The 288358-nt window shown below is 40.5% G+C and overlaps 11 protein-coding genes across 40 annotated transcripts in view; 6 read left to right on the top strand and 5 right to left on the bottom strand.

Annotated features, from left to right (window-relative positions):
* The window catches only part of camk1da (calcium/calmodulin-dependent protein kinase 1Da), an 86702-nt gene extending 66269 nt beyond the window's left edge, over positions 1-20433 (top strand). Inside the window, exons 6-11 of the mRNA XM_049566722.1 lie at positions 733-808; positions 6341-6453; positions 8154-8232; positions 8369-8456; positions 9241-9508; positions 10856-20433. Coding sequence (XP_049422679.1) covers positions 733-808; positions 6341-6453; positions 8154-8232; positions 8369-8456; positions 9241-9508; positions 10856-10980 — 749 coding nt within the window. The 3' untranslated portion in view covers positions 10981-20433. The remainder of the gene's footprint in view (positions 1-732; positions 809-6340; positions 6454-8153; positions 8233-8368; positions 8457-9240; positions 9509-10855) is intronic.
* Positions 20434-28895: 8462 nt separating this feature from the next.
* Positions 28896-41872, bottom strand: ccdc3a (coiled-coil domain containing 3a). Its single transcript, XM_049566714.1, has 3 exons — positions 41110-41872; positions 40419-40596; positions 28896-31437 (listed from the first exon to the last, which is right to left on the bottom strand). The coding sequence occupies exons 1-3, from the start codon at positions 41514-41516 to the stop codon at positions 31132-31134; spliced, it is 891 nt and encodes a 296-aa protein (XP_049422671.1). The 5' UTR covers positions 41517-41872; the 3' UTR covers positions 28896-31131.
* A 3284-nt stretch (positions 41873-45156) lies between these two features.
* Positions 45157-54482, top strand: optn (optineurin). The gene is made up of 13 exons (XM_049566704.1): positions 45157-45311; positions 46254-46378; positions 46662-46858; positions 48039-48200; positions 48335-48519; positions 48757-48853; positions 49680-49795; positions 50034-50183; positions 50441-50525; positions 50677-50835; positions 50978-51120; positions 51594-51676; positions 53612-54482. Exons 2-13 carry the CDS (start codon positions 46258-46260, stop codon positions 53719-53721), a joined length of 1608 nt encoding a protein of 535 aa, XP_049422661.1. The 5' UTR covers positions 45157-45311; positions 46254-46257; the 3' UTR covers positions 53722-54482.
* Positions 54483-55885: 1403 nt separating this feature from the next.
* mcm10 (minichromosome maintenance 10 replication initiation factor) lies at positions 55886-66384 on the top strand. Its single transcript, XM_049566703.1, has 18 exons — positions 55886-56089; positions 57440-57491; positions 57578-57886; positions 57965-58183; positions 58363-58506; positions 58632-58827; positions 58946-59111; positions 59561-59728; positions 61658-61774; positions 61933-62129; positions 62482-62576; positions 63892-64005; positions 64350-64847; positions 65097-65227; positions 65377-65490; positions 65800-65945; positions 66052-66094; positions 66182-66384. The coding sequence occupies exons 2-18, from the start codon at positions 57485-57487 to the stop codon at positions 66263-66265; spliced, it is 2748 nt and encodes a 915-aa protein (XP_049422660.1). The 5' UTR covers positions 55886-56089; positions 57440-57484; the 3' UTR covers positions 66266-66384.
* A 2093-nt stretch (positions 66385-68477) lies between these two features.
* ucmaa (upper zone of growth plate and cartilage matrix associated a) lies at positions 68478-76424 on the bottom strand. Its single transcript, XM_049566725.1, has 5 exons — positions 76249-76424; positions 74899-74958; positions 74723-74815; positions 71445-71543; positions 68478-69052 (listed from the first exon to the last, which is right to left on the bottom strand). Exons 1-5 carry the CDS (start codon positions 76304-76306, stop codon positions 68964-68966), a joined length of 399 nt encoding a protein of 132 aa, XP_049422682.1. The 5' UTR covers positions 76307-76424; the 3' UTR covers positions 68478-68963.
* A 4467-nt stretch (positions 76425-80891) lies between these two features.
* phyh (phytanoyl-CoA 2-hydroxylase) lies at positions 80892-87151 on the bottom strand. Its single transcript, XM_049567027.1, has 9 exons — positions 86954-87151; positions 86347-86402; positions 85380-85490; positions 84898-85066; positions 84689-84770; positions 84396-84577; positions 84151-84300; positions 83907-84038; positions 80892-81599 (listed from the first exon to the last, which is right to left on the bottom strand). The coding sequence occupies exons 1-9, from the start codon at positions 87017-87019 to the stop codon at positions 81546-81548; spliced, it is 1002 nt and encodes a 333-aa protein (XP_049422984.1). The 5' UTR covers positions 87020-87151; the 3' UTR covers positions 80892-81545.
* A 1936-nt stretch (positions 87152-89087) lies between these two features.
* cdk17 (cyclin-dependent kinase 17) lies at positions 89088-152279 on the top strand. Its single transcript, XM_049566403.1, has 17 exons — positions 89088-89406; positions 118443-118587; positions 123256-123420; positions 133973-134106; positions 138135-138260; positions 140271-140327; positions 140419-140533; positions 140706-140800; positions 141095-141157; positions 142028-142151; positions 142294-142414; positions 142704-142801; positions 142917-143022; positions 143228-143270; positions 144979-145069; positions 145180-145257; positions 148792-152279. Exons 2-17 carry the CDS (start codon positions 118461-118463, stop codon positions 148830-148832), a joined length of 1584 nt encoding a protein of 527 aa, XP_049422360.1. The 5' UTR covers positions 89088-89406; positions 118443-118460; the 3' UTR covers positions 148833-152279.
* Positions 152280-152580: 301 nt separating this feature from the next.
* Positions 152581-165897, bottom strand: elk3 (ETS transcription factor ELK3). Its single transcript, XM_049566404.1, has 5 exons — positions 165532-165897; positions 160177-160412; positions 159333-160055; positions 157325-157447; positions 152581-154985 (listed from the first exon to the last, which is right to left on the bottom strand). The coding sequence occupies exons 2-5, from the start codon at positions 160381-160383 to the stop codon at positions 154890-154892; spliced, it is 1149 nt and encodes a 382-aa protein (XP_049422361.1). The 5' UTR covers positions 160384-160412; positions 165532-165897; the 3' UTR covers positions 152581-154889.
* Positions 165898-167169: 1272 nt separating this feature from the next.
* On the top strand, positions 167170-175685 carry hcfc2 (host cell factor C2). Its single transcript, XM_049567306.1, has 17 exons — positions 167170-167379; positions 168013-168161; positions 169509-169669; positions 170307-170509; positions 170672-170756; positions 170858-170961; positions 171191-171421; positions 171550-171735; positions 171957-172021; positions 172935-173055; positions 173342-173398; positions 173494-173549; positions 173629-173763; positions 173910-174107; positions 174192-174489; positions 174583-174655; positions 174754-175685. The coding sequence occupies exons 1-17, from the start codon at positions 167214-167216 to the stop codon at positions 174761-174763; spliced, it is 2298 nt and encodes a 765-aa protein (XP_049423263.1). The 5' UTR covers positions 167170-167213; the 3' UTR covers positions 174764-175685.
* Positions 175686-176214: 529 nt separating this feature from the next.
* Positions 176215-190416, top strand: cep83 (centrosomal protein 83). 4 transcript variants are annotated; one of them, XM_049566298.1, is made up of 16 exons: positions 176215-176455; positions 177593-177802; positions 178141-178291; positions 178829-178921; positions 179588-179719; positions 179847-180098; positions 180191-180322; positions 180443-180557; positions 180785-180929; positions 181390-181539; positions 185452-185527; positions 185637-185791; positions 185951-186080; positions 188030-188133; positions 188431-188617; positions 190181-190416. In XM_049566298.1, exons 2-16 carry the CDS (start codon positions 177600-177602, stop codon positions 190316-190318), a joined length of 2163 nt encoding a protein of 720 aa, XP_049422255.1. In that variant the 5' UTR covers positions 176215-176455; positions 177593-177599; the 3' UTR covers positions 190319-190416. The 4 variants fall into 4 exon arrangements, with proteins under 4 accessions (XP_049422255.1, XP_049422252.1, XP_049422253.1 ...); XM_049566295.1 differs by having other exon boundaries at positions 176217-176455; positions 185634-185791; XM_049566296.1 differs by lacking the exon at positions 176215-176455 and adding an exon at positions 176611-176913 and having other exon boundaries at positions 185634-185791.
* Positions 190417-190565: 149 nt separating this feature from the next.
* On the bottom strand, positions 190566-278677 carry plxnc1 (plexin C1). Of its 27 annotated transcripts, XM_049566268.1 has the most exons (32): positions 243289-243503; positions 241487-242591; positions 240373-240495; positions 233494-233628; positions 233271-233371; positions 233089-233194; positions 232843-233008; positions 232532-232634; positions 231297-231372; positions 230358-230399; positions 230092-230225; positions 227557-227736; positions 224264-224372; positions 223745-223915; positions 223498-223659; positions 223312-223411; positions 223063-223164; positions 220463-220566; positions 220317-220358; positions 220106-220230; positions 218261-218459; positions 216760-216906; positions 210320-210488; positions 208775-208875; positions 205558-205633; positions 204587-204621; positions 204349-204444; positions 203642-203805; positions 203385-203532; positions 192504-192644; positions 192349-192423; positions 190566-191308 (listed from the first exon to the last, which is right to left on the bottom strand). In XM_049566268.1, the coding sequence occupies exons 2-32, from the start codon at positions 242492-242494 to the stop codon at positions 191204-191206; spliced, it is 4545 nt and encodes a 1514-aa protein (XP_049422225.1). In that variant the 5' UTR covers positions 242495-242591; positions 243289-243503; the 3' UTR covers positions 190566-191203. The 27 variants fall into 27 exon arrangements, with proteins under 27 accessions (XP_049422225.1, XP_049422247.1, XP_049422246.1 ...); XM_049566290.1 differs by lacking the exons at positions 231297-231372; positions 232532-232634; positions 232843-233008; ... (4 more) ...; positions 241487-242591; positions 243289-243503 and adding exons at positions 253271-253346; positions 254253-254355; positions 254564-254729; ... (3 more) ...; positions 275792-275914; positions 277570-278677; XM_049566289.1 differs by lacking the exons at positions 231297-231372; positions 232532-232634; positions 232843-233008; ... (4 more) ...; positions 241487-242591; positions 243289-243503 and adding exons at positions 253271-253346; positions 254253-254355; positions 269429-269594; ... (3 more) ...; positions 275792-275914; positions 277570-278676.
* Positions 278678-288358: the final 9681 nt, after the last annotated feature.

Below are 288358 nucleotides of genomic sequence, written 5' to 3'. Positions count from 1 at the left end.
CTAATTGTGAATCCAACAAAACAACACACACACACACAGACCAACCATCACAATGAGTCAGGGTAGACCTATAAACAAAGCTCTGATTCAGCACACATGTGCAAAGTTTATGTTTTGCCCCAGATATCAGTGGTATTTTTCATATCTTGCTAAGTGTGTGTACGCATGCCAAATCTATTTTGATCCAGCCTTGTGTGTGTGAGTGTGAAGTGATGTTATGGTGAGCTCACCGTAGTCAGTAATTTGCCCTGTCCGAGGCTCGGTAATGAGCTGCAGGGGAAGGTCAGGCCAGAGCAGTCTGCCTTATAGACAGCAGTAAACTTTATGTTACATACAGGAAAACTAAAAGAAAATTAGCCGATAAACCATGACATCACTGCTTTGTTTGGGTTTTTATTTTGGGTCTTTTTCATGTACATGTTTTCGCAGCTGTGAGAACCTGTACCTCCCGCAGAAAATTTCCCACCATGAACCAAACTGACATGTGATTTTAATTTGGACGGACGTGGAGAGTGTGCACATTTTCTCTGTGTTCAGGCTCATAAAACTTCTACTTTTTCATGTAAAAATCACAGAGGGGTTTTTAAATGGACCTCAAGCTGACAATGTTAATAAAACCACAATCCAGGATTAAGCTTTGTTAAACGCCAGGCTACTGCAAAATGGAGTCACATTAAAACAACATAAACAAGTAGCCAAGGCTCACCAGTTTTGTTTTTTTCCTACTTCCAGCTCCAGAGGTTCTTGCCCAGAAGCCGTACAGTAAGGCCGTAGACTGCTGGTCCATTGGAGTGATCGCCTACATCCTGTAAGTACAGACTGGTCTTGTTCGTGTTACATCGCACTGCACAGCAAGTGGTTTCATCCAAGCAGACTGACTTATCACCACACTTTTACTTTCAGACTCACAGTTTACATGAGTTTCTCACCAGGAACAACATTAGCACCTTATGTCAATCAAGTTGGCTGAACACATCGCAGAGTTCTGCTTGGACTTTGTTTTGCTGCAGGCCTCCACTCACTTGACTGACTGTAACAAGTCAAAAAGGCCTTTTCTCCACCTGAGCAGAGGTCTGATTAGTTGTCACAAGTGGAAACACCTGTGTGCTTGTCCAGGGCCTTTAAAGACTGCAGTTAGGTTATGGAAGCAAAAAAGATGAACAGTTTTGACTCATGTCTTTAGTATTTGGATAAAAAGAATCATGGTCTAATAATTTATGACATTACTGTTGAAGAGTATTGTGACAGTTTTGCAGTTGTAGGATATTAGAAATAAATGATATCTAGTTAAGTAAGCAATATCGCATGAGTTAAAGTACTGTTGTTCTGAATATCAGCATGGCTGTGATTTAATCGTGGGCACAAGGCTACAAGCCGAGTGCTGAAGATCATCACAGCCGTGCTGATATTCAGTACAACAGTACTTTCTCTCATGCGATATTGCTTTTATACACAGTTCTGCAAGTCCTGTTTTAAAGTTTGTTTAAAGTTGTTTCTTTAATAATTTATTTGACTCCACCAACACAAAGTTTGGCAAATGGACTGTTGCCAAGCAAGACGAACATTCCTGCAGACTAGCTTGCTACTTAATGTGAGCTAGGTCTACACGTTGCTGCAGGCTAGTTGTTTTATATTATGTGCATTTATCTGTATGTTTCCATTTATTGTGGCAGCACGTGTGATTCCAGTGAGTTAACAGCTTGTTACAGTACATTGCCACATCTTCTGATGTCACATGAACATAACGTTACCTGGAGATTTGCACTGAAGTATCCAGGCTTCTGTCCTTCCCCTCGACATTTTCTGACAACCATTCATAATTTAACTCAGATAGTATTTGTGGAAAAATGTTCTTCTTTGCAGTGCAAAGTTTGTTATGAGGACCCTTAGGCTAAGTAACCGTTCAGAACACCTGTAAAGAGGGGTGATATATGCATAGTGAGAAGTCCCAGTGACGTTATACCCTGTATCAGCACTTATGAAATGCCTCCTGTCCAATCAAATTGCTTGACTGCAACCAGCTAAAATTAGTCTTAATCCAATTGAGGTGTTTTTTCACAGCAGATATTTGACTTATCATGGTAGGAAACACACAGGTGTTACTAGCAACATTAACAATGGCTCTGTATTGTTCAAGTGTACCAGTAAGCAGCCCATATTAATGTTGTATTCATGTGCTCCATGGATGGTCCTGTTTCCCAAGTTGGGAAGTTGTTCTTGTGATTTTGGTGTGTTCATGAGCTTCGAGTTACAATCTGCATGCAGCAAGGATGCTACAAAGAAGATGTGTTCGATTTTGTTGCTCATAGCATTTAATCTACTCATTGATAACAGTTTGAAGGTTAAGTGGTTAAGTGGAAGTGATTTTGTCCCAGACTTGTTGCTGCACCAGCATATCCCCTAAAACTGCTAAAATATTGATTTATCTGGCTAAGGCCAATTAAATAGATAACTTTTCTAACTAATCAAGGTCACACTTCATGGATAGCAGCTAATGGATAAAATCTAATGTCATAGTGCAAATTACATAGGAACAAAACATTAACATGCAATATGTCAACTCATAAAAACAATAATTACCGTCGACTGAACATTTACTTTTGGCCACCATGTTTCTGGCTATAGGATGTCTACTCAACAACTCTGGCACCAAAATTTATGTCGACTTTCCATCTTGAGGGCGAGTTCATGTGAATTTCCCCAGTCAGGAACTCATTTTTCCAATTATTCCAACACCACTTGAATGCACGAATGACAGAAAGATTTGGTGCTTGAGAGGTTCATCTGTGTGAATCTGTTGACAGAAATGTACAAATGTGAATTTAGTCTGTTGTGCACAAATATTTAGATTATTTTTTTCACTTCAAAAACCAGTATTTACATTTTTAAATCTTATAAAAACATGGGTAATTGATATTTGCACTACGCAATACTTGAACCTCCATCAGATCAGTTGGAAACATCCTTCCTCCCACATCTGTTTTCTACATGCAGGAATCTTTAACAGCACATCTATTGTAAATGAGAGTTAGACATACATATGACACAGGATGACTCACAACCAAGTAAGCTTGTACACACACACACACAAAACCACTGGCTGAGCTGTGATGTATTACACACTTTAACACCTGAAACCACCTCCACGTTGTTTTCATTGCCATGCACCAGCAGCTGCAGTAACAGTTAGAAATGTGACTGTATGCAGATGTGTGCGTGGAGCCTTTTGTCCTTAAAGGTCATATAGCATGACTCTGCTCTAGAGGTGAACTTGAAACATTTGTGCTGCTGTGTATTTGTTGATTTTTCCCTGCCTGTGTGTGTGTGTGTGTGTGTGTGTGTGTGTGTGTGTGTGTGTGTGTGTGTGTGTTTGTGTGTGTGTTGATGATGTTGCTTGTGTGCCGTCATCAGTGCCAGATGGAGCTCTGCTGAATGGCCTTGTATGGACATGGAGCTGCAGGCTAGACATCTTTTTCTCTGCTTTTTGTTTTTCTTCTGCTCCCGTCACCCCCACCTCTTACCACACACACGCTTTCACTTGTGTGTATGTGTGTGTGTGCTCATGTTTCAGTGGATGTGAGTAATAATTGGACCCCCATGTGTGTGTGTGTGTGTGTGTGTGTGTGTGTCATAAGAGCATGGCCACTAATGTGTTTACAATACTCTTAACGCCTGAAGCCACCACTTTGATTGTTTTGATTTGTGCATGTTTCTCCATCCGGCCGTATCCGATTTATGTATGTTTGTGTATGTTTGTGTATGTCTGTGTGTGTGCTCCACCTGACAGAGACATTATCTTGATCCTGAGGTCAGATCATTGGTCAGAGGTCAGCAGCAGGTTAATGTGATGCAGAGCATGTGAGAAATCAGAGAGGGAGGCACGTACAAACTACCTTTAGTCTGTGATGTGACTTTGATGTTTTAAGTCAAGGTCTCATACCCCCCCCCCCTCCCCCCCCCCTTCTGTCGGCCCCTCTCTTTTTGTATTATATACATTGATGAGCTTGTGTGTGTCACAATATGTGTCTTTATATGTCTGTAAATCGTTGGTTAAATAGATGTTTTTCTGTCAAAGTGAGTAAAATTAGGTTTTGGTGCAGCTGCCATCTCAGTGGAGAAAGTGTTAATGTGTGTGTGTGTGTGTGTGTGTGTGTGAGTAAGAGAGCAGCTCCCTGCTGGCAATTAGCACAATTAGCGTTGGGATTCAGACCTTGTTAGCTTTTAGCTGCTGCTCAGGTGGAAAGATCACATTAGCTAATCAGCCATGATAATCACCTGGGATCTTGACTTTGTGCGTGTGTGTGTGTGTGTGTGTGTGTTCAGTGGGATGGATGGTGAGCGACAGCTGATTCTCCAACCAAACGTGAAAGCAGAAAAACAAAAGGAAAATGTCTCTTCACACTAGGCAGAAACTTAGTTTCTTCTTGATATGTGTGTTTAAAAGTGTGTATGTGCGTGTGTGTTTGTGTTATGAGGGTGTTCGATGGAGTGGAGGGTTAGCTGAGTGAGAGGTGAGTCCTTAACCAAATAAGAAACCAGAAAAAAACAAACGGAAAGCCTTACTTTCCTCACGGCAGGCAGACTCTTTCTTCCTTTCCTCCCGGTGTGTTTTTCTTTTATTCCTTGTGTGTGTGTGTGTGTGTGTGTGTGTGTGTGTGTACGCGCACGCACGCACGTGGATGGAGCACAGCATTTTAATGAGTTTTTATCAAAATCTCTTGATGCATCCAGAACTTTTGTAATGAGGTACAGATGATGTTTTTGGTTGAGCAGCAGCTCTGCTGTTGGTTCAGTCGGCTCATTATAGAGAATCAAACTGTAGCTTCTGTTAATTTGTGTTCACCAACACTGAGTAATTTCACGTTAACATGTTTACAGTGATACAGCCAACTACTGCCAGGAGTACGAGTAAAGAGGCTGACACATTAGCTACTGCTGTGACCAACATGACTCTGTCCTCTGCCACAATTACCCATTACATCCAGAGCAGGGGCGGCACGGTGGTGTGGTGGTTAGCACTCTCGCCTCACAGCAAGAGGGTTGCCGGTTCGATCCCGGGCGTGGGAGCCCTTCTGTGTGGAGTTTGCATGTTCTCCCCGTGTCAGCGTGGGTTCTCTCCGGGCACTCCGGCCTACTCCCACAGTCCAAAGACATGCAGATTGGGGACTAGGTTAATTGGTAACTCTAAATTGTCCATAGGTGTGAATGTGAGCGTGAATGGTTGTTTGTCTCTATGTGTCAGCCCTGCGATAGTCTGGCGACCTGTCCAGGGTGTTCCCTGCCTCTCGCCCGATGTAGCTGGGATAGGCTCCAGCCCCCCCGCGACCCTCAAGAGGATGAAGCGGTTAGAAGATGAATGAATGAATGAATGAATGAATGAATCCAGAGCAGGGCTGGGCATTTCACTTTAAATTAATGTCTGACTATTTGTCTGATATTTATATAAATTACATTATGGCAGATATCCTAATTTACATATGAAGTAGTCAAACTGAGGTTTAAAGCAACAAACAGTTTTCAATATTAACAAGTTTTGTTCATTTAGTTACAATTTAGTTAAAACCATCATTTCGTCTCAACGTCATGTAAAAGTTCCAGCAAACAACAATGAGCTTGTCAGTCATCACAGTGAGTAAATTAATGTAGTCAAGGTTCATTAAGGCTGTAATAAGACAATAGTGAAAAATAAAATGTCCATCACAACTTCCCAGAGCCAGTGTTAAAGCTGGGGTTGAAAGAAACCTGTTTATCAAACCACAAATGAGACAAGAGTTAGCTAGCTTGCCACCCCGTGGTCCCTCCACCTCACTACCCACCACTTTGGATTGCTTCCCTAGGAGGAAAGCAGGCATTAGCTCAGGAGACAGACCTTTGGTTGGCTGCACGAATTCAGTCAGCACAAAAATCCCAGTGCCGGGTGTCCAGCAGCAGATGTAACGGCAGCAACAGAAAGTTAGCTGATGTGGGAGTCAGGGCTTTCTGGGCCCTCAGAACTGGAGTTTGTGCTTTCTGGGTCTCATTTGCAGCTTTAACATCTTCAAATAACTTATGTCCAACCAACAGATTACACTCTAATGATTTTCTGACTAATCGTATCAGCACTAAATGAGTGATGTACTGAACCAGTGAATGAATTAAAGCTTTCATGAGTGACTGGGTTAATAGAAAAATCAGTTAGTAAAGGAACAGGTGGATAACTTGTTTCATGTAGGATGAAATGACCTTGTTATTTAATAAATCGCTTAATGACTGATCGTGGAATAGACTAAATGGATGACTTCATGAATGAGTCAGTGAATCCTCAAATGAATGGCTGACTGAGTAAACATCTTGTCTGCAGGCTGTGTGGTTACCCGCCGTTCTACGATGAAAATGACTCCAAGCTGTTTGAACAGATCCTGAAAGCCGACTATGAGTTTGACGCGCCATACTGGGACGACATATCAGACTCAGGTGAGCCTTTATCTTTCTCCATCTCCTCTTCTGCTTTCTTGACCATTTTCCCTTCCTTCCCCTCCGTCATCCACACATGGCACATATGGACCACACACCACCTCTCCATCACGGCCTCTGACATCATGTGCCTGGAATGAATGTATTTGGGAATGTGCGTGTTTTTAAGGGGGGGTCATCAGTCACCGCCACAGTTATGTGCAAAGCCTGGCAGGAAAACCAGCTTTTGCTGGAAACTCGCTCGAGATTCCAGCCCTGTGTGAGTGTGTGAGTGTGTGTGTCGACAGGGATAAAATAGCGTTTATGTGCTGTCAGGTAAAGCCTTGTTTCCAAAGTGTCAGATTTCCTCTTGAAGCAAATATAGCAGACAGTGAACAAATGGAAAAAAAAAACTCAAACCAGAGTTACGCAGGTTTTTCCTGACAACAGATTTCTGCTATTTTGGGTGTTTCATTTTTTCACATCAACTGAAGATGCAGCTCTGTGGTGACACTTTTCAACCCTTCACAAAACTCACATAAAGACTGTGTGTAGCCATGTTAGGGCCACAGCTCTGAGGAAGACAACTGTTCCACCACCATAGTCCAGACTGAAATGTCCCAAAAACTATTGATTAACTGATACCTGGGTGATTTTTTCTCATGCCAGCATGACATTTATATTAATGGTCTCGAGTGAAATGTCTCTAAATTTCTTACAACTATTCAAAAAATCTGAGGTGAAATTTTGTAAAGACATTCTTGTCTGCTCAGGATGAGTTGTTATAATTCTTATAATGCCTTTACTTTTCATTTAGCGTCACCACCAGGTCTTAATTTTGATTCTCTAAAATTGGTCAATGAAAAAAATCCTTGCAAAACTAACATTCCCATCAGCCTCAGCTGTTTTTAGTGCTAATTGGCACGTTCGCATGGAAAGCTAAGATTTAAAGCATGGTAAACATTATACCTGCTAAACATCATTATTGTCTTTGTAAGCCTGTTAGCATGATGGCATTAGCATTTAGCACAAAGCCCGACAGAGACACTATAGCTGTAGACTTACACCTCTTCCTAGCTGGATATGTCAGCCAAGAGGCTAAGTAACATGTTGGCTCTTTGAAAAAACATTCACCCAGGCTCTACATTTGCGAAGTTTAGCACACTAGCTCCACTTCCAGACTTTTTTTCCATGGTCAGAATCAAAGCTGGCATCCTGACATCCTTGATGTTTCTGTTATCTCTCCAGTCAGAAGTCAACATGGATGAAGAGAGACTCATTCATGATGTTGAGTTTTTAAAACTCAAGAAAATTACATTTGATTTGAATAAATGACTTACCTACTTGCTCTTATGCAAAATGAGAAATTACAATGCTTCCCAAAAAAAAATATCCAGCCCTTGCCCTGAGACATCATTGGTATTATATCTGGTAAATATTTCATGTTCTGTCTGCCAGAGTTCGCTCGTTTGCAGTGTGTTCGGAAGAGGTGTTTGTCTTGTGCATTGGGGAGATAATTATTTACAGATACCAGGTTTTAAGCAGACATCAACAGAAAACATTTGCACAAACTGAACCAAATATTAAAGATTGTCACTGTTATTTGGGTCACAAATTGTCTCAAAAGGATGTTAAAAGTTGATATGGTGTTTGTGTGTCTAAAGTTATTGACCTTTTTGTGGCCTTTTGAATGTTTTTTATCTATTTATTTTTCCTCTCAGCCAAGGATTTTATTGGCAGTCTGATGGAAAAAGATCCAGCCAAGCGTTTCACCTGTGATCAGGCACTCAGACACCCCTGGTGAGAAACACACACACAAACTCACAGAATGTCATAAACTGACTCACCAAAAGGCATAAAATCAATATAGATATTGACGTAGTGTCAGAAGTGTTAACAGAGAATTTGTGTGGTTATGTGTGTGTATATGAATCAGGATCGCAGGGGATACAGCGCTCTGCAAGAACATCCATGAGTCAGTCAGCCGACAGATCAGGAAGAACTTCGCCAAGAGCAAATGGAGGGTAAATGTTGTTTACTGCAGTTTATTCTTTGTGGTTTTGGCTCTATTGCAGTGTATTACTGCGGTACGACTCCTCAAACGATTGTCTGTGTTTTTAGAAGATGAATCACTGTAGTAAAAACCTGGCCCGCCATATGGTCCGCAGTTAACCTTCATCATCCACTTTTCTCCTGCGGCTTTTAGAAGAAAAGAGAGAGCAACCTGCAGACTTGAAACAAATTCCTTTTTCTTTAAGAACTGCTCCACACACAGTATGTGATTTTCAGCTCTGGGTGTTGTTAGTACATCCAGCTTGTGTTTTATCTAAACCTCAGATGCTTTTCATAAAGATAAACTACAACAGAAGAGCATATCATAGCATTTTTGCACTTGTGCCAGTTCATCGAAAGCAGATTCTGGTCTGCAACTTCAAAGCCAATATGAAATGAAAAATCACTTTTTTGATCTTTTCGGTGACATAAAACGCTTCATATAATCCCACTCTTACTCATGAAACAGTACACTGATAGTGTGGTGATCTCATGATGAACCAATGGATAGAAATCAAAAGCTCAATGAATAAAACAGTCACAGACACAGAACATTTCTGCTCCTTCCCACCTCTATCAACTGATATTCATTTGGTTTACACTTGACCCAATGCTGGTGTATCACACCAAAGCATCCTGTTACAGACACCCTTAATATGAAATAAACAAGATGCTCTTAAGTCCAACTGCTTCTATTAATTGAGGCAAAGTGAGTTTTTTTTGTTTTTTCACTCCCCATATCCTTCCTCTCTCCAGCAAGCATTTAATGCCACTGCCGTGGTTCGGCACATGAGGCGGCTGCAGCTTGGCAGCAGCATGGGAAGCAGCATGGATGCCTCCAACCCACCGACCAGGCCAAGCCAGACGCAGAGGCCGGCCCAGAGCCAGAGCCAGAGCCAGGCAGGCCAGAACCAGCCAGCTCAGAGCCAAAACACCGGCCAGGCGGCGCAGAGCCAGAGCACCAACACCACCGCCAGCAAAACCTCTTCCACAGACAACAACATAGCAGCTCCCCGCAAGGAATGTGAGTCTGAGTCAGTAGTATCAGTCACATCAGAAAGTCAAGAGAACATATGTGTATTACAAAAAGTTAAAGAATTGATAATTTGGTAAAGCCTTCCCCTATACAGCAATTGTCCAATACTACTTTAGCAACGGTGCAAAGCACGGCAGTTCGGATTTCCCCACAAGCTGAAGATGTGTGTAGAGTGACTTTCTGTATGCACATAAAGCGTTTCGATGGTTGTGTTTCAAAACCAAAAACAGAAGAACAAAAATGTAGACTATGGATCAAACAGAGTGCTTGTCTGCTCTACGGGTGTCACTGTATGTATTGACTAACTGTGATATTTAAAAAGTGTAACTGTTCTTTTTGTTCAGTTTTGTACAGTTATGGTAACTGATTTTTGAGTGTCATTCATTTGCCAAAAACAACAACAACAAAAAGCATAATAAACAAGATTAATGATTAAGAGGGGCCCAGAGAGGCCCCTAATAAAATTAGAATACTGACAAAAAATAATATGACACTAAGTTATAATCACCCCCATTTATGTAAAATGGTTCCGTCCGACTTCCAGCTTATAGACCAGGGACAAAGTTAATATTCAGAGGAAGGTGATCATTTTAGTTAGGGATGAGCAAGCAAGCTTTTGTTTTTTCTTTTTTTTTTCTTTTGAGATGACATTGCTGTGGAAACATGGTGGCCACCCTCAGGTCTCCCCTGACATCGCTCTGAGGAGCTGCAAAACCCTCATAAGTTTAATTATGTTAGCACCACTAGCCGTGCTGACGCTGCTTATGGTGCTAACAGAGCTAACTGTAATAACATTTTAATTATGCTAAAGGGGTTTGCAGCTCAAAATTGAGCTGCTTACTCATCGAGGTGACCTGGGGGAGACCGGACAGTGGCCACCATATTTACACAACAGCCCTGTTGGGTTGGTGTGGTAGTAATAGCAGTAATAGCCAAATGACAGATGCAGCTAGCTAGGAGGATCCTGAATCCTACTATATCAGAGTGTAAGCTAACGTTAGAGGCTCTGTCCTGCTCTATTAGAGCATTCTGTCAACTCAAGCTAGAGTCATTATCAGAGATAGTGTCACACTGACATTGCTTAATCTTAAAATTAAAACATAGTTGGTAGATACAAACAGAAAGCATAAATCTAACCTCATGCTTGTCCAAGAAGCATTCCTAAGAATTTGGAGTGGTATACCTGCGACTATTATTGTGTATTGCACATGTGCCGTGCAAGAATGGAAGGCATAGTGACATAAACAAAAGGGGGTGTAGCTAAGCTAAGGGTCATTTACAGCATTATATAAAAATGTATTATTGCTGATCTATCTGCCGACTCTTCCTCCACAGGTGTAACTGCACCGGTCACACCCTGCAGTCTGGCGTCTGCAGCCTCTTCTCCCACCGCAGGGGCAGAGCTGAACCGACCACATCCCTCAACAGTTCCCGCCCCGGTGCTAACAGAGACCAAGTGACGCCAGGTCCCGCGGGGGACCAGCTGGGAGGCCACAGCGCTGTGAGACAGAGCGACGGAAAGAGACGGAGGACGACAGGAGAGGAAGAGGATCCCCCTCTTCTTCGTTCCTCCCTCTCCTCTCTGCATTTCCACTTGGATGCGCCCCCCCAGCAAGTTCCCTGCCCTGCTCCTGGGAGAGCAGAGGACTTTACCTCCACCCCCACTGATTCAAGCCACACAGCGCCATACTGTACGCCCACCACCCAGCCACCAGGACGCCGTGTAAGATTCTTCCTGCCACAGCAACAGCACGGCCTCTTACTGAGGATGTTTGTACAGCCGGCTGTGATCGGATACTGTTAAATGATAAATGGGAGTCGACTGCTTGAGCAGTAATTGGTGGTTCACAGTGGGGCTTGGGGTGTCATATTATTCAATGTCAGTCAACATCAACTTCCCTCTTGAATCTGGTCTTTCCTGCACCATTTTATTTAGCTTTTTTCCAAATTAGGTTTGACTGTTGACAACTGGATTGTTTTATTTTTAATTACTGTTGATGTTAAAGGTGCTATATGTAAGTTTTAACATCATTGTCACACTGCAACTTTGGTATGATTAATGTAAATAAACAAGACCACAGCCAAGACGTCTGGTCGCCTCCAGCAGATTTCCCTCCAAATGTCACCTACAGTAGTGACCATAAAATGCAGAGAAGAGGCTGACAGGTCTTCTGAGTGATGACCTGATTTGTTTACACTAATTTTACTAATGTGACAATGATTTATCCTACTCATAGCACCTTTAAGACATTTTATATGTCCTTTCGGGCTTGTTTGTCTGTTTGTTTGTGCTTTAAGAAGTGCTTTAAAAGTACCATATGACTGTTGAGATGTGGAAACATGAGTAAGCGCTTTATGTATTTTGCACACAGAGGGTCAGATATGTTCTCAGACACAGATTAGCCGCCATCCACTTATGTTTATCAGAGAGTAGAGAGTGTAAACCTTTATAGAAAAAAAATAATAACCCAGAGTGGATGTCAGAGCATTGTACAACTTGTTTATTGTCTGAAAGATTCTGATCCGTTTATTATTTTCTTACTTTATAAGACTTTTATAACAATCACCCTTTAAGGGACACACATACAGGTTACTATGAAAAATGCAGCAGGTTTAGGATTAGGATAGGATAGAGGTATTTACTGGAAAACTGCCTCCAGTTGAGAATGTTAAAGACTACACAATAGTTTTAGCGTTTGATTTCCTAAGCCGAGGAGCCACACGCAGCGCAGTGCAGTTTGAAGGTGGCTAAAGAACACAAGCCATCTCTGAGATATTTAACTGATAGAGACGCTGTCGCCTGCTGCTGCTGCTGTTCCTCCCCCCCATAAAGAAGCCATGATCTCACCATTTTCACATCGTCAAGCTGCACCCAGTTCAGAAGTGCTCAGGGAAAACTGCGGCTGCACTGTGAGCTGGTGAATACAGATTTCCTGGTTTAGGTTTTTCTGTCAGTGTTGTTGGTCCAGGTGTTGTGGCATCACAGTTAATGATCCAGCTCATAAGACGTTAGCTGTGTCCTTATTGCAGTGTTGTAGTGACTCGTGACTTGAATTTTGAAGACTCAGACTTGGACTCAGACTGTTCCACCAAGGACTCCAAGATGTTTTTAACTTGTTCCAGTATTTTGTTATAGTACGATCCCCAACCAAGGCTTTTTGCTTGACTAAATTGGACAGAACTGCCAAAAAAAAATAGAGGATAGGTTAGTTCTTGCTGTATCCGGTCATCCCTGCCTTTATGAACCGACAGCAGACAGCTATTGCGACCAAAATCCCTAGGTTGGTTAGCGTAGCTTGGTTCTTGCATTTGGAGAAATGGTCCAACAATGGCAGATTTAAAGTACTCATCTGATTAGGGGCAGTGAAGCCAAAGTATTTCATGTTCAACAAGTCGCCTGACATCCACAACCTACTTCCAGTTGCACTCTGGGAAGTGGTGGATGAAGTACCGGAAAGCCACACTTAAGTAAAAGTAAAGATATCTTACCAGAAAATGACTCTGATAGAAGTTAAAGTCACCTATTAGAATATTACGTAAGTAAAAATCTTAAAGTATCTGATATTAACTGTACTTCAGTATCAAAACTAACTTTATTATAGTAAGTGTACTTAAGTATTGAAAGTAAAAGTACAAGGAAATGCCAATTTTTTATTCCTTCTTAACATGTACCCCACCTTAAGTATGGAGCCTACATTACACTTGAAGAAAAAAGGTCATTTTAACAACAAGCTGAGTAAAAGTGAAAGTTGACAAAAATATGACGATTCAGGTCAAGCACAGATACTCCCATAAAATACCTAAGTACTGTAATGATGTATTACTACTTTGTAACATTACACTACTGTCTGAGGGTCAGGCAAAGTCCAATGTCTCCTTGATCCGATGCCCAGCGAAACCAACAGCCACAAGGGATCCCTACTCCTTTAAAGGTATACTATGCAGGAATTGTCGATTACTGTTTGTAATCACACATTTAAAGCTGGCCCCTCCTCCTTAGACAGATTATACATACACTGCAAACTACCAATATAGCAACGTTGCATTTGTTGTGATAGAAAAGCCGATACGTTAGCATGCTAACTAAGCTAACTGCCGGCACTTGCCTGTCCAACAACCGGCGAAAGTGAAAGCCAACATCAGATTCACCCTTGTGTTGGAACAAGCTTTGCCTGCTTGACATTTGGCCTTACTATGTTTGCATTTTTTTGTAGATTCCTCTCGGATGCGTGCTGCTTACAGAGTGGCACTTTGTCGCTACCTTTTTATAAAGTCCCAACCTCATCTGCACACTGTACCCAGAGACATCCCAAACACAGCAAAATTTAAAGGAAATAAAAAAACTACAGGCTGAGGGCAGAGTCTTCTCATGGGTCATAGGTGATAGTTGAAAGGGAGTACTTGTATATGAGTCTGTACATTGTTTTTTGTTTGTTTTTTTTAGGAAAATCCTGCATAGTATTCTTTTAATGTCTCATTCGCCATCCATTGAATGATCGACTTTTGTATGTATTAATCCAACACTGCGTGAATTCGTGCATGCAGTGTTAGACATTGTTTTTTTCTTTAAATGGTTCTCAAAAGTTGTACCTGCTTACCCTGTGGGTTAACAGTACAGGCCAACTCAAAACATCAGAGACCTCACTGGCTGAGTGGGAGTCCATTTTTAAGTACTCTACTTTTGACAAGATGGACTGACTTTAATTTGTTGTTGACTGAACCCTCTGACGACTCTGACATGACTACAGAAGCTTGGCTTGCGTCACTGGTTGTAATGTCCTTTTAGACAGAACTCAGACAGCAGAACTGTACGACATTGGGTGCTCACTCACACATATCAGATTGTCACGTCTTTGTTAGATGCAATTCTACTGATCCCTTTATTGTGAATTAGCCAAAGACTAGCGCTAGGTACGAGGACAATTTGGTTCATTCTACTTGATAAATTAGTGAGAACAGAACTAGTCAGATATGAAGCTGTTCGAGAAACAAGTGGACTAAAACTAAGGGCTGAGGAACTGATTGACCTTTGATCCCTTCCTGATCTGTTGCCATTTACCTTTTTTTATTATCTGCACAGAGTGCTGCTGAAAAGTATCTGCAAAATATTCATAGTGCTTATTTTAATCTGTGTGGTATGTCAGTAGTGTGAGACCACAGCTGGATGAAAGTCAAATCACGCTAAAAACGACAGTAAATCAACACTCACCCAAGCTCACTGGAATTCAGTCTTGGCTCGCTGCGTCGTTGTGTGTATTAAATTCCACCTAATTGGCACTGAGGTTGACTAAAACAAACCATGATGATTTGTGAGCACTATCCAGTCTAAATGTGTCTCCCTCCTCACCATGTTCTCTGTTGGTGGACGGCAGCACCTTCTTCATTTAGTAAGCTCTGCAAAATAATTCCAGTGTGTTTGGAGTTTCTGCTCTTCCCCACTGTTTCCTAACCAACAATGTGTTAATCCCCATCTCTATACTTCCGACACAAGGAGAAATACAGTACCCACCTACTCTCCCTGAATGTGTACATCAATATGAAACATGTAAATCTACAACTTTAGGTTAGCAGTCTGGTTGTAAACAGTCATTCACAGTGATGGATTACACTGACTGCAAGAGATGGCTCACAGTGTAATGCCTTATTTCCTCTGCATGGATCAGCACCACTTAAGTCACTTTTGGCACCAGTCACTTTTCTCTGTTTCTTTTTCCACTGCGGATTGTTCCCCCTACGTGCTGGCTGGATTCTCAGCTGATTACGATAGTGATGCAGTGTGAAACTGCCGTGACATCATCTTAAACCCAACACTTGCTGAATCCTTTCATCTGCAACCAAACAGAGGAATGTTTTCTCTGATATCAGACAGAATTGTTACCTCATTACTCTTTATTTCCATCTGCAGTCTGACATTGCATCCACTATAATCTATTTCTGTAGGGACGGGGATTCGTTTTCCCCTAACCAGTCACTAGAGACCAAAGCATCCGCCTGAATCCCTGAATCTGACAGCAGTTTAAGTCCACACTGATAGACAGACATACCAAAATACTGGTTTTGCTGGGATCTTAAGAGTGGAGCTGAGCGAAGTAAAAATAAACTACAGTGTTGGGCAATATTTGGAAGACATTTTGATTTAGAACAGCTTTGATAGCAGCGTCTTTCTTGTCCATAGCACTCACCATTATTATTACTCCTCACTGGTTGAGGTGCACCACTTGAAAAAAGCTTGTAGTTTTGTGGGCTGCCATTTTTTAAAGTTTGGGTCAGGTAAAAATTGCAGTTGCTAATTATTTTAGCATGGCTATTTCAAGTGTCGTGTTTGTGCAGGCTTAGGATCGCTAATTTTGATTTTTATGGGTGAACTGTGAACTGAACGCATCTGAACGTTTTCAACTTATGAACTTGAACCTGAGGGTTGTTCACTCTTGCAACAGTTATTGACGCTCGTTTTTGTAGCACCCAAGGATTTACAGCACCCAATATGCCGATACAACACCGGCATAGCTAGTGCTAATAAAAATTCAGACAACGCAGTAACCAGTACTGCTGAAGCCAGTTCATGTGGATATTTGAATGACTTTTATGAGTCAAATCATTAAGTTACAAATTCCATTGGAGAAAATCTCGTAGTTATTTGCAAATTGTGCCCACAGGGTCTGACAAAACAAGTCTGAACCCCAGCTACATCGGCAACGAATTTGAACACATCAGGTTAAAGCATCTGCAGTCTTGGGAAGTGCGTGAATGATGATCAAAAGATAGAACAGAGATGATAAAACAATGAAAGAATTTAGTTCAAAATTTAAATTGTTAAGTATGAACGTGAAATAGCTCATTTTAATCTGTGTGAAATTAGCTTCAAGCTAGCTCTTGTGAAGCGTGAACGTGCACAACACTGATTGTATTGACAATTCTTTCTGACCAGTGGTCTCCAGTGTTTTAACTCCACCTTCTGGTATTGGCTCAGTTCAGTTGTAATCTTGACTGAGGTGGTATCAAAAAAATGTACCAGGTACTATCCACAACTTTTGCTAATGGAAAACCAATGAAGAGTGAGTCGAGTTGAGTAGAGCTGTGCCATACCATGCAGTCGAAACGTGGCACAATTCATGCTGTTTAAGGAGCAAGTGAGCCTGAGAAGTTTTAGCATACATCCACCTTAAGGAATAGGACATTTTTGTCAGAAACTTATTCCTGTGTGTGCTCTGAACACACACCAAGCACTATAGCATAAATTGTGAAACTTGCAGATGTGGTAACCTCACTGACATGCTTGATGCTTAAAGACAAATCATTACAGGTATTTTGTGCATGTTGTCCTAGCAACTAATGCAGTCATGAAAGAGTTTTAGTTTAATAATCTTGGTCAGGTTACGTTTTTGAGAAAAGGCCAGTTAGCCTGATTTATTGTGCTACTTTAAATGTGCAGTCGTAGAGAAATTTTTAGTGTTTCATATTGATTTACAACACCTACATGCCATGGCTCCTACTGCACGACTACACCGTTCACCTTTCAGAATATATATATATTAATTCTGACGTTTTTACAGTGGGGTCTTGTGTTACATTTCCTCCACCAAGCAAACTCAGAAGTCGGTCCATGTAATTATCCATGTGTTACTGCGGGGAACTTTCAACCATGTAAGGGCTTTATTCCAATGATCACCTTAATCTGATTATTCAGTGTAACCATGTATACATACCCATTGACTGCTATGCATTTTTTAACATTTTTAAGTGTGTCATCAAAGCTTTTTCTTGGAAGTGGGATCCGGAAACAACATCAGCACCTATAGTTAAAAAAAATAAATGTAGTTTTAGGGAACAAATAAGTGCAAGACACTGAATCCCTGACAGATCTTAGACTTTTTCAACCACTGAACCGTTAATTATAATTATTACATCGGTGTACCAGGTTTTTCTCTGGCACAGAAGGTGTTAATGAATCGTCAGCCAACACTGTAAGAATATGTTTCATTAAATGTGATGTCGTCCACTTCAGCGTGGACGTTTGGGTTTACGAATGTATTGCGAGGCAGGTCGAGGGTTCAGGTTCATGCTGCTCTGTGGTTTTATGTCCGCTGTTTAAAAACAACAAAAAAAGACATTTTCTGAATGAATCTTTCCATGTTAAAGATGCTACTGTAAATAGATTGTGAATATGAATGATCATTTTCAAGATAATATTTACAAATGTTTTGCTGTTCAGGCATGTGAGAGTGAATGAGTGAGTGAGTGAGTGAGTGAGTGAGTGTGTCGAGGGAAGTTGATTGTATTCTCTATGGAATGTTTAATGTAAAAAAAAAAAAAAGAAGAAGAAGCTGAAATCCCCTTTATTCCCCACTGCTGTCATATATACTGTCCAGCGGCATGTGACTGTCACCTGCAGAGCCACACAGTGCAGTTTAATGCCATCAGTGTTCCTCCACCACTTCAGTGTCAGTCCAACTAGAAGTGAAAGCATCATTTACCGAACTCAGGCTTACGTTTTTTGCCATTCTAAAGGATGAAATCCAAAGCTGTGACCGACTCAGAAACACACTGTTACGGACGAGCTCTCGTCCGCCCCTCTCCCCTTTGAGCTCGCACTCCTTTTTTTATTGAGGACGCCGTCACAAAAGATGAAAACACAAGCATGTCGAAAAAAGTGCTTCAAGAATTCAACTTCACCATGAGTGTTTGCATAATCTTATAGCCCTTGTATGATGTTAGTATCTCTGTATTATGTAAAGACGTACACAGGCTGTGACGTCTGAGTCCACAAAGAGCTAAGTTTCACTTCTACAAACAGTTTCAATCGGCAGAAATAATCTCATTGATTAATGGAACCTAGCCAAGTGGCATTTATTAAAAAAACTGGAGACCATGTTCTAATGTAAGTTGCTCTAATGCTGCTTATGAGTGACATCCAGCCGATTCACTGCGTACATGAATGACATGGTGTGAAAATAATTGATAATAATTAAGGACTAAAGTGTAAAGGATCGTTGTGTTTTTTCCTTCCTGACCTTGACATTTATTACATTCATTTACCTAGTTAGCAGTAGCACAGCCTTTTCTCCTAGGAATTACTTTTATAAACAAAATATTTGAAACAGCAATTTGTTTAAGGGAAACTTAATGCAGAGCGAACCAGGAATCCTCTTGCTGTGAGGCGACAATGTTAACCACTGCAAATCAATTTCAAACCAAAGACCAATTTCTTGGTGTAAAACAAAATATAAAGTATGTTAACTTAAGTCAGGACCAACCAGTTTCAACCAATAATATCATGACATCCGCTAATCAATTGATTTGCAACTTTAAGCTGCACAGAGCTAAGATTCAGTAGTTAGCTAGCTAGCAACAGCATGGTACGCTGGTGTGTCTTTGTTTCCCCAAAATACTGTGGTCATCACAGACTCTCTGGTTAGAATTTTTTCCACATGGAGGAAAGTGGTGTCTGTGACAGCTCCAGAATATGCACAAGGCATTTTACAGTGGACTGCTGCAGAAACAGGAGCGTATGGTGGCCTTCATCTCTCTCTCACTGACGGGCGCCACTATCCCATCACTGGATATACTCCAGTTACACTGTCAGGACCTCACTGTTTTGACACCCAGTTTTAAATGATCAAATCAAATTCCTCCCAATCCTATATCCTATCCTATCTGCCTGTCCTGTGTCACTTGGAAATTAATTATGAAACCCACAATACTGACGCTAGATACTCAAGAAAAGCTGTTTGATCCGGACTTAAACCCAAGTGCTTTTGTTGACCTGGTCGCAAACCAAGTATTACAGTGTCACAGTCCTGCACTTTGTGTGGCCGTCATTCATCTCGACCGCCTCGCTGTGACCCACGCATGGTACATAAATGTAATGTTTTATTAACTCAAATAAACTTTGTCTTTGAACATAACCCAGACAGCAATTATGTTGTCACCAGAGCATACATACGAAAACATAGTAACATACAAAGGTAATTTTTTGGAGACATGTTTGCAATAGCCTTGTATGGCTAATTGAAGCTAACAAGGCTAGGCTAGGGAGCTAAGTATGCTATCTGTTTTATCCCATGAAGGCAAAGCCCAGTCCTGTTGCTAACTTCCAAGGAAGTAAAGCACACGTCTTCTGCCTAGGCAAATGTTACACAGTTAGCGGTGGATGTAGTCTACTGCTTAATTTTACACAAGAATTTGTTTGCTATTCGGCTGAATTTCTGTCAATTGTTGCCAAATGCTTTAGGAGTCACAATGTTAGCAGAGCTACCACGCTAGTAGCTGTGCTTCAGTGTAGCTAATATTAAAAACAGTCCTTTACCTCATGATCTAACTCAACTAATGAGAGCAGCTCTGCCTCTGAGAATTGTTTGTAAAACTGAAACTTTATACAAGCTACTTTTTGGGACCCTGAGTCTCCCTGTGGGTGTCCTCGTCCAGAGCCTGCTGAGTTTAGCCGGCTGTATTGTATTTACTCTCTGCATGTGACCACAACAAACTCCCATCCTGTGCACCGTCGTCACGCCGACGACACCCTCATTTCTCAGAGCGGGCACCGCCTGCCGCACTTCTTGTGCTGTGATGATGATGATGATGACTTTCTGTTAATGGGGCTTGTATATCAGATGCCTTCGACAATCATGTGCACATATCAGAGTTACCATGACAACACAGGCCAGAGCGACTGATTGTGTTTCGTTTGTCTTTCTCCTGGAATAAATCCTGAATGATCGTAATATATGACTCTTTGCTTGTGTTGTGAGGGGGGGCTATGTGTGTCTGCCTCATTAGTAGGCTACTACTCATTCACAGAATTACGACTACACTTCCTACACTTCCTGTTTGCACTCAGTATTTCAACACTTAGAAACACTAGGGTCCTTGCACCCCTTTGACCGACATATTGCCCTTATATATGCTGCACAACAGATGTTTAACAGACAGAAGACAGATGTTGCAAACACACGGAGCACATGTTGACTTCATGGGCACATTCTGGGATACATTATTAGGGTTATATAGCTCCAGGAACATATTGTGTACAGATGTTACTCACCCATATAAAAGTATGTTCAGCCTCCTTGGGTTTACACTCCAGTATCCTCACACTTAAGTGATTGTGCAGTTGCAACTCAGGGTTCAGTCAGAGTTCAGATAAAAACAGCCTTGAGAGAGAGTGATCACTCAGCATTACTGCTGTATCAGTGTTTTTCTGTGACAGCAGTTTCAAAACATCTTTGAATCTTTACAGCTGCCCAGCAGCACCAGTGGGGGTGACTCAGTAGCTATTGATGACGTATTGGCTGAAATAAGCAAACCCATTCATTTTTAATGTTTGTTTTTTTAATTTCACAAATCAACATATGAATTACTGTATGATTTGAAATGAGCGTGAACATGACAAACTGAAGTGTTTTGCTGTCCATGTTTATTGGCCACAAACAGCTAGTGCTCTTTAACTGGAGTGATGAGAATTCCCATCAGCCTCAGTTACAGGCTACTATCTAACATGCTAATAACATAATGTTAGCATGCCAGCACACTAAACTATGATGGTAAATATGAACCTTATACAGTATATGTTAACCAGCATGCTAACGTTAGCATTACTTAAGTAATGCTGTGCCTAAGTGCAGCCTCATAGCACTGCTACCTTTGCTGTAGACTCGCAGAGGCACCGTTTTGTAATTGTTTTTAATGAGAACAAAGCATTTGCTTGTGGTTTTTGCGTTGCTAAGCGTTTCGCATTTTTGCACTCTAGGCACCAAGCTGTTTTTGCCAGAGCGCTCTGAACTCCTCGAGTTGAAAAAACTTCAACTCAAAGCAGGAAAACGCCCTACATTATTTCTTTTGTTATCATCTTTTTTGCCATTGTCCAATCGAATGATTTGAGAGGTAGTGGGTCTTCTGTGGTTTCACAACATCAAGTTTACAGTTGGTAAATAATGGAGGAGAAACTGGTGGTAGTGGTTGCTGGAGCTATACAGCCCAACGATAGACAGCAGGTTGTCAAACTGCCCCCCGTGTCAAATATGCCTGGAAACGGCCATCATCAAGGCGAAGCTCCTGGACCAACTGGTGGTACTCCCCATGACCCAGGCCACCCTCTTTTTTAGGGTCTCAAGTACCCACACAGATCTCAGTTTCCCTGTGTCCAACAAACTAGTTGCTGACAGCCTCTCACCCTCAGCCAGAGCCACATTTGGTACCTTCTGCCTGTCCATTCAAGTAACTAGGTAATTATTACTGTCAAATAACTAAAATTAATAAACGGTAGATTGATGACATGGGAAAGTTAGAACAAGGAGACGGCATTCACTTTAAAAAACATGAGGTGTGAAACTGAATGCCACTGGCAGAAAAAAAAACCCTGCTGTTCTTTTTTATTGTTGCCAGGCAGCCATCACATCCTTACACTAACCTTCCCATGTATCAATCTACTGTTTTTTTCCCCCACAGTAATTAGTATCTAGTTCCTAAAATGTTGAGGCAGAAGGTGCTTGCTGTAGCTCTCGTTGAGGGTGAGAGGCTGTCAGCAAATAGTTTGTTGGGCACAGGGAAACTGAGATCTGTGTGGGTACATGAGACCCTAAAAAAGAGGGTTGGTCATGGGGAGTACCATCAATTGGTCTAGGAGCTTCGCCTCCACGATGGCCTTTTCCAGGCATATGACTCGGGGGCAGTTTGACAACCTGCTGTCTATCGTTGGGCCATATAGCTCTGGGTATCTAGCAACAAGTACCACCAGTTTCTCCTCCATTGTTTACAAACTGTAAACTTGTTGTCGTGACCATCACAGAAGGTCCGCCTCTCAAATCATCTGATTGGACAATGGGAAAAAAGATATGAAGAAAGAGATGATGTGGGACGCTTTCCTGCTCTGAGTTGAAGTTTTTTCAGCTAGAGGGGTTCAGAGCGCTCTGGGAAAAACACCTGTGCCTAGAGCCTTAAATGTGAGGTGCGACAGTTACATAAGGGACCTCCAGCTGCTAAAACGCTATCTGTGTGATAGTCTTGCTCTTTTTATACATTTACACAGTAACACGAATTTTGGCTTCTCCTCCATCTTAAAGCATTTGGTGTGATTTTAAGTGATGCATATTGCCTTTTGCTCAACTTTGTCTCCTGTTGAAATGGAAACAAATACCCCAGCACTTATGGCATTACTTAATTTTGCACTGCAGTAAATATGCAGCTGTTTGCTCCTGCTTGACTTCATATGCATGTGTGCTGTATTTGAATTTCACTCTGCACTGGCTCTGAATACAACTTAAGGGAGAAGAAAACAGTTAGTGGGAGGTGATGTATCAATATAAGACAGAAAAGCTGCGGGCTACTTCCTGCCCTTGTATTCCCTTTTAACACTGTAGTTAATATGCTAATATATTGTACTGTAACAATGCTTATGTTTAAAAGCAGTTTCAATTGAGGGGAAGCTACTGTAGCTTGAGATGATGTTGAGTTTTCCATGCTGAGCAGTGTTAGTCCGAAAGTTTGAATACCTTTCTTCATGTATTTAATGTAACGGGTGATATGCTTTAACATAGCAGCAAACAACTGAGTCACCGGCTCAGGCGCCTCCATGTTGACAGCTGTGTGCAGACAACCTCTAAATCATAGATACACTCTGAAAATCTTATAGAGCTCCTTTAAAATTGGTGTTTTATTGGCAGCGTTTGGGCTGGTGGAGCTTCATCATACTTCCTCTGCTTTTCCCTCCGTCTCAGTTGGAGCTTTTCTTCCTGACTGCCTGCCTATCTCGCTTCACCACAGAGGAAAGCACGCACACATGCATGCACATAGCCTACACATTCAGTGCTCGTTGAAAATTATTCATCCCTCTGACACACATACACACACACACACACGGGCGCGCACTAAAGCACTGAAATGAAAATTGTGAAATCAAAGTATTTTACATCCCTTTGACACAACATGCACACGTACAACATCAAGTTCAAACACAGTCGTACACACACGCGCGCACACACACACACACACACACACAGCAAAGCAGCAGAATTGAATTTCTTAAATCAAAATTGCCTGTCACTTTCACACATGCTGATACAAACACCGCTTGTTGACTTTGGCTGTCAAGCTGTAAGTGTGTTTGTGCTCGGAGTCACAGATCTCTGCTTCTTAAACTGATTTCTCCTCATCTTTAATTCAGAGCTTCACCCTCACATCCTCCTCTTTAGCTTTTCTCTCACTGCAGGCTTTCCTCCCCTCCTCTCCCCTCTCTCCCCCGCAGTGACATGTTGTTTTGTTCTTTACTATGCAGCATATGTATATTGCATAAAACTAATTACAGGCCAATCGTCTGAAACAGTGAGATAACACACAGTTATGTGTGTGTGCTGGTAAATCTGAAGTGTGCTAAGACCGTCCGTGTCATTGGACAGACAGTTCTTAATGCAAACAGCAGGGGGTGATGTGATGTTTCCCTCTAATGTCCCACTGTCTCTTTGCCAGCAGTTAGTAAACTCAAAACTGAACCAGACTTTAAACTCTGATGGAAATCATCTCACAGGATCACACTAGTAATTACACTAGTAATGACTTCAAATTTTTACTTTGAGGGAAAAAGGCTTCTGTACAAGATTATGTTCTTTCAGAAGCAGATACTTAACAGTTACTTGCCAGATGACAGTGAATTAGGCCCAAGACTGTCCTATTGCTCTGAGGTTAACTAGCTCTTTGTGTAGAGGTGACTGTCTGTGACATGCATCCAGTGTATGGTGTCACAATAATTAGAAGTGGAGTAATCACTTAGTTTCAAACCGCTAGCTCTGCCACCACTGCTGCCATTTCAATCATAGATTATGTGGATGTTTCCCAGCTGCTTATGCCAGACCTTCTTTAATTCTTTTTTTGTTTTCTCTTGGCTTGAATTGCTCATCATACTGTGCAATACTTTATACTTTATATATTTTACACATGTGTTTCAATCAAAGATGTGGAATTTTTGTCAAGAAAAGCTTACAAATAAATACCTTAAAGAGGACCTGATAGGCGTTTGGGGTTTTTCCTTCTTCTTCTTCAGAGTTTTATATTGCATTTTTATCCATCTATAAGGCCTGCAAAGTAAAAAAGAAGCCCAAAGTCCAGGCCAAAGGGAGTTCTCTCTGCCCACAGACACACAGGTCCTCAGCTGCCTGAAACGTTTGCTTTCCTGCCTTCACTTCCGTAACTTGGTTGCATCACTATGTGACACATTTTTAATGAACACAATGCCCGCCTGCGGGCCACTGAGCTGCACCTCCAAACAAACCTACTTAGAGCAGAGCTGGGGAGCAGGCTGCAGAGTTTAAACTGTAATTGCATGTGGAGGAGACGCTGCTTTTTTTCAGTGCAACTGCAAATTACCCTTGGTTGGACTGCCAAAGGAAGCAAATATGTTGGAGTTGTTGGAGTTTATTTTTAATACTATTCTTCAGCAATATAACTCGGACATTTTATTGTAGTCCCTCCATTTTCCTGAGGGCCGCTTCACTTGCCAGTTTGCGAAGTGGCCCTCAGGAAAATGGAGTGGTTGTCAGCAAACAGCTGCACAGGGCTACTCTGAGGGAGCAGCCCGAGAAGCAAAGGTATATAAGTACTTTGTATACATACATATATACATATACATATATATATATGTATACATATATATATATATATATATATATATATATATATATATATATATATATATCGGTTAGTTCCGACCGAGTAATTTGATTGGACGAGAGGCATTCCGTGAGTGCTGATATAGAGTAGAACATCACTGGGACGTGTAACAGTGAAATCACTCCGCTCACAGGTGTTATAAATATAAATACAACTGTTAATTAACCAGCTGTCACACTGGCTACATTGACACAAACTGACACTATAGCATTACACCAAGAAGATGGATATTTTCCCCAAAATTACATTTGAATTAAATTATGAGTGGTCGTCAGGAGAGGACGAGGAAAAGGAAAGCCAGGACTCTTCTGTTCAGACCTCCAGGTGTGTTTGTGTAACATCAGCCGAGCTCGACCAACTGGAGAGGAGCAAAAATGAAGCGAACACGGTCAGGAATTATCAATGATCTGATCATCTGATGAGGAACTGATGAGGATGAGGGAGAGTGGAAGCTGAATCCGGCCGTGCCAACATCCAGGTTTGCCAACGTTTCATCAGCCGAACTGGACGAAGTTACACAGTTGCTGATCAATGTAAATACAAAGTAGATTGTGAGTTCCTGGAGTGTGTGCTGCATTGCCTGGCAACAGACTGGGGGAAAAGTTTTAGGCAAAAAAAAAAAAAAAAAAAAAAGTAAAAAAAATCTTAATCAAATTAGTATATGGTGTGACCACCCTTTGCCTTCAAAACAACATCAATTCTTCTCGGTACACTTGCACAAAGTTTTTGAAGGAACTCAGCAGGTAGTTTGTTCTAAACATCGTGGAGAACTAGAGAATTGGAGAATTGAAGTCCTTTTTGCAGATGATGTGGTTCTGTTGGCTCCATCACACCGTGATCCCCGGCATGCACTGGAGCATTTTGCAGCCGAGTGTGAAGCAGTTGGCATGAGAGTCAGCACCTCCAAGTCTAAAGCCTGATTTATGGTCCTGCGTTGAATCAACAACGTCGCTACGTCATAGGGTACAGGGCTACGCAGAAGGCTCGCCGTAGCCCCCATGTAACTACACGTCGAGATGGCACAATCTGGAAATACGGAACCGGAAATGCGTTGCTACCAAGCAAACCAATCACAGCCCTGCTGGTCTGCGCTGGGTCTGCGTCGCCTCGACGTGTAGTTACATTTTTGGGGAGGTGCACGTCAGGCTACGCTGGGGGCTACGGCGAGCCTTCTGCGTAGCCCCGTACCCTACGACGTAGCGACGTTGTTGATTCAACGCAGGACCATAAATCAGGCTTAAGGCCATGGTCCTCTGTCGGAAACTGGTGGTTTGCCCTCTCCGGGTTGGGGGAGAGTTACTGCCTCAAGCGAGGGAATTCAATTATCTTGGGGTCTTGTTCAGAAGTGAGGGTGGAATGGAGCGTGAGATGGATCGGCTGGTCGGTGCGGCTTCTGCGGTGATGCAGGTGCTGCGCCGGTCCATTGTGGTGAAGAGGGAGCTGAGCCAGAAAGCAAAGCTTTCAATTTACTGGTCCATCTATGTCCCAACCCTCACCTATGGTCATGAACTCTGGGTAGTGACCGAAAGAATGAGATCGCGGATACAAGTGGCCACGTTTCCGAGTTTCCTCTGTGGGGTGGCTGGGCTCAGCCTTAGAGATAGGGTGAGGAGCTTGGACATCCGGAGGGAGCTCGGAGTAGAGCCGCTGCTCCTTCGCGTCGACAGGGGTCAGTTGAGGTGGCTCGGGCATCTGATCAGGATGCCTTCTGGGCACCTCCTGCTGGAGGTGTTCCCAGCACGTCCCACTGATAGGATGCCCCAGGGCAGACCCAGATCACACTGGAGGGATTACATATCTTGTCTGGCCTGGGAATGCATTGGGGTCCCCCAGGAGGAGCTGGAAAGTGTTGCTGAGGAGAGGGATGTCTGGGATGCTTTGCTTGGCTTGTTGCCCCCACAACCCGGCCACCCTGGATAAGCAGATGAAAATGGATGGATGGATGGATGGATGGATGGAACCAATATATTTCCTTTTTCTTTTTGGATTCTTCATTCACCATGGAGGCATGCTAGAAAAACTTTTTTTTTTCATGAATTCAGCATAACACAAGGTCAGTAATTGATATACAAATGGTCATTTGGGGAGTGAAGTATTCCTTTAATTGCATAGAAATTCTCAACCGAACCTCATTCAACGATTTGTACAATATCATACTAATTAGTGCCCCACAAATGATGTTATGTTATTTAAAAAAAAAAAAAGTTAGAGAGGTTAGGTTTAGGCAAGTGAAGTTATTGAGGTTAGGCTAAAGAAAAGAAACATTGCAACAACATACCTTAAAATGTTCACACAGTTGGGACACCCATTAGCTCACCTGGTAGAACAGGTGCCCCATGTACAAAGTCTTTGTCCTTGCCACAGCAGCTGCTAGTTTGATTCCAACCTGTGGCCCTTTGCTGCATGTCATTCACCCTCTCTCTTCCCCCTGATGCTAAAACAACTGTCCCATCAGTTAAACACAAAGAAGCCCAAAAAATAAACGCCAATCTTGTGGGGAAAGTCCAACGTTTTGTGACCCATACACCACCCCAACCTTTGAGCAAACAAGACTGCTTCCGTCTTTATTATTTACTCCTATCAGCACATTGGTCACGTGATGGCAGCCTTCCCAAACATGTGGATTATACAAGAATAACTGGCTCATGATTACACAGTATATGTACAAATTTTGGTGCAATCCTTTTAATAGGAAAACATACACCAAGTGCAGGAGACCAGCCTGAAATTACGCACTCAGTGGCTTTAATCACCTAAATATTACATTGTATGTTTCTGCAGACTGTGATTATGTTACATTTGTTTGTCTCATATGTGGCCGACATGTTGAAATCATGTGTTTCTTTACCCTTTAGTTGTCTATTGTATGTGGTGACAGCACTGTGGTTAACACATGGTTATGCTTAGCCACAAAAACCATGTAGTTGGGGTTAGGAAAACATAATGTCTGGGCTTCAAATACCCAGTGTGGTAACTACAAGCACAGCTGGAAATGTCTCGAACTCTAGTTAAAAAATACATTGGCTGCTGTAGAGTTTGCAAAGATATAAAGTACTTCCTGTGCCTGTGTTACTTACATGCTAACTAAACATAGACCAGAAAATGAAGGTCTGCTACACCTTGTTATTTTAGCATCTTCATCACAACTGCAGGTCATAATTCCACCGCTGCTTTCACCATCACCTCATCATCACCTCACCATCACTGAGCTTTTGAATATGTGCCACATGAGAGAAGCTGCAATTTAGCTTTTGATGAATGCACCTCTCTCTCTCTTTCTGCATCCTTCTCCATCCACCCTGCCTCTCGTTTTGTCATCATTTGGTGATTTGTTTTCCTTGCATTCGCCGAGGTCTCGTGATGTGACGGTTGCTCGCCTCCCTCCGGAGCTTTTGGTTTTCCAGACTGAATTAGAGGAATATTTCGGCGACGTCCTGCTGCTCGGAACATTGCTGCCCACACAAACACATTCCAGTCACTTGATGGACCAGACACACACACACACACACACACACACACACACACACACACACCGCTCTCTCCTCAACTACTACACATATACAATGTCTCCTCTGACCTTAACCTCTCTTTACACTCTCTGCGTGATGCTGTAGGGCTTAACTCAACCGCTGAGTGTGTGTGGCTATTTGTTTTTTTGTACTCCACTGACCCAGATGTTAATAGTCTTCTCTCAAACATTGTCACGTTCACACTGATGTTCATCCAAGTTCAATTTTATATGCGGAAAAAACATTCATACAAAAATATCCATGTACAAGCTGATGTTCCAGACTTTAAAGAGCTCAACTTAATAATAAATGAACCTTTTCAAACATCCCAGAATTCTCATTCTCAGTTGCACCACTCACTGCTCACAATGTCAGTCAAAGAAACAGTCACAACATCATTGCTTCAACAGGCCGTGAAAACATAAAAGGCATTTTTGAATTTGTCTTTTTTTGTTTAACTTCAGTTGTGTGGTTGCTGCAGGTTGTCCTACAATATGTGTTGCAAAAAGCTGCATAAACTAAAGACTATAAATGCTACTACAACTCATTCAATGACTTGAAGCTGTTATAATCAAAATGTTTATATTAATGAGTCAAATTAGTATGTGTATAGTGAAAAGGGCTGCTTATAGTGAGGTACCAAAAGAGAATTATCACCCAACTCTGCAGTTCCACTCAGAGCATTTTAGCATCTTTCAGCTCAAGTTTTGTTTTTCAGCCTGCACCTTTAATGTTTTGATTTAATCTAATCTCTCTCATCAGTGTTTCCAGTTGCAGCCAGGGGCTCTTCTCTGTAATAAAAGAATAGGTACACCACCCGTCCAACACCGAACAACAAACGGATTAAGTTAGCAACTAGCCTACGAACAAGTCGAACATTTTCCAGCTGAAGACATAGATATTTTTTTTCACGGGCATTCACCAGGTTGCCAGAAGCAAAAGTTCAAATGAATACTGGATGTCTCACCCCAGTCTCACTCTGAGGTCATTGACATATGGCGCTTGGGCAGTTATTTGTAGCGTCAGGTACCAATAAAAAAAGGTGTCCTTCAATGTCGGCATGATACACAGCCGCTTGCCATTAGAATTTAACGGGGCCCAGTGGTGTCAGATGGAAATGCGGCGGGGCAAGATGAAAAGTTAAGGCGGCATAAGTCCCAGTGGGGCAGGAGGGAAGGGTAGTGGGTGGGTTCCAACAAACACTGACTTTCAACCAAGAGAGTGGCGTTTGCGTCCTGTAAGATTGTAAAGCCAAACCCTGTTCTTTTTTCCTAAAACCAACCATGTGTGTTTGTTGTTGAAGGGAAAAAAAATGTAAATTTGCGGTGTTATACCAATGTAGTGCACTTATTTTTAAAGAGACTGTATGTAAACGTTAAATTTTCTGTGTATTTTGAAAGAAGACAATGCATGTAACAGGCAGAACTTGACACAGAGTCCCAGAACATCAACAACCAGCGCATCCAGGGTACCTTGCATGTCGTATCTGGATGTCAAAAATCCATGACCAAACATCATGGACTTTCGTAAGGGACCGCTTGTTAACAAGTTACTCATATCAACCTGAAAGTGATGCAACTCAATCACAAGAATGGTGCTGACATTTTAAGTTTTTGTTACAATTGTTACATTTGTACATTTTATATATAGTGACTATGTTGAAACTTTATGTTTCTTTACATTACAGTGCTGTGGTTAAAGTGTGGTTAGGTTTTGGCGCAAAAACCACTTGGTTAGAGTTTGGAAAAGATCATGTTTGGGCTTAAAATATCCTGTTCGGTCGCTAACACAGCCATGTTGCAAACTGTTGTTAAAAAACGCTCACTTTTACTGCCTAGTTGGTACTCCATCCGACTTGTAAAATAGGTGGTGTACCCCTTTCACCAAATTCTTATTTCTCTCTTCTCGTCTTGCTCCAGCATAAATGGACCTATCCAATAGTTTTAACATATGAACTTCTTTTATGTAGGGTTGGGGAAACCAGCACTCCAATAAGCTCCTGCCGTCACTGTAACTCTTGTCACTCACAGCTGTGCTTTGTATTGGAGCAAAAACACATCCTATGTGATCACGGCCTGAGAGGAGCATTGAGCAGCAACTGAATCCAGTTGTAGAAGGCAGCAGAGCTACAGTGCTGCTCCACCTGTGAGAGTAATCATCGAGAAAATAAATGTTTGATTCTCTTTCAGGAAACTTCTTGAACTTTTGTCAGTTGACCAGGAATGATCCTGACGGTCACTCTTGTGTGATAGCAATCAGGGATACAAAAGGAAGGACTAGTTTATTTACAGGAAAGTTATCGAGATTATAACTTTAAGGTGTGTTTACTCATATGTGACAGTTGCTATTTGTTTGTCCCTTACATAGAGACCGCCCAGCAGTCTCTCGCTCTCCACGGCCAGTTTTCAGTCCAGGTGGGTGGAAGATTGGGGCAGGTGGGATTCGTTAAAGCTGCATTCTCTTGCGTATCGTCGTGCTTGCGTATCGCCCTGGTGGAGGCTCCTCCTGTGTTATGGCATTGAGGTGATGCCCCGCCCTCCGCTCCGCAGCCTTCAGCTTCTCTCGCAGCTCCTGCGCCTCCTGCTCGGCCTTGCGCGCAGCCTTGCGGGCGTTTCTCAGAGAGCGCTTCACCTTCCGAACGCGCTCCTTCAGCTGCCGGTTCCTCCTCTCCGCAGCGGCCAGGCGCTCCTGCATCTTGCGGCCTCGCTCCTCCTCCTCGAACAGTGCAGCCTGCACCGAGGAACACAGCAGCTGGAGAAAGGAAGGAGAGGGAAAGTAAGTTAACATACAGCAAGGGTTGTTTTCTTAACAGGCAAAGCAAACTGTTGTAAACCGGCAGTTGCCATCTTGTCAGCTGGTTTTATAGTGTGGGAGCACTGGTGATGTGGGTTTCCCAGCAGCCCCTTTGAGAAAATGAGAAAATCGTTTTCCCTTTGATGTCCACAGTACGGTTGCTTCTCCCCTACTCTTGCTTGTTCTCCTCTGCAAAGAAAACCCCACTTGTAAGGAGGGAGGATGGGGACATAAAGCGGAGGTCCTGACCCTTGTCATTTACATTTATCCCCACGGGCTCTCTACCAGAGCAAAAACACTGGGGGACCATGTTTATGTGTGTCTGTGTAACATAAATGTATCACCCCATGGACCTCCCTTCTCTCCCTGACGATGCAAAGGTCATGTGCTTGGGTAGACCAGAGCTGACCTCAACCAGCAGGGTTAACAGGGGTGAGTGCCATTGTAGTCACAGTGGAAAATGCATGTGTCTTCATATATGACAGCACTTTGTCTGACGAGTATACAAACCTAGCGAAACCTGTGGCAGTACTCTTGTCTGCTTCTCCAAATTGGGGGCATGCCCACCATCATTTATTGTAGGTACTGCACTGACTATGGATAAGAAGGTCAGACAAACCAACTTCAAAAAATCCGAACTGTCCCTGTAATGCTAATTGTACCTTGCGTCCCACTAGCATTTTGCTAACAAACACAGTAGAATCAACAGCACCAATATGACCAGAACTCATGTGTTGATTGTATTCTGTATTTGAGTCAGTGTACTTACTTGGATATTTTTTGCTTTGCTAAATACACTGAAGTAACAGACAGTATATTAATGATACTTTTTTTTCTGTCTCTCTTGGCAATGAAGAACACATTCACGTCCTGTCAAAAGAACTTGCTGTGGCCTGTTCACACCAGCCTCAGATGGCTACAGAATATGATGTTAATGCCCTCAATACTTACTTTCAAAGTGTTTCTAAGGTGTGTCTTGGTGCCAGTTTTAAGAATTAGATTTGCCATTTGAGCAAATACACTTGGCCTCATTTTTGCCAAGGGCCCGATGAGAAGATAGATGTCACTCTTGTGTAAATATTTAGTTTAATATATAATGAGTAAAATGTACTTTTCATTCTAAAACATTGAGATATGCAAAAATTTAGCATTTCATTGGAGCTTCTTTTTACGGAAGAAATAGTGTGAAAACTGTTAACAGTGAGGTCTGTGTGGATCATTCAGTAATGACAATACTGTTGCTGGAAAGAGGGGTTTTGACATGCAACAAAGGTCTCCGGCTGGAATTTAACCAGGGGCACTGCAATTACATGGTATGTGGCTTGGTCATGGTCTAGGTCAAGGGAACGCCCTGCTGTTGAATTTTTAAAATGTTATTTTCATTTCTTGCTGTATGTTTCCTTCATATCCATTTTACTGCAGTGGAAGCATCCTCATCTCAAAGATGAATAAGGCATGGACAACCCGAACCTTTTTCTTTTTTTTTTTTTTGTAATTTGGGTGAAATGACCCTTTAAGGGAAATCTTTTCCCACCCATTTATCCAAAAATTCAAATCCAGATTATGTAACACTGGTAAATTTTTTTAGAGTTTGAACCCTTTCTCATGCTCATAGGAAGGCTCTCAGCAGGACGGCCCAACACACACTAACACTCACCACCTGTCAAAACATCCGGGTGTTACCTGCCTGCTGTTTAGCATCATCTGTATAAACACAACTTACGGGACATGTGAAGACACACACATGCATGTACAAAATGTCCTCATATTCAAGTCTACAAAAATGTTAAAGAAAGACTGAAGAAGAGCAATGGAGAAGGACTTTTGGTTGGCCTCAAGGATGTTCTGGCAAACCATGAGACGTCTCAGGGAGGGAAGCCAGGGCTTGCCTCAGGCTGTGCTCAGCAGAGAAGGGCAGCTGCTGACCCAGACTGGGGATATTGTCAAGCAGTGGAAGTAGTACTCTGAGGTACTCCTGAACCTGGCCATCACATCCTCTTTGGAGGAGGCAGAATGTGAAAACTCTGGGGAGCGCTTGTCCATATCCCTGCCATAGGTCGCTGAGGTAGTCAAAAAGCTCCCCAGAGGCAAGGCACCAGGTGTGGATGAGATTTGCCCTGAGATGCTGAAGGCTCCGGACATTGCTGGGCTGTCTTGGCTGACACGCCTTTTTAGTGTCGAGTGGAGGTTGGCTACAGTGCCAGTGAAGTGGCAGACGGGGGTGGTGGTCCAAATTTTATAAAAGGGGACCAGAGGGTGTGCTCCAATTACTGGGGTATCACACTGCTCAGCCTGCCTGGGAGGCCTCCAGGGTGCTGGACTGTCGTGGTGAAGTGAGAGCTGAGCTGGAAGGCAAGGCTTTCGATTTACTGGTCCATCTACATCCTAACCCTCACCTGTGGTCATGAGCTTTGAGAAGTGGCCAAAAAGAATGAGATTGTGGATACAAGTGGCCGAAATGAGTTTCCTCTGGTGGCTGGGCTCGGCCTTAGAGATAGGGTGAGGAGCACAGACATCAGGAGGGAGCTAGGATCCCCTCCTCCTTCGTGTCGAAAGGGGTCAGTTGAGGTGGTTTGGGCATCAAATTAGGATACCTCCAAGGTGCCACCTGTTAGAGATGTTCCCAGCACGTCCCACTGGTAGGAGGCCCCGGGGCAGACCCAGAACACACTGGAGAGATTACATATCTCATCTGGCCTGGCAATGCCTTGGGGTCCCCCAGGAGGAGCTGGAAAGCGTTGCTAAGGAGAGGGACTTCTGAGGTGCTTTGCTTGGCCTGCTGCCTTGGCAACCCAGCCCCGAATAAATGGATTAAAATGGATGGATGGATGGATGGATGGATGGAACCTTTGGTCCAAAACTATCAAGGCTGCAGAATGTCAAGAGTTAAAATGCATTTAAAGCTGCGCTACACAACAGATAAAACGACTGCATGTAAAATGAAAAGAGGCGCTCATTGTGACAAACCCAGGTAGCCTAATTATCACCCACCTTTGCAATTTCTTTTCGGCGCCATGGAGCATTTTAATATCTTTCAGCTAATTATTTTGGTTTTTAGTCTCACCACTCTCATCATGGTTCCCAGCCTCAGCAGAAAGTTGTCACCACCGTTAGTTAGTAACTGTTAACAACAGTGGAGCATTTAGCAGCTAACGAGCCAGATGTTTCCTTGAGGAGTTGGTGAAGACCAAAACCATGCTAAAAAGACAGCGAATACTGGACTTACATTTGTATTAGGTAGCCAGAAACACAACTCCAGTGCTGTGCAGTGTTGCCCCGTATCTGCTGGGCAACAGTTTTACACTCTTACACATTTACTGTATAAATTAACAGTTGCTGCTAACATGATTGCCATGTCAACTTCATAAGGAGAAAATATGTAAATGTTTTGCCCTGTGTGGCCAAAACATTGACTTTCTACAGGAAAAATATTAACAACATTCAAAATAGTCCTGCTAACATGTAACAGGTCAATAATTAAATTAACATAATTCTCAATACCAATTTTTCTACTCATCATAGCATGCCTGATTTCTTATGGTCATCTGCTCCAGGCACGCTACTGCAAGTGTTTACATTACATAGCTTGCAATGCTACATGAAACTACATGCTAATGTCAGAGAAACCTGTAAACTTTGTTTCTGATGTTGTAAATGTCTCCCCAGTTTCTTATCATATTCCTGCTGGACCATGTCTGGATGTGTTTGAAAACTTTTGTTTGTGATTTTCCATGGTAGAAAGCGCCGCTATTCTCTGTTACAGTCATTCCCCAGCTGCGAGTACATTGCTAACGTATATGTAGCTACATGCTAACAAGGAAAAAATGTAATTTTGGTTATTCTTTGTGACAGTCATTTCCTGGCTGCAATGACGGTGCAGAGACGCTGAGATACGGACGACCTGGAAACAATGATGAATCATAGGAGACTGGGCTGTTTTCGGAAAGGGGGCTTAAAGAGACAGACGCTAAAGCTGAGCCTTCACAGACAGAGGGTGAATACAGGTGTTCCAGCACAGACTGTATGAGGAAAATAGAGTGTTTTTTGACCGTTAAAACACGTAAACATGTTTTGTTAGAAAACTTAAATACAATTATGAACCTGTCATCCGTAATGTTTACCATTTGCTGTCAACAACAGAGAGGCAAGGGTTAGATGGATTCCTTTAGTTGGATACATCTCTACGTTGCCCACGTTTCTACCTCTCCACACATTTATATTAACAAAACTTAATACTGGAACTTTTATGTGAGGAATAATGAAGAAAAGATATTGTAAACAGATGAGAGAGTAGAGGGTTGTAGGGGGACGTGTGTATGTCTGTGTGTTTCCAGCCTGACCTGACTGCTCGTTTATTTCTACAGGCTTTTGATTCGTTTTTCTGTCTGTATATAGAGACTCAGCATGAGTCCACCCCACTCACACACACACACACACACACACACACACACACACACACATTCAGTGCCTTTAGAGCTTCACTATTGACGTCAAAGAGACAAGCCAGGATTTCTCCTCTTCTCCTGAGGTTTTATTTTGCTTTGTGTGTGTGTGTGTGTGTGTGTGTGTGTGTGCGCATAGGGATGGGTGATTAGAAAACAGACAAAAAGAGGAAAAAAGACAGAGCGAGTGAGCGATGAAGAGATAAAAGAACAAAAGGGAGGCAGAGGGAAAAAGGAAAACAAAGACGAGACAGACAAAGTTGGAGCTTTAACTACTGAGGGAAACAGGCAGACGGAGTTGTCCTCCTTTTATCCCTCTATGCATCCACATAAAATTCTTAATGAGAGTCAGAAAACATGTTAAAGGTGTTTATATGACTGTTACTACTGTAGCGTTCCCCTGCTGTGGTCATGATCAAATCATTAGGCATGTAAACATGGAAATCTGCTGATGGAGACATAGGCCTATTCGAGGAATTTGCCTTCATCTTGTAGGTGAAGGATAAAGGACCTGAAAGAATATCAGAAATTAGATGGGATATCTTTCAGGGGTAAAAAGAAATCTGTATTAAACAGATGAACAACCGGCTTACAGCAGTGTCGTGGTTAAAGCTGCTCTGAGTGCTGCTGATAAGAGGAGGCTTTAACAAAAGCTAATTGAAGGCTCTGGCAGAAAAGTGGAGGAAGTCTCCAGTTTATCCTTTTGGAGGGGCGTCTGGTTCCCATGAGGCTGAAACCAGAAGCAAACAACCTCCCAGCTCCAATTTTAAGGGATGTTTTGTGTTTAAACTCCAGCTAAATCATGTCTCAGAACCTCAAAGCACTGAGAGAGGGATTCAGCCAAGGAAACACCTCCGAAATCCTTTGGCAATAGATAGATAGACAGATAGTGAAATTAGACATCAGATCTTGTTGGTTTTAATTAAATTTTAATTACAGTGAGGCAAAATGGAAGGAGAGAAAAAGAAGAGAGATTTTCTTTTGTCTTAAATCTGATACAGAAGGCAGAGAAACATGGACGGGTAAAGAGAGGCATGAAGAGGAAGAAGAGGGTCCTTCCATCTCATCATCCTCCATAAATACCTAGAGCAAAACACCTGTTTTGTCCCAGCCGCCCTGGAGGTTGTGGCCTCTACGTGCGAGTGCATGTCCTCTAAATGAACAGCGTCTTTAAACCCATCATCACTGACCTTTGACCATGAAGCTCAGACCCTGCAGGTCAAACCCAAAGAGAGCTAAGACACCAGACCATAACACCTTTCTTGGTTCAGTTCTTCAGTTTTGACTGTCGACAATAAACAAATGCCATAAATCCATTTAGGAAACAATTAATCACGTCATTCTGTCTGCTGCAGGTAGCGTTCAGGACAGTCAGGAGCAAGGTGCAACATCGCTAACAGGTATTGATCTGAACAGTGTCTGTGACACTCTACACAAATAGGTCCAAATGTATTGATCTTCCATTGACTTTCATGATCCTAATGATGCTGTTGTGTGATGTTTTTTCAGTATGACTTTTTCCCCAGTTCTGGATACAACTTGAGTCATATGTTGGGGCAAGTCCACGTCAGGTCAATGGGGATAAGTCCAACGCTAAGGCTCAGGTCAATGGAGATTCATCAAAGTCTAACATCAGATCAAAGGAGACCTGTCAAAGTCCAGGCTCATATCAGTGGACACAAATCTAACAAAAAATGCAAGTCAATGAAGTTACTTAGGGCAAGCCCAATTCAAGTCTCAAGTCCTTTGAGACAAGTCAAAACCCGTATGGCACAAGTGCAAGAAGCTTCAAGTCACGAGAGACAAATGGAGGTAAGTCCAAGTCAAGTTTCAAATAATTGTAGAAGTGACCATTTTAAGTCTCAGGACAATGAGACAGGTGAAGTCAAGATTCATTTGATGCAAATCATGTCTTGTGTTATTCAAGACAAGTCGTTTCAAAATTCACTGATAACAAGTCCAAGTCTCAACTCGGCGGAGAAAAAGTCAAGTCCAAGGTTATTCATAACAAACCCAAGTCAAGTTTCAAGTCATTTGGGACCAATTCCAGTTAAGTCTCAAGTCATTTGGGACCACTTTAAGTTAAGTATGAAGTCACTGAAGTAAGGTTAGGTCAAAATTAACTTGAGAGAAGTCCAAGTCAGCTCTCACAACAGTGGAGACAAGACAAGCCCAAGCTCACTTATAATGAGGCCAAGTCAAGTCTCAAGTTATTTGGGACCAGTTCAAGTCTCAAGACATTTGTGACCACTTCAAGTTAAGTCTCCAGTCACTTAAGTAAAGTCAAAACTAATTTGAGACAAGTCCAAGTCAACTCTCGCATCAGCGGAGACAAGTCAAGCCCAAGGTCATTTATAACAAGGCCAAGTCAAGTCACAAGTAATTCAGGACAACTTCAAGTCTCAAGTCATTTGGGACTGCTTCAAGTTAAGTCTCAAGTCACTGAAGTAAGGTTATGTCAAAATTAATTTTAAACAAGTCCAAGTCAACTCTTGCGTCAGTGGAGACAAGTCAAGCTCAAGGTCATTTAAAACAAGTCCAAGTCATGTCTCTAGTAATTTGGGACCAGTTTAAGTTAAGTCTCATGTCAATGAAGTAAAGTCAAAATAGTTTAAGATAAGTCCAAGTCAACTACTGAGTCAATGGAAATCAATCTAAGTTAACTCTTTAATCATTCATGACCTATCCAAATCAAGTCTCAAGTCAACTGAAACAAGTACAAATCAAGTCTCAAGTCAGCTGAAACAAGCCCAAATCAAGTCTCAAGTCGCTGAAATAAGTCCAAATCAAGTCTCAAGTCAACTAAAACAAGTTCAAGTCAAGTCTCAAGTCAACTGAAACAAGTCCAAATCAAGTCTCACATCAACTGAAACAAGTCCATTTCAAGTCTAAAGTCACTGAAATAAGTTCGAATCAAGTCTCAAGTCATTTAAGACAAGTAAAAGTAAAGTTCTGAAATAACCAATATTCAGTGAGGAATGCAAGTCAATTGTTAGTCTTTCAGGTCTCCAAATGTTGACCATGATATTAAGATAGAATGTTTTTCTAGTTAGTGTGAGGTCACTTCAGTTCAAAATGCAGGTTTGTGGCCATACAAGGTCAGTCACTATCTTTCTTATATTGTTCCAGGATTTAAGCAGCCAAGTCTTAGTTTTTAACTGATAAAGTCAAGTCTCGAGGAAGTCAGCTCTAAATTAAGTAAAATCTTAAAAACACTACAGTCCAAGTCATGCCTCAAACTTGTGACTTAACTCTTCCCGGAGTCTCAAGCCTACAACAGTACCACCAAATTAAAACATCTTCGACAGCTAAACAGATGCCCTCGTTTCAAACTGAGGGCAAAAACTTGTTCCATTTCCAGCTGCCGTGTTCTGTCTTGTCTGACGTGCAACCTGCTCAGCTCACTCAGAGAAGGAGCGATAATTAATGCAACAGATTTTTCTTCTTCTGTCGACAAGGTTTGGCTTATCTCTGATTCCAGGTCAGTAAGCTGTTACTTCAAACTGTTGTAAATCAAAGCTGCGGACTGACACACTTCCAAACTGCGGCCTGTCAGAGATGTGGATTTTCATTATCTGACCTTTGACCTTTGGATGGTCAGTATCCTGTATGCCTGAGGAGCAAGACGGAGAGACCTCGACCAATCAGCAATTGCTTTGATCTTCAACAGGCTGGGAGGTGATCGCATGTGACCAATCACATGCTGGGAATCTTTTAAGAGTATAATCAAGTCTTCTGTGCATGTGTGTGAGTGTTCTTGTTTTTTTTGTTAATCCTTTGAAGATAAGAACAGTGAGGTGATATTTTTAAATGTGTGTGTGTGTGTGTGTGTGTGTGGGTGTGTGTGTGTGTGTGTGTAGCTCTGCACTGTGCCAGAGGGTAGTTAAACTGTGTTTCTACTGATCCTCACCACATTCCTGTCAGCAGAGTCACAACTCAGCTCAGGATTAGGTGTCCACACACACACACACACACACACACACACACACACACACACACCGTACCTCACTCTGCCGCCTCACTTTTCCTCCACACTCTGCACTCATATTCACTTTTTAGCGACAACTGTATATGTACATATTACTGAAAAAGACAAAACCTTAACAATAGTTCTTGGCCGACCCCCCCACCTCCAGTTCCCTGCACCCTGCTGTTTATCTGGACTGCTAATCTGTTATCTCCATGGTAACAAGATGGTGTCGGGTTTGTTTACATCCTCTGTAAACACCAAAAAAAAAAAGCTGACCTGAGTGAAGAAGGAAAGATTTTTTTTTTGCTTATTTCTTCAGAATTTAATGAGGCTGTACAAGGATATGGGAGTCATTTTGTTTTCAAGGAAGCAGCAAGCATCACTATGGCAACCACCTCTCCAATCATGTTGCATGTCAGTCCTCAGGGTTACAATTCTTGCTTTAGTTTTAGACATTCAAAGGGAGAAAAGTTGCACGATAACACACAGAAAAATGTGTGTGTGGTGGAAACAATGTGAAGCCCTACCCTACTGTCCTCCTGGGTGTCCCACTCAGGGCTGAAGGTGTGGAAAGGCTGGCTTCCTTGGGTGCAGTTGGAGAACTGGAAGAGGCTGGAGAAGGTGCGTCTGTTATCGGATGTGTCGGGAAAGATGGCGTCCTGGAAGTTGACGCCATGGGGGAGGATGTTGTAGTTCTCGTCCATCCTGCAGAGGAGATAAACAGGAAAACTGAGCAGAAAGCTGAGGCTGCTGCAGGAGTTATTGGGTTGTGCAGTAGCTGTTCAACCAAACCAAGTCCAGCTTTGTATGTTACATTGCAACTGCATTGCATAGGTTAGAAATGCACCATATTTACTGTAATAAGACTGAAGTTTGCTTTGCAGGTTCTTTGCAAAATAGCTATAAACACAGCTGTCAGATATGTAGTGAATAAAAAGTACAAAATATCAAATCTCACTTGATAGAAATACTTCAGCAGTCTGAAGTGTATACCTCAAAATTATACTTAAATACAGTAAAAGACAAAAGACAGAAACACAGAGGAGTTATTAGAGTGTTAGTGTCAAGTTGCTATTTTGCAAAACGCATTTCTGTCTGGTAAAAAGTTTTATGGCAACAATAAAACTTAATTATAGTCTGCTGTGAGTACAGTTTGAATTAGTGTCCAGCTGTCTGTTGAAACAATTTGGATAAATGCGTCCATGCCTTTGACCTCACCTGAGGAAGAAGAAGTAGGAGTAGTTCTCCATCACGGTGTGGGACTGGCAGGACAGGTATCCCAGCCCGGTCAGGTTGAGCCTTGATCCAGTCGGCACCTCCAGCATGCTGCCCCAGGCCTGGTCGCACAGCAACTCCACCTCAGCAGAGTACAGCAGCCCTTCCTCCGCGCCCTCGTACCCATACCCGAACCCGAAGGGCAGCGAGTTGTAGAGGCTGCCCGCCCCGCCGCCCAGGGGCTCCCGGTGGATCGCCAGGACGCGGGCGTACACGATGATCTCCGCCAGCTCCGCCCGGCAGCCCTCGCTCAGCGGCCGCCACTCGGAGGGAAGCTGGCACCCGTGCGTAAAAGTGTCCAAATGCGTAAAAACGCCGAACGCTGCGAGGAGGAAAGCTGTGGAAAACATCCTGAAGCTTCTGAGAGTTTGTAAACCTTGTGGTGATGCTTTAGTGGAGAAAAATAAATGTTCCTATTTGATCCAAACTGACTGTTTAAGCTGAGTGTCAGAGTCCTCAAGCATCCAAGCTGCTAAAAGTGAGTTGGAAAAGCTGCGTTTATAGAACTAAACTCTTGATGGTCACCTGGACACTTTAGGATGCTCCACTTGACCAAAAATTGGTGAGTAAACCTGCACAGACTCAGATCTTCTCACCTTCACACTCTTAAAGAGAACTCAGCAGTCATGGCCATTTGCACAAACTACTCCAACCTGCTGCAGCGCTCCCAGTGTTCCCACCTCATCTGTCCGCTGTGGGAGCGTCAAGCTGCACCAGAGCGCACGGGTGCTGCGTTCAAGGACTGATGTGACGCTCCGACATTTGCAGGTTTCATTTGAACTGATTGGGGCGCTCAAGTGCTATCTAGTTGTAGAATTAAAAGGTTGCTAAACTTGATACCTGTTATGTCCGTAACATTGTAAAGCAAATGGTATATCAATGAATCGTGATTTAGTTATTTTCTAAATGTAACCAAATTTAAATAAATGGTGACGGTGGCTATTTTGGCAAACTGCAAGCATTTTTATTTTTATTTTATTTTATTTTATTTTATTTTATTTTTGCTTATTTCCACCAGTGTGATGAAAAAATAAATCCTGTAATTTATTATAATGATAAACTTTCTGAAAACAATGACTCGCTTATTTTAGAATAAAGACATAGTATCCCAAAATAATGATAAACTCTCAAATGAATTACTTGTTTATTTAAAGATAATAATTTAGTATAATAAACTCTCAAATTAATAACTTTGTATCTCAAAATTATGACTCAGTAACTCAAAAAAAAAAAAATTGACACTCACACTAACACTGACACTCAAATTAAATACTTGCTTATTTAGAAATTATGACTTAGTACCTCAAAAATAATGAGTTAGTATCTCAAATTAATGACTTGCGTATTTAAAAATAATAAACTCTCAAATGAATAACTTAGTATCTCAAAATTATGACTCAGTAACTCAAAATAATGATACACTCTCAAATTAATGACTTGGGTATTTAAAAATAGCCTAATAAGTATCTCAAAAATAATGAGAAACAATACTATGTCAATATTTTCATTAACTTATTATTTATGAGATGCAAAGTCTTTATTTGCAAAAACGTTCTCATCATAATGACTTAGAGAACATTTATTTTCTCATCAAACTGGTGGAAATGGGCTTCCACAGCTTTGGATGCAACTCTTAAGAAGTTTCCATTCTTCCGGTAGCGCCCTTGAAAGCATCCAAAAGGATCAGAGAGGGAAAAAACTATCAGTCCCAGTCAAATAGAAAAGTGGGTCCTACTGATGGAGAGCTGCCCTGGAGAAGTTCTTCCTTGAGGAGGTTCCAAGTGGATAATCTGGATGAATTTCACAATGACATCACCGATTGATTACAGTAGTCAACAGTGGGACACATGAGATAAACATTAGGATAATGGCAGTCATTATTCCTGTGAATGAGCATGCAGCTCAATGGGCTATTAAATCTCTACTGCGCCAAATACAGAAACCATGATGCTATAATGACCTGTCAGCTGCTCTTGTTTGAAATGTTCCATGAAACAGCAGAAAGGTTGGCCCTAGAGTGAACAGAGCTTGTGATACACTATCATTAGGACCTGATTGGGGATAGTGTTGCTACCCAAGCAGTTTTGTTTCACCTCAGCCAACATTTCAGTAGTGGTAATGTTTAATTTTTTCAGTTTTGCTAAGAAAACACTGCCATCTAATGGACACTGGCAGGGACAGCGTGTATGTATTTTCATTTTATATAATGGATTATCTAAATACATAAAATAAATGCTTTTGATATGTTAGATTTGCCTTAATGGGTTGCTTTTTACTCAAGTTTGGACTAAAGCAGAAAAAAAAGAAGGGCTTATTGTGATTCAATAGTGACCTTGATGTGATTTTGTAAACAATATTTCCATCTTTTACACCAGGATATATGTTAATAATTATAATTTATATTTCCCAAGATCTAAACAGATGAACGTGACTGTCAGGGCGTTTTAGGGAGTCTCCAGTCTTTCCTATTTTGTTTTCAAAGAGCAGCAAGGTGACTCCTAAAGGGAATTCCCGCTGTCAGCTGATGTCCCGCCCTCAGCTGACAGGCTAACACTGATGTGTAAAACATGCGGATGGATCTGGCGCACAGCGGCTGTGTTCATCCGCAGCTGCTGTTAATCACAGTCAGATCTGCTCACTGCTCTGCGACGTCACTTCGAGGAAATGAAAACCTTCGTTAGAGCCACTGCGTCGAGCCAGCGATGGTTAGTTCAATGTGGACAGGAAGCACTGAAAACAAGCTTTCAAAATAAGAGCTTAAACTTGAAGTTGATTAAATATAACAGGTTTGTAAGACCAATTAATTGTTATGGTAGTCCAATGGGGATTAGTAGAATTAAAAAAAAAATCAATCAATCACTCCATTAGTTTAATTTGTCACATGAAATCATCATGGGGTGTATCATTTTAGTGAAATGTAATCTGGTCAGTGCCTTCAGTTTTTGCCAGTTTGTGTGTTTGTTTGTTTTAAATTCAACTGTATTGAAAACAGTGAATAAAAAAAAAAACTATCAAAAAAAATTAAACAGAGTAATGATTTTGCAAATTTAGATTTGTGTAAATGAAATTAACCTTGCAAGATCATGAGGTTTGTCATAAAATTCAATTAATTAACACTACTTTCAAAATAAAAAAAAATAACATCTTGTGAGACTGAACTTAACAGTGACCAGTTTTTCTAAAAATATATATTCCCAACTCTGTCCAAAACTGCACAGAATGTGAACAACTGTAAAACAAATGTATCAGTGTTTCAGGTTCAGTGTTGCAAAATTTATATTTCCATCTAAATCAGCAAATCTTGACACCATAACATTAGAAGGGAAGAAATGATTCAATGTCACATACTTGCCAGTTCCAAAATGATTTTTGTTTGAGAAGAAAAACATTGTCTTATATGTTCATTAGTACATTTTCAATTTGTAATATCTATCCCATTTATGAGTAACACAGGTTCTATTCTTATTGAGACATATGTTTTTTATGGTGACATATGGTGGTATAAACTTGCGGGGATGGCCCCAACCACAGATCTAAATTTTCATAGCTTAGTAAATGGTCACTGCTATCAAACACATTGATTACGCAGATGATAGTTTTATCTATTCAACTTTGCAATAATCAGTTTGTAGGTTAATAGAAAGAAAGATTATGTTGTTTGTATCATTAGCTAAATTGTATCAGACTAGAGTTGTTTTAGTCTACTAATTGCATATTTCTTTTCCATCGCATTGTGGCTTTTCCCCCTGGTTCTGTTGGGTGACTGATAGCTTTTAGTTTAATTAAAAACAGTTTGTTAATCTCAGAGGGACCATTTACAACCAAAATTAAATTACATTAGTGACCAATAAAAAAAAAACTTAAAACAGTATCTTTAATGGAAAGAAAAAAATCTAAAAGAAGAAGGAAACATTTGAATAGGATAGTTCTTGTACCTTTTTCAGACAAAAAAAAAGTTATGACAAATTGTGATTTTATTCTGAAAATAATAACCGGAAGCGCCCTGTTTCCGGACATGACTTGACGTTGCTACACACCAGAAGCAGTAGCACAAGGTTGATCGACACATTTCACCATCTCAGAGTGTTTGTGTGTGTTTTTGGAGTAAACATCCAGCCTGTGTTTAGTTCCCGAGTTGACAACAGGTGAGTTAAACATTTATTCTGGTTTTTAACCTTTGCTGTGACGCAGTTTGGCTCATATATCATATCCGTGTTGTGTAAGTTACTGGTAACTTTTCAGTGTTTACCAGTAAGTCGCACACCGGATGGGCCCACCTACAGAAAGCGAAAGTAAAATTATACGACTATACATTAAAAAATACATTTTTATAACATTTTTACAGTGCCACAGAGTGTATATACTTCACTATGGTGGTGTTAAAGTAGCACTTATTTCTCTGGTATTCGCAGTAGCACGTTATTTCTGAAGTGGGCTGCAGTTCAGCCTTTCTATCTGCTATTATTAATTTGTGACAGTCATTCAGGAAGTCATTGTGTGAGGGCAGAAATGTGTGTATAACACACTGCTGTCTCTGTTACTGTAATGTAATTAAACTAGCATGTGACCTGCTGCTGAGATAACTGCATGCTGAAGCCCTGAGTCACTTCATGATGTCAGCATGGAGCGTTTTTTATGCTTTGTTGACATGACAACACGTAAGTAAAATAAAGAAGACAGAGAAACGTGAATGGGTTTAAAGTAATGGTCCAAATTCCCTATTTGTATATGATGTTTTTAATTCTGACATTAAATTATGTAGAATAAAAACAAAATGGAGTCATTCTTATTTGTTTAAAGGCAAACATATACATAGTATTTTAAAGTGTGTGAAGTAAATCCCACCATCTCCACACACATTATCAATCTATCAAGATCAAAAATAAGTCACTTGTTTTGACTATATATTTAAATCTTGTTTGTCACAGTTGAGATGAAACAAGAACTAAAGGATGTAAACTGCATTTTCATTTCTGCTACTGCACTATTACTCTTGATAGTTACTGCCATTAGCAGTACTTTATCAATATTCAAACTACCGACAAGATTAAATATCTCTGTCTCCTTTTTTATTTTCTTCCTCTCAGCGTCATGGCGTCTGGAGGCCCCATGATGAACGGCGACATCTCTCGCTCTCCCAGCCAGTCTGGCACGCTGGAGGAAACCCTTCAGCAGATGAACATCCTCATCCAAGAGAACCGAGACCTGAAAGGTGAGAGTAGGTGTGATTTAGTGAGGAAAATGTTTTTTATTTTAGTTTTCCAGTCTTATACTCTTATCAGGTCTTGCCCAAGTGTCCAGGGTCAAAGGTCAGTGTACATTGCGTTCCTGACAGCCCATGTCAGGGTGGGGTCTCAGAGTTGTAGTCTGATAGACCAGCTGGAGAAGTGTGTTAGGACAGTTAAGGCCTAATCACTATGGAAAGAGAGATAATACAAATGACTTGTCTAGTACAATGTGTATTTATTTACATTCTCCATCCATCTGTCACTCAGAGGCCCTGCGTCAGACCAACCTGTCGATGAAGGAGCGTTTCGAGGGTCTGTCTGTGTGGCGGCAGAAGCAGCGGGAGGAGCGGGACTTCCTGGAGAGCAGGCTGGAGGAGGCTCGGGGCCGAATGGAGGCGCTGACCATCCAAAACCAGGAGCTGACCAAGAGGATAGAGGAGGGGAAGACAGGGGGAGGCTTGCTGGTGAGGATGTAACCTTGATATTCCCACTTATTTGTGATATATCATGATATTGTATATTTTATTTTATATATCTTCGTTTGAGATTTGTCTGTCTCATTGTACGTAAAAGGGTCACTTTGGTGTTACTCAACCTGGACCCAGTTTTCCAGAGTTTTTGTGAGTAATGGGAACAACCATTCTTAAAATCGGTGTGGTGTTGAGCAAGAATGCTGCAGCTAACAGAAGTGAAACAGTCTGCAATGCAACAACTGTAGGAACCCTCAAATTGCATCCACTAAAAGTGTTTTTGCCACTGACAGGCTCAGATTAACTTTTTTTTCTAACCCCTTTATTGGATTTTGCAGGATTATACAACATTTGTATCAGAGACAAGTACAATCACCCACTGAAGTGTGCCATCTGGGAAAAAGACATGTATTAAAACAATACAAAAACTTAACAAAACAAAACAAAAAAGACCTCTCAGATTATCATTATAACTGACTGATAACATTGTGGTAGGGATCCCTACAGAGATGGACTGTTTGGTAACTGAGTCAGATCCTTTTTGTTTAACGAGAAAAAGCTCTGAAATCGCCATCGCCAAATCCACCAGACTCCATTTAAATAAACATTTATTTTAGGTGGTACAGAGGCAGCATATTTTCACATCGAACTGGGTGAGTTAAGGGTTTATTTCAACCAAACCAGAGCTGGTGAATGTTGAAACAGTGGTATGAACAGCCACAACGGTTTTCGTGTTATTTTGGTGTCTATCATCTTAGAATTGAGTGTGTTTTATAAAGATAAAATAACTGTTTATTTAAATGGAGTCTGGTGGGTTTTGGCAATAGCGATTTCAGGGCTCTTTCTGGTTTTACTCTTTAATAACATGGCCTGTCTCTTTAAGGATCTTTTCAGTAAACTTTTCAGACACTTAAAATAATAATCAGAGCCTGTCAGTGGCAAAAACAAGCACTTTTAAATGTAAATTGACGGTGACTGAGCAATTATGTTGCACCTCTCGGACTCTGCTGGACCAACTTCAAAAACTGGTGTTCCCATTAAACACCAAAACATGGGAAGATAAGATCCAGGTTGAAAATACCAGCCTTACCCTTTAAGTTGCACTAGATAATAAGTTTCTGTCAAATTGTAACCACATTAACCCCTTAACTACTCAGTGTGTTGTTATCTCCAGGCGACGTCACTCAATCACGGTGCAGAGCTGGATGCCCTTCGTGCCCAGGTTGCTCGCCTGCAGGCAGAGAAGAACGACCTGGTGGCCATGAACTCTGAGCTGCAGCTGAAGGCGGACCAGGACTCAAACGATGACTCTTTCATCGAGGTCATCAGGGTCTCGGTAAAGAGCAACACACGCGCATGCGTGTATTAAAGAAAATGAGAAAGATGCTCTTGTATTATAAGTATTTCCTTCAAAGTTGTCCTGTTTCAGACATCCAGGGTATTCCACATCAAATCTGTTTTTCCTCTCAGGATGGAGGCGTTGCTGGTGTGAATGATGTGTGTGGTACAGAGCGCAGCAGACGTCCGGAACTAAGCATGACGGCATCCCGGATGGACAGTGAGGAGATGACCGTCAGCCAGCTCCTCCAGTCACTGAGGAATGAGACGCAGCGGGCCGAGAGGCTGCAGGCTGATCTGCAGTCTTCTGCTGCCAGGTGAGGGCAAAAACTTCAGGAGCATTTCCCTACTTAATATATCACTAAGTTGATAGCATCAGGGAACACAACAGTCAGGCTGTTAGTGTAAATTGGACCAAATTGGCAGGAAATGGCCGCTACATTTCTGTTTTGTATTAGCTTCTAAGTGCAATTGTTTGGTTTTTATCTAATCTCATCTCTCGAAATGTGTTAGTTTTTCAGCTTACATGTTTTTTTTAACAAATTATCCAACAGAATAAGAGAGCTGGAGGAGAGGAAGAGTACTGTAGATGAATCGACACAGACAACTCCAGAAGAGACTACAGAGCCCAAAGAGGATTGTGGGCAAGAGGTAAAGATATTTACTTTCTCAAGAAAATACTAAAAGTAGCAGCATTGTATTCAGACACTGTTGTTAAAGGAATAGCTTGGATCATTTGAAATGGGACGCTATCCATAGTCACTGTGTTACAGTAGATGGCAGTGGACATGTCCCCAGTTTGGAGAAGCAGGCCACTGCCACAGAAGCTGAGTACTGCTCAGCTGTACTGCTCTGGGTGGGGGCAGCAGCAAAACGTTATGCGGTTATCTGTGCTCTCTCCATAGCCACCAGACTCCATTGAGAAAAACAGTAATTTTACCCCATAGAGCACAGGAGTTCCTGGTCTACCACTGCCTCAATCAGTTAGTTTGTTTATGCTTTTGTGTGACTTGGGTTAATCTGTACTGTACCTTTAAAACACCAAAGTCACACAGTAACACAAACAAACTAACTGATCAAGGCAGTTGTAGTCTAGCAACTCCTTTGTTCTGCGAGGTAAAATTTGCTTTTTTATCAATGAAGTTTGGTGGCTCTGCAGAGAGCTAAGATAACAGCCGTAGATTGCTTGGCCTTAGTGGCGGTACTGCTGCTTCTCCAAACTGGGGGTATGCTGACTGACATATGTAATACACTGACTATGGATAAGTACCTCATTCAACCCCACTACAAAAGATCCGTACTGTCCCTTTAAAGTAGCATTCTACAGTACATTTAAAGAACCTAATTTTATGTCTAATCTCAGTGTCCCATTGTTGATCTCAGACTTTGTCGTTGCCATAATTGCCACTGATGTTTGTAATGTCTACTCTCCTTATCATGACGTTCATGTGTCACTATGCTATGTTAAATATTTCAGGCAGCATCTGAGGTGGAGAATCTGAAGTCTCAGATGATGACGCTGTTCAAAGAACTGCAGCAGGCTCAGAGCAAGCTGGATGAAGCAGAAGGCATGAAGAAGAACCTGCAGGACAGGTTAGGCCCACACATACACATATGTCCACACTGTTGAATGTTATCATGCAAACCATTTAGTGAAGGTGCCAACAAAAATAGCAACCTATAATGTGCTTATGTTATGCATTTTTTTCCTGTTCCATTAAACAAATTACAGGGAAATCTTGTTTGGATCTTTAAAGGGAAAGCAAACATTCCTCTTTGTCCTGTGCTTAGTCCTGACCTGTGCATATTTCCTTTTTCTCTTGCGTTTTAGATGTCGGGATGTGGAGCAGGATGTGGCCACCCTGAAGGCCCAGCTGGTGGAAAAGCAGGCCGTTCAGTCGGAGAATGACCGGCTGAAGCTGCAGGTGGACAGCATGCAGGCCCAGAGCCAGATGGAGCAGAGGAAGGCTGGGGAGGAGAGGTCAGAGACACTGAAGGATCATGTTAATCTCAACTGCTTTAGCGCTCCAAAAAAATTAAAATCTAAACTTTTGATTGCTTTTTGACAATAACACAATACGTTCAAGTGTAGCAAGTACAGATAAAACATACAACATGACACTGATTTGCATTTGAACCCCCAATTTTATCGTCAGAGTCTATTTCCCAGTAGTGATTAGCACATATTTGGACACACACATTGAGTCATCAGTGACTCCCATCCTTCCCTCCTCACAGGAGCAACCTGGCCCAGCTGAAGGATGCCTACACCAAGCTGTTTGAAGACTACAATGAACTCAAAGAGGAGAAGAAGAAGAGAGAGGTCAGTTTTTGTAGCATAATATGTGCCCTTTTAACAACAGATAACCAAATCAAATTCTACTGATTTCCACCGAAACCTTATGCAGCTATAAGCGTATAAACAACTATGATGAGAGCCAGACGTGTTTGACCTTTGCCCTCTGGTCTTGCAGTCTCAGCTGGTGCAGAAGGAGGTGGTGGACCAGCTGCAGGAGCGGCTGACTGCTGCTGAAGAGGCCCTGGCTAAAAAGCAGGATCACATTGATCACATGAAGCAGGAGATCTTCCAGAAGGAGAAGGAGCTGGAGACCATATCTGTGTTCCAGGCTCAGGTCAGCGGTAGTATAACGAGTCGATGTTAAGTTAACACTTGCATCTAGAGTTGGACCCTTAGTATCAGAAGCCCACATGACAACATGGCTCCCTTCAGTTTCACGTGGTCGTCATGCTTTTTGCTGTTCTCTCTCCGTGCAGGCTGAAGTTTACTCCTCAGACTTTTACGCAGAGCGAGCAGCGAGGGAGAAGCTCCATGAGGAGAGGGAGCGTCTGGCTGCTCAGCTGGAGTATGTGAAGAAGCAGAACAGCCAGCTGCAGGAGGAGATGGAGTCACTTGGCAGGTATGAAGTCAAACACAAGACCAATTTTTACACCTGTAGTTCAGTTCAGGTGGTCTGGACCAAGGAATGAAAAAGATACAGCAAATTCTTCCCTTTTAGTCTAGTCTGGTTCCTACAAGTTATATATCCTGACTGGTAAGTCAGTCATCGGGCAGTTTTGGTACTGTCGTGCCACATGGGGAAATGTCTCATGCTCTCATCCTGACGTGAATATGATTCGTCACAGAATATGTTACCATTACTACTGAATAATCTTGCATAAATACATACATGTATGCAACTTATAAAGATTGAGCAGAAGATCTCTTTCTTGACAATTCACGAACAGTAGTTAGGTTATCGTAGTTTAGATTTTGAATTTGCACCAACATCACGTCTACGACTGCACAATCCTGTGATTAGTCTGCTTTGCTTTTACACCTTAAATGAAATGCACTTTCTGAGAGCCCTCTTTTTCTTTTGTCTCTCGGCAGGCGGTCGCTGAACGAGATGCAGAGGAGACATGTGTCACTGGGAGGAAATCCACTAGGAGCTGGTGCTACTCTGGTTGGAAGAGGTAGACATGCCTTTTTTATGTCCTGAGTAGAGCCTTCCAAGCACTAGGACTTTTACCTGGATTGATAGAGCCTCAAAAGATTAGCCTGTCATACTGGGAAAATACGCTGATCTGTTTTCTTGCCAAGTTAGATGAGGAGATTTATGATGTCTGTGTGCTAAATATGAAGCTAGAGCCAGAAGACAGTTAGCTTAGCCTTAGTCTGAGTGGGTGGAAGTTCGCTGCATAGATCAGCCTCTCATTGGGTGGAATGCGCCACCTGCTGAAGTCCCGCCCTACCACCTCCGGTTGCAGTTTTCAACACGTCCTTTACTAACTTTTGCGGTGTTTGATATTGCAGGGATGTAGCCATTTTTCTGCCATGGTTTGCGTCCTGTAGGTGATATTTTTGTGGGCGTGTTACACTAAAACCTGTTTCCCCCTGGCAATATTTTTGCAAGCACACCGTTGCTGTGGCACCGCCCAGAACGATTGTGATTGATTGAAAGAAATACAAGCAGCCGGGGCGTTTTTTCTCCAATCTTAAAGTGAGAGTTGGCCCAGCCAGACCTTTCTTTTCTTGAGAAAGGTCTGGTGAGCGAGACTAGCTTAGCCTAGTCAAAGAGACTGGAAGCAGGGGAACACCTAGCATTGAGTCTTCTTGTCACTGTGGAGGTTACTGACAAGGGTTCTACACTAGACAAGACTCAAGGAAGTCACTTGCTGTCCAATAAATCTTTCCAGTATTTAACTCAACATGAAAAAAATTTGCAATTCAGTTTTGTGTGGATTGACAAAACATGATCTAATATGATTAGTTTAAACAAATAGTTTTTCCTTTTGACCATAGATGTAAAAAGAGAGCTGGATACAGAATTTGAGGCAGGGCCCCGTTCATTTGTGTGAAAGTTGTTAGTGGCACATGAAGCAAAAAAATCTACCGCATATAAAATTACCCAGATAATTGACTCTACTTCTGCACTGTCATCCCTTTTCCACCAAATTAGTGTTGGTTCTTGAACTGGCTCTGTTCTGGATTTTCGGAACTTTGGTGCTATCTAGTGAACCAGCCCAAGTTTCCACCAGGTTTGAGCAGAACCATTGTAATTGAGAATGCGGCATCAACGTAAGCAGACAGCAGTGGCAAATTATCCTGTCTTCATCCTGTAGAATATGACATGCCCACTGATGTCGTCACTATGTGCACTTAGGCTCAAGAAAAACCTGCTATGTTTTGGTTCCAGCTGAGAACCAACTTTTCGAGTTCCTAACTAATTTATTTTTGTCAAAATGCAGTGAGTGGTTGGAATTTAGGTGCAGGAACCAGAGCGGAACTGGCTCCAAGTTGGTGGAAGAGGCATATGTGTGGCCCATAGAGGTGGTGCAATAGAGACCTCCACCGGTTGAGCCTGTTACTTCTGGTTTAGCACTCTACTAACTTCAGTGGGAACAAAATAATTAAATTGTGCAGCTCTTCTAGACTTTCCAAATGCTATGGGATCAAACTAATCAAATTCTGATAGTGTAAGAAGCCATTTTTCGGGGTTTTAACAGTCAAAAAAATGTATTCACTGAACATGCAAGTCAATGGGCCAAATGACATCACATAAAGGATGTAATTCCACTGTTTGGCCACTACGAAAAATGGCCTCAGAAGCACAGCACATTTTCTGGGGGCCTGGTTTTGACAGAGCCAGGCAAGCTGTTTTCCTCTGTTTCCAGTGTTTATGCTAAACTAACCGGCTGCTGTCTCTAGCCTCATAGTTAGCCTACAGTCATGAGTGTGCTATCAATCTTCTCATCTAACTCTCATCATCTTGACAGTATAGCCAATAAAATGTGTGCTTGGTGGAACTTGTGACAACACACAGTCTGGGAGGAAATGCAGGATCAACGACTCAGTTCATTTGTCACATTCAGCATGTTCAGGTTGTGATCAGTGTCTCTGTCTCGTAGGTGCAGACTGGCAGGGCGGAAATATCCCTGAACACGCGTGTCCAAAGTGCAACGAGATCCTGCCGGACCTGGACTCTCTGCAGATCCACATCATGGACTGCATCAACTAGACCTCCATCTTTACAAGCACCCACAACAACAGCGGCTACATTAGCACCTTAATCTGAGTCTTCCTCTGCTTTTACCTGTACCTCTTCTCGGATCCCTGAGAAAACCCGCCATAGTTCCATGATCAACTCAGTAACACTCATTCTAGGACGGGAACACCTTGCTTTTGGTAGAATTGAAGTAGCAGGATTTAAAAATGTATTGAAGGTACTTCTAAAAACTACTGGCCGTGTCTAGTTTGTGAAATTTGAGGATGAAGATTTAGAATGGAACAAAGTGTTGTAGGGCGTCATCTGGCACATAGTCTGTTTGTCACTGTAACAGCTGAAAGGAAAAGAGAAAGTGCTCGAACCCTTTGATAAGTTGGTGCTTTCTGCCTGTCATGCACACATTCATTAAGTACGTTCAGCATTTACAAGTCGAGTTTGTTTACCAAGTATTTGGTTGCTGAATGCTTTATTTTTTGAAGGTTTTCTCGTCAAATTAAAATGAGATTCTTTCTATATTTTTAGCTTGGAAAGGGTATTTTAGCTCATGACTGTGTTGGTGGGAGCATGCACCATGTAGGCACTTTAATATGAAGAGAATTATTTTATTTTGACTCTGCAGATGACACCTGGTAATCAGAACGTAATATATTTAACTTGTTAATCAATCTATCACTGTATACAACACCCGCTGATTCTGTAGTGTGTACATTATAAAGGTCCTTTGATTCCATGCTGTACCTCTGTGAATGGGAATAAAATAATCTGCAAATTTCTGTATGCCTTTAGACATATTGTGATATAAGAAAACCTGAATGGTTTTTTTTTTTAAATTGGACCTGAACTTGATACTGCATCTACAGTCTTAAAAACAAGCATGTGGCATCCTTCTGCCTTGAAGGATATCAACTTGTGCCAACATTATAGTGTGCAGTAGAGATCAAAAATATGATTTAAAGCCTTGTTTTGGAAATAGAATGTAATACTACTGGTGTATTTGTATGTTTTAGACTAGGGGTGACAAACTCATTTTAGTTCATGGGCTGCATAAAGACCATTTTTTCTCAAGTGGGCAAGACCAGTAGAACCATTGTATAGTAATTTATAAATAAAACCACCCAATTTTTTTGTTTTACATTCTGAGATGTCTTAAGAACAATAAGTGCAATTTTAACATGTCTGAGTTTTTCCACACTCAGTCTACTTCTCACTGTCATTACATGTGCATTTTTACATATATTTCCACCCCTGTCAAGAAATGCTGGCATCAACACACCAAACTAAAGTGGAAGCTACTTAAGCTGCTGATTGACAATACTTAACACAATGTTCACTATCTTCAAATATGACCACAATAAGTATTTACTCGCTTTTCAGAGAGCTGTATTCTGGTCATAAAGGCAACTGTTTAACTTGTTTCTGAAACCTGGCACCTCTTAGCCTCTACAAGTGCATCAATACTGGGTGTGCAAGTCATCTAGTGGGCCAGACTGGACCCTTTAGCGGGCCAGTTCTGGCCCATGGGCCGTATATTTGACACCCCTATATTAAACGTGATAATTTGTGACTGGTGACTCCTAGAGGTGGTGTTCACTACCCAACTCTTTTGTTTGTTTTTTGAACCAAGATTGTATCATTTTTCAACAAACAAAAACATACTCCATCATCCAATAACTATAGGACCTATTCAAACTCCAGTAGTGTGCATAAAGCAAAAGTTTATGGTGCCCCTAGAGTCACGAAAGGTCATATTCTTAATCCTGTGCACACATAATATAATATTAAATTATTAATTATTATTAAATGATGGTATTATAATTAGCACACAAGATAAATAACTTCACACAAGTCGCTCCACCCCCTGAACCTTTAATTTGTTCCTCAGATCAGCGAAATACACGGTACAGCTCAGAGCCTCTGTCGCTGCCTCACCGTTTAGACTCCTGGGTTCCCCCTGGCAAAATATAGCGACAAAATCAATATCAGCAAAGATATATCGCTCAATATATATTTATCTCATAATTATGGTTACTTAAAAGAAATTTTGTTCTTGTATTTGGTCGAAACGTCATCCTACGATACAGAAATATATTTTTTTCAGTCAGGCAGATGGTTGGGCAGCCAGCAGGACTTTGACAACACAGCGGGGTCCTTCGTTTAGCGCCAGTTTAGATTTTCTCCCTCGCTGTGAGTGTAGGTTGTAAAGAGTAAAAGATTAATGTGCCATTTTTATAAAACATAACTTGTGACTTGTACAAAGCTTTGCGTAGAGAAACTTATTGGAAAATAAACAATATATTGACAGGTGGGACGTCATTGTAAAATCCGTCAAAGTTGTACCAGAGTCAGCAAAGGACACAAAGCTGTAACACAAGGAGCCGAGGTGAGTTGGCTGTCTCATTACCTTTGAGTAACGTTAGATAAGTAAATAAATGGAAAGCTATATTTAAAGACACAAACGTTTTGATATTCACAGAGGAAACGAGCGGCATTCATATCCTCAGATGTTGACATTTATGACTTCCGCACAGGTTTATCATGTTAATTTTCTACTGTGTCAGTTTAAAGGGGGCCTATGAGCGAGGTTATGGCCTCTCCTAAACAGACTGCTTCAGGCACTAACTGAATCTTAACCCTTTCTGATCTCTGATCTCCCTTCTGACTGTACACTGTGTGTATGTTGCTTTCACAATGTGAGATAACTTGCCATGACATCATGTCACAGTTGAATTGTAACTGTGAGCAAGACAGAGCTTGTACCAGTAATTTAACTGAACAAATTTAAGTCATTTGAAGGCAGGAGTTTACAATGGTCAATATATTATAGTAGGACTGAGAGATATATGGGAAATCAAATATTACCAAATACCTTGATATCAATATTTATTTGTGCTTTCACAAAATATTCACACAATGAGATTTTTGATAAATAATCAGCAGTAATGTGGATATAATGACTAAGTGGGTAAACAATAATAGAACAGCTAGAACAGTCTGGTAAATTCAGAAAATTCATCAAAATCATTTTACTGTAATGCAGCCTTTAAAACCAGGGAAAAAAAAGTTAAGTCAAGTCAAAAGAACTTTATTTTCCCCTTAGGGAACTTCATTTGTGGTTGGGCTTACATACACACGTATCCCTGCTTTTGCTATACATGTATGACAACTCACATTGCAGTATTTTTGATTTTTGACTGGTTGAATATTTTCTATATTTTGGATCAGATATTCTGTTTTCACTTTTCTACTACTGTGTGTTTAACTTTGAAAACTTAAAAAGAGTCCAAAAAAATTCTCAGTTGAATAAAACATCAAACTGAAAAACTGCAAATAAAACAGCAAATGTGCAACAAAATGTACTGATGAAACTGTCATTAAGCCCTGATACAACATTATGCAAGATGAGATTAAATAGAAAATAGGCAAATTGTAGCAGCAGGTAGGAGAGGGCAGATAAGTGATGTAGGTGAGCTGACCCCGAATTATACTGTAAAAAAAAAACACTCCTTAACTGTGTGTCAGCTTTACTACAAATCTTACTGTCAGTGAAATATTTAAAGCATTAAATTTATTTCTAACTCTTGTATTTCCAGAGCGAAAGTCAGCCAGCCAGGCAGATCTATCCTTATTTTCTTAAGTCTGCAATTTACGTTTTTTTTTTTTTTAATAAGAGCTGCCAAATTAGTCTTTCCTTCACTCCACAGAATAATCTCAAGTGTCTGCCTTCTTGTAGGTCGTCAGGTCATCTGAAATCAGCACCACCAGTAACATCTCTAAAATGGACAGTAGGTATCATGAGATTTAAAACACATTAAAGTACATGTTTATGAATAGGTCAGAACACAAGTCAATTTATGTCTCCTTTGCCCAGGTGATGATGGTCTGGATGGTTTGGACATTTTGACATCGCTACTGGCTGAGAGCGAGGGAGTCGGAGAAGAACAAGGCAATCAGGAAAAGGCAGATGACTTGGACGACCTCTTTGATGGCGACAGTGATGAGGGGGAAGAGTACAAAGAGGGCCTTGAGGAGGAAGGTCAAGATGCAAAGGCAGAGGACGCACTGTCTGATCTCTTTGGAGATGTGGACGACATTGAAAATGAAGAGAAAGACACTAAAAGAAAAGGAAGTGGTGGAGAAGCCTGTGGGGGCCTGGACAGCTCCAAAGAGGATTTACAAGGTTTGTGCCGCTGTGGTCCGTCCTCTAATCCTCTTCTTCTTCTTGATGATGTTTACTAATGGAGCTTTCCTCCTTCAGAACAGCTGAGGCGCATGCAGGAGCAGATGCAGCGGTTACAGCAGCAGCTGGAAGCAAGTCAGAAAGCTTCCACATCATCTTCCACTCCAGTCACGACTGCAGGGAGCTCGGCTGGTCCCAAACCAATGACCCCCAAACCGACACCACCTCGACAGCCGACCTCCAAACTGACCCAGGCCAAACCAGCCTCTACCACACAGAATACCAAGACACAAGCAGGTAAACATTGTGTTGTTCACCAGCCACAGAGGTTTACAAGTCCTAAAGTCCAATGGCCACTTGGGCTGTTTTATTTTAGACATGAAGTACAGAATAAATTAATGAGGACACAAATACGTGCACATAACTGCAGCAGCAACAAAAGCTGATAGTGCGTCTGTTCCCTTGACTTCTGACAGCCGCAACATCTTCATCCGCTCCAGTCACAGGAGGAGGTCTGAAGCTCCAGGAGTCCTCTGACTTTTTTGACCAGCTGAACAATGCTGACTCCTTCAAACGCAAACCCAGGGTAGCTCACAATCCCAAAGCCAGCACATCGCCGGGTAACACTTACACCCTTATGCAGTTTATTTACATAAACCACAGTTACTGAGAGAATTTTGTTTGTACAAAAATGCTACTTGTGCATTTATATATACGTGTATTTTTTTCACTGTTTCCTCCTTAGAAGACAGAGGGCCACTGGTGGAGATAAAGATCGGCAGCTCCTTCCAGCCAGTAGAGAGCAGCAGCAAGGTTTACAAACCTCTGCGTTCACCTTCAGCCTCTCAGAGCAGACCTGCACCAGCAGCTCAGCCTAAACCTTCTCTCCCTGCCCTTCCTAAAGATGTGGGTGTCGAGAAATACTCAGGACTGCGGCTCAGGTAAGGACGCTGAGGCGATAGACACACAGGCTTTTTATTCGAAATCAGCAGCTAAATCCTGAATTCGGGTCTCCCACACACAAACAAAGTGTTTCAGTCTGAATCTTTTCCATTTCAGAAAACCACGCATTTCCTCCAGCGAAATGGACCGCAAGATGGCCGACCGCCGCCTGATCCGTCTGTCGCAGGTGCCGGAGCGAATGGCTCGGGAGAAACTGGAGGACAGCGACTGGGTGACCTTCGCTGTGCTGGTCAGCAAGGCCACACCACAAAGCAGCAGCAGTGTAGGTCTACATTTACACCGGGCATCTCAGAAGTCTAGTTTGGAATGGACAAATGGATTTCTCCTGCCTGTTTAATAATCAGAAATGTTTTTCCATAGCATACAATGTCATGTTTGCTGTTTCTCCAAGATTTTTTCAGCCGCTAAAGCCCCTGCACAAGGGTTGACTGTTGTTGTTGTTGTTTCACGTGAGCGTTATAGCTTCGTTTCCGTTCCATACAGACATATCTCTTATTGAATAGAGGCAGTAAATCAAAGGTGGAATGACTTACAGCCAGTGTAGTTCAGTAACAGACTTGCCTCAATTGGTAGCTTCAAATCTTGTCTCGTGGGAAGTCAAAGTGATTTGGTTTCATCGGACACAACACTGAGATTCATCAAGCACATCTTAAAATGTTTTGGAAACACTACGTTCTGTCACATTATTGACTGAGTGCTTCCTCTCCACAGGGCAAAACCTTCAGCATCTGGAAGCTGAACGACCTCCATAACCTGGAAGTGTTTGTGTCCCTGCTACTGTTCGGCGAAGTCCACAAAGAGCACTGGAAGACGGAGCCGGGCACCGTCATTGGACTCCTCAACCCGAACCCCATGAAGCAGAAAGATGGATATGACGGGGTGAGTGGACAGTTTGACCTGTGTATAATGCACGTATGATAGAAAACCAAGTGTCGTTACTGCAGAAACCAGTGTTTCCTTATTATCTCCATGTTGTTGCAGTCATTTTACAGTTTATTACATTTACATCAGTGTTTTGTCAGTGTCAAGAGCCTCAAGTCACTCCTGCCAATTAGATGTCACATCATAATGTGGATAAATTCATCATCATAATTACAATCTGCCAGAATCTGAATTCAACATTATTGAAGTAGATTAATTGATTTTGCTGATTTTATGGTAATTACAATATGTCACCGTAAAAGCATAAAAGTATATACATTATTATGGACAAAGGTAGAAATAATACAACCAGGAGATTATTTTCTGACATGCAACATCTCAAACATAGCTGATTTTAGGAACAGATGGACTCTGCGTAGATGTCATAAGAGCAGAGGGGTTCAAAGTTTAAACCAGGTGACAGAAAACTGGGTCAGAAAGAAAATTGCGTGTGAGTGTTAGCTCATTTCTCCTGAAAATGAACAGCTTTTCACTGAAGGAAAGTGATAACTTTGTTTTAATTATGTTTAACTTAATTGGTTTCGAGATTTTTTTGTCACTGACTGGTTTGGCAACTGAAGCGACAGCCAATTAAAGCAGAAAACGGATCGGTGGTGTTGGTGAAAATTGCCAGTAAGGTTGCCAGTGTCGGCGTTGCATGACAAACAGAGATGTTAAGAGAGGAATGTGGCGAGGAAAGCCAAGCTGTTCCCAACTGCACACACACATCCTTACCACCCACATAGGGCCATTCAGTTCAGAGCCTCTAATCTCATAAAACAGAAGGAAGGAGAATTGATCTGCACTGCAGTCACGGTTTGGACACAGAACTTACTCTATGAATGAAGTAAATCATGCCGTGCTGTATCAGGTGATGTTTGTAATATAAAGAGCTCTCATTCATAACACAAATTTAGATTTTGTTTCGTTTTCAATTGCTTAGTTAGCACTGTAGGCAGCTTTTCAATAGCTTGTCAAAGTTTCTTTAATTGTTAACTGGATGTTTGTGTTACAGAGTAAAACTTAGCTGCTGGTACCAGTTTGTCAGCCAGTTCAGGTAGAAACTCTGGACAAGATGGGCATTTGGACTGTTTGTCCATTAAAGAGGAACTCCACTGATTGTACACATCAGTCTGTTTGCAGATGTCTGGGAGTATTACAGTATATCTGAAAAAAGTTGTGTAAAGCCTTTTGTGACTCCAGAGGGAGCTGTGTGAAGTAGGGCATTAACGATTTTTTTCAGGTCGACTTATCTGTCAATAAAGTCGAAGTCGAGCGACAAGTCATTTGATGACGTCATCACATTGACACGGCGGAGGAAAGTGAAGTATCTCCACACATGTGATGTGTGTCTGTCAAGGCCCGGACATACTCGGGCGGAACAGACTCTGCTGAGGTCCGCGCGGACTCAAAGCGGACGTCCGCAAGCAGATTTTACAACCACGTGGACTCCGCTCCGCACACCAGTGACTGCTCGGCATGTATTTTTCACATCGCGGGGATTTTTACAGGAAACTACAACGCGGAAGTGCGCTCGACTATGAAAGCCCGAATGACTGTGGACATTCCTCGCGGAGTCTGCTCCGCTTAAGTATCAGTGTAAACCAATCAGAGGCAGTGATTGCATTCCGTACACAAGCACACAGAGAGAGAGAGAGAGGGAAAAAACACAGACTTGTCGACTCCTCCTGGGGGGTGTCGACTTGTGCCACTGACGTCAACATGTCGACAAATCGGCTTTTCTGTTAATGCCCTAGTGTGAAGTCTGATAAACATCCTCAAGTGATGTCACTGGATTTATTGTCTGTTTTTTGATGCTCATCTCTTGTTACCACTGTAAGCTGATTCCCCTTGCAGAAAATATAACCCTGTGTTGAACATGTGCAGGTGAGCCTGACGGTGGATCACCCGCAGAAGGTGCTGCTGATGGGTGAAGCTCAGGACTACGGCACCTGTAAGGCCATGAAGAAGAACGGAGACCCCTGCTCTCAGATGGTCAACCTGGTGGGTCCATCTTCTCCCATCATACATTTCTGCACATTCGCTTTCAGATTTCCTTACATGTGTAATCCATACTGGGAATTTCACGTCTGTGTTTTCTTCCTTTCATTAATAATCCTAATACAGGCGACTTGTCTTTGTGTGGTTGTGTTTGTTTACAGTATGAATGCCAGTATTGCCAGTATCACGTCAAGGCCCAGTATAAGCAGATGAGCTCCAAGAGGGCCGAGCTGCAGTCTGCGTTTTCTGGAAAAGCTCCCAACAAGTTGAAGGGGAAAGGTGGCAGCCTGAGAGAGCGGCTGTGTCAGGACGGCTTCTACTACGGCGGTGTGTCTTCACCTGCCTGTGCCGCATCATTGTGAGTGATGTTGGAGGCTGTCGTCTCATTGTTTATTGTTGGAAATGTGGGGTTCACTGCAAGTTTTCTATACATTGTCCCTTAAATGCACAGTATCTGATCAGTGCAGATAATATTTAATACAGTAATATGTACAATGTGAGATTTGCAGCCGATGTTAGACAATAATGCATACCAAGGTCACCGCCGTGTCCAGTTTGGATTATGACTGAAATTCTATTTGCACTTTTACAGTGTCTGTTGAAGTCAATTTGTGCAGGCATACTGCAATTTACAAAGCCAGGAACACAGTGTGGGACTGGGCAGAATCTGAGCTGCCTGACATTTTGACTAACAGGTCTGTGTGTTGCAGATCAACGTCCAAACCGAACAAACCTGCCCAGAGGACTTTGGACAAGCTGTTTGTGAAAGGCTCAGCTCAGCACATCAATCAGGCCAAGAGGCTGGGTGAGGACTGAGAGTCTCTATTTGAAGACCTCAAGACTGTCTGTTAATCTGATTTTGTCTAGTTGTATTTTAAAACAAATGTTTAAATGTTTTAGGGTTTCACAGCTAAAAAAGTCTGTCTGTAATACACTTTTCTGTGCTTTGAGCTCTTGTTGGGTTACATCGCCTCCAATTAAAGGGAACCTATTATGCTCATTTTCAGGTTTATACTTGTATTTAAGGTTTCTTCTAAAAGATGTAAAAAGACTTTTTTTCTCATACTGTCTGTGCTGGAACACCTGTATTCACCCTCTGTCTGAGACACTCCATTTTTGCGCCTGTTTCGTTTAGCCCCTCCTGAAAAAGCCCAGTCTACCTTGATTCGTCTGCATTTCCTGGTCTTCCGTATGTCCTTGTCTCTGCACTGTCATTGCAGCCGGGGGAATGACTGTAACACCAAATAGTGGCAATTCCTACTGTGGAAAATTAAAATTAAATAAAAGCTTGTAAGCCAAAAATGTTCACAAGTGGACATGTTCCAGCAGGAATATGATCTGAAATCGGAGTGAAATTTACAACATCAGCAACCAAGATTACATGTTTCCATGTAGCATGTTGCTACATGTAGCAGTGTACCTGCACGTAGCTACTAAAGTGTATAACGGCACTTTCTTTTTTTTTTTCTTTTTTTTTTCAAAAGATTTTTTTTTTAGTAACAGATGCTTACATTACAGAGCAGGAGCAGTTCCAAAAATGTGTCAAGTTTTCATTCCTACATTTGTAAAGTAAAAGGTAAAAGAAACGTATCCAAAAACATAAGCAACGAGGCAAAGAACAAAAACCAAGACCAAAGATTTATGATATAAAATAAATAAGGATACTATTCCTTAAATATATACAGAGAGGATGTACTAAAAATAAACCTTAGGGCCATTTTGACGTACAAATATACATTAATAAATTCAGAAATAGATCAGAAATGATCAAAGTTGTGAAATATAGCAGCACTTTCTGCCATTAAAAATCACCAATAAAAGCTTCTGAACACCACCACACATGTTCCAGCAGGAATGTTATTAGAAATCTGGGAGAAATTAACATCTGCAACCAAGATTACATGTTTCCCTGATGTTAGCATGTGGCTACATGTAGCAGTGTATGTAATGTGAGCACTTGCAGTAGCTTGCCAGGAGCTGATGACTATATAAATAAATCTGTTATGAGCTGACGTCAGCTTGTACTCAATGTCGATGTTTTAGTTATAATCTTGACAGTGACTGTGAAGACAAACTACAAAACGAATAATATTTTCTTTGTATGTGTTTTTATTTTCCAGCCTTGCAGTCCGGTGAAGTTTCAGGTTGTTCAGATGAGTTTAAGAGCCTCCTGTCAGTGCCAACACCCGGAGCGCTACAGCTGAAGCAGCACTTGGCAAAGGGGAGCCAATCAGGTACACAGCCTGGAAATATTTCTGTGCCTCTCACTACTCTGGCTAAGAATGAATGAATGACTTTTATTTTTTTTTTTTTAAATGCTGTTTCCCTCCTTGGAGTACAAGACACCAATATTTACAGTGCAAGTGCTGCTCACAAATCAACCCAGGTGATCTAATATAAAGTGACAATACCAGCAATCAACCAACCCTTACTGATAAAAACGTTTTCTTTCTGAGATTAAAAGATCACGAAATGTCCAGTACAAAGGACAGTTAAAAAGAGAGAGAGAATGTTAATTTGGATCTCAGAGCGATGTTCTGTTAAAGAGCTGTGAATTTACCCTGTTGCCCATCTTCAGTCTCCAAAGGTGCAGCTCCAGTTCAGTCTTTCTCAGCCTCGGACCTGCTGAAACAGCAGAAACAGATCCAGCAGGAGTTTCGGCAGAACCGTCGGCGGAGGGCAGACGAGATCCAGAAGAGGGTGCTGCAGAGCTCAGCTGGGCCAAGTCCCAGGTTGTCGTCATCCTCCTCCTCCTCACTGGGCCAGAATGGTCTCATGTCCCCAAAAGCTGCTTCCGAGGTCCCCAAGGCCACCCAAAGCCCCGCGGCCCCTCACACTCCCACCCTGGGTCGAGGCTTCTCTGAGGGGGACGACATCCTGTTCTTTGAGAACAGCCCGCCGCAGGCACCTGCCCCCAGCGCTCTCAACCTGTCAGCTGCCAAGCTGGCTGCTCTGAAGAAGCTGAGAGCCAAAGGGGCGGGGCTTGAAAAGGAAGACCCCAACGCTGTGAAGAGAAAGAGGAGTAACGACAGTGAGATCAGCGCCCGAGTTGAGAAGAATCTGACATCACCAAATGGTACAAAACTGCTGTGTATCTCATCTCTGCTGAAGCACAATATAAACCTAACTGATTTCAGATATTTGACTTGGCAGCAGCTCAATAAAATCATTTAGTTAAAACAGATCTAGCAGCTCTCTGATAAATGTGAAGAAATTTTGGCACTGGATTTAATTAGTAAAATGTAGAATTCTGTATTCAAATAAAGTCATATATAAAATGGCTTTACTGTTGATTGTTAACCCCTTACTTTTACTTTCTGTGCAGGAGAATCGTGCAGTAATGAGGATGACGAACCAGCCCAGAAGAAGAAGCGGGATCAGCAACTTTACATCCAGTCAGAGGAGTTTCAAAAGATCCTTAACGCCAAATCGCGCCATGGGGCTGCACTACAGGCGGTAAGACAAGTGGCACTTTATTCCATTCATCAATTAAAATATATTTTGATTTACTGCTGTTGCACTGAGTAGATCCGATTTCCACAAAGCCAGCTTCATTTCTAATTAAAACGTTGTAAAACGTTTCATGTGAATCTCTTCGCTCTCAGGCGGAGTACCAACTGCAGGAGAAATACTTTGATCCTCTGGTGAAGAAGGAGCAGATGGAGGAGAAGATGAAGGGCATCAGAGAGATGAAGTGTCGTGCTGTTACATGTAAAAAGGTACTGAGTTAAATGTACAGCCATTTGGTTCAGATATGCAGGATTCATACGGTCGTGGAAAATCTGGAAAGGTCATAGAATAACTTAATCTTGTTTTCCAGGCCTGGAAAAGTCATGGAATTAGTAAAATCCTTGAAAGTTTTGGATAAGTCATGACATTTTGTTGTGTGTAGTTGTGCGCTCTATGTATGCCAGCTAGCTAGAATAAAGTTGGATGGGATTAAAGGGACAATGTATTGACTGTGACCATAGTTTTAAGTTAGAAGTAAGCAAAGTAAGCTCACATTTCCCATGTTCCTTTGCTTCCAGTGTAATTATACCTACTTCAAGCCGGCGGATCGCTGTGTGGAAGAGAATCACAATCTGCGGTGGCACGATGCCATGAAACGTTTCTTCAAATGTCCTTGTGGACAGAGAGCCATCGCTCTAGACAGACTGCCGAACAAACACTGCACGTAAGGATCTTAATGTCCCTCAAGTTGCTGTCGTCTCTTTCTTGTTCCTTTAATGGTTTTTCAGGGCTACGTCTGCATTATGACTAATGTTGTTTTACCATTTTAGTAACTGCGGCCTGTTTAAATGGGAGCGTGATGGGATGCTGAAGGTAAAATCTCTCTCTGACTCACAGATTACCTCTAATATTGTCGTGAAAGAAAACAAACCTGATGTCGCTTTATATGTTTCATTGCAGGAGAAAAAGGGGCCGAAGATCGCCGGAGAGCTTCTCCTGCCTCGAGGAGAGGAGCACGGCAAGTTCCTCAACAGCCTGAAGTGATGGCACCAGGACAGGATCTTTAGTAGCATTTTTATATTTGTATGAATTATGTTTTTAAAGTTTGATGTTGTGTTGTCATTATTCATTATGTGATTTGAATGTCTGGTTAAATTGCTAATATGCTGGAAATAAGATGATTAAAGAAATAATTTGCAACATTTCATGTCAAATGTGTGTTTCTGAAAAGCTGAGCACAGGACCTGGGACGGATCTGGAAAGTATGGAATCATATATATATATATATATATATATATATGTGTGTGTGTGTGTGTTTTGAAGTCATCTCTATGTTATTTGACTGAATAGTAATGAATGGTTTCCTGACTGTTGGTCTAATAGTGATTTATTTTACTGAAGACATGTCACAGACGGAAAAGCACAGGTGTAAATAATAAAATCAATGATGACTCAGTTCCATTAAGCTGCTTTAGATCAGGGTCCTGATATTGTGTGACAGCTTACTGGGAAACACAGAGCCACTATTAATGTTATTACTAACAGCTGTGCTTTTCCTACTGTGATGAGCCAAAATGTCTGCTGTGCAAAAGGCCTGTCTTTTTAGATACAAGCTTAAACACAAACCCAACTTCAGCTTTTTCTTTTTAAATATTTCTTGCCTTCAATATACAGTATAAAAAACATCATAGTCATCCAGTCAGCATATACAAAATATGATACTCCATCACTCCATGTGTTCACAATAAAGTACTGGGTTGTGGTGGTTGGATGAGGAATGATATCCACTACAGCTGAAAGAAAATACAGGTATACTGCATAAGTAGTTCAGATTGGATCAACAGAAAATCTGAAGAGGGTGTCACAATGTGGAAATGTGATCTGAGTAAGAATGGACATTTTATTAAAGGTAGGTAACCTATGTTGTTTAGCTTTATGCTATATTTACCTTTCAATCTATAGCAAATTGACAAAAAAAAAATCCTGCCTCAAACATGTCGGCAACAATATGTAATTATAAACTTGATTGTTGTTTTTTTATTTACTGCATGTGTTTGATGATTGTTTCTTTGTGTGCACAACTAGGTTTCCAGCAGCTACTGTCTGGACAGAGGACTAAAAAAAAAAAAAAAAAAAATTCAACAGTCTTAAATCATCAATGGTAGGTGCAGAATCTGAGGACTTTTTTCTGCAATCAAACCTGCATCTAAATTTAGAAATCATACCATGCAACAGCAGCATTATAATTTATCCACCCATACAATGAGACGCACATTCAAGACACACTGAGTTTAAGTAAAGGGATGTGGTTATCATGATACACATCTAAATCTACGAAAGCCAAGAAAGGCCATGCTTGCAGTTATTTTTTAAGGCCATTATCTCAAGATCACAAGTTAATTATTTTGAGATAACAAAGCATATCTTCTTGATTTATCACAAGAAAACAACTTGTCTTCATTTGGGATAATACGGAAATAACAGCTCACTTGACCACAGTATAATTATCCCTTTATCTTAAAACAAAAGTTATTTTCTCGTGACTATTTTGTTACCCGTTTGTTATCACAAGAAAAAAACTTTGGTATTCAAAGATAATTAATCTGTGATCTTAAAGTAACTGCATAAAAAATTGCAATAATGGCCGTTATAGGCTTCCATAAAACACACTCACATCCAGCCACATTGATTGAAGGCTGCTGGGTTGTTGAAAGGTGAACTGGGGAATGTTGGAACAATGATGCATATTTAAAGAAGGATACAGATAAAGCAGACTGCAAATATAACAAAACCACTTAAAAGCACTTCAAAATATCAGTAGGGAGCTCACTTTCAGTTTTATATTCATAGGGAGTAAACCTGTATCAGGACACAAACACACTCCATGCTGATGACTGTTGAGGCCAGGTGGCGCTCACTCAAGTTTGGCCCTGAAAAGGAAAAGTCCACAGTGGAATAACAGTATAAATATAAAATAAGGATTTGGGGTTTGAAGCTTTGTGATTACTGAATACAGAGTGTCATGGCCCATTGTTTTTAAGGGTTTAATTTGTGCTTATTATTCTACTGCTACTATTTTTCCTTCTTTCCACCTCCTCTGTCTCGTCTTTGCCCAGTTTGTGTCTAATATTTCCACTCAGGAATGTGGAATTCATCTTCGCCTGATGACTTCTGCAGCTCACCTCATATTCTCTTTTATTCCACTGCGCCTCCCTCCCGTTAAATACTCCAAATACCAGACGGTGCAAGCAGTGAGTTAAAACACATCAGAGGTCTGGGAATCAGGAACCTCATCTTTATTTGTCATTTTGACTTAAAGACATAAAGTCAGGTTCTTTGCAAAAATAAAGCGATTATCAAAGTCCGCTGTTAATGTACTGAGTTGATATATTGCTGCTAATACCACAGGCTGATATAAAGGACACTCTGTGTAGCTTATATGTACATGTAGCAGAGGCAGTAAAGAAGCATGCAAAACATATAGCCTCCATTTAATATGATAGTAGTAGAAGTTTAGCTTACAATACAAAAACTGCACTTTTAATACATTATACAGTTTGATGTGGAGACATATTGCACAATTAAGGTTTTCATAAAAAATAGAAATTAAAGAAAACCTTTTTCTTGTAGCTTAAAGTAGAAATATGAACATGACTGCCTTTGGTAGCTACAGGTGATGGCAGTATTAGCACTGCACCAAGGAGAGGTGCTGTAACCCGGCCCTCTATGCGACACAGTGCGCTCAGTGGAACCAGTAGTAGCGAGGATAGAGGCCGTCGTACTGATACTCTCGATACTGCTCGTGCGTCTCTCTTGATCTCTCAGTTTGCTCTGTGGATAAAAAAGTTAAAGTGGCAATGATTAACATTTTTCTGTTACCAAAGAATCATGACTATATAACGAGTGGATTGTAGTGAGAATTATCACCGGACTTTGCACTTCAGAGGAGCTTGCAGAAAGACCATTAGTGACTAGCTGGTGAACATGGTGGAGCATTTAGCACCTAAAGAGCCAAATATTTCCCCGAGGAGTTACCAAAACAGCTAAAGAAAAGAAGCACAATTAGCTTACATGCTAATGTTGTTTCGTGCCTGCTGGATTTGTAGAGGCAACTCTTTGCTGACACATTCACCAGATCAGCTTTACAAGTTTATAGTATGTCAGTGTTTAAATAAAATGTATGTAAGAACAAGGGCAAACAATTCTTGCTAAAAAAAAAAAAAGTTTGTACTAATTAGGGCTGGGAACTGCCCATTGGTTCGACAGCCCATTGTTCCGACCATATTAAACTCATTGTTCCGAAGTCTGTTCCGAAATCGTCATGATGCCCTGTGGTTAAGGTCTGGTTAGGTTTAGGCACAAAAACCACTTGGTTAGGGTCAGGAAAAGATCATGGTGTGGGTTAAAATGAAAAAGAAAGTGACAAACACGTAAGCCGTGAGCCGTTCAGCACCGCGGACAGTCGGACGAATGGGATGTCGAACCAATGGGCTGTCGAACCAATGACATGGACCCATTAGGGCTAATGGTAGTGCTCCAAACTGTTAGCATTTAGCTAGCTGTTTGTGATGTTATGTTTGTGAATGATCTGATTCTTCTTAATGCCTCTTCAGTACGAACGAAGGAAACTAAGTCATATTTGATGAGAGCAGTTCTTTTTAGTCTTGTGCCCAAATTTCACTGCCAATAAAAATTTTTTCTAATATTAAGTTTTGCATGAATGGTATTCAAAGCAAGGCAACTTTATTTACATAACAGCATGGCTTCATAGCAAATGAGCGCTAGATACTAGACTGGCCTGTCTGTGGTCCAGACCTGTCTCCCATTGAAAATGTGTGGCACAGTATGAAGCACAAAATACAACAACAGAGACCCCAGATTGTCGAGCGACTGAAGTTGTATATTGACTGGGAAAGCATTTCACTTTTGCTTACTGAGGTGTTGTTTTTTTTAATTAAAAGGCGATGTCAGAGAGTGGTAAACAGACACCTGACCCAACTTTGTTGAAACGTGTTGCAGGTTTCAAATTCAGAATCAGCGTATATTTTAAAAACAGCAATAAAGTTTTTCAGTTTGAACATTAAATATCTTGTATTTAGACTGTATTCGATTGAATATATGTTGAAAAGGAGTTACAAATCATTGCATTCAGTTTTTATTTAAGTTTTTCACAGTGTTCCAACTTTTTTGGAATTGGGGTTGTAATCCTGGTGAGATACCTGGGATTTTTGTCAACTATATCTCCCATTTGGTGAAACCAACTTAGAATGCAGCAAAGAAGCCATAGCTACATAAAATCCAATATTAACACTAATTTACAGGATTCAGCTGACAAATTTGTGTTTGGTTCCACTGTAAATGAACTGCTACGAATATATATCAATATAAACTAATCTCAGGAGATTTATGTTCGTCCCCTTGTTCTGCCAATTGTACTGACATCATGTACATAAAGCATAGAGTCAGCCAACAATCTAGAAATGTGAAAAATTTGAGTTTTGTCATCTTTACTCTATGACCAATCAGAGTTTCTACAAAACCTTAGTGTGTTGTGTGGCCTGGTTGGGGACCTTTTTGTTTTCCTATAACATCTCATTGTCCCAAACCACCAAAAACACTGTGTATCTTACATATAAAACCCACTCACATCTTTATGGTTAGCAGTTCTTAGTTTAGAAACTGTCACTGCAACTATATCACACCAGACAGACAACCGCAGGGAAGATTGTCAGCTTGGGGTCGACCACAAATTGACACTTTGATTTGGTGTGGAGTCTCAGGCACTCCGCTGTGGTCCAGAGGCTCGTGGGTGCCGAGAGATTCATTCAAGACCCAAACTCTGTTTCCCTTTCATGTGTTCTCTCTAGCGAGTCCTCTCGTGACGACTGGCATTCAAGTAAATCTTAGGTTTTTCACAAGGATGTGTTTACTGATACAGAGCCTCTGTGCTTTATTTTTATGCTTAATTTAGTGACTTGGAACAAAATGTTTCTGTGAAACACAAGATGTTAAATGTATTTTCAGTCCTTTGTGAAAGGGGTAAAAGTTAGGGTTTGATGGAGGGATATTTCTCCATTATTTTACATAAGTTGGAATTTCTTCTGTTTGTTTGTCTGTCTGCCGTTTTGTCAATTATGTATTTTGATGATTCAGTTTGAGAGAAAGTGGACTCAAGAGGAAAGCATGGAACATGGAACTGAAAGCAGCTGCATCCAGGTCTCACCTTCATGCAGCTCCCTGGTGTAGGTGTCGTGCTCATCCACCTGCTCCTCATTGTATTCCCTCCATCGTTCGTTTGCAGCAATCTTTACCCTCTGCTCGGCTGTGGAGAGAGGAAAGGAAAGAATACTGATACTGATAGATGAAGGTCGGTGTACCATTTTGGTCCCAACTGAAATATCGCTATAGCTATGTGATGAATAAACCTTTGCAGACATTCATGGTTCCAGAGGATGCGTCCCCTAACCCTAATGACTTTGGTGATTTCCTTACCTTTGCTCTAGCCTTACCAGAAGGTCGAAAGTTTCACTTGTCCTGAAAATCTCAACATCTACTAGATATTTTCAAATGTTCTACAGATATTCATGGTCCCCAGAAAAGAAAACCTATAGGCTCCAATGAGCTCTTGCCAATTTTTTTCTGGTGCGGGATCACGGGGGCAGCAGGCAGAACAAAGCACCCCAGACGTCCCTCTCCCCAGCAATGCTTTCCAGCTCCTCCTGGGGGTCCCCGAGGTGTTCCCAGGCCAGATGAGATATGTAATCCCTCCAGCATGTTCTGGGTCTGCCCTGGGTCCTCCTACCAGTGGGATGTACCCTGAACACCTCTAACAGGAGGCTCCCAAAAGGCATCCTGATCAGATGCCCAACTACCTCAACTGACCCCTTTCGATGCGAAGGAGCAGCGGCTCTACTCTGAGTTCCCTCCGGATGTCCGAGCTCCTTACCCTATCTCTAAGGCTGAACCCAGCCACCCCACAGAGGAAACTCATTTCGGCCACTTGTATCCACAATCTCATTCTTTCGGCCACTACCCAGAGCTCATGACCATAGGTGAGGGTAGGGACGTGGATGGACGAATAAATCAAAAGCTTTGCCTTCTGGCTCAGCTCCCTCTTCACCATGACGGTCTAGCGCCAAACCGCCGATCCACCTCATGCTCCATTATACCTTAACTCGTGAACAAGACCCTGAGATACTTGAACTCCCTTGTTCGAGGCAGTAACTATCTCCCAACCCAGAACTGTGAACTTTCCCTTCAACGTTATTCCTGCTTAACATCAGCATGTTAGCATTGTCATTGTGAACATGTTAGCATGCTAATGTTAGCATTTAGCTCAAAGCATTGCTGTGCCTACAGCCTCCCTGAGTCTTGTTAACCATGAGAACACTGGAAAACCTTTAACACAATCAAACTTCTTAAACTCTGATAAGCCAAGTTTGAATAAGTTCCTCATGTTTACACAGTTAGATTTACATAATATTGTATGCTGGGTCTAGTTAGGTGTTAAAACAAATACATGTGGGTAACCCCTTCGACTTACTGTAATGTATTAGAAATGTGTGTAAACACCCACACCTCCGTCCTGCACCCTCAGTTTGCAAAACCAAACACCCCCACCCATGCCGGCACACAGCAGCCACTGTATGCATTAGACATTACTAAGCTGTCTGAGTTTTTCTTTAAGTACTTGAATCACAACAAGCTTGTGTTGGGATTACATCACAACATTTCATGTAAACACAGACCTGTATCCACTCTGCAAACGTATTTTCCCTCCAAATAGGCCAGTTACTTGGGGCTTAGGTGTACTGTAGGAAACATGGCTCACACCCATCTTCACACTAACTCCATGTGTAAAACTACCTGTTCTGTTCTCTTTGACGCTGCAAATTCATCACAGTTTCCAGAATCAAATATGATCAGCTCCTTCTGGTCTCCTTTCTTAGCTGAGGGTTAGATTATTGGCGTTACTTACTTTGGTAAGAACTGAACAGAGGCAGGATCTGACATAAAATCCTCCCATGATAGGGTTTTTTATTTCCTCATGAGCATTTAGCCCTCTAATATTGAACACAGGTGCTAAAGCGATAGCGTTACTTACTCTGATTAGAAGAATAACAACAAAAAAGTTAACTTTTCCAACGTCAATAAAATATTATCTCTTTGTCTTTCCTAACCACTTCTCCTTGACCTCAGATAAGATCCTAAGCTAAAAGAGATGCATAAGACGTGGAAATAACAACCATTGCTATTAGAAAACTGTACTGAAGTCACAGTTGGTTGTGCAATCATCCAACATCTGTTGGAAATATTGCATTTACCCAATTTGAGTGTTGCCTTTTAAATAACGGAGCAATGCAGTAGGGAGAGAATGTCTATTTTCTTGGACTAAATTAGGTGAAAACGATCATACAAGCATTTCTCACAATTGCCCTGAGTGCCTAAACAGCCTGTGCATACCTTTCTGGCAAAAAAAAAAAAAAAAGTCCCTTAAAACACTCACTCAGCTGCCCCCTTCACTTCTTATGAACTGTGTTGGCAAGGGAAATAATCAGCCCTTTTTTAAGTGTTTTATTTTTTCCCAAGAATGTGGGCCTGGTTGTCCGGAGCCAAGGCCCAGTCTGGTGCTCTGATTGCTGGGCAAGGTGAAATGACCCACAGCCTGTCCCTAGAGGACTTCTCTGATGGGTTTTCCAACATAAAAGAGATGTATTAACAAGGACTTACTTTACCGAAAAGATGAACATCACTGCTGTCAGCAGCATTTTTGCAAATTTGGGCATTTTTATGCTTTCATCTCAAAGCTAAAGGAAGACAAAAATCCTGTTATGATTTTTTGAAAAGTTATTTTGGTGATAAAGTATGATGATAACTTCCTGTGTTCGGAAACACTGGAACACATCCATGTGTTTGTTCATGCGGTCTGAGGTGTGTTGGCGTTGTGTATCGCACTGATGCTGGCAGTGGAAGAATGAGCTTATTGTACAGAGAAACGGAGCACAAGAGAGAGCCTGCTCCATACTACCCTGTGCCTCCTTCTGCAGCCTCCAGCCTGCCTGTATATGTCTGTGTGTGTGCATGCGTGTGTGTCAGATTAAAGAGCTGCTACTGTATCGAACACCTGCTTGAGTTTTCCATTACTCTCTTTTACTTACTACTTTCTTGAACTTTCACAGCTTGCAGTCAAAACCTCAAACCATATAATCCTTAGAGTCCAACTACAAACCAATAAACCAACACTCCTACACGCCTCACATACAGTGCTTTCAGTATGGAAGGCCAAACATGCCATATTTAAGACTGTCCACAGTGTGGCCACATCAACCACACGTAACACCAAATTTGAATAACTATAACTCACCTACCTCTATAGTCAGAAAAACCACTTTACACTTGATCCAGCTGGTTTTCTGCCAGTGAGATGACGGATAGCCCTGCCAGCTACTCATATCTTTGCCTTAAGGTAGCCAAATAAAATGCAAATATTGAAGCTCTTACCTTGGAGCTCATAGTATCGGGTTGAGCGGCGACTACGGCGTTTGAAAAAGTTGGTGGCGTCCGACTCGGGCATGAACACCTGCCGTGGTGCCCCTAAAGGTCAGAAGTCAGAAGGTAAAGGTCAAATACGGAGGAAATGTGGAGCAAGATAATGTGAAATAGTAAACAGGTATCACCTTTAGGATCGTCTTCCTTTGAGTTGTCCCGCACTGCCGCACTTTCCACCACACTGGAAACTGAGGAAAAGGTGAAATAATAAGTTCCTGTCTTTACACTTAAGCATGTGTATAGGGCCAGTTTTATAACAATATTATTAAAGAAATGCATGTCAACATTTATAGACCCTTATCTCAATAAAAAAATTCAAATGCTTGCTTATTTCTGTATCCAAATGATAAAGTGAACAATGAAAACCTCATGTATCTGGAATAAACCCAAATGTCTAGAGAAAGCCTCCTACTTCTTAATTTAGCCTGTTTGTTTGTGGAAAAAAGTACTTAAATTGTCCCGTACATAGTGCTACTGCTTCAGTTTACAGTTAAAAATCACATCTCAAAGATAATACAAAAGAAACAGCAAACAAAAATACATGTAGGAGAAAATATAGGGAAGAGAAATTGCGTCACACAAGATTGATTTCACAGGCAGACCTCCATCGCCGGCAATATACAGAAGATTGCGTGGGTCGTTTTTGTCCCATTACAAATTATAAGTGTGGCACATTGAAACAGGATTAGAATATCCATAAATATATTTTTTCATAATAGCTAATAATTGTAAGATGTCTTGCCTTGCACAGCCTTTTTCACTATACTCACCGTGGTCTGGCAAAGTTCGATTCAAATTAGTGTTGCTTATTGTCGTCATTAACTTTACCACGCCCTATTGTTCACTGATTGGTCTGAGTCATAGTCATCCTCTGGACACATGTCCCGTAGTGGAAAATAAGCTGGTGTTCTGGGGTTCAGACTGTTCTTTGGAGAACTATTGGACATCTCTGGGCAAACGTACAGCTTTTTTTTTTTTGGTCTCCTCCTCTTGGCTTGTATCGTCAACCGAAGAGGGCTTACTTTCCTGACTTGCATGTACTCCAGTAAAAACATGACTTAAAGCTTTGATGCAAATATGACAGTCAATTTAATCAGCTTTTGTTGAAGACATTGACTTTTGCAACTGTTACAAAAGTTTTAAAAACTGATTCACATTGATACCTATTGCCCCTGAATCAGACTATACAAATGGTTTTCTATTATAAAGCTGAAATTTGAAAATAACTGTGGAACTTACAAATTAATTTTGACAGATTCAAGTTCTGATGCCAAAAAAAGGTCTTAGGTCACACTGAAGCAACAAAATACCACCAGATTTAAGATTTGTTTTCCCCCACATGAAAGGGGGACCACACATGTTAGTGCTTTATACCCTCAAAACTGTGCTGCTTATCTCCCCTGAGGATGTATAATTAAAAAAAACAAAAAAATAAAACCCTGTCTCAACCTTTCTCCCACCCACCCAGAGGTACTTACAGGTCAGGATGAGGAGGGTGGTCACTAAAGAGACCACTAAGACTTGATTCCAGGACATCTTGAGAGTAAAAAAAAACAAGCACAAACTCTACTGGACTTGACGGCACACCTTACTGAACTGAACTGAGAGAGGAGAGAAAGATGAGGGAGGGAAGGGACGAAGGTGGCAGAGGCAGGGAGAATGGAGGAGAGTGGGAGGAGGAAGAAGAAGAGAAAGAGTCAGAGAGGGGAGGGAAGTTGCTGGAATATTGATTGCCCAGGGGAAAAGAAGAAGAAGAAGAAAACAAGGAGAAAAAGATGAGTGATGGATTTAGGTGAATTGAAAGAGGAGAGTCGAGCAGAGTGGAAATCAGGGTTTCGTAATAGTTGGAAGTCGAAAATCGAGGAGACATCACTCTGCAATGATACTGAAAACACTGTAACTGTGATACCAGAAATCCTGCAGTTTGATTTTTGATTTGATGATTCGATTCGCCAAGAAAAAAATGATAAGAAAGAGATAAGCTTTCTAACAACATGTACCATATCAGACACTTTGTTGCAATTACTGCTAGCTTTCTGTATCTGAATATACAGCAATGTTTGTTACTATGAATATATACTTTCTCTAGTGATGATTTTTTTGGCAGCACAATAAGTTTTAAACAATGACATATTATCGCCTTGTAAAGCTGATATGCGAACTTGTACCTGTTAGAAAATAATCGCCTTTTTACACATGCAGCATACATGGAGCATTATTAGCATTCATTTGGAGTTGCGTTTCTGGATGCCTGATGAATGAAAGTCCAGCACTCACTCTCCTTTTACCTTGTTTTTGGTCTCCACCAGATGCTGAAGGAAATATCTGTCTTTTTAACTGCTAAATGCTCCATTTTCTTCATTAGCTAGCCGCTAATTTTGATAATTTACAGTTGTGCTGGGCAGGTATTGGTTAAATGTGTTTTTTTTGGAATTAGGAACCATTGCAACAATTGCAAGTGCTATGTCATGTTTTGTTGCTCTAATTGGTTGTAGCCCTATCCACTTGATAGGGCTACAACCAAAGGTTTGGTCTATGGCTGTTGATGATATGCTTTAGAAATAAAAAGAGAGCTGAGAAGATCCAGACTAACTTTTGTGATGTCAGGCTAGTAGCGAACAGCTGTCTGCTGTGGCCACAGTAAGGGTTAATGACAGCAGTGAGAATGAACCAAAACAGTAAGGCTGTAGTCCAGATGACCAAAATAATTTGCTGAAAGATGCTAAAATGGTTAGTAGAGCTGAGAGGAACTGCAGAGTTGGTGATTATTTTCTGTCGGTTTATCACAATGAGAGACCCCTTTCACACTGCACAGTCATCTGACCCATTGTAAATATAAAAGTATTGATAAGAACAGCTTTAAAAATGTTGAAGTTGAAGTGAATTATATCCAACCTTCTGTTTCCAAGTTAGTAGTTTTTTTTTTACACAGAATCCAGAGTTGAGGAGCAACAGGAAAGTATTATCAAAGGACTTTGCCTCTGTTTCTAATTCCGTGAAATTCAAAGGGGGTCCGGATGGAATATAACAAGAGGTTTGGTGGTTTTGTGACTGCTGCATTATATTAAGTAATCACACCAGCAGGCTGAGCCACAGATTCTTTGAAGAGAGCGGACATCAAATAATGCCACATTACTTTAGTATGTATGCTAGCAATGAGGTGCATCTGTTTGGCCAGGTATTTTTAAATTCTGGGTCATGCTGTCTGAGAGTGGATGACCTGACATGAATGAGGACGTGTCTCTCACCACAAGTATATCAGCTGTCAAGGACTCATCCTGGAGGTCAATGGCCCTTTGTGCCTGTAGGATAAGGTTCATACAGACCTCCGTGATGACTGTCTGTAGAGAGATGCCATGTGATTTTGTATATTTTCTTTGTATCATGGGTTTTATTTAACATCACTAAGTTTAAACTGATATTAGGTGAGGTAACAGGTCAGTTTGCAGTTTGAAGATGACAAAGTTAAAATCGAAAATCCCCTCAAAAGAAGATAATACAGTACTGTATAGGTATAATTTTAAAGGTATAGATAATGTGTGAGGGTTGCAAAATAATACCACTACATAACAACAGACATAATTTAACAGACTTTAAGACATACTCTATTGTGCATTGTTCCCTTCCTATATGAATGATGTTTATTTCCTTTGGTAACATCTTGAAGCTGCACTGGACCCATTCATTATCATTCCAGGTAGAGAGATCTCAGGGTTTGACATACCTTATTGCACTAACCTGTGGTTAATGCTACATTACGCTGCAAGCTTTTGAACTGTATGTGCAGAGTGTTGCTTAAATTGAGCGATGCAAAAGTACATAAGTTGAGTTGTCCTTTAAGTGTGTGTGATGAAATCTCAAATATAAAATGTGTGTCAGTTTCCTCCAAAGGAAACTGGGCAGAGACGACTGGCTGCTTTGCTCAGAAACAGATCTGGAGTCTGGGAAACATTTAGCAGTAAATGAGCCTGCAGTTAGACCTGTGTGACTGAGACTATTTGCTGGGTGTGCAATGTGTATATATATTGTGTGCAAGTGTGCATGCATTGTTTTTTTGCATTAATGGTTGAATGTATGTAAATGTGTCTGCTTCTCCTAAAGCTTATTTGGTGTTTGGTCATATCATAGACTGTGAGATTCATATCAATGTGTCAGCTCTTCTCCTGCATGTGAATGGATTTCCTGCATTTCTGAATTAAAGAGCTGAGAGCTTCCCTCTGGGTTTGAACAAAGACGCTGTTTAAACACACCCACACACAGAGACACTCTTAGCTGTGCTGGATCAGGTGTTTCTTAGGGGCTTCGAGCACGGGGATCCAGGACCATGTGACTCAAGTGTCATTCAGTGTTGAGCAGCTTTCTCTGATGCACCCAAAGCAGTGTGAATGATTTTAACATCTGTGGAAGACTAATTCAGCTGGAAAATACTGAGAAACTAGTGAAACATGTGCTTTTATGTTTTTGAATTTGGTTTGTCCAGGTTGTTGCTGCCCAGTTCCAGTCCAAACATGGCGTAAACAGACGTCACACGGCTGTACTCGACTGTAACCTGTTTATGTTGTTGTCATGCAGCCAGGTGAGATGTTCAAAACAAATCTGAATCCTGTAGATAAGACTGCACAAGTGCCGATAAGAACAGTCTTACCTGACTTTATTTTGTTTTGCTCATCTTTCAAGCGTGATGATCCCCTTACCCATAATCCCTTGTGTTTTGGAGTTGCTCTCTCTGATTCCATAATCTAAAAACTCACTCCTGCTGAATCACAACACAGTTCTCTAGATATTATGCCACCTGGGTTCACACAATGTATTTTACACTTAGACCAATGAGAATTAAATCAAAAACACCATAGATCATAAAGTAATCAGAACATGCTGTCCCTGAATGCAGCCTCTCTCTCTGTCGTTGTTGTTTATGTACAATAGTTTTTGTATTGTAGCTCCGTCACTTACTTTGTTATCACATATTACTGTCACAAATTCGATTATTGTATGATACATAAAAATATCATGTCACCTTTTCAATACAACTTTAATTATTCAAGTTTCTCATCAAAACTCCATTTTACAAGTTTACATTTGAACAGAGCTTGAAAACATTATAATGTAACTCAGTGCAACATCTGTGAGCGGTTAGTTGTGGCCACCGGCTGCTTATAGCTTATTGTTAATTAGCTCTCCTGCTGCTTTCAATGTGAGTTTGTTGTTCACAATGTGACATCATCAGGGAAGTACACTAAAAAAATCCATTGGTTCAACTTAATAAAAACAAGGTAACAATTTGCATGCAATTTTTAAGTAGTTCCAACACAGCCATATAGAATAAATCCTCTGAGTCTTTTATAATCTGGCAAACTTGATTAGTTTAGTACAACCAACATGATTTGCTTGACCTTTAAAACTTACTTAAATTGAAGCAACTTAATACACTGCTCAAAAAAAATGAAGGGACCACTTAAATCACACATCAGACATTGATGAACTAATTTTTCAAGTTGAAAATTTTTACTGATGTGTTTGTATAAATTGTTGAGAACAAAATGACAACAATGGTCAGTGAATTTTATCATGGCAACATAAAATGGGACTCAGAAGTGTGTATGGCCCCACCTTCCTGTATACACTCCTGACAACGTCTGGGCATTCTCCTAATGAGTCAGTGGATGGTGTCCTGGGGGATCTCCTTCCTCACCTGGATCGGCGCAACAGTGAGCTCCTGGACGGTCAGTGGTGGTACTTGGCTGTGTCGGATGCACCCATACATAATGTCCTGTAGGTGCTTAGTTGAATTTAGGTCAGGAGAACAAGAGGGCCAGTCAATGGCATCAGCCATTTGTTCCAATGAGGAAGATCTTTGTTCATCCCTAACACGTTTTCTATTGCCCCCAGGATGACAAATTCTTGAGGCCTGCTTTTTAGCCCGTGCAAAATTGGTGTGACACAACAGAAAAACATCAGCTACTGCCGTCAATGATTGTCATCTTATTTGACGATGGGCCGATATAATTGGCCAATACCAGAGGATCCCTAATCATTTATAAAAGTATATAACTGAGTAAAGTACATTACAGGTCAAGGAGGCAGGTGTGTGTCTTTGTGTGTTGAAGAAAACTAAACAAGGTCTCATTAATATAGCAGCCATTTTATTATTAATGTTTTTAAAACATTACACCAGTCACAGGAAGATTCTAGGAAACAAAAACATCCATTCACTCGTCATCAAACATTAATACATTGATATAATTATAAGGCAGTATAAGGTCAATGCTTCCGTTAGTGATATTTAGTAAGTGCTTCAATCAACACTGATTTCATTATTCTCTCTCAATTTACTTTGTCTCAACCTCGCTCTACCTCTATCACTCACAACACTTACTTTTCTTCATCAACATGCCGTGAATCACGTTAACATCCCTTTCTGTTATAGTTTTGGTAAATGAAACAATTTAATAGACAGTCAATGATGCACACACTGGCTGTTACGAGGTAGCTGACAACTTCTATTTAAACAGTAGTTCCTGTCTTTATATTTTCTGTTAGAACAACATGCTCTAAATTACATTTCCTAAATGTAAACAGTCGGTACAAACTCTGAAGCATCAATCAAATAAAGTGATCTACAAAATTACATTCCTCTATCACGAAAGGAAATTAGTGATTGTATGACAAGAATAGGCCCTATTGCTTCTTATGTAATCGCCAAATAAATCTGCTCTCATTTTGGCCCTGTGGTTCGTCACCCTGCAACGATGTGGCAGGTTTTCTGTGGCACGTCTTATAGTGAAATCCTCTCTCCTTGCACAAGGCGGCCTCGGAAAGCCCAGGTATCCTGTAGCAGAGTTAAAGGGTCAGTTCAACAAAGACAAATCTTCAGAGGCATCTCTGAGAGAATTAAGAGTAATTTCCTTTCACATATATACAACATTATGTCCCTGTGACAATTCTCGCTAACAAAGCGGTGGTCTGCAGTGTTTGAACTCCACCTCCTATTGACTCAGCTCACTCGGAACCTCCACAGAGGTGTTCCCAAAAAAGCACCAGGACTAGCCACAGTTTTTGCTAATGGAAAACCAAAGAAGAGTGGGTCAGGTTGACTCGAGCCGTGCCGTACCATGCAGTGTAAATTCATCACTATGACATGCTTGGTGAGCTCAGTTTCAGTTATATGTATGATTATGACATATGACAACCGTGACATGCTAATTTGTTCCTCCTGTGATGCCTTCCAAGCTCCCAAATACCACTTTGCAAAGGCCGACCACAAAGTAAAATTAGCTCATGACAGTCATATAATGTGGGATTGTATTATACTCTTCACAGATCTCCTGCTTGTAAACAACAAGACATCAGCTAGTTATGTTGTTATTGTGAGTTGAACATGCATGTAATTTTACCATTTTATAAATAGCTGACATGCTAAGTGTGATTTTAAAAGTACACAGATGTTGGTATACCTTTCTGTCTTTGAAAGTTAATCTATGTGCTTAAGTGCCCTTTACATCAGCTGCTACTGGAGCAGCTCAGGCTGCTGCTGCACATCAGGTGGATCACTGGGAGTGTGTCCAGCAAACACTGACTTTCAAAATGTCCCCATATTGATTTCACTAGAAAACATTCCTCTCCTTGCACCTAGGCCTGCCATGATAGCTACATTTAGTAGATGATATACTGTCCCAAAAAATAATTGTGATAAACGATACTATTGTCATTTTAAAACCATTTTATTCCACTGATTTAATTATGGTAGAAATTTAATGCAAGTGCACCCTTTCAAAGAGCAATGGACTTTTAATTCTTAAGAATATTTAGATACTCAAATTGGATTGTGAACATTTTTAAAATTTCTTAAATAAATCTAACAAAATTAACCATACAAAAACAAGAAATAAAATGGATTAACTTGCCACTATGGCAGCACGGTGTTGCAGTGGCTAGCATTGTCACCTCAAAGCAAGAGGGTTTAAACCCTGGGGTGGGGGAGCCCTGCTGTGTGGAGTTTGCATGTTCTCCCTGTGTCAGGTTACTCCGGCTTCCTCCCACAATCCAAACACATGCAGGTTAGGTTAATTGATGACTCTAAATTGGCCGTAGGTGTGAATGTGAGCGTGAATGGCTTGTACATTGAATGTTAATAATAGGCTCTCCTCTCTCATTCGGCTTAAACCCAAAATATTCCCACAGTTGATAAACTCGCTCAAATCAGTTCTTCGCCGCTCTAAGACAGTAGCCTGCACAGCACTGGCAACTACTGTTTTAGAGCAGTAAAGAAGAATTCTGGTAAAAGGTGTAACGTCAGCTGTTAGTAAAATGTCAAACTACATAGTAAAAGAGAGTTCAATGGCATTCATTCTCTGTACATAGGATTTAGCCTGAGCCCTGCCGTGCAACAATGATAGCAGTCATTTTACATATATACAGGGTTAGTAGTATACAGCTGTTATTTATTTATTTATTTTTTATTAATGCAGCGGCTTTAGATCTGTATTCAGATCGGTTAATGCACAAGTTCAGGAATAGAAATCTGAAAAAAAAAAAAAAAAAAAAAGATGTCAGATCATCTCTAATGCCCATATACAGTACGATAAGTCGATACCATAATCAGCATGACAGGCCTACTTGTACCTGACAGTTTAGGAACCACATGAAACCTGCGACCACACCCACGCCCGCACATAGGGGATTACTCAAAACAGATAGCTATTGTGCGGCTTTGTTCATGCTGCCTTAAGTTTGTTACCACTGCTCCCTCATTGCACTTAGCTTTAGTGACAAGATCAGAGCTTAGACACCAGATATCTACACTCTACATGCTGGTATTCATTTGTCCTCTTTATCTGTATGAACTGTATGAAAAATAGTGAAGACTCTAAAGATAGGTCAGGACTTTTTAACCCATTGATACTTGATCTCACTGCAGTCCTTGGTTCCAACTCTATTCAGCTGTCAGCTCTGATTCTGGGTTTCCCCAGGGGAATATTTGTTATCATCACTTGCCTGTCATTGTGCTAAGCTTTTAAATGCATGCTCGCGACAGCAGACACATTTAGAAACTTCAAGCGAAATATCAACAATCTACGTGCTGTCATTTACTCTCACTGCTGTAAAAGTGAACGTATTAAAAAGATGAATGTCTTACCGCAAAGGTAACGTCGTCCAAACTGTACTTCCTGTTTGCGATGTCCTTCACCTCCTTCTCTATGTTTTCCTGTGTGGTTCCCTTCACACTGATGTAATAACAGTCAGAGCTGGCATAGTGGCAGGAGATGGCCTGGAAACACACACACACACACACATGTTCACACGCTCTTGCTCTAGATAAATGTATTACACATGTATACAAAAATAAGAGTATAAAAAATCCTGTGAGCTGATGAAGGTACCTTGCGGAATCCCTGCGTCTGGTTCATGCCAGAGCCATGGATCAGCAGCGGATGGAAGAAGACGGTGTCGCCCTTCTCCATCTCCAGATGCACCCTGGGGAGCTTGGGGTCGTAGCCACGCAGTCCATGGTACATCTTGTTTACGCCGCCCTGAGGACAAATGAGACGGTTCACATGTGTGTGTGTGTACCTCCTAGCAGGTGTTTTTATGCTTCGTGAAGAATTTCAAGTGTGCATGTTTATACCTCCCACTCAGGGTAGTCATGCTCCTGCAGTGTGCCAGTGTGTGTCCCCGGCAGGACGACCAGGCAGCCGTTCTGCCTGTTCACTTTCTCCATTGCCGTCCAAGAGCAGATGATCCTGTCTGCTGGGCGGAACGGGAAGTAATGCAGATCCTGATGCATCGGGTGACGAGACGTCTTCTTACCTGAAACAATAATTGATACATTTGGATAAGGCTTAATTTGAAAGGGGAGAAAGCTTCACTTTAATCAAATGAGAAGCAGTTTGTTGTAAACACTATTTAATTGCTCCATACCAGCATCTGGAGGTTTGTTGATCAGCATAGTGTGCATGGCCATGATGTTGGGTCCAGTGAAACACTCCACATACTTCAGAATCTGACACAGAAAAGAAAAGTTTATTCAAGTATTACCTCAAAGAGGTTTTGAAACCAAGTCTTAAGCCAACAGATCAAAACTAATACTTGTGTGTGTGTGTGTGTGTGTGTGTGTGTGTGTGTTGTACCTGTGGTAAGGTGCAGTACCGGAACAGTTCAGGATCTTCCTGGTAATCCTGGAGTTTGGAGACTGCTTTCTGATCCACAACAAATTCTGATTTAGCAATCACCACATCCCTCATCACCACCAGACCGGGAACCTTCACTTCCTGTCGACAGATCCGTTCAAACTCCTTTCTGAGGAACGCACATGCAGAAAAACACACATACAACAAATTCAGCACATCATAATCCATCTGTAGGACTATAACATGTTGCCTGTGTCACTGTGGACTTATAGATTCACATTTTACATGTACTTGTGATACAAATATACAATAACATATCCTGAGATGTCCTTCATGTTTAGTAAGTTCACGGCTGTCAATAATGGGTTTGTTATTGTATTTTGGATGTTTAAAGTTCAGTTACTGCAGTTACTAACTGTGATGTTTTCATGCTTGTGCTCGGAGAAAACTTCTTTGCACTTGTCAGAGTTTCTGATGGTTACCTAAATCTCTCGATGTCCTCGTCAGACACCAGATTCTTGATGAGGATGTAGCCATTTTCCTCATAGAAGAGTCGTTGTTCTGGGGTCAGGAGGTCGGTATCACAAGTGTATCTACCAAAAGCAACGATAATACACAACAGTATCACTATGTGTTAGATACTTTAATGTTTAGTTTATAGAATGACTGACTATCCAGTGATTATCTCAGGCTAGTTTATTTGGCCCAATTCTGAGGCGTAATTGATCCCAAGTTTAAGCTGAGATGGGCAACCATTTGCAGCCCAACTTATTTCTTCCAGCATGCTGAGTTTGAGCCGACGCTGGGCCAGGTCATTTTTGATAACGGCCCAGAGATGGCAGTGCTGGCAGCTGCAATCAGGCCAATTTATGTGGCCCGATTCTGGGGTGTAATTCATCCCGAGTCACAGCCGAGTCCAGCAACTGAGTGCGGTCTGTCTTGTTTCTTCAAGCGTGCCGAATTAGGGCCGATGCTGGGCCAGGTCATCTTTGATAACGGCCCAGTGATGGCAGTGTCGGCAGCCGCAATCAGGACAGTTTTTTGGCCCAATTCTGGGGCCAAAGTTTCAGTTGAGTTGGGCAACCAGATGCGGCCAGACTTGTTTCTTTCGGCATGCCGAGTTTCAGCCGATGCTGGGCCAGGTCATTTCGGTTAACTGGGTGTGCATGTGAAGGTTGCATTCAAGTCCAGTTGCTGGCTTTCTTTTTATTCGATGTAACAGAGAGCTGCTTTTTAACGTGAGACATGAACTGCCACTTAGGTAACTATCTTAAAAAACAGGGCTTGTTTTGTTGTCTGAATAAATAAAAATGAATGCACCACCAATGTTTGCACACAGAGAGCTACAAAGTAGAGCATTTAAGACCTGATCAAAGGAGGCACTGGAAGAACTGTGCCAGAGGTAAACATAGATTAAAGTGTCAATTAAAACTAAAGGTGTGTCTCTACCTCAGTCTGTGTGGTGGACTGTAGGTGAAGGTCTGAGCAGAAGCTGGGGCAGCTCTCTGAGGGATATCTGTCAAGGAAACCAGGAAGCACTAACAACTGACAGGTAGTTATGACAGTGCGGAAAAAACAACCAACCAACCAAACAAACAAACAAACAAAAACTGGAAAGCATTCAAAGTTTTAATTTCACGCATTAATTAACGATACAATACGCAAGTTAAGAGGCTTCCAGCTAACCTAGAAACAGACTAGAGGCTAGCAAGTTGGTCTATGCTAATGTCTCCACAGAAATACCGCACAAGACTAAATTCCAGACCCTACTTTAACGGTTACAAATACCGTTTTGTAAGACGGTGTCATGACACTGTCTATGAGTGTAAAAGCCGCATTTATTAACGTTAAAAACATAAATAAACAACAATGGTACGCCGTAAATTACTCCTCTATTTCGCCTCCTTTCTCCGAGGCCTGTGGTCCACAGCGGCACCCCGGCCTAGCCCACCAGAGCTGCACGCCGCTAGGTGCGCAGCTGCCGGCTAACTGGTTAACCTGTCCCCGCTCTGTGCAGAGTCGACGATCCGGGACCATGACAACAACAAAAGGATACGATAGCGGCGGGTGGTCGATCAAGATGATTGATCAGCAATTTGAGTCGCTCCGCAGCCCGAGACATTTTCCAGTCAGGTTGAGTCCCAGAGTGAACACCGTGACGTGAAACAAGGACAGCCAGAATAAAGTGGGTCTGACTCGAGCAAAGGGCAGTGATGACAACACTCGTGTACAGTCAGTACAGTGCAGGGTGCTGTGTATAGGGGTCAGTGCAACCAGAGTAAACAGTCCCATCATCACTGACATGTCGGCATTATCACTGAGTACAGGATGTGGCTGTTTATTTTTATTTATTTATTCATTTTTCATTTGTTGTTGAGTGTTTTGGACAGCACAACATAAATTCCATTGACCTCCAATGTAAGGGGTTTATATCAGAATATTAATAAATAGATATTTCAAAAGCTCCTTCAATAAAAAATCTGCATGACAAGAAATCAGAAATGCCTGAAATGTCTTTTTTGTTTTTTTAATTATCTATTTTTTTTTTTTAAGATGAAATGACTCTTTAAACAATTAACACCGTCAATACTTTGAGATTGCAACAGTATTTTTATTCAAATTATTCCAGTGGTATTATTGACTTATTATTTGTTGTAATCTCTATAACCAATGTTCACCTGAAAAAAATAAATTCACTGTAGTCGGTATTATCCAGCAGGTGGAGCCACACAACCAAAAATTAAACTTCAGTTAGTTATGGTATGTTTCTTGTTTGTCCAACTTATGCCCAATGCCCCACTTATCTGTTTCTGCTTGTCACAGCCATTGATATTAATATTTATCGATTTGATATAAGTTAGGGAAGGAGAAATTAAATATCTCGAACTTTTTAGTGACACCCATCAAATGAATAATTTAAAGGTGATATATTTTGGTACGATTAAAATGTAAGACGTAAAATGACAGACTATTTTAACTTTTTGTGTTCTGTACCACAAATGATCAAGTTTTTATTGTTTTATTGTCTTAATTACATAGATGTGTAAACTTATACTACCTGTATGTTCAGTATTTCATTGAAGACTGCCTGCCAAGGGAGAAACTGCATTTTGAAACATTTCTACAATATTGCATTGTTAGACCTCTGAAAGACCACAGTGTTGCAGTGTTGTAGAAGAATGAGTTACAAGAAACAACAGAAAGTAAATCTATTCAAATAAAGATACCATTGTTTCGTTTCTCTGCATTTCCTGCGGCTTCCCACTGCTTCGTCAAGCTAACTACACTGTGCTAGCGTCAGAGCGGAAGTATGGAAGCAAATTTAAGCCAAGTTTTTATTTTATTTTATTGTATTTTTTTTTTTTTTTTGAACAACCACTGAATACTCAATATTGAAATTTAAACACCACTGGATTCATAGCATACCTCATACCTCTTCATACCTTTTCAAATTTTTTATTTATTCATTTGAAATTTCAAAAGCTGAATTTAAACATATATATTTCAATGGTACACATTCAGATCCAAAAGAAAAATATACTTTATTTCGTTTCTTTTTTCCTTTCCTTTCCTTTTTTTGAGATATAAAGTTGGCTTATTGAATTTGAATAATCTGAATCTTATCTTTTTTAGATTTAATCCTGAACTCTGAATTTATGGATCTGAATTTGTGAATGATGACCAATATATATATATATATATATTGTTTTAAATTCAACTTTTGAAAGTACACATGAAAAATATTTTTATTCAGAACAAATTCAGATACATGATATTCAAAGTAAACATATTTATATAAGTAATGTTTAAATTCTAATAAGTATTCAGTGACTGTTGAAATTAAAAAAGTATATCTCTTATTTGCTTCCATATACAACCAAGTTGAAATAACTAGCCTATTAAATAAGATGTGTCTGTATGTGTCATAGGATTACATATGCCAAAATGCATCCTTGAGAATATATGCTTGCATATATATATAACGGTCTGTAAAGACTATTTAGACATTATAGAATGAATTTAGTTATTTATGTAACTTTAATTTTGAATCTTTTGACTGGAACTGTGAAAATCGTCATTGGTGCTTTTATTTTGAAAGCTGTGATAGAAAACGTCATTGTTCGCTAATTATGCTTTTATTTTGAAACGGGACAGGAAGTCCCCTTGTATTCTACTGCGTGGTGCTTAATGGCAGCTCCCTCGCACCCCTCCCGTCTCCTCTGTCGAGAGCAGATCCTCCTCCAGCCTCTTTAAACTGCTTTCACCGCCATACAAACGACATTTTGGGGGTTCGGTCTGAAGCTGTCCGTCCTCACACCCCTCATTTCTCTCTGTGTGTTTCGGAGGATATTTCTTTTTTTTTTTTTTATCGGAGTGTGTGGAAAGGAAACCGAGCACAGACAGAGCTGTGTTTTAGGCTACTTCAGTGGGCGGATAAAGCGGAGGAGGGCATCCGGGCCTGGCTGTTCCGGAGAGTCGGTTCGAAACGACGGAATTCACCATTTTCAGGTAAATTGGCTCAAATGTCAATTGTGGATAACACACTGTCTGTCCGATAATGGAGTCCGTGACGTTACATTTCGTCCGGCCGCTCAGGACGAAGACTGAACAGTGGTGTGTGGAAATGTCAACACAGAGGAAACGGCAGCTGAAGAATAATTCAGCCAGGCTGGAGCTGTAAATCATATTTTACAGTTACCTTTGGTTTTACCCGTTAACGTTACAGGTTGGACTGTTACATTCGCGCCTCGTAGTATTTTAAACGCAGACTCTCTTTCTGCGTTGTATCGGGTGCAAATATGTTGGTTTGTTTACCAAACGTACTGGCAGCCAGGTTACCCCCCAGCGACAGGAACCCTATTGTAATTGTTTTTTGAGGGATGGTGTAGAAAGATCATAGACAAACTGCTGGAATATAAATTCAGTGCCAGTTTAAATTATAGTTCTGCTTCTAGAAATTAAAAGCGAGAAGGTCTTCCCTGCTTTCGTGGTGTTATTTCTGTGCCAGCATTTAGCACGAATAATGCAGGAATGTCTGCCAAATCTCACAAAATACCAACAACCTTCTGTAAAATCAATATGTAACACAGCAGACACAATTTAGGACATTATATTAACATTATTAACACTTCTCTAACAATATCAAACATGACATAAGACATGAATGCATGCCTAAAATCACAGATTTATGATGCACACACCAGACTATACTTACTCATATATGTCCTTTCACATTAAAAGCGCCAAAGTTATTATTTTTACAGTGGAAATATGGATATTTGATCATCTCTAGCATCTGTTTGTATAAAACAAAAGTTGAATTTTGACAACTTTTCCTGATATACTTAAAATCTATGAACATCTGCTTTTGTGCTGCTGGACACACCTTTAGTTCTGCTTGTTCACATTTAGTTTATATGAAAAAAAATGGAAGAATCAGCTGTGGATATTTGCGACTGCTGACTTTAAAGCATCCTATATAGCTTGTTTGAATACGCTCAGTTGAAATGATTTGTGTTCAGGAATTTAAAATAATCTGAAAATGACTGTGATTGCTAAATGAATATTGACTTTTACCAGTTTTTTGAAACGCTTTTTCGATACATGAGTTGATGTGGAAGATAACTGTGCACATCCTGCCTGTGAATGATCTAGACATGCCTAAATCACCGTCCTGATGCCACCTGCTGGGACCCTGGAAAAACTTCTAAAAATGCTTCATATTTCATCTGCACAGGACAGTTGTCAATCATGATATCATAATAGCATCATATAATCACTTTATTATTCAACAGCAGATGATAATTGGTATTATTGACCACCTATCATTCATTTTTGCAGTGAAGCATCTGTAATACATTTAGACTCTCTTCCGCTTCCTGTTTGACCTGAATTTACTTCCACTGCCCTTCATCTGGAACAACTGGCCACTCATTTGAGTGTATGAGTGTGTGTATTGACCCACATTCAGATCTAGGCTGTTGGCTGTGAGAGTGATACACCCCCAGAGGACAAAGTAATTACCCTGACAGCCCCCTCCCCATGTCTGTAAGCCGTATAGCAGCGCTTGTATTGATCTGTCTCTGCATTATGTCGCATACAGCAGGAACACGAGAGCTGAGAGTGTGTGCTGTGAATATACACATAAACACACACACACACACACACACACACACACACACCCTTTCTCACTTTTCCTCCTGGGACTGAGGGATGAGAATAGGCACAGTGAAGTGATCTGTCTCCTAGCAGAGTTAAGTTTTGAGATGTGTGATTGGTTTCAGTTTGAGAAATTAAATGGCCATGCCCATGTGATGTGTCAGTGATTGGTTTGAAACTTCCTGTTGGAGTGAAAGAGCGTGAGCAGAAGTCAGAGTGAGAGTTTTGGGCCCTGTAAGTGTGCCTGTGTCAGGAAGAGTGATCGCGTCTTAGAAAGATGTTTTGGAAGAAGTCTGATAAAGTAACCCTGATGATGTCATTAGGGGTTATCTTGACTTGGGCTGCTGATTTACAGCAGAAAGCCTCGACTTTTGCTGATTTGATTTTTGAGTCCCTCCAACTATATGGAAGTCCGGCGCTAAATCATTGGAGTGTCCCTTTAACTTGTGCAAAAGCTGAGGAGACAGAAACAGGAATCACACTCGTTAGAGGAATCAGTGAAATGCGCTTGATGACATTACAGTAGTGTGACGCAAGCAGCTTGCTGTCAGTTGAAATGTTCTGATGTCCCATACCCTAGCGCTTTGTCTAAAGCTGGAGTGCCAGTCACAATCATGAGGGCATGTGGATGAACCAGAGCAACTTTAAAGGGATAGTTTGAGTTTCTTGAAGTGGGACTCTATGAGAGACATCATCCATAACCAGTGTATTACATAAAGTAGATGGCAGTTGGTACCCTCCCTGTTTGGAGGAACAGATAGGAGTAGCACCCCAGAAGCTCAGCTATGCATTGCTTTGAATTAAGGCTAACAGCAAAACATATTTTAGCCACTAAAAAAAATCAATACCAGTCCAAGTGGATGCTATATTTACAATATTTTAAACGTGTTACCTTGCTGCCAGACAGCCCTTTTTTTGGTGCTCGATTTCTCAACCGTATTCCTGCGCAAAAATGCCCAACTGGGCAAGAGAATGTTTTGCTGTTAACCCTTTGCCACAGCAACAGCTGAGCTTCTGGGGTGCTAGTCCCGTCTTTTTCTGCAAACAGAGAGCATGCTGACCGCCATCTACTGTATGTAATACACTGACGATAAGTATCTTATACAGCCTCACTTAAAAAAAAACCCTGAACTATCCCTTTAAAGTGATGATCACTGTATTGCTGAAATATATTGTTAGCAAGTTTTAGCTAAAGCTACCTGTATTATTAAGTTTAGTAAGTACTGAACTTTGTCATAAAATGCAGGCTAGTTGTACCAAGGCTGACAAAGAGTTATCATCTGTGGTATCCCACCATGCTTTGCAACAGAGCTGACTGCACTTACTGATGATCAGCCTCCAAAACACTGTTGCTATTGACAACCAGGCCAGCAGCTTGCTACCTCTCTTTCTCCCTCCCTCTCTCTCTCTGCCTCTGCCGTTTATATAACTCCAACTTGTGCAATGTTTTATTGATCTGAGAGGTGTGTATATATATATGTGTGTGTGTGTGTGTGTTTGTGTGTGTGCCTGCTCTTTCAGTGTGTTTTATATCGTCTTGTATGTTTCTGTCTGTGTCTGGGTTAACATGTTTGCATGAGTGTATTGGAATGCATTGTCCTGAATGCAGCACTGTATGAATGTGTTGCCTGTGTAGGTGTGTGTAAAAACATATCTCCCAGGCTGTGTGTGTGTTTGTGATCATATGTTCTGATGTGTGTTAGTACGTATAGTCCAATAAGATCTTTCTCCCCTTTTTTCTTTGTTGATGTGAACTGTGCAGCACCCTGTCTGTGTGTCATTTATCGTTTCACCGTGAGGAAGTGCAGAAAATATAAAAAGCAGTAGAATGTAACTTAATCTGAGAGGAGGACATGCTAACAACCCCTGGGGCTGATGGGAAAAGTCTTCCTGCCACTGCACTGCCACAGGGTGGGCATCATGTAGGTGAAGTAGTAATTATTGGTTTTTTTCGGGGTCTGACTAATTCTAGGGCTCCAGAATGAATACAGTTAGTGTGGGCTGGGTGCAGCAGGAACACACAATTACACACATTCGTAGCCATATGAACACACACGCACACACACATACACACACACTGATGAGGAAAGCTATGTGAGCCATGCAAGGAATGTGAACTGCTGTGAATTTATTCTCTCTGTCTCTCTTTCCTCTCTCTCCTGTGACACACACACACACACACACACACACACACACACACACACTTTTTTTCTAGCTCAAAAAAGTGAAAATATAGGTCATGCTGCATCAAACACCTCTTTTAGCCTACTGGTGTGTGTGTGTGTGTGTGTGTGTGTGTGTGTGTGTGTGTGTGTGTGTGTGTGTGTGTGATTTTACAGTGAAACAAAGCCATCTTGTAGTGTGTGTGTGTGTGTGTGTGGTGTCATCTTGTATGAATGTGTTTGGGTGTCAGAAGGGATGTTTGGTCTTGTAGGACATCACTGTGTGTCTGTTAGTGTGTGTGTGTGTTTGTGTTTTAGTGGAAAAAAGAATGGAGGAGTGTGTTAGCCTTGTCTTTGTTCCCTCTCAGTCACACACACTGCACACTGACACACACACTCTGCTGTAACACTCAGTTTTTGTCTCTTGTTGGTTTTGGCATCACATCCTGTCCAATTGCCCCCAGGATAAACTATCCCATCATGCTTTGCTATGCGTTTGTGTGTGTGGAGGGTTTAGTTGGGTGGCTGAGATTGGCTCATAATCTGGAGATTAACCAGTGGCATTGTTAGAGCAGCAGCAGACAGGGATTACACACACAGACACACGCACACACACATATGCAGAGGTCACACTTTAGAATAAACAGACCTTCAGTTCATTCATGAAGTCACTTTCCCTCGTGCGGTGGGCACTCACTGTAAACCCAAGTGGTGTCGTTTGACAGCGAAGATGCTGAAATATTCATCATCTCACACACACACACACACACACAAACACACAAGAGTGAGGATCTGAACACAGTGAGTGACTCGGATGATGTTCCACTCTGTTTTCTCTTCACTGTCTCTGAACTGGATGAGTGAGAGATCTAATAAGCTAAATAACGCCAGGAGAAAATGACATGCTAATGTTATTTAAGAACACTTTGTTATGCTAATCAGTTGTTATTGCAAAACTAGGTTTTCAATCCTGTGTTGTTTACAGTGTGTGTGCAGTCTGATTATTCAACACTTCACCTCAGCTAATGAACCCAAATTAACCCTCACTTAAAGCCTTAACAGGCTGCTTGAAGAAATGCAGCACAGACCAAAATGGCCTCACGATGTCAACCCTTTGAAAATGAACATCTCGCGGACAGCTGTGGGATATTGTTGTTTGAATGATTCTGTGTAAATAGATCCAAAATAAGAACCACAATAGCAAGAGCATTCACATTTTTGCAGCTTCCTCGCCATCATGTCATGACCTTACGTTACCTTAACTTACATGACGTGCAAACGTGGTATTTTGCTGTGAATATGCCGATATTTCCCTGTAACGGCCATGGGAGATTGTTGTTTACTTATTCCTGTAATATAATAACTCAAGCATTCATTCTTTTTGCAGCAGAAAGCTATGGTACTAATCTTCCCCTTCTCATGCTGTGACCTTACGTTACCTTACCCCACGTGCCTTGCAAATATGGTGGAATTTCCCCAGAAATTTCCCTTTAATGGCCGTGAGAGATCATCGTTTGCATAATCCTGTATATATCGATTTCAAATGAAAATCATAATAGATAATAGTTTATAATAGACTAAAACTAAATAATATACATAGTTCAAATAATTTGTAGAGTGTTAAGAAATATTTTGTCTGTATTTCTACATCAAAAAGTTTTTTGGATCAATATGTTTTGCGTTTTTATTTTGTGAAATTTGAGGGGAAAAAGTCAGATTTTTGTATTTTTTTTTTTTTTAAATGACACAGTTTGAAGACTTATCAATTATTATGGTTTATTGACATACATAACCTTATAGTTTTGGTTGTACTGATTTTAGGGATATGAAGCATTTGAAGATACTCCAAGGAATGACATCACAATGGGCAAAAATACCAACATAGGCACTGGCGGAGCATTTCTACTTGAGAGTTCAAAGGGTTAAGATATTTCCTTTCCTTCCACTTTAAGATAGGACTGAAGGATTTAAGGTAAACATCTTATTATTATAGTCTGACAGTGATTGAGATTTAGGCAGGCCTGTATTGGTGGTCTGCATAATATATACAGTTATAAAATAGTTCGATATTGTGTGCACACAAACACACAACTAAGTGGCACAGTGTTGTTGCCAAGTACAGTCAGCTGTAGTTGACGTTCTGCTGTTCAGTACATCCCGTCCTACACAACTCTCACCATCTGCTGCTCTAAAACTATTTCTGCAACCTGTCTCACATAATCAGAACAATGAAATTATTCAATGTGCAGTTAAATTCGGTTGATTTCACGGTCAGGTTTTTGGCCCTTATTGGATTTGAACCAGTGAGCTCTGGGATTTCACTTCAAACTGTGTAACCTTGCTCTGACTGCCCTGTGTTACTGAACTGCCTGCTCTTACTTTAATTTCCAGTCTCAGTATAAAAGTGTTTCCTTTTTAATCTCAAGTAGGAATCTCTAATTATCCTTCTTTCTTCCCGGCGGGTTAATCATTGCCTCACAGACAGGCGCTATCTGCAATCAGTGCCAACAGAGAGCATCGAAAGTTCACAGGAAACAGTCACCAAATTTGGGTTGCTCACTAAGACCAGAGAACAGTCAGGTCTTGCTGCTTCTTAAATTAACCATTTCAAATCTATTTTGTTGAAAGTGTTGTTTAATGGTTGGAGGTTCCCAATATTCCTCTGAGGTTTTATGTTTCTCAAGCTCTTCACTGTATTAGCACCAGTAAGCATGTTGTTCGTCATTATCTGAAAGGTCAGATCAATTCGAGGTCAGTGTCACTTGGTACCTTTGCACACACACACACACACACACACACACACACTAATAATCTGGTCTAATCAGATTAACGCGACACTCCGACATGTGCAGCGATAGCAGCCGTTGCTGAACAGAGTAAGCAACAACAAAAACTGACTTAATCAACAGAAAATTCACGGACGAAGAGATAAGAATACGCTGTTTGATTGACGGGAGATCCCTGGGAAGCACAGCACTCCTGTGAGCACATGGAATCAAAGATAAAAACTAGATATAACCAGTAAACAGTAAACAGCCGTCCCTCATGAATGTTGCAGAGCTGCAGTGAGGCAAGAAATAGAAAATGGGCTCCATTGTGTTTTTGATTGTCAGCTGCAGGGAAGGAGAAAGAGGAGTTGACTGGTCCTTGGTGTTCAAAATGGTGTGTAGTGAAGATGTGCAGGGTGATTTTCAAAATAGCAAAACAGATTTCACACACATCATTTCACTGTGTTTTGGGAAAACACAATCAGCAGGGTCCACAATGATTTCACATGCAGTAAGGTACTGAAATTTGACATCATAGATTGATATGAATTCAATAGACTTTTGCTCCTGGCAAACACCCCAAAGAATTTCAAGAGACATTTTGGAAAATGGACTTATTGACTTTTTTCAGTAAATATGAAGCTACAGTATGAAGCTACCACTAGCAGCTGGTTAACTTAGATGAACACAAAAACTGGAAACAGAGAGAAATGGCCATGAGTGGTTATGTGCCAGACTGTTTTGGCAGTAACTTCCCAGAGTCTTGTCGCCATTATGGCTTTGCCAGGCAACCAGCTGAGACTCCAGGAAGACGCTGAGCCCAGCCATTAAATAGTCTGGTACATAAGACCTGTGAAACGACAATATGTTGTCTTATAGGTGTTTGAAGACAGATACTGTTACCTTTGGGCTGAGTCAGGCTAGCTGTTTGTCAGTGTTTCATATCCTTGTGCCAAATGAAATAAATTGGCTGCTGGATATAGTTTTATATTCATTGTACAGACATGAGCATGGTTTCAGGGTTGAGCAATATATCAATATTATATTGATATTGTGATATGAGACTAGTTATCGTCTTTGATTTTGGATAGCATAAGATTGTAAATGTTGTCTTGTCACAATTTTAAAGACTGGATTACAGCAGAGAAATGTAATTTTGTGAACTTGCAGACTGTTGTAGCTGTTGTATTGTTTGGCTTTTGCCACTTGATATGGGTGGTAATCATCAGAGGCTCCACAATACAATATCATGATACTTAAGTCATGACATAATATTATGCCGATTTCAGTGCCTTTTTTCAAAATTGTGTTTTTAATATTTCTGTATACTGGGGTCCTTGAATAGTCTTGGAATTGCACAAATTGGGTATAACTGGAAACTTGTGAGTTGAAAGCCATATACTCTTTACACTATTTCAGTTTAACACACAATTTAACCAATATACGATTAAAGTAGCCCTCAAGACTGAATGAATACATTAAGAAATGTGGCGCTAATAAGACTTAACAAAACAAAACAAGGGCGATGAGTGTGGATGAGGGGCCCACTTTGGGAAATGTTGTCTCTGCCCATATGTCCTAATGGCTGGCCTGCCACTGAGTAAGGAAATTGTTTTGTCAATACTGAAAGTTAGCATGGAATGTCAGGGCAGATTTGTATTCTTATTACCTTTGTAACCAGTTTCTGATTCAGATAAACCTTGTTGTTTAACCAATTTTTGACTATTTTGTTCAGGTAAAGGTCTTGCACAGCGGCCTTTGTTTTGAAGTAACATCTGAGAGTATGGATCTCTTTTGTCAAATACAGGGTTTTGTAGAAAAGCATGCTCATACCTCTCAAAGCTGTGTTGTACTATCTCTATGGAAACTCCAGTATCATATTGACATAAGTATAGAAAGAAATGTGCTGTAGGCATAATAGATACTGTGTGCAACGAATAAAGATAGAAACCATGTTCAGAATGATTATTTATTTTTTTCTGTGTTCATGACGTCCAGCAGTTGGAAGGACCAGATTTAATCAAGCTTTGTGCGTCACAGCACCTTAAGTACTGTAGGCACAAAGATGTTCTTTGGCCGGCAAACGTCTGACATAATGAATTTATGGGGAACGTTGCGTCTTTGTCTTGGACTGGGACGTCCCACCTGTCTTGGCACAAAGACAGGAAAAAGCCCAGGCTACTGTTGGAAGGTCTGAGCATCACACACTCGCACACAAAACAGGGCACCTCAGGGAGAGAACACCTGTTCCCAAGGGCCTCGAGGTGAATGGAGATGGATTTGGAGACCGTGTTCAGGGGAGTGGTGGGGCATGAGAAAGAGGATGAAGGATGGAGAGTCATAAAACAGATAGAAGAGGGGGAGGAGAGGTGATAATAGAGGGAGGGAGGTTATAGTCCTGTTGTTCCGTTGTGTAAGACAACCTGCCATCCTTAGAAATCTCTCTGTGGTTGAGCGTTTGTTTTCATGTTGTTGGGCGTGGACGACGGTAGCTGTTGTTGCTTTGATCTGACTGAGTGCATTTTAAAGCTGCACTTGGTCACTGTGCATGTGGATGACCCCGGCTGGCAGCAAGAGGTCACAGATTTTTCTTTATTCCCTATGCAGCTTTTTAAATTAAAAGCACTGAAAGTATTTGGCTGAATATGCTCCATTCATGGGCTTTTTTTTTTTTTAGTCAGACATTTCTGCTCTCTGAGCACTTTGCAGTAAATTCTCTAGACATTTTAATAATCAAAACGAGGAGATGAATTTGTCAGACATAATTTGTCATTGCCGTGTCATTATTTATACAATTTTTTTTTTTAAATTCTTGTCACAAGATTATGCTGTTAACAAACTTCCTCTTTGAGAGAGCTTAAAAGTTTTTATTCTTCTCTTCTGTTTCCTTCAGTTTTCCTTTTTCAGTAGAAACAATTTGCATAATACACTCTCATTGGGAACACAGCTTGTGTGTGTGTGTGTGAGTGTGTGCGTGTGATTGTGTGTGTCATCTTAAGCTCGTGCATTTTCCCATCTCTCTCCACTGGAATGTGCCATCTCCAGCTGTGTGTTTGGATTCACCAACCAAACATCCAGACAGGAAAACACACACATTCTTGTTTGTTGTGTTCATCAAGCTGTGTGTATGTGTGTGTGCGCGTATGAGATGGACAAACCGGAAGCATCTCGTTAACCCTCGTTAGTCCTGTGTGGATGTAGTGAGACATCACGAGTGTTATGTAACAGACAAACCAGAAGGAGAAGGAGGGTGTTGATTTCACAAACACAACAGGGGGGACATTGTATATGTGTGCTGTGGCAGCAGCAGATCATTGTGGCTGAAGGAGCAAAGAGAGGGTTAACAGCAGGTGGTAATTTTTTTTTTTACTGCCATAAAAGGATTGCCTGTGTTTTTTTCATGAGGTTCATATCACATCCCAACATTAAATGCAAGCACATACTTCAATAAGCTTAAGAATAACTGTGTTTATGCCTTACTGTCAGGCTGTATATAGAGCGATACAATCCAGTGAATTTTAAAGCTGCAGTTGTCAATTTTGTGTGGCAGCTAACTCTGACTTGTAACACATTATACAGCTATGCACACAGATAGTGATGGCAAATCACTTGTTTGTACAGTCAGAAGCGTCAATGAGGTAAACAGGGCTGCATGAACATCATTCATGTGCAATAAAACTGTCTCACACATGGAGAAGAGTGCCAGATAATAACCACTTTCACTACACAAACAACACAGTGATTGCATATAAAATGCAAGAGGGAACAGCATGAACGGCTATTCCCGCTGCAGACATTTAATAACGTCCTAGCTAATCCAAAACAACAAGCTTAGAAAAACACCCTTTGGGGAAACCAAAGCCAATCGATTGAGAGAAAAATTACTTATAGCCACCCCTGTGTGTAATTTTAGAAAGCATGCTGGCATCCCGAAAGGGAAAAGGCACGATGGGTCTGTCACAGCGGCATTGGCCTCCAGTGACACATATAACACACACGTTGGCAGAGCTTTCTAAATAATAACAATGACATTACCATGGCAATAACAGTCATTTACCGTCCCTGTTATATGGTGGCTGATCTTGGCCTCTGCTCAGAGGGTAAGGAGCTCCCTGATGTCATTGTTTTCCCAATTTGCAGACATTTTCGGCTGCTGTTCTTTGTCTTTGAGTTAGCTGCTAACTGCTATCAGCTGCTTTTTAAATCTCCTGGAGAAGGGTTACACACATGTCATCAAAGCATCATACTTGTCCCATCCATGGTCCCGTCCTGCTGGCTGTCCTTTTTACAAAGACGTCGGTTCGATGCTGTTACTTCTAACGCTGCTGGCTTAAAGGCGAGACAACTCTGTCGTTCTACTCTGTGGTTGTACCGTTTATAAAGAGCAGTGAGGCAGAATAACGGCGTCACATTCCCACCTTGGATAGGCAGTGTAAAAGGGGCTTTTGTTTGTGCTGCCTTTGCAATGACAACTTTCAGTTTTCCTCAGAGCCTAGAAGCTACCACAGTTTTCAGTTACTTCAGCTGTTCTACCATCCACCATCTCTACTGGGGATAGTAACTGCAAAGAACTTACAGGGTTACTCTTTGGTAAGTGGGAATAGCTACTGATAGCTGCTGGGATAAACAAAAGTGCTATCCTCTTCCTGTTTTGGTTGTGTAATGGTTGACCCAGTTGTTAAACAGAGCTTATTTTTGGTTAAAACAGTAACAAGGAGATTGATGATTGATGAAACTGAACCAAAACAGCACAGTTGTGTGTTGTTAAACCAAAACGTTTAGCTGAATGATGCTAACTTCCTTGGTAGAGCTGAGGGGAGATGCACAGCGGTGTGATAATTCTCTATGGGTTTGTCACTATAATGAACCTTTAACATACACATAGTGTTTTCATCTGTGTGTTTTAATTGAAGTATTGATAATGCAACTTTTTAAACATTTCTGGAAAGCATAGTCTATTTTAAGCTCCTCTAGTTCCTGCTTTCAGCCATGCCTCTGTGCATGAAGTCTGGATTGCAGTAGAGCAGTATACCTGCTGCTGAGAGCTCCACCTCCTACTGTTTTGTTTGTGTGTGTGTGTGTGCGTGTGCGTGTGTGTGTGTATTGATTACAATCGCAGTGTGAACAACCGATAAGAGGATCATCTATCCTGCACATGATCTCTGTTTTGTAATCGGAAGATGGATGGAGTGTATTGCCTTTGGCATGACCTCAAGCTAACCCCCTCACACAAAATCACACGTACACCAACAGACCCACAAGTGTACCCACACATATTCATGTGCACACAGTGTGTTTGTTTCTTTCAGACCTCCCTGCCCCCTCTGTTGCAAACAGATGACACTGGAGTGTCTGGGCGTGCTGTCAAACCTTGGTGTGTGTGTCAGCTGAGTTCCCTGTATGTTTTGTGGCCTGTGGGCTTTGTGTTTGTCATGTGGCAAGACAGCGACACGTGTTGTGTTTACATTTGTTTGTGTGTGTGTATTCAGCTGGGAGACACTGCAGCCTTCATAACTAAAAATAACGTCTTCCCCCCAGCTCGCCCTTCCTCTCCTCAGTCTTTATCTTCATTCTTTCCATCTCTCCCATTAAACCAAGATCTGTGCTCTTCTCCTTGTTGTTTTCTTCTCCACTTCTGCATCATGTTTGTGTTTATGTCTGTCCCTCGTAGATTATTTCTACTGTGATGATTCGTTGAATATACACAAATAGCATTAACTCACCTAACTGAGATGATGTTTGACAGAGAAACATTAATTCCATGTAACTTATTCAACCAGATGAAATGTGAGAAACTATGTGTTCATTGCTCTTGTAAAAACAGGAAATAGTTTCTGCCACTTAAAATGTTGTTTTGTTTCTATACTGTCCCTATTCTTCCACTTATCTAAATGTGGGTCTGGACCGTTGAGGCAGCACACTAAGCATGGCAGCGCCTTGAACTTTCCTCTAGCTTTTCTTCCAAGGCATCCCAGGTGGGCTATATAATTTTACTCCTGCTCTGGGTCTACCCTGCCGCCTCCTCACAGTTGGACATGCTTGGAAAACTTCCACGGGAAGGTGTCTTGGGGCATCCCAATCACATTTCCAAACCATCCCAGCTTGATTCTTTCAATGTGAAGGAGCAGTGATTCCACTTCAAGAGCTCTCTGTATGTCTCAGCACATCACGCCTACTGCTGAGCCACCTTACGAAGAAAACTTCTCTCTCTGCCTTGTATCTGTGATGTTATTTGTTAGGCTGTTACTCAAGACCATAGGTGAGGATTGGAACATGGATCAAGTCGTAAATTGAGAGCTTTACCTCTAGGCTAAGGTCATCCTTCATCACATGCATTACTGCTGATGTCACCTATCTGCTCCTCCATCTTTTACTGCCTCCAACACAAGACCCTGATACACTGAAAGTCTTTCACTTGAGGCAGCAGCTCACTCCCAACCCAATGCACCATTTTCCAGAAGGCACCATGGCCTAGGACATGTTTTATAGCCAGCCATGTGTTTGACTTGGCTCCAGTAATGGCAATGTTAGTCACAATAACGATTGAATGGATTGCCTTGAAATGTAGTATAGACATTCATGGTGCCCAGAAAATGAATCCTAATGAAGTAGGCACCTTCCATCTAACACCATCATCAGGTCAAATGTTAATTGTCCAGTACTTTGTTTACGACACCTACAATATTAACGATATTCCCAGCCTCATATGTATTTTGTCTTTACTGCTAATTAGCATATACTGGCATATTAACATGCTAACATGGTAAACGTACAGTGTCGTTAACTTCAGCATTATTAGTATTATTATTGTCATGACAGACAAAAGCCCCTTTCACATATGCAGTGCGAACCTGAAATAATTATCTATAAATTTTCCGAAGGAGCTGTTGTGAGAACGCAAATGTCCGAAACAGCTGAATTGGACATTAAACAGACTTTATTCTGCTAGCTCTCTAGTACAAAGTGAGTTTAATGTCCGATTGAGCCCATGTGTGAATAAAGACAATTTACAGCACACAAATGAGGGTGTTGGTGACCTTTCTATCATGCAGCTTGTGCAAAACCGTGAGAAAACAAACATCTGAGGGTGAAGAAGAAGGGTCATTTACATGAAGATGGCAACAAAAATGTCTAATTAGAGAGATAGCGAGCTTCAGGAACTTTACTGTTGGTAAAGGACGATGCTGAAGTTGTCAGACAAATTCAAGGAACGGCCAGAGACTGTTGTTTATAATCATATAACGAACTGGCTGCGTGATCACAATGTATTACCTGTCATGTCCTGCGTTTTGCACCCTCTACCCAGGCGCTACACCTTGCCTAAACCAAAAAGAGTATTTCCAGTATATGAGAATGCTTCTGACACAGACAATCTCCTGTTGTGTGGGAAACTCACGAGTCCATATAAGAAAATGGGTTAAAGCCTCTTTTTCAGCAAATTTTTTTCAGGAACTTTGCAAATAGTGGAACAAATCTCAGGAACTGATTGAGGAAGTAAACATCCCTTTTGTGCATTCCTGTTTGTGTTTCCGCCACAAATGAAGAGCCGTGAAGATTAGGCAAATTAGGCCCATGGTGGATTAAAAAGCAAATGAATTTGAAATGCAGTTTTCACACATGCAAAACAATAACATCCTGTTGTTTCTTCTGGTTGCTGTTGCATGACTCTGATGTTTATCGATGTAGATTAGTTGCAAGACAGATTGCAGACCATTTAGATTTACAGCTGCTACAGTAGAAGTTGGTTTTTCTTACTTAAGATGATGATGATAGCTAACAATCGTTCGAAATGATGAAGTGTTGGGATGGAGCATCAAAGTCAGCAAGACAAACATGAATGATTCTGGTGTCTAATGTTGACTAATAGCATTCTTTCTCACTTTAGTCTCACTTCTCTTTCAGTCACTCCCCAAAGCTCGTGAAACTGTTTTCACTTGTTCCTTTTCTCTTCCTACATCTTTTCATCACCCAAAGGCATTTCTTCATTCATGATCATTGGTAATTTTCTATTAATATTAACATTTAGCCCCTTGTGTTCACAGAGTTTTTCGGCTCACCCCTCTGGGTCAGTCATGCTGAAGCTCTTTTTTTAGTTTCTCTCGAGCAAAACAAAGGGTCTTTCAGTGGAAAGCGCCCACTGCACCGGGCAGCAGCACTGATGCTCTGTTTGTGTGTGTTCTCATAGCTGCACAAACACATGCTTGTGACTGTACCCAGCAGAGTTCAGCTGAAATGGGTGCTTGAAGGGCGATGAATGTGCTAATAGTTTTGACATGAGGCTGATGGTAGTTTAGGTTGATGATAAATTCTTGGATTTTAACTTTTACATGTTGAAAATTCACAACCACCTATTGGGTTCAGCACTGGAGCCGTACAGCGCTTAAATGCATGGACTCAGCAGAATGTACAGTCTTTGTGAAATTGTCCAGAAATTGTTTATTGAAGCAGACTTCACAGTTGTGTTAGTCAGAGATACGAGATGCAGATATTCATCCACCCTGTAGGCTTTAGGGAGGTGACACCCTTGGGTCTCCTGGTCTTTGAAGTCTTTGTAGTCATGTAGGACAAGCAGTGGTGCTTTGATTGTAATGTATACGTTAAGTATGAGGGAAACTCCCCGTCTATGTGATCTCTATATGATTGCAGTGTTGTAAGAGAGCCCAAGGCAGTGCAAATAATCACCTGTGATCCTAAAACCAGACATTTGTAAATGAGGGGAAAAATCAAAAGTGAGCACCTGCGCGAGTTCAGATTTCACCTTCTAGCGTTTCGGCCGAGCTGTAGCTTTTCATCTAAACTGCTTTGATTAGCATGCTTGTCACTGTTTTAAATAACACTGTGATTTCCAATCTGTGGTGTTCATGTGGGAAGGGAGCAGGCTGTGAAATGTGGGAGTAATCGGTCAATGAGAGACATTTACAGATGAAGGACACTAGACAATTGAATTATTAAACAATTTGCAAAGAAAACAAATGTTGTGAAAGCAGTTTCTTATTAGATAATAGTGAAGATGCGGAGGATGATTGGCACTGAGCTGAGCTGATGAGTCAGACGAGGTTTAGAAATGTTAAAAAAAAAAATGGCTGGTGTTATTGTATAATGCAATTATTGTCCACATATCACATTAAAATTCCCAAACCAATAAGGCATTACTTTCAGTCAGTACTTTCTGACTTTCCTGAGTAATTTCCCCTAAAAAGCTGTCTACAGTAGTTTTTTGCTAATGTTATTTAGCAATAATGTATTCGTTAGGGACTATTTTCAGTCACAGATGGATATGTATTTTGAGCATTAGTGAGTATTTCCAGCAACAGGACAGTGTATGTGGGATTGACTCAAAATAAACTACAGTGCCCATTTATTGTAATGAAGGAACATGTCACTGAGTGCAATAGTGTGGCTCATTGATGTGTTTTTAATAGTTTCTGTACAACAATGGATCTTAGTGGCCCAGAGAAACAAGCTACTGTATATCAGGCTTTCACAGATCTTTATTTACCGTGGAGATATTTGTTTTTGTCTACACAAGCAATTCTGGTTTTGGTCTTTGTATTTGTTGACTATTAGAAAATTATAGGTCATCACCAGTCGCATCCTTTAAAAGACAGTCATTTACACAGCTATAGTGGTTGAGCTCATTACTGTCATTACCACTTTTTGTTTTTTCCAATTCTGAGCCTATAAAATAAACTAATTGAAAAATGCGCTACTTCGGCTCTAATGCAGCCCCTTTGTCTGCAGACACAACTCTGTAGCCTCGCTCAATGTCCCACCTACAGCACTATCTGACTGGTTACACATCACAAGTAATAGCCTAGCCTGAAGCTGCTCCATTGATAAGTGGAGCTGTATGTCAAACATATGGTAGCAGAAGTAATTTAAGGTGTAATTAACACTCTATGTGTACGTTTTGCAATTTGCTACATTGTTTTCTGCCATTTGCAACAGTAGTTACTGGATGTAACTTCAGGGTTCCCGTGGATCCTTAAAAAGTCTTAAAAGGCACAGAGCATAATGTAAAAATAAGGCCTTAATTGGTATTAAAATGTCTTCAGTCAATCATTCAAAGTCTTAAAAATACCATAGCTGTCACTGTACCCTTGACAACATGGGGAAGTGTAAATTCGACCAAAACTGGCTATTCATCCAAGATTTTGTCGCATGGCTGAAACTAGAACAAGGCAATGCTTATGAGGCTCGGACTCAGCACAATGGGAATCAAGGCAGTGGAATTCCATATGCAGAGTGAGAAACTAAAACTTGTCAAAAAATCAGACAACAAATGGCTGTTATTTCCCCAAAAAGTCATGTTTTATGTACAATACACATTTGGGCAAATTTGTCCCTAACCCATGTAATTAAAGTCTGTTAATGTTTTTCTTTACTTAAGTTTTGGTTAAAAGTAGTTCTTGAATTTCATTCTGAGCAGCATTAAAGAAGGTCTTAAAGGGATAGTTCAACATTTTGGCAAATTCGCCTATTGCCGTAATCCCTATAGTCATATGAGTAGGTACATTACCTTTAATTATCAGTGCGTGCTGTTGCGTGCTGTCCCTCTCTCCCTCAAAACTAATCAAATACACCATCAAATGACTCCAAAATGCTCTAGTGGACAACACATGGCTTGCGCATTCCCCACGCTATGAAATAATAATGTATAATTAAGTAACATTACGACACATGAAGCAAATACTCGAACTACTTTCTCGAGTAAACCACTGGGCAGAGTGACACAGTGCACAGCTGAGACAGTGCCGTTGTTATTGCTTGTAGCCATTTGCGGTATCGTCAGCTGGACACACCAGAAGGTTTGAGGAAAGTTTTTTTTTTGTAAATCATGGTTTACACATGTATTGTAAAAAGTTGTGGTAACAAGCCGAAGACATGGAGCAAAGTGAAGTTTCACGTAGTTCCAACCAGTAATACAGACAGGATGAAACAATGGCTATTTGTGCTGGACATCAACCCCAACACGCCTGTGGAAATGGTCCGGAAAATGTTTGTGTGCTCCTGCCATTTTTTACCGGAGGACTACAGTGAAAGGATGGAGCGCAGAAGCTCAGGAATGGTTCAAATGCTTTTCTTGAAAGATACTGTCATGCCATCTGTCGGCATCACTAAACGAGCAGACGTGGTAAGTGATCGTTGTGTATTTTGCTCAGCGATCTCTCTGCTGTAACGTTAACGTTACCTCCATGTTGAGTAACAGTAGCCTACAACCCAAGCATGGTAAATAAGGCTAAAATGCAAATGTTGTTGTGGTTATGTTATGGATAAGCGCTTGCCCAGAGCATATAGTGAAGTGACTGGCATTACTTCTCATTGTTGGGAATAAACAGACTGCTAGGGAATATTTTATGTTGTTGTTCCTTCAGGAGTTGTGGTGATTTATGTGGAGTGTGGAGTTAGCATGTTCTCAGTGTGTTCCGGTGATTATTTTGAGGCGTACTCTATATTTATATTGCACAGGTGTACCTAATAAAGTGGCCAGTAAGCCCCACATTTACACCACCGGCTCTGGGTCTCCCCTCAGCCCCTGGTTGCTCGGCACCCTCAGCCTCTCTTCTTGCTCTCTCTTCTTCCAAAACCTGTAACTCTTCCTCTGTATATTCTGGCTTCTTCTTGTGACGGCCCCTGCTTGGCTGCGTTGGTTGATTTAGTTCATGCTATGTTGATGATGTAATTGGTGACATAATGTGTTGTCTTTTCCCCGAGGTCATCAGCTGATTGTCTTGATCACGAGCACCTGTGCCCGGTGTGTGGACAGATATAAGCGGTGCTGGCTGACGCCGCGCTCTCTCTCTCCCGACTTCGCCAGCGCCCGTACTTTTGTTTGGCTTTTCTGTTTATTTAGGTTATCTCCACAACATCACACCTCGCATGCGCCACACATCCACATGTACACTACTGATCACACTGACTAACACACCCCATACCTGCATTATGTTTATTTACGTTGTTTTATTTAAATAAATATACTTTTGTATTTGAGTTCTCGCTGTGTCTCTCCGCTTTTGTCATTGCCTGTGAGCCGGGTTATGACATTCTCAACAAACTTGTTGTTTTGATGACAGGAGTAACTGCACTAAACATATGCTGTTTGAAATCACTCCGCCCAGCAAGTACTGTATGTCTGGAATGTAGTTCCGGTTCTGCATTTGGCTTCAGAACAACTCTGTCTCGTAATATTACATTATTAATTCATAGCGTGGTGAATGTGTAAGCTACAAGTTGTCCACTAGAGCGCTTTGGAGTCATTTGATGGTGTATTTGATTAGTTTTGAGGGAGAGAGGGACCTGTACCGTTCGCCTCCATTTCAGCGGGCAGCTCTGCCCCACCGATCTCAGAACAGCACGCACTGACAATTAAAGGTAATGTACCTACTCATATGACTATAGGGATTACGGCAATAGGCGAATTTGCCAAAATGTCGAACTATCCCTTTAAATCTAACTTGCCCTTAACTGTAGGAACCTTGTGTATGAGCACGAGGACTGCAATGAGAGAAAAGGGCGCAAGACTGCACCTGGCGACATGGCGAGACATGTGACCAGATTATCATACTTACAGTTTTTAAAAATCTCAGTAAGGAGACAGACATTTGTGGACGTGCCGATGCACTTTCAACCCACTGGGTTGTTCATATGAGTCAGCCATCCTGTCACTCTGCTTGTCACTGTGAGTAGAGAATCATAGCCTACAGTAACATACCCATGCATCAGCTGTGGGAGGGGTTGGGGGGGGGGGCGTAGTAATCACAAAACCTGGATATTTGATATTTGCCTTTTCACCATAAGAAAAAATCCATATAGTCACACAACTGATTATGTGCTATATTCCAATTTGCCAACTTTGCCAGTAGCACTTCTCTTCAACAGTGAATCAAATCAACACATCAACACTTTAGTCAGGCACATCTCTAAATAGCTGTGGTTTTAACATGCATCACATGTTGTCAGTTTGGTTAACCAATGAGTTTGGTGTTGCTCACTTTAACTCTTAATTGAATGGTGCATTTAGGTCATACTGAATGATGCGGAAGCAGAATAGTGACATTTTCATGGTGTTTGTGTGTACATGCAGTTGTTTTTTTCTATGGATACAAAGTCATCCATAAACTACCACGACCCACTTTCTTTGGTTAAAGCTGACTGCACAAATGTGTAGAAAACTGATGATGTTAACAGCAGTGGTTCCAAACCTTTTTCACTCAGGGACTCCTTTTCTATCATTGAGTAAACTGATGACCCCTGACTGTGTGACATATTTTTTGGGGATATTTCATGTTATATTTAATGCATGTGCAGAATTACTGATAAACTGTACAATTAACCCAAATAGTGAATGCGATAATTGCAGGAAGTTTTTACCGAAATGAGCAATTAGATGAATTAGAAAGCAGATTATTTCCTGCGACTATTGCCTTAGAAATGAGTTTTCCTGACATTTTTAGGAACTCTTTACACGACGCTCGTACATACTTATAGACGTCTTTTATGACAGATTCTCTGCTTTCTTTTTCCTGACGCTTGGCCATGTGTCTATTAGCTCTGTGGTCGTTTTAAGTGTGTACTTTTCTAGTCCACGACAACACCATTTCGCAGAGAGTGAAGGTCCTTATCCGGTGAGATTTTTTAAAAGTTTACATTGTGAATAATATTCTAAACTTCAAAAATAACAGTGTAATTTCGTTTTTACAGGAATGACTGAAATGATGAGATATAGACCTACTGTATTTGAATTAAAGAACTTTTCTGACACTGATTGAAATCAAGAAGTCAATCTTTAGCGACCAATAGGACCCCCAGGTTCGGAACCAGTGCTTTAGACTACATATCCTATTTGCACGTGTGCACACGTGCGAACACAGACACCCACACACACACACAGACCAACCTCTCTCGCTCTCCCTCTGCCATTTTCCGCACGCTGTTTTTGAAATCTTCCACGATCACCTGCCCTTTGCATTATTTGTAGTTCACCTACTTGACTGGCTCATGGAGTGAATAGTGGAGAGGAGGGGAGGGGGCGGTATTGCGCATGCGCAGCTTCCGTAGAAGACAAAATAACATCTCCAGGCGTCCGTGACCAAAAATCGTTTATGCTAGATTTCATTAATTTTGAAATTGTTTGACCTCAAAATCGTAATCGCGATCACCCGACGATTAATTGCACAGCCTTAATATGAATGTTGTTATAGTTTTTAAGCCAACAACTTTTATGCATTATATTACCAACAATATAAATTGCAGACTTCCAGTGCATAAACAGTAAGTGCAAATAAATAACACAGTTCTGCAGTATAAGCAACTCTTGAGCAAGTTTTGCAGGTAGAAATCAGCAAGTCCCACTTCATTAAGCATATTACATTGTAATTACTTTGTGGATGCATGCACACAGTGTGTTTGCTCTGTGTGTGCGTGTGTATGGGTTGTTGGACAGGATCAGCAACTTTATTGAAATAATTGCCACATTCCGCATACAATCACCAACCTGCAATCATCTTGTCAAAAACAAGACAAACCAGGGCAAGGGCCAAAAATGAAACCCATCTAATCAGACACAAACACTATGACTCAATTAGCACTAAGGAGCGAACCACAAATAAAACCTGAGCTCAAAGGAACTCTTTGACATGTGAGCTCATTTACCTTCGGGCCCTGTCCTGTCCCTCCCTGTGCTCATGTCTGCTCTCCAAAAGGAAAGTGATGATTCTATCTCTTTTAAAGTGGTCGTGATTCCCATATGAGCGGCTCTATTTTGAGCCGAGGTTTTTAACAGCGTTATCTGTTGTTTTCCTTTTGAGAAGTGGCGACTGTTCAGCCTTCCCTTCAACTCTCCCTCTGTTCTTTATTTTTCGCATGTTTTCGCCATCAGTTTTAGAAACTTTTAAAGAACTGACAGAGGTAGAAAGAGTGAGATTATTTTAGATGAGAAGGTTACTTTCGATAGTTGTGTCAGTGTTTGAGACAAAAATTTTTTGCAGTATCTCTTTAAATACAGTTATTTGAATTATGATTTGTTTCAATACTAATATGAAACCAAATTGAAGAACTGAAATTTTTGTAAAAACAGAATGGATTTAGGGAACAAACACTCTTTGAATTTGATTAACATGCTCAACAATCCAATGGATTAGGAAACAGCTGACAAGGGATTACAAATGAGTACCACACACACTTCATGCTTTGTCATATTTTGGAGCACACTCACATATTTGATAGCTGGTTTGACTAAAGGTTGTTATCCCTAATGATATCAAACCAAATTAAAAAAAAAAAAAAAATGTATGGCTACCATTTTTAGTAAAAGCCATTCAGTGCATTCTGAAGTGTGATCTGCCCTAGTAGTTTTCAGTGTATAGTTCACCATTACTTTGTAGGAATCAGGATTCACAGAAGGCAATGCTGGACATGGTGTGGCAGACATAAGCCGGTGCATGTGAGTGTTTCACATGATGCGGAAGTAAACATTTGGTCATGAGTTCAGAATTACCATGTTGGACCAAGAGTGGACCACTCTCTTCTTCCTTCTGTTTGAAAGGAGATTTTTCACATTTTTCACAATATGCCTATTGGCTTTTTTTTTTTGCCAAGACTTGGATGAGAAGATAACACCCTCATATCTGTCCATTGAACATACAGCTACTGCCAGCAGCACCTCTTAGCATAGCATAAGGACTGTAAGCACAGGGAAGCAGCTAGCCTGGCTTCATCCAAAGGTGTCGAAATCTCTCTACCAGCACCTAGAAAGTTTTGTTGTCACTTGAAGGTTGCTAGGCAACAATCTATTTCCAAAACAGCTTCAGGTGCATTACCACCACTTGGTGGAGAAGGGCTGATTTGCCCAATAGCCCAGTAAAACCAGACTGTATAAAATAGTGGATGTGGCCACCGTGATGTCACTCATTGGTTCTGGACTGCCATTTTGAAACCTTCAGTTTGACATTTCAGCTCGCGCTTTCTTGATTTTCTGGAGTCAGAAGTGACCATATGTGGAGATAAGGTGATGCTGTGAAGGAGCGAGGGGTGGATCTGACTCAAACTGACTTTCAGCCTGTGTCTCTCTCCAACATTTATGATATAATCTCTCACACAAAGTCCATGACCTCCCCCTTGGACATTGTTACATTTTACATTCATTCTTACATATACATTCTTACATTCCTTTTAAAAAACGTGTCGGAGACTGTAGGTCTCATATTCTTCCGTATTATAAATAGTAGTGTCAAAAATGAAACTGTACCATTCTGGTTTAGACATGGTATAGTCCAGGCTGTCATTAATAAAGCCAACCTTGACATATTTGTACTAAACAATTTTTGTCCCATCTCCAAGCTTCCATTCCTCTCCAAAGTACTGGAGAAAACTGTCTATGCAGAGCTTCTGTCTTATCTAACTATTAACAACATCATGGAGAAATTTCAGTCAGGTTTTAGGGCTCGTCACAGCACCGAATCTGCCCTTCTCAAAGTGTCAAATGACCTACTGCTGTTTTTACATAGTGGTACATGTGCCATTTTAATCCTATTAGACCTCATTGCGGCCTTTGACACTGTTGATCATTCTTTTATTAAACCGACTTAAAGAACTGATTGGCATCCAGGGCACTGCCCTCAAATGGTTTGCCTCCTAATTATCAGACAAGTCTTTCTCTGTTAAGATTGGTGGCCTCTCTTCCTCTCCTGTCTGTATCACTTGTGGTGAACCTCAAGGCTCTATCTTAGGGCCCATTTTATTTGCACTGTACATGCTTCCATTAGGCTCCATTTTCCGTGAGCACAATGACTCTTTTCATTGTTGTGCCGACGACACAAAAATTTACCTTCCGTTAAACCCAGGGGATACCATCTCCATCACATCAATCCTTAACTGCCTCCAGGATGTGAAATCCTGGATGGCAAAAAAAAAACTTCAATTAAATGATCACAAAACAGAAGTTATTGTTTTTGGTCCCCACAACACCATACACAGCAAAGTTAGCCACTTAGGACCACTAACATCCTACGTCCATACCATGCCAGGAAACTAGGTGTCATTTTTGACTCTGCTTTCAAATTTTACAAACAAATCAACTCTGTGGTGAAAGGTTAATTTCAACTATGAAACATTGCAAAACCCAAGTCTGTCATCTCTCACAGTGACATGAAAACTGTAACCACTGCCTTAATCTCCTCAAAGCTTGACTTTTGCAACTCTTTGTACATGGGTGTCGGCCAGTCATCTTTGTCTCACCTGCACCTGGTACAGAATGCTGCAGCGAGACTCCTCACTGGTGCCAGAAAAAGAGACAGCATTACACTAGTGCTAGCATCCCTGCACTGGCTACCTGTCAGATACAGGATTGATTCAAATGCTCCCCCTCCATTGATATTTTTAAGGCAAATCTTAAAACATACATGTTTTCAGTGGCCTTTGATTGTTGATAGTGGTTTTAATATTATTATTATTAGTAGTAGTAGTTTTTTATAATATTTTTTACATATGTGACTGTTCTTACCAGTTTTATTCTGTTTTATTTTTGTGTACATTTTATATTGCTATATATTATTCTGTCATTCTTTTATTTTGCACAGCACTTGGGTCAACTGCGGTTGTTTTTAAATGTGCTACATAAATAAACTTGATTTGATTTGATTTTACCCTATGACATCACAAGTTTAAGACTTAAGGCTCATTTATGCTCCCTTTACATAAGAAAATCAATTCATCAGTTTCAAACATAATAAATGTCACTGCCCTTATACTTCCATGCATTCTTTATGATAACATAGAGCCCATTAATGGCAATAGAGGGCAAAGTCAAAAATTCAGACAACAACAAACAAGGCAACAGTGGATTAGTTCATAATATTGTACCTTTAAACAGAGGCAGTGCTGTAGACATCAGAGGACTGTGCAGTCATTATATACATCACGAAGTGGATGAAGAATTCATTTAACTATTTTCACAATGTTATATTATGATTCATATTGTTCTGCCTTTGTTTAAATTTCTTAGCCGTCTCCGAAAGTCGTATCCTGCTTGAGCTACGCTACACTGCCATCACAATCTATAGTGGCACTTCTCCATTTCGTTTGTACCCATAAGCTTTCAGAAAATGTGCACAAATTCGGACAAAATGAACACATAGGACAGACAGAAGGCTTCATCCGTCTTCGCCTCCGCATCCAAAGTTTTGCATATATGAGCCCTAACTTCTCTGGTTTATGACTTTGAGAGGGAGTAGCTCATGTTCACAAGTACTGATTGAACTTTCCTAGGCCATGGTAGTTACATATTGGAATTCTTAATTTAGGTTGTGTTCCCCTTTAAGTGTAAATGTGTTTGACACCAACTTTTCGTACTTTATGCATTTTCAGTCAGTCTCAATTGTACTGATGTTCGAAACCCTGCCCTTCATATGACAACTATACTCACAGTATCAGGAAGTTGGGTTTGGGGGCCACTTACGTGACAACTAATTCAATTTTGAAAACATCCATTTATTGAATAATTACAAAGGGAACATGCTCTGTATGACCTGCTGGATTTGGTGAAACAGTCACACTTGATTGGGCAACTAAAAAAGTTAATGCTTTTAATTCCCAAATTTGCTATAGACACAAAAACTAGCCACTGAACTAGCGACTCTCTCCCTCTCTTAGCAGCACTGTACATGCCTGCAGTCACTCTGTTGATTTCATGGCTCTTAACCAAACACAAAGGCTCCATTATGGCTCCGTTCACTGGAATTAACTCACTTTCTCTCTCTCCCATTCCTTCTCTCCCTCATCTTCATATTCTTCCTCTTCCTTCTCTCGCTCTTCCTCTTCACATTCACACTTTCGCCCACATCTCTGAGACTAGATGTAAAGCCACATTCTCTGTTCCATTACCTCATTCTCATATTGGAGTTGGGAAAGGAGGGAGGAAAGGAAGTAGAAAAAGAGGGAACGAGAGGGAAGGAGGGCAAGGAATGAAAGAAGGAAGGAAGGTGTGTATCTGTGTGTATGTGTGTAATTATTAGCCCAGTAATTAGGCCGTGTCGCCTGTTGTCTCCCCCCTCGCGTGCCCTTTGAAGTTTCCTCCACTGGACTACCCACAATCCACTTGGGGGGCATCCAAGAAGAGGCAGAGGAGTGATGGAGTGGGGGATGTCGGGAATGTGGGTCAAAAAGTGTGCGTGAAAGAGAATTTCTGGGATGCTGATGATGAAAGGGAGTTGGGGGGGTCTCAATTCTCCCTCTATGTCTCTCTATTGGTGGCAGATTGCTTGTGTTGCTTTTCATGTTGGAAAACACACACACACACACACACACACACACACACACACACACACACACACACATCATTCATGTGCCAGATGCTGTAATCTCAACACTCAGACACACACACACACACACACACACATCACATGAGTCTCTTTGTTTTGGTTTGCTTCAGAGATAAAACCCGGCTCTGTTACACTCCTCTGTAAGGGAGACAAAGAGCGCTTATCTCACATACAGTGAGTGTGTGTGCGTGTATGAGGGAGAGAAAGTATGTGTGTGTGTTTGTCTGCAAGTGTTTCTCCAATGCAGTCATTTTATTTTTGCATTACGATTTTTACGAGCTTGATTTTCAGCCTCATTAGCTGGAATGTTATTTCCCTTTTTCCCCATTTCTGGACTGTCTGATAGCTTTTTATGTGCATGTGTGTATGAGTGCATGTGTGTTGTCATCAGATCTGCATGCCGATAGGGCCACCAGGGCCAGCATGACACAGTGGGATAATCGCACACAGGTTACTGGACAGGCCAACAAACACACTTTGCAGACTATTTGGAAAATGTTTTGAAAAATGCACATTTTTTTTCAAAATAAATGAATAACAATAATGGTGTGGACAAAACAGAAATTCACTCATTCATTTGTGATATTGGGCTTTATAAATAAAATTGATTGATTGATTGACTCTACCTAATGTAGATTTGATCACAAGTTCTGAGGCCATAGAACTGTGAAATAGCAATGGAAAGAGTATTTAGAGAGAATTTTCAACTCAAGTAAAAGTGCAGTTACATAGCTGTTTTTAATAGGTATGCGCGATAATATCAGTATTGGCCGATATCAGCTTTGAAATGAACTATTAGAATTGGCCAACATGAATGAATATTACATTTATCAAAAAGCATTCTTATTTCATGTCTCTTTCTGCTGGTGAGCCATCACGATAAGAGTATGATAACTAAAATTAGGTGGGGAAAAAAGTGGATATATTGATATCGGTTATTTGACAAATAAGTTGTTATATATCGGCATTTTGGATGTCGGCAAAAAAAAAACAAAACAATATTGCACATCTCTTGTTTTTAGTATTTGTTGTGTGAGGTCACTGTAAGGAATGTTGCAAATTAAGTGACAGGACTGCTTTATGGCAATATTTGACTCACCGATAAGATGAAGTACCATAATTAACCTGCCACCCACAATGCAACTTGACCACCAACAGTTTGGTCAGAGTCTTAGCTGTGTTATGCTAGAAGCAGCTGATGTAGCCACAAGCTGCTAGCCACAAGCAGAGATGAGAACATGGCTAAAAAAAATTCAGGAAAACTCTCTTCTTTCTAAGTGCCGGGACATATGTTGTGTTTTTTTGGCGCCCTGAAATCAACTGTTTCAATGTAAATGGGCTTAACACATGTTCGAGTGCCTCTTTTTCAGTGTGCAACGGCTCCAGTAAGGGCGAGCCGATTTGTGTGACAGGCTGTCTGCTGGTAGTGTCCTTGGCTTGTCAGTTAGATCCTCCACAGTGCCATCCTCTTGCACAAATATGGTCACTTTTGGCTCCTAAAAACACAAGATTGCAAGAGCCATAATGTGGAATTCAAGGCTTCAAAATGGGAGTCCACAACCAATGGGTGACATCACGGTAGCTCGTCCATTATTTTTACAGTTTGTGTTAAAGACGTGGTGTGTGAAGCTCCCCCTGGAGCACATATCACATATACATCAAGTCTTCCCAAGACCTGTTTACAGCTTTGGCTTTGTTCACAAACACTGCATGCAATTCAAGATATTTATCAGTAAGAATAAAGGCAGCAATATAATCTATAGCGTATGATCATCGGGTGTCAGTACACTGTAATTAAAACTGCAGTAATAAACCTTTTTGAAATTGATAGCATATTGTATCATTACTTAGAATTTAAGATTTCTGATTTGCATTTAGGGGTCTAACTTACTACAGAATGGTATTCAACTAATAACCACTTAAGTCCTTAAGACAGAATAAAATTAATATTCATGAAATTAAATCTTTTAATCAATAAATTCCTCTCCAGTCGCCTGTTGGGCTTTAATTAGACCAACTGCTGCCAGCTGAGAGGAAATTCAGGTCATGTCCCCACACATGCACACACGCAAACCTACGAAGCATTTGCATTTTCCTTAAATGCGTGTGTGTGTGTGTTGTACCATACAAAATCTGATAAACAGACTGTGGTTGTGTGTTGTTGTAAGGTTGCGGTCATATGTCTCAACACTGATTGATGAAGTGTTTCTGGCCACGTAGTGTCATGAATGACAAATTGCTAGAGGGTATGTGTGTGTGTGTGTGTGTGTGTGTGTGTGTGTGTGTGTCTGTGTGTGTGTGTATGTGAGCAGACAGGCAGATGGTGTCTCATGAGTATGAGGGGAGCTAACGACCTTGAGAGAGACTGAAAGAGAAAAAGAGGAAGAGAGAAAGAACGAGGGAGCTAGAGATGGTGACGGCAAGGGTCAGTTTGTTTTGCGCTGAGGGTCGGGCGGGATGGGCGGGGCATTTCTGCTGCTGCTTCCTCACTGCATTTCCTCCATTCACCCAGAGAGCCTGTTCCTTAAACACGCACACACACACACACACACACACACACACACACACACTTGCATGGGGCGTTAACACAGCGACACAATGAGTAGGGTCTGGCTTGAGGCAGATCGAGCAAGGTGTTTCCTGTGACCTGGATGAATGCTGCGTCAACACAAACACACTCGTCTGGAACAACACTTGCATGAGTTTGCAGACGTGTGGTTCGTGTGTGTGTTTGTGTGTGTGTTTGCGAACTGATTTGACTTTCTCCTCCTTCAATTAGAGTTCATTAATTTCCCCTTGTATAAATGTGTGAATGTGTGTGTAAGTGAAAACAGCTGCATTCAAGTCTGTGATATTCATCCTTTATTCATGCTTTGTTCATGCTTTATTCATGTGCTGTTGAAGCATTTGCAGAGCGAATGAATATTGGATTAAAAGCCGCTTTACGTTATTTATGAGCTGAGATATTTTGGATTGTACAGAGGCTTCTGGAATCCCCCACGCTGTGCGCACACACAAACACACACATACAACAACAGCAACAAAAAAACTCCTCTAAATGTTGCGTGCATTTGTCTGCCTGTGTATCAGTCCATTTCTGCTGAATTAATGCTGACTGTGTGCTTCTGTGTGTCCGGCAGGCCACGTACAACCCTGTTATGGAGAAGATGAAGAGGATTAAGAAGCGCCTGTCGTTAACACTTCGCTCCAGTCAGACCATTGACGAATCTCTGTCTGAACTGGCTGAGCAGATGACCATTGAGGATGGTGGCACCAAGGACAATGGTAAGATTTTAACAAACAAATCTGTAAATATATTGGATAAAAAAATCAATAAGACATTGCTCCTGGCCAAAATCATGTCAAAACACAACAAATTTTAAGTGTATGGGCCATAAAATGTGGTTGATAAATCGGTTTAAACTGATCTGCTCCTCTTAAGAACAAACTGTCCACAATACCATATTAAAGAGTTATAGTCAGAAAGCACAGTTAATAGAAAAAACTAGGGGTGAAATTTGTCAAAAACACCTTTTATAACAGAGCTACAGATAAAAGTCTTGGTGAAATTTGCCAATTCTGCCTCTATAGTTAAGTTACAGTTAATAATAAAAACCTGGGTAAAATTTGCCAATACTATCTTTATAATTAAGCTACAATTTAATAAAGAAAAAATCTGGATAAAATCTATGTCAAATGTTCATGTTCATTTTCAGTTTCATTCATTTTAAAAGAGCAACACCCAATAAAACAATCTCACCTTTTTAGTACAGCTACAGTTAATAAATAAAGTCTTGGCAAAATACCTTTATAAAAATGCTTCTGTAAGTAACACAAATCTGGGTAAAATTTCTCAATACTAACTTTATAATTGAGCCACAGTTAATAAAGAAAATCATAGTAAAACCAGTCAAAAATACCATTTTAAAGCAATACACTCAATAAAAAAACGGGTAAAAACCTGTCAAAAATACCTTTTATAGTTAAAGCCACTACAAGGAACTTTTAACTGGATATGCAAAAGTCTCTCGTTTCTGCTGATGTCTGTGCGTGACCTACAACAGCAAATGAGAGCATCGGTGTGAAGATAAGCTATTTCTATATAGTGTATATCCATACCTTTAGCAAACTGTCTCCGGTCCGCCCCAGGTCGCTTCCAGGACGAAGCGATTTACGGCACTCAGACGGCACACGTCATCTTACCTAGCTGCTTACATTTATAGTGACTTATAAATAGTCGCTATTCCTCCTCCTCGACCCGATGTCCGCGGGGAGTTAAAATAGCAGCAATCATCGGGTAAAAATTCTGTGAAAGCACTGGACTCACCAACAGTCAGCCACGTCTCAGTCACACAGAGAAAATCCAATCCTCGGGAAGTCAGGAAATCCTTCAGGATAAACGTTTTGTTCGCTAGCGATCTAGCATTTACCAGCCCAATCCTGGCAGGAGACGGTGGGTCCACGGCGTTAGCTGTCCGGGGAGCCACATGCAGAGGCTGCAGGTTGCGCAGATTCACCCCGCGCCAGCGGGGACGAGGACAGCAGGAGCCGCAGGGCTGGAACACCTCATCCGGGCCGACGACAGGTACCAGCCAGGCAAACACTACCGCTTTTGTCCACAGGGTCGCCAAAATCAACTCAAAATAGAAGTTTTTTGTAGGGGCTTTAAGCTACACTCAATAAAAAAAATCCGGGTTAGATCTCTCAAAACTCCATTTATAAAAAAGCTTCAGTTAACAACAAAATCTGGCCAAAATTTGCTGATACTACATTAATAATTAAGTAACAGAAACTTTATAAAATCTATCAAAAATATCTTTATAAAAAAGCTACCATTAATAACAAAACATCCGGGTAGAATTTGCCAATACTACCTTTATAATTAAGCTTAAGTTACTTAAGAAACACTGGGTAAAATTGTCCAATACTATTTTTATAGCTACAGTAAAAACAACAACAACAACAAAAAAAAAGATAAATAAAAATTTTATGTAAAATCTGTCAAAAAATAAAGAGCCACTGTTAATAACAAAAATCTGGGTAAAATTTGCTAATGCTATCTTTATATTCTAGTGACAGTTAATAAAAAAAAGAACCTGGATAAAACCTGCCAAAAATACTATATTAAAGTGCTACACCCAGTAAAAAATATGGGTAAATTTTGCCAATGGTATTGATCAAAACGCTTAGTAAAATCTGTCAAAGATACCTTGATAAAAAAAGCTATAGTTTAAAAACATCTGGGTAAAATATGCCAATACTACCTTTATAAATAAGCTACAGTTAATAAAAAAGGGTAGAATCTGTCACAAAAAACCCTTATTAATAAAAGCTATAGTTAATAACAAAAATCTGGTTCAAAACATAATTTGTTGCAAAAAGCATCAAAACGGTTGTAGAAAATCAGCGCTACCCTCCAACAAGAGAAGGAAATTCCACAGGTCTGATATCTTCCACTATATGTCTGTCAGCAGGCATGTCAAAACTACACACACACACACACACACACACACACACACACACATATACAGAGCTTTCAGTATCTTGGTGGCTCTCAGGGGTATTTCAATTATGAAACACTGAAGTTGATGAAGAGAGAGAGAGAGAGTACAGCATGTGTGTTTGAGTAACAGCTGTAATGGACTTCCGCGGAGTAGCTCTCTATCAAGTTATGTAACAGGAGTAAAAGCAAGGGAGCTACTCAAATACACACAGACAGACAGACACACACACACACGCACGCACACGCACACACTCAGCAGCCCAGCAAGTGAGAAATACGTTTATATATAGGGAACAAGTATTAACACACTCGCAGACACACTTTCTTTGACATCACTATGTTATATAACTTTCTGCCAGTTTTGGCATCACAGTAGATCTTGTATCCAATGAGCTCCTGGGGTGACAGACACATTAAAGTCACTGGCTGCCACTTGTGAGTGACAGCTGCCAGAATAAATGGACACACGTCCATCTTTTACGGAAGGCTTCCCATTTCGGTCATTTGGCTGACGCTTCAAATCCAGAAAGACTTACAATAAATGCAACAGTAGAAGAAGCTTCAGTTCCTGTATCAAATCTAAAAATCATCAAACCCACAGGTCCTCGTTCTGATTGAATTGATGCTGCCAGTTGCTGAAAAGGTTTCCATTCTCTTCTAATGAAGGGCATGAAACCCCAACTAGCCCTGACATTTTCATCTCCTTGTTAATATAACTCATGCATGCTCAACTTGTAATTGTGATTCAAATGACAAGCACCTGTGGGCAGCATAATGTGAATTTGTGAGGCTGACATGTGGGAACACTGCACAGCTTGTCAGCTCAGAGTTTAGAAGGTCGGATGAACTAAAGAAAACTGGCAGGGACAGAAAGATAAACTCAAAGATAAGAGAGACTTACGGCCTGTCTAATACAGATCAGGATGGGACAATTTATGACCTATTTGGGTTTAGCTGCACTCTGACAGCCACAGGGAGAACGCTGGATTGCTTACAGGGTTTCCTTGCAGACTAGGGATGGACAGTTGTTTGCCAGTTGAGTCCTGTGAGTGAAGCTTATGTGCTTCTTATCAGTAAAGTAGCATAATTGCCCTGTGGCTATCAAGTTTCCAGAACTACAGCAGTTTTTTTCTCCTTGTGCTGTTTGCCCACATTTGTCAGGCAACGTGTGTTAAATTTTTATTCGTCAAGACATTAAAAATTACTTGAACTCAAGTGTTATAATTGGACACATTGGGAAACTTATGTATTCACTTTATTGCTGAGAGTTAGATAAGAAGCACTCATGTCTGAACTTTGTTTATCCTGAGCGAAGCAGTGGCAGTACAAAGAAGAAAAAATGTAGTGAAAATATATTAGGGCTGCCCCGTGAAGTTGAAGAATCAAATCATCTGGTTGGCTCTTAATGGACTTGAAATTCTCCATTTCGGGCTGTCTTTTCTTTCCACTTTTGTTTTGTCATTCAGAATGCATTACATTACAGTGTCTCCCATAGATTTATTTAGTCGTGGTGACCTGACACAATATCAACAATGACCACTATATATTGACATTTTTTTCACTATGTTGAATGGTAGACCATCAATGCATCATATAGCGTGCAGCACGTTGATCCTCTGAACCCCTCTCTCAGACAGCTCTAGAGATGTAGTATTGAGGATGCGGGATATAAGGAGCCATGATACACTGTCCCTAAAAAAGACACAGTTATGCATGCCCATGCACGCAAAAAATGTTGGGAATGAATAGTCAGCTCTCCGTATTGAACAGCCAAATCTGATTTGAATTAAAACAAAAAATCTTATTCGGGTACTGTCCTAACATATGTAGAGTGCAAATATAAATATAAAATGTCAGTAAGGTCCAAGTGATGTGAAGCTACAGCTGGCAGCCGGTTAGCTTAGCTTACCAAAAAGAGGGGAAATGGCAAGCCTGGTTATGTCAGAAGGTAACAAAATCTACCTGTTGTGTTCAGGCAGAAAGTGACAAACATTTCTACATGAATTCAGTTTTTTAGTTGCTTGAAATCGCTCACTTTCTTTCTTGAATAGCAGAATAGTTTTAACATTTGAATCTGCTCACACTGAGTCAGTTATTCTAACCCAACTTAGTGCAACTTAACATAACTTTGGGGAATATTTGATGTCTGCTTACATTTATTTATACACATATCTCCATAATTTAGCCTGATGTTTGGTATTTTTGGAAATGTCGGGACCCTGACTGAAATGTCAAATAAAGTTCTGTTCACAAAGCTTGGCTGCACAGCATGAATTTGAAAAGAAGAACCCACTGCAAGGGGTTGAAGAAGGCAGAAGATCATATTAAGATTCACCATGTTGGTACCTGATTTGGGTTTTTGGATATTTGTGATGCAGCCGTTGAGCCTCTGATACTCAGATTTTCAGAACAGACATAATTATAAGCGTTGTTGATCTGTTGTGTTTCAGAGCCCTTCATGAGGAACGGCCGCCCCCCCACCTCCCACAGCATGCACTCATTCTTGCACCAGTACACCGGTCCCTTCAAGAAGCCTCCCCTCCGCCGGCCGCACAGCGTCATCGGCGGCACCCTCGGGTCCTTCATGGCAATGCCACGCAATGGCAGTCGTCTTGGTGAGTCACACACACACACACACACATGTGTTCACACACACACACACACACACACACACACACGGAAGGAAGTGAGTAGTGGCAGAGCAGATGGCATCCGGGAACAAACAGGAAATGTGTCACGGTCCTGAGATTTCCATCCTGCTTCTTATATGTGAAAATACACTCCTGGCCAGAGACACTGGGTGTTTTTCCCATGAGGGAACTTCTATCTTTGCCCTCAGCAGAGCTGTTTTCATCCCAAGTGACAGCTGGATGGGGGATTCAGTCAAACATGATGCAGCTTCCGCCGCATACTGATTCATCACACTTGATACCTCACAGTGAGTCTCAGCCCAGAGGGTGATGAGATGATTCAGGGGACAGTATGAAACAGAAGAGCAAAGTGTTGTTGGTATCACAATCTACCAGCCTCTGGGCTTTTCGAATATGTAGTCAAGCAAGTCTTGCAGATACTGGAGGGGTGAGCAAACTGTCATATTTTAAGCGTGTATTATGTTGTAGTGCAGCAACCAACACCTAGCTTAAGGCTCTTACTCACATGAGGACATACCGTATGTCAAACATAAGTTGCTGTAAATCTGTTATTGCTCCAGATCTACAGATTCTGTCTCATTATCCGGTGTGTTGAAGCTTCTGTTGGAGCTCTGTGTCAGCTTATTGCAGGTTCCTGTCATCATAATTTGGCATCACAGCTTTTTTACCTACCTTTGATAGGTTTTGGTGGGTTTAAAATAGAGCTGAAATCATTAGTTGATTCACCTGACATGAATTTTGTATAGATATTCATGGTTCCCAGAGGATGACTTGACTTCTACTGACGTTCATGATGTCCTGGTCTTTCTGTAGGGCCATCAGATGGTTGACATTTTTCACTTATCCAGAGAATTATCACATTTATTTGATGGATTGACACACATTTTTTTGAACTGACATTCATGGTTCCTACATGATGAATCACAATAACTTTTGTGATACCCTGAGATCGCCTGATAGCCTGAGATCTAAGATTTTCATTGCCAACAACTGCTTCTTCATCATCCGCATACTCTTTGTTTAGCGCTCGTCAGCATGCTAGCATGGAGAAGCTAGCATTTAGCTCAAAGCTGACCCTAGCTTAGCCATAGCCACACTAGCGTGGCTATGGACTCTCAGTCTTGTTGTAGTATTCATATCAGTTTGGCTACTATATCCATTTAAGAATACTGACCAGGGCCTGAATTTTGGTGCAGGTATTGTGCAATCATCGATTGCTGCAAATCTAACATGGGAAAATCTCACACACATTTATAGTGATGTCTGATAAAGTTAAGCCGTTTGCCCCAACGTAAAAATGTGGGCGGACTTGCAGAAATGCTGCATCAGATGGACTGACTTCTGCCTGGGTCAAAACACCTGGGGTGCTCTCTCTCCCTCTCCACAAGGCTACAAGGCCCCTCTGCCGTTGCAGCATCTCTTGTTAGCATAAAGCAAACACAAGTTTCAGGCTAACTGGCACAGGATATATCCGGGCTAGGGTTGGGCTGGTGCGAACATTTTCAAACTGGTTTGATATTAAGACAAAAACACCAGACCAGATCGGTATACTGACTTTTACCAGGTATCCCACTAGACTCAGCTGCCGCCTCTGAGTCAAACATAATAACACTGTCTCCCAAGCGGAAACCAGCATACCTGCCTTCTTCCTGCATTTGTAGTGATAATTTTAAAATCACAAAACACATGTTTTATATTGTGATATTTACTGGAAATGAAGACAGTATTGACAACAGCAAGTAGCCTAAGCTTGTCAGTAGTGATGGTCATTTACCTTACCAGAAACTTTAAGCTCCCCAGCAGTTCCTCTAGTTTTTATGCTTTTGGAATGAAATGAGGAGGAATTGTCAAGGTAATTCCCCATTTCAACTTCCTGAAGCAGCTGTTCCTCGTCCATTGTGGTGCCTGACCCCCCCATCTGTCAAAAAAGTGTATATATTCTCCCATGTAGATTCCTGAATTCCCCTTAGTTGAAAAATGCATTTCAGGCACTTTCTAAGTTGCTTTCATTGCAGATTCATTATTAGTTTCACATCCTGTATGATCAGTTATAGTTCGCTGGACCAGAGAGATGCTGCTGTAAACCCTAAACAAACATTGTTTAACATTGCTTGCCTGATTTTTTTTTTTCCCTCATATGGCCAAGGCAGTAATATTCAGCATCTGTGTTCACAGTCTGTTTGACTCAGTGTTAGAGGTTTTACCATTTCGAGTTTCTTTTAGTGATGGTATATTTGTTCATTATATCAGTAAGTATATGGAACCTGATTGGTGCTTCTCTAAGCAAATTTCAGTAAACGGATGACACACGAGAGAACCTGTTGATCCTCGCACTGGACTCTGGCCTAGATAGAGGGACTTGGATCTAAAAACAGGACAGTTAAGTAGGACATTGATGTGCCACACACTGCTGCTACACTCTGCGTGCTTATTAGAAAAGCTGTTAAAGACAGCAGTGAGAGGGAAAGATCATAAAGTCTCAACAAGACTCACAAGAAAGAAAGGGAAGTGAAGGAAGGATGTGTGGAGATGATCAGGAAAGAAAGATCAAAAATGGGCGGAGAATGAAATCTTTCAAGGTTTTTGGAGAGAGGGCGATGTGAGGCAAGAGAAGATAAGAGGCGTGTTAAAGCAAAAGAAAAACAGTGTAGGAAGAGTAGAAAAAAAGCTCCTAGGCAGGAATCAGGTTTGGCTGTTGGGAGGTGAAGGAATGATGTGAGAAAATGAAAATATTATTGTGAGAGAAAGAATTTGGGAGTTTTGGAGAAGATGTAGGACGATATAGCAGGAGATAATAGAGAGGAATGTGAAAGTAAAGGGAGATTGAAAGAGGGAAAAGTAGGACAGATGAGATCATTTGGAGGCTTTGGAGAAGAGGCACTCAAGTTATAAAAGCACAGGTAGCATAGGAATGTGTTGAAGCAACAGACGGAGTCAGATCGGCTGCTCCCTATGAAAACCACACAAAGGAGAAAACAAGATAGGAGCAAAGGAGAAATATGTAGAGTAAAAGGGAAAGAAAGGCATGAGTGGGAAGCAAAAGATATTGGAGGGGTTTTTGAAGTTGGGCAAGAAACATGCAAATGAGAGAGAGAAGTGACAGAAAAGGGGATCATTTGGTTTTCAAAGAGGAGACAAGTTGAAGAAAGAAAGTAGGGCGAGAATGAGTTGTTTGCAAGGTGTTTATAGAGAGAAAGTAACGAGGTTAGGAGGGAGAAAGTGAGGCAGTTATAGGGAAGAAAAAGGGAGAGAGACAAAGAGAAAGAACTTTCTTGAAGAAATCACTACGGTTTTAATCGTCTGGGTCCTCTTTTATCAAAGCATGCATAGAACATGTTCTAAATGTGTGCGTTGGAACTGCCCATACGAACAAGAAAATTTGTATTTATCAAAGACACATACACCTGTTCTATGTCCATCTGCTTGTGCATGTACAGGCTTGTTTGCACACAAATCCTAGCAAGAAAGCAACATTAATTAGGAATTACCATAGACTGTATAACATAATGGGTGTGGCCATAATGGCGACACCCATTGGTTTAGACTGGCATTTTGGTTGTTACCATCTTAGATTTTTGAAGTCAGATGTTACCATATTTGGACAAGAGGCTGGAGTTGTCTAGGACTGAAGGTTAGATCTGAGCCCAAGGGCACTATCCGCGGACAGCCTGTCAGTCAATGTGGCCACGCTCCAAATTATGCATAACTTTAAGCCTAATGAAATTTAAATGGGCGAGTTATAAAAATTCAGCCCCTGTACATCATCATCATTTATTTTATTTAAAACTTCTGAAAACACTTTTAGGGAGAACCCTAATTTTTAATGGTGCCGAGGTACATACTATAAATACAGACACAACTGAAGATAAGTAGCAAGGAAACAGGAATACATGGCAATGTCAAATAAAACAAAACAAAATGACGACAGAAAAAAACAACAAAAAACTAAAGATCACAGTTGTCAATGAATGAAGAGTGACTGGTGCATCTGTTTACTGTCCAGCCACATAAAGTCAAGCTATTTTGATAGTAGTTAGTCAGTCAATAATTGGCCATCAGGCCATGTGCAACAGTAATCTTATTTAATGCTGCTTATGGCACTTTTCCCACATGACAGCAGGGTACAATTAAGTTAGGAGCTGGTTACCTTGCTGAGGAGTTGGAGATCTTCATCTGAAAGCTCACTGTAACAACTCCTTTTTACATTACTCTGTTAAAAAAAAAAATATAGAATGATCTGCAAACAAAAAATGCCAAAAATGGCTAGTGTCTTGTTTTGTAGATGTATTTTTGATGAATGATCGTGGTAAGCACTAACTTCTGTGACAAATACTTATACTTGAATATATTCCTGTGATTTGTTCACAATAAGAGCCACCTCACATTTTGCCAGTTCTGTGCTTTTAATGTGTAGCTGCAGCAGTAGGGTGTCAGGTGTGCTTATCAATAGCATAATACAGCTTTGATACAGCAGTTTAAGAGTCAACAGTAAACACTGAGGCTGAAATAAATGAAATAAAATCAAAAGCAGTTGCTGGGTTGTATATATGCATCGTTTCTTGTTATTCCCTTATGCGTGGGAAGGCAATTTAAATCCTGCGTAGGAATGGCGGACTCCGCCACTAACGTTGAAAGCTTCTATATCGCTAAATCTACCCCTGAAAAACACATGGTCAAAAACACCCGAAAAACACACTTGGTGGATGTATTAATTCCAAATGGGCATATTAGTTACTTGCTTAACCATTGCAGTTATAAAGTAGAGCATACATTTAATTAGTGGAGGTGTTTTGCCATCAGGAATATCAGTGTGTAAAGATAATAACATTATAGCACACTTGCACAAGTGAAGACATGCTCGACTCAGTCTGCACCACCATGGTTACAGAGCTGAGCATTGATTGAATAAGCAGAGGTGACGACATTTTGCAGGCAGTAACGTTATTAGTGTTGTATGTTTGTATGGCAAACACAAACAGAAAAAACACAGCATAGTCATGGCCACTCAGGGTCAGAAACACCAGTGAAATACACATAGCAAGACATACTATACCCTCTACAGAGCCCTGAAGCCCTGTCCATGCTGCTGCACAGAACCACAGAGCGCTTTTCAAATGTTAATGCAAAGTGTATTAATATTAAACATGGTCCCTGTCCAAATTGCACCACATTCGACACTATATGCCCTTGGGTGCCCAGCAATATACCCGTGTGAAGTGTGTGAAGTAGGTCAGATGAATGGTTCTTGAAATACACATACACAGGCATGCAAAAGTTTGGGCACCCATGGTCAATTTTTTTTTTTACTGCGAATAGTTAAGTAAGTAGACGGTGAACTGAAATTTAAAGATCAATATTTTAAGCAATATTATTTTTTAATTTCAGTCTTTTACAGTTTGAAAATAACAAAAAAGGAGAAGTGCACCTGCATGGTCAGCACTTAGTAGTGCCCCCTTTGAAGCACCACAGCTTCTTAACTCTTTTTGTAACCAGCTAAGAGTCCTTCACTTCTTGTTGGGGGGATTTTTGCCCATTCTTCCTGCAAAAGGCCTCTAGATCGGTGAGATACTTGGGCCGTCTTGCATGCATTGCTCTTATGAGGTCTATCCACATAATGATGTTTAGGTCGTGGGACTGTGAGGGCCATGGCAAAACCTTCAGCCTGCGCCTCTTGAGGTGTATTTAGGATCATGATCATTGTGTGATGTTTGCTTCCAGAATTTGCTGAAATTTAACTGAATCCATTCTTCCCGATACCCGTGATGTGTTTCCCGTGCCACTGGCTGCAACACAAGCCCAAAGCATGATTGATCCAACCCCATGTTTAACAGCTGGACAGGTGTTCTTTTCTTCTTTCTTCTTTGCTCACTGTGTAAAAAGTTCTGTTTTAACTTCATCAGTCCACAGGACTTGTTTCCAAAAAGCATCAGGCTTGTTTGGATGTTCCTTTACAAATTTCTGACGCTGAATATAGTGGTGAGGACACAGGAAAGGTTTTCCTCTGATGACTCTTCCATGAAGGTCATATTTGTACAGGTGTCACTGCACAGTAGAACAGTATACCATCACATCATCCAGAGTCTGCTAAATCTTTCTGCTGGTCTTTTGCAGTCAAATGGGTGTTTTGATTTGCCTTTCTGGCAATCCTGCAGCAGCTCTCTTGGGAAGTTTTCTTGGTCTTCCAGACCACAACTTGACCTCTGTAGTTTCTGTTAACTGCCATTTCTTAATTACATTACAAATTGAGGAAGTGGCTACCTGAAAACACTTTGCTATCTTCTTATAGTCTCCTCCTGCTTTATGGGCATCAGTTTTCAGTGTGCTTGGCAGCAGTTTAGAGGAGCCCATGGCTGCCGATTGTTGGGACAAGGTTTCATGAGCAGAGTATTTATAAAGCTGTGAAATTTGCATCACCTTGCCTTTCCTTGTGAACAAGCCATAGTCCTGACAAGCTTTACATGATGCTCCTTTCCTTTTTTCACTTTAAAATTGTACAAAACAATATTAATACACTAATCTTGCTTAAAATGTTGAAAAGCACGTTTCATCTTTAACGTCATGCCTTTTGGAGATCAGTTCATCTTCTACCTACTTACTTAACTGTTCACAGTAAACAAACTTTTGACCAGGGGTGCCCAAACTTTTGCATGCCACTGTGCATACAGAGATTCCTCGGCTTGTAGTTAGATAACAGGGCTTGAACAGTGGTATGATTTTAGTCTGAAAGAAATGATTTGTGGTTTGTGTGTCTGAAATGTAGGTATTAACTTGCCTGCTAATACACCTGTGTATGGCTGTAGGATTGTTGGTGCTCATGTTTAGAAGTGAGTCTGAATCCACACACACTCTCGAACACAAGAATAAATTCAGCCAGAAGTCAACCAGAAGTGTAGAAGTGAGTGCACGTGTAGTTTATGCACAAAACTGTGTATCCATGGTTGATAAATGTGGCTGCTGTGGGAGACAGAGGAGATAGATGAAGGTAGGTGGCTGCAGAGGAGAGAGAAAGGAAAGGAAGGGAAGAGAGAAAAACAGACGACGAACTGAGGAATATTTCTAGGGAAAGGTTAAGAAGGGATGTGGAGCAGATGGAAACCTTGCAACAATTTCCTCTTCCTCCCTCTTTTCTAGTTCTTTGTACCCTCCTCACTTTCTCCTATATCCTGCCTTGCTCCTTGTTTTTTAAACAGACAGGACATGTCTTGTTGGCTTCGCTATTATGGTGAATTCTAACAAATGTTATGTGCTCTGTTGCACTAAAAGACCTCCTGTAGTATATCAGGTTCTTCCTCTGTAACCCAAACCAAAGTTCAAATGGAGAAGCAGCAGAGAAAATTCACTTCAACTGTCTGTGGAAAGAGATTTTACATGCAGAGCGGAATAGATCAGATTCTGGTTTTTAACCACACAATCACAGACAGATTCACATTATGGGGCAAAGTGTTCTTTGGTGTTTTGGCTGAACCGCAGAGTAATGATGTAGGACTTTCTGAACTGAATTTTGTCAATAAGGTGCATGAATAGAGTAAGCACTTATAATTACTCCCTAAAATCCAGACTAACAATTGTAATTAATCATCTTTGGTTGTGATGATTTAGAGAAATAATCAGGATTATCGTGTTTGAAATAATTAAGAGTTAATCTCCAGCAGCAGAGACCTTACAGAGAGCTATTTCTCCTTTCATTTCTCTGCTCTGTGCTTTCACATTTGATGACAGACTGCTTGGTTGGAAGCGCTGACACACTGATGACAGAGAGCTGCTCAACCATGGTTACTCATTAACCATGTGCATGCATGTGTGTGTATGTGTGTGTGGAGTAGGGGGGATGCATGTGGTTTGTGCACCAGTGTGTTTGCTCCTGCTGTGCTATGGTAGTAGTGGTAGTTTTACTGCCCCGGAGGAAGTGGTGCTGGTTGGAGTGTTTAATCTTTGGCCTCGGGGGTTACAAGGGTGTGAGAGGAGATGACAGAGGGAGAAGGGTAGAGAGACGTAGAGACTGAGAGAGGAGGTGGGGTTTGTGTAGAGGTAAAAATGGGGTTTTCAGCATATTTAAAACATCTTCACAGGTTGCTGTGCAGTTTGAGGGCCAATAGAAGAGCTTGTATTTCTATTCAGCTGTGAAATCTGATGAAGTATTCTCAAGTATGTGATTTATATACAGCTACTACTAGTACTGCAAATACAAATCTGCTGCTCTCACCACTACTACAGCTTCTACTGTTACTATAACCAGTGGTTCCCAAACTTTTTGTTTGTTATGGCTACCCTTTGGAAGCAGCAGCAGATTTCCAAGTTCTTTTTTATTAAAATAACATTGTCATGAAGAAGAGGAGCAACATGTTTCCTTTTAGGGCTGCACAGTGTATGCACAGTATATATATATATTTTTACTGCCAGCACAATGTCAACTTGAATGATATACACATTGCAAAGGAGTGTGATATACTCAAGGAGTTTTAAAGTTGGTTGAAAGAAAGTGTAAGTAGAAAATGTGCACTTTGAAATATAAAGTATCGTTCTTTTTATATTGTAGACTTTTGTGTTTAGTTTGGTGTTCAGAATGTTGGAAGTAATTTCCTTCCATCTTTTAAAATTTAACAAGCAATTTGTTGTTTTTTAGCTGTATACTAAAAGCAACATAAAGACAAAATTGGATACGATTTAATATCTGTTTATTTATCACAGGTAATATTGTTATCGCGATATTCAACTTTATCACATATCACATATTTTCCACGCAGCATACAGCCGTATTTTCTCTTAGGTTTCTCATTAGTTGCTGTTATGCTAATGAAAAATGTACATTAAACTTTTGTCAGAAGACGCACAACCCACCTACTACAGTTTATTGACAGTGAATCTGAAAATAAAATAATAGTTTTCTTTTTCCTGATGAGGACCCCCATCAGGAAGAAGTCTGTCCATCTTCCACTTAACATTTATTTTGCTGCTCTGAATAAACCTTGGTAACTTGAATCCAGCTAGCCTTGCAACATTAGGGCACTCTAAATCCTTGATCGTTTCAGAATGAATCCAGTTTTTCACAGCAGATGTGTCGACTTGTCAAAGCAGGCAAATCTCAGGCGGAACTAATAACATAAATGATGCCTCTACTCCGGCAGTTAATGCAGTGCAGTGCGGCAGTTCATAGTGTTGTTAGTGACACCTGTTTTTGACATGTCAAAATTTCTGCTGTTAAAACAACTTTTGTTTTGCACCTCACTTTGAGTGGACCCACCCCTCAGTTAAGGAGCTATTCAGTAATAACACTGACTGATAATAGAATAACAGCAATAATGGCTCTGTTGTCAATTCCAGTCAGAATGTATTAAATACAGTAAAGTTTAGACTTCCGAAATTCAACCAATACAGTGTTAGTCAATTCTAGTGCTTAAACAATTCTGAAATTATTTGATTATTTAATTGACAGAGAATTGATTAGCAACAAGATCACTGATTAATCATTTAAGTCATTTATCAAGCAAAATGCCAAACGATCTGCTGCCAGATTTTCAGATGTCTGAATTTACTGCTTTTCTTTTTTATACGATTGAAAATGTAAAATCTTTTTGTTTGGACTGCTGTTAAGATGAAAGTGTTTTTGATTTGGAATTATTCACTTTATTGGACATTTTATAGACCAAATGATGGAACGATTAATCTAAAAAATAATCAGTAGTTGCAGCCCTGATCTGTGCCCCTGTACATGTTATATTAGGATAACTTAATTTTAAATCCCCTTATGGTTTTGTGGTTTTAAGCATACATAAGTGTTTATTAATGTATTTGTTAGAAACTAAAAGTCCTCCTGTGTGCACCCACCAGAAGAGGCTACTGTGTAAACAGATAATGCATTACATTAAAGTAAAACACAGTTGTGACATTATGAAATAAGTTGTTTTCTTACAACTACTCTATAGTGAGTTATAACCATGTATAAAAGTATAAATGGGGGACTTAAGGTAAAGTGTTTTCAACTGCAAGCTATCCATCAAATTAGACTGACTGGACCAGGTGATCACGGACAACTTTAGTCTCATTTACCCAATGCCACTTTGCACAAAGGCTGCAAGTAATTATTATTATTATTATTATTATTATTATTATTATTACCATTAATTGATTTGTTGATTAGTTGTTTGGTGTATAAAATGTGAGAAAATGGTGAAAAATGTTGATCAGTTTTTCCCAAAGCCTAAGATTACGTTCTCAAGTGTCTTGTTTTGTCCACAACCCAAAGATATTCAATTTATAGGGTTCACAGAAGAGTCAGGAAACCAGAACATATTCACATTTGAGGGCCTGAAATTAGAGAATTTTGAATAAGTTCTTAAAAAAAAACTAAAACTGATCAATCAATTATCAAAGTAGGAGGAGATTACGGAGATGTAATAGTTGAAAACTAATTCATAATTTATTGCAGCTTTACTCTGAACCTTTGAAAAATATCCAGTATCATGTAGTTTTTTCCATATATTTATGTGTCTTTTAATGTATTTTATTATGTCTGTAGATATTGTGCATGAGAACTTGAAGATGGGCTCAGATGGGGAGAGCGACCAGGCGTCGGGAACGTCCTCAGACGAGGTACAGTCTCCAACCGGCGTCTGTCTGAGGAACCGCATCCACCGGCGGATCTCTATGGAGGTGAGACCCACTCACATGCACACTCTACACGATAACTGCACAAAAAAAAGGCTTACATGGCAACATTCCACACTTCACCCCCTCTCCTCCTGCTCTGCTCTTCACCTCCTCCTCGGCCACATGGGAGACCTGATTGGAGAGGGGGGGCGTTTTTGGGGGGGGGGGGGATTGTTTGGCTCCTAATGGGCTCTCGGTGTCTGAGCATCATGATACTGATAGCAGTCCCGCTCCCTGAGGACCACAGCAGCAGCTGGTAAAGAGATGCAGTGATAATCTGCGCTGTAACCACAGTGACTATCTATATGTCAGGCACTTCGGCGCAGCTGGAGAGCATGCTGGGAGAGGAATCTCCTTTGTTCTCCTTGCAATGATATATATAATGAACTAATGTTGGCAATTAAACACCTGCCCGACCCCTGAACATCACTCCATCTTTGATAAGATTTCAAATAAAGCTAGAAAAAGTATTTATATTCCAGAGCCTTTTCTGCCCTCTTTAAATAAAACGTAGTAATACACTTGCTCACAGCCAAGCAAATATTCATTTTTTTAGTATTTTTAGTGATATAGTGCTACTTGAAATAGGGCACAGTTGTTACAGAGGACTCCTTCCCCCGAGTTAGTCATTTCCATGCTTTGTTCATATTTCCAGCCTGCAGACACACCTCTCCTCTAACTGAAAGCTATTTCATCAACCAGAACAAGCATTTTAGATACTCACTGAGTCAAAGATGATAAATTGGCTTCTGTGGCCCTCAGGGTGCGCTAGACACAGTCACTTACACAAGCTCAGCAAATAAAATGTGAACAAGATAAATGGGCAAAAACTGCTCATGATTATCAGGGGACTTTTTTTGCCTGCTGGTTTCTAATTTCACTGCGGTTTTCGAATTTTCTGAGACATTCTTGCTGCGCACCACCGTTGATTTCTCAGGCATCTGTTAATATTGTTTCACACTCGCTGTTACATAAGCTGGAAAAGGTGGTAAACCTCTGCTCTGCGAATAAAATGATGCAAAATATTGGCCATATTACATGCAGACATTCCAAATAAATCACCTTGGTCCCTATAAATATTGAACCGAGGGGGGGGGGGGGGTTATTCTGAAAAGGATGAGTGTGTCAGCCTGGAGGCCACCTGCCCCCTGCTGGCAGAGGAGCGTATGTGAAGCAAGCAACCAAAACCAACCTTAAAAACATCTTTGATGTTGCGTCTCTCGCTCTCACACATGGTGACCTATTTTTCACCTGTTTTGAGTGTTTATCTCATTTGTAGGTGCACTTAACGAGAAGAGCTCAAGGATCTAGTGATAATCAGTCAACCTGGTGCGCACACACACACACACACACACACACACACACACACACACAGGTAAGCTGTAGTGCGCTGCTTTTCTTGTGGTTCTTGGCTGAGGTTTTAATTAGGCCATATTGTGTCAGTAAGGAGGTTAAGGACACAGTGGACACATTGTGGTGCCTTCACACTTAGTCACCTCAGAAGTGTCACTTTTTTATGTAAAGGAAGCACAGTAACTCTGACTGAAACATTATATCATAGAGCCAATGAAATGCTGAAGGGTGGCATGAATGTTATATGGAGAATATGTTATTACAAACTTAGTGGAAAGAACATAGTATTTAAAACCAACACATCTTCAAAGTAGGACCTTATGAAGCCCACGTTCCACCATATCCATTGTTGTAGGCCTATCCATATCACGGCTTACCAAAAAGGATTGCCTGATTGCCTGGGGCAAGTAAAACGCCAAGTCAGGCTGGTAAATTTAGCAAATCTGTTTCCCAATTGGGCAAGTGGTAAAAAGAATTAAACTGAGTTGATCGTGGAGGTGAGGAGTGAGCCAGCTCTCTTCCTTGTCATCACTGTTGAGAGTTGCACATGCACAGCACTGATCAGGCACTTGTAAAAAAAAAAAAAAAAGACAGTGGGTAAAGACAAGGTGTATGAGCTGAGGAGCAAGTGACCATTTCGGTTATCCTGGAAACAGGAGTTTAGTTGCATGGCGTTAGAGGATGTGGCAGAAATTCCAACTATTAGGTAGATAACAAGGTGAATAAAATGGGATCAATTTTCAAAGGCATGTCAAGTTTAACACAGTTTGTTTAGGTTTCTGACCCACTTGCTTGATCAAACATATCGAAATAAAAATTAATGTTGAAGCCTGCATTGATTTTTATGCCTCTGCGCTGCAATAACGATGGTCAGTGCCCATGGTTGTCTGTCAGTTTGAATGTCCATTCCATTCTTGTGAGCACGATATCTCAAGAACACCTTGAGAGAATTCCCTCAAATTTGCTCTGATCCCTAGATACTTAGGGTGTGAAGTTTCATCATGACTGTTTGATTGTTTAGAAAGGAGGTGCACTTGAGCAGAAATGTTGATACATATGTGCCATGGGAATTTCAAAATAAAGGCATGTCTTAAAGATGAAGATATGCATCAATGACAGTGGATTGTTGCTTTTTGAATCAATATGTTGCACCAGATTGATATATTAAAATGCAGATTAAGTATGCAAGTACAGCTGCAGCAAACACATATTTTCATTTCTGTCCTCCAGTTTAGTTTGGCCAACAGTCCAACACCCAAAGATATCACATTTTAAATTATGTAAAATGGTGACAAGCAGCAGATCTTAACGTTTGAGAAGCTGCACCCAAAGTAAACAAGAACATTTTTTTTTTGATAACTTGAACAATGAAATTTGTTTCCAGTTAATTTTCTGTTGATCGACTGGTTGATCAATTCTTGCAGCACTATATGCAGTTGTTAACACTTGCAACAATCAGTCTGACAAAGTGCTTCAAATCTAAAGCACATTTAATAAAAATAGATGAAATGCTGAGAGGACAGACAAAAGCTGTTGCAGACTGACATTTCAGTTTTAAGGCACCAGTTTACATCAGAGAGAAAACTGCACTGAGTCGCATTATATAATACTTCCCCTCTTCAAAATACCAATATGCTTTCCACATAGCTGGAGATTTTATTTTGAACTCTCAGTTGTCATAATACATCAACTCTGAGCAGCATTGTCATAAAGGACAAAGCGCTGCTGCAGTTATGAAATGAGAGCAGATGAGTTGATGATATTTGTGGAGAGGCCAAACTTGAAGAGCGCACATGAGAAGCAAACAGATGCGACGTCTCCTCTCACTATATTTTTACTCCACTCGCCCTTGTTTTTCCCACATCAGTCAGCAGTATTATGTCAGTTTATCGCTATCAGATGTGGTCTTGTGTTGATCCCAGAATAGATACGATCAGTCAGCCACAACAATAAGATGCAAGCCCAGTTGTATTGACAATGACAGCCTGCGGTGTGAATACAGACTGAGAATATGAGCGTGTGAACATTAATAAACGTATGATTTGTTTTTATTCTAGCCTGGTTTTCTCGCTGTTTTGTTTGCCGGTGTGTATTTTCATATTCACAATCTGATTTTCGCTCATAAAGGTTTTGCTGTTCAGCGGCAGTCACGCTTCAACACGCGGCCTCTTATTTTTACCCTCCATAACATGGTGATCGACCTGATCTCTGTCTTCTCTCGCTTGGAGTAGGCGGAGATGAGAGCGAGTTATTTCAGACATTGTGTGTGTGTGTGTGTGTGTGTGTGTGTGTGTATGTATGTATGTATGTATGTGTGTGTGTGTGTGGGTGGGTGGGTGTACTCAGTAGCCTACATTGTTTTGTGCTGCTTGCTGTTGGAACATGTCCCACATTACATATAGACACTAGGCATGTGTGTATGTATATATGTTCTCATGGTGTGCTGTCATGTGATCAGGTTGCATAAAAGGTAATGTGGTTACAGTGTGAAATTTAGTAAGTATGAATAGCTAGAATTCAGTCTATAGAGGTTTTAAGCTTTACATATTCAGCCTTTTTTTACATAGGAGCAAAACACCTTCCCTAAACTCCAGCACCACCACAGGAGTGTTAAATCAAAAGCTAGTTTCAATTTAAAACATTTAAAAATTCCTTTTGTGTGTGTCTGTGTGTTTTAGGACCTCAACAAGCGCTTGTCACTTCCCGCTGACATCCGAATTCCCGACGGTTACCTGGAGAAGCTGCAGCTCAGCAGCCCACCCTTCGATCAACCACTCAGCCGACGCTCCCGCAGAGCCTCGCTGGTCAGTGTCTGTGTGTGCTACCTTTTTTATTGCTTCACAGTGCAGACTCCCTCTGTGCAGGTTACCATGGCAACTGGCCCGGTGTGAGACCAGGATGGATTAATCTGGAGTCGCGAGTGCTCACCTCCTGCCATCAAATTAGATCATAAAACTGAGCCTGAGCCTCCAACATGGAGGTGTATGTATATCAGAAGTTGGCAAACAGTGACACACAAGCTTATAAAAGTTATTGCTGGAGGAAGATGGACAGTAATTTTGTTTCTTTTTGAAGGTAAAAATGCTGCGTTTCTTATTCTTTTAGTACTTTGATGTTACTCTCCTTATGGCGCTTTGGGTCCTGCCAGTCAGATGCTACCTTAAAGGAATACTTCACCCCTGAAATGACCATTAGTATATGAGTTACTCACCCTGTGTTAAGCTGAATATGTGAAGAAAACTGTGTTTTTCTCACATGCCTCCAAAGTGAACAAAGAATCCAAAACAGACAAAATTCTTAATGAATTGAAGTCATAGGGGTCCACGTTTAACATCAGCAAAACTATGTCAAAACATCTGTTTACAAACTCAGACAACTTGTGCAGTATAATCCAAGTCTCGTTTATGCAGTGGTGTGCTCAGTACTTCATGAACAGACAACATTTAACGATAGGGAACTGAACTGAAACTTGAATAAAAAAAGAACAAAAACAATAACTTTACCTCGATGAACACATAAGCTGCTGGTCTCCTACTGCTTCAATCAGTTAGTTTGTGTCATTGTGTGACTTCGGTGTTTTAAAGCATTAGTTGAGACTAGGATTGTACAGCATGAGCTGTGTCAGAGTTTGTAAATGGATGTTTTGATATAGTTGAATCCGTTTTTGGATTCCTCGTTCACCAGAGGCATGTGAGAAAAACAGTTTTCTTCACAACTTTTATGTAACAGGGTGAGTAATTGATACACAAATGTTTTAGGGGATGAAGTATTCCTTTTAAGATATTTCCCCAGCAGCTACAATGGAGAATGGTAGTAGAAAATGTTTCATTGATCTAATTCAGGGATTCGAAGTCTGACAGTGTGGGCCCCCACTCAGACAAAATTAAACAACTACATTATGCCAAATTATCCATTAGCAGTTCCTGTTCCTGAAATTCCGTTGTATTGTATGCCTTACTGTACAATGACAATAAAGGAACCTTGAACCTTGTTAGCAGTGTGCACACAGATGTATTGACACCTATCACTGGATTACTTTGATGTTGAAGAAAACTTTAAAACATGATGATTGTCTGGCTTGTTTTGGAGTTTTAAGGAGCATCTTTTTATGTATGATTTCTGAGCAGATTTATGTATGCATATTCATGAAGATATCTTCCAAAAATGGATGTCGAACTATATCTAAAAAATATGGGTACCATGCCACTGTATTTAGATTTGTCCAACTTATGATTACAAGAAGAAGTGTGATTTTTGAAGCAAATTGCTGCAGTTTGATGCCAAGGGATTGAAAGTACCTCATGAGCCAAACTGTTTTAAAATATCTGATCTAAAATGTTGGTGAAGATTCTCAGTCATGCAGGTCATGGTAATGCTAAGTGTTATATCATTTCACCACTCATCCAAGAGGCTTCTTCAGTTCAGTACTGAAGAGGCCTCTTTGATGAGAGATGAAACATCTTCAAGAAACTCAAGCAAGTCCAGTTGCCTATGATATGGCACTTAGGACTCTGATCTGAAACATTGACTATACATGTCAGAATTTGATGTCAGTCCGCCAAAGAGTGAAGGAGTCTGAAGTTGCTTTTTGCATCATTGCACCATCTTTTAACACTTTGACACAGAGAAATCCATCAGCCACAGAGAACGATTTCTACAACAACAGCAACAGAAAATGAACCAAAATAAAACACCCCTGCATTATGTTTTGAGATTATATGAAGGAATCACTGAAAGTCTCTTAAAATGAGCAGAGTCCAAAATGGGACATAATCTGTGCTGAATTCTGACAATGTCCTCTGTCTTTTCCACAGTCGGAGATTGGTTTTGGCAAATTGGAGACGTACATTAAGCTGGACAAACTGGGAGAGGTAAGGAATTCCTGAAATCCTATCTGCCACTGTTAATGAAGGAAATATGTTTTACAGTTTATGTTAATTCAGCGTTGTGCGTTGCATTCAGGGAACCTACGCTACAGTATTTAAAGGACGCAGTAAGCTGACAGACAACCTGGTGGCACTGAAGGAGATCCGTCTGGAGCATGAGGAGGGAGCACCGTGCACCGCCATCAGAGAAGGTAATTGGCTTTTGTCTCCTCGTTTTACACCTTTTACTGACAAACTTCATCAGGTCAATGCCACATGAAGCATTGTTATGGAAATCACATATTTTTTTGTCACAATGTTCACAGACTGGAGGTTGAACTGTAATTTATCCTGCGCAATCAATTCAATTCTTTGTCTTTCTAGTGTCGTTACTGAAGGACCTTAAACACGCCAACATCGTGACACTTCACGACATCGTCCACACTGACAAGAGCCTCACGCTCGTATTCGAGTACCTGGTAAGCTTCACTGCCTCCCCATGTTCTCAATGCATGATGATTTGTTGTGTCGTGTTGTGCCAAATTGCGTAAGAACAGTATCATGTTGTCATCATTATTTTACAGTCAGGAACGACAAGCGAGCAAATATCACTGTAGCACATAGATGGAAATGAACAGAAGTATTAAAATAGATTATTGCTGCATCAACAGGATGTGTGAAGTAGCAGATGATGAAAGACAAAGTAAAATGTACGTGATCTCTGGATGTAATTGGATCTACTTCCTGTCTTATGGTGTCATCTCTCCCTGCAGGATAAGGACCTGAAGCAGTACATGGATGACTGTGGAAACATAATGAGCATGCACAATGTAAAGGTGAGGACATATCAAACTATTCCTGATTGTCTATTTATTCTCTTTTTCCTTTGGAGTATTATTTTCCCCATGCTGTGGGAAGGTTTTATACTTGTGCGAGACCTCATGACGCAGGGCTCCGTAGATATGCGGCTACAAGCACGCACAGAGGTGTTCATGCTCAACGCTTTGTTAGCTGCCGAAATGCAAGTGGGCATACAAACACAGTATTCGGAGGATAAGCAAGAAGTCAATGAGTGTTACCAGAAGAACATTACTGGAAAAAAAAGGCTGCTAGGCAGTAGTAGTTACCACCGATGTACCACGAAACATTGCATTTGGCTACTGTAATTATTACTGTCGCCTACCTCTAAGTCCAATTTTATATTGCTTTTTTCCCAACAGGTTGCCACTCTTGAAAGCTCAAAAGCATCTTCTTTCCCTAGTGTGGTGGCTATTTCTCAACAAAAAATTTAAAGTCATTTGGCTGTCTTTGCACTCAGTGAAGAATTGTAGAGATGTCGGCACAGGTGAACGTGCTCAGCCAGTCTTCCCTTTATATTTTGAACTACACAACCAAGCATTGTGGCAACTTTCAGAGCTTTGTGCCTGACGCGAAAGACAAGATGACGTCATTTTTTGACACATGAACCTCGCACTGAGGACACTGTGGTTAGCTCAAACCCTACTTCAACCCTTCGTTTCCTCCTATCTGTCTCTTTAATAAAGATGAGACTGCAGTGTGTTTTGGCAGGACCAAATATTCAATATAAAGTTGAACCACTTAATGGCCCTTCGACCAAGCTGATCCTAATAAAAGATTTTTAAAAGGTTTTTGCATGTGAAAAGACACATTAATCACAGTGAGTGTTTTTGCACATATCTTTCCAGATCTTCCTGTTCCAGATTTTGCGAGGGCTGTCATACTGTCATAAGAGGAAAGTTCTCCACAGGGACCTGAAGCCCCAGAACCTTCTTATCAATGAGAGAGGAGAACTCAAACTGGCTGATTTCGGTAAGAGGAACCACAGCAGCAGCTATTTTTCTTTTGGGGATTGGGGATGGAGTATTCCCGTTGTCCTTGTTGTAACTCCTGAAATGTTACTCTGTTGTGTAAACAATCCTAATGTCTGTTTGTGTCTTTGGTGGGCTGGCAGGTCTAGCAAGGGCCAAGTCTGTGCCAACTAAAACCTACTCCAACGAGGTGGTGACTCTCTGGTATCGGCCCCCTGATGTTCTACTGGGATCATCTGAGTATTCAACGCAGATTGACATGTGGTACGAACCTCACTAAAACCCTCCTAGTCACACTACTAATTCATGATTAGTCCATGAATTACTGTATTGATCAATTACCAATAATCATTTTAATATTCATCTTAGAATTTGAGCCATTCATCAAGTAAAAACACAGAGTATTTTTGAACTACATCTTGTGAAATATGCGTGTATTTTATAGACCAAACATTTAATCTGATAATAATTTTTAAAAGATAATCAATCATGAACACAGTCATTAGTTGCAGCCCTAGAATGACACTACTCTCCTGTGGTTGTGTGTCTGCAGGGGTGTTGGTTGTATATTCTATGAGATGGCTGCAGGTCGGCCGCTGTTCCCCGGCTCCACCGTTGAGGACGAGCTCCACCTCATCTTCAGGTTACTGGGTGAGTGACTCCTGCCAGGCCAGATCAACATAGTAACCCATATGTCTCACCACACATATTTAACTTAACCTAGTATAGTGCTATATATCTGAGAGGCCATGACTCTTTGCTTCAGGCACACCCACAGAGGAGAACTGGCCGGGAATCTCCTCCATCGAAGAGTTTAAATCCTACAACTTCCCCAAATACAAACCACAGCCGTTAATCAACCACGCGCCCAGGTACTGTGGTCTGTGTGTGTGTGTGGGCCTGCTCCATCTGCATGTATACAGTAATGGTGTGCATTCACGTGTGTGTGCTGCGGACAGGAAATCCTGTGGAAAATTTCACAGAGAGCCGTCCGCTTCCTTCCTCCCATGAGCCCCCACATTCCCATCAGCCCATGCTGCAGGCTTACTGTCACTGTTCCTTTTTTGTCTCCTCCAGGCTGGACGGTGAAGGCATCGAGCTGCTGCTGGCTTTCCTCAGAGTGAGTGTTTATGTCCTGCATAATGCCCACTATGCAAGAATCACTCCAAACTGATTTATTTAGCTCACTTCACACCTGATGTTTTTTTTCCCTCCTTTTTTTATAATAACTTATAAAACACACCAGATATTAAACTAATAACCTGTTAATTTTGAAAACAGTTTAATTAACAGTTCGTCAGATGCAGAATTATTTTATTTTTACTCACTTTTTTGTATAATTTTAAGATGTCTAATATAACCATACATAAAAATCAGCATAAGCAAGTCATTAGTGGCCGGGAGTGCTGATGTCCATGCCTAAAAATAAACTAAACTTTGCTCATGCGTGCAGTCCTATGCCAAAGTTCCTTGATTAAAATTGAAGCGCTACAGTTATCGTGAAAAGTTTAAAACTATGAAAAATCATAACAATTTAGTTGTATATGCTACGACTTTGCAGCTATCACCAAAATGTAGCCCCGACTGAGCAGAAATGTTCATACACTTCAAGCTGGCAGGAATTATTAAGTCTGTCACTGTCTTTGTCAAAAATAGTAAAAGTAATTAAACTTACCTCCTCCTACATTATTTGCATATCAGACTTGCTACACAGCATCTTCAGACTGTCCTCCACAAATAAACGAGACAGATTCTTTAAATATCAAAGACTGAGCCCACAGTGCGTTAAAATGTTTCAGTGTAAGCCGTAATGGAAACAGCTACTGCAAATTACTTGAAGTAAATCTCCAGTATTCAGGAAACAGGGCCAAAGTTTCACATTATGGGAGAAGTAGTGTGTTAAATTTCAGAACTGTATCTCAAAAACTGAATTTTCTGCAATATTTTGAATTCTCTCCTTGTGAACTATTGCAGTCAATGGAAGTGAGAGCATCTTTAAACATCAGTTTGTTACTTATGCAGCAGTTTGTACAAATAAATTACAGACATCTCTCTATGTTGTTCAGATGGATTACAAATATTTTCAGAATTTTGCCTTGATAACTGAAATCTGCCTTTAAACGCAACCTGGTGATTGTTGAAATCATAGTTTGAAGCCAATCCTTAGCTTCTCATTTGGCAGGTAGCGCAACAAGCTCATGACTTACCCTTGGTGTCTATGGTTGTGAGTTTGAGCCTTGGGTGATACAAAATAAACATGCTAATGCCTACTTGAGCTCATTCCCTCTTCCTCCTTCCTGTTCGTCCTCCTCAAAGTGTCCGGCCCAGACTTTCTGCTAGGCTGCAGCTATAATTATTCTTGCCATTATTAGTTGTATTATCAGTAAACATGGTGGACTAAAGTGCTTGAATGATCATTGTTGACCGTCAGGAGCTGTGTGGTGAGCCCAGTGGTTTATTAACTTCCTGTTTGAGCTTTTAACAACTTCTCACAATCTTCATTTAGTAAATGCAGCTGGTACAGATGTCAGCACGTGGACTAAATGTGTGTGGCATCATCACATGATAATGAATACTTAAATAATACCACCCATTAATATTATAATCCATTCTCTCTTTCCCATCATCAGATTTTACTTTGGAAATGAATTCCGTCAGTACCAGCTGTAGACAGCAGGAGGTGTAGCACCATCAGGGTTGCTTTTTTTCAAATATGTTTTAGTTCATCTCAGTTTATCAGAGTGAATCACTGATAACAGACACAACAGCCACAGCTTAATCTGCTAAAATCACAGGGCAGTTGATATTTCCTGTTTCTGCCCCCACAGTACGAGTCTAAGAAGAGGACCTCAGCTGAAGAGGCGATGAAACATTCCCATTTCAGGCAGCTCGGGATGAGAGTTCACACACTGCCTGAGAGTGAGCACACACACAAACACACACACATCTAAATAAAGCTGCAATCTGTCTGTCCTTTTTCTTCTTTCCTGCTGTTTTGCTGTAAACTGAAGCTCTCCTCTGTGTTACAGGTGTTTCAATATTCACATTAAAAGAAGTGCAGCTACAGAGGGATCCTGGCTACAGGAACTCCTCGTATCCAGAGTCAGGTGGGTGGGAAACACATCCACATGCTTCAGTGTTTAACCTTCATGGATCATGAGACAAAAAATTTAACTTTTCCTACTTACTCATGTGGCAATTATAAGAAAGCAGGTAAAAAAGTCCCTTTTCAACAGTAATAGGCTGGCTTAGCTTGGTCTGGTTTGACTTCCCACATCAGCCCAGTGCAGCAGAGATACAGTCAGGTCCATAATTATTTGGACAATGATACAGTTGTTGTCATTTTGGCTCTGTACGCCACCACAATGGGTTTTAAATGAAACAATGAATAACTGCTTAAAGTGCAGACTCTCAGCTTTCATTTAAGGCTTTTTTTTTTTCAAAAATGTAGTATGAACCGTGTAGGAATTACAACCATTTCTTCACACAGTCCCCCAACCTTAAGGGCTCATCAATTAAACAGTCAGTTTTAATACTTGGTTGCAAATCCTTTACAGTCAATGACTGCCTGAAGTGTTGGACACATAGGCATCATCAGATGCTGGGTTTCTTCCCTGGTGATGCTCTGCCAGCCCTTTACTGCAGCCGTCTGCACTTCCTGCTTGTGTTTTGGGTGTTTTGCCCTCAGTTTTGGCTTCAGCAAGAGAAACGCATGCTCAGTTGGATTCAGGTCAGATGATATGACTTGGCCATTGCAGAACATTGCACTTCTTTGCCTTAAAAATGTCTTTGGTTGCTTTTGCAGTATGCTTCAGGTCATTGTCCATCTGCACTGTGAAGCATTGTCCAATGAGTTTTGAAGCATTTAGTTGAATCTGAGCAGATAATGTAGCCCCAAACACTTCAGCTTTCATCCTGGTGCAGCCAAAAATGACACTGGAAAAGGCCCATAACTTAAAAAGACTGACAGGCCTTTCTCTTATATGATTGTGGCAGTTAATGATACTTCAGTGATTACAGGTGACCTATAATGCCTTTTCCTATTTTCTGTCATCTGTATATTATGATTATAATGTCAGATGTTCATATCAAATGTGGCCAAAATTTCTAATAATGCGGCACACATTTGTAAAAGTAATCCCTGTGAGCTAAGATCTCAAACTGTTCTACGTACTGTTTCCAACAATTTTTCTAATTTCAATTTTCAAATTGATGTCAGCTTGTGACAGATTTCTTAAAATGGTCATCTGCTCCAGGCACACTACTGCAAGTGTTTACATTATGTCACCTACACTGCTACGTGTAGCTACATGCTAATGTCAGAGAAACGTGTGATCTTGGTCGCCAATTTTGTTATTTTCTCCCCGATTACTGATCATATTCCTGCTGAAACATCCCCGGATAAGTTTAGAAGCTTTTATCTGTAGAAAGTGCCACTACTCTCTATCACAGTCATTTCCCTGGCTGCAATAATGGTGCATAGATGCCAAGATATGGAAGACTCAGAAATGCTGACCAGTCAGAGTAGAATGGGTTTCTTCAGGAGGAAGGCTTAAAGAGACAGGCGCTGAAACAAAACCCTCTTTAAAAAGAGGGTGAATACAGGGGATGGGAATTGATAAGATTTTATTGATACCAATGCCATTATTGGTTTTGCTCATCAGTCCAATTGTTTTTTTTTATTCCCTTATTGATTTCTCATCAATTTTCCGTTTGGAAAAAGTAGCCCTACTCAGGTTTTATTATCTCAACTCAGTGTAGAAGTTGTTACAGAAAGGCATGCATGTCACTCAGTCTGTCTGTTATTGTCTAAAATCTATGAAATGAGAGAATATTTGCACAGCATTCAGTTTAATGTAGGTTTTCTTAGTCAAAGAAAAAACCTGCCGAGCCTGCCTCTGCAGCACTAATGTTATTTAACAGGATATTTATCTTCTGTAATGGAAGTGCTGCTCAGTTAAGAAGCCATGGCTCTTGTGTGTAGAGTGTCAGATACATGGCATTCCTGGAATTCAAGCCCATGTTGTGTCGAAAACAGCTGGAATTGCTGGTGTTTCCATCCTTCCTTGAATTTTTTTTACAATGTTTTTCTTCGTGAAATAAATCCACACTTAGACTCATTTTTCCTATTTCCGTCATGAGTCGTTCTAGTTTCCAGCAGTGTAGACGCATGAGTTTGACATCATTTTTTTGCAATGCGCAACTGTTAGGAAAACATGCATTAATAAAAGGAACTGATAAGCTCTGAGGCACACAATCCTGATGGGTCAGACAATTTGGAGCCAGATTTCACCTTACTTCCCGTCTCTAAATACAAGTGTTCCAGGACAGACAGTATGAATAGTATACTAAAGATCGTAAACATGCTGTCACTGAAAACCAAAATACATCATAAGTATAAACCTGAAAAAAAAAAAGCATCGTAGGTCGCCTTCAAAGATCACACCTTCATAGATTTGGGAAATTAACAAGAGACAGATTCATGTAAGAATGGTTCAAACTAAAGCAACAGAGGCTGAAATATCCTGACTTTTAGTTCCTAGAATAGGTCAAGCTACAGAACATACATTTCCCATAATGCAGCAGGAATAGCGTCTTTAATTAGACCCTCCCTGCCTCCTAAATGCCCACTTCTTGCAAACCACTGATGCAGACTTTTCCTTCAGTCCATCAGGGTTTTTCTTTTGTTATTTTAAACCTTAGAAAGCCCCCCCTCAGAACTGCAGAAGACATTAAAGGGATAGTTTAGATGTTTTTAAATGTGGTTATATTAGGTACTTGTCCATAGTCAGTGTATTATGTACAGCCAGCAGACTGAAGAAGCTGGCTGAAGTCCGACAAGGAAGTTGAGCAATGCTGTGGATGGGGGTCAGCAATAAAATGTACTTTAGCCACCCGAATAAAAGTCCGTAAAAGTCAGTCATCAGTTTAAGCGTACGCTATACTGAGAGTGTTTTCACCGAGTATTTCACCTTTCTGTCGGACAGCCCATTCTGACAGGGCACGTTTTTATGGCTTCATTTTCACATCTATGCTCTCATCAAAGCCGCCAGACTTCATCGACAAAAACAGTGATTTTAACTTGCTGAATGTGGGAGCTGCTAGTCTACGGCTGCCTTGATCAATTATTCAGTTTGTGTGATTGTGTGACTTTGTTGAATCTAAAGTGACTCTTTGCCCAATTCACACAACAACTCTAACTAACTAACTTAATAAGGCAGCGGTAGACTGTCAGCTCCTGTGTTCAGCTGTGTTAAATCACTGTTTTTCTCAGTGGAGTTTGGCTTTGAAGAAAATGACCTAACGGCTTCACTTCACTGTTAGAAATCACTTTCTAACATTAATGTAATGCAGTGAAAACATTCTTAATATGACTTACACTGATTATGACTTTTTTTTTAGATGGCTAAAGTACATTTTGTTGCTGACCCCTCCACAGCAGTACATTGCTTAGCTTCCATGTCGGACTCCAGCCTGCTTCTCTAAACTGGAAGCGTGCTGACTGACATCTACTGTATGTAACACTGATGGCGCTCTTTAAACTGTCTAAAAGTAATTATCTATTGCTGAAGGCCACATATAGCATCTAAAGCAAAGGTATTGTGGGTATTGTATTTTCAGAGTTTTTCCTTTTCTTCCAGGTAACGGAAAGATCAACAGGAGGCAGAGCATGCTCTTCTAAAGTGTGATGAAGAGGATAGTCGACTTCCCAACTTCATCATCACTTCCCACCAACCTCTCGCATGAGCCCACCTCCCGTCGGAGTGAACCCCCCGATCCCTCTTACCTGCACACACACACACATACACACACACACACACACACACACACACACACACACACACATAAACACGCACACACACCCCTCTGAGCGAGTGACTCTGGGTTGAATCTATTTGGAGACTGTGTTTATTTATTGGGGGGGAGGGGGTGAGGTTGAATTTTTTGCTGCTAAACTACTACTGTCTGTATTTAACACACCGTGTGTGTGTGCGTGTGCATGTGTGTGTACATGATGTGAACTCGAGACGCCATGCACAGTTGAGCAGTCAGAAAGGTTACTGTTGTTTTTCTTCTGACTACGATTCTCCGGCTTCGTTTGAGTTAGAATTCCACTGATGTTGATGTCGACGCTGTGATCCAAGTTGTTGTTCTTGTTGTCGTGCTTGGAGACCGAACGCTTCAGTTTCTTCAATTTTTTTTTTTATTTTTATTTTTTTTTTATAAATATGTATATCTCTATATATTTGGAATTAATGTTTTGTTTTTCTTCGAGCTTCCGTGACTGAACTCTACAACATTTCCAGGTTTAGAAAGACTGGGACACTGGATGGTCTTGGTGGGGAAAAAAAACGGTTCCTCTGGATTCCTCGTCATGATTTTCCCTAAACATTTCTGTCAACTCTTCTTCTAGAGGCCCTGCTGCCCTCAGGAGGGTTACACCGGGGGACCAAAAGCAGGACTGTTAGCAGATTGTGGTAACAGTTTTAAGCTGAGGGTTAAAGAAGCACACATAGAGTCTGATCAAACTAGGAGAACATGAAACCAACTTTCGGTTCTTGTGTTCTTTTTGACCGTTCTGGCTCAGCGACGGGACCAAACTGAGGAGGAGGGGGAGGCAAACAGTTGGTAGGACGAGCAAAAGGCACGGCTGAAAGAGGAGGAATACTGGAGCTGAACAGGAAGTCATGTGACATCCCACAGGAAGCCGGCACGCCTTCCCTAAAACCCCTCACAAAACTGCCAGGACTTCAGTGCTTTTTAAAAAAACAAATGCAAGCTACACTTTTCTTGCTCTGTGTGCGTTCAGAGATCTCACTGCAGTTAAGTCTTTGTTTTTAACTTGCACTTCAGCGTGTCTTTTTTTTTTTTTTTGTATCAGGGACCCGTGCCTCGACACGGCCGAGTTTACCCAACAGTATTAAGATGTGTTCTCTGTGTCTGTGACCTTTTGACCTCTCCTTGTGAAACAACAGTGTCTTTGTGGCATGTTTTTCGGAGGGGAGGGCGGTTGGTTGGGGTGGGATAGCGGGGCTCGGGGTGGGGTGTTCAAAAGCAAAATGGTTGTTTTCCACTTGGCGTCGGACCACTGCTCTCTCCAGCATTTGTACACAAGAAGAAAAAAAAAAAAGATTTCAAATTGAAATTTTAGATTTAACTGCCCGCTGTGTTGTTTGCAACTGACAGTGATGCTACAGATGAGGCCGGTTGTGAAGTCTCACTTTTTACTGCATGTTGACTGAAGCATCTCCCAGAGATCACTTTTAAAACGTGTACTGGTGCATTCTGGGTTTAATTTAGTTGCAGTGAATATTTGTCTTATTCCTGTGGACGTAGGTGTTGTTACCTTTTGTCCTGATATTTCCAGCAGTTGATAGCAAAAAGTGTTTAATTGTTGTAAAGGAATAGTTTGACATTTTGGGAAATATGCTTATCCACTTTCTTGAGAGAGTAAGATGAGACGATGGCTAACACTTGTGTCTGTACAGTAAGCTAGCACCAAAAGTCCGTTAGCTTAGCTTGGCTTTGCACAAGACTAAATTCTGATTTTTGTAGGAATTAAACAAAGATGTTGTCGATAGTAATAGAGGTTCTTTTCGGCAGATTTTATTACTTTTAACTAGAACCAGGCGAGCTGTTTGCCCGTTTCTAGTTTTTATGCTAAGCTAAGCTAACCAGCCACTGGCTCAGCTACATGGTTTTACTTTATTGTACAGACCTGAGAGTGGTATCCATCTTCTCATGTAGTTTTCGGCAACAAAGACAATATACCTATTTCCCCAAAATGTCAAACTCCTTTGAAAGATTTGTGGTAAACATCAAGATTTAGCGTCAGACCTTCAGAATCAAAGTGCAAGTGATCCGATTCAACACCACACAAGGAGAAATCCATCATGGAAAAGGCATAGAGCGATTTCTACACTCACAGTAGCAAAAAAATCAAGTGCAGTGCAGAAGCCTCAGCACTAAAAACCCCAGGAATGCATCAAACAGCACAGGTTGAACATGTAAGAGTATTGCAGCTGTTTTGCTCGACATCGTCATGAAAATGTCACATTTATTGTCTGCTGAGATTTAAAGGATTAGAGCAACACTTACTGATTTGTTAGAACATGCTGGAAAAGGGCAGGACGTATCACTAATGCTTGTTAAACTAATTATTAGCTGAGAGCATTAATGTAATAAACATTAACAGAGCTTGTAGCTAATAGTGTAATAATCCTGTAAACATACCCATTTCAAATTTAAACCTCTGACGGAATATTTCTTTTCCCTCAGCAGGGATCAAACTGTAATAATGAGCTTATTATTTCATAAATTGAAGCTCAAGAGAAACAGAAGAAATGCAGATGGAAGATTTATTAGTTTACATTTCAAATAATGAAACAATTATTGTGTTCACAGGAAATAAGTCATTATATTAATGGTAGACATCCTGTATTATGTTGACCCATTGCCCCATGATTTCTCCCTTGGTAGCTGTAAAATGAGAAATCATTTTCCTTCCACTTATAAAGCATTTCACATTAACTGTGTCAGTGTGTTTCATTGACAATTTATCACACATTTTCTACAAGTGTCCCTGTAATCAAACATAATGCAGGATTATTCCACTGTTAACGGCAAACTGTTTTTGCTAATGGCAGTTTTTTTTACATGAACAGCAGTGACATGCACGAAAGGAGATTTCTACAATGGCTAAATATTTATCGTTGTAAAACTGTAAACTTTTTCAAATGTATGAATGACCTGAATTCATGTGAACATGTCTGACTGCGCGCGCGTGTGTGTATGTATGTGTGTGCCTGATGCATGGAAGGCCTGCTGTGTTGTGAATTCGACCTCTCTGAAACACTGAGCTGCCGGTGAACAGTTGGTGTGTGACTCTTTTTACTGGAACTATTTATTTCTCATAACCATCGAAAGTAAATTTAATCTGTTTCATAAAGAGTCTGTGCAGCGGTCGTTCTTTAAGTGGTGAATGTGTGTGTATTAACAACTGAAACTGATACAGATGATCTGAAAAGTAAAATTATTTATTCCAAAAAAAAGGTAACATTTCTCACGACAAAACACAAGCAAATCATTGAGAATACATTTCCAATAAATTTATAAAAAATAACCAGGAGCCATTTTACAATAAAAAAGAAAAGTTTGTGCAATTTTGACCTGGAATGTCTGTTAAAACCTGGTTTAAAGCTTAATACATTTACACAAGTCTTACAATATTGAAGGCACAGCTGGTAAAAGGCTGGAAAGTACAGTGCATCAAAAAAAAAAAAAAAAGGCACGAAACTGTAGGCCTACAGATAAAAAAAATGTTCACAGCGTCAAGATAAAGCAATGCAGAAGGCAAAAATGAAGATTTTGACAGCATTTTAGTGAGCTGGCTAGCAGGTGCTCTGCTAGGAGTCAGTGAGGGATTCATCTCATGTGGCCACAATCCAGATCTGAACGACAAATGTAAACCAAGTTTTTTTTGTTTTTTTTTTTTAAGTAAAAATGATCACTGTCACTCGCACTTTGTTTTTACATCCTCAAAAAGGTTTATAAATGAGCAATTGGTTGACCAAAATTGTTTACATTTTAAGATTTGGTCTATTTAAAGAAAGGCTTAACACAGGGAAAAAATACAGACACCTGCTACTTGCTATCTGTAATGCTAAGTTACTGGCCTGTGTAGCCTATAGCATTTAATCGTCCACTTATAGTCCCATTTTATCATACAGCAAGGAACAATTTGACATTTTGGGAAATATAATTTCTTACCAAGAGTAAGATGAGAAAATTTATACCTCTCTTAAGCTGCTTGTACACTGCTGCTTCGTAACTTATTGCCCCCAGTCATTTCAGTGAGGGAAACGTGGCAGAGGGGAAGCCATTTCCAACATGGCGATAGGAATATTAAGTAGTTGCCGCCTACACGCATGTGCACAGATTTTGCTCTGCTGCGCTAAATTTACCGTGTAAAACTTATGCCACCTGGCTTTGGCCAACTAAATAGCGGGCATCACAAAACAGAAGATAAGATGCAGTAGTGAATGATGATAAACTGTCCAAATGTGTAGAAATCTTTGGTAATTTCAGTGATTTCTGCTGTCTTGCTACGGCACGCAGCTACAAGCTAGCTTGCACTTCTGCCAGTGTTTAGTGAAGCACTTGTTATCGCAGTTATGGACCGTAGCTGCATCATCCACTTTTAAAAACACTTATGATTTTGGGGGAACGTGCTTGCAGATAGGCGGGGTGAAAGCAGCTTTATGTTTTAGATATGTAGCTACAGCCAGCAGCTGGTTAGCTTAGCATAAAGACTTGAAACAGCTAGCTTGGCTCTTTCCCAAATTAACAGCGTTTCTCAGTCTGCGTTCTTGCCTGTACTTGTGTGCTTGAGGACGTGTGAAATGTCATCAGTCACAGCCCAAGTACTGTTTCAATTCAAAATCCGCATCCAGCCAAGTACAGTCCAAATGCCCGGATGTGAACTTGCTCTGCCCGTTCCATCGGGGATGCATCAGGAGGTGACTTGCGTGGACTTTTGACAGCCAGGTATCCCAGAATGCATTTCTCACAGACCAGCGGCAATGGCAGCCGTCCTTGGGAGTCTGTACTCCCGAGTTGAACTTGCCAAGTCCGAACTCCCAAGTACGCCAAGTCCAAACTTGGTGTATTTGGTATTGAGAAACACCTAAAGTCTGCCTCTACCTCTAAAGTTCACTAAGAGGCTACTGATGAAATCATTGGTGGTTGTTTAATCCATCCAAAAAAAAAACCCCTGTAAAAACAACATATTTTGGAGGTTATGTGCAAAACTGCTTTTGGTTGGGTAGAGGTGACCTCCTGGAGTCAACCCTTATTCCAACCATAAAACTACAAATTGTAAATTGTTGTTTTTCCATTTTTGTTTTTCATACAGATAGTGTGGTTATTAGTGAGCTTATAGCTGCTGGCAGTTAGGTTTGGTCACCTTTGGACAGAGCAAGGCAAACGGTTTCCATGTTTCCAGTCTTTATGCTAAGCTAAGCTAACCATCTCCTGGCAGTAGCTTTATTTTAAGCACACAAGCACGAGTGGTATCAGTCTTCTCATCTAAAACTAACTCTTGGTAGAAAAGCAAAAAAACAAGTATTTTTCATGTAACAGTATAGTAGCATGATGAACATTTACTCCCTTAAAGGAGCTGTATTTACATCTATTAAAGTGAGGCATCTGTCATTGCTAAGGTTTGGTTTACCATAATTCCTGGTAAAGATTTCCCAAGATTTTTATTGTTTGAGTGGTGGATACTGACATTAGTCAGGGTAGGGAGTCATGAAATTGCAACCAGTCTGTATTGCTCAAGTTTAGACCAAGATGAGTGAGATGAGATATAAAATGAGATGAGAAATGTGATAAGGTCTGTCTGACCGCCAGCCAATTCCTTTGCATGAAAAAAAAAAAAAAAAAACACCAAACGCAAATGTAAAGAACATGAGCAGTCGAACTGTAGTAAACACAAAGAAATGTCTAACGCAGATGCTCTTCTCAGAGAGCAAAGCTTCAGAGTGAAGCTCCTGTTTCTTCATTTAATAAATGCAAAGCAACAGGCTTTGGATCAAAATGTATTTGGACTCAGAGGAAGTTTGACTCCTGTGTGGTTCATCGTCAGAGTTTAGAGCTGTTTGGCTTGGTCCCGATATGTGCTTATCTGGCCCAATTCAGCCCAAGTTGGCCCGATTTGCTCTTGGTGTTCTGGCTGGCATCAGGACTTGTGGGAGCTGGAGGAGAGCAGCAGAGGAGAGGAAGCGTCCACGCTGGGTAAAGGTACAGGGATGTGTCCATTCAGCAGTGAGGGGAACTGCAGGGGGACAGTTAGAATTAGAAGAGGGGAACGCCCATTGACATATTGACTGCGTTGAAATGGATACTGATAACCTGCTAATGACTGGGTTTTTGGAGTATCCTGTTTATGTTTATGTTAATAAACACTATATTCCATTTATGAGGAACCCAAATATACTAGCTGGAGTTCTCCAAAATAAACCGAGGTGTATACATGAAATCAGAATAACCCAGATTCTTTGTCCCTGTGTAAATACCACATCCGAAATATGATCATAACCAAGATGAGCCCCATAAATGGGTTATTAATGTGTATGTAATCGCATTCATAGTTTAGTCATAGAAACCTGGAATGTTTCAGTGTCAGAATCATGTGAACAGAAGCCAGGGTTTATTTTCTGGAAAAGTGGACCCAATAACTAATATTCCCTCTTGTAGCATTTGAGTAGGTAAAACCAGTAAGATACTCAGGTAAAACATGCAATAACTAATAATACTTCAGGCTGTCATAAAGAGTGCATTTCATTCTTTCTTTGTAGAAAGAATATGGTGAATTCTTCTAAGGAAGTCAGTTCTTAATTTAAAAAAACTCAGAGCATAAACAATATGCTATAAATATGTCACAAGTTATACTTTTATTTCTTTTTGGCTGAACTCTCTCTTCTTCTTTAGCCACAAGATAAAACAAGATGAGATCTGATTTTTCATTCAAAACAACTCTTTTGCACCCAAGAAAAAAACAAAACAAAGGCGATGGAGGTGACTGGTGAGATATGACGTATTCATTAAATAAGTAATGGAATTTTAAGGACATGAAAAACCTCTGGTATTTAGGGTCAAGACTCTATGTAAAGAATAAATTATGTGATTGTAGAATCTTTTGATTTATTCTGGTGGCGTGAGGTGATTGTTGTAGAAAAATTAGACTGACTCCACTAGGAGTTGCTAAAGTCAGAAATGTTCAAATCCAACTATAGGGTCTTTAAAGATATTTATTAAAGTTAAATGACTTAGGTCATTGTAACTTTAAGCTGATTAAAACTGTAGAGTCATTTAAACTTAAGATATATTACATTGTTTGCTACCAATATTGCGCAAATGATGTCACATAATGCTAACAGTAATGTTAAGGTTAGTCATTGGTTTCACAGAATGATTTGCGCAATTAGATGATGAAAATTACTGTTCCGTCTGAGCTGTTTGAATGTTGTGAACAGCCTTTGTGACGTCATATGATTTCTCTGTTTTCTGCAGCTCTTAAGTCTGACTGCTGCTGTAGTACAGGAGAGTGTGTTCTTGCTTATATTACACTGTGAGGAACCTGGTAATGCACCAACGTTGTGGGGACCAACCCCCCTTGTGAGGACTAAATTGCCAGACATTAAATGTTTTTTGGAGGTGTGTGTGTGTTTGTGTCAGAGAGTTGACATAGGTGGGAGGGGCTCCTGACCAACCAGCCCTCTCTCGCTCCCCCTCGCCAACAGGAAGTTGCCCCCTCTTCTTGTCCACACCAGAAAGGAAACATCTGTGGCTTATTTTGAAACCCTGGCACCCGCTGTATCACACATACACCAACACACACACAAAAGTGTAAAAACAACTGCTGAGGTAAATCTGCTGTGTGACATGACCGTAAAGATCCTGTAGTTACGAGGGAGGGATTTGCCGTAAATAGAGATAGTTTACAGGAAGACAAAGATTTCGTATCCATCACCACCAGAGTTAAGCCAGTGTTTTCTCTAAAAGGCTGATATAGCAAATGAAGGTTTGTTTGTCTTTTTTTATATGAGACAGTCACAACTGAGCTTATTTCTGAAACAAAGGTTACGTAATTATCCATAAAAATGTTTACAGCATTACAGAGACAAAGCTGGAGTATTAATGGTGTGTGTGATTACATTGTTTGTGCATGAGCTATGATGCATTCCAACACGTAGAAGAACCAAGTTAGGGTTAGGGTTAGCAAACTGACTCACTGACATTGCATCAAAATCTATCTACAATTTGCTGATGTTAGTCGCCATAAGCTAGTAGTCATACCATTCCAAGTAAGCTTGTAGCAGTAAAACTCCTGACTATATGAAATTAAGCAAGGTGTTTTTGCTTATGAATTCTGCTTTTCATTTGTAAGAGGAAGAATGTGTATCAGTAACATTCTTCTTTTATTACTCCTTCACCCCACGGGTCCTAGTGCAACCACACTGCCAGTGCAGGCATATTTACGCCCCTGTCCAACAATCATGCCCACTTTACGCAACGACTGGCCAGTTGTGCATTAGGACAACATGCTTTCACTGAGTTTCTCACATATACAGCAATACCAAATGTGTCTGAGCGTGTGTGTTTGTGTATTACCTGAAAAAGCGGGGCATGGCTCTGCAGTTGTGCAGGACTGAGGGGTCCCACTGGACTCAGGTTGGACCAGAAATGGATATTGGAGAGTAGAGGACTGGGAGTGAGCAGCAGACCAGACGGAGTCTACATGTACAAAAACCCAGAATGAAATGTAGGATAAATACACCATGATGGAAATGCTGCTGTTTATTCTGGCAACAAGTCCAGAGAGCTGTTCATAGTCTGTGGCGGAGTTGTCATTCAGTCTCACCCAGAGCTCAAATGCAAGTCTGCCCTCCAGTAAACTCGCGTCTCCCAGACAGTCTGACTTGGCAGACTGACTACATGCAGGTCAGGAAGCTCCACTCATACAGAATTCATGACATGTATTTTCTTCTGTCTCGTCTTTCTTCTGTCTCTTCATATTTAACTAAGGCCAGTTTGGTTTTCTGTCTGGGTCTGTCATGGGAACATAAGACTGTTTCATCACGAGAGCTTTGACTGGGCCCAAAAAAAATCAGGTCTGACCCTACATTAAACCCCATAGTATCTGTCCAAGCCCGACATGAGCCCAAACCACTGCAGCAGTTCTAGGCTCAATCCTGATTAAAAACTCAAACTTCCACTGTTAAAAAAAATAATTACAAGGTCAACTAAAGTCTTTTCGGTGTGGTAACACAGTGTGCGTTCGTAAATAGTCACTCCGAACACGGGAGTGTTCTCTCAAGTGAAAGTGAAACATAAGCACTTGTTAATTCATATAGAAATAGGGAAATTAGTGCAAACTTAACCCAATTCAAGCCTGGGGGAATTTTTGCAAAATTACAGCCAGGCCTGGCAAAAACCCGGCAGGTTGGGTTGGGGTCAGTCAGGATTTGGCAGAGAATCAAAGTCCTAATCACAATACATCTCAAAGGTCCAGGAACAACAGTATCTTTAGTGTTTGTGTGTTTACATTGTTACCACAAAGAGAAGTGCAGATTTTTTATAAATGCACTTTCAATTTTTCTTCTAGCAATGCTGTAACATTGGGAATTAAGGTGCTGACCATGACTTTTATTGCATATAATACCCCGTCTCTTTCTGCCCCTCATTTCCTGTCATATCTCTACTATCGGCTTTATAATAAAGCCGTAAAGTAAGCAAACAACTTTTTTAAAAAATCTGTTTTTCGTGGCTGACTCAAACTCTTACCCTTGAAAAGATACAGGGCTGTGCTTCGGCTATATCTTATTGCAAGTCCACTTTTTAGTCCAGTCATTTTTGTACCTCAAATTTCCTTTGTCTGACCACTCTCTCTTTTGCTGATCTAAAACAGGCATCTGAGCCTTAAGCTACTTCCTTTGGACCAGCCTATGCTGTGCTATTGTCTGTTTTTTTATGTCTTTTTTTTGCTGATTTACCAGTCAGATCGGGCTCACTGCGTCATTTGCAAGATAACAGTTTAGGCCACCAAACACTATCAACCACCATAAAGTGGTTCTGGTAAACGACAGGGACAGCTGCAGGGACTTTTTAAGGGAGGAACTTAAAACAGGACCACATCTGTCAGGGCAAAGTGGATAAGGGGTTGTTGATAACAACAGCTCAGGTGTGCCTTTCAAACACTTTATCATACAAAGTGTTCAGTGATGAGTACGCTTCAGGATACATTTTTTTTCTATCTTCATATGTACTGTACACTCAGCAGCCTATCATTGCTCAATCTGGATGAAAGCGTCGGCTGAATGCCTGGATGTAGTCAGACTGTCCTGGTTTGGTCAGTGTGTTGTTGCCAGTGAATCAGGAGCTTCAGGAACATATGGCTTCACTTATGAACCTCCTCCCTCCCTCGCCTCCTCCCCTCTTTCCGCTCACCTCTTTCCATCTCCTCCCTGTCTACAAGCTTAACTCTCCTCATCCCCAAAATGTATCGTCCTTCTCGGTCTTTTTCTTCTTCTCTTTTCTTCCAAAGCCACCTGTATTTATGTATGTATGACTATGTGTGCATGCTGTGTTGTTAATATGTGCTTTATGTGTCATGTTGTACCTGTGTGGTGACGAAAGGAGTCAGGGAGCCTGAGGGCAGCGCCGGGCTATTGAGAGCAATGGAGACAAGGTCACTTCCTGTGAGGAGGAGAGAGGAGGCGGAGATTTCCAAGCCTTTGGGTTTTCTGTTTTTTAAAGGCCCGCTATTAGCCAATCCCCTCCGCTCTGGCATTGTCATGCCCTTTGACCTCTCTCTCTCCCTATGACCAGATGACAGGTTTAGAGGTTGAGCGTTCTGCTCTAACTCATTAGTCTCTGTGCTCTGACTCCGCCCCCTCCATCGTGTGTGGGTGGGGCTTTGTGGCGGTGAGGAGGAGCAAGAGGAAGAGCGGGCCTGCCGAGGAGACGGTCTGGAGGTATGGGAGGCCTCAGTCGAAGATGGGGGTGGGGTGGAGGGGAGGGAGGAATGGCCACGGTTTGTGACGAATCGGATGACAGAGGAGCTGTCGCCGTGGCGTTCGGATCTGGGCTCCGTCTTGATCTGCCGGTGTGGCTCTAATGAGTGCTGCAGAGAGCTGACGGTGAAGGAGGAGTACAGGCCAGAGTGGAGGTACTGGTTTCTCCCACCCCCCTCCTCATCTTCAGCCTCAGGCTCTGATGTCATACCCCCGCTTTCCTCACCGCCGCGGCCCGACTCCACCACCGCAGGGTCCATCTTCAGAATCTCAGGGAATGACACAAACTTGTAGACAAACTTCTGGCCGATCACCTTCTTGATGATGTTCTGCAGAGAAAAATAGAAATATTTTATCAACATTTGTCAAATTCAATTGAGTTTTATGGCCCTAAGGACATAAAACATTATTAAATCTCTGAGAGGGTTTAACATTGTATTTGTTGCATACCTTGTCATAGTAGTAGCGCAGGGCTCTGCTCAGCTTGTCATAGTTCATGTTGGTCTTGTTCTTGCGCAGCCCCCATAGCTTGGCCACATCTTCTGACTTAAGCAGCTTGAACTCGCCATCGTTGGACGTCCAGCAGATGAGATGTTTGTGGCTTTGGTCGAGCAGCAGCTGCAGCAGGAACTGCCAGAGTGTGATGGAACTCTCCATGACAGGATGACACCAGAGACACAGGCAATCTGCAGAGGAGAATCAAGATTTATTGAATAATTTCAGCCACCACGTATTCCGTTGTACTATCAAGAAGTCACTAGATTTTTTAAAAAAAAAATTCCAAATGAGATGGATTGCTTTACAGCACAAATCAGGAATAGGGCCATGTTGTTCAAGAGTAAATGGAGCTAATGACTTTCTGGTAAGTGCAGATGGTGGAAGAAAGGGGGAAATCCATTCCAGCATGTTTATCCCCAACAAAGGAGATCAGAAAGTACTGGTACTGATGGGAAATGTGGTCTGCATTTGAAGGACAGAAAGCGATAAAACAGCATTGACAGATTTTTTTGGCCACTTGGCAGCAGTGGAATGAGTTGCGAATGCAACAGTGACATATTATCACCTTATTATATATCACCTGTGGCAATTCTGTAAGCGGTGAATTGCCCATTTATGTTGGGGTTATCTGAGTATTTTTGTTGAAAGTAGCTGCTATAAACTGATTTAATGAGAGCATTGAGACTCAACCAAACTAATTACGTTGGGGACAGTAAAAAACAAAACAAAAAAACGACAATAACATTGAGTTAATACATGCTAAAATGCTCTGTCAGCTGAGTTAAACTGCAGTTAGGCCATAATTATCTGCAAACTGGTTAGTTTGAGTAACACCTTTCACAGTGCGCATGTTCTTAAATCCACTGTTATAAAAATTTTCATTGATGTTGGGGGTACATGATAATATCAGCACATCATAGGTATCTGCCGATATTGTCTTTAAAATGAAATATTGTAATCGACCAACATGCTTTTTCTTATTTTGCACAGTGAATGTATATTACATACATTGAAAAGTATTTAATGTCCTTATCTGATGGTGGGCAATCATAATAAGAGTATTCATGCATAATATGATGTTAATTCCACTACAGAAGAGACTTGATGAGCACTAATGTTAGGTGGGGAAAAAAGTGGATATATCGATATCGGTATTGGTTATAAGTCAAATGAGTTGTTATATATCAGCATATCAGATATCAGCAAAAAATCCACTATCGTGCATCCCTAATTAGTGCAGCACTAAATTTTACTGTGAAAGGTCATAACTTTCAGTTGCGTTCATAAAACCAGTCAAGGAAAATTTGTTACAGAAGAATATAGAACCAATGCAGTAGGGCTGAGGTATCTTTCAAAAAGGTTAAAACATTAGTAGGGGAGACCGGGGATAGTTGTAACAAAGGGATAGTTGTAACACTCTCAGTTTGGCCAATTAGAAACGAGCTGTGGTGACATCATCAGCATAGTGCCCATTTACAATTGGAGCTCACTGGTGAAGCAGCATGTCTCTGAGTCCAAATTTGTCTGTTCTAGAGCCAAAAAACAGTTTTTCAGGTGAGAAACCAAACATTTTCATCACAGCTGTTTTTTGAATAGTGTCCATTGTGTTGTATGTACAATTGTTTCACTTACATAGGTTCAAGTAGTACTTTCTCTAGTTTAATTTGATGTGTTTAATTAGTGCAAGCTTTGAAGCTAAATGCTAAAAACGGTTAGCTCTTTCATGGCTGCTACGCATGGGGAGGGTTGTAACTCTTCCAAAATGTTTCTTGTTCAACTGTTAAAATGCTGTTCAAACCTCAACCTCATTCAGGCTACAATGCGCGCGCACATGCACACACGCACACACACACACACACACACACACACACACACACACACACACACACACACACACACAGGTTAATACTTCATTATTCTTTAGTTATATATTTACATTTATTTTATTGTACTTATTTTTTGTATTTATGTTATACATTTCTATTTATTTTAATATTATAATTATTGTAGTCTTACAAGTTTATCGTTTCTTCTTTATTATTCATTAAAGTGCTTGTATACATTTAGCCTATTGTGAATCTTTTTTAAGCACAATAATTTAATTGTTACATCCATCCCCAGCTAGTGTTACAACTCACCCCGGTACTGGGGTACGTTGTAACAATATACCTCTTTGTGTTTGACATTAATTTCCATAATCTGTGATGGTGTAGTAGAGGTCAAAGTGTGTGTTATTTATAGTAGACAAATATGGCACCACGTATAAAAATTTAAGAGCTGTAACAAAAAAACCCACTGAGTTACACTTGCTCAAACAAAAAGTGTTACAATCATCCCCGGGCTCCCCTACTAATACTAGTACTCGTAAAGTAATACCAATACCAATAGTAATTCATCTGATACCTTTTAATCCTACTTCATTCAGTTCAGTAAAATGCCAGCAGATGCGACAGGTGTTGCCATACTTTGAACATTTTGGTAGCATCTTGACACACTGAACTGTCAATGCCATCAAACACACCACACTCCACTCCACACAGACTGTATGGGTTTTAGGCGCTGGGGTAGTGGGCCCATCACACATTGCATTCAATCAAAGAATAGCTGTGGTGATTGACTGCAAGCAAAACCATATAAATAATTATTTTTTCTAGATGTGGGTACAAAAAGGATCAAATGCAGGTATCATTTGACTGGAAGTAGCAATACTTCTTGGTACTGGGTTACTCTTAGACTTGATGCCCTTAAAATGTCTGACATTGAAATAATATCACACATTCTTAGACTGTTTAGGGAATCAGAAACCACAGACGACATAAAAAGGAAGGAAAGAAAGAAAGGAGGGGAGCGGAGGGCAGGGAGGAGGAGGAGGAATTGGTAATGTCAACACAAATGTGTACTGCAATCCTTCCTCTGATGCAAACTCCAATAAAAACCACAAGCATAACAGTGCTGACCATGTCCACCACCACACCGCCTCTCTGGCTGGGAATTCCCTGTCCCAGACGCTGAACCCACAAACAGACAACAACACAAACATGTAAACAACACCAAAGGTTCCACTGGACAGTCAGCCTCGCCGTGAGTTTCTGAAGAGCGCGACTCTGGAACAAAATCTATATCTCACACCTTAGTGGGCTCTTTTATCTCATGGACCTTGGCTGCCTTCCAAAGCAGGATGGCGGCAGTAGTAAATACAAGAGTGAGTGAAGCCGCCATTGATGCTCAGGGTTGTGTTTGTCCACGTGCCCTTACTTCACCTCCTTGGCCCACTTAAATGTTGGACAGAGGGATGTAGTGAAGGTTGAATAAACCTTTTTTTTTTAAAAAAAATGGTTTCTAAAGGACAGGTAAATGTAAAGTTGTGTTTTCTTGATGAAAAAATAATCTGCCTGCTAACAATTAAGGAGCTTTTTGGTTTGTCAGATTTAGCCCTGCGTACTTACAGAGATTCTAATTTTCAAGTGTGTGTGTGACAGACCATGAGGGAAAGTGAGAGTGAGAGAGAGGGCCAGACATTGGTTGGCTTTTGGGTGTTTCCATGGTGATAAAGCAGGATGTGGTCAGTGACCTTCTGCCAAGACAAGCACGAGTCTAACTGACATGTTTACCTGGAAACCACTGACTGTCTGTTGAGCGTCTGCCTGTCTGTCTCTCTGTCTCCTTTGCTGTCCCTCCCTCTCTCTCAATGCAATTGATTTACAAGGTGCCTTATTAGCAGGAAATACAAAACTACTTACTGCCGAAAGAAAAACAACAAATGCGTCATTATAACCTGATTTAATTTGCAACCATGACAATATCACAGTAGAGACTTTGCAGTTGCATCAGAAATCCCCATGGCAACCACATCTGCCTGAGAAGTGGAGAAACGTTGGAGCTGAGGATGAACACTGCCACCAGACGTGATAGCTGCTCTACACACCTTCATTATCAACCACTAATTTAACATGAAAACACAGAATTAATCTCTGTCTTTCTCTCTGTCCTTCTGACAGGAAACCAGCCTGAGGAGAGGGGAAAGTGCATGTGGTGCGAACAATGACCCATTGGCAGGAACACACACGCAAACGCATATCCTCGCTTCCTTTTTCCTGCATGGGTGTGTGTGTTAAGTGATGGAAGAAGTATAGTGGTGTCTGTCTGTCTGTCTAAACCAGGACTTCCTGTCATTCAGCTTCAGCAGGGGCGTCTTCTCGGAGAAAGGCCTTCCCTCTCCAGGAGGTAGGACGTCCGGTCACTGGGAACCCCCAGAGTGCACACACACACACACACACACACACACACACACACACACACCTATGCTTCTCTATTTATATAAAGTCCTTATTGTTAACACTCGGCGGATGCAGAAGGTGTCTTTTAAAGAGCAGCATCTCAGCACACACACACACACACACACACACACACACACATCCACACCATATGGGGAACGCATCTATGTCAGACAGTTTGATCTATGTTCATCCTCTGACATTTTAACAAATCTAGACTGGAAAGAAACTAAGCAGGAGGAGGAAATGATTTATGGAATTTCAGAATAAAAGCAGGACTCAGTGTTACGGCCTATATGAACTCCTTCTTGTTCTCTCTCTGTTTCTTTGTGAGTGTAAGGTAACAATTTCTTCATGACCCACAAATAAACATTTCTCCTTCCTCAAATGTGAATCTGTTAGATATTTACTGCAGCGTACTTTTGACACTCAGGATTTTGAATCCAACAGAAACAAACTGAACCAAAAAGCTGCAAATTATTCTCCATCCATTTTGGAGGTATGTGTGTGAGTGTATGGGGAGGGAGGGGGGTTCTGCTGGAACTCAAATGGTTCTTTGTGTTGCACCAGTGACTCATTTTCAAGATGTTGTCTGCTGCCAGCTTCAATCCGGAAGCGCATGGCAATTAGTCTGCGAGGTCCAGACAAACCAGAAAGTCTACAACTAGATTTTTAAAGGAGCCACGGTTGATTTTTTTTCCACAGCTGCCGGTACACTAACTTCTTTTCATTCTTTCTCATTTTTGAATGGAGCCAAACTAAACTGAGGCAACTTTACGCATGTGTCTGTGCCAAAGCGGGGAACGCACTGGCTTTATCGCCTTTTACGCACAGCTTTAACGCTTTTTACGCACAGGTTTATTACTTTACGCGCGGGTTCAGTGTTGTGTTAAAGCTGACAATGAATATCTGAACCTTATCAGGTTTCCGCAAATACAACAAGCTCCTAAAAGTCTGCTTCTGTGTCCCTGTTACGCACGAACACGTAGGTCTTGAAAGTTGTCCGTAGAAGGAAACTTAAACTTGTACCTACCCTGCTGAGGACGGCCGCTGCTCCTCTGCCCGTCTGCCCGTGTGTGATGAGTGTGTTTGCGTCTTATAGCGGTGTGTAAGTGTTATGTTGGGGTTCCATGCTGCTGCTGCTGCTGTCTGAAAGCGGATCCGCAGCTTTTCTCTCTCCTGCCTCAGAGCAGGAAGTCGGGACGCGCAGACGGAGAACCGGCGCACTTCCTTTGGCGCAGTATTCCCGTCTGTGTAAACACACACACACACACACACACACACACACACACACACACACACACACACACACACACACAGTCTCTATAAACACAACCCCTCCTTCAAACCAGTCGCTCTCACGCACAAGCCACGCGCCAAACTCTCTTTCAGACCTGCACACACCTGAAGTCATGCATTTAAGGCAGACGCGCGCGCGCACACACACACACACACACACACGCATGCACGCACACACACACTCACGCTCACTCATACCCCCCCCCCCCCCCCCCCCCACACACACACACACACACACACACGCACACAAATATTGTAATTCCGACTACACAGCACTGAGCCAACTGACAACTGACGTCATCCTCTTCCTGCTCACCGGGAGGGGTTCCTGTTCTTACACACACACACACACACACACACGATAACTTAAAATTGTTGCCCAATCGTTGATTTCACTTCGATAAAGTGCAGGATGTTGCTAAAGCAAATAATATGAATCAGTTTCTGAAGAAAGGTGCAATGTTCTGCTCTGGCAACCAAATATAAACATAAAATGATGAATACAAAAACTGTATTTAATTAACTGAATGAGCTGATTGTTTTTCTAGTGCTTACAGTAATATCATTAATACGCCATTGTGTACTTTATTACCCTCCCTTTTTTTTAATTTTATGTTTTTACCTGTACATTCTTCATACACCAGCTAAAAATACCTCATACAGGTGATTTGATGTTCTGGTTTGAAAGAGAAGAGGCTCAGTGACAGTCAGTTTACAAGCGAAGGGACTTCCAAACATTGTCTATGTTTGAGAAGACGAATCAAACAACAATGACTTACTGTGTGTTCTGACTAAAATTTCGATTTGCAAACTCCTGTGAGGGCAAACCAATCCAATGAAGCACCTGGCCTTAGCTGACAGACATTACCACTACGCGACAAGCAACTGAATTATCAGTTACCAGGCAAGTTTATAACTCTATTCATATTCATAGGGAACCATTTTTGACAGTGAGGTGTCCTCACTGTTTGAGATGGACTGTTAGACAAATATGTTTCAACAAACTCTGCACTATGAACTATCTTGTTTATCGTGTGTCTGTCAATGTGGGCTCAAAGGTCATGTCAACAGCTGATGTGTCCTTGATATCTTGCAACTGAAAAACATGGCTCTATTGGTCATTCTCCTACTTATATCCCTCTTTTGTAAGACTGCCGTCACAGTCTTCCCTAATGTGTATTTCCCAAGTCCAAGCTGAGATGACCCTGGTGAGATCATCAGCGTTATTTGGCAGATTCAGCAAATAGTTTTCTGCGTTTTTTCATACTCGGTAAACAAGTCAGAGTGAGACATCTGTCGTATTTCCGCCTCTCTGATTGAATTTCCGGATACCTCATTAGCCCCGCCCACGCCCTTAGTCCCGCCTCCATCTTTGAAACGTCAACAGCGCCAAACTTCAGCCTCCCTCACGGGAAAATGATTACTGGTACCGAGGAGCCGCAATGGAGAAAAGTTAATTCGGTCTCAGGGGTGATACCGCGGTCCAGACACGGACACCGTGCAGCTGCAATACGGGAGCTGATTGTCGTGTTCGGTGGTGGAAACGAAGGGATAGCGGAGGACCTCCATGTTTACAACACTGGTGAGCTAACGTTAGCTGGACGCTAGCTAGCAGGTTAGCGGCTAATGTTTTTAGCAGGCGCAGGGGTTGAAAAAAACAAACCAGCCCTTTACCGCGACCTTTTAATGTCCCTTTAAGAGGCCCTCCACCATTTTAGCATCATTTCGTTGTTATGGGTGTTGGTAAAGTAGCCCTTAACTTGAACTGGACAGTGTAACTTCAGCTGACTATTTAGCTTTAGTTCCTTTTTTCCTCCGAAATTCAACGTAACATGGTTGTTTCGTTAACGTATTGTTTACGTGCCTTACCGTTAGCTCATGGTGGGAACGCCATGTTATTTGTTGCGTTAACTGGTAACAATTACAGATTGGTAACAAAAAGTGTGACAGTTAAATGTAGTTTTACATATACTGAATATGTAACGCGCACAGTACAGTACAAGATACTGTATCAATGTTATGCTGACGAGGGCATTGTGCAATAAAGGTCATTATATTTTTACTGCAGCTGAAGTGGTGTCTGAGGTCGTGCTCCTGCAAAGAAAGCTCTTCTTGTAAAAGATGCTTCCAAACAGGGTGTATAAAATGTCTGAAAGGCAGCATCCACCCAGATGTTTTGCCTTATGCAACAGCTGACATGTGCCCATCCCTCCAGTCTCTAAGCAGTGGTTTCTGCCTGCCGTGAGGGGTGACATCCCACCTGGCTGTGCTGCCCATGGCTTCGTCTGTGACGGCAGTCGAATACTTGTCTTTGGCGGCATGATGGAGTTTGGGAAGTACACCAACAGTCTCTATGAACTTCAGGTAATGTATTTACATTTCATAAGTGGTGATTCCTTCTAGGCGTGGGCGATATGGCTTTTCAGCCATATACTTTTCAGTATATGACTATATAGCTGGTTCATATTGATCGATAACAATAATTATCAATCATTTTTTATAATCTATTTGAAATAAGGACCAGGACAAAATAAATACATTTATTTTAAACTCAGTAGCTTTCTTCTGATTTCAATCACAGTCATCAGTCAAGGCACACGGAGGAAAATGTAATGTCAACATAACTATTAGAAAACACTCAAATAAATGACCTTACACAAGATGGTATAAAAACTACTACTTGACTATTTCCTCGCTATCCGCACTCATTCTTGCTACTCACTCACTCACTCACTCACTCACTCCACGCTGTGTTGTCTTCAGTGTTGCCAAATCTTGGGAGAGAAACAAGCAACCAAAATTACTGTACAAATATATTATATTTACTGCCCTTGAGCTCTACCAAACCAACTAGCCGACCAAAAACGTGGAAAGAATAAATGAATGAATGAAAATGAAAGTAAGAAGTTGCATATAACGAGCCATTTTACTTTCACTGTAACAGTGCTGGTATGCTGAACAAGATCTGAATGATGAGTACATATTTCACACAGAATCTGAATCTGCACACTGCCTTTGAATCGTCCCCCTCTTGTAGTCGAATCTTTCAATCCTCTCTCTTTCTATAAATCTTAATTCTATTCTTTCCATATTTCGCCCACTTGTTAGTGAAATAGTTAAAGAACCTCCATTAATCGTGCGATTTAAATGTGAAAAGTCTCATTCACCTATGCGGAGAAGGAGAGGGGTGGAGGGAGTGGAGCTGTGGAAACATCCTGTAGTCCGACATACTATCATGCGTTTAAATAACTTAATAGATGGGTATATATAGAGAAAGGCGACATTTGGAGAGCAAGCCCAAATAAGCAACTCCACTGTAGAAACAAGCCCAAAAAAACACAACCTGTGACTACCAATATTTGTAAGCGACTTTACAAAAAAAGACAATACCAAAGTCGTGGCTTTTAAGTGGACCTGGCAACCCTGGTTGTGTTCACACATGAGGATGGCGCAACCAAACCTGATGTTGTGTGTGTGTTCATGCAACCAACCTTGCACCGCCCGACTCTGAGGGTAACTTCACTTGTCTTTTTTCCTGACAGAATAAGTAACATTATCGAACGTTATATCGAACGTCTTTTCTATCGACAGCGCGTAAGTGTTTATCGCGAGACGATATGTTATCATTTTATCGCCCACCACTAATTCCAACCCAGTTGCTGTTGTGAAGGTAATTTAATTAAATCTTGACTTTTACTCTGTGTTGCTCAGGCTAGTCGCTGGCTGTGGAAGAAGCTGAAGCCCAGAGCACCCAGGAATGGCTTGCCCCCCTGCCCTCGGATTGGACACAGCCTCACACTTGTGGGTAACAAGTGTTACCTGTTTGGAGGGCTGGCCAATGATAGTGAAGACCCCAACGGCAATGTACCAAGGTAGTGTGTGGATACATACAAGAAACATAGTGTTTGATAAAGTGTTTGTTTACACTGGGTTTTTCAGAGATGCATGAAAAGGGGGCAAACTGATTGTTTTTGGTTAGATTTGTTTGTGAATATTGAGTGGGGGTAGTTGTGGGGACTTCTTACGGACATTCAGCAAGCCCTGTGTGTGTGTGTTTAAATTAGAGCTGCAACTAAGGATTATTGTCCTACTGCCGATTATGTTTCAGTTAATAATTTTGTTTTTGGAAGTCCAACAATAGCAAAACTCAAACTTTACAATGATATATGAAAAAGGAAAGGAACAAATCCTCACAAATGAGAAGCTAGAACCAGAGAATATTTCTCTTTTTTATCTTTAAATGACTGCAATATATGATCTGTTATCAAACAGTTGCAGATTACTTTCCTTTTGATTCATCTTTTCAGCTCTAGTTTATAGTATAACTTTTTAATTAGTGTTTATTCCAGAATGAACTCCAGTGGCTTGTTGATCATGTTGCTCTCTGTGCACACCCACAGTTAATTAAATGAAACATCTCTGCTCACCAGCGTGGAGACTGTGCAGTTTGATAATAACCTCTATCTAAGAGACAGTTGAATAAATGAGTCTGACTATCTACCATCTTAGATACATGGGTGACCTCTATGAGTTGGAACTGCAGTCATTATCCGGGGCAAGAGGCTGGAGCATACCAGAGACGAAGGGTGGTGGTCCCTCAGCACGGGAGTCCCACACCTCGGTTGCATACACTGGCCTCGGCTCCCCGAAGCTCTACATCTATGGAGGGATGCAAGGATGCCGGTTAGACGACCTCTGGCAGCTTGATCTCGGTAGGTTTTTTTTTTTAGTGACAGATAATATTGATTATCATAAAGTTTCAGAGAGGAAAATTGAAACATTTCGCATGCTTTAATTGACCACAAAACTGGTAGGCTTATTTGAGTTTTTGTATGTATTGCAACTTCCTTATCATTATCATTTCCTCTCTTCAGACACAATGGTTTGGTCGATGCCTGAAACCAGGGGTTCCACGCCACTCCCCAGAAGCCTTCATTCTGCCAATGTCATTGGAAACAAGTGAGAGATCCGTCATAATCGAAGCAGCAGATGTTTAGTGTGTATGCGACACCTGAACTGGCTGGTCTTTTACAAACTACTGTGTGTCCATCTGTCTGCAGGATGTATGTTTTCGGTGGCTGGGTTCCTGTGCCAGAATCCGTCAAACACAATGCTTTAGGAACTGAATGGATCTGCAGTGACTCCTTAACTGTACTCAACTTAGGTCTGTGCATTTCTCTAAAGATATCCCACACTCTTATCAGAGGTTTCACACAGAGAGCGCATCTTTATTGGTTAAGTTTTTGCTAAATGTGGTGTCAGTCTGTTTTAACATCAGGTTTCGTCAGCACCACAGGAAACATAAAGTTCTGATGCATCTTTTTTTTTTTTGTTATTCAGCCCATCGCTCAGAGGCCAGCAAGTTCACTGCAGCCTTTTTTTTCCTGTTACAGACACTATGAGCTGGCAGGATTTGGGCCCAGAGCAGCAGGATGATATTGAGTCCCAGCTGCAAAGCCATGGACCCCAAAGTGATGATCCGTATGCCTGTAGACCCAAAGCCAGGGCCGGCCACTGTGCCGCCACCGTTGGGTCCAGGCTTTACATTTGGAGCGGTCGTGACGGTTACCGAAAGAGCTGGAACTACCAAGTCTGCTGCAAGGACCTCTGGTACCTGGAGACAGGTGAGAACTGGCAGCAAGCTGTTCGAAGACGCTGGTGATTTTTTTGTGTTTTTGTGCTAAAAAAAAAACCAACCCAAACAACAAAAAGCAAATACAGCTTGTCAACATGTTCTGTATTCTGTCCTCAGATCGGCCAGCCACCCCACAGGCAGTGCTACTCATCAAATCCACAGTCAGCATGCTTCACGTGGCATGGCGCCCTCTGGCGGCAGCAGACTGCTACATCCTTCAGATCCAGCCTGCACCTCCACCAGCCAAGCCAGTCGATCCAACTGGAACAGATGGACTGGACGCGAAGGGTAAAGACTCTGCAGGTATGACGAGTGCACATATTCAGCTATCCCCTCAGTGAGGAGAGGAGAGGCTCAGGACGCAGCTTGGAATAGTAGAAGAATGGAGGTTATTAAACAGAGTAATTTTACTGCCTGAAAAATACATTAACTGAACGAATCTGTGGCATGTTTATCAGGGTGGGGAACTTTCTAAACACATTCTTGGCTCTCTGGTGAAATTTTGCTTAACTCTCTTCTCTCAGATGTCCAGTCCCTTCAAGCTCAAACTGGAGAAACCACTAATAAAGAAGCGAAAGCATCAGCTCAGGTAGATGTGACTTACTTAACATGGTTAAATCTGTAAGTAAAGATTGTTACATGTAATAACACACCCCTGTTTTAGCATTAGATATAGTGAATGGTATATCCAGTCTACAGCTGCAGACCAACCACGAATGAATGAATGAATGAAAATGAAACCCATGAATTTGATATCAGACTTTATACACATACTTCCATTATTTGTTCAACCAAAAATAACCCTTCCATTTTCATTCCTTAAAGAGTCGTTCTGACTGATAGTAATGATAATTCTGTAATACTGTGATACCGTGAAACTGAACTGCAATTTTTTTTTCTGAGACGGTTACTACTTATCTTACTGTGAAAATCTCATACCGTTGCAACCCTAGTCATATCAGTCCCCCTGCTTAACGTCCCCAAACTCACTTCCTTGTTTCTGCTTGTGAAGATGCAGACGTGTGACATTGACACATTTACCAACAAAAAATACTGCTTAAGACTGTGCAAGGCTACTTCCTGATGTTCTGCAAGAAAGCAGGGCTTAACTGTTTTGAACCGTGTTCAACATTGTGGTGGACCACAAACCAAATCGACTGACAAACACGTTTTGTACATGATGTGCTGTCCTGGCCAGTCCTCCTGTGGACCTCTGCTAAAGGTAGCTGCTGTGTTCAGAAAGAGTGACCCTGTGGCCGTCTTTTTGGGGTCAGGATGTGCAGATAGTTAAATCATTCGAAAAGCTGCTGTAAAATCTTGTATTTTGTACGGCAACAATCCCCAAAAAAGGCCTGTGAAATCCTGGAGGGACTGATAAAAGAATTGTGAAAAATTCACTGTGGTTTGGCTTGGAAATAAAACCTTGTGTTTAATATCAAAACAGGGTGCTTCCGTTTTAGAAGAAATAAGTCATGTACTTAAGTTTTCTCCCTGAATTTCAGGATGCCTCAGCACAGCAAGAAGTTGCAGCAAAATCACCCAACAGCTCAGCAGAGACTAAAGCACAAGGAGGGAGGAATGTTGGGAGAGAGACAGAGAAGGACTCTGACACAAAACACTGTGGTAAGTCTTGTTGTCTAGTGATTGATTTGTGTGCTTCCACAAATATTTTTATTGGGGCCAATAAAAGATGCAATAGGGATGTTAATAAATGTATTGTTTCAGTTCATTCTGTTGCTCTATTTCCCACACAGCGTGAGGGAGACAACACACAGCACGCTTTTACTGTTCAGTCTGAAATGCCCTCATCAAATGTGATTTGTCTCCTCTACCCAGCTTAAGTGTTACTGCAGTTTCTCAGCTTTGATCCACTGACCTGCTGCACTCTCTATTTGTGTGTTGGCTGTAGGTTCTGGACAGGAGATGTCAGAAATGGAGGTCAGCAGCTCAGATCAACACCAGCAGGGTAATGATGATACTCAAGCTTAAATGTCAGTGATGAGCCAGACTGCAGCACGTTGTGAAGTGAAATTAACTGTGGGCTCTCCTTGGCTTTTACAGAGAAACAGCCTGTTTCAGCTGACAGCACAACAGATCTCTACACCCAGGCACATCAGGTCAGATACACTCCTGAACAGTAATTATTAGCTCTCATTTGGCTCGGTCTAAACTAAGATTGTAAACTCTCATCGGCAGAGTCCAGATGAATCAGTGTGGTTCGATGTTGGTGTGTTCAAATCGCTCTACTCGGAGGTCAGCCACTACTTTCTACCTACTGACAGTGACCAGGCGACTGCAGCCATCAGCAGCCGGCAACCAAATACTAAAGAGGTAAAAACAACAACAACGTCTGTACCGTTTCATTCATGAAAGAATGATTGAGAAAAGATAGGTATTGATTTTGACTGAATGAAGATGCTATTCATTCCTGTCCTCTCACCCGTGCGCCTTCTGTCAATCCTTTGCTTTTCCATCAGCCCTTCCCCCAGAGAAAGCTTCCAGGGCCTCAGGACTACCAGGGCAGAGAGAAGCAGGAGCTGTCTCCAGGTCAGACCTACAGGTTCAGAGTCGCAGGCATCAACTGCTTTGGCCAGGGAGACTTCAGCCCAGTCAGCGAGTTCAAGACCTGCCAACCTGGCTTCCCTGGAGCGCCCTCTGCTGTCAAGATCACTAAGGTGACATATCGAGGATACTCCAATAGATTAAGCATGAACTTCTGTATTCTTCACATTCCTCTTTATAATCCTTTTTCTTCACAGGCCAATGATTCGGTCCACATCACGTGGGAGGCTCCCTCCTCTCCATCTGGCCGGATCCTCGAGTATTCCATGTACATGGCGGTGAGGAAGAGCCGCTCCACCAGCTCGGAGCGCCCAGGTCAGATGGCCTTTATCAGGATCTACCGCGGCACCAAGATGTCCTGCTTGGTCAGTTCCACCCACCTGGATAATGCTCAGATTGACTGCTCCGCCTCCAACCGGCCAGCTGTCGTCTTCCGCATAGCTGCTAAGAATGAGCAGGGCTATGGCCCAGCGACGCAGATCCGCTGGATTCAAGGTGGAGGACCTCAAGTGTTTTTCAGTTTTTGCGTATTTTGTCACATTATATATATTTTTATCTTGATTCAGCGTCCTCTTTCTGTCTTTTTAGATCCCAGTAAATTGCGAGCATCTGCATCCAAAGCTGACAGTATTGCTGAGGCTGACCAGGACGCTGCTGACAGGTAACCACAGTGGCCTCTCATGATTTGGGTTCATTTTCACTTTCTAGATTGCAATTTTTTATGAAATTGTCTCGTGCTTTTTCATTTTCTTTTTGCAGCTCCAGCTGAAAATGTTTGGACCAGTGACGACGTGTTTTGGAAAAGAAAAGAAAACGTGCACTCAGGAAGATGGCAATGTACACCACTCAAATGTTGTATATTTCATAAATAGTTTTGTTAATTTATTTTTTATATATTTAATTATTCCCTTTGTAAATAGGTTTTCATAGAAAGCTTGACCTCATGGCTATTTTAGTTTAGCAGATGTTTTCTTATGTAGTAATACAATGTACACCTAACTACAAGTATGAATTTAGATTTAAAACCCTCCAGAGGTTGAAGGTGCCTTAGAGCTCACTGAAACAGCCACTGATGCTGCTTTACACAGTATGTCATGGTTTTGAATGAAACACAGGTGGTAAGATGTTTTCAGGGCCAATCATCAAATAGAAAAGCCTTTTTGGCGTGGTGGACCACTTTTACAATCCTACTGACACACTGAGGTTACATAGTGGAATGTTATTGTTGTTTTATAACTAAATTGTTTGATGTGATTGATATAAGATCTTTGTTATCTTGTTTGTCACTGTATACAACCCTGTGTTACCACAAACAGTTATTATCCGTTACATCTCTACAGTACATGTTGTTTTATGATTTTGCTACATTTGTTTATTATAATTACCACTAGATTGTTCACATTGTTTTTAGTTTTAAAAGATCTGTCCCAACTCAGAAATTTGGCGCTGACTGCGACCAAAGATCAGAGCACTACTAATGTTTCTGATATGAATAAAAGGCATCAAAAATGTTACAGATATTACAGAGAGAGATTTGTGTTAGCACTATTATTGTCTCTGGTTTGACCAGCTCACTAAGTGGCAGACAAGAAGTCTTATAATTATCTTCCCTATCCTCCTCCATCATGTCTGGACTCTGGATTATTGCAGACCTTTATGACTTCTGCGGTAAATGAACAGGTGGAGAGATTGTTATCCACAGCTCAAATCATTCCAACCTGTGCTGCATCTCTTTGTGTTCTTGTTAAAAGACGATTCCATGATTTTGCTCTCTTCCATAGAAGATGCAGTAATGAATGAGCATCTGAAAGTGTATTATCATTGTACAGGATTTTACGGAAGTGGGCTGAAGACAGCTACCTAGTGATTTTTGTAGTTGTAAGAAATGTGCCTCAACCTTCTTGGGTGGCCTCTCAGGCAAAGGGTGGGTGTCCAGCTGTGGACTGATTCCTAGTATGATGAAGTTCAACATCAGTTTATTACAGCACCTCATACATACTAATGTAGGTGCATGTTGGTCCCTGGAGTCTTGCATAGTTTGCATCAGCTCAGCTGATGTCCACAAGCATGAAGTGAGCAAAGTGTTTACACAAATATGCTCACTTTGCTACTTGTTATTAGTAACCGCTGGTTAAATACAATATTGTTAAGGATTAATATATGCTTAATATATTCAGTCCATATGCAGTTTTAGGCTCACACGTGATATATCAGTTAATACGTTAATATAGTCAGTTAGAAACGTTGTGGTTATATAAATATGCACACAGAAATATATAGATCCAGTGTGAAAGTGCCAGTGAGGGTTTTGTGAATGTTGTCTTATGTTGTCTTTCTCAACGAAAGAAATGCACTTCGGGAAAAAAAAAAGTCCCATGATCCCACAGTTTGTAGTTTGCAGAATTGCTAGCTAGCGCTGGCTAGCAAAGCAAACAGAAAGCAGGACAGAATTCAACAAAAGGTACGTGGTTTTTGGCATCCACTTGCTCGAGTCTGTAACGTAAATGTTGTTGTTGACTTTAACTTAACTTTATATGGCCGTATGTCGATATTTGAACCCCAGAAATGCGCCGCACTGTACACAACGCTAGCCACGTCTTCGAGCTACAGTTCCTGGTACCTGTTTGCTAGCTAGCTAGTTAGCTTACAAGTAGCCGTTTAGCTTGCTGCGGTAAAGTCGTTGGAATTTAAGATGTTAATCGTTAGTATTTTTCATTGCGAAAGCTTATCCCAGTCACGCTAATGACTACTTGTGTTAGTTTAAGAACAACGCCTTGACCTTGCAAGGAAATTTCCAGAAGCAAGGAGTGTCCGATAACGGACGCATTAAAGTAGCTAGCTAGCTAGTTAGCATATTAAGTCGCGAGACACAGAGCGCGATATTTAAAAACATCTCCATGCTTTTGACAAATTTGAGATGTAAGTTTGCAGTTTTTACTCTTAAATTATGACATGTCCGCAACTGTTAGATAGAGGCTAACATTAGACTAGTGTGTGTCTGTGGTGAGGCATTGGATTAATGTTAAATTAGGCTGTATTTTAAGGGAGTACGATGACAACAAACCTTAGCCCGTGCACATAACGTTAAATAATGTCTAAGGTATGGATTTGTTTTAGACTGCATATGAAACTACAGTTTGTGCTGTGGTGTATTGATAGTATTTTGAAGTTAACTGTGTTCATGTATTCTGACAGAGTGACATTAGTCCGAATTTCTCCTCAAAGACAGACAGGATGCTTGATGTTGAGAAGCTTAAGTGGTTTGCAATCACAGACTGTGTATCCACAGCAGACCCAGCAGCCAGGGACTGGAGCTGACTAATCACTTGAGATTGATTCAGAGTCTTGACTGGGGTTGTTATTTTAATAAGTAGCTGGGGGACTCCTCTCAAAGCCACCATGGTAACCAACTGACAACAACGCCAGGACTCATTTCTGCCCTCTCAAAGCACCTGAACGCACTTAAGAGAAAGTGAGGGCAGTTCTTGCCACAGCTAAAGAACTGCTGTTCCTTTTTTCGGACACAGACACAGCAATTCCTTTCCCTTGTTCACCCAGCTTTTATTTACATCCTCCTGTCTCTGGCTCTTTCCTGCAGAGGTGAGATGATGACCTCCTCAGCTCTCGGCCAGTCGTCACCACTCCTTCAAAATCTGGAGCCTGGGATTGGGAGGTCTGCAGCCATGCTGGGGTTGTCTGCTGGGTTGGAGGGAGCAGAGATGGAGCTGCAGAAGATGCTAATCGATGAGAGGATAAAGTGTGAAAATTATAAGACCAACTACCGGACACTCAAGGCTGAACATGCCAGGTATATCTGATTGACTTTTTTAATTCTTTGGCAGCCCTTGCCTTTTGTTTTATATTGTGTATGAATGATGGGAGACACACTGAGTCAAGCCCTGGAGAAAAGATATCATTGATATGTTTGCAAGTGTAGAGAAAAAGCAAGAAGAAACCACCTCTCCATCATCACATATCATCAATCGCACTGACATCAGCTATATTTTCATATGACAAAGTGTGTAGTAATAAGAGAGCTGAATTGTAATGTGTACTTAATTCTGTTTATCAACATTGACTCTGCTTCAGTTTTCCCTGTATATGTTGGTATGGCATGGTGCTCAGTCTCAGCCCTGGTTGTTGCAGCTTGCAGGAAGAGTTTACCCGAGCGCAGGGTGAACTGAAGCGCCTGTTGAGTGACAAACAGACTCAGCAAGAGAAACTGCAGCTGCTGTTGGCGGAGCTCCGAGGAGAGCTACTCGACAAAACCAGAGAAGCAGAGGAGCTGAAACTGCAGGTAAACTGCTGAAATCTCACACAATGCAACTTGTGGAAATTAATCAATGAATCAAAACAAAAGAACACATTCGTGTCAGGTGTGGCTGAGATTTTTGTTTTTATGCCTCCTCACTGGCAATAACCGCGGCTAGGCATTATCAGCTTGTCTGTCTGACCGTCAATCCCATTCTTGTGAATGTGATATCTCAAGAATGCCTTTAGGAAATTTCTTCAAACTTGGCACAAACGTCCCCCTGGACTCAACGATGAACTGATTAGGTCTTGGTGGTCATAGATCATACCTCAAGGTCATTGTGACCTTGTCTGTTTCATTCTTATGAATGCATTATTTCAAATATAACTGGACACATTTTTAATAAAAATTGCACCAACGTTCACTAGGACTCAGTGATAAACTAATTAGAATTTGTGGTTAAAGGTCAAGGTCATTATGACCTTGGAATTATGACAAATTCCAGTTATCCTTAAATTTGCTTATATGTAACCAAACATCTGACTCTCTGGAGAAATATGTTTGTGTGTGTCTGTTGACCAGGTGATGACCCCTCAGCGGCTGGAGTTGCTCAGAGCTCAGGTGCAGCAGGAAATGGAGGTTCCAGTCAGAGAGAGGTTCAGTAAACTGGAGGAGGTCAGTCTGTTTCTTTATCGTAGGTCTGCTATGTATGACCATAGTGCCATATATTTTCTTTGTTGTAACACCCACTAGTGACTGCAGTCCCTATGACAGAGGGAACAATGATGGCAGTGATGCAGCTGCTACCCATTTACGTAAACTTTATTTCTTGTTGACAGTTTCTCTTGTCATTATGTAATGCATAGGGATTAAATCATATATCTCGACATTTTAAGATTTAAACTTAGTAGTGTTTAACCTAGCTTGACACAAATAGTTGTTCTGCCTAACAAAGATGTGTAATAACAAAAAAAGGTGAATGTATTAACAGATTTCTGAGGGATTTATTGGCAGTCAGTATGATTGACAGGAAGCCACAATGTAATGCAGCACAGATATAAAACACTAAACAGTGAAATACAAGAATAAACAGCTGCAAAATGAAAATGGAAAAACCTTGGTATTACCCTAAAATGCCGGCTCTAAATTGTCAGCAGCTGTGACTACTAAGTCCATAGCAACGGTCAAGAGATTAACATTGATTGCCTTTTGAAAATCATTTAAAAGTAGGTGCTTTCGTGCTAATTTACATTTTGTCTGCTTGATTGCTCCTCTCTTCCTCCTCCCTCTCTCCTCACTCACTGATTAGGAGCTAATGTGTGTACTCATGGTTCTTTGTAGGAAACAGAAAAGTACAGGTCTGAGTACAACAAGCTGCGGTATGAGGTCACCTTTCTCAAGACCCAGTTTGACCACCAGAGAGAAGAGCATGCTCACATACTGGAAGAGAGGAAGATCCGCTATGAGGCAGAGGTAGGTTTGTTGTTTGGTTGGGCAGCATTTCGGTTGTAAATGCTGTTCACTTATATTCTAGTTGTTGCTGTGTACACTTGTGTCTGATGATAAAAATAGAAACTTAATTTAAAGGATCCCCTTCCAGATCTCTCGTCTGGAGAAGGACAGGGAGGACCTGGTTGCTCAGTACCAGGGTTCAGATGTACTGCGTGATGGGAAACGAGTGGAGGCTCTGCTGAGGGAGAAAGCCCAGCTCCACTTGCGGCTGAAGGGCCTGGAGGCAGAGGTGGCCGAGCTCCACGCCCAGAGAGAAAACTCGGGCCAGCAGGCCGAGAACGTCCAACGCATCCAGATCAGACAGCTGACGGAGTCTCAGGCTGTCGTGAAGTCGCTGGAGGTGAGACAGCAGCATGCTCTGCTGTTTTTTTCTGCTTTATCTTTTATCTTTCTTTTATGACTGTCGGATCTGATTGGTTGTTGGTGTGATAGGCAGAGCGTCAGTCGTTGCGTCTGCAGCTGGAGCGGATGGAGAGCGAGCTTACTCAGACCCACGAGCAGAACAGCCAGATCACTGGACGACTGCACAAAGCTGAGCGAGAGGTCATCTCCCTCACCTCCCAGGTAACCTGCTCTTTGACCTTTGACCCCACCCTCTGAGATGTTTGATTGACTGTAAAATCATTACACAGCGCTGCCTTGGTTTCCATGTCAGGTTCAGTGAAAGTTTTTTCTGGTTCTCAGATTGAAAGCCTGAAGCATTCACATAAACTGGAGGTCGCCAATGTCAAACTGGAGTGTGCCCGCTCTAAAGGGGAGTTGGAGAGGGAGAGAGACACACTGCAGGGGGAAATTGATGGTATGCAGCACACACACACACATACACCCATCCATCTCTCTCTCCCACAAGCACAGTAAACACTGAACATATTACCAGCAACAGATTTTATGTTATAATGAACCTCATCAACTGATCCAGACTTTAACTTGTCAAATATATGTATCATTTGTCTCCACAATACGGATTCTCAGTCATTTTTTTCAGTGTATCAACCATAGATTCTCATGCTAACTCCTGTGTCTCAGGTTTGCAGACAGACATTGAGGTGCTGCAGGCTGCGATGGAGCGGCACAAGGAAATTCTGATGGAGAAAGAGAGGGAGTTGGTAAGGAAGGTGCAGTCTGCCCGTGAGGAGGAGCTCCGCAAAACTGTGGCCTTACATGAGGAAAAGTAAGAACCACCATTGCTTTATCTCAGTAACTGCTATCCATCACCTGGTGGCAGTTTAAAAAAAAAAAAAGAGGTTTGACTCCCTGGCAATGATGGAGAGATGGCATCAATCATTCTAGCAAATTGGACGATTTAAAGTTTCAATTTTTGTCATATTTGATGAAACTGTCACTATATCCTGACAGTAGTTCATGAGGCTGTGATAGAATCAGGTTCCATTGGCTCCTCCCAGTGCTCCTTATAGCATTTACAAGAAACCTCTGCACCTGAATGAAGACAAGCAATCAGAGCCAGGAGTCTCTAACACAGTGTAATCACTGCTTGTGCACACACTGTGAGCTGCATGGAATAAAAATAACACTGTAGGAAATGAACAATTTTTGACTTTATCAGAAAATGAATACCAACTCATCTGTTGTTGTCTTTTCTGCTGTAATTTAATTGCAATTGCTGTTGTTAGGTTGGAGGTGGAGAACCGTCTCGCTGCTCTGGAACAGCAGAGGGCGCTGCAGGATGCTACAGACAACGCCCAGAAGGAGGAATTGGAAGAGCGCCTCTGTAGGGCCCAACATGGAGAGGAGGCAGCCCGCAAGGAACTGCAAAACCTGAGGTCAGCTTTTTACTGAATGTTGAGTGTTTCAAAATCTACGCAGCTGCCTTAGTCAGAGGGAAAAACCGGTTACAGCCAGCACAGATCAGCATGCTCATTCTTCATCTAATATCCACCAGCTCAAGTGGTGACATTATAGTTAGCTATAGGTGTAGTTCTTTTATTTAAAAAAACAAAAACAAAAAAAACAAAAAAAGATGGAATACAAAATGTGCATAGTGTCCAAGTATCAATGCAGGTCACACTTAATTTGCAGAAACAAATTTAGATGAAAGAAAACTGCACATAGGCGCCATCACTGTCAGTGGTTGGCTGTGTTACATGGTGGGAAAGCCTCAGTTTCCCTGCAGGTTCCTGTTCTGCAGCACATAATGACAGTAACATATCACAAAAACAGTGACATCTAACAAAAACATAAAAGCAAACAGCAACATGAACATATAGAGAGGCATGGACTTGAATGAAGTACACACAAATTATGGGTTAAGTCAGTGGTTGCAGGTGTATCCTTCCATCAGGCAGTGTTTGTATGCCTGTTTAAAATGTACAACAGAGGTTATTGTTCTAATATGATATGGGATCTCATTCCAGAGTTTGGTATATGTGTGAAAAAATGATCTCTGACCATAGCTATTTTTATAGGCTGGTGCTGGGATATGTGCTTGGGAGACTGATCTAGTGATGTGTTCCTGTCCTATGTTGTATCTTGGAACTAGATCAGTGAGTGCTGGAGACGTGTTATTGTTTTGGATCCAATGATGAAAGTAAAAAATGTGTACAAAAGGTACAGGACAGCACTCCAATTATAATGTTTATTGCCACATGAACGTTTCGGGTGAAACCCTTCCTCAGCATGCACAAGCAACAAAGTGAATGCATCACACACAGGTGTCACTTATCAATAATCAGGCTGACGCAGCAGCTGCAGGTAATGGCAAGAGAAGAAAAAAAGGGACCCAACAATGTATCTCTTCTTATATCAACACAAACATTTAAGTAACCACAATAGCGATATTTTTTAAACAGTTATTCAACAATGAAATGCATCTCAATTTCTAAGAATTCCAAGCTTTTAACATTTTTAAACAAAAAAACTCAACAGGCAAATGTCTGATTGTTTTAATACAGTTTTATTGTTAACCTGTAGGCCTGTTAGTCCACAACATTTTTACAAAAAACATTTTTACAAAAAACAAGTTAGCACCAACTCCTCATTCAGTCCCTTTGGCTCTAAAGTGTCAAGGAAATGAATCCAGAAACATTCCTTTTGCAAAAGGATTTTATCCCAATCTCCACCTCTAGGTGGAGTCTTAACTGCCTCAGTGCCCATATATCTGAGATCAGCTGTGGTATGGTAGTAGCTATTAAAATGTCTGGCTACTGCTGATTTACAATCATGATTAGGGATAGAACATTTATGTTCACAGATTCTAGTTTTTAGTTCCTGTTTTGTTTAACCAACACAGTACAGATTGCAAGGACACTTCAATAAATATACAACAAATTTAGTGTTGCATATTATTCTACCTTTGACTTTCACAATCTTGCCAGTTTTAGGATGTGAGAAATAATTTTCTCTGATCACATTTGGGCATTGAACACAATTGAAACAAGGAAAATTGCCGTTAGGCACACTGGACAAACAATGATGAGAAGGGTTTTTTGGTAAAATGGATCTCACCAAATAGTTGCTCAAATTGGGCTGCCTTTTAAAGAAGAATCTTGGTGGCTCTTGAAAAGCTCTTTGAGACACAAGCCAAGGAGCTCTGTAATCATTTTGTCTCCAGAGGTTATAACAACACTGGTTGAAAACACCATAGATAAAGTTCGTCAGATCCAAAGGAATGTTTTGTTTGAGCCGAAAGAAAAAGTTCTTTCTAACTCAGTTTCAATGGTGTGCACATATAGCCCTATTTCCAGTTTACTCAAAAAGGTTGTAAATAATTATTGGTATATTCTGAAAACAGATCCCAAAATTGGAAGAGCTTTTCAAGAGCCACCAAGATTCTTCTTTAAAAGGCAGCCCAATTTGAGCCACTATTTGGTGAGATCCGTTTTACAAAAAAAAAAAAAACCCTTCTCATCATTTTTTTGTCCAGTGTGCCTAATGGAAATTTTCCTTGTTTCAATTGTGTTCAATGCCCAAATCTAATCAGAGAAAATTATTTCTCATATCCTAAAACTGGCAAGATTGTGAAAGTCAAAGGTAGAATAATATGCAACACTAAATTTATTGTATATTTATTGAAGTGTCCTTGCAATCTGTACTATGTTGGTAAAACAAAAGAGGAACTAAAAACTAGAATCTGTGAACATAAATGTTCTATCCCTAATCATGATTGTAAATCAGCAGTAGCCAGACATTTTAATAGCTACTACCATACCACAGCTGATCTCAGATATATGGGCACTGAGGCAGTTAAGACTCCACCTAGAGGTGGAGATTGGGATAAAATCCTTTTGCAAAAGGAATGTTTCTGGATTCATTTCCTTGACACTTTAGAGCCAAAGGGACTGAATGAGGAGTTGGTGCTAACTTGTTTTTTGTAAAAACGTTTTTTGTAAAAATGTTGTGGACTAACAGGCCTACAGGTTAACAATAAAACTGTATTAAAACAATCAGACATTTGCCTGTTGAGTTTTTTTGTTTAAAAATGTTAAAAGCTTGGAATTCTTAGAAATTGAGATGCATTTCATTGTTGAATAACTGTTTAAAAAATATCACTATTGTGGTTACTTAATTGTTTGTGTTGATATAAGAAGAGATACATTGTTGGGTCCCTTTTTTGCCTTTTTTTCTTCTCTTGCCATTACCTGCAACTGCTGCGTCAGCCTGATTATAGATAAGTGACACCTGTGTGTGATGCATTCACTTTGTTGCTTGTGCACGCTGAGGAAGGGTTTCACCCGAAACGTTCATGTGGCAATAAACATTATAATTGGAGTGCTGTCCTGTACTTTTTGTACACATTTTTTATTGAGGATTCAGCACCCATTCATACTTCTGAGGGTTGAGCGTGTTTGTTTGGACTTCTGTTTGTATCCAATGATAAAATTTAATAGCCTGATTATTTGTGTAGTTCTGAAAAGTCAAGGCATTCAAATTTGAAAGTGCAGTACAATGGTGAGTCCAGAGGGGAAATTTGCCATGGATCTTATAAACTCTATTGTACAGTCTGGCTATTGGTTCAGTAATTTCTTTTGTGGTACCAGATTGGGAGACAGTAGGATATTGTTGAGAGAATGACTGCATGTAGATACGTGTTAGAGATGACGTTGGTAAGGTATGGTCTGATCTTGGTATATACGTACAGTTTCTGGTTGAGTTTCTTTGTTAAATAATGAACGTGATTACGGTAAGTGAGATGTGAATTGAGAGATACTCCAAGATATTTATAGGTTTCTGTGATGGATAGGTTTTGATTAGCAAAGTGGATTGGGTCTGAGATGAATATTGATCTCTTGGGCGAGTGGAAGTACATACATTCCGTTTTCTTGTCATTGATAGTTAAGTGCTTAGCATTCAACCAGTCATGTAGGATACCAAGATCAGAGCAGAGTTTAAAGTTTACAATATTAGGCTCTGTGTCAGAGAGGAAAATGACAGTGTCATCGGCATATAGCAGACAATTGGAGTATCTGCACACATTGGGAAGATCATTGATGTACAATAGAAAGAGTAAGGGACCCAAGATGCTACCCTGTGGAACACCCATATCACATATTAAAGGGGAAGATGTTATATGACTGATTCTGACCACCTGAGACCTGTTTGATAAGTATGATGAGAGCATCATTACCACGGAAGAAGAAACTTGAAATGAGCTTTCTGTGTGATGGCTTCTAATTTAATTTCTGTGCTCTTTAAGGAAGCCAGTGCCCTGATTAATGAGACTGTTTTCTGTCTTACAGAAGCAAACTGCAGCAGCAGAGTTCACAGCTTGAGGAGCTTGAGAGACGGAAAGCACAGATTGCTGACCTACAGCAGGTAAGTGTTATTTGTCATGTAGTTAGCACAGCCAGGGGAGTTTGTATTGTTGACATAAATGTAAAAAATAGTTTTTTTTTTTTGTTTTTTTTTTTTGACCCAACAGCAGAACCAGGAACTGAGTGTCCAGCTAGGGACGCTGTCCCACTCTAAAAATGATCTGATGGAGACAAACCAGCGACTGAAAGAGACACTAGACGATCTCAGGGAGGATCTGAGGACAGCCCGAGCCCAGGCTGAAAGGAGCCAGCAGGAGGCAGAGAGGTACACCTGCTCGTCTGTCTGCAAATAAACCAGCTGAACAGCACTTCTTTTTTTTTTGGTAGATAATTACTTTATAACATGATGCTTCAATGACCTCCCTCTTTATTAAAACAATTTCTTTTTCTTCCCTTTGCTTCTCCACGTGTATTCCTCCTCCAGGCTGGTGGAGGACCGTCGGGTTGAGTGGCTGGAGGAGAAACACAAGCTGCAGGAGCGAGAGGCAGAGCTGCAGCAGAAATACTCTCAGGTTAAAGAGAAACTGCAGAGGGCAGCGGTGGCCCAAAAGAAGGTACTGCTGCTCTCAGTCTTTTGATTCACTTGTCCCAACTTTTTTGGAATTTGTTGTAGGCATCAAATTACTAATGAGTGTATATTTACAAAAAACGTGTATCAGTTGTCTTTGTACTTTTTTCAATTGAATATACAGTACAGGCCAAAAGTTTGGACGCACCTTCTCATTCAATGCGTTTTCTTTATTTTCATGACTATTTACATTGTAGATTCTCACTGAAGGCATCAAAACTATGAATGAACACATGTGGAGTTATGTACTTAACAAAAAAAGGTGAAATAACTGAAAACATGTTTTATATTCTAGTTTCTTCAAAATAGCCACCCTGTGCTCTGATTACTGCTTTGCACACTCTTGGCATTCTCTCCATGAGCTTCAAGAGGTAGTCACCTGAAATGGTTTTCCAACAGTCTTGAAGGAGTTCCCAGAGGTGTTTAGCACTTGTTGGCCCCTTTGCCTTCACTCTGCGGTCCAGCTCACCCCAAACCATCTTGATTGGGTTCAGGTCCGGTGACTGTGGAGGCCAGGTCATCTGCCGCAGCACTCTATCACTCTCCTTCTTGGTCAAATAGCCCTTACACAGCCTGGAGGTGTGTTTGGGGTCATTGTCCTGTTGAAAAATAAATGATCGTCCAACTAAACGCAAACCGGATGGGATGGCATGTCGCTGCAGGATGCTGTGGTAGCCATGCTGGTTCAGTGTGCCTTCAATTTTGAATAAATCCCCAACAGTGTCACCAGCAAAACACCCCCACAGCATCACACCTCCTCCTCCATGCTTCACAGTGGGAACCAGGCATGTGGAATCCATCCGTTCACCTTTTCTGCGTCTCACAAAGACACGGCGGTTGCAACCAAAGATCTCAAATTTGGACTCATCAGACCAAAGCACAGATTTCCACTTGTCTAATGTCCATTCCTTGTGTTTCTTGGCCCAAACAAATCTCTTCTGCTTGTTGCCTCTCCTTAGCAGTGGTTTCCTAGCAGCCATTTGACCATGAAGGCCTGATTCGCGCAGTCTCCTCTTAACAGTTGTTCTAGAGATGGGTCTGCTGCTAGAACTCTGTGTGGCATTCATCTGGTCTCTGATCTGAGCTGCTGTTAACTTGCCATTTCTGAGGCTGGTGACTCGGATGAACTTATCCTCAGAAGCAGAGGTGACTCTTGGTCTTCCTTTCCTGGGTCGGTCCTCATGTGTGCCAGTTTCGTTGTAGCGCTTGATGGTTTTTGCGACTCCACTTGGGGACACATTTAAAGTTTTTGCAATTTTCCGGACTGACTGACCTTCATTTCTTAAAGTAATGATGGCCACTGGTTTTTCTTTAGTTAGCTGATTGGTTCTTGCCATAATATGAATTTTAACAGTTGTCCAATAGGGCTGTCGGCTGTGTATTAACCTGACTTCGGCACAACACAACTGATGGTCCCAACCCCATTGATAAAGCAAGAAATTCCACTAATTAACCCTGATAAGGCACACCTGTGAAGTGGAAACCATTTCAGGTGACTACCTCTTGAAGCTCATGGAGAGAATGCCAAGAGTGTGCAAAGCAGTAATCAGAGCAAAGGGTGGCTATTTTGAAGAAACTAGAATATAAAACATGTTTTCAGTTATTTCACCTTTTTTTGTTAAGTACATAACTCCACATGTGTTCATTCATAGTTTTGATGCCTTCAGTGAGAATCTACAATGTAAATAGTCATGAAAATAAAGAAAACGCATTGAATGAGAAGGTGTGTCCAAACTTTTGGCCTGTACTGTATGTCAGAAAGGATTTGCACTCTGTTTTTATTTTACGTTTTACACATCGTTCCAGTAATGATAATGTCTTGGTGTCCCCTTGCTTACACACCGTCATTTTAAATATTGTAACATTTGAATGGTCTTAAAAGAGACTTGAATTTGTTTTACTGGAACCTACAGATAATGTGTGTGTGTTTTACAGAGGAAAACGCTAACAGAGAACAAAGAGAAGAGACTGCAGGATAAGATCCAGCTGCGTGAGGCCAGAATAGAAGAGCTGGAACTAGAAGCTGCTGCAGCCAAAAAGTAAAGTTCAGATCTCTCATTTTATGAATGAAATAATACAGTTAAATTGACCTGCCTGAAACGGTTATGTTAATTACTTTATTATAATTAACTTAAAACCTCAGGTGCTCACAAAGTAGATCTTTTGTCCTCCTTTTAACCGGGTATACAGTATAATTTTAAGGAGCTCTAAGCGACCCCAGGTTAACACTGTTAGCCTTGTCAGCACTGTTGCCATTGTTAGCACCTTGGCATGTTGAGCTAACAGTTAAGGTGTATAGTGGCCTTATTTCTAACTTCTTTCTCTTCTCTGTCCAGGCATTCGTCTTTCTCAGAGGAGCAAGCTCAACTCAACAGACGGTTAAAGGAGCTGCAGCGACGGCACAACGAGTTTCGACGCCTTCTGTTAGGCGGCCAGGGTCTCTATGGCGCTGGCCCCAACTTCCTGACCTCACCCACCCCTTTCCTCCTCCTGGGGTCCGAGGGACCCTTATCCAACATACCAGTAAGCGTAACTAGCAGTGAATAAAACTTTTTTTTTTGCATCAGCCTAGATGGATGATAATGACGTGTAAATAGATGAATTGAGACAAAAAAAGAGGCAAAAATCTATCATGTAAAAAGCACAAAGGACCATTTCTCCTCCCACAGGAAACAGACCAGAATGCAATGAAGCAACAAAACAAGTTGAGTTTAGATATGAAATCTTTTGATCCCTCTTCACTCATACACAAACCCACAGCTGAATGTGACAAGCTCACACTTCCTCTGTGTGGGCTGTTGAAGGGCATTCCTAAAATGTCAGCTCACTCACTGAAGCAGCAGTATACAAGTTAGGTGGAGCACACAGAGCAACTCAAGTTACAAATTATACAGTTACACACATCGGATTCAGTCAAGATCAGAAGATCAAATATGAAACAAAAGGGGACCAGAGGGTGTGTTCCAACTACAGGAACACACTACAGGGAACACACTCCTCAGCCTACCCGCTAAGGTCTACTCCAGGGTGCTGGAGAAGGGGGTCCGGTCGATAGTTGAACCTCAGATTGAGGAGGAGCAATGTGGTTTTCGTCCCGGACGCGGAACCGTGGACCAGCTCTTTACCCTTGCCAGGGTGCTGGAGGGGGCATGGGAGTTTGCCCAACCTTCCTCAGGTGGAGGAGTTTAAGTATCTCGGGATCTTGTTCACGAGTGAGGGTAGGATGGAGCGGGAGGTTGTCAGGCGGATTGGGGCGGCGTCAGCAGTGATGCAGGCGCTTAACCGGTCCGTTGTGGTGAAGAGGGAGCTTAGCCAGAAAGCGAAGCTCTCGATTTACCGGTTGATCTATGTTCCAACCCTCACCTATGGTCACGAGCTCTGGGTAGTGGCCGAAAGAATGAGATCGCGAGTACAAGCGGCCGAAATGATTTTCCTCTGCAGGGTGGTTGGGCTCAGCCTTAGGGATAGGGTGAGGAGCTCAGACATCCAGGAGGGACTCTGAGTAGAGCTGCTGCTCCTCCACATCGAGAGGAGCCAGTTGAGGTGGTTCGGGCATCTGGTAAGGATGCCTTCCGGACGCCTCCCTTGGGAGGTGTTTCGGGCGTGTCCAACCGGGAGGAGACCTCGGGGCCGCCCCAGAACACGCTGGAGGGACTACATCACCCGGCTGGCCTGGGAACGCCTCGGGGTTCCCGCGGAAGAGCTGACGGAAGTGGCTGGGGAGAGGACTGTCTGGGCTTCTTTGCTGAGGCTGCTGCCCCCATGACCCGGACCCGGATAAGCAGAGTACGACGAGAATATGAAGCAACATTGCAGAGGTCGAGTGGTAAAACTCACCACGGTCGGTCACGCCCTGCTCACATTGCTCATGCAATCTGAAACAATCTGTAGAAGCATATCAACCTCACCACAGTGAAACTCACATGTGACCAAAGGCTGATGTCTATTAACCACAGTGTGAATGAACACAAAGGAAGAGGGCTGCTTGTGTGAAATGCAACACAATGAATAGCACAAGGAGGATATATGTATGTATGTATGTGAGAGGAAATTAATATGTAGTCAATAAAGCTGTTGTCGCCGCAGGAGGAGCAGCATCAGAGGGAGCTGTCTCTGCTCCGACGCAGGCTGGAGGACCTGGAAAGCGCCCAGCAGCAGCAGCTGGAGGAACTGGGATCTCTGGTGCAGAGGGACAGGGACTCCACTCCTCAGCCTGACCTCTGACCCCAACCATACTCTCCATTGGACTTGGATTTAAAGGGAAGAATGAGATGGCGTCCTGTTCGTCCCACCAAAGACACCAGCAGTGTTATTATAAAAATAGAAGCATTATTTATTGGTGTATAAACATACAAATGGAGAGATGAGGATGGATTTTGCCAGAGTTTACATGTTTCTCTCATGTTGTGAACCTAGGTTATTTGAAATGCCTCAGCACCTTTAAAAAAAAAAAAAAAAATCCTGTGACATCTTCAGGGTTTGATTTTTGTATTGAGATGTTTGTTGTTTACACACGTTTGCTCTGAAGCTACACAGAGGAGTTGATAAAAGGCACTACAAGCTGTGAATTGCACAATGTTTATACAGGCTGTTAATACTAGAATAATGTACAGATTTTTTCCTAACGTGTGGTTTTGACAAGATGACTGAAGAGCCGGCACACACACTGTCATCGTGTGGCACAAACGTGTTTTTGAAGTAGTAGTTTTTCATGTTAAACTGCAGTACTGAACAAGACATTCAGACACATGACCAGCAGATGTGTTACATTCAAAAAAGGTCCTTTTATACAATGTACGCTACCAACAGGTGATGGACTTCGGATTTCACTTCAAGGCCCCAAACTTCCAAGATTCAGTTTCAGGATTTTCTTCCCTGATGTAATCAGAAGTCCGATAAGGCCTTTGTTTTAAATTGTAAGATACAAAACTCCCCACTGACTCAAGACATTACAGAAAAGGTGAACAGCTTCTCTCTGCTCCTCTTGTAATTCCTTAACTCAGTACCTCATCTCCATCTTTGTAACAAGGGATGATGCATGCAGGAGTTCTCCTCGCTCCTCTCACTGTGTCGGTCAGAGTTATTTAATATAAGTGACAGGATGGCAGCTTAGTCCCAGGAGCAGCTTTTTAGTCCATCAAATAAGTTTTTAACATGATGCAGTTGCTCTGTCACCTCAGTGGGGGCTCCATTTTGGTCCAGCTTCTCTTTGATCTGTAGAAAAGGCAGAGCTATCGTAAGATGTTTTGCAGGTGTATTAAAAATTCCAGAAGTTCCAGACACGGCTCTCAATTGTCATTACAATACACATTTAAGCCTGTACACAAGACTCAGGTGCACGCCTCCAAAATCATGCAGCCTAACAGGCCTTTCACTGTGGTGCTACACTGTAAAATGTTTCATTTCATTTTCACAGACAACTGGTGGGATTTTTTTCTTTCTTTTTTTACCTTTTTAGATAATGCCACTTGTTAATAAAGATGTTTTATCTGCTCAGGAATTCTCTACAAAGACTCTATTCTCACATTTTCAGAAAGTGACACGTGATTCAAGAATGCAAAATGAAAAATAAAATTCTCTCTGTATTGTTCTTGAAATGTTTTTAAGTGTTGTGTTTTGGAAAAACAAAAAAAGAGTGCTGCTGTGCACACAGGAAACGGCAGCCTGATAACAAGCAGAGGGAAATCAGATGGGTTAAAATCTCATTTCCTCACCACAGGGTGTCTCCTGTGTCGGTTTCACAAGTGAAGTCACGCTTGGCCGTTGCTGTCAACATCCCACAAATTTTGACACCACATATTGTGATGCATAGTGTGTCATTTTATTTATGATTCAAATTACAGACAAAATCCATTTCTGCCTCGCTCTATCAGTAGTTCACACAACAGCTACACATTTCCTGGTTTGGACTTGCTGTCATCCACCAGACACAGACCTGAAGATTTGTAATTGGTGTGAAAAGCAAAACAAGACTTTTTTTTTGGTGACAAAATTGGACCCAAAATCACACAACTGGTCAATCTGTTCACCTGAGACAGTTGGCACTTTGTCACCCACTGCAGTTTTACTGAGAAGTGTTAAAATGGATGACAGAATGAAACTGCAACTAAAACGTATTTAGAACAAAACCAGATGTAGCATCTCCAACATCACCATTAGTTCATACTAGTATTATAAGAGTGTCATACTCCATTAAAAACACAAACATGAATAAAAAAAAGTTTGAGCTCGTCTTGACGATAAGAAGAACTGACCTCAGTGAAGTATCGCTGCATGAACTTATAGAGCTCTCTGAGGGCTGCGGCTTCGTTGAACTCATTTTCATGTTTCTGAAAAGAAAACAGTCATCCATTTACTGCTGGTCGTCACCGCACCAGTTTGTAAACATCTAGTAGTGAATGGACGTTACCTTCGACTCTTCCTGCAGGAATTTCTTGAATTCTGAGTCTGTGACTGGTGACTGGTCTCTGATATGTTTGTAGTAAGTCTTTACTTCCTGTTTGAACTTGGGAATGTCTTTGGCGTAGAGCAGCTTGTTGGTTGGTGCATACTGGAATGCAATAATGGTAAGAATATACCATGACTTTTTTTTTTCTGACATGACACTATGACGTTTTTTTATGACATAACATGACCTTTTTAGCAGTTTTTCAACATAGTGTTGGATGACTTTTTTTTTTTAACATACTATAATATGACTTTTTAGCAGTTTTTTCAACATAATGTTCTGTGATTATTTTGCGACATACTATACGATGACTTTTTTAGCAGTTTTTTTCAACATAATGCATGATTATTTTTTTGACAAACTAAACTGACTTTTTAGCAGTTTTTTTCAACAGTGTTGGATGACTTTTTTCGACATACTATGACTTTTTTTTAGCAGTTTTTCAACATAATGTTCTATGATTATTTTGTGACATACTATACTATGACTTTTTTATCAGTTTTTTCAACATACTGTTGTATGACTATTTTTGACATACTATACTATGACTTTTTTAGCAGTTTTTTCAACATAGTGTATGAATTTTTTGACATACTATGACTTTTCTTAGCAGTTTTTTCAATATAGCGTTCTATGACTTTTGACATACTATGACTTTTTCAACAGTTTTTTTCAACATGTTCTATGATTATTTTCATCATGCTATACTATGACTTTTTTTTTAGCAGTTTTTCAACATAATGTTCTATGATTATTTTACATACCATAATATGACTTTTTTAGCAGTTTTTTCAACACAATGTTGTATGACTTTTTTGACATACTATACTTTGACTTTTTTAGCAGTTTTTTCAACAGAGTATTCTACGATTATTTTCAACATACTATACTATGACTTTTATAGCAGTTTTTTCAACATACTGTTGTATGACTATTTTCGACATACTATACTGTGACTTTTTTTTAGCAGTTTTTTCAACATACGTAGCGTTCTATGACTTTTTGACATACTATACTGTGACTTTTTTTTAGCAGTTTTTTCAACAGAGTATTCTACGATTATTTTCGACATACTATACTATGACTTCAGTTTTTTCAGTGTAGTGTTCTATGATTATTTTCAACATACTATACTATGACTTTTTTAGCAGTTTTTTTCAACATAATGTTGTATGATTATTTTGTGACATACTACTATGACATTTTTTAGCAGTTTTTTTCAACATAGTGTTGTATGACTATTTTCGACAGAGTATACTATGACTTTTTTAGCAGTTTTTCAACATAATGTTCTATGATTGTTTTCGACATACTATATTGACTTTTTTAGCAGTTTTTTTCAACATAATGTTGTATGACTATTTTCAACATACTATACTATGACATTTTTATCAGTTTTTTTCAACATAGTGTTGTATGACTGTTTTTGACATGCCATACAATGACTTGTTTTTTCAACATAGTGCTTCGTGACTTTTTGACATCCTATACTATGACTTTTTTTTAGCAGTTTTTTCAACATACGTAGCGTTCTATGACTTTTTTTTAGTAGTTTTTTCAACGTAGCGTTCTATGATTATTTTCGACATACTATACTATGACTTTTTTATCAGTTTTTTCAACATACTGTTGTATGACTATTTTTGACATACTATACTATGACTTTTTTTAGCAGTTTTTTCAACATACGTAGTGTTCTATGACTTTTTTTTAGTAGTTTTTTTCAATGTAGCGTTCTATTATTTTCGACATACTGTACTATGACTTTTTTAGCAGTTTTTTCAACATACTGTTGTATGACCATTTTCGACATACTATACTATGACTTTTTTTAGCAGTTTTTTCAACATACGTAGTGTTCTATGACTTTTTTTTAGTAGTTTTTTTCAATGTAGCGTTCTATGATTATTTTCGACATACTGTACTATGACTTTTTTAGCAGTTTTTTCAACATACTGTTGTATGACCATTTTCGACATACTATACTATGACTTTTTTTAGCAGTTTTTTCAACATACGTAGCGTTCTATGACTTTTTTCGACATACCATACTATGACTTTTTTAGCAGTTTTTTCAACACAATGTTGTATGACTATTTTCGACATACTATACTATGACTTTTTTTAGCCGTTTTTTCAATATAGTGTTCTATGATTATTTTCAACATACTATACTATGACTTTTTTTAGCCGTTCTTTCAATATAGTGTTCTATGATTATTTTCAACATACTATACTATGACTTTTTTAGCAGTTTTTTCCATATAGTGTTCTATGATTATTTTCAACATACTATACTATGACTTTTTTAGCAGTTTTTTCCATATAGTGTTCTATGATTATTTTCAACATACTATACTATGACTTTTTTAGCCGTTTTCTCAACATACTGTTGTATGACAATTTTCGACATACTATACTATGACTTTTTTTTAGCAGTTTTTCAACATAGCGTTCTATGATTATTTTTGACATACTATACTATGACTTTTTTAGCAGTTTTTTCAACATACTGTTGTATGACTATTTTCGACATACTACGCTATGATTTTTTTAAGCAGTTTTTTCAACATACGTAGCGTTCTATGACTTTTGTCGACATACTATACTATGACTTTTTTAGCAGTTTTTTCAACATACGTAGCGTTCTATGATTATTTTCGACATACTATACTATGACTTTTTTAGCAGTTTTTTCAACATAGCGTTCTATGATTATTTTCGACATACTATACTATGACTTTTTTAGCCGTTTTCTCAACATACTGTTGTATGACAATTTTCGACATACTATACTATGACTTTTTTTAGCAGTTTTTCAACGTAGCGTTCTATGATTATTTTTGACATACTATACTATGACTTTTTTAGCAGTTTTTTCAACATACTGTTGTATGACTATTTTCGACATACTACACTATGATTTTTAAGCAGTTTTTTCAACATACGTAGCGTTCTGACTTTTTTCGACACACTATACTATGACTTTTTTTTAGCAGTTTTTTCAACATACGTAGCGTTCTATGATTATTTTCGACATACTATACTATGACTTTTTTAGCAGTTTTTTTCAACATAGCGTTCTATGATTATTTTCGACATACTATACTATGACTTTTTTTTAGCAGTTTTTCAACATAATGTTCTGATTATTTTGTGACATACTATACTATGACATTTTTAGCAGTTTTTTCAACATAGCGTTCTATGATTATTTTCGACATAATATACTATGACTTTTTTAGCAGTTTTTTCAACATAGTGTATGAATTTTTTGACATACTATGACTTTTTTTAGCAGTTTTTTCAATATAGCGTTCTATGACTTTTTTGACATACTATGACTTTTTCAACAGTTTTTTTCAACATGTTCTATGATTATTTTCATCATGCTATACTATGACTTTTTTTTAGCAGTTTTTCAACATAATGTTCTATGATTATTTTGCGACATACTATACTATGACATTTTTTAGCAGTTTGTTCAACATAGCGTTCTATGACTTTTTTGACATACTATACTTTGACTTTTTTAGCAGTTTTTTCAACAGAGTATTCTACGATTATTTTCGACATACTGTACTATGACTTTTATAGCAGTTTTTTCAACATACTGTTGTATGACTATTTTCGACATACTATACTGTGACTTTTTTTTAGCAGTTTTTTCAACATACGTAGCGTTCTATGACTTTTTTTGACATACTATACTGTGACTTTTTTTAGCAGTTTTTTCAACAGAGTATTCTACGATTATTTTCGACATACTATACTATGACTTCAGTTTTTTCTGCGTAGTGTTCTATGATTATTTTCAACATACTATACTATGACTTTTTTAGCAGTTTTTTCAACATAGTGTTCTATGACTTTTTTCGACATGACTATTTTCATCATACTATACTATGACTTTTTTAGCAGTTTTTTCAACATAATGTTGTATGATTATTTTGTGACATACTACTATGACATTTTTTAGCAGTTTTTTTCAACATAGTGTTGTATGACTATTTTCGACAGAGTATACTATGACTTTTTTTAGCAGTTTTTCAACATAATGTTCTATGATTGTTTTCGACATACTATATTGACTTTTTTAGCAGTTTTTTTCAACATAATGTTGTATGACTATTTTCAACATACTATACTATGACATTTTTATCAGTTTTTTTCAACAGTGTTGTATGACTGTTTTTGACATGCCATACAATGACTTGTTTTTTCAACATAGTGTTTCGTGACTTTTTGACATCCTATACTATGACTTTTTTTAGCAGTTTTTTCAACATACGTAGCGTTCTATGACTTTTTTTAGTAGTTTTTTCAACGTAGCGTTCTATGATTATTTTTGACATACTATACTATGACTTTTTTATCAGTTTTTTCAACATACTGTTGTATGACTATTTTCGACATACTATACTATGACTTTTTAGCAGTTTTTCAACATACGTAGCGTTCTATGACTTTTTTAGTAGTTTTTTCAACGTAGCGTTCTATGATTATTTTCGACATACTATACTATGACTTTTTTTTAGCAGTTTTTCAACATACTGTTGTATCGACCATTTTCGACATACTATACTATGACTTTTTAGCCGTTCTTTCAATATAGTGTTCTATGATTATTTTCAACATACTATACTATGACTTTTTAGTACATCCAAAACAGCGCTGCTAGGATCCTGATGAAGGTGCGCAGTCGACCATATCACTCCCATCCTGAAATCACTGCACTGGCTCCGTGGAACGGATCGAATATAAGATCTCCCTCCTCACCCACCAGTGCGTACACGGAGATGCCCCAGCCTACTTAAAGGAACTCCTCTTCCCCCAGACTTCATCACGTACCCTCCGCTCCAGCACAGCCAACCTCCTCAGGGTCCCGAGAACAAAGCTGCATAGCATGAGTCTGTGGAATGCTCTCCTGACCATCTGAGAGCACCACAGACTGTGGATTCTTTTACAAAGGCCTTTTACTAGCCTTTTATATTTGTCTCTTTGTTCGGTTTGTGTTGTGTAGCACTTTGAGATTTTCTAATATAAAGTGCAAATAAAATTTATTATTATTACTTTTTTAGCAGTTTTTTCCATATAGTGTTCTATGATTATTTTCAACATACTATACTATGACTTTTTTAGCAGTTTTCTCAATATACTGTTGTATGACAATTTTCGACATACTATACTATGACTTTTTTAGCAGTTTTTTCAACATAGCGTTCTATGATTATTTTCAACATACTATACTATGACTTTTTTAGCAGTTTTCTCAACATACTGTTGTATGACAATTTTCGACATACTATACTATGACTTTTTTTAGCAGTTTTTCAACATAGCGTTCTATGATTATTTTTGACATACTATACTATGATTTTTTAAGCAGTTTTTTCAACATACGTAGCGTTCTATGACTTTTTTGACATACTATACTATGACTGTTTTTAGCAGTTTTTTCAACGTAGTGTTCTATAATTATTTTCGACATACCACACTATGACTTTTTTTGGCCGTTTTTTCAATATAGTGTTCTATGATTATTTTCAACATACTATACTACAACTTTTTTAGCAATTTTTTCAACATAGTGTTCTATGATTATTTTGCAACATACTATGACATTTTTTAGCAGTTTTTTTCAACATAGTGTTGTATGACTATTTTCGACAGAGTATACTATGACTTTTTTAGCAGTTTTTCAACATAATGTTCTATGATTGTTTTCGACATACTATATTGACTTTTTTAGCAGTTTTTTTCATAATGTTGTATGACTATTTTCAACATACTATACTATGACATTTTTATCAGTTTTTTCAACAGTGTTGTATGACTGTTTTGACATGCCATACAATGACTTGTTTTTTCAACATAGTGTTTCGTGACTTTTTGACATCCTATACTATGACTTTTTTTTTAGCAGTTTTTCAACATACGTAGCGTTCTATGACTTTTTTTAGTAGTTTTTTCAACGTAGCGTTCTATGATTATTTTTGACATACTATACTATGACTTTTTTATCAGTTTTTTCAACATACTGTTGTATGACTATTTTCGACATACTATACTATGACTTTTTTAGCAGTTTTTTCAACATACGTAGCGTTCTATGACTTTTTTTTTAGTAGTTTTTTTCAACGTAGCGTTCTATGATTATTTTCGACATACTATACTATGACTTTTTTAGCAGTTTTTTCAACATACTGTTGTACGACCATTTTCGACATACTATACTATGACTTTTTTTAGCCGTTCTTTCAATATAGTGTTCTATGATTATTTTCAACATACTATACTATGACTTCAGTACATCCAAAACAGCGCTGCTAGGATCCTGATGAAGGTGCGCAAGTACGACCATATCACTCCCATCCTGAAATCACTGCACTGGCTCCCGTGGAACGCAGGATCGAATATAAGATCTCCTCCTCACCCACCAGTGCGTACACGGAGATGCCCCAGCCTACTTAAAGGAACTCCTCTTCCCCAGACTTCATCACGCACTCTCCGCTCCAGCACAGCCAACCTCCTCAGGGTCCCGAGAACAAAGCTGCATAGCATGGGTGATCGAGCCTTTTGCTCAGCTGCTCCCAGTCTGTGGAATGCTCTCCCTGACCATCTGAGAGCACCACAGACTGTGGATTCTTTTAAACGCAACCTTAAGACCTACCTTTTTACAAAGGCCTTTTACTAGCCTTTTATATTTGTCTCTTTGTTCGGTTTGTGTTGTTTTCTTGCTTTCTTGTAGCACTTTGAGATTTTTTCTAATATAAAGTGCAATACAAATAAAATTTATTATTATTATTATTACTTTTTTAGCAGTTTTTTCCATATAGTGTTCTATGATTATTTTCAACATACTATACTATGACTTTTTTAGCAGTTTTCTCAACATACTGTTGTATGACAATTTTCGACATACTATACTATGACTTTTTTAGCAGTTTTTTCAACATAGCGTTCTATGATTATTTTCGACATACTATACTATGACTTTTTTAGCCGTTTTCTCAACATACTGTTGTATGACAATTTTCGACATACTATACTATGACTTTTTTAGCAGTTTTTTCAACATACTGTTGTATGACTATTTTCGACATACTACGCTATGATTTTTAAGCAGTTTTTTCAACATACGTAGCATTCTATGACTATTTTCGACATACTATACTATGACTTTTTTAGCAGTTTTTTTCAACATAGCGTTCTATGATTATTTTCGACATACTATACTATGACTTCAGTTTTTTCAATATAGTGTTCTATGATTATTTTCAACATACTATACTGACTTTTTTTAGCAATTTTTTCAACATAGTGTTCTATGATTATTTTGCAACATACTATGACATTTTTTAGCAGTTTTTTTCAACATAGTGTTGTATGACTATTTTCGACAGAGTATACTATGACTTTTTTTTTAGCAGTTTTTCAACATAATGTTCTATGATTGTTTTCGACATACTATATTGACTTTTTTAGCAGTTTTTTTTCAACATAATGTTGTATGACTATTTTCAACATACTATACTATGACATTTTTATCAGTTTTTTTCAACAGTGTTGTATGACTGTTTTTGACATGCCATACAATGACTTGTTTTTTCAACATAGTGTTTCGTGACTTTTTGACATCCTATACTATGACTTTTTTTAGCAGTTTTTTCAACATACGTAGCGTTCTATGACTTTTTTTAGTAGTTTTTTCAACGTAGCGTTCTATGATTATTTTCGACATACTATACTATGACTTTTTTATCAGTTTTTTCAACATACTGTTGTATGACTATTTTTGACATACTATACTATGACTTTTTTTAGCAGTTTTTTCAACATACGTAGCGTTCTATGACTTTTTTTAGTAGTTTTTTCAACGTAGCGTTCTATGATTATTTTCGACATACTATACTATGACTTTTTTTAGCAGTTTTTTCAATATAGTGTTCTATGATTATTTTCAACATACTATACTATGACTTTTTTTAGCCGTTCTTTCAATATAGTGTTCTATGATTATTTTCAACATACTATACTATGACTTCAGTACATCCAAAACAGCGCTGCTAGGATCCTGATGAAGGTGCGCAAGTACGACCATATCACTCCCATCCTGAAATCACTGCACTGGCTCCCCGTGGAACGCAGGATCGAATATAAGATCTCCCTCCTCACCCACCAGTGCGTACACGGAGATGCCCCAGCCTACTTAAAGGAACTCCTCTTCCCCCAGACTTCATCACGTACCCTCCGCTCCAGCACAGCCAACCTCCTCAGGGTCCCGAGAACAAAGCTGCATAGCATGGGTGATCGAGCCTTTTGCTCAGCTGCTCCCAGTCTGTGGAATGCTCTCCCTGACCATCTGAGAGCACCACAGACTGTGGATTCTTTTAAACGCAACCTTAAGACCTACCTTTTTACAAAGGCCTTTTACTAGCCTTTTATATTTGTCTCTTTGTTCGGTTTGTGTTGTTTTCTTGCTTTCTTGTAGCACTTTGAGATTTTTTCTAATATAAAGTGCAATACAAATAAAATTTATTATTATTATTATTACTTTTTTAGCAGTTTTTTCCATATAGTGTTCTATGATTATTTTCAACATACTATACTATGACTTTTTTAGCAGTTTTCTCAACATACTGTTGTATGACAATTTTCGACATACTATACTATGACTTTTTTAGCAGTTTTTTCAACATAGCGTTCTATGATTATTTTCAACATACTATACTATGACTTTTTTAGCAGTTTTCTCAACATACTGTTGTATGACAATTTTCGACATACTATACTATGACTTTTTTAGCAGTTTTTTCAACATAGCGTTCTATGATTATTTTTGACATACTATACTATGATTTTTTAAGCAGTTTTTTCAACATACGTAGCGTTCTATGACTTTTTTGACATACTATACTATGACTGTTTTTAGCAGTTTTTTCAACGTAGTGTTCTATGATTATTTTCAACATACTATACTATGACTTTTTTAGCAGTTTTTTCCAACATACTGTTGTATGACTATTTTCGACATACTATACTACAACTTTTTTAGCAATTTTTTCAACATAGTGTTCTATGATTATTTTGCAACATACTATGACATTTTTTAGCAGTTTTTTCAACATTGTGTTGTATGACTATTTTCGACATACTATACTATGACTTTTTTAGCCGTTTTTTCAATATAGTGTCCTATGATTATTTTCAACATATTATACTATGACTTTTTTAGCCGTTTTTTCAACATACTGTTGTATGACTATTTTCGGCATACTATACTATGACTTTTTTAGCCGTTTTTTCAATATAGTGTCCTATGATTATTTTCAACATATTATACTATGACTTTTTTAGCCGTTTTTTCAACATACTGTTGTATGACTATTTTCGACATACTATACTATGACTTTTTTCGCAGTTTTTCAACGTAGCGTTCTATGATTATTTTCGACATACTATACTATGACTTTTTTAGCAGTTTTTTCAATATAGTGTTCTATGATTATTTTCGACATACTATACTATGACTTTTTTAGCAGTTTTTTCAACATAGCGTTCTGACTTTTTTCAACATACTATACTATGACTTTTTTTAGCAGTTTTTTCAATGTAGTGTTCTATGATTATTTTCGACATACTATACTGACTTTTTTTGGCCGTTCTTTCAATATAGTGTTCTATGATCATTTTCAACATACTATACTATGACTTTTTTAGCAGTTTTTTCAACATACTGTTGTATGACTATTTTCGACATACTATGCTATGACTTTTTTTTAGCAGTTTTTTCAACGTAGCGTTCTATGATTATTTTCGACATACTATACTATGATTTTTTTGCAGCAGTTTTTTTCAACATACTGTTGTGTGACTATTTTCGACATACTATACTATGACTTTTTTAGCAGTTTTTTCAATATAGTGTTCTATGATTATTTTCGACATACTATACTATGACTTTTTTAGCAGTTTTTTCAATATAGTGTTCTATGATTATTTTCGACATACTATACTATGACTTTTTTAGCAGTTTTTTCAACATAGCGTTCTGACTTTTTTCAACATACTATACTATGACTATTTTTATCATGCTATTCTTTGACTTTTTCAGCATTTTTTTCAATAAAGTGTACTCTGACCGTTTTTAACATACTATACTATGAGTTTAGGAGTTTTTTCAACATAGTATTACATAACTTCTTAGGACATAGTATACTATGATGTTTCTTGCATATACCATGACTTTTTAAAAACTTTTTACTTAGGGTAGTATGGCTTTTTTTTGGAATACTGTGACTTTTTTAGCTGTTTTTTCGAAGTGGTATTCTTTGACTTTTTTTTCTCAACATACCCTACTATGTCTGTTTTTGTCATAATATGACTTTTTTAAGCAGTTTTTTGACATAGTATACTATGACTTTTTATGAAAGTGATGACTGATTTCTGACACTGATTTTTTTTCATTCACTACGACTTCATGGAAGTTTTCTCGACAAACTATACTATGATTTTTTTGGCAGTTTTTTCAACATCTTATACTATCACACTTTTTGACATACTATACTATGATATTTTTTAATCCGTTTTTTTTCAACATTGTATACTATCACACTTTGAAATATTATACTATGACTCTCAGCAGTTTTAGAAATATATAAAAGGTAATAAAAAATGACGAAAAAATATTGAACATTAACTTCAAGATTCATGAATATACTCTGCTTTGTATTAGGGTTGATTCACCTTTGATTTCACCCCTTTCTACAATCTCAACCAGAAAAAGTGGGCTTTCTCTTATAGTAAATTACAGTACAGGACAATTGTCCTGTACGTTACCTTTCCCAGCTGGGTCTCACTGAGGGAGAAAGAGTCCATGAAGGCCTGAGCAATGACAGACAGACAGCTTTCTTGTTGTGGAGTCTTCTCCATGTCGAAAACAAACTGAGGGTTTTTCAGGATGTTGACCCAGAAGCGCAGAGGCAAACTGCACAGTAGCATAAAGATGTCAGGAAGAAAAGATGCAGCTTTAATTCTTAACTTCGGTACTCAAGCTTTTCACACTGTCCATGGAGCAGTCCATGACCCCATCATACCTGTTGGTCTTCCAGATGTGCAGGACATCTGGGTCAGTGATCTTCATGTTGTCTGCCTGAGTGTCAAGGAAGTCAAAGAAGTACTTGACAGCAAGCGGGACTCTGCTGTGCGGCGTCCCCCAGATGGATCTGAACAGGTTCTCCACAAATGAATGTACCGCCACCTTAGACACAGAGAACAAGAAAATGTCATGTATTGCTGTCCTGTATAGTTCAGAACAATATAAAGAAAAGTTCAAATTCCTTCTCCTCTGAAATAATATCATACAGCCTCACTCTCACCAGAACTCTGTACTGTCAATTACTTCCTTCCTTCTACTTACGTCTAAAAAGGAAAGACCAAACTGCCATCCACTCTCCAATCTGAGTTAAAAACACAACCCCCTCCAAATTCAGTAATGCTCTGATCATATTACCAGCGTGTCTACACAGAGAGCATTTCAGCTGTGTGTTTCAGTTGTCTGTCTCATGGGTGTCTGATGGAACAGACATTCTCCTATTATAAACAATGCTAACTTAAACTACACACACTTAAACGCAACACACAGTTAATACTGTGCCTGACTGCATCCTTTGTAGACACAACATGAGCACGGCTGCAAGTGGTTAAAAAAAAACATGTGAGACAGATTCTGGTATCAGTTCTATTATTATTGGTGTGCGTGTCTGTTTCAGTAAATTGAGGTACTGCAACTGGTTCCTCTTGCCTTGGTGGAGAGCAGCTTGGTGAGGTGCACTTCCTTCAGTTTTAACTTCTTCCTCTCTGGGTTCTTTCTTTGGTCCTCGTCTACATCAGGATCAATCTACAGAAAAGAGGCATCAAACAACCATTAAATTGTCAGCTTCTGTGGTTGTATTAATATGTGTAGTGATTAAGATGTCCTTGTCTTCTGAGCTGATTTGATGATGCACTTCTGCAAACATAAAACACAAACTGCTTCTTACCAAGTGGAAGTATTTTCCAGAGAAGTTCTCATCATCTAAAGAAAAAATGAACAGAAATAATCAGTGATTGTTATCAGAAATAATTAGCTTCCTCTCCTGCCATCTAGCATTTGGTTTGGTGGTTACGGGATATTTTAAAAGGTGTAAAATATAAATAGTGGCCACAATGCAGTTAGGGCAACAACACTCGCTGAGAGCAGTGAGGAAAATTATGTTACTAGTGTGGCTGACTATGATGCAGAGCTGCTCAAGGTTCTCCGTCTAAGGTGTCAAGTCATATCATGTGACCCACATTCCAGTTTTAGGACACATGATGACAACCAGTTCCACTTGCTGATTAAGACTGTAGGAAGTGGTTAAAAGCTCAGAAAAAGCACATCAACAGTTTTCATGGCTGCTACAAAATATACCAGAGGTTGATAGCAGGGCTGGGTATCGGTACTCTGAACTTTTATGGTATCGACTGAAATAACACCAATTAGTACCGAAACGTCTCCAGTTAAAGGACAACTGCATTCAATTATTTTTGCACCCAGATCTAGAAAGAAAAGGACTTTTGTATGGTTTTGTCTGCAGCCGAGTGTTCTTCAAAGACAATGTGACGTGTGATTGGCAGCTGCAGCAGCTACATCCCATACAGTCTGTGGTGTGCTGGAGTAAGCATGGGATATTTGACGAAACTGGCAGTTCAGCGTGCTGAAATGCAACCAAAACATTGCAAAGTATGGCTGTACTATACTAGATCCCTGTGGCCTCTGGTGGCATTTTAGGCAAAGTGAATGCTCCCATTCAAATGCTGCGCTTGAGTAGCCAGCATTTGAATGGAAGTCGTAGAAGAGAGTGGAAGAGTAGAAAGAAACACACCAAGTTAGGTACCTTATTTGTACTGATATCACTTTAAGGCCACCGACACTGGTACTGGTATCATAATTTTTTTTAAATAAAACCAAGTTCGCCTTCTCAGTTCTTACCCTTCAGACTCCCCTGCGGGCTCAGAGGAGGATGATTTTTTCTAGAAAGCACTTTGATTGTCGCTCCATCAGGAACCTAGAGGAGCACAAACAGACGAACACACAGAAAGGTTAATGCATGACATTTCCTTTGATTTTACAACCTTTGCTCCAAAACGTCAATTCACAATTTAGTAAAAAAGAGATGAGATGAGATGAAAACAAACAATTGCTCAGGGCCTCTACGTATCAGCTTACATTTCTAAAATGGCTATACGTAGGTATTGCAATGAAAGCTGCCAATCAGATCAGCAGTGGTTTCAGTTTTACCTTTCACCATGTTTTGTTTTTATGTTTTTTTGTGTATTTATGAAACAGGAAACCACAGTTACCCACAGAAAACCTCCAGATGCTTGAGTCTGCTAACCTAGGTGTTAGTAGAAGATGTTCAAAAAACACTCACTTTCCAGGAACTTTGGAAACCTTCTTTATTTCACATCTACTCAATTCTACTTCAATTAAAACAGAAATTTCTGCAGACAGCAACACCTATATATTGTTTCTTGTTTGACTAATCATGTGTGATAAAGTTTTTTAAGTTGTGGCTTGGCTTTGTAATATGGCAACACAGTCCATGCCACCAGGCTATCACATAACACGTGTCAGAGTCTATCTTTCCCAGGCTCTGATGGTACTCTGATGGCTGACAGACACACAGAGATCTCATTATGAAGCCATTATGAACCACTTTTCTTACAGTATGTTATTCCTCATATAAAAAGTATCTCTTCTCATCAGCTTTAATGACAAAGTGAGATGGAGAAGAGCATCCCATCTGCTCTAGCCGACATAGAGTGACTTAGTTGGTCTAAATTAAATTCTGTTGTTGCCTACAGGAAATGATAAGTCTTAAAAGCAGTTTAACAGCAAATTTCAAAGCAAGGAAAGTAAAAGTACATTTCTGAGTGGCCAAAGAACTTTGTGCAGGCATTCAGTGCAGAGGAAGTTGGACTGATGCCAGATTATCTGCATTTTGTTGTTTTGGTTTAACACTGCACAGACCGCCTGGGTCTACACAGCTTCTTCTCGTCACTGTCTGGGCACTATGTGGCCTTTTCCTGCTAGATTAAAGATGTCATTGCAAATATCGCCCATGATATTTTGAGCAATGAGCAGTTTGTTATATACATTTTGAAACTGGTTTCTGTCAAGCTGTGATGCCAATTTTATATAAGGTGGTCGACAAGGTCAAATGCAGTTCAAAGACCCAGAAAATTTCCATTTGGTGAAACATACTGTGCTTCAGAAATGACATTTTAAAAATCCAAAACAAAAAATACAACAGATGTGCTGCAAAAAAACAAAAACAAACAAAAAACAACACACTGCAGAAGGCAAATAAAATACATTAACAGCAAACACTGCAAATACAGAAATGAAGCAAATCAAAAGCAAGTCATAGACACACACACTGAAAACAAATGTAACAGGAACTGAATTTGCATATTCAGTTCTCCAGGCCTTTAAGGGGAGCACTAAGTGGAACAGCTTGATTTCCACCCTGAGAGACAGTCTGTGTGTTCCCATACCCATACTATCATACTACAGAGTATCAGAAAAAGATTTAGTATATCCACATACATAGTATGTCAGATGCCAAAAGTACCAGGATGTTCTTCTACATCCGGTCACATTTTGCAGTATGCAAGCCAGCATGCTTTTCTGGCTATTCTGACCCACAATCCTCTGCAAAGTGATACGTCACATCAAGTGTCAGAAGTCACAATGATGGATGACAGCCTACTCAGGTGACTGAAGACCAGATGATTAGTCATAAAAAGGAATACTGTTGTTTAACTGAATAAAATAATCATAAATATAACCAACAACAACACCCTCTGTAATTTTACTACCATGAATATAATATGTTCTAATCTACAATATATGCAGTTATTACTTATTGCAAAATAACAACATCAGAGATGCCTGATGGATGGCATCCATCTCTTTGCAAGCTTGGTGAATGGTGAACATTTTGTTTTATCTCCATGGTAACAGATATATGAGTAAGAGGGTCAAGGTTCAGAGCGTGGTGTTATGAGGAAGTAGTATGTCCTGATTCTGTGCATGCTGCACGCAACAGCACATACTGAGCGCACCCAGAGTCCAGAGGCCTGTGATACAAAGCAGGATGAGGTGACTTTAGGGTTAACCTTGGGTTTTCAGTACTACAAAGCTGGTTCACTTTTTCATGGGATAAATCAGTGTGGTAAGTTATGCTCAAAGGGTTAACAGGTGTTTTTATGTAATGTTTTATGATGAGTAAATAGCACAAAATACTTAAGTCATGTATAATAATACCGACACGTGTTTTAAATTTTGGCCTACTTTAAATATTTGGAATTTATTACAGGTGTTTCTACATTTTATTCTGTTCTACGATTCGTGTTTACATTATCCTCTGATGAATGTGACTTTATGCTTGTAGGCTACGTTATTCATGGTTCTGATGACATCTCTCGTAATCATCAAGCCCATCTCTTTTATAAATGGCTCATGGCTAGATAGGAGAACCCAGAGTTGACTCAGCTTCTTGATAATCAGCTTCTTGATAACGGTTATCTAGACAGCCAGTGCTGGGGTTAGTGAAGCAAGATATTATGGGTATGTTGAACTTGCTTCGTAGTACAGGCCCCAGATAGCTGTGTTTGTTTGTGACACGTAAAGAAAGGTGTTATTCTTTCATATTCTTTTTTAATACTTGATCTTAGTCTTGTACAAGGTCAAAAATCTCCCCAGAGGCCTGGAGAACTCCAGTCATGTTGACTGGATATGCAGCATTTTTCTGTTGCAATTGTTTTTGACCTTGCATCATTTTTTGTATTTGCAGCGTGTTTGCTGATGTCGATGTTCATAAGTGTTTTTGAATCAGTGAAGCGTGTTTGCTCTTGTTGGCCACCGTGTTTCTATGACAGCCATCACAGAGAGTAACTGTATGCATGCTCTTTTCCTGTGGGCGGAGACAGGAACAACAATACTCTAAGTGAGAGGGGTGTTGTGCCAACTGACACAGGCTCAGCTCTGCGCCCCTGCTCTCATGTTGACTGGGTTAGGTCTGAGATGCAGTGTTTCCCAAACAACAGCACAACACAAACACTTGTCTTTCTGCATCAGAGTACATGGCAGAAGTGAAGAGCCCTCATCCACTGACTGCTTTTTTAATACTCCTGTTCCTCACCTTGTAGTGCTCGAGTGTGTTGAGCATTGTCACCTCCCCGATAACCTCAGAGCTCGCATCTACTTCCTGAAGAGGAACGAACAATCCATCCCTCTCATACTCTGGGGGGAAAAAGTTTAACTGTGTGAAAAATTTTTAAGACAGAAATGTTTAAAAACCGAGCAAATGCAACAGTGCATTTGTTGGGAAGCACTTTCAGCTGCCGATCAATACACATTAGATGCACCACCATGACAGTGTATGTGGGACTAAAGGGACAGGTAAGGGGACATATTTTTCCTCTTACCTGTAGTGCTACTTATCAGTCTTGATTGTTTTGGTGTGAGTTGCAGAGTGTTGGATATATCAGCTGTAGAGATGTCTGCCTTCTCTTAAATATAATGGAACTAGATGGCACTCAGCTTGCAGTGCTCAAAACGGCAAGAAAATTAAAATTTGAAAAACTCATCATTCAGAAATCATGACCCGGTTACTCAAGATAATCCACAGACCTTGTTGAGAGCAGTTTGATGTGGGAACTATTTTCTAGATCCCGAACTACACCCACTATACGTATCACCATGCAGAAGGAGGCGTGCATCTACTCAAGAAGCTCACACAGTAATAGCGGCCTTATTGGCTGTGCGGTGATACAGTTGGCAAGTGTTGCTCCTACATGAGTTTGTCAAGTTTTTGCAGTACTCTGCCTTATTTTTATTCCTCATAACATATTTATTCTATGTTCAATGTATGCACATGTACCAAAAACCAAAGCAAATTCCATCATGTATGTTTATATTACCAAAGGTTTATGACATAATCACTTCACGATACTGACTCCTGTGAGCACACAGCGAGAGAAGAGAGGGAGAGATGCTGTGCTGCTGCCAGAGGAGCCGCTGAATGAGTTCCCTCTGAGCGGTAAGTCACTAAAAGAGTCTGAGAAGTCCGGGGCTGTTCATAAAACATTCAGGACGCCACAGTTTATTCCACACGACTGAAACTGCTCCTCTTTTTGGAACCACCACGGAGTCTGTTATAATTAAGCTTTCAGCCATGCTTGTTGTTGCCGTGGGTAACAGTATTACGTCAATATGTCAACAAGTCAAAATATTGCAAGTATCACAGTATGAATTTTTCATATGATATTGAAAATTATACCTGTATAAGGTGAAATGGCACACCCATATTGGCAATAAATCCTTTCCTGATTCTAAATCAAATGTTTTTGTTTTGTTTTTTTGGGTCATTTTTGGAGGCCATCTAGTTCCATACATTGGAGAGAAGGCAGACATCTCTACTGCCAATATCTCCATCACTCTGCAACTTACACCAAAACAATCTAGACTGATAAATAGCACTACAGACAAGAGGGGAAATATGTATTTTTTTGATTTTGGGTTGAACTGTCCCTTTAATAAACAGATCCTATGTTCATTTACAGTAATCACGAGACAGGTTACTCAGTGCAGCAATGTGGCTCAGTGATGTGTTTCAATAGTTTTTATTTTTAGTGTATTCTAAGTATTTAAAGTCACAGGACTATAAGGATTGTCTGTTACTTACCGATAGAAATGTCCCTGAGGGGGGTGTTGTAGGGGAAACCAAACTTGGCCTTGAAGGTGGACAGAATTTTCTCTTTGACTTGTTCTATTGAGTCACAGCTGAGAGCGTTCACCTCCAGAGGCTCGCTGACCTCTCCGTCACTGCCCACTGCAAACAGCACCTTCAGCTTCTGTAAACAATAGACACAAACATGGACACAACTGACATGTCAATGTATTTGCTAATTACTGGCAACAATCCTATTTTTATAGCCAGCCCAAATGTAACCAGCTATCTATGAATTTCTTTCTTAAAGTTCCTCATTCACTCATGAACATACTCCCTACCCTGACATGTATACACTCAGATATGCACATTGCAGAATTCATGCAAACGGTGCACATGTGAATGATGACTAAAAGGTTGACACACTAGCACAGTCATGCAGCTGCATGTGCGCTATGCTTCAATTCGCACTTGCCATAAACCACTAAAATAACCGCTAATGCTAATCTCAGTTTTCCCATCATGCAAAAAAACCCTGATTTAAAGCCTCATCGAAACAACAGCTGTTTCATATCACAACACATTACAACAATATTAAATATCAGTGTCAGATGTCATCCTTCATTTGTTGTTCTAAGTAAAACACAGCTGCATGAACCTTTGAGAGAAGGTGTGGTTAATGAAAGGCTTTCACAGCAGTGTTGCACGAGTTGATGTATCATAAGACTTCATCTTGTTTCCCTTGAGCAGTTTTGTGACTAATGCACACTTTGTCTAATGGTTGGAATGAACATTAAAGGGAGATGGCGGTTTGTTAGATTAGATAAAACGTTCATGAGTGCTGTGGGTAGAGTCACAGTAGCAGCAGAGAGAAGGAAATGAAAGAGAAGAGGGAACACAGAGTGCCGAAGCTGTAACACAGTGAAGTGTTGCATCTGAGGAGCGCACTGGGGACAATTCAACAGATAAATTGTTGTTGCAGGTTTGCAGACATTTGCAATGTGTGCAGGGTGTTTATGTGTTGTCTGTTGCAAATGTACGTTTATGTGCTAAAATCAAACTCTTTTTTCAGGTAGCACATATGAAGAAGTGTCCTTTAAATGCTTGACAGATTAGAGACATGCTTGCTGTCAAACATTTGATTCTGAGTAGGAAATACAGGGTGACTGGCAGGGATTACTGCTGCAGTCAGCATGATTATTAAAATATTCAGAGACTAAAACATTGAAGAAAACTTGGTTTGAAATCTTAAGTATTGCTCTATAACTAAATATCTATGACAAAATAAGCCACAATCAAAGTTACTTCAAACTGGGGGGGGGGGGGGGGGCAGCCTTAGGTATCAGAGTTTAACACCCTAAACTCATGGACAGATTTAACTGCCAGGCAGCATAAGCAAACAACTTCACAACTGTCATCAGATACTCATTCAAATATTGTAATCAAATATAATCTGTCAGGTGAATCCAACTATGGCTGCTTTTCATAATACTAACTTATGCTTCCTCACTTCTTCTTTCCTCCCATGACCCAGAAATCTTTCTCCCCTCCACCATAGTGAAAGATCCTCCAATGCCTTAAATGCACCTGAAGGCATCAAGAAGCAATGATGCTTCTGGAGGAGCACAAAGCAAAGAAACATAGGTGTATACTACACGGAAGTCTATATCAAGTGGTGTGACCTTTACTTGCCACAGTGCCCAAAAGTTGCACACAGTTTGAAGTGACTGATATTTCTTGAGAATGACACTGTGACACTGTGAGACTGACATTGTGCGAGCGGTTATCATAAAACACTGCAAGCTGCAAAATCACAGGCCAAGCAATCGGCCTATTCTGAACAGGCATGTTTTGAGCATGAAGTGCACTACTAAAACAAAACAATTCTATAAATATTTTATGAAACACCCCATCGCTCATAGTAAGAAGCTGAGTGAGGAAATATGTTTTCAGAGCCTTTAAGATTATTAAATCAACATATGCATGAAGCTGTGCATGTCAGCATCATTACATGTATGAATCAGGTCCACTGAATGCACCTTTAACCCACATTTGACCTTGTCCTGTGAGACTGATGTCACTGGTTAGTTTCCTGTGTCAGCATTTAAACTCCAGTGACTGTACTTCCACAAACTTCAGTCAAACTCACAGAATACAAAAGAAAAAGAGTTTGATTACGCAACTACAAAATAAAGTTTGGCCTCTGAAAATTACTCAATGACCTCATTTTAGATGACTCTCATAATCTGCATTCCATTTAGATGCCATTTAGGATTGCAAACCTTTTCAGTACCGGCTCCAGTACGGCCTCCCATCCCTCTCTAGAAGATGGAGTTTTTCCCATGTATTCTAATCTTGACATAAAGTAATGTAATAATTTGTACATTGAGGACATCATTGTATCCTTCCAACAGAGTACAGATAATATATTCTTCTTGTTGTTGTTGTCGTTAAGATATCTATAGGTTTGTCTGGGACACAAGCTCCCAATTTCCCTCACAGTCCATAAGCCCCTCCACTGATGCTTTTTATTACCACTCCTTAAATCAAAAAGGTACGTGCAAAGATATGAGAAAATATATGTATTATTAATATATATTTGTCTTGTTTGTAACTACTGCTTTTTGTCTTATTCATGCTTATATGCCATTATCTTTTTTATGTTTTAATATTGAAATAATTTAAGAAAATGCTGTTTATAACAATAAAAAGAGTTTTGGAAGAAAAAAATGATGAATGATGAAATTATTTTTTTAACTTCTTGGTTGACTTGCTTATAACCCAGGGACATATGCTACTGTTGATGACAGGCTCTGGACATTGCTTGATTTTAAAGCCCAAAATGTTAAGAACCACGGATTTAATGGATGTTGAAGTTTGGTGTTTTCCAAATTGTTAAATCATGCTATTCACTTGTCAAATACCTTCGTCTGCATCAGTATCAGGATCTCTAGCTCTGAGGAGCAGAGTGTGTTCAAAGGAAGCTTGTTCATGCAGTGTATGTGGGTTCATTGATGTGTTTAATCTGAGAAGAGCTCAAACGCTCCACTTCCTTGAATGAGATGTTTCCGTGAAGCATATGACTGTGAGTAGCTGCTTCCTCAAACTGAGTCTGTCACATCATAAAATCTAATGTATAATGCAGCTTCTCCTCATCAGAATCACCACATTAATATGCAGTATCTTCCCACTTATAATATTGACTATTGGCTCCTACATCTGTGGTACATGTGGCATTTGATTATTTAAATTTGGGGATATATACAAATGAGCTGCAGCGGTTATGCAAGTATTCAGTAAAAACTTCCACAATGAGGACATCTGCGTATACTAACAGGCTATTGATCAACCCATGCCTTACTCAATATTTAGTTTCCTGTTACCATACTTAGCACATCCCTCACTGCTGTGGCAAAACATCTCTCACTCTCATTTTCAGTCTTCACATTTGACAGCAAGCAGATTCAGTAATTCCTATCAGTGGAATGAGGTGGTACCGTTTTTCAGTTTCACTTGTGTTGCAAAGGTCCTTGAATATATGAAACTTGAAACAGAATCCATGAAATGTTGTTCTCTGCTTTTCATAAAACTGGGCAGTCCATGCAGAGGAAAGACAAATACTTAATGAAAGCGCTGCTACATGACCAGAGAAAACAAAAAATGGCTGTAGCCTTTACTTTTGCTTAAGAGATAGAAAAACTACAACTGCCAGAATGCATTGTGCTGCACCACACCAATAAACACTCCTGCTGGTGGGTGGCGTAATGCAAACTTATCTATTTTGATACAGAAAACAGTATGACTTAAATGGTAAGCAAATATATGTTTCTGAAACATCTGAGGTGAGAATTAGGCAACGCAGTAACAGAATCCTAGTTCATATTTGATTTGAACACTGCTTAGTTTTACAATTTTTCACAAAACCGGAAACAGTTTAGCGCCCACTTCTTGTTTACTAATTCTTGTATTACAGCCAAACAGTGCACTAAAATGTTTTAGTAGACATTTTAGGTGAGAAATAGGCAATACAGTGACAGAATCTTTGTTCATATTTGATCAGTACTGCCTAGTTTTACGGGGCAGCATGGTGGCGCGGTGGTTAGCTCCGTCACCTCACAGCAAGAGGGTTCTTGGTTCATATCTATCAACTGGCTGGGCCCTTCTGTGTGGAGTTTGCATGTTCTCCCTGTGTCAGTGTGGGTTTACTATGGCTTCCTCTCACAGTCCAATAACATGCAGTTTAGGTCAACCCTGTGATAGACTGGCGACCTGTTCAGGGTGTTCCTCTTGCTAAATGTCACCTAGGATAGGCTCCAGGCCCCCCATGACCCTGTATCAGAATAAGTGGTTATGGATTGCCTAGTTTTACAGTTTGATCTGAGTTTGACAGAAAGAAAGAGAGAGGAGCAGCTCTTTCCCCCAGTCTGCTTCTACACACGCAGACATATGAAAATGCAGAAGTACAATCTCTAGTCCAAGCAACAGCCCTAAAGCCAGCAAAATCTGCCTGGTGACATTTCGGGATTTGAGCTGAAAGATGAGCAGGGAGATCTGGGTACTGGTTTGATGGAGGTACGTTTACCTTAGTTCATTTACACATACCGCCTACGTCTCCATGTCTAGCTTTTATAGTTGTACTGCTTCGGTGAGTAACAAAGGTAAATAAATTAGATTTATCTCAACAAAATCCTTGTTTGAAGCAGAGGGTTCAGTAATCAGAAATATATATTTGTGTCACTGTGTTTCAGGAAGTATTCCCTAACTTCTCCGTTGCGCAAAGTCCAGGAAATGATTTTTTTCAAGATAACCTGAAAACAGGCCATAAATAAAGCTGTGTTTTCTTCTTAAAGCTGTACTGCTTTGCATGTTCAAGGGGGGCTTAAAATGCATGGAGGAGGAAGTGGTTCATTACCAGCTGCTGTGCACTGACAAGATGTCTTAATACTCTTAATGTGGAAAACACCCCTCACGCGCACACACACACACACACACTGAGGATGCTGTCTTATACGTAAAGTGTAGAACTGAGTGAAAAAAATCTGACCTACTATCATAGCATCATTTTAATTAAAGTGTGTGTATTGGAAGATGGGAGGTACTGTGTATTTATTTTGAGTTACACTTTATATAAAGGTACAAATATTCACCATTAACTAGATGCTTATTAGCAAGTAGTGTATCAGCTCTTAATCATCATAAAGCACCCTATTTTGCATGACCATATTCTACAACTACTAGACCATTAACTAAGAGTTTTTCTCCAATAACCTCTGAATTACTGCTTATTTATGGGTAGTCAGGAAGTTGTCATACATGACTTAGGATCTCAATATGCTTTGCTCAGTATGGGCCTTATAAGATGGTAGCACAGCAAGAATAGTCATTCTCCCTTAATAACAATTAATACAACCTATTTTTTTTGTAAAAAAAAACACAAAACTACAAGTGTGTACAAATAACTCAAAGAATTAAAAATGATGTCTTTGTAACTAAGAATATGTTCCCCTTGTAAAGTAAGGTCTCTCAATAGACCTCTGTGGGGTCTGTTCACTGCAGTAGTTGTGTGCTATAAAGGATTTACTAAGTGTGAAGAGGAGGCGACTCTAGAAAAGGGAACTTGTGTGGGCTAAATAGTGTCATACTACTTGTGATTTTTTTTTTTTTTAAAGATATTTTTTGGGGGCATTTTTAGCCTTTATTTGATAGGACAGACAAGAGTGAAAGGGGGAGAGAGAGAGGGAGTGACATGCAGCAAGGGGCCGCAGGCTTGAGTCAAACCCGGGCCACCGACGCCCCAATACTACTAGTGAATTGAATGAGCAATACTTCACTATACAGTATTTATTAAGTGTTTTTAAGGGAGACTTATCTTGCTGTACTACCACTTTAAAAGGCCCACAGCATATTAAGATTGCAACAACATCCTTACTTCGTATCAATACACAGTAATCAGCAGGTGGTTGAGAGAAAACGTAGTTAATGGCCTAGTAGTTGTAGAATATGGTCATGCAGAATAAGGCATTGATAAGTGCTTTATATTGACTAATAAAGAGCCAATATGCTAATAATAAGTAAGCTAATAAGCAACTAGTTGATGGTGAATGTGTACTTTAATATAAAATGTTAACTATGTTTTATTAAAAAACAGAGCTTACCAAACTAAAGACTAAAACATGAAAAGATAACTAAGAAAAGAAATAAAATAAATAAATAAAAAATAAATAAAATAAAAGTGTTAATTATGTCTTCTACATGTGAAAGCACAGCTGACTAAACTTGTGATGTACTGACACAGAGCAAAACCCAAATGTATCACACAAGGTTTCGTAGTTATTCCATTAGTGTGAAGTAAATAAACCATCAAACATGAAATGACCTCGTTTGGACCCAAGTAATCAGCTCAAGTGCAAATGCCCTGGGATCTAAAAAGTGTGTGTGTGCTTGTGTGTGTGTACCAGGGAGCTGAAGTCCGGAGCCTGCCACAGCAGCCAGTCCTCGCTGAGTGTGTACAGAGCTTTCTCTGTCACACAGTCCACAGGTCCTTTGGCTGTCTGCTGCGTGAGAGCGCTGACCATCAGGAACAGGTGCTGGCCAACACTTTCCTGTACACAACCAGGAACAGGAACACAGCCAGTCAAACGAGGCACAGAAGTTGTGGTAACTTTGTGTCGAGCTTTCAAACAGAATTGGAATGTTTGTGGCATTTTTGTTCACTTTCGGTTCATTTGGATTTACACTGCCTCGTACCAAATAAGGCGAGGCTCGTAAACCAAAATTGGACGTTAGACACTACCAAAATACAAGCACACTTAGAAATAAAACTGAGACGTCTACATATTGAAACATAGCAGACTAAAAATACTGAACTGTGAACTATATGTACAGGTAACATGAATAACTAGAGCTAATGTCCGTAACCATGGTTATGTTTTGTTTAGATGAAGCTCTTATTAGCTATGCGGACAGACGTGATAAACACAGAACAGGATGTGGTAAGAAAATGGCTGAAGTGAGACCTCTAGTTTCCAGGTTGACTGTTAATAGCTACTAACCAGCCTGTTGGGACCTTACTGAGAAAAACTCTAACAAGAACCGAATGACCAAATGTCAATTACAGGTAAAAAAAAACGCAGTATGTTGCAACATAAGACACAACACAGAGTACTAATAGACAAGGACAACAAGCCAAGTCCTTGCTTGTGCTCAGCATTAATTAATGCCTCCAGTCTTGTTGCATCCCAGGAGTTATTTATCATGCAAATTGGAAAAGACAACTGGGGTGAAGACTTACACCAAATACTATAGTATTGTATTGCACAAAACACTCTTGCTTTAACACTTGGATTCTGATACTTGTTCTGTGTGTTGTAATTCTATGGTCTTTTTTTTTTTTGGCCTCACACATGTTCCTGTTACTTCACACGCTGTGTTGTGTCGACATACAAGTTTTCTCCAAAATTTCATCTAACAATAAGATGAGTCAAAAGTAAAGAGTCACAGTCTGCAGCCACACAAGTGGCCCTATAAGGCTATACTCAGGCACAGTGATGCTTTGAGCTAATTGCTAACGTCAGCATGCTAACACAATGACACAATGACAATGTTACCATAGTGATGTTTAGCAGGTATAATGTTTACCATGCTCAACATCTAATATTAACATGTTAACATGCTAATATGTGCAGATAAACACAGCTGAGGTTGCAGGTTTTGCAGGTATGTGCATTAAAAAGGTGTTAAAAAGTCACTAAAGTTATTACAGTTCCCCCTGAGGTGAACATGAACCTCTGTACCAAATTTTCATGGCAATCCATCCAATAGTTGTTGAGACATTTCAGCCTGGGCCAAAGTGGTGGACCAACTGACTGACAGACACTGCCATCCACAGTCAAAACACTAGCATGGTTAAAATAGCTCAACTTTACAACAACTAAAAGGAACGTATGAGCAGCTGACCCTGAGGAAGCCATAAAGGCAGATGGACATCCAGTTGGTCAGCAGTTTTTCCACAGTGGACTCAGTGCGTCGTAGCAGCAGTTTGGGCTGAGTGTTGCTGTTCTGACGCATCAGATCCTTCAGCAGAGCCTCCATTACCTCGGTTAAGTATGACAAGTTGTTGTGGAGCGCTACCGTCACTAATGACGCCAACGCACATCTGGAACATAGCATGAAAAAAGTTAATAATTTATTAGATGAACACATAAGAGAGCCAGTGGCGCCCCAAAGGGGGGCTGGGGAGGGCATGGCCACCCTGATACAATTGTGCTGGCATTATTGTCTTTAAAAGACTGCGGTGCGCTCTTTTTTTAAGATAGTGCAAGAATGGTAGCATCTTGTGAAACTAGACAACCTAAGACATCCATTGGTACAAACCATGTTGGAATGGTTCATTGGGAATGGGGCTAAATATCGCTCCAAATTTAGGCTAAATTTTGGCGAGGAAAAAACCACCATGGCCATTTTCAAAGGTGTCTGTTGAGCTCTAACCTCAAGATATCTGAACAAGACTCTCATGAGTCTTCCCAAAAATTAAGAGGGCTTGTTCCCAGTAAATGTTTTCTTCCTTACAATTAATGTGCTCCTTCAAATTAAAGCTGTATATTTGTCTTTTTAAAGAAAAAGGACAACCAGCCTATTAAAAGAACAATGAATTGCCTAACATAGTTATATAACATATGAAAACAGGATTGCACTCAAAATTTTGACTGACATGGTTTTAGTCTATGCACATCAGATCATTAGTAAAATTAACCCAAGTATCAGTATAAGTATGCCATTTCTTAACTCTCCATATTGAGATAGTTTTCATCTAACCTACACATTACAGTAGCCCAACTGAGTCCCTGAAATTCAGTATGGATTTTGGTTTTGGTGTGCCACTCCAAGATTTTCAGTTGCCCCATCTAGCCATCAGCATTAAATATTTCTGGGGGCACCACTGAAAAGAGTAAAAAGAGTAAATACTATAACTATTTGACAGGTAATCAGTTGGACAAAAAAAAATTCGGAATCAATTCACTTATTTCTTAAGAAAAATACAATTTAGTTTTATCTCCCTTAAATGAGCAGATTTACAGAGGATTTCTTTGTCATTCGTGAGAGTTAATTGAATATGTGAGTTTTGGACAGTTGGTCACACAAAACAAGCAAACTAAAGACATTGTTATGGGTTCTAAAGATTTCATAGGGCGCCAATGGATTAGTGGATAGAGCAGGTGCCCGATGTACAAGGCTGTTGCCGCAGCGGTCCGGGTTCGAGTCCAGCATCTCTCTCTGTCTCTCTGTCTCTGTCTCTGTCTCTGTCTCTCTCTCTCTCTCTCTCTCTCTCTCTCTCTCTCTCTCTCTCTCTCACACACTCACACACACACACACACACACACACACACACACACTTGGCTATCCTGTCCATTAAAGGCAAAATGCCCCAAAAAATATCTAAGATTTCATAGACTAAACACTAAATGGATTCATCAAGAAAATAATATTCCATTAATCGATAATTAAAATATTGTACTGTGCTACTGTGCTGACTGACATAAGTAAGCAACTAAAAATGATTTGAATCACCAAAAATACCACAAGGGTGAAACTGACGGCAAAGAAAACAGGATGCACAAGAAGAAAAATAGACAAGAGAAAATAATAAGTAAGTAATGGTAGTACGAGACTTCAGTAAAGGACGGCAGATAAGAATAGAACATGGTGGAAAAACTGACAAGTATATAGGCAGTAAGGCAGGTACTTTTTGTATACTACTGTGTACAAGAGACAGTCATGCACAGTAAGACCTCACAAACTGACTTGTCTTTGATGGTGAAGCTCTTCTGCTCTTCCAGAGCATGCACCATGGATGTGAGGAAGAGCTGGTCCTGGATCAGCCTGGACAAGCCCTGGCAACACTCGTCAAGTTGAACTTTCACTGCATCCTGATTTAAGGTCAGATACAACATCACATCACTGATTGAGTCACAAAGTGGCACCTTAATCAACAACAGTTGGTGTCAAACCTCACCTGACCGATGTCTTTGATGCACAATGTCATCAAAGATTCACTCTGCAAAACAAGAAAAAAGAAAAGCTTTGTAAATCTGTCTGGCAGTGATTATCTATAACATTTGATATTTCAGTATTTACAGCATCAGTACAGCTTCACTGTACCTCAGGAAAAAAGATCCTGGAGGCAAAGTGCTTGTAGTCCAGGAAAGGAATCGCTCCAACATTTTCCATCAGGTCAGTTTTCTCTGTCTGCAGATCCACAAAACCTGTGGAGGACAGTTTAGTAAGGCTGCTTTTATAGACTGTAGACCTGTGTGTGTTAAATGACTGTATTTGGCATGGCTGAAGAAATCACGTTACACACAAAAACAGTATGAAGGCAAAGCAGAATATGCATATTTCTCTTGTGTGTTGGGTAAAACAGCAAACTTGTGAGGCAAGCATCAGTTTTTAAGTCACAAATAAAAAGAGGAAGTGAAAATGGGTGACAAAGTGCTGCGACTGACTAACAGTTCTGTCACCTCTGCAGGCTTAAAGCTATCAACAGATAAGGCCCTGTGTAAGCGTGTGTGTGTATAACATTTATCTTTCTTAACATCAGTCGTATTGTGTGACAAGTGTGACATCAGAAAACGGAACAAGTTCTGGGTATTTAACGCAATAAAAAGGAACTGCATGTGTGTGTTGACACTGAGGGGACTGTAAATAGTAAAATGAAGTTATTAAACACGGGGGCCAGTGACTGAGGCTGCACTTAGGCAAAGTGACATGTACAACATGTTGATGTTTAGCTAGTATAATGTTTACCACTTTATTAGTTTACAGTGATATAGCATGCTAACGTTCACTAAGTAGAAATATAAACACAATACAGTTGAGGTTGACAGAAATACTGTTAGTTTTGGAGGCATTTGGTCATGAAAGAACAGTGGAAACTGCTTAAACCAATCACAGTTACAGTAATCAACCACCAATACAGTGCTAATCAGAAAGCTTGGGACAGAATCATTCTGATACAAATAGTTTTTGAATAATTTGCTTATCGTAATCAAGTAGTCTGCTTACAGTATTCATTTTGGGTCTTTTTCTACATGAATACATATGGAAAACAAAATAAAAACTATTGTACTTTTTTTTAGCAGTAAAACAATAATTTGTCGCACAGTAACTCGTCTGCTTACAGCTGGCTACCTAAAGTTGGTGCTGTGTGCACACTGAAATCATGATGGAAAAAAGAAAAATGTAGTGTCCTCAAAGCTCATGAGAAACTGCCAAAAACCAGCCAACGAGATGCAGCAGCGAAACTTGGTGGCTACCGTGTCTGGTCTTCACAAACAATGAGACAGTCATGGCTGCTTGTGGTGGACACAGAAAGCCAATGCACGCAGGAAAAGCACCTGTGGTTGAAGCCACCCTTGTTAAGATATTTTAGATTCAGTATGCTGTGTTCTGTTTTGGGGGTGAGAATCACCAGAGAATCCATGATACAATATTATTATGGTACTTAACTCACAATACAATATAATTGCGATTTTAAATATGTTGCAATATTCTGAGTATTGCGATAATATATTGTGATTTGTTACCTTTTTTCAACTGTAAATTATGTCCCCAAAGGAAAGATTTTGTCAACATTTGTTTTATCCATCTTATCTATAAGTTTTCACTCTGTTTATCTCACTTCAGCCATTTTTTTTTTTTTTTTTTTGCAGCAAAATGTATCAAGTGGGCTGAAGATGCAATTGATTATATTGTTCTAGTAGGCTACCTGTAGTTTATTTTGTATTTGTAATGTGAATAATTTATTATTATTATTATTATTTAAAAAAAAAAAAAATCAATACTTGGCACTTTGTCCCAATACAATACTGCCACACAAAAATATCGTGATTCTATGTTTTATCTGTTTTTTCCCCCGCCCCTATTATATTTAGCACTGTATTTTAGTGTATTTTTATTTCACAGTTATTTGAAATTCCTGTTATAATTACATTTTTAATTTTTTGCAGTAACTTAAAAAGTGTGTTAGTAAAATTCAGTAAATTGCGAAGCTGTCTGTTTTATTACTTTATATTCATGTTGTAAATATACAAATGTCTATTACGGGGCGGCCACTAGTTCACCACTAGATTTCGAGTTCGACTCAAACCCACAGCCCTTTGCGACACGTCATCCCCCTTTGTCTCCCCCTTTCATGCTATATATGTGCGATCAAATAAAGGCAGAAACCCCCAAAAATCTTTAAAAAAAAAGTCAATTACATGGTAATCTTCCTGGGGAATGAATAACAAGAGGTATAATAATTACCTGCTTATAGTGGTCAATTTGACCAGGACAGGCGTGATCACTATAAGAGGTTTCAACTGTTTTGACAACACACAATTTTGCACAACAGCCAACTCGATGCTCATGCAAATCCTTAAGTTTGAAAACAGACGTGCTTGTTGGTTTGTGCATGTCCACCTGCTACTTGAAGCAGCCATATTTTTGTTTTCTGCAAAATGTGAGCATTTGCGTACACTGAGGTATAGCAGCAAAGGAGATCATGCTTCAGGAGTAGCTTTAGAAGTTTCAGTAGAAGCTTTGGTTCTTATCCAGATTGTATCTTTTTCCTACTGTTTAAATGGGTCAATATTGGAGTCAGTGTCAACCCACATGAATCCACAGCCAACGTTCTTCAAGAAAGACAAAACTAAAGATTTCTACTGGGAATGTATGGGCTTTAACTTTACCGTTATACTACAGATTAATTTGTGACTGACCTTGTCTAATGTCATTCCTGATGTCGAGTTCAAGGTCTTCCATACGCTTGTTCATCTTAGCAGTGAGCTTCTTCTGTTTGCTTTGGTAGACGATCACCACCACTGAAAGACAAAACCAAGCAGGCAGAGAAAATTTAGCAAATACATACAGCAAATGGTTTTCATGTTAAGGTTTGACCGGTATGTGGTTTTTAGGCTGATGGTGGGCCAAAATGGGTCAATTTTTTCAACCCTGCTTTGTTTACTTACCAACAATAATGCAAGGTATCAGCAAAAAGACCAGCAGTATCAGGTACAGATGAAATGAAGATTTATTGTTCAGTAGTACTGTCTTGTTTCCATACTTAATCTGTAAAAGGGCAATAACCACACTATATTTAAAAGGAATTTCACAAAGCACAAATACATGGTAACATGTGTGACTGAAAGATTTACCATTAACTCCTCAAATTTAGCGCTGGTTGTGTTTTGAATTTCACAGCTGAAAAAGTCAGTGTTGTTACTGTGTTCTTTGAAAATGCAGGGGTATTGTTTTCCTTCCTTAACGCCCCACACTGACAGCTCTGCTGGGGTCATTTCCAGTTTGTCTGCTTTTTTCTGAAATGACAACAGAAAGAAATGCTAACCTTTGATGTATTCATGTCCTACATTTGTACATGTGTGCTAACGAAACGCGCATTACCTGTATATCGATGCGCACAACCTTTCCCGTCCTTGTTGATGTGAAGTTAATGAACTCGGGGTCTGGGTAGTAGGTTACTGTGGAGCAGGCCAAGGTTTCATTGGCGACTATCAAAAACACAGTGCTGGTAGAAATCCCTTTTTCAACTGCAGGTGTGTCATAAGTGAGACTCTGCAGAGAATTAAAAAAAAACCATTCTGTGTTAAATATAAAATAATCTGTATGTAGCATACCATGAATTGTTAATGAGGGTCACATGTTAAACTAAGCACTGTAATGTGATATAAATATTATACAACCAAATACAATTAAACAAAAAGGATGTGTCATAGCAGGACGTGACATATAACATAACAAAGCAATATAAAACTTGCTTCACTCTGCATGTTTGTGCACATGTAACATACTAAATGTAGTGTTGTATGACATAATGCTCTAGGACTACATGTGATAATGTGACATGATATAAGTAATGTAAGACACCAATACATTGGGACTTTGTGGCGTCTACAGACCCACCTGAGAGTGTCTGTTTCTGGGAGTTATGATTTCATGCTGGGCATGGCTGTGCATGACTCCTTCCACAAACTCCAGATGCGATCCCATGAGTTTGATATTCCTCTTCCCACTACAGGAAACAGAGCAGCGGCCAATCAGAGATGAAGAAATACCAGAGCATTTTCTTACGATGATGATGAAAACACATCTGTGGCTACCACCTTTAGTGGCTACCTACATATGAAAATATACGTTTACATTTCTAATTGTGGCCCCTGGAAACTTCAGTGTTCCCTACACCCCACAATATGACTAGATTAAATGAACAACATTAAAATAAATTTAGCTAACATACAGGAAAGGAGATTATGTTTCATCCTTAGTGGATCATGAATATGAATAACAAATTTAATAGGAATCAGCTATTAATTTTTTAATATGACATTTCAGGTTTTGGCTTAGGATAGCACTAGAGGAAAGCTCACAAGGTGAAGGTAAAGAGGGTCATTAAAATCCTTAGGAATCATCCTTTAAGGATCCTTGATACTCATTTGTTGATATTCTGCTCTAAAAGACAAACCAATGTTGCCATTATGAGCTCCTGCAGCTAGCAGCTAAAACCAGCACGTACTGCTTACTTGCATCTTTGCTCCTATGGATGCACGATAATATCAGCACATCATTGGTATCGGCCAATACTGGCATTAAAATTAACTATTAGAATTTGCCAACATGCTTTTTCTGATTTTGCACAATGAATGAATATTACATACACTAAAAAGCACTGTATTTCATGTCTCCATCTGCTACTGGGGTCATCATGATAAGAGTATTCATACATAATATAATGTTAATTCCACTAAAGAAGAGACTTGATGATCACAAAAAGTAGGTAGGGATAAATCAACAATATCAACACCTGTATCAGTTGTCAGTCAAGAGAGTTGTTACATATTGGCATATCGGATATTGGCAAAAAATCCACTTTCATGCATCCCTACTTGTTCCCTCCAGAATTTGCATCACAGCCATCAGCACAATGAAGAGAGCACACTTTTCATGCTTACTGGGGGATGTGAATGACAAAATATTATAGTGGAAACTGTAATATTATCACTTTGAAGAAAGGCTGAGTTTCTGTGCATTGGCAGGGTGCTAAAATGATAAAACTGGGGGAAAAAAAGCCCCTTTCTTTTTGAATTTTGTTGTGACTTAACATGGTGCAATGAGTGATAACTTCCCAAAATGTACTGACAAGACAAGAAAACCATAAAATAAGGTTGTCACCATAATGTGAACTTAAGTCCAAGTTCAAGGTAAAACAGATAAATGCCTGTGTCCCTGGGATTATCAGATTTTTCATGTGCATGTTCCAGTTATGTACGTACGTCGGGCACATTAACAAGCAGCAGTGCCAAAAGAAGTTTTATGACAAAGGCAGAAGTGGTACTTTCAGTTGCTGCAACTAAAAAGGGGAACTGGTGCAATGGTGAAAGACAGTGCTTTTAGGAAGTGGCTGTCTCTCCCCATGAGATGACTCTACTTTTAACTTTTTTTTTTTTTTTTTTTTTTTTTTTTAGAATAAATCTCAGCCAAACCTATTGAAGTCAGTGACATGGCACTGGGGGCAGATCCCAAAATAGCCTACGCAAGTTTTCACTGTCCCTTCTTGATAGCTTTTAGTGTTGACAGTGCTGTCAAGAGCAATTGTAATGATAAAGCATCAAAAACAAACAAATCAAAGTCAAATTAGTCAAATAACTAATGTAGATCATTGTGTTGCCACATGACACCTCTCCATTGAAAGGGGCTGCAGAGGCAGCTTCCAGTGATGATTTTGTTTGTTCATAATAAATATTCTGCTGCTTCAATAATTATTAGGCTGTGACTGATTGATGGCAGCATGCTGTATGTGTCACTTTAAATATCTGCTGACCTGCTGAGAGATGCTTTTGTTGTTCAATCTCCTGTCAAGCTCAGCAATGTCTTGCTAATAGGGGTTTCTCACGCTGTGCAGTCTGAGAGTGGAAGTAGGCAAAGAAAGCAGAGACTTACATCTAGTTGTCTACGGTTTACATTGAGTAAAACTACCAATACAACTGAGCTAAAACTGAGCTAAACCATGGCGCAATCAGTTGGTACAAGTCACTGTAGTGTCCCGTATTGTTCCAGCAAAAAGCTAATGCATTTTTGTTTATGTTTCCACAACTTTCAATTGGATTATGGATTGCAAGCTCACTGGGTTACAGTGATCAGAGGAGATGAGGGCGCCATGCTCAAAATCCTTCATGAAAGCACATGTCTGCAAACTTCATTTTATTAAGGAGGATGTTTATTCAACCCCAAAAGGCTTAAGACGTATCAAAAAGGGTGCTGTTCCACTGAATGCTGTCTGGAGCGACTGAGGAAGAGGCCAAAAACGGCAGTCAGTTTACGAGACAGCCGGTGAGCAACTTAGTAATGTTATCAGGGCCAGGTGTCAGGAGGATGTTATCTCAGCAGGTGCAGCTGCCGCCCGTCGCCCTGACCATGACTATGCTTCACAGCCTCCACCTGGTAAGTTTAAGTGCCACCCAGTGAGAGTTGATATTTGAAAACTTGACTGTGCGCTAACTTAGCATAAGAATCGTGTCGCTGATTTAAAACTCGAGTATGTGAAACTAGCGTGCTGCAATACTGCAACGTCCTGACGTTTTGCTGGATTAACAGGAGCCTGTGTGTGCAAGAGGGGTATTTGATATGCATTCACACTGGATATGCTAATATGTCTGTAGATGTCAGAGCAGATTCTCTATGTTTATACTGATTGGCAAGTAGCAACAGAAGTAAGTCTGTGCCGCCGTTGCCTACTTCTGCTCTCGAAACACACACTGTGGAAAGCACCTATAGTTCAAATATTTTTACATTTCTCCACTTGGCACTTGAGTGCTAAAGCACAAAACATGCTTAACTTTTTAAAATTAACTGTACTAAACGGAAGTTCTTATTAAACACATTGCCAAAATGCTAAATTAATACAAGCTTCCTTTCTCAGATCCTCTTTCACTGTAGGCTGTATACATTGAGTAAATGAAGCTCTTGCTCCTTGATTTGGAGAAACTGACACTAAAACATGATGTCAACGACATTTAGTTTGTTAAAGCATTTTCTGCAGCACAGTAGCTGCTAAAAATATTTTATCTGAATGAGATCAGATTTCACGTTGTCACAGTCATCAAAGTATTCTTCACTGACCCAGTCACATCTCCCTCAGAAAAGCTTTCTTTAAAGTCTGTACGTTTATGTTGGGAAAATACCAACAAATCCAGTCATACCTGATCCAGGTGCTGCTTGGTGCAATTTTGTTGCAGGATGGGGATGAGCGGTAGGTGATTTTAGTGTTGCCGTGGCAACTACCGTCTGGGAGGAGAACACATGCTTTGAACACACCTTTATTATCAGCACTGGGAATGTGGAACATCAGTTTCACACCAGTGTTGTTCCACACAGGAGATCTGATCAGAGGACACAGGATGACAGAAAGAAAGAAACCAGTTAATCTCACTGAGATCAATTCACACTTATTTGGAGGGACTATTTTCTTTCTATTGAACTAAACCCATCACCATGCAGAGGAAAGTGTGCATCTACTGCCAGCTCACCTAGCACTGTTGAGGTAGCTAACATTACAGCTCAGTAAGGAGAACGCCATCAGTGTTTAAATGTCACGCTGTCACAAGCTCAAGCCTCTCGTCCATGAGTAGATGCACACTTCCTTCTGCATGGTGAGTCAGTTGAAAATAGTTCATACATGAATCTGCTCACAGCAAGGTCTGTGGATTATCTTGAGGCACTGGGTCATGATTTCTGGAGAGTGACAATGCCGTTGAGCTTTTCAAATGTTATTTTCTCTCTCTTACTACTGGTAAGAGGAAAAATAATGTGTATTTTGATTTTAGGGTGGACGGTCAACAACCAGAATATACAGAAAACCTGGCAATGGCTAGAAGCACAGCAGCAAAATCTGCCTCAACATAATTACAGTAAAACTTTAGTTTAAACTCAGCAAGATGGTGTTTTAACACATCTGAGTAATCATTGCTATTACAAATTATCAAACACTAAAGAAAAATAAAATGGAGCATAACTTAAACATAGCAAACAGCTATGACAGCTACAACATTTGTGCTTAAAACTGACACAACTCTAGAGCAAGCCTATAAAGTCAAATAATTTAAACATTATTGAAAAGATCCTGAAAGAGCCTCAATTCCTGAATCCCTAAAGCAGAAGCACACTCAGCTTTAGTTTCAAGTTGATGCGCAGGTGCCAAAATGTCTGGCTGAGCAACAGTTCTGATGAGCTAAAGATGTTTTTTAATTTTAAGAGGAAATGCAACACATTTCTATTTTTAAGGCTGTCCTAAAGCTAACACTTGGACAGCTGACAAATCAGCAGGTGCTCCATTGATAATGAATGGGTTTCTGACATAGCCACTTAGCCACTGTGACGTCACCCATCAGTTTGTGGACTCCTGTTTTGAAGCTTCTATAGTTATAATTTACTGTGATAATGATAATGCTAATTTTCGCTAGCAAAACACATTAAAACAAAATGTACTTATCGCAAAAACTGAACATGCCACTCCCTAGAGAGTCTTTTAGTACAACCAAATGTTGGACTTTTTTAGATGACCAAAACATTAACATTAACTTTCATGAACTGAAAACACACTAAAATAGCAACAGCTATGGCTACACCTATACTCTCTGAATCTGGGGTTATGCCATATTTACATTACTTAGCAAAAGTTGTTGCTGTGGTGCTGACTTTCAGTGGATGGCACCCACCTTCCACTCAAAACAGCCACCCCCCCCTAATTATTAACTGTAAGCCTTTATAACACTTAAACAGGTGAGTTATATAAAGATTCACCAACCGTAGAAGTGTCATTAACAGGTAAATTATCCTTACAGACCAAAAAATTTGTTTGAACCAGGCTGTGAACATGTTTATTTCTGCTGTAAAGTTGTGCATTTTAACATTTAATTTGACTCACTCGAGGAACTGTACATTTTGGCACTATCGCGTTGGCTTCATTTTTCAGCCCAGTAAGTTTCTGCCAGGTTTCTGACTGGCAGTTTATAATCTGGATTTGATTGCATGTGTGAACCACATGAAAGAGGAAGTATTTAACCTTAAACAAAATCTTTCTGATTATGTTTGTGAAGCAGTTAATTCAGTTTCTGACTTTAGGAAAGAGCAGCGCACATGAAGTACAGAATGAACGAGTGTAAGTGTAGTCTGTATTTTACTCAATTGTACTGACATTATCCCGTGGATATGATGATGCACACAGTCATTTGTAACTCCACTCTGCACATCACAGGAACACTACACAGTGCGACTAACGGTGATGTACATCCTTTACCTCCTTTTTTCTTTTAAATGTGAGTTCTGAAAAACAGAACTGATTCTGCCACACACTGTCACGTCATTCATCTCATCATCATCTTTTGACTTTCCTCTAGATGCAGAGAAAACAGAAAATCTAAATTCGACTCTTAATCACAGTGATGCCAGTTCGCACAAGACTAATATTATCACATGACCTTTGTGTTTGGCTAAATATGGTAGGTAATCTGCAGTGGAATTTGAACTTGACAAGTTACAGACGTGGCAGATTCGCATGGGATGAAGATCCCAGACGACCTTCACAATTAATACAAATTACCACAGGTCCCCAGGTAATACTAGTCCTGTGCGAACAGGGCTAAATACAACTGTTAATATGGCATTCCCTACAATACAATGCTATCTTTGAACTGGCATGCATAGCGTAAGCATAATCCTATTCACTAGTGACTCACTCTCGTGGAGTGCAGTCCATGTCCGCCTGGATCCTCACTCTGGTCACATCACTGAGGTTATAACCTGACAACACCGCATGGTTTCTGCCATAGAAAGACACAACGCTGGGAGTGATGGAGGTGATCTCTGGTCTCTGACAGTAAAACAAACAGAAAGATTATGAGTTTTAAACCATTACCTTTTTCTGACCTTTCAATCTCTACTGAATGTGAATGAGGCGAACATCAGAGGAGAAATGTGTGTGAGAATTGAGGTTCACACTCACAGAAAATGTCACCCCTGAGTCTATTTTTTGGCAAACACTGTCCTGCAAGAGAAAGTGAAGAGAAGACATTAAGCAGGTTTGCATGCTATTCACTGTACAGCAATACTAAGAGTTGATTCAGGACCTGTTTCAGCTAACATTAGCTTAGCTTAGCTTAAAAACTGGAAACAGTAAAAAACAGCTTGCTTAAGTAATATTTAAACAACTATTATGCTGTCTTTTTTAGTTATTGTATGTGTTGAACATGCAGAAATAGACACTGAAACACATTTTGGTTTAATAAGCAGTTAGCTTAGCTAGTTACTGATCATACAGTTAGGCCCAATGAACTGCACTCTGCAATTCAACCTGTCCTCATGGTGAGGTTGCCATCTTTGCATGCACCTTGTCTGAACTCTGAACATCAAGTAGTGTCAGCTGGTGCCTAGCTTGCTAAAATTAGCTAACGATATATTATATTTACGATATATTATATTTACGCTAACACGTAAATATAACCTTTTTGGTGATGCTGGAAGGCATTTCAATAACTTTACATGGAAGCTAGCTGTTTCCTCTTGTTTCCCTTTTGTTCTCAGATCAGACAAGTGAATCTCTGCATGACTGAAGCAATGCATAGGAATAAATTGTGAAAATTCCAGCAAAATCAACTGATATTCTTCATCAACTCATCTGGTATTTGCTAATTGTTTCCAGTAGCTGATGTGAATTACACATATCGTGTTAAAAATTTGTTAAAATTCTATTGTAATTCTCAGTTCTCATTAAGTACCAAATACCTGAACATCAGAGCAGGGGTTTTGGTTTGGTTCATTGTCTTAAATTTTACAGACATCTCAAACTTTTAATACAGTTGCTGTTGCATTTATGTCCAAAGGTAACGCTTGAAAAATCTGGAAAAGCCTATGTTAGATAAATACATAAAACATGCATAATTACATCCCCCACTCCTTGATTTGCCCAGGAACAGCTGTTTGTGCTCCAGCCACATCCAGCCTCAATACACCGCCGACACCTGAGGAGAAAATAAGTTATCCCTTGTTATTGTTGGTAACACTGATGATAACACTTGACACAACATTACGACAACAAATTGCATCACTGTATATGCTTCCTGATGATGAAACACAGCCACTGCCAACCATGTTCACAGTGCGAGGCTACTGGTAGGATGCTTGGATGCTATCTTTTTTTGTCCTTTTAGTTTCATACTTTTTCCCTTTCAACCAGTTTATTTAGTTTTTTGTCAAAGCAACTAGTTTCATCCCTTGCTAAAAGCACAATGAGGCTTTGCTACCTTATTTAGCTCTAAACTTTACTTAACTTCCAATTTTACTATAGGGCTGCAAACATCCGTTGTTTGCCCTACCGAATGCATTTTCATCTGGACCCTTCACGCCCTGCCTGGGTCTGCACTTGCCTCAGATGTACCAAGGGCTACCAAGTTATTGGTCACCCTCTGAAAATTTGGACCCGGTTTAGGAAAATCTTTTCAGGTTTTCAGGCGCCCTTTCTTCACAGTCCAATTGCAGCCAAACATTTCTTTGTGCCATCCACTCTTGATGGTCAGTGCTTATTATACGCTTGAAATGTTTTAGAAACTTTTTATTAAGTTGTTTTTCATCATTCTCCTATGTGACAGATACATTTTGAATACCAAGAACCCATTTTTTCAGAAACTTACATGTAAGACATTTTGTGCAATGCTTTATACCCCACCTCCTCAAGAAACACCCATGTCACACTACTGTCTTTAACTCCTATCCTGAAAGGAACAATGCAAGCGCTGTATTCTTTCATCTCGAACATAAGCTGTTCCCCCATGTCAACTATCAGAACTGCATGTGAACAGAACCTAGATTAAAAATTTTTAAATGACATTTGAAACTTAGCCCTAAGCAAAATGCACACCTCTTATATATGCACACACCATGCACTTATACAGTAATAATCCTAAAGGGCGTTCTATCTATGGCAAATGCAAAAGCCCTCCTGTCTCACTCTGTCTTATGTTATGGTCATGCTCTTGCCTTGCTGAATAATGAAAATCAGTCTTCCAAACTTTCTTTGAAATCTCACCATGTTGCACTGACCCTAACCCTCAGGCTGCCATCTTTGGAATTCCTCAACAAGAACAACAAGAACTGCTTTTGCCCCAAATTTTATACACTTACAGGACAGAAGTTGGCGGTCCCCTGATGTCAGAGCAGTTGAATAGCCTCAAATGATGCGACCATTGTGTCGTCCCAAGTCTCAGCTTAACTGTGATGTGCAGGCCTGATGATTCAAAAACAATACATCTAATTTAAGAGCCTCAGTCAGAATGCTGAGCAACACACTTTTTTTATGAATTATAACAATTTACTGTGAGACAACACAAAGTAGTCAACATTTTCATCTCATAGGATTCTTGTGACAGTGTGACGGTCATCGATCATCAGGTATTTCATTCATTGGATTATTATATTTATCAGAAGTCACTGACCTTCAGCAGGAAGTGTTTTGTTTGAAAGGGAGCAGCTGCATTGTGGAAACTGTGGGGGAGGATTTTCCCAGAGGATGAAACCACTGGGACTTGATGAGCATTGACAGTTAAAGTTAGCTCGTGCCGTCTGGCCCACAGTCAGGTGTGTCTGGATGTTAAGTGTGATCTGAGAAAGGAAGGATGTGAGTGTTTAAAAGAGAAATAACTGACTGTCACAACTGACTAGAGGTAAAAGCTTATCTGTACCTGGTCGGTGTCGTCCTTTACAACTCTGTGGGAAACCATTCTGTGTTGAAAATCATCAGGAATGGATAACCAGTCTGAATCTTGGCAGTCGTCTTCAAATGTGCATCTAGGAAGAGAAATTTATGTTTTAACCATGTTTGTAATTGTTTGAAGGGGTCAGCTGCAGATGTTGTTTCCCTGACCTTGTTTTAGAGCCACACCAGATGCAGTATGGGTCCTGAGCAGACCAACAGTCCTGCACTTTTGTGTATGTGCTGCACTTTGACACAGACACACGCTTCATCTAGAACAACACATAAACACTGCAACTTAGCAACACTTACGTACATGTGACATTGTGGTTATTAAAAAAATGTGAAAAAGTCAAACAGAGCCTCACAGGTGTTACAGGTTCAGAGCACCGACCTGGTTTTGAAATGGCAGGTACACATGTTTAAGGTCCACTTGATCCAGATGCATTTTGGGAAACACTTTGTGGTCATCGTTGGCCCTGTAGAGCACCGTGGGACAGGTGGTGTGATAGTTCCTGTCCACAGCAAGCTGACAATGAAAATGTAGCTTTGTTATGTTTCTGACTGAGCTACTCTGCTTATGAATATCAAAGGTCAATCAATCATAGGTTATGGTTTAATGAATGGATTTCAAGAAAGTTTTTTTTTTACGTGGAAGTGAGTCAACAAGCAAACTAGAGCTGGAGGTGAAAAGAGGAAGATTTTGACCTATTCTGGTTAAAATACAGTATGAAAGGTGTCAACTGAAACAAATTGTTTGGGTAATTTTTATGACGAGATTACAACTTGCTCTTTTTACAGTGAGCTTCACTCAGTGTTATTTAGTCAGGAAAATTGTTTATTTGGCTCTATTAATTGAGATTCAGCACAACCATAAAATAATGCCTTCCTTAAAGGAGCTGTATACGATATTAAGAGCATATCTATGAGTTGAAGGTTGTCTGCATATGGTTCTCAACATGGAGGTGGCTGTGCCGGCAGTCAGTGGCTAAGGGTGCTAACAGCAGTGACAGTGCAAACAGAGATAACGTCCTAACTGGGTGGGGAACGATGGGTGGGCGTTACACTACTGCTACGACAGCGTGGGTTGGCACAGCGTTAACAGTGGTGATTGGCTAGCCAGTGGAGTGCACACACAGGGACTCAAATGCACCAACCTGCACAAACTGCCATACTGTCTCTCATAACACAACAGCAAACAAAGCTTGGATAACAACATATACACAGAGGGGGCGTGACTACTTTCTCAGTTCATGACACAATCACTCCACTCTATCTCACAAATAGAGGTTTGCTGCAATTTCTTATCATGGATGTAATATTATTATATCTGGATACTGGTAACCAAAATGGTCAGTTAAGTCCAAAGAGAATTTCTCGCCTGGCAAATACCCACGAAAAGCTTCTAGCTTCAAAGTTTACTTCCATGCTATGCAGCCCACTGAATGCAACACAGTGTTCCTCCCACTGGCCACACCTACAAGTTCCCACTCAGCCAGACTTTACAGTGTGATGACCTCAAAAATGTTGTAATTCAGTTCAAGGTGTCCTGTCAGCAGTTTCACAGACGTCGCTTTCATAATGGTGGTCTATGGGGAAAATGCTTTTTGGGCCCTTAATAATACACCCAATGCGCGCCCACTATTTGCTCTTGAGTACTTCACTCAGAGTCTTATCATCCCGCCAGACACAGGTTCCACACACTGGTCTTATTCAGATCGTAATGAACTCTAAAGATCCATCACTGGACGTCTCCCTTCTAGATCTGAATTCACAGCATGCTCCCCAGTGTCGAGTCACAGCAGCTGACTCAGACTTCCCGGTCACCCCCCGGAGGGATGCCGACAGCCCAACCTCTTAATTCCTTAGACTCTGAAACCTCTCCTATTGGAGATTTCAGCCCGGACTCAGTCCTCAGCCCTGAAATCTCTGACATTTGCAGCCGATTTAACAAAAAACCCAAATAGAACAGTCAGGATAAGAAAAGAAGTAGAATAATAAAAGGCATAAATCAGCAGTGTGTAGTTAAAAAGTACGGGCAGTAGAATACAGCAGGTAAGTATTTAATCTAAGAGTACGCTTCAGTAAACAATAGTGTTTTTAGCCCTGATTTAAAGGAGCTGACAGTTTGAGCAGACCTCAGATCTACAGGAAGTTTGTTCCACAGGTGAGGAGCATAATAACTGAATGCTCCCTCACCTTGCTTGGTTCTTGTTCTTGGAACACACAACAAACCTGTTCCAGATGACCTAAGGGGTCTGGATGCTTCGTAGGGAACCAGTAGATCAAGCGTGTATTTTGGTCTGAGACCATTCAGGGCTTTGTAGACCAGCAGTAAGATTTTAAAATCTACTGTATTCTTTGACTCACAGGAAGCCAGTGTAGTGATTTAATGACTGGTGTAATATGGTCCAGTTTCCTGGTGTTTGTAAGGACTCTGGCGGCAGTGTTCTGAATCAGTTGCAGCTGCCTGATTGATTTTTTGTTAAGGCCTGTAAATATGCCATTGCAGTAATCCAACCTACTAAAAATGAATGCGTTAATAAGTTTTCCCATGTCTTGTTTAGACAGAAACCCCTTAATTCTAGCTATATTTTTCAGGTGGTAATAGGCAGATTTAGTAATAAACTTTAAATGGCTGTTGAAGTTCAGGTCTGAGTCAATAATAACACCAAGATTTCTGGCTTGATTTGTAGCTGTCAATGACATAGAGCCAAGGTGGGTGCTGATCTTTGCCCTTTCATTTTTAGGGCCAAAAATTAATACCTCTGTCTTTTCTGGATTTAGCTGGAGAAAATTCTGGCACATCCAGTCATTGATTTGATGAATACAGTTACTCAATGAGAGTAAGGGACTGTAGTCATGTGATGACACTGAGATAGGGTATTTTGTACCAGTATATTGCATGACACCTGTACTGACACAAATTTATCTGCTGCTCCAATTTATGGCTGCGGTGATTCCGCATTTACTGGGGAGTCTGTGGCTCAGACATCTCTTAGATGTCAAGCCACTCGCTAATGACCAACACCATTAAAGCTGTTGAGGTAGACCGAAATCCATTGGTGTCTTTCATTCCTAATGGGAACACTTTGTTGTCCTGTGACACCACAAAGAACTCACACCAGCACAGAAAAAGTGTTACTGTTGAGTTTCTGTCATTATGTCCACATCATGTCACTTCCATTGTGTTGCCTCACTTCACCATTTACCAGTACACAGGATGTGATGCAACTGTATTTTGTGCTGCTCAGGACATGTTGATGCCTCCAGTGAAAACTCAGAAGTACATCATAAATTCCGATGATTAACCAGTACAGTTACTAAATAAATGCACTAAACAAATCAGTGGTTGGATGTGCCGGAATTTTCTTCTCAAATGTTTAAGACATCAAACACGTTAGTGTAGCTCTGGATTCAAACTTTAATTTCAAAATATACAATTACAGAATTACAAAATCAACCCACTATCACCCTGAAATAAAGCTAGACTTAAAATAATCATGTCTCAATAAGACTCAATAAGAGAATCTTGTTCACACCTTGATGATTGTAATTGTGTCTTTACAGGTCTCTAAAAAAATCAATCAGACAACTGCAGCTTATTCAGAACACTGCTGCCTGACTCCTCACTAAAAGTTGAATGCATCACCCCAGCCCTCAGAGCCTTGCACTGGCTTTCTTTACATCAAATTATTGACTTAAAAATATTATTACTGACTCACAAAGCACTGAATGATTTGGGGCCAAAATACATGTCTGATACGCTGCTCTGTTATGAACCATCCAGAGCTCTGAGATCAGCTGTTGTTAAGAGGTAAAGGGTTGACAGTGGGTATGTTATTGGGGTCATTATTGGGGTCGTTATTGGGGTCAATAATTGGCGTTCTGCAGATGAGTCTGGGTAAAGTGGTTAGACCTGCTCCACTTAACCCTGCACACATCCATACTACCCTGACAGTGAAGCGACTCTCCCAACACATGATGTTTCACATTAGATTTGATTTCATGATAAATCAGGGCAGGTTTTGATGAGAGATGCACTGAGGGTGCTTTCACACCTGCCTTGTTTGGTCAGGTTCAGTCGAACTACAGTTTATTATACAGGCAGGTGTGAACACAGCACTCACATGCACACCAAAACAATCAGCCGAGACCTTCTCAAAGAGGTGGTCTCGGTCCAGTTAAAAAGAACTCTGGTGCAGTCTGTTTGTGGTGAGAACATGTTCCAACCTCGATCCGAACCAACTGCAGTCACATTACTCATTGTTTAGGTGAAACAAGCATGAGCATGTTACAGTCCTGGAGGATTATTAATGTGCGCATCAAAACATTGTTTTCTAGTTGGAGCCGCATCCCGTTTTCAAACTGTATGGTTTGCCTAAAGTGAACAAGCAGCAATGTCGTACACGATGACCAGCGCTAAAATCAACCTGCGTAATTGTCCCTCCATTGTGACATTAGAAAGTGTCACATTTATCTTGCAAGTGTACTCTTCTTTTTTGTTGCGTCCTGGATTTTTCTCGCATGGAAATTCTAACCAATCAAGAGCAGCTTTCTCGCACAAGGCATTTGATCTGGTCCGGTTATAAATGCTGCCCAACACCAACCAACTCTAGGCAATTCTCCAACAACAAAATTAGTCCCTGATTCGGACCAAAGCAAGACAACTCTAGGTCTGAAAACACCAGGGTGCAAAATGTGAATAAAATAACTCCATATAAAAAAAATGCTAAATGCAGCCATTTGAATGCTCACAATATCTTGCAAATGTTTTCATGTATATTCCAGTTAATGATTGGTTAGACTCACAAGTCAGTCTTAAGACGCTTTGCTTAACTAAAGACTGATGACTTTGTCCCTGATTTTGTGTTTAGATGGGGGGATACAATTTCAGAGTTTAAAAAAAACTCCCTACGTTGCAGAACCAATAGTAAATCTGCAGGGCGATCCTTTGGTGGCTCACTGAACTCTTGTGCTTGTAAACATAGTCCCACTAGAAACACGTATAGCGGTACAAAATGGCTCAGCCGCGCTCGCAGAAAACGCCGTCAAAGTTCAGTGGATGTTTGTCGCGTTTGCGGCGACACATTCTCGCCAACTAAAAGAAACAAACATAATCTTTTACAAGGCCATGACTCATTCGTCCAGCCGGACTATAGAGGGATTCGCCTTGTTGTTTACAAATACTTCCGGGTAGAAAACCAGCAGAGCTTTTAGCTATATATATAGCCTATATATCACATTTTTCACATCACTGTATCACCGTTTGGACTACTCCGATGTTTATAAAGTCTATAAACACAATGATTGAACAAACATTACTATTTCTGTGTGCACGTTTAACCGTTAGCTGTTAGCCGTTAGCAGTGTCTGTAATAGGTAATAACTCATTAAACGGTCCGTGAAAAAAATATCTTTTCCAGCGGATATCTTAGTTACAACATGATTGAGCTAGCAAAGCAATTTTGTAATGCTATATGTGGTATTTATTTAGTTTTAGGAAATCACGGCGTCTAGAAAGCAGCAGTGGCTGCAGCTGACAGGGACAGCTAACACTAGCAGCAGAGCTAACATCAGGATGTCATCTGTTAAAAGCCTGACATGACACTACTCCAGTTAGCTCAATCATGTTGTAACTACGACATCCGCTGGAAAAAATATTTTCTTCACAGATGAGCACACGTTTGATAAAACGGAGTTAAATCTCTCGGCATCCATTTTCAAGCTCTCTGTGTGTTTGTTTCCTTGCGGACAAGAAAAGGAGGAGCGCACATTTCCGAGAAGGCGTGTCCTTTTCAAAAATGCAAGAGGCCTTGCTTTGTTGCCGGCCGTTTTCGCCGGTGTGTTAAACACACTTGAGAAAGGAGTGTCCCCAGACTATCAGAAGGCGGAGATCTCTGATTGTCTGGTGGCGAGACTAATGATTGGTCTACACCTCACACAACATCATGCTATCATCTTGGACAACAAAAGGCGAATGGTCTGCACTTTCTGCATCATTTTTTCTACAAGCTATCAGCTGTCTTCCCTTGTGTGTTACATTTGCCAGCAAGTCAATAGAAAAGCCTTTCTTCCCTGTTAGGTCTCAGCTGCAAAGTGGTGAGAAATACACTTAGGGGTTTTATGAACACTTGTGAAAGTAAACTCAGCATGAAAGAACCTATTGTGTCTAGCAGAGGGTTAGTGCAGAGTGTTCCCAGATTCCGCTCAATTCATGTAAGTGAGCATGTGTAAAGACTCTCTGCAGAATATCAATTGTTGTATCAAAGAGATGGAAAGAGGACAGACGAATTAAAGAAGGGGATGACAGGAAGCTGATCGGTATTAACCAAAACAAATACAAGAAATTGGATATTATTTTTCACGCCTTGCTTAGAGGACTGAAATGTCAAGTTGCCAAAGCAATTTGCATTCAACATCAAATAAAATTAGATTATAGCTCCACTTTGTGTTTTGGAACATTTTTCTTCTGACATGGCATCGTCCTTCCAATCATTTAATAAATATGTTGTTCAGGAAATGAAGCTCTAGCAAAAGTTGAGTTAGGAAGACAATACTTTTCATGCTCAGGATGTAAGTTTCTTTCTCACCCTGCCATTCACTCCCTGCACAAATGCTCACTCACTATCTCTAGGTGTCATTGTCTAGGTCTGTCAATTGAGTCATCAGCTGATTCACAAACAACCAAAAGCGCAGCGACACACCTTCTCTGTCAGCCTATCATCTTACTGCTCCTCATTTTAAACATGGTTCTGTCTCCACTGTACTTCTTTCTTGCTGCAGTCTTGTGTGCCCTCCACCTACTGATCACCACCTATTGTTTACAGATTCATCAGCCTCATCATCCTCAGCAGCCTCAGAGTCATCAGCCACCACCACCAGTGTCTGGACTCTATGGGGGTATTTATCTTGCTGCCACTCAGATGTCTCTCCATCACATAATATCTCCTTCTGGTGTCCAAGTCCCAAAGACTTCTATTAAATCTAATCAGCACGAATCATCTGTTTCTGTACACTCATATTCTGTATTAAATATTGTCTGTACTTCATTCTTCTGTCTCTCCTGATTGAAATATATGCAATGGGTTTTTTTTACCATTCAATATTACTAGGTGTACACTATGTGAAAAATAAACTTTTCCACTTCACTGTGGCTTTAATGAATAGACGAAAAAAGAGAGCTCCTGATTCACACTATGACCTGCGTGGTTGATATTAAGTGTTTTCTTTTTTTTTTTGATAATAGATGCAAATCACTTTTTGTACACACCTTAATGAGCTGCCCATCTCCCGTCCCAATGAAGAAAACCATCCAGGCCTTCTGTGTCACTGCCAGCACAGAGGTCATGTTGTTCTGCCTGAAGAGAACTGCCTTTGGCTTCAGTGTCTTTGGCTGAGAAACACACACACATTGATCATAAGATTAGGACCCAAGAAGCATTCGTAAAATCCATGAAAAGTATTTAGGGTGCATGAAATAGCTTATGATTACTCAAAACTTAATTAACTGAACTGCAAGGTCATCAAATGTACTTCTGGTGAGTCATCTTTTTGTTTCTCATTTGATTGTGTCTTTGAATTTGAGATGCAACAGGAATGTATTGGCAGACGCATTACATAGTGTCATTTACAAAATTATCATTTACATGGGGACACATCCCATTTCAGTTTAATTTCTGTGTGGTTTTATTTGTCTACTTCAACATATTATTAACTTGATTTTGGGTTTTACTTGGACACAATTCAAGAAAATCAAATCAACATTGCTTAAAGGTCCAGTGTGTAGAATTTTATTTAAATACATAACTGTGTGTTCATTAGTTTATAATGACCTGTAATAAGAATGATTGTCGTTTTGTTACTTTAAAATGGGCCAGTTATATCTACATTCGAAGCAGGTCCTCTAGCATCAAGTCAGACATTTTGTTTTTAAGGTAGCCCAGAGTGGACAGCCAAACACTAGCTCGAGGTAGGGCATTTGCATTTTCGTGTTAACCACTTCAGTTCTCCTACAAGCTTGGCACATGGCATTAGTTTCAGTTCTGCAACCTCACCCAAGATGCAACTAAATCCTACACACTAGACCTTTAACAAATAAGGGTCTGGAAAAAAGTTATTATTATTATTATTGTTAGATTATTATAAGGAGGTTTTTATGGTCATGAGCCACAGACATTGACTTAATGCATCTTATCATTACATTGTTCCCACATTGGGAGGAAACCATTTGATGTGTTTCTACTTTTGAAACTTTGTTGACACAGAATAATGAAGTGCTGTGTCTTTCTGTAGATGCTTCATGATCACACATTACACTGCTGTAACAGGTGGAAACAACAACATGCGCTATCACTCAAAAATCTATTTATAACACAACAACCCACCGTCGTTCCTCTGCCATTGCAGACACTACAGAAGTCTGGATCTGCATCTGTGGCTCCGGTGAGATCCGGGCTGATGTCAAACAGCAGCAGCTCGGTGTTGGTTTCTCCTCCGTCCACACTGAACACGCCGCTCCAGAGCACCGGCGGCCCACCCGGGATCACCGCGGAGGCGATGAGTCTGCTGCCTTTACCATCATCAGAGACACGGAGAGTCGCGCCCCGCAGCGATTTGAGAGTCTCCCTTTTGCTCGTTTTGCCCTCGAGCCAAATGAGACGGATGGCGTTGCTTTGTTGATTTAAAGGCAGGATGGAGAAAAGATAAATGATTGAATTGATCTGAAATCCATCCACAAACTCCACATTGCCATCCGTGTGCCTGCCTTTGATTACAGGGGCAATGTGCTTGTCAGAGTGAGAGAATATACCTCTGTCCTGTCTGTTATTCGTATTATGAAGGAACACCGCTTCTGATACTGAGCAGCCGGTCTCTGTGGGTTTGCCTTCATTTCGCTCTATGGCACTCAGAATGTATGTCTCCGTAACTGTCTCCTCTACATCCACCAGGAAGCCGACGGACGCGCTGCTGCGCCACGGGGATCCCACCCTGATGTGCTCCTTGTACTGTACGTTTGAAATGTTCCTCAGGTCCAGCACCTCGCAGTAACCGCAGCCGATCACACCGCAGCTGATCAAAGTGTCCTCCTGAACAAGCGCTAATAACACGTTGACGCTGAAAGTTGCGTTCCACTTGTCCGTCTCAGAAACCCGGGAAAACTCAGCATCGTTCGTCTGATAACTTCCCTTCAAGATTCCTCTCTGGGTCAGACTCTGGACCAGAGTCAGGTCGTGTCTCAGCTGGTACAGCTTCTCCTCTGTGGCGATGTAAACCGTGTCGTTGGCCACGGCGAAGTGGCGGATGTCTCCATCGAAAGTGAAGCCTGCATTCTCCTCCAGGCACCGACCCGGTTCTCCCCAGAGAATAAAAAGCAGACCAGGCAGCAGGATCATCTTCTTGCTGTGGTGGCAGCCAAACGCTCACACACTGACGGTCTTCATGGCACTGTGCTCTCCTCCACACTGTCGTGCGTAAAAGCGCAGCGCGCGTCTGTTGAGAAGAGAAGTGCTGAAAGTGGGAGGGAGCGCGCCCAGCGAAACCAAAAACTGACAGACATTATAATTATTTCTATGTAATGATTTGCAACCTGTTTTCACTCAGCTGAACGTATTCCATTGTTAAAACAGCAACTACAAAGCCTACAAAGTTTGTCTTTGCACATAACCAGTGTATGCAGTGATATGACTTCCTGGCGATGGCCTCGAGCTGACTACAAAGCGTTTGATGAACACTTTCATCAGTTCACATGATGATATCCACCTCGTGAGGAGCCAAAGCCGGGGCGAGTAACAGGGAGTTGTGATTGGCCCGCTGTAGCCAGCGCATGAGTATGGTCCCTACCATCATAAAAGGGGATCTGCGCAGTTTACACAGCATATTTCATTCTCACCCAGCATCTATGAGCCATGAAACAAAGCAAAAAGTGACCACAGGCTACAGTATGACTTACGGTCGGTTACACCATTATGGTCACAGGCATTTAAAACTGCAAAATTCAACTTTCTGGATGTCTAAACTACAGCTTGAAGATATCTCGTGATGTCTGGCTGACATCTAGTGTCAGCTTTGGGAAGTTCTTTTCATCCAATTGTTGAATGTTCCTTTCAGTTTCTGAAAAGTCGTCTTGAAAAGTTTGAGTCATCGGATGAAGCTTTGAAATATGAAATCTTTATGATAATGTAGTTACCTCTGAGCAGCTTGCTGTGGTGTTTCATGTTTCTGTCCTCTGTCTCTTGTCTTGCAGGATGCTCAGTGTAGATTTCTCCGAAACAATCAGTCAGCATGATCAAAGTTGGTCCTCAGTTTGTTCCCGTTAACGTTGGAGAGCAGAGGCTGTGAGGCGTGACCCTGTGCGTCATGGATGCCCTGGTTTACAACACTGGGGCTGAACCCAGATGTCTGAACCTCATCGCACTTGCAGACTCGCAGACTTCGCGGGGCGCGTTCCCGGAAGTCTGAGAATGCGGAGGGCTTTCCAAATCCACAATTCAACCAGTCCACAAGGGGCCTCATGACGACCTTCTGCAGACTTTTAAAGAGTCCGCTTAGGTTGCAGACTTAAGCAGACTTCACTGATTTAATTGCCCACAATTCATTGCAATACGGATGTGACGTGTAGTTTTTGCAAGAGATGACTAAAAAAACTAAAAGTTATGTTTATATAAAACAGTTACTGTAGCCTATTAAAACAATACTTGAATGGTGTAGGCCACAAATAATATTCAACAACATCATGATACAGAGATGTGTAGAAATAAAGACTAACATCTCTGTATATGAATGCATGCAGTCTGTATGTGTAACAGAAATTTATTTTGTTCACCCACAAAACAACCCTACACATGGGATTTGTATCTTGTTATGTGCAGGGACAGATGCGCAAACAAACGTTTTGAATTTTCGTCGACTAAAACTTATCAACATTATTGTCTCAAGACTAAGACTAAATCTAAAACAGCTGTCAAAATGAAAACTGCGGCTCCTGAACCTTGATGCATTCAGTCCACTGAGAAACACTCTGTACATCACAGCTCGTCTGTTTCACTTCAAGTCGGGTTAGACCGTGTCTATTTAATCCTACAGCCACCAGAGGGCGCGCTCTCATTGATTTAATACACTTTGAACAAGTATGGTCTACTGATGGTGATACAGCTATCAGAACTTCACATCAATAATTTCTGATTGTTTCTACGTGTCTGTCTTACACAGCTATATATAAAGCATGGATTACAAATATCTAACGCAAAGGGCCGCTCAGGTTTCACAAGAGAGTCATTTGTTCACAATATTCCCAATCTTGTTCCCTCTCATCCTTGCTGCTTGTCCGGTGACGAGGATTGGCTTCTATAGTGTGAGCTCATGTGCAGACGAGTACAATACACTCCATAATCAATAGAAAGTATAGAGTGACGTGGGGAAAAGTAAGTGCCTTTTCTCAAATGGTCAACTAATAAAGCTGTTTTTATTAGCCGTATTTATGTTTTTCTCTGTGACCAAACTCTGAAATAAAGATAATAACATTTAAGTCAAAGAAGAAGAAAACTAAGAAAAAGAAATACAAACAGCAAGAACTATGTATGATCAACATTAAAAAATATATACATATATATACAGTACAGGCCAAAAGTTTGGACACACCTTCTCATTCAATGCGTTTTCTTTATTTTCATGACTATTTACATTGTAGATTCTCACTGAAGGCATCAAAACTATGAATGAACACATGTGGAGTTATGTACTTAACAAAAAAAGGTGAAATAACTGAAAACATGTTTTATATTCTACTTTCTTCAAAATAGCCACCCTTTGCTCTGATTATTGCTTTGCACACTCTTGGCATTCTCTCCATGAGCTTCAAGAGGTAGTCACCTGAAATGGTTTCCACTTCACAGGTGTGCCTTATCAGGGTTAATTAGTGGAATTTCTTGCTTTATCAATGGGGTTGGGACCATCAGTTGTGTTGTGCAGAAGTCAGGTTAATACACAGCCGACAGCCCTATTGGACAACTGTTAAAATTCATATTATGGCAAGAACCAATCAGCTAACTAAAGAAAAACCAGTGGCCATCATTACTTTAAGAAATGAAGGTCAGTCAGTCCGGAAAATTGCAAAAACTTTAAATGTGTCCCCAAGTGGAGTCGCAAAAACCATCAAGCGCTACAAGGAAACTAGCACACATGAGGACCGACCCAGGAAAGGAAGACCAAGAGTCACCTCTGCTTCTGAGGATAAGTTCATCCGAGTCACCAGCCTCAGAAATCGCAAGTTACCAGCAGCTCAGATCAGAGACCAGATGAATGCCACACAGAGTTCTAGCAGCAGACCCATCTCTAGAACAACTGTTAAGAGGAGACTGCGCGAATCAGGCCTTCATGGTCAAATAGCTGCTAGGAAACCACTGCTAAGGAGAGGCAACAAGCAGAAGAGATTTGTTTGGGCCAAGAAACACAAGGAATGGACATTAGACCAGTGGAAATCTGTGCTTTGGTCTGATGAGTCCAAATTTGAGATCTTTGGTTCCAACCGCCGTGTCTTTGTGAGACGCAGAACGGATGGATTCCACATGCCTGGTTCCCACTGTGAAGCATGGAGGAGGAGGTGTGATGGTGTGGGGGTGTTTTGCTGGTGACACTGTTGGGGATTTATTCAAAATTGAAGGCACACTGAACCAGCATGGCTACCACAGCATCCTGCAGCGACATGCCACCCCATCCGGTTTGCGTTTAGTTGGACGATCATTTATTTTTCAACAGGACAATGACCCCAAACACACCTTCAGGCTGTGTAAGGGCTATTTGACCAAGAAGGAGAGTGATGGAGTGCTGCGGCAGATGACCTGGCCTCCACAGTCACCGGACCTGAACCCAATCGAGATGGTTTGGGGTGAGCTGGACCGCAGAGTGAAGGCAAAGGGGCCAACAAGTGCTAAACACCTCTGGGAACTTCAAGACTGTTGGAAAACCATTTCAGGTGACTACCTCTTGAAGCTCATGGAGAGAATGCCAAGAGTGTGCAAAGCAGTAATCAGAGCAAAGGGTGGCTATTTTGAAGAAACTAGAATATAAAACATGTTTTCAGTTATTTCACCTTTTTTTGTTAAGTACATAACTCCACATGTGTTCATTCATAGTTTTGATGCCTTCAGTGAGAATCTACAATGTAAATAGTCATGAAAATAAAGAAAACGCATTGAATGAGAAGGTGTGTCCAAACTTTTGGCCTGTACTGTATATATATTTTAAGTAAAAGAAAACCAAGCACAGGAGCAATTAACAAAAACTGAATATGATTAACATTAAAACACTGATCATTTGATGTCCCCAGTTTCCTCTATCACTTATACTCCATATAATAGCAAAAGGTAATTTTTAATCACATAAAAAAGCCCCTGAACCCTGGTTTCTATGTCAGAACACACATTTGAATTCTTCAAATGGCCTCCAAGATACAACTACACCTGAGCTGAACAATATGGAAAATGGTTGAAAGATACTGTAAAATCCAAATACTAAAGACTGCAGGAAGCTTTCCTACACTCACTGTGCAGTTAAGGTTGATTCTCTAAATAATTTTTCGGGCCAAAGAGTGAAATTTACCCCAGTAACCCACAGGTGGAGAAATGGCTGTCATTATGAAATAAAAATGAACATGAGGTGCAGTGTCTTTTGTGATGATGGAGTAGCAGAAGTTCACCAGGTGTGATGTCATGTTCAGAGATTCTTCATGTCAGCAGTGAGCCTCTTTTGCCACAGACAGATCATCACCAATGCTGAAAGACAAACACAGTGACTCCTTCAAACCAAACAGACAAATAGCACCTAATCCAGAAAATGGCAACTGAAAGAAAACAGCTCTTATATTTGAACTAGTAACTGGTTTTAAGGCTAACACCAGTGATTTTGGACTGAAGCTGCCAATAGATGATACTTTGGAATCAAAGTCAACATCTTGACAATTTTTCACCAGCAGTGACATCATTGTGACAGCTGGTATTGTCTTCACTTTGTGTGTCTGTCATCACGGCAAAATGTGGTCCTAGAGACACCTATCATAGCAGGTCATGATAGGTCACAGCCATAATGTCACAACCATGTAAGATGTAGTCACGAAATTTTACAGGCGTGAGTTGAGATTAAACTCAAGGCCAGGTTCAAAGATGGTTGTGGTCCCAGCAACGGGGCTGGAAGCACTCATTTTATCGCAGCTTGACTGATCCCAAAGCAAGATGGTGTCTACTTCTTGAAAAATCATCTATATCCTGACGTCTTATTTTTGCGTTGTCTGATCTCATTCTGACAACTCTCACCTGGCTTTACTTGCACAATCCTACTGTCCGGTGGAAAAGCTTCTCACACTGTATTTTTACCACTAAACCTTCAGTATAACTACACACAATCATACAGAATCATACAGAAGCAAAGAGAAAACTGTCTAAATTAAATCAGGTTCAGGCTGTCACATTACCAGCTGGTGTTGAACTGATAGCACTGATGAAATTAATGCAGACTTCATCACATATATCACAGTCACTTTATCAGTCAGCTACTTAGAGTACTTACCAAAAATAACACAGGGTATCAGCACAAGCCGCACTGTCAGAATGACGTGATGCAATGAAGATAGAGACCCGAGTGTTACTGTCTTGTCACCGTACGCTATCTGAAAAACAAAAACGACAGTGCTATTAGAAAAGATATTTTACAGTGGGGCGTCTCACCAGAGCAGTGAGTCAAAATGCATGAAAACTAATATACTTCTGAGGGGTTTGCTGTGATATGCTTTAATCTGGTGGTATGACCCACCTTTGGCCTGTTGACAATCACAATAAACTTTAGGTTGAATTTTTTTGTATATTAGTGTCTAGACTGGTGCAGTCTGAATGAAAGATTTACTTTGAAGTGCTGAAAGGTATCATCAGGTGTCCCTTGAATCTGACACATGATAAAGTCAGGGTTGTTCCTGTATTCTTTGGTTTCCATGATGCAGGGATATTCTTGTCCATCCTTAACAGCCCACACTGACAGCTCTGCTGGGGTCATCTCCAGTTTGTCTGCCTTTTTCTGAGAAAAAAACCCCCCACTAACCTTTAGTGTGTTCATGTCCTATATCTGTACATGTGTGCTAAAAAACATGCAATACCTGTATGATGATAAGAACATCGTTTCCCATTCTTGAGGATGAGAAGTTAATGAACTCGGGGTCTGGGTAGTAGGTCATTGTTGTGGAGCAGGCCAAGGTTTCATTGGCGACTCTCAAAAACACAGTGCTGGTAGAAATCCCTGTTTTAGCTGCAGGTGTGTCATAGGTGAGACTCTGCAAGGAGGAAAAGGTAGAAAAGGGAATTTTGGTATATTTGGGCATGCACTAATCAAACAAAGGGTGTGTGACAAACAAGTGTGTGACAACAGTGACAAACAATACATATTGTTAAATGTATTTTTCTGCATGTATGTATGTATGTATGTATGTATGTATGCATTCACTGTGTCATAATTAAATGAAAACATATGGTAAATGGATAGTTATTTGAATTTAAGTTTGTTGTTTTAATCAGTAATTTTTATTTTCTTCTGAACAGAAAAAAACAGCATCAAATGGAATACATCATATGGCCATATAAATCTGTGGAAATAAGGAAGGACTAGAGAGGTAACAGAGCTGTATAATTACACAGACAACAATGCTCAGACAAACTGACTAAAAGATAATTAACAAAACTAAAAAATACAGGTAAGTAAATAAAGGAGAAAAATAATGTGTTAAATATCATTGGCAGATGTGAAGATAACTGAATGTCACATGACATTTGTAAATATTTTTTAAGGGTTTGAGCCAATATGTTGTCTAAATTTTAGTTTTTAATAATTGAATGACTTGTTCTTCTGAGTGACATTATTGAGGCCAGCCAGGGAAGGGTGGTTGCAGAAGCAGAGACCATCCATGACACTGGGGAGGGGGGTGATCGGGCAGCAGGGACAGCAAGACAGGAGGACCGTGTGTAGGAGATAATGCTTTGACTGGGCAGCAGCTACAGAGAGAAAGCTTTCAATGAGCTGGTCCTTTTTCTGGAGCTGTCTTCAGGTGGTGGATATCCCCTGTTAACTGTGAGTACTTGCTGCAGTCCGCACACACAACCTTTGAAGCTGGATTCAGCCCACAGGTAACTCATAATACAGCGTGATCATTGTAATGGACAAGTTAAAACAACAAGATAAAAGTAATCGCACGATCGATGTTAGAATAGTCTTAAAAGCAACTGCTGCTAGGCAGTGTAGAATAGTGCACTCCGGCTTATGCTCTCGCTCTTCCATGAGTGCTCCAGCAGAGGGTGAATCCTTAAATAAGTTAAAATCCACATCCAATTAATAAAACGTGGTTTATTAATGGCCACTATCAGAAAGTGTATCAAAAAGATATGCCCAATAGCCTGACAAAGGTAGACACAGAGGCTGACGCATGCGCACTACAGCTACATAACTGTCCTTCTAAACTAAGCACAAAAAAGTAAGGAAATGTGTTTGGTAGATTATTTCTTTGTCGTAACAATGCTTCTTGGCAATGAATACCACTGGAAAGCCTGTTTATTTCCCTTTTAAATGGTGCCACATTTGTAAGGAACATGCATCTGTGGGATGAGCAGCAGAGCTGAGTATGTGGGTTGCGCCCATGAAAAATTTGCCAAACCTTCTCTGCCAATGCCAAACAGCTTTTTGCCTACAGTTCCTAAGTGCTGACATGATGAGGAAACGGTCTTCTTGGGGTGCAGTCTTCTTGGGACGCCCACTTTGCAGCCTGTCTCTGACATCCCCCATGATATGGAACTTGGCCCTCAATTTGCAAATGGTACCAGGACTCACTCCAAATAATGCCGCAACTTGGTTTTGCGGATCACCAGCTTGAAGTTGCCCTTTCGCACGGGCCCTATCCACATCAGTCAAACATGGCATGCCGATGTTTGGATCAGACACCAACTGACCACTGTGGCAGGGCCCATGCTCACAGGTGCCTGATTGGCACCTGATTGTCAGCACGTGGGGGTACAAGAGTCAAAAACAACAGCAAAAAAAAAAAGCTGTTTGGCATTGGCAGAGAAGATTTGGCAATTTTTTCATGGGCGTAACCCACAAACTCAAGCCTACTGCACATCCCACAAATGCATGTTCCTTACATATGTGGCACCATCTAAAAGGGAAATAAACAGGCCTTCCAACAGTATGAGATTTATTGCAAAGAAGCATTGTTACAACAAAGAAATGATCTTGTGCTTAGTTTATTAGTTATGACACAGTTGATACAAACATAAAAACGAATATATATATATATATACACACACACACACACACACACACACACACACACACACATATGTATATAATGTTAATATGTTGTGATATTTGGACCTGATAGCTGCTGTTTCTGGGAGTTATGATTTCCTGCTGGGCATGGCTGTGCATGACCCCTTCCACAAACTCCAAGTGGGATCCCGTAAGTGTGATCTTCCTCTTCCCACTACAGGAAACAGAGCAGCAGCCAATCAGAGAAAGGGAAAAAAGCCTAGAAGGTGTTCTTACAATGACAGTCTGACATGGTGGTGAAAACACATTTGTGGCTACCACCTTTAATGATCACCTACGTATGAAAATTGATATTTTTATGTGTACGTTCCAGCTATATGTACATAAATTCTTTGTGCACCTTAACAAGCAACAGTGTTAAAAGAAGAGTTATAACAAAGGCAGAAGAGACACTTGCAACTACAAAGGGAAGTGATGATGGTGAAAGACAGTGATTTTGGGAAGTGGCTTTTCCCATGAGATGGCTCTCAACCTGGAACTGTTCCTAACTTACTGACAATGTTTCCTACAATAAGTCTCAGCCAACTCTATTGAAGTTTGTGACATAGCACTGGGGAAAGATTCCAAAATAGCCTGCTGAAGTTTTCACTGTCCTTTTTGATAGCTTTTAGTTGTGACAGTAGAGGTAAGGTAAGGTGGGACCAAGTAATTATTTGAACTGTTAAAGCTATTTTGTTGGAAGCCGTTGCATCTCCGTCTGTAATTTTCGTTTCATGTTGTGCACCACTTAGTTTTTGTATACAAACCAATTATCTTTGGTATGGTTGCCTCCATCTGGTGACATTTCCTATCAACCTGCATTTCCCCATGATGCTTCTCTATTGAAAGAGGCTGCAGAGGCTGCTCTCAGCGATGGTCTTATTTGTTTGCAATCATTGTTCTACTGTCTCAATAATGATAAGGTTGTGACTTTATTAAAGGCAGCATGCTGCATGAAGCATTGTGTATTCACTGTTCGAAATACCTGCTGAAAGACACTTTTATTGTTTATTGCTAAACAGAAGTTTTTGTTAAAAACACCGCCAAAATGATAAATGAATATAAAGCGTTCTGCCTGTTGTTTCTTCCAGCAGTGTGTGATGTTCAGTAAATAAAGCTCTTGCCCTTTGATTTAGAGAAACTCACACCAAAACATGATGTTAACCAATTAACAGAGGCTTTTCATGCTGTGCAGTCTGAGAGCAGAAGTAGGTAAAGGCAGCAGAGACTTACATCTGGATGTGTACAATTCACATTGAGTAAAAGTACCAATACCACTCCAACTGAGAAACTGAGCGAAACCATGGTGCAATGAGTTTGCACAAGTCACTGCAGTGTCCCATATTGTTCCAGCTAAAAGAATTGTTATTTAAGTTCCCACAACTGTCCATCAGATAATGGATTGCAAGCTCACTGGGTTACAGTGATCAGTATTTTATCTGAATGAGATCAGATTTGACGTTGTCACAGTCATCAAAGTATTCTTGACTGACCCAGTCACATCTCCCTCAGAAAAGCTTTCTTTTTTTATGTTATTTATGTTGGGAAAATACCAACAAATCCAGTCATACCTGATCCAGGTGCTGCTCGGTGCAATTTTGTTGCAGGATGGGGATGAGCGGTAGGTGATTTTAGCGTTGCCGTGGCAACTACCGTCTGGGAGGAGAACACATGCTTTGAACACGCCTTTGTTGTCAGCACTGGGAATGTGGAACGTTAGTTTCACACCAGTGTTGTCCCACACAGGAGATCTGATCAGAGGACACAGGATGGCAGAGAGAGAGAAACCAGTTAATCTCACTGAGATCAAGACCCACTTTTTTGGAGGGAAATTATTAAAGGGACAGTTCACCCTAAATCCAAAATACATCATTTTCCATTGCCAAATGTCATTCAGAGTCTAAGTATAATCGTATTGCTAGTCAACTGACTCACTCTTGTGGAGTGCAGTCCATGTCCGCCTGGATTCTCACTCCGATCACATCACTGAGGTTATAACCTGACAACACCGCATGGTTTCTGCCATAGAAAGACACAACGCTGGGAGTGATGGAGGAGATCTCTGGTCTCTGACAGTAAAACAGAAAGATTATGAGTTATAAACCATTACCTCTTTCCTTTACCTCTTAATTGAATGTGGATGAGGTGAGCATCAGAGGAGAAATGTGAGTGAGAACTGAGGTTCAGACTTACAGCAAAGGTCATTCCTGAGTCCATCTTTTGGCAAACACTGTCCTGAAAGAGGAAGTGAAGAGAGGACATTCAGCAGGTTTACATGATATTCACTGTACAGCACTACTGAGAGTTAATGCATCACCAGAACCTCCTCCAATCACATCACTCCTGTTCTTCAGCAGCTTCACTCACTCCCTGTTAAATAGCGTGTTGACTTTAAGATCTTACTCCTCATCTATAAGGCCATCCCCAACCTAGCTCCTCTGTACCTCTCTGAACTCTTGCACATCCACAACCCCATCTACACTCTCATGTTTCCTTTTCAATCCACCTCACTGTCCCGCCAGCCCAACTGGCCACCATGGGGTCGAGAGCCTGTAGCCGCTCTGCCCCTGCCTCTGAAACTCCCTCCCACAGGACATTCATAACATCAACTCTCTCTTCACTTTCAAATCCCACCTCAAAACTCAACTCTTTCATGGGTGTTGGTGGCTTAGTGGATTAGGGGTTTTGGTAGAATTTCAGTGTTGTTTACAGTCTTCAAATTTACAAACATCTTAAAATTAATGTGGAGCTGTTGCATTGATGTCCAAATGTTTCACTTATAAACATGTCTGGGAAGCTTATGTTAGATAAATACATAAAACATGCATAATTACATCCCCCACTCCTTGATTTGCCCAGGAACAGCTGTTTGTGCTCCAGCCACATCCAGCCTCAATACAATGCCGACACCTGAGGAGAAACAGATGTATCACCAATTATTGTTGATAACACTCATATATGATAATAATTACTTGACAAATCACCAAGACCTCATAGACCAGCTGCAGCTAACCATTACGTTGTTTCATCCACTCTTGATGTTCATTTCAGTGTTGGCACAATAAGGGCTTAAAATATTCTGAAAACTATTTTAAATCAGTTATTGTTTTCCATCATTCTCCCAAGTGACAGGTGAATTTGGTATATCCAGTGTCCAAGTCAGACATTTTGTGCAATAGGGGCACCCAGTAGCTCAGTGGTTAGAGCAGGCATCCCGTGTACAAAGGCATTGTCCTTGTCACAGCAGCTGTGTGTTCAGTTCCAGCCTGCAGCTCTTTGCTGCATGTCATCCCCCCTCTCTCCCTTAATGTTTAAATTTGTCCAGTCTCATAAAAGAAAAACATTTTAAAAAAATAAATTTTGTTTACATGCTTACTTCCCAAGAAAACCCTCTCATAATTCTACTGACACATTTGAGTGAGACTTTAAGTCACACCATGAGAGGAACAGCTCTGCACTCTTATCTCAAACACAAGCTGCAGATAAGGGATGTTGTGCTATATTTCAAGAAAATATTTTTTAGACATAGCTTTTTTCATGCATTTTGACCTTTCATCTGTATGCAAACTGAATTTTAGGTCACTGAATATTGACCTTCTGTAAAACTCTGTTATCAGTGTTGAAGCAGAGAAAACTGAGTTTTGGTTTGTAATGTCTATGTGCGCCATTGTCTCCTCTGTGTTGTGTCACAAAAGAGGCAGCATTTTAATTTGGCGGACATAAATAGTGCTGGCTCTAACATATCTAAAAGGACCATTTTTGTGTATTAGAAATTATCTGTCTACTTAGATTTCCTGAAAATGGTAGAGCACTTACAGGACAGAAGTTGGCGGTCCCCTGATGTCAGAGCAGTTGAATAGCCTCAACTGATGCGACCATTGTGTCGTCCCAAGTCTCAGCCTAACTGTGATGTGCAGGCCTGATGATTAAAAAATAATACATAAAATTTAAGAGCCTCAGTCAGAATGCTGAGCAACACACTTTTTTTATGAATTATAACAATTTACTGTGAGACAACACAAAGTAGTCAACATTTTCATCTCATAGGATTCTTGTGACAGTGTGACGGTCATCGATCATCAGGTATTTCATTCACTGGATTATTATATTTATCAGAAGTCACTGACCTTCAGCAGGAAGTGGTTTGGTTGAAAGGGGGCAGCTGCATTGTGGAAACTGTGGGGGAGGATTTTCCCAGAGGATGAAACCACTGGGACTTGATGAGCATTGACAGTTAAAGTTAGCTCGTGCCGTCTGGCCAACAGTCAGGTGTGTCTGGATGTTAAGTGTGATCTGAGAAAGGAAGGATGTGAGTGTTTAAAAGAGAAATAACTGACTGTCACAACTGACTAGAGGTAAAAGCTTATCTGTACCTGGTCGGTGTCGTCCTTTACAACTCTGTGGGAAACCATTCTGTGTTGAAAATCATCAGGAATGGATAACCAGTCTGAATCTTGGCAGTCGTCTTCAAATGTGCATCTAGGAAGAGAAATTTATGTTTTAACCATGTTTGTAATTGTTTGAAGGGGTCAGCTGCAGATGTTGTTTCCCTGACCTTGTTTTAGAGCCACACCAGATGCAGTATGGGTCCTGAGCAGACCAACAGTCCTGCACTTTTGTGTATGTGCTGCACTTTGACACAGACACACGCTTCATCTAGAACAACACACAAACACAGCAACTTAGCAACACTTACGTACATGTGACATTGTGGTTATTTAAAAAAATGTGGAAAAAGTCAAACAGAGCCTCACAGGTGTTACAGGTTCAGAGCACCGACCTGGTTTTGAAATGGCAGGTACACATGTTTAAGGTCCACTTGATCCAGATGCATTTTGGGAAACACTTTGCGGTCATCGTTGGCCCTGTAGAGCACTGTGGGACAGGTGGTGTGATAGTTCTTGTCCACAGCAAGCTGACAATGAAAATGTAGCTTTGTTATGTTTTTGACAGTCTGAGCTGCTGTTTTTTGTTTTAAGGCAGAGGTAAGGGACTTGAGTCACATGACTTGACTCAAGTCTGACTCAAGTTGCAAATTAGATGACTTGAGACTTGACTTAGACTTGAGATGGTTGAAAGGACTCAACCTTTTTTCATGTAATGAGTTCACTGTGTGTGAGAGTGTTTGTATGTGCGGTTGCTGTGCGGTTGCTGTGCACTCCCACACGCCATGAGACACCTTCCTCTCACACCACTGTGGCTCAGTGAGTTATTTTGCCTCCCCCTCCTGCTCTGCTCGCATTTTGAGACTTTTCGGAGCATGATTAATTTCCCTGTCTCTCACAGCAGCAGGTGCTTTATGTGAGTGGAGTCTTTCACCCTGTCTGTTCAGACAGGGCCTGGAGCAGGAGAGGAAGTATTTCAATCCTTTACTCTACCATACTACTACCTGAATATTACTGTGTTGCAAAGTTCATACATGAAAGTATAAGTATGATCAGGAAAATGCACCTAAAAGTACTAAAAGTTAAACTACTGTACTGAGAAAAGCGTCCCCTGTGGCTGTTATACTATTATATATATGATGTCATTAGATGACTCTGACTCATGCATTAATATAAAAGCAGGATTTTGCTATTGTAGCTGGTTGAGGTGGAGCTGATTTTGAACTATTAACCAATGATTATTATTTCAATATGGATTAATCTGCTGATTATTTTCTCCAATAATCCAATGATTTTTTGGCTCATAAAAATTATGAAAATAAGAGAAATGGTGCCACAGTCACTGAGAAGTGATACCTTCACAGTGTTTGTTTTGTTGAACTAACAGTCCAAACCTGAACATTCTTACCAACACATTACAATTAAGAAAAGCAGCAAGAAATCCTCACATTTGTGAAACTAGAACCATGAAATGCAGACCTGCCAACCTGTACGCATTTTGCGTACCAGGCACGCATTTTGACATCAAAGTACGCTGGTACGATTTGATGCTCTAAAAGTACGCATATCACTCGATCGCGCATTTCGCCGGTTTCAGTGTATTTGTCTATGTACGTAAGATGTCACTCAAGTTGATACCCGGTGAATATAGGCCAATCAGATTGCTGCATAAAAGGTGAACATGTAGGATGCTAAAATGCTTCTGTTACAATTTTAATTTTGTTATCCACTTTGTGAGTGCAGGGGACATTTTTTCAGATTATACTCTTCAAGAGCTTATTGGAGCCTCCAACTCAAAATTGAAAATGACCAGCGTCTTTTCACCTTTAGGAGACTAATTTGACAGAACTTAAACAGTCACCACATAAATTTATTGTGGCAGGAAATATGGCTGTTTATCTTGTCACGTGTACAATCTATTCGTAGAAGTTGCAGGTGTTAGTGGTTACTTTGCAGAAGTAGTGTGATGTTCTCACAGGCAGAATCATTTCAGTGGTGAAAAGTCAAAAACAGATTTTAATAGAATTAAATATGCTGGGTCTCATTGTGTGTAGGAATGATATTGACATTTCAAAATGCCAGTTTAAGTGGGGTATTCCTGAAAGTCCCTTCTTTCCACTTCAGCTTTGCCTCGCACCTAAAACCAGAGGTGGGAGTAAGTCACACATGTGGAAGTCACAAACAAGTCTCAAGTCTTAACCTTCAAGTCTCAAGTTAGTGTGGTGAAAATCAAGCAAGTCAAGTTGAGCCCCTGCTCAATTTTTAATGCAAAAACATTTCATGGTTCTAGTTTCACAAATGTGAGGATTTTTTGCTGCTTTTGCTTTTAATTATTTTCATAATTGTAAATAGGTCATTTATAGCCATCATTTGCTAATTTTTTCAATTATTTATTTTACAAACACAGATGTGAAATGTTTACAGGTTGCCACTCTGTAATGGCAGTGGTTTAAGAATTCTATGTTGAAATACAAAAATGTTTTTGAATACTCTCAACTGCATCCCGATTTCTGATTTTCCAACATATCAAAAAATTAGCAGAAATTGAAGCTTGATATGCAGCTATTGAACATAATAGTCTCGGAAAATTGTAAATATCAAACAGGCTATTAAACTTACTCCTGTGTAGATCAGAATCCCATAATTATGAGATAAGGTGTCACATTTTTTTAATTCACTGAATGCAACACACTTCCGCAACTGTCTTAGCTTGTGTTCAGCAACGATTGCGAGATCCTGATCTCTCGTGGTTACAAGATCTTTTCTCGTAATTGTGAGATGAGGTGTCAGATGAGGTGAATTTTTTTATTTTAATTGGTGAATGCAATGGGCCTCCGTACAAGAGCAGTTAACCGGTAAGAAAATAAATATTTTTTATGTCACTTTCAAGTTACTCTGTTCACTATTAATCAGAACAAAGTATGTTACTGAATGATTGGTCTTCTTAGATTGGTATGTTTTTCAATAATGAATACAACAAAGATCACTTAACTTTTTGTACACACCTTAATGAGCTGCCCATCTCCCGTCCCAATGAAGAAAACCATCCAGGCCATTTGTGTCACAGCCAGCACAGAGGTCATGTTGTTCTGCCTGAGGAGAACTGCCTTTGGCTTCAGTGTCTTTGGCTGAGAAACACAAAAAATACTGATTGTCAGATGAACATCCAACAGGTATTTTTGGATTCCTGAAGAAGACCGTAAGTATTTAGGGAACTTGAAAAAGGTAAAGATTGTTGAAGTGAAATTAACTGTCATGCTTATTCATTTTTTTGTTTGAAGAGGGTTGCAACATGAGGCACTGCCATATGTATTACAATGTGTCGGCTAAAAATCATCATTTATTTGGGGTGTACATATTATTTGTTTACATGTAGTCTGTCCATCACATCCACTGACTAAAACTACTGTACACGTAGCTACATTGCTGACCATTTAAAAAAAAGCTTAATCATAAGATTAGCTTGATCTTAGTTTGACGCAATTCAAGAAAACTAAATCAATGTTGCTTAACAAATAGCTTCAGTCAGCAAAACTTTCCTCTAATATGCTGTCACCAGCAGACAAGCCTGCACTTTGAAATAACCTCATTTTTAATGCTTGTAATTATGTAGAAACTTCCCTGGAGTAAAATTTTAGTCGTGTAATTTAATAAGGTATTGAGTCTGCAATTGTTGTTTTATTTCAAAATAAGTTTCCTTGCATTATTTTTCTAGCTTCTTGGAACTTTGCTCACACATTTCATTTTTAAAGCACTTTGTAAACTGTTATGAGAGTATGAAAAATATTACAATTATTATAAATAGGCTTTTATGGTCATTAGCCACAGACATAGACTGACTGAATTTACATTGTTCCCATAGAGGGGAAGATTTTGTCACTGAGTCAATTTCATATTTTTCTACTTTTGAAACTTTGTTGACACAGAATAATGAAGTGATGTGTCTTTCTGTAGATGCTTCATGATCACACATTACACTGCTGTAACAGGTGGAAACAACAACATGCGCTATCACTCAAAAATCTATTTATAACACAACAACCCACCGTCGTTCCTCTGCCATTGCAGACACTACAGAAGTCTGGATCTGCATCTGTGGCTCCGGTGAGATCCGGGCTGATGTCAAACAGCAGCAGCTCGGTGTTGGTTTCTCCTCCGTCCACACTGAACACGCCGCTCCAGAGCACCGGCGGCCCACCCGGGATCACCGCGGAGGCGATGAGTCTGCTGCCTTTACCATCATCAGAGACACGGAGAGTCGCGCCCCGCAGCGATTTGAGAGTCTCCCTTTTGCTCGTTTTGCCCTCGAGCCAAATGAGACGGATGGCGTTGCTTTGTTGATTTAAAGGCAGGATGGAGAAAAGATAAATGATTGAATTGATCTGAAATCCATCCACAAACTCCACATTGTCATCCGTGTGCCTGCCTTTGATTACAGGGACAGTGCGCTCGTCAAAGTAAGAGAATATACCTCTGTCCTGTTTGTTATTCGTATTATGAAGGAACACCGCTCCTGATACTGAGCAGCCGGTCTCTGTGGGTTTGCCTTCATTTTGCTCTATGGCACTCAGAATGTAAGTCTCGGTAACTGTCTCCTCTACATCCACCAGGAAGCCGACGGACGCGCTGCTGCGCCACGGGGATCCCACCCTGATGTGCTCCTTGTACTGTACGTTTGAAATGTTCCTCAGGTCCAGCACCTCGCAGTAACCGCAGCCGATCACACCGCAGCTGATCAAAGTGTCCTCCTGAACAAGCGCTAATAACACGTTGACGCTGAAAGTTGCGTTCCACTTGTCCGTCTCAGAAACCCGGGAAAACTCAGCATCGTTCGTCTGAAAACTTCCTTCAAGATTCCTCTCTGGGTCAGACTGTGGACCAGAGTCAGGTCGTGTCTCAGCTGGTACAGCCTCTCCTCTGTGGCGATGTAAACCGTGTCGTTGGCCACGGCGAAGTGGCGGATGTCTCCATCGAAAGTGAAGTCTGCATTCTCCTCCAGGCACCGACCCGGTTCTCCCCAGAGAATAAAAAGCAGACCAGGCAGCAGGATCATCTTCTTGCTGTGGTGGCAGCCAAACGCTCACACACTGACGGTCTTCATGGCACTGTGCTCTCCTCCACACTGTCGTGCGTAAAAGCGCAGCGCGCGTCTGTTGAGAAGAGAAGTGCTGAAAGTGGGAGGGAGCGCGCCCAGCGAAACCAAAAACTGACAGACATTATAATTATTTCTATGTAATGATTTGCAACCTGTTTTCACTCAGCTGAATGTATTCCGTTGTTAAAACAGCAACTACAAAGCCTACAAAGTTTGTCTTTGCACATAACCAGTGTATGCAGTGATATGACTTCCTGGCGATGGCCTCGAGCTGACTACAAAGCGTTTGATGAACACTTTCATCAGTTCACATGATGATATCCACCTCGTGAGGAGCCAAAGCCGGGGCGAGTAACAGGGAGTTGTGATTGGCCCGCTGTAGCCAGCGCATGAGTATGGTCCCTACCATCATAAAAGGATCTGCGCAGTTTACACAGCATATTTCATTCTCACCCAGCATCTATGAGCCATGAAACAAAGCAAAAAGTGACCACAGGCTACAGTATGACTTACGGTCGGTTACACCATTATGGTCACAGGCATTTAAAACTGCAAAATTCAACTTTCTGGATGTCTAAACTACAGCTTGAAGATATCTCGTGATGTCTGGCTGACATCTAGTGTCAGCTTTGGGAAGTTCTTTTCATCCAATTGTTGAATGTTCCTTTCAGTTTCTGAAAAGTCGTCTTGAAAAGTTTGAGTCATCGGATGAAGCTTTGAAATATGAAATCTTTATGATAATGTAGTTACCTCTGAGCAGCTTGCTGTGGTGTTTCATGTTTCTGTCCTCTGTCTCTTGTCTTGCAGGATGCTCAGTGTAGATTTCTCCGAAACAATCAGTCAGCATGATCAAAGTTGGTCCTCAGTTTGTTCCCGTTAACGTTGGAGAGCAGAGGCTGTGAGGCGTGACCCTGTGCGTCATGGATGCCCTGGTTTACAACACTGGGGCTGAACCCAGATGTCTGAACCTCATCGCACTTGCAGACTCGCAGACTTCGCGGGGCGCGTTCCCGGGAAGTCTGAGAATGCGGAGGGCTTTCCAAATCCACAATTCAACCAGTCCACAAGGGGCCTCATGACGACCTTCTGCAGACTTTTAAAGAGTCCGCTTAGGTTGCAGACTTAAGCAGACTTCACTGATTTAATTGCCCACAATTCATTGCAATACGGATGTGACGTGTAGTTTTTGCAAGAGATGACTAAAAAAACTAAAAGTTATGTTTATATAAAACAGTTACTGTAGCCTATTAAAACAATACTTGAATGGTGTAGGCCACAAATAATATTCAACAACATCATGATACAGAGATGTGTAGAAATAAAGACTAACATCTCTGTATATGAATGCATGCAGTCTGTATGTGTAACAGAAATTTATTTTGTTCACCCACAAAACAACCCTACACATGGGATTTGTATCTTGTTATGTGCAGGGACAGATGCGCAAACAAACGTTTTGAATTTTCGTCGACTAAAACTTATCAACATTATTGTCTCCAGACTAAGACTAAATCTAAAACAGCTGTCAAAATGAAAACTGCGGCTCCTGAACCTTGATGCATTCAGTCCACTGAGAAACACTCTGTACATCACAGCTCGTCTGTTTCACTTCAAGTCGGGTTAGACCGTGTCTATTTAATCCTACAGCCACCAGAGGGCGCGCTCTCATTGATTTAATACACTTTGAACAAGTATGGTCTACTGATGGTGATACAGCTATCAGAACTTCACATCAATAATTTCTGATTGTTTCTACGTGTCTGTCTTACACAGCTATATATAAAGCATGGATTACAAATATCTAACGCAAAGGGCCGCTCAGGTTTCACAAGAGAGTCATTTGTTCACAATATTCCCAATCTTGTTCCCTCTCATCCTTGCTGCTTGTCCGGTGAAGAGGGATTGGCTTCTATAGTGTGAGCTCATGTGCAGACGAGTACAATACACTCCATAATCAATAGAAAGTATAGAGTGACGTGGGGAAAAGTAAGTGCCTTTTCTCAAATGGTCAACTAATAAAGCTGTTTTTATTAGCCGTATTTATGTTTTTCTCTGTGACCAAACTCTGAAATAAAGATAATAACATTTAAGTCAAAGAAGAAGAAAACTAAGAAAAAGAAACACAAACAGCAATAACTATATATGATCAACACTGAAATATATATATATTTTAAGTAAAAGAAAACCAAGCACAGGAGCAATTAACAAAAACTGAATATGATTAACATTAGAAAAAAAAAAGTTTTGTTTAAAACACTGATCATTTGATGTCCCCAGTTTCCTCTATCACTTATACTCCATATAATAGCAAAAGGTAATTTTTAATCACATAAAAAAGCCCCTGAACCCTGGTTTCTATGTCAGAACACACATTTGAATTCTTCAAATGGCCTCCAAGATACAACTACACCTGAGCTGAACAATATGGAAAATGGTTGCAAGATACTGTAAAATCCAAATACTAAGACTGCAGGAAGCTTTCCTACACTCACTGTGCAGTTAAGGTTGATTCTCTAAATAATTTTGGGGCCAAAGAGTGAAATTTACCCCAGTAACCCACAGGTGGAGAAATGGCTGTCATTATGGAATAAAAATGAACATGAGGTGCAGTGTCTTTTGTGATGATGGAGTAGCAGAAGTTCACCAGGTGTGATGTCATGTTCAGAGATTCTTCATGTCAGCAGTGAGCCTCTTTTGCCACAGACAGATCATCACCAACGCTGAAAGACAAACACAGTGACTCCTTCAAACCAAACAGACAAATAGCACCTAATCCAGAAAATGGCAACTGAAAGAAAACAGCTCTTATATTTGAACTAGACAGGTTTTAAGGCTAACACCAGTGATTTTGGACTGAAGCTGCCAATAGATGATACTTTGGAATCAAAGTCAACATCTTGACATTTTTTCACCAGCAGTGACATCATTGTGACAGCTGGTATTGTCTTCACTTTGTGTCTGTCATCACGGCAAAATGTGGTCCTAGAGACACCTATCATAGCAGGTCATGATAGGTCACAGCGATAATGTCACAACCATGTAAGATGTAATCCCGAAATTTTACAGGCGTGAGTTGAGATTAAACTCAAGGCCAGGTTCAAAGATGGTTGTGGTCCCAGCAACGGGGCTGGAAGCACTCATTTTATCGCAGCTTGACTGATCCCAAAGCAAGATGGTGTCTACTTCTTGAAAAATCATCTATATCCTGACGTCTTATTTTTGCGTTGTCTGATCTCATTCTGACAACTCTCGTCTGGCTTTACTTGCACAATCCTACTGTCCGGGTGGAAAAGCTTCTCACACTGTATTTTTACCACTAAACCTTCAGTATAACTACACACAATCATACAGAATCATACAGAAGCAAAAGAGAAAACTGTCTAAATTAAATCAGGTTCAGGCTGTCACATTAACAGCTGGTGTTGAACTGATAGCACTGATGAAATTAATGCAGACTTCATCACATATATCACAGTCACTTTATCAGTCAGCTACTTAGAGTACTTACCAAAAATAACACAGGGTATCAGCACAAGCCGCACTGTCAGAATGACGTGATGCAATGAAGATAGAGACCCGAGTGTTACTGTCTTGTCACCGTACGCTATCTGAAAAACAAAAACGACAGTGCTATTAGAAAAGATATTTTACAGTGGGGCGTCTCACCAGAGCAGTGAGTCAAACATGCGTTACTATGTGTATAATTACTACGTTCAATTTAAAAGCCATTGCATGAAAACTAATATACTTCTGAGGGGTTTGCTGTGATATGCTTTAATCTGGTGGTATGACCCACCTTTGGCCTGTTGACAATCACTATAAACTTTAGGTTGATTTTTTTGTATATTAGTGTCTAGACTGGTGCAGTCTGAATGAAAGATTTACTTTGAAGTGCTGAAAGGTATCATCAGGTGTCCCTTGAATCTGACACATGAACTCAGTGTTGTCAATGGTTCTTTTGGGATCCATGATGCAGGGGTATTCTTGTCCATCCTTAACAGCCCACACTGACAGCTCTGCTGGGGTCATCTCCAGTTTGTCTGCCTTTTTCTGAAATATTGGGGGGAAAAACTCTGAGCTTTAACATATTCATGTACTACATTTGTACATGTGTGCTAAAAAACATGCATTACCTGTATGATGATAAGAACATCGTTTCCCATTCTTGAGGATGTGAAGTTAATGAACTCGGGGTCTGGGTAGTAGGTCATTGTTGTAGAGCAGGCCAAGGTTTCATTGGCAACTCTCAAAAACACAGTGCTGGTAGAAATCCCTGTTTTAGCTGCAGGTGTGTCATAGGTGAGACTCTGCAAGGAGGAAAAGGTAGAAAAGGGAATTTTGGTATATTTGGGCATGCACTAATCAAACAAAGGGTGTGTGACAAACAAGTGTGTGACAACAGTGACAAACAATACATATTGTTAAATGTATTTTTCTTTATGTATGCATTCACTGTGTCATAATTAAATGAAAACATATGGTAAATGGATAGTTATTTGAATTTAAGTTTGTTGTTTTAATCAGTAATTTTTATTTTCTTCTGAACAGAAAAAAAACAGCATCAAATGGAATACATCATATGGCCATATAAATCTGTGGAAATAAGGAAGGACTAGAGAGGTAACAGCTGTATAATTACACAGACAACAATGCTCAGACAAACTGACTAGAGACAATGAACAAAACTAAAAAATACAGATAAGTAAATAAAGGAGAAAAATAATGTGTTAAATATCATTGGCAGATGTGAAGATAACTGAATGTCACATGACATTTGTAAATATTTTTTAAGGGTTTGAGCCAATATGTTGTCTAAATTTTAGTTTATAATAATTGAATGACTTGTTCTTCTGAGTGACATTATTGAGGCCAGCCAGGGAAGGTTGGTTGCAGAAGCAGAGACCATCCATGACACTGGGGAGGGGGGTGATCAGGCAGCAGGGACAGCAAGACAGGAGGACCGTGTGTAGGAGATAATGCTTTGACTGGGCAGCAGCTACAGAGAGAAAGCTTTCAATGAGCTGGTCCTTTTTCTGGAGCTCTGTCTTCAGGTGGTGGATATTCTGTGAACTGATTACTTGTTGCAGTCCACACACACAGCCTTTGTAGCTGAATTCAGCCCACAGGTAACTCATAACACAGCATGATCATTGAAATGGGCAGTGTAGAGTGGTGCACTTCGGCTTATGCGCTCACTCTTCTGTGAGTGCTCCAGCAGAGGAAAAGTCCTTTTAACAAGTTAAAATCAGTGTTCGATGAATAAAATCCCTCAACCAGTTAAAAGATGTGGTAAAAAAGGCCAATATCTGAAAGTATATCAAAAAGATATGCCCAATAGCTTGATACAAATTCGATAAAAAGTCAAATCATGACAGGGCGTCTGACAGGTAGGCACAGATGCCGATGCATGTGCACTCCCTGTCCTTCTAGTAATTATGACACAGTTAATACATACATAAAAAAGAAACACATATAACATGTGTATTTGGTTATTTATTCATTTGATTTCTTTTTATTTCGGTAATTTAAATCTCCCATTGCTAATAATGTTAATGTCTTGTGATATTTGGACCTGGGACTTTGTGACGTCTACAGACCCACCTGAGAGCGTCTGTTTCTGGGAGTTATGATTTCCTGCTGGGCATGGCTGTGCATGACCCCTTCCACAAACTCCAAGTGGGATCCCGTAAGTGTGATCTTCCTCTTCCCACTACAGGAAACAGAGCAGCAGCCAATCAGAGAAGGGGAAAAAAGCCTAGATGGTCTTCTTACAATGAAAGCCTGACATGGTGGTGAAAACACATCTGTGGCGACCACCTAATATAAGTTTAAATCTCTTATGGACCAAAAAAAACTGTGGTGGACGGCTCCTCTCTCTTCGATGCAGGACAGAGAGATACAGAAGATCCTATATACCAACAGCCATCAGGCTTTATAATTCTTTGACATATAATAGATGAGCTGACAGATAATTGAATTTCCCCTAGGGGATGAATAAAGTTATTCTTATTCTTATTGTGGGCCCCTCTGTTCTTCTTAAGTTCAAGGTCAGTGTAAAACACATTGACTCTTTATTAAAACATAACCGTAACAAATGTGATTTTTTTTTTTTTTTACATGTATGATCTGGCTATATGTACATAAATTCTTTGTACATCTTAACAAGCAACAGTGGTAAAAGAAGAGTTATAACAAAGGCAGAAGAGCCACTTTCAGCGCTGCAACTACAAAGGGAAGTGATAATGGTGAAAGACAGTGCTTTTGGGAAGTGGCTTCTCCATGAGATGGCTCTCAACCTGGAACTGTTTTGTATTTTGTATTCACTGTTCGAATTACCTGCTGAAAGACACTTTTATTGTTCATTGCTTAACAGAAGATGATAAATGAATATAAAGTGTTCTACCTCATATTTTCTTCCAGCAGTGTGTGATGTTCAGTAAATAAAGCTCTTGCCCTTTGATTTAGAGAAACTCACACCAAAACATGATGTTAACCAATTAACAGAGGCTTTTCATGCTGTGCAGTCTGAGAGCGGAAGTAGGTAAAGGCAGCAGAGACTTACATCTGGATGTGTACAATTCACATTGAGTAAAAGTACCAATACCACTCCAACTGAGAAACTGAGCGAAACCATGGTGCAATGAGTTTGCACAAGTCACTGCAGTGTCCCATATTGTTCCAGCTAAAAGAATTGTTATTTAAGTTCCCACAACTGTCCATCAGATAATGGATTGCAAGCTCACTGGGTTACAGTGATCAGTATTTTATCTGAATGAGATCAGATTTCACGTTGTCACAGTCATCAAAGTATTCTTGACTGACCCAGTCACATCTCCCTCAGAAAAGCTTTCTTTTTTTATGTTATTTATGTTGGGAAAATACCAACAAATCCAGTCATACCTGATCCAGGTGCTGCTCGGTGCAATTTTGTTGCAGGATGGGGATGAGCGGTAGGTGATTTTAGCGTTGCCGTGGCAACTACCGTCTGGGAGGAGAACACATGCTTTGAACACACCTTTATTATCAGCACTGGGAATGTGGAACGTTAGTTTCACACCAGTGTTGTCCCACACAGGAGATCTGATCAGAGGACACAGGATGACAGAGAGAGAGAGAGAAACCAGTTAATCTCACTGAGATCAAGACCCACTTTTTTGGAGGGAAATTATTAAAGGGACAGTTCACCCTAAATCCAAAATACATCATTTTCCATTGCCAAATGTCATTCAGAGTCTAAGTATAATCGTATTGCTAGTCAACTGACTCACTCTTGTGGAGTGCAGTCCATGTCCGCCTGGATTCTCACTCCGATCACATCACTGAGGTTATAACCTGACAACACCGCATGGTTTCTGCCACAGAAAGACACGACGCTGGGAGTGATGGAGGAGATCTCTGGTCTCTGACAGTAAAACAAACAGAAAGATTATGAGTTTTAAACCATTACCTTTTTCTGACCTTTTAATCTTTACTGAATGTAGATGAGGTGAGCATCAGAGGAGAAATGTGAGTGAGAACTGAGGTTCAGACTTACAGCAAAGGTCATTCCTGAGTCCATCTTTTGGCAAACACTGTCCTGCAAGAGGAAGTGAAAAGAGGACATTCAGCAGGTTTACATGATATTCACTGTAGCTACAGCACTACTGAGAGTTAATGCATCACCAGAACCTCCTCCAATCACATCACTCCTGTTCTTCAGCAGCTTCACTCACTCCCTGTTAAATAGCGTGTTGACTTTAAGATCTTACTCCTCATCTATAAGGCCATCCCCAACCTAGCTCCTCTGTACCTCTCTGAACTCTTGCACATCCACAACCCCATCTACACTCTCATGTTTCCTTTTCAATCCACCTCACTGTCCCGCCAGCCCAACTGACCACCATGGGGTCGAGAGCCTGTAGCCGCTCTGCCCCTGCCTCTGAAACTCCCTCCCACAGGACATTCATAACAACAACTCTCTCTTCACTTTCAAATCCCACCTCAAAACTCAACTCTTTCATGGGTGTTGGTGGCTTAGTGGATTAGGGGTTTTGGTAGAATTTCAGTGTTGTTTACAGTCTTCAAATTTACAAACATCTTAAAATTAATGTGGAACTGTTGCATTGATGTCCAAATGTTTCACTTATAAACATGTCTGGGAAGCTTATGTTAGATAAATACATAAAACATGCATAATAACATCCCCCACTCCTTGATTTGCCCAGGAACAGCTGTTTGTGCTCCAGCCACATCCAGCCTCAATACAATGCCGACACCTGAGGAGAAACAGATGTATCACCAATTATTGTTGATAACACTCATATATGATAATGATAATAATTACTTGACAAATCACCAAGACCTCATAGACCAGCTGCAGCTAACCATTACGTTGTTTCATCCACTCTTGATGTTCATTTCAGTGTTGGCACAATAAGGGCTTAAAATATTCTGAAAACTATTTTAAATCAGTTATTGTTTTCCATCATTCTCCCAAGTGACAGGTGAATTTGGTATATCCAGTGTCCAAGTCAGACATTTTGTGCAATAGGGGCACCCAGTAGCTCAGTGGTTAGAGCAGGCATCCCGTGTACAAAGGCATTGTCTTTGTCACAGCAGCTGTGTGTTCAGTTCCAGCCTGCAGCTCTTTGCTGCATGTCATCCCCCCTCTCTCCCTTCATGCTTAAATTTGTCCAGTCTCATAAAAGAAAAACATTTTAAAAAAATAAATTTTGTTTACATGCTTACTTCCCAAGGAAACCCTCTCATAATTCTACTGACACATTTGAGTGAGACTTTAAGTCACACCATGAGAGGAACAGCTCTGCACTCTTATCTCAAACACAAGCTGCAGATAAGGGATGTTGTACTATATTTCATACTTTAAAAACTCCGGCCTAGTCCACATGTACAAGAAAATATTTTTTAGACATAGCTTTTTTCATGCATTTTGACCTTTCATCTGTATGCAAACTGAATTTTAGGTCACTTAATATTGACCTTCTGTAAAACTCTGTTATCAGTGTTGAAACAGAGAAAACTGAGTTTTGGTTTGTAATGTCTGTGTGCACCATTGTCTCCTCTGTGTTGTGTCACAAAAGAGGCAGCATTTTAATTTGGCGGACATAAATAGTGCTGGCTCTAACATATCTAAAAGGACCATTTTTGTGTATTAGAAATTATCTGTCTACTTAGATTTCCTGAAAATGGTAGAGCACTTACAGGACAGAAGTTGGCGGTCCCCTGATGTCAGAGCAGTTGAATAGCCTCAACTGATGCGACCATTGTGTCGTCCCAAGTCTCAGCCTAACTGTGATGTGCAGGCCTGATGATTAAAAAAATAATACATAAAATTTAAGAGCCTCAGTCAGAATGCTGAGCAACACACTTTTTTATGAATTATAACAATTTACTGTGAGACAACACAAAGTAGTCAACATTTTCATCTCATAGGATTCTTGTGACAGTGTGACGGTCATCGATCATCAGGTATTTCATTCACTGGATTATTATATTTATCAGAAGTCACTGACCTTCAGCAGGAAGTGGTTTGGTTGAAAGGGGGCAGCTGCACTGTGGAAACTGTGGGGGAGGATTTTCCCAGAGGATGAAACCACTGGGACTTGATGAGCATTGACAGTTAAAGTTAGCTCGTGCCATCTGGCCCACAGTCAGGTGTGTCTGGATGTTAAGGGTGATCTGAGAAAGGAAGGATGTGAGTGTTTAAAAGAGAAATAACTGACTGTCACAACTGACTAGAGGTAAAAGCTTATCTGTACCTGGTCGGTGTCGTCCTTTACAACTCTGTGGGAAACCATTCTGTGTTGAAAATCATCAGGAATGGATAACCAGTCTGAATCTTGGCAGTCGTCTTCAAATGTGCATCTAGGAAGAGAAATTTATGTTTTAACCATGTTTGTAATTGTTTGAAGGGGTCAGCTGCAGATGTTGTTTCCCTGACCTTGTTTTAGAGCCACACCAGATGCAGTATGGGTCCTGAGCAGACCAACAGTCCTGCACTTTTGTGTATGTGCTGCACTTTGACACAGACACACGCTTCATCTAGAACAACACACAAACACAGCAACTTAGCAACACTTACGTACATGTGACATTGTGGTTATTTAAAAAAAATGTGGAAAAAGTCAAACAGAACCTCACAGGTGTTACAGGTTCAGAGCACCGACCTGGTTTTGAAATGGCAGGTACACATGTTTAAGGTCCACTTGATCCAGATGCATTTTGGGAAACACTTTGCGGTCATCGTTGGCCCTGTAGAGCACCGTGGGACAGGTGGTGTGATAGTTCTTGTCCACAGCAAGCTGACAATGAAAATGTAGCTTTGTTATGTTTCTGACAGTCTGAGCTACTGTGTTTTGTTTTAAGGCAGAGGTAAGGGACTTGAGTCACATGACTTGACTCAAGTCTGACTCAAGTTGCAAATTAGAGGACTTGAGACTTGCTTAATTAACACTAATGAAAGACTTGACTTGGGCTTGGTTCACATGACTTGAGACTTGACTTAGACTTGAGATGGTTGAAAGGACTTAACCTTTTTTCATGTAATGAGTTCACTGTGTGTGAGAGTGTTTGTGTGTGCGGTTGCTGTGCGGTTGCTGTGCACTCCCACACGCCATGAGACACCTTCCTCTCACACCACTGTGGCTCAGTGAGTTATTTTGCCTCCCCCTCCTGCTCTGCTCGCATTTTGAGACTTTTCGGAGCATGATTAATTTCCCTGTCTCTCACAGCAGCAGGTGCTTTATGTGAGTGGAGTCTTTCACCCTGTCTGTTCAGACAGGGCCTGGAGCAGGAGAGGAAGTATTTCAATCCTTTACTCTACCATACTACTACCTGAATATTACTGTGTTGAAAAGTTCATATATAAAAGTATAAGTATGATCAGGAAAATGCACCTAAAAGTACTAAAAGTTAAACTACTGTACTGAGAAAAGCATGCCCAGTGGCTGTTACACTATTATGTATATGATGTCATCCGATGACTCTGACTCATGCATTAATGTAAAAGCAGGATTTTGCTGTTGTAGCTGGTTGAGGTGGAGCTGATTTTGAACTATTAACCAATGATTATTTTCAATATGCATTAATCTGCTGATTATTTTCTTATTATTTTCAGATTATTTGGCTCATAAAAATTATGAAAATAAGAGAAATGGTGCCACAGTCACTGAGAAGTGATACCTTCACAGTGTTTGTTTTGTTGAACTAACAGTCCAAACCTGAACATTCTTACCAACACATTACAATTAAGAAAATAATTAAAAGCAAAAGCAGCAAAAAATCCTCACATTTGTGAAACTAGAACCATGAAATGTTTTTGCATTAAAAATTGAGCAGGGACTCAACTTGACTTGTTTGATTTTGCAAAGTAACCACTAACGCCTGCAACTTCTACAAATAGATTGTACACCGAACAAGGTCTGTATTGGTGAACAGCCACATTTCCTGCCACAATGAAAATATGTGATGACTCTAAGTAATGTAGATGTAGTCTCCTAAAGGTGAAAGGAAGCTGGCCATTTTCAACCATGAGTTGGAGGCTCCAATAAGCTCTTGAAGAGTATAATCTAAAAAAATGCCCCCTGCACTCACAAAGTGGATAACAAAATTAAAATTGTAACAGAAGCATTTTAGCATCCTACATGTTCGCCTTTTATTTAAAATATCTGTATCATATGACAAGAATACAGAAGCACGTTGTATTCACTGAATAATAAAGAAAAAACACTTTATCTGGTAATTATGAGATCCTGATCTTGCAATCATGAAAAAAAAGATCTCATACTTATGACATGAGGATCTCGCAATCATTGCTAAACACAAGATGAGACAGTGAATGATGGGGCTATCGCAATTAATCTGCTTTTACCTCCTTCTCAGTACGAAGCATTTCACAACTTTGAAATATGCACATTTCAAGCTCATTCATGAATATATTGATGTGACCGCTGATGCGTCTTTGCCATTCTCTTACAACTTTCACAGCTGTTGTGACATGAGACTGTGAGACTGGCCTTAGCAAATCCCTAAGCATCATTATCAATGACCTACTGCTTAAATATGCACGTTTTAAAGTTGTAATTTCAATACTTGATTATTTATGAATATATTGACAACAAATCACATGTCATGTGTCTTTGAAAATCCTCTCACAACTTTCACAGCTGGTAGTTTGTGGAAAAGCTCTTAGCAAATCTAGCAAAGTTGTTGCAGGATATCACAGAGACATGACGTGATGTGACGTCAATACATTCATAAATGAGCAAGCTTTTGAAAACACAACCTTTAAATGTCCATATTTAAGGCAATAAGTTACTGATAATGATGCCAAGACATTTGCTAAGGGCTTTTCCACAAACTAAAAGCTGTGAAAGTTGTGACAGGATGTCACAGACACATGACATGTGATTGGACGTTAATATATATGAATATATCTTATATTCACAAATGAGCAAGCTAATCACATTCTTCAAATTTCCACATTTAAGGGTATAGGTGGTTTGAGATTCCTATGTTGAAAAACAAAAAAGTTACTGAATGCTCTCAATTGCATCCTGATTTCTGATAATTACTTTTTGATTAAAACTGTGAAATATTTGCCTGAATTAATTTTCTAGCAGAAAGTGAAGCTTGATACACAGCTGTTGGAATAGTCGCGAAAAATGGTGAATATCAAGGAGGCTATTAAACTAACTTTACCCCTGTGTAAATCAGAATCTCATAATTATGAGATGAGGATCTTGTAGTTATGAGATAAGGTGTCACATTTTTTTTTATTAATTGAATGCAACACACTTCCACACATTACAATTAAGAAAAGCAGCAAAAAATCCTCACATTTGTGAAACTAGAACCATGAAATGGTTTTGCATTAAAAATTGAGCAGGGACTCAACTTGACTTGCTTGATTTTCACCACACTAACTTGAGACTTGAAGGTTAAGACTTGAGACTTGTTTGTGACTTCCACATGTGTGACTTACTCCCACTTCTGGTTTTAGGTGCGAGACAAAGCTGAAGTGGAAAGAAGGGACTTTCAGGAATCTCCCACTTAAACTGGCATTTTGAAATGTCAGTACCATTCCTACACACAATGAGACCCAGCATATTTAATTCTATTAAAATCTGTTTTTGACTTTTCACCACTGAAATGATTCTGCCTGTGAGAACATCACACTACTTCTGCAAAGTAACCACTAAGGCCTGCAACTTCTACAAACAGACTGTACACCAAACAAGATTAGTACTAGTAAACAGTTACATTTCCTGCCACAATAAATTTACACGGTGACTGTTTAAGTACTGTAGATGTAATTAAGTAAGTAAGTAAAATTTTTACATCTGTGAGTTTGTAAAATAAATTAATGGAAAAAAATGTAGCAAATGGTGGTTATGAATGATCTATTTCCTTAATTGTGTTCATTTCAAGGTTATGATGTCAGTAGCTCACTCATTCATGAATATATTGACATAAAAACCACCTCTGATGTGTCTTCGACATTGCCTCAAAACTTTCACAGCTGTTGTGAGATCAGACAGAGATTGCCCAGAGCAAATCCCTAAGCATCATTATCAATGACCTGTTGCTTAAATATGCGCATTTCAAGGTTGTAATTTCAGTACTTGCTCACTGATGAATCTAAAACAAATCAGTTGTCACCTGTCTTTGAAAATCCTCTCACAACTCTCCCAGCTGGTAGTTTGTGGAAAACCAAATCTCTTAGCATCATTATCAGTGACCTATACCCTTAAATATGGACATTTCAAGGATGTGATTATAATAGCTTGATCATTTGTGAATGTACTGTACTGACGTCAAATCTCATGTCATGTGTCTGTGACATCCTGTCACAACTTTCACAGCTTTTAGTTTGTGGAAAAGCCCTTAGCAAATGTCTTGGCATCATTATCGGTGGCCTATACCCTTAAATATTGACATTTCAAGGTTGTGATTTCTATAGCTTGCACATTTATGAATGTATTGTCATCACATCACATTTCATGTCTCTGTGACATCCTGCAACAATGCCAGATTTGCTGAGAGCTTTTCCACAAACTATCAGCTGTAGGATATTCAAAGGCAAATGACATGTGATTTGTTGTCAATACATTCATAATTAAGCAAGTACTGAAATTACAACCTTAAAACATGCATATTTAAGCAACAGTTCATTGATAATGATGCTAAGGGATTTGCTCGTGGCAATCTCACAGTCTCATGTCACACCAGCTGTAAAGTTGGCAAAGGGAATGACACATCAAAGGTCATGTCGATATATTCATCAGTGAGCAAGTGATTGACATCCTTGTGCACATTTCAAAGTTGTGAAACGCATCATACTGAGAAGGAGGTAAAAGCAGATTCATTGTGATAGCGCCATCGTTCACCATTATATTTGTATTTAGCAACTCATAAATACAAGATCTTTATTCATAATTACAAGATCAGGATCTCACAATTGCCAGATAAAGTGTTTTTCTTTATTATTCAGTGAATATGATGTGCTTCTGTATTCTTGTCATATGATACAGATATTTTAAATAAAAGGTGAACATGTAGGATGCTAAAATGCTTCTGTTACAATTTTAATTTTGTTATCCACTTTGTGAGTGCAGGGGACATTTTTTTAGATTATACTCTTCAAGAGCTTATTGGAGCCTCCAACTCAAAATTGAAAATGACCAGCGTCTTTTCACCTTTAGGAGACTAATTTGACAGAACTTAAACAGTCACCACATAAATTTATTGTGGCAGGAAATGTGGCTGTTTATCTTGTCACGTGTACAATCTATTCGTAGAAGTTGCAGGCGTTAGTGGTTACTTTGCAGAAGTAGTGTGATGTTCTCACAGGCAGAATCATTTCAGTGGTGAAAAGTCAAAAACAGATTTTAATAGAATTAAATATGCTGGGTCTCATTGTGTGTAGGAATGATATTGATGTTTCAAAATGCCAGTTTAAGTGGGGTATTCCTGAAAGTCCCTTCTTTCCACTTCAGCTTTGCCTCGCACCTAAAACCAGAGGTGGGAGTAAGTCACACATGTGGAAGTCACAAACAAGTCTCAAGTCTTAACCTTCAAGTCTCAAGTTAGTGTGGTGAAAATCAAGCAAGTCAAGTTGAGCCCCTGCTCAATTTTTAATGCAAAAACATTTCATGGTTCTAGTTTCACAAATGTGAGGATTTTTTGCTGCTTTTGCTTTTAATTATTTTCGTAATAGGTCATTTATAGCCATCATTTGCTAATTTTTTTAATTATTTATTTTACAAACACAGATGTGAAATGTTTACAGGTTGCCACTCTGTAATGGCAGTGGTTTAAGAATTCTATGTTGAAATACAAAAATGTTTTTGAATACTCTCAACTGCATCCCGATTTCTGATTTTCCAACATATCAAAAAATTAGCAGAAATTGAAGCTTGATATGCAGCTATTGAACACAATAGTTTCGGAAAAATTGTAAATATCAAACAGGCTATTAAACTTACTCCTGTGTAGATCAGAATCCCATAATTATGAGATAAGGTGTCACATTTTTTTAATTCACTGAATGCAACACACTTCCGCAACTGTCTTAGCTTGTGTTCAGCAACGATTGCGAGATCCTGATCTCTCGTGGTTACAAGATCTTTCACTGTAATTGTGAGATGAGGTGTCAGATGAGGTGATTTTTTTTATTTTAATTGGTGAATGCAATGGGCCTCCGTACAAGAGCAGTTAACTGGTAAGAAAATAAATATTTTTTACGTCACTTTCAAGTTACTCTGTTTACTATTTATTAATCAGAACAAAGTATGTTACTGAATGATTGGTCTTGTTAGATTGATATGTTTTTCAATAATGAATAAAATAAAGATCACTTAACTTTTTGTACACACCTTAATGAGCTGCCCATCTCCCGTCCCAATGAAGAAAACCATCCAGGCCGTTTGTGTCACAGCCAGCACAGAGGTCATGTTGTTCTGCCTGAGGAGAACTGCCTTTGGCTTCAGTGTCTTTGGCTGAGAAACACAAAAAAATACTGATTGTCAGATGAACATCCAACAGGTATTTTTGGATTCCTGAAGAAGACCTTAAGTATTTAGGGAACTTTAAAAAGGTAAAGATTGTTGAAGTGAAATTAACTGTCATGCTTATTCATTTTTTTGTTTGAAGAGGGTTGCAACATGAGGCACTGCCATATGTATTACAATGTGTCGGCTAAAAATCATCATTTATTTGGGGTGTACATATTATTCGTTTACATGTAGTCTGTCCATCACATCCAATGACTAAAGCTACTGTACACGTAGCTACATTGCTGACCATTTAAAAAAAAAAAAAGCTTAAATCATAAGATTAGCTTGATCTTAGGTGGACGCAGTTCAAGAAAATTAAATCAATGTTGCTTAACAAATAGCTTCAGTCAGCAAAACTTTCCTCTAATATGCTGTCACCAGCAGACAAGCCTGCACTTTAAAATAACCTCATTTTTAATGCTTGTAATTATGTAGAAACTTCCCTGGAGTAAAACTTTAGTCGTGTAATTTATTTATTTTATTTATTTAACCTTTATTTTACCAGGCAGATTGCTTGAGATCAAATGATCTCTTTTACGAGCAAGGCCTGGCCAAAATGGCAGCAGTTTACAAAACATAATAAGACACACATAAAGAAAAAGCACAGACATGAAAAAAGAGAGAAAGGCCAAGAGTCATATGGAGGGGTTATGCCCTACAAATACAGTCCGGTGGGGGAAGGGGGAGGAGGAGGAGGAGAGGGCTGGATGGGGGCAGAGAAGGCTGTAGCAGGGGATCCTGAGAAGGAAAAGTTCATGTTAAACAAAAACAGTGAAAGAACAGTGCACCACAATACACACTAGAAGAACACTTATGTGATGATGATAAAATACTATGCAGTAAAACATTTACACACGCCAAAATTTGCCATTATAAAGCCTGTAAGCCGAGTTTTAAAATCATTAATGGTGATAAGTTCTTGTAATTTTAATGATTTTTGAAGACTGTTCCAGGCAGAGGGAGCAGAGTACATGAATGCCCTCTTCCCAAACTCAGTATGAGTTCTGGGGACAGAGGCAGATAGAAAGTCTAGAGAGCACAAACTGTATGATGGATTTGATGTAAAAGTGAGGTAGGTGCAGAGGTATGAGGGGAGTAGTCCAATAATTGCTTTATAGATGAAGGTATACCAGTGGGGAAGCTTGCCAGCAGACAAGGACAGCCAGCCTACTTTAGAATACAGAGTACAATGATGGGGGAGTGATTTACAGCTGGCAGCTTAATAAGGCAGTGAGTCTGCAATTGTTGTTTTATTTCAAAATAAGTTTCCTTGCATTATTTTTCTAGCTTCTTGGAACTTTGCTCACACATTTCATTTTTAAAGCACTTTGTAAACTGTTATGAGAGTATCAAAAATATTATTATTATCAATAGGCTTTTATGGTCATTAGCCACAGACATAGACTTACTGAATTTCATTAGCCTACATTGTTCCCATATAGAGGGGAAGATTTTGTCAGTGCGTGAAATGAGTCCATTTCATATGTTTGATGTGTCTTTCTGTAGATGCTTCATGATCACACATTACACTGCTGTAACAGGTGGAAACAACAACATGCGCTATCACTCAAAAATCTATTTATAACACAACAACCCACCGTCGTTCCTCTGCCAGTGCAGACACTACAGAAGTCTGGATCTGCATCTGTGGCTCCGGTGAGATCCGGGCTGATGTCAAACAGCAGCAGCTCGGTGTTGGTTTCTCCTCCGTCCACACTGAACACGCCGCTCCAGAGCACCGGCGGCCCACCCGGGATCACCGCGGAGGCGATGAGTCTGCTGCCTTTACCATCATCAGAGACACGGAGAGTCGCGCCCCGCAGCGATTTGAGAGTCTTCCTTTTGCTCGTTTTGCCCTCGAGCCAAATGAGACGGATGGCGTTGCTTTGTTGATTTAAAGGCAAGTTGGAGAAAAGATAAATGATTGAATTGATCTGAAATCCATCCACAAACTCCACATTGCCATCCGTGTGCCTGCCTTTGATTACAGGGACAGAGTTCTTGTCAGAGTGAGAGAATATACCTCCGTCCTGTTTGTTATTCGTATTATGAAGGAACACCGCTTCTGATACTGAGCAGCCGGTCTCTGTGGGTTTGCCTTCATTTTGCTCTATGGCACTCAGAATGTATGTCTCCGTAACTGTCTCCTCCACATCCACCAGGAAGCCGACGGACGCGCTGCTGCGCCACGGGGATCCCACCCTGATGTGCTCCTTGTACTGTACGTTTGAAATGTTCCTCAGGTCCAGCACCTCGCAGTAACCGCAGCCGATCACACCGCAGCTGATCAAAGTGTCCTCCTGAACAAGCGCTAATAACACGTTGACGCTGAAAGTTGCGTTCCACTTGTCCGTCTCAGAAACCCGGGAAAACTCAGCATCGTTCGTCTGAAAACTTCCCTTCAAGATTCCTCTCTGGGTCAGACTGTGGACCAGAGTCAGGTCGTGTCTCAGCTGGTACAGCCTCTCCTCTGTGGCGATGTAAACCGTGTCGTTGGCCACGGCGAAGTGGCGGATGTCTCCATCGAAAGTGAAGTCTGCATTCTCCTCCAGGCACCGACCCGGTTCTCCCCAGAGAATAAAAAGCAGACCAGGCAGCAGGATCATCTTCTTGCTGTGTTGGCAGCCAAACGCTCACACACTGACGGTCTTCATGGCACTGTGCTCTCCTCCACACTGTCGTGCGTAAAAGCGCAGCGCGCGTCTGTTGAGAAGAGAAGTGCTGAAAGTGGGAGGGAGCGCGCCCAGCGAAACCAAAAACTGACAGACATTATAATTATTTCTATGTAATGATTTGCAACCTGTTTTCACTCAGCTGAATGTATTCCGTTGTTACCATGTTGTCAAACAACGCCTACAAAGTTTAAGTCTGTTCACACAACCCGTGTACGCAGTGACGCGAGTTCCAGGCGATGACCAAACGTTTGACAAATTCACTTTCATCAGTTCACATGATGAAATCCACCTCACGAAGAGTCAAAAGCCGATTTTTAATAAGGCTGCAGGAAGCTCACTGTGTAGTAAATCCGCATGAGTGGTTTGCATTGCGACCCCCATTCAGCATCTACAGGCCGTTAACACCCCCGTTTTAGAAAAAAGTGACGATAAGTTGCAGCATGATTGACAGCCGATTACAGCATTAGGCCTGTCGCCTAACCGGCCTTTTAAACTGTAACATTCAATCTTTATTTATAAATCAATCAATCTTTATTTATAAAGCACTTTTCATACAAAAAATGTAGCACAAAGTGCTTTACATGGTTAGAAGAAATGCCCCTCCCATCCACCCCCCAGCCACCCACACCCCCACAGACACACCCACCCACAAACACAGTCATGATGTAGACATAAGAACATGTGGCAGAGCGCAGAGCAACCAGGTGAGGAAATAATACCGCAGGGAGCCGTCTGCACCGGGAGCTGATCACAGCCCGTGGCCACCAGGACACCAACACGGAGTCCACCTCAACATAGGCAGATAGAGGGGCCCACACCACCGCCAAGAAGGCGGAGTGCAGCCCCCCCCCCCCCCAGTCGAAGCAACCCACGAGGCAGCGCCAACGCAGCCAGGGCCAATCACAGCCCCCAGTGCAGAGGGCCCCCACTGAGGAAACACTGGAATTTAAAACTAAGAATAACATAAAACATCGATAAAAGACTAAGAGTGACATTAAAACCCCAGTACAAGACTAAAAATGATACTAAAATATCAGTAAAAAACTAAGAATGATGTTAAAACCTAAGTAAAAGTGTCAATGACAGTAAAACATCAGAAAACTAAGAAAATATTAGTTAAAAGCCTGATTAAATAGGTAGGTCTTGAGTCTGCTTTTAAAAATAACTACATTCTCTGCCGCCCTCAGGTCCTCTGGCAGGCCATTCCACAGACGGGGGCCATAATAGTGGAAAGATGCCGCCCCTTGAGCACGTGTTCTAACTTTGGAAATCATCAAGAGGCCAGTGCCAGAGGACCTCAGGGTCTGCGAGGGTTCGTAGCGTATAAGCAATTCTGTAAGATAAGAAGGCCCAAGACCATTAAGACATTTAAAAACCATTAAAAGAACCTTAAAAATCAATCCTGAAACACATGGGGAGCCAATGCAGTGATTCTAAAACTGGTGTAACGTGGGCCCGCCTTCTGGTCTTTGTCAGCACATGTGCAGCAGAGTTTTGTAAAAGTTGTAGGCCTGAGATACTTTTTTTTGGGAAGACCAGAAAGCAGGGCATTACAGTAATCAATATGACTAGAGATAAAAGCATGCATTAGCGTCTCTGTGTTAGCTCGAGAGAGAAACGGGCGGACTCTGGCTATGTTTTTTAGATGATAAAAGCCTGTTTTTGTTACATACTTAATTTGTGGAATAAAAGTAAGCTCAGAGTCAAAAATAACGCCCTGGGTCCGTATTCACAAAGATTCTCAGAGTCCTCTCAGAGAGCTCCTCACTTAGCCTAAAAATTCCTAGCAAGGAATCTTAGCTTAAGAGTGATTCAGGAAGTTTCTGAGAGCAACTCTGAGCAAGGAGGGGACAGAAACGTATATCTTAGCGAGGAGGTGTGGTTGACCTGTTGCTAGGTATGACACAGTCTTCTAAAAGCTGTGATTAGTTGTTACAAAAAGGAAAAAAAAGAAAAAAAAAGAAAAACAAATGCACTCTTAGTAATGAATGGACAGTGAAATCAACCGATCATAGAACTTAGACTGTATTAAGAAATGTGTAATCGTGAAAATAATTTTATATCATGATGATGAAACTCAGCAAAATTAAATTAATTGTTAGACAGCTTCAAAATGTTTGAACGTACCTCATTCACATGCCGATTATTATATTGATTTTGTTATTATTATGGTTACTCGCCATGCTGGTAATTTTACTACTTAATCTATTTGATATTAATGGTGGAAGCAGACTCAGCTGTCAGCAATTACTGTGATTGCTGGCCTCCTTGTAAAAAGCGGTTTGATTTGGCAGAATGACCAAAACAACAAACGAAATGGAGAAAAAAAGAACGAGAGAGCCAAACTGGACAGAAGAGCAGTGCCTGCTGTTAGCATAGCTCGTGGAGGAGAACAACAACTGAGTTTTACGAGGGAAATTTGGTCCCGGGATAACGGCACAAGGGAAGAGGCAGACCTGTAGCGCATTGCCCGACAAATCAATGCGTCGTTCCCTCTCCTTTTACGCACAAGCGATGAGTGTGAGAAGCACTGGTACGTGCTGCAATCCAAAGCGAGAGCGGAGATTGCAGCAATATGAGGCTGTTAAAACGCCGTAGCCTAATGGTCTGACTGACCACTCTGCTGACAGAGGGTTGTGACAGACCCAAGTCATCACTGGTACACACTGTTGCATTTTCCCCAAGTATTGCAATGTTGTGATGACCTTCATCTCAGGCGTGATTGCGTTTCTACGCTGGGTGGGAAAAGTAAGCTCATCCCTGATGAGATCAACCACAAACATTATCCCTGCACGATCAAGCCGGTAGCAACTTATTAAAATCACTGTCGTTCAATATACGGAGAATATCTCTCCTCCCTCTCTGTCTTTGCGCCATCTTCTCTGTTTAAGACACACTTAGGCTTCTTAAAAGTCCTCCTCCCTCCTCTTAACAGTTTTTCACCTTAGGAGCTCTCTTAAGGCCTAAGATGCTTTGTGAATAACTTTTATCTTACCAAGGGAAAATTCTAAGAAAAATTTTAGAATTCGAGGAATTCTAAGATTTTTCTTAGAATGACGTCACTAAGAGCTACTTTTAGTCTTAGGATTCTTTGTGAATACGGGCCCAGGTAATTAATAAGCTTAGTGTTTAAGATGATTGGGCTTTGTTCTGGTCATTCTAACGTTAGCTTCGCATTTTAACGTGCCTTAGTTATCACTATCAGCTCAGTTCCTCGTATTCTCTAACTTTAACGTTACACTCCCCCACACACATTTTTCCCAGAGGGGAAAGAGGAGGAATAGGAGGTAGTAGGAGTGGGTTTATTTTGTGCAAAAAAAAGAACTGCTGCATAGTCAATTATACAGGCTACCTGTTGATATTATGTTACAAACAGTGTTAGATGTTTTATCCTGTTTGATATTGAGAAATAAATGTTAGTTTTGACAAAAAAAAAAAATCTAAATGAAATATCCTTTATTACCACACATACATGCAAAAAAAGTACCGAAAACAGGTTCCGTTGCGTACTGGTATCGATTTCCGGGTACTGGGTATTGGTAGCCTACCGTATCGGTTCAAATGTGAAAGGTACCCATCCCTAGTCATGATGATGAAACTCAGCAAAATTAAATTCATTGTTAGACAGCTTCAAAATGTTTAATTAACATACCTCATTCACATGCCTTTTATTATACTGATTTGCCTATTGTTATGTTTACTCGCCCTACTGGTAATTTTACTACTTAATCTATTTGATATTAATGGTGGACGCAGACTCAGCTGTCAGCAATTACTGTGATTGCTGGCCTCCTTGTAAAAAGCGGTTTGATTTGGCAGAATGACCAAAACAAAGAACGAAATGGAGAAAAAAAGAACGAGAGAGCCGAACTGGACAGAAGAGTAGTGCCTGCTGTTGGCACAGCACGTGGAGGAGAACAAAGGAGTTAAGAGGGAAATTCGGTCCTGGGATCACGGCACAAGGGAAGAGGCAGACAAAAATTAAGCTGCAAATTAAAGTGTTGCGGCTCCAAGAGGAGTGCTACAGCTTGGCTTTAAAAAAAAAAAAAAAAAGAAAGAAAAGATACTGAGTGACTAATAAAATGAATTACTGTAATAAAAAGGCACTGTGTGTATCGGTGATTTATTGTTATTCTTACCCAAAGTGAAGGTTGGCGAAGTTGTTGATACTGTGGTACTTCTTCCTGTTTACATAAACGCTCTCGTCCACGCTTGGAGCGTGGACGAGAGCACGTCCTCTTAGGGGTAAACCCAACCACTACAAGGAAGCCAGCTATTTGATGAATGCAGTTTGCTTCTGTTGGAATTACCCAGGGTGTAGTTGGGAAGTCACTGAAACGCATGACGAGGTGAGGAGCAGTAAGGGCCATCAATTCTGCTAATTGACGGTTGTGATGGCCCCAAATCATCAGTGTTACACTGTTGCATTTTTCCAGTGGCGAGATATCGAAGCATTGCGATGACCTTTCATTCTGCCGTGAAAGCTCTGCTGCATGATGTTACTGATGAGATGATGTCCCATATTAAATCTGTGACAAAAATAATACCTGCTTTGTCCAAACGATACCATTTGATCAGCTGCTCGTCATCAAACAAAGCTAGGACATCCTTCCGCTCCCGGAACATTTGTGCACGTCTCTCTCGCCTCAGTGCCATCCTCTACTGGCAACTCCTAACCACTTAGGACACCTCTGGAGGTCTCTTAAATATGTTGGGGAGCAGGAGTGATTCTTAGACTTGAGAAGGTTGATAAACAGCTTTTATTCTTAAGTTTGAGAGTAGGACTAAATTTCACAAATTCTCAGCACTTGATGCACAAGATGCTTGATAAATACGGCCCCAGATGTTTAATAAAACGCACAAGACTCACCTCCAGTATCTTTCTCTTCTTACCCTCCACCCTCTCCCCTCTCTGACTGGTCAAGATAGAGCAGCAGGCTTTACGCACTTTGTTCAGCTTGTTACCTTCATACTCTAAAGCCATTTTACTGTCTGAACACTTCCAGCACACCACCTGGAGAGCAGAGAATCCATCAATGCGGTCTTGTCCCCAAAAAAGTTTTGTCTGTGTTGTGTGTTCCTCAGTCTGTTAAACACTTGCACATCAGCTGGGACGTTTTACAGAGTTTTCTGAAGACATTATAAATACATACACATACCCTTTTGAAATGTTATCAAACTGTTTCTTCTACATTACATTGAGCTCCGACAATTTGAAGGATTAATTTTTCTTCTGAAACACATCAGTGGCTTCCTGAATAACCTGCAAACAAAATGGGTTTTGAAAACTCAGTTGATAGTATAGATCATTTCTATAATCCATGCAATATTTACTGTTGCACCAAACACTAAATAAGATATCCCAGTACCTTTATCCACTCATTTCTGTCTTATTCAGAGTTTAAAACAAAAAAGAAGTAATTTAGAAATCAAATACCACTTCCCAACTCAAACAGTTTCAATTTAAAGTAAATATCACATTAATATTATTCTCAAATACACTGAGCAAAAATATAAACGCAACACTTGTTTTTGCTCCCATTTTTTAGGGGCTGAACTCAAAGATCTAAAACTTTTTCTACATACACAAAAGACCATTTCCCCTCAAATACTGTTCACAAATCTGTCTAAATCTGTGTTAGTGAGCACTTCTCCTTTGCCGAGATAATCCATCCCATCTCACAGGTGTGGCATATCAAGATGCTGATTAGACAGCATGATTATTGCACAGGTGTGCCTTAGGCTGGCCACAATAAAAGGTCACTCTAAAATGTTCAGTTTTATCACACAGCACAATGCCACAGATGTCGCAAGTTTTGAGGGAGCGTGCGATTGGCATGCTGACTGCAGGAATGTCCGCCAGAGCTGTTGCCCTTGAATTGAATGTTCATTTCTCTACCATAAGCCCTCTCTAAAAGGCACTTCAGACAATTTGGCAGTACATCCAACCGACCTCACAACCGCAGACCATGTGCAACCACACCAGCCCAGGACCTCCACATCCAGCATGTTCACCTCCAAGATCGTCTGAGACCAGCCACCCGGACAGCTGCTGCAACAATCGGTTTGCATAACCAAAGAATTTCTGCACAAACTGTCAGAACCGTCTCAGGGAAGCTCATCTGCATGCTCGTCATCCTCATCTGGGTCTCGACCTGACTGCAGTTCGTCGTCGTAACCGACTTGAGTGGGCAAATGCTCACATTCGATGGCGTCTGGCATATTGGAGAGGTGTTCTCTTCACGCATGAATCCCGGTTTTCACTGTTCAGGGCAGATGGCAGACAGCGTGTGTGGCGTCGTGTGGGTGAGCGGTTTGCTGATGTCAACGTTGTTGATCAAGTGGCCCATGGTGGCGATGGGGTTATGGTATGGGCAGGCGTATGTTATGCACAACGAACACAGGTGCATTTTATTGATGGCATTTTGAATGTACAGAGATACCGTGACGAGATCCTGGGGCCCATTGTTGTGCCATTCATCCACGACCATCACCTCATGTTACAGCATGATAATGCACGGCCCCATGTTGAAAGGATCTGTACAGAATTCCTGGAAGCTGAAAACATCCCAGTTCTTGCATGGCCAGCATACTCACCGGGCATGTCACCCATTGAGCATGTTTGGGATGCTCTGGATCGGCGTATACGATAGCGTGTTCCAGTTCCTGCCAATATCCAGCAACTTCGCACAGCCATTGAAGAGGAGTAGACCAACATTCCACAGGCCACAATCAACAACCTGATCAACTCTATGCGAAGGAGATGTGTTGCACTGCGTGAGTCAAATCGTGGTCACACCAGATACTGACTGGTTTTCTGATCCCCCCAGACTCCCCAATAAACCAAAACTGCACATTTCAGAGTGGCCTTTTATTGTGGCCAGCCTAAGGCACACCTGTGCAATAATCATGCTGTCTAATCAGCATCTTGATATGCCACACCTGTGAGATGGGATGGATTATCTCGGCAAAGGAGAAGTGCTCACTAACACAGATTTAGACAGATTTGTGAACAATATTTGAGGGAAATGGTCTTTTGTGTATGTTGAAAAAGTTTTAGATCTTTGAGTTCAGCCCATGAAAAATGGGAGCAAAAACATAAGTGTTGCATTTATATTTTTGTTCAGTGTATATGTCTTTTTTTTGCAGTTTGTGTAGACAGTCATGTTTAATATATGTTTTTAAAGGTGGGCCCTAGGAAGATTAGCTGTAGTGCGCAGCTAATATGGATCCTTACAAATAAACTAACAAATAATGTGTTGTCTAATAATAAATTTGTTGTTCAAAAACAAATTTACAAGCAGACGACTTTCCTGTCAATGAACAAATAAAAAAAAAGCACCAAAAGCAGCTCAGCTGGTATGTTACACCTTGCTTTTACTACGCACACACCTGGCCTGCAGCTCAAGTGTCCGCTCCTCTCCAGTGACATGAAAGGTATATGGGTGGTCTTCATCGGTGAAGTGCTGAACTTCGGAGTCCTTCCTTTAAAAGGGTCCAGTGTGTAGGATTTAGTGGCAACTTGCGGTAAGGGTTCCAGAATTGCCACCAAGCGAAACTTCTCCTACAGTATGTGCCAAACATATAGGAGAACTATGGTGGCTGACACAAAAGGCTCTATCTAGAGCCAGTTCTGTTTTGGGCTACAACATGGCAGACTCCTTAGAAGAGGACCCCCTCAGTATGTAGATATATAAGTCTCAGTTGTTTAAAATAATCTTGTGACCAGGATATTTACAAATCCCAACTGTATGATTTTCAATACTATCAAAAACACAGATGCTCATCTTTCTGTTAAATTCATACCAAGGTGCTGTATTACAGATGTATTTAGTGAACGTCACTCACCACCAGACGTCGGTGGCTACTGGTGGAAAAGGCAGCTGAGCTGAAATGAATGGTGACTGTGAGTGGTGTTAAGCAAGAGTTGGTGATTGTTAGAACATTATAACTAACTAAACAACTATGAAGACTAACCAAGGATATTTTGGTGATGGTGAGACAATCAAGTCTTAGTTCGGTGAAAGAGAGAAACTTGGATTCAGAAGTTGCAGTTGCGTGGCAATAAAATAGACAACTCAGTTAAAAATCAGGATATGCACTCCAACATAAGTGCATTTTTAGGGGAGACTTAAACACAGACAGTGACTCCCCCCCCCCCAGAGTCTAACCACCACCAGTTTTACAAATTACTTTAGAGACTCGGAGACAACATTCAGCACTAAATAGAGCACTAACACTCCCACAGAAGCTTGTCGTTGTTAGATGGGTCTCTAAGTTAATGGTTTCTTAAGGGACCCCTTTTCTATCATGGAGTTAATTGATGACTCCTGACTAAGTGACATATTTTATGGATATTTCATATTATATTCAATGCAGAACAATAGCAGCACAGAACAAATAAAATCAATGTATAGGAAACCCTGGGTTACTGTATGAAGCAGCACATATGCCTGTGGTTGTCTGGCGAAAGGGACTTGTTTTTTCCACTTTCCAGATTTCTGCCTACCCCAGCTTTAAACAAACAATATAAAACATGTTAATTAGTGAGCTTAAGAAGTGCCAGTAGGCTGATTTATTACAGTCTTTTTATTACCTTCTACCTTCTTTTGACCTATGCCAAGCTAAGTTAACCAGCTGCAGCTTCATATTTAAAAGACAGAAAATAAGTGTGGTATCAATCTTCTCATTTGGCTCTCTGCAAAAAAAAAATGAACTATCCTCAAATGTCAAAATATTTCTTTAATGTTTTCAATTTTCTTTGAGCTCAAAAGACACTACTTTGTGTCAGTCTCTAACCTCTCAGTTGTGATTTTAAAAGGCAGAGTGAGGTTTTTAAAGTATCTTCGACAAGTTTTAGTGTCCCTTTTGCAAAAAAAATAAAAAGGAAAAAGTTACTGTCATCTTAAAAATAAATGAATGGCCATATTTTGGATATCTTGTAAGGGTTCTTGTTAAGCCTTACACCAGGAATCATTTGCATTATAGGTCAGAAAATACTTAATGGCTTTATGTGTATGTGTGTGAGAGAGGGACTGACAAAGGCTGGTCTCAAGACATGCAGGCAAAGTCCAGGCTGCATCAGGGGAAAGAGATTTCATTGCAGTAACCCAACAGGCCAACTGTGCCTACCAACATTCAAAATCATGCACACACCAAGTGGCATTACACTCACAAGCTGACAAGGGAACTTAAACAGCATTTATCTGTGTAAACCAGGTACAGGAGGGATGCTAATGCTCTAACCAGCTGCCCGGGTCACTGTCTTACAGGACACTTTGAGCCTTGCTAATGTGTTTTTTCTGGTTGGTTTTAACACTGAGGAATATCTGACATTTTGCAAAACATTCACATTGTATTTGTATAGTGTTTCCAAACAATAACAACTCATATCCATTCTTTCATTGCCACAAACTCCACTAAAACTCACTAGCCTGTCTATGGTGAGAGCAACAGCAAAAGGGACTAGTAGCTCAACTGGACAGGTCACTTTTTATACACTAACAACTGCAGTTTTAGTTCATTATGCAGCCTACATTACAGGTAGAGCCAAAATAGGCCTACTACTCGATTATTTTTATTGTTTTGTATCATTATTTTGATTAAAACGAATGTCTTAATTGATAGCCAACGTCACCTTTGTGTGTTGCGTCACAGTCCACCGCAGTATCTTTGACATCTTTGACCTGACAAACCGCCACTCGGCTGAGCT

The sequence above is a fragment of the Epinephelus fuscoguttatus genome, linkage group LG22, assembly GCF_011397635.1.
Source record: "Epinephelus fuscoguttatus linkage group LG22, E.fuscoguttatus.final_Chr_v1".
NCBI classification, from domain to species: Eukaryota; Metazoa; Chordata; class Actinopteri; order Perciformes; family Serranidae; genus Epinephelus; species Epinephelus fuscoguttatus.
The sequence above is the reverse complement of the archived record's forward strand: the minus strand, read 5'-3'. Positions and strand labels throughout refer to the sequence as shown.

Coding starts and splice junctions, on each gene's coding strand:
- ccdc3a (XM_049566714.1), bottom strand. CDS start 41,516: ATGTTTTCCACAGCTTTCCTCCTCGCAGCGTTCGGCGTTTTTACGCAT. Junction 40,597..41,109: donor TCCTACTTCTTCTTCCTCAG/GTGAGGTCAAAG, acceptor TCTCCTCTGCAG/GATGGACGAGAACTACAACA. Junction 31,438..40,418: donor ACACCCAGGAGGACAGTAGG/GTAGGGCTTCAC, acceptor TCCTTTCTCCAG/CTGCTGTGTTCCTCGGTGCA.
- optn (XM_049566704.1), top strand. CDS start 46,258: ATGGCGTCTGGAGGCCCCATGATGAACGGCGACATCTCTCGCTCTCCC. Junction 48,201..48,334: donor TCGAGGTCATCAGGGTCTCG/GTAAAGAGCAAC, acceptor TTTTCCTCTCAG/GATGGAGGCGTTGCTGGTGT. Junction 51,121..51,593: donor GAGATGGAGTCACTTGGCAG/GTATGAAGTCAA, acceptor GTCTCTCGGCAG/GCGGTCGCTGAACGAGATGC.
- mcm10 (XM_049566703.1), top strand. Junction 57,887..57,964: donor CTCCAAAGAGGATTTACAAG/GTTTGTGCCGCT, acceptor TTCCTCCTTCAG/AACAGCTGAGGCGCATGCAG. Junction 62,577..63,891: donor CAATCAGGCCAAGAGGCTGG/GTGAGGACTGAG, acceptor TTTATTTTCCAG/CCTTGCAGTCCGGTGAAGTT.
- hcfc2 (XM_049567306.1), top strand. CDS start 167,214: ATGATTACTGGTACCGAGGAGCCGCAATGGAGAAAAGTTAATTCGGTC. Junction 173,764..173,909: donor GGCAACCAAATACTAAAGAG/GTAAAAACAACA, acceptor CTTTTCCATCAG/CCCTTCCCCCAGAGAAAGCT. Junction 174,490..174,582: donor GCAGATCCGCTGGATTCAAG/GTGGAGGACCTC, acceptor CTGTCTTTTTAG/ATCCCAGTAAATTGCGAGCA.
- cdk17 (XM_049566403.1), top strand. CDS start 118,461: ATGGAGAAGATGAAGAGGATTAAGAAGCGCCTGTCGTTAACACTTCGC. Junction 123,421..133,972: donor ACGCAATGGCAGTCGTCTTG/GTGAGTCACACA, acceptor TTATGTCTGTAG/ATATTGTGCATGAGAACTTG. Junction 138,261..140,270: donor GCTCCCGCAGAGCCTCGCTG/GTCAGTGTCTGT, acceptor TCTTTTCCACAG/TCGGAGATTGGTTTTGGCAA.
- phyh (XM_049567027.1), bottom strand. CDS start 87,019: ATGTCTCGGGCTGCGGAGCGACTCAAATTGCTGATCAATCATCTTGAT. Junction 86,403..86,953: donor ATCGACCACCCGCCGCTATC/GTATCCTTTTGT, acceptor GATATCCCTCAG/AGAGCTGCCCCAGCTTCTGC. Junction 84,039..84,150: donor AGACGCAGGGATTCCGCAAG/GTACCTTCATCA, acceptor GTGTGTTTCCAG/GCCATCTCCTGCCACTATGC.
- elk3 (XM_049566404.1), bottom strand. CDS start 160,383: ATGGAGAGTTCCATCACACTCTGGCAGTTCCTGCTGCAGCTGCTGCTC. Junction 157,448..159,332: donor CTCCTTTCGTCACCACACAG/GTACAACATGAC, acceptor TTGTACATGTAG/ACTCCGTCTGGTCTGCTGCT. Junction 154,986..157,324: donor GCCATGCCCCGCTTTTTCAG/GTAATACACAAA, acceptor GTCCCCCTGCAG/TTCCCCTCACTGCTGAATGG.
- cep83 (XM_049566295.1), top strand. CDS start 177,600: ATGATGACCTCCTCAGCTCTCGGCCAGTCGTCACCACTCCTTCAAAAT. Junction 180,099..180,190: donor CTGTCGTGAAGTCGCTGGAG/GTGAGACAGCAG, acceptor TTGGTGTGATAG/GCAGAGCGTCAGTCGTTGCG. Junction 180,323..180,442: donor TCATCTCCCTCACCTCCCAG/GTAACCTGCTCT, acceptor TCTGGTTCTCAG/ATTGAAAGCCTGAAGCATTC.
- ucmaa (XM_049566725.1), bottom strand. CDS start 76,306: ATGTCCTGGAATCAAGTCTTAGTGGTCTCTTTAGTGACCACCCTCCTC. Junction 74,959..76,248: donor CACCCTCCTCATCCTGACCT/GTAAGTACCTCT, acceptor CCTTTTCCTCAG/TTTCCAGTGTGGTGGAAAGT. Junction 71,544..74,722: donor CCGATACTATGAGCTCCAAG/GTAAGAGCTTCA, acceptor CTCTCTCCACAG/CCGAGCAGAGGGTAAAGATT.
- plxnc1 (XM_049566290.1), bottom strand. CDS start 278,577: ATGATCCTGCTGCCTGGTCTGCTTTTTATTCTCTGGGGAGAACCGGGT. Junction 254,730..269,674: donor TAAAGGACGACACCGACCAG/GTACAGATAAGC, acceptor TTCCTTTCTCAG/ATCACACTTAACATCCAGAC. Junction 192,424..192,503: donor TCCTGCAGGAAGAGTCGAAG/GTAACGTCCATT, acceptor TTTTCTTTTCAG/AAACATGAAAATGAGTTCAA.